The 252,497-nt window shown below is 49.2% G+C and overlaps 5 protein-coding genes and 1 long non-coding RNA gene across 11 annotated transcripts; 4 read left to right on the top strand and 2 right to left on the bottom strand.

Moving 5' to 3' along the window:
• The first annotated feature begins 56,224 nt into the window (after window positions 1-56,224).
• On the top strand, window positions 56,225-101,438 carry MYO1H (myosin IH). Of its 4 annotated transcripts, none has more exons than XM_070275315.1 (31): window positions 56,257-56,456; window positions 57,989-58,104; window positions 59,439-59,637; window positions 60,536-60,616; window positions 62,570-62,749; window positions 65,388-65,486; window positions 66,506-66,619; window positions 66,941-67,012; window positions 68,180-68,299; window positions 70,175-70,242; window positions 70,570-70,675; window positions 70,968-71,048; window positions 73,186-73,277; window positions 75,103-75,197; window positions 78,149-78,195; window positions 81,307-81,387; window positions 82,071-82,176; window positions 82,894-83,011; window positions 87,778-87,891; window positions 89,687-89,763; window positions 90,968-91,036; window positions 92,895-92,979; window positions 93,651-93,810; window positions 94,418-94,501; window positions 95,307-95,400; window positions 95,594-95,649; window positions 96,480-96,615; window positions 97,006-97,076; window positions 97,213-97,310; window positions 98,934-99,033; window positions 100,178-101,438. In XM_070275315.1, exons 2-31 carry the CDS (start codon window positions 58,058-58,060, stop codon window positions 100,199-100,201), a joined length of 2,874 nt encoding a protein of 957 aa, XP_070131416.1. In that variant the 5' UTR covers window positions 56,257-56,456; window positions 57,989-58,057; the 3' UTR covers window positions 100,202-101,438. The 4 variants fall into 4 exon arrangements, with proteins under 4 accessions (XP_023502735.2, XP_070131416.1, XP_070131417.1 ...); XM_070275316.1 differs by having other exon boundaries at window positions 56,349-56,557; XM_023646967.2 differs by lacking the exon at window positions 57,989-58,104 and having other exon boundaries at window positions 56,225-56,456.
• Window positions 99,716-128,310, bottom strand: KCTD10 (potassium channel tetramerization domain containing 10). Its single transcript, XM_001496871.7, has 8 exons — window positions 128,066-128,310; window positions 121,631-121,844; window positions 112,876-113,045; window positions 110,138-110,224; window positions 109,771-109,823; window positions 107,953-108,148; window positions 103,619-103,847; window positions 99,716-100,949 (listed from the first exon to the last, which is right to left on the bottom strand). Exons 1-7 carry the CDS (start codon window positions 128,066-128,068, stop codon window positions 103,623-103,625), a joined length of 948 nt encoding a protein of 315 aa, XP_001496921.2. The 5' UTR covers window positions 128,069-128,310; the 3' UTR covers window positions 99,716-100,949; window positions 103,619-103,622.
• UBE3B (ubiquitin protein ligase E3B) lies at window positions 128,195-178,357 on the top strand. The gene is made up of 28 exons (XM_005612489.4): window positions 128,195-128,584; window positions 131,432-131,528; window positions 132,835-133,016; window positions 133,165-133,285; window positions 134,643-134,702; window positions 135,104-135,208; window positions 136,999-137,095; window positions 138,081-138,166; window positions 139,045-139,127; window positions 142,350-142,455; window positions 142,746-142,866; window positions 144,097-144,274; window positions 145,870-146,033; window positions 147,149-147,316; window positions 150,645-150,816; window positions 152,430-152,548; window positions 153,193-153,307; window positions 154,067-154,166; window positions 158,709-158,828; window positions 163,176-163,352; window positions 163,484-163,594; window positions 165,978-166,115; window positions 166,471-166,536; window positions 168,415-168,473; window positions 170,938-171,120; window positions 171,592-171,703; window positions 174,968-175,060; window positions 176,096-178,357. Exons 3-28 carry the CDS (start codon window positions 132,856-132,858, stop codon window positions 176,285-176,287), a joined length of 3,207 nt encoding a protein of 1,068 aa, XP_005612546.1. The 5' UTR covers window positions 128,195-128,584; window positions 131,432-131,528; window positions 132,835-132,855; the 3' UTR covers window positions 176,288-178,357.
• A 1,984-nt stretch (window positions 178,358-180,341) lies between these two features.
• On the top strand, window positions 180,342-189,187 carry LOC138925326 (uncharacterized). Its single transcript, XR_011441312.1, has 3 exons — window positions 180,342-180,698; window positions 183,382-183,475; window positions 186,566-189,187. It is a non-coding gene; the product is annotated as an uncharacterized lncRNA (long non-coding RNA).
• Window positions 189,188-190,885: 1,698 nt separating this feature from the next.
• MMAB (metabolism of cobalamin associated B) lies at window positions 190,886-207,236 on the bottom strand. 2 transcript variants are annotated; one of them, XM_001496851.5, is made up of 9 exons: window positions 206,955-207,236; window positions 204,017-204,078; window positions 202,066-202,159; window positions 199,011-199,068; window positions 196,797-196,869; window positions 196,452-196,549; window positions 196,061-196,125; window positions 193,985-194,044; window positions 190,886-192,155 (listed from the first exon to the last, which is right to left on the bottom strand). In XM_001496851.5, exons 1-9 carry the CDS (start codon window positions 207,068-207,070, stop codon window positions 192,056-192,058), a joined length of 726 nt encoding a protein of 241 aa, XP_001496901.2. In that variant the 5' UTR covers window positions 207,071-207,236; the 3' UTR covers window positions 190,886-192,055. The 2 variants fall into 2 exon arrangements, with proteins under 2 accessions (XP_001496901.2, XP_005612545.2); XM_005612488.4 differs by having other exon boundaries at window positions 204,185-207,156.
• Window positions 207,237-207,304: 68 nt separating this feature from the next.
• Window positions 207,305-227,999, top strand: MVK (mevalonate kinase). 2 transcript variants are annotated; one of them, XM_014742071.3, is made up of 12 exons: window positions 207,315-207,461; window positions 207,784-207,987; window positions 208,269-208,360; window positions 209,231-209,378; window positions 212,415-212,562; window positions 214,424-214,579; window positions 218,395-218,498; window positions 219,114-219,159; window positions 222,970-223,060; window positions 223,437-223,553; window positions 226,544-226,697; window positions 227,197-227,999. In XM_014742071.3, exons 3-12 carry the CDS (start codon window positions 208,283-208,285, stop codon window positions 227,346-227,348), a joined length of 1,194 nt encoding a protein of 397 aa, XP_014597557.1. In that variant the 5' UTR covers window positions 207,315-207,461; window positions 207,784-207,987; window positions 208,269-208,282; the 3' UTR covers window positions 227,349-227,999. The 2 variants fall into 2 exon arrangements, with proteins under 2 accessions (XP_001496887.2, XP_014597557.1); XM_001496837.6 differs by lacking the exon at window positions 207,784-207,987 and having other exon boundaries at window positions 207,305-207,461.
• Window positions 228,000-252,497: the final 24,498 nt, after the last annotated feature.

Genomic DNA, 252,497 nt, shown 5'->3' with positions numbered 1-252,497 from the left:
AAGACTTGCCATCCGTCACTGCCCGAGGGAAAGGAGGCGGGAGGGCGTAGAGAGCTGTTGCAAGCCCCTTTGTCCGCCAAAGCGGGGACGAGCCAGGAGGCCGAGCCGGGGCCCCAGGTAGACGCGGAGCGCGGCCACCTGTCCCTTTAAGAGAGCGGCGCCCGCGCGGCTGGCGGCGGGAGGGGGCTGCGGGCCGGGCGCCTCCACCTGCCGGGGCCGCGGGGGAGCCGGGAGTGCGCGCCCCCGGCCGCGCGGAGAGGGAGGCTGCCCGGAGCCGGCCGGGGCCCCGGCGGTGGCGGTGGCGGTGGCGGCTGCGGCGCTTGGGGTCCGGCGCCGCGGGCCAGCCGAGCCGTTGGGGCCCGTGGCCCGCCGGTGCGCCCGCGCTCCCGCCTTCCCCGCCGCCCGGCCCGCCCCGCCCCGCCCGGCGCGGGAAAGGTGGCGCGGACCGCGGGCGGCTGGCAGGGCGCGGACAAAGGTCTCTAGCCCCGGACGGGGCTTGGGGTAGTTGGATCCCCCGAGAAAGTTTGCATTCCTGGGCCCCTTCCTTTTGAACATGCATTGGGGTAATTTGCTATGGTGACAACAATCTTGGTCACAGTCACCCTTTATTTGCTTACTGATCTCTTTCCGCCGCCTCGATTAGTCTGCACACCAGCCCCTTGGGAGATGGGATGGTTCCCCTTTTTGCACATGGGAAACGCAAGCTCGGAGAGACGATGAGCGGGCCCAGGGCGCGCGGGCGGAGTGGGGATTCGAACCCAGGCCGCGGCGACTCCCCAGCCGCTGCGCCTGCACGTGGACCTTCGAGGCTGCGCCGCCCGGGCCTGGCCCCCGATGCTTCCGGAGCTTCTGGAGGCTGTGCTCGCGTTGGGTATCCCGGACCGGGCGGCGGAACCGCGTTTCCCCACCTGCGGCTGGGAAGCCTTTCTTCCCGGTGTTTCAGTCCAGGAGGGAGCTGGGGCTCCCTGGGCGGGTGTACCTGGACGGCATTTTTCCTTCGGGTGGGCTGTGACCTTGGCGCTGGTCCACGTCCTCTTGAATGGTTTTCTTGCGGCACCTGGTCTCCCTTCCCTTCTCTGCCAGGAGTAAATAGATCAGCTTGCATTCTCTAGGGAGGGAAATGCAGTTTACAGACGTTAGTTCAGGTCATGGTTGTGAAACGTTCTCAGTTTTCCGACCCGCATATATTTAAAATGTGTGTTCTGACTGATTATAAAGGTAGTGTACGTTGCTTTGAACATCCCTGAATGAGCTGTAATTAATGCATGGATTAAGTTGTAAGTGTTCAAAGCATTTGGGTTTATTTCTGTTAATCTAAATGGAGTTGTAAGAAAACAGGGGTGATGACAACCTCCTTTTGGAAGTACAGTCCTTTTCATTAAGGTATAATTTTATATATTTAGAGTGGTTTGGAATGAAAACCTCTCTTCTGAAAGCTGACGGAGTCTGGAAAGCGTTTGAAATGAAAGGTATCCGGTCCGTGAGTTCCGTAGGCTCATGCGCTGTGGAAAAGAAGAGCTAGGACTCTCCTTTAAAAGACAAAAAAAAAAAAAAAGAAGAAGAAGAAGAAGAAGAAGAAGATACAGAATGTTCTGGGCAGCGCTCAAAACCTCCCTTTTCCCTATGAACTTGGTTTCTCTGCCTGGATTTTTGGCTGGCAACTGTAGTCATTTCACTAAAGAATTGAGATTTTCAGTTCTTTGCTTTACGTTTGGTGGTGAAAATATTGCCAGTCAAACATCTACTGTTAGGGGTATTCAGAAAGCCCAGGCAACTTAGCACAAACCCTTCATTTTTTAGATCAATGTATTTTTTCCCTTTATAACTGTCTGGTATGTCTCAAGCCCGCTGAATTATGAGTCACCTGGGGTGAAATTAGAACCATAGACAGGGAAGAGCTGGGAATCCTTATTGTTCAACAAGTATCTCAGATGAGTCTCTGATCAAGCAAGTGTGGGCACCTGGACCAGGAGCTCTCCTTACTGAAGTCAAGATGGCCAATGCCCTTTTTTTGTTTTTAAACAAAGGAGTGTGAAGTTCGCTTCTCTTCTTATCTATAGAGCATCTTACTTGCTTCTGTGTAGGGAGAGCCTTAGACTGCTCCTGATTTGGCAGATAAACTGCTTCCCTGCCAGCAGGATTTCCAAAAGACTCAACAGAAACCCAGTTCTCCAGACTTCTCATCATAAAAGAAATCTCCCGAAGGGGACAGAGCAACGGGTTATGGCTTTTCTGCTTTCTCTCTGGTTCCATGTCGTGGAAAATGCTCAGATCTGGGCCTGTGTTTCTGAAGTTTTGATAGTCGAGCGGCATATTTATTTGCCTAGTCTGTCCAGGGCTGGGGTGCCCGTGGCTATGTAAGAAATATTTGTCCACGGCGTTGACAATGAGTTTAAAACCAACTCAGTCATAACTGGGAAGACCAGCTCCTTGTGTGCGATGCGTAGGTTCGTACTGTAAATTAAAAACTACTAACCACGTAGCAAGTTTAAAGTAAGTTTTGTCTGATTAAGAAGCAGCTTGGTTTTATCACAGGCCATGACCGTTTCTTCTCCTTTTTCTGAAATTCTTGACGTTTGCTTTGCTTATTCTGGTTTTTCGGGTAGTAAGGAGGGAGGGGATGGTCAGGAATGTATGATTTGTAACAATAAATATGCTGTTCTCTCTCTTCCACTCTGACCACTGGCAAGTATAACGAACCACAGGGTATGTCTATGAAGCAGAAATATCCTGGTGTTTTTTTTCATCAACAATGATACTAAAATGGCCTCCTTAGGCCACGGCACCCTGGGCTGTGTCTGGCACATAGTAGGTACTCTGGAGATTTACAGCCTTTTAAAACATTTTTTTCTTGGTTTGTTAATTGCTAAAAACTAATCAGGAGGCATTTTCTTCTAAGCAAGTTCTCAACGGAAAGCTTGCCCCGTATTCACTCTCTCAAGCTCATGCCACTTGTGAAAGGAATTCCTGATTCTGATCTCTTAGGATGTTCCAGCACTGAGAAGCCACTGTCTAATGTCTAAAGGCAGCTTCTGAAGCTTCAGAATCTGTTTGTTTCCGTGGGAGACCATGAAAGTGCGCTGGTCGTGGATCTCCACTGGGAGCGCGTTCGTGGAGGAACGGCCACTTACCGCTGTTATACATCTTATTTAATAAAAGGATGCTAAACCCTTGGATGTTTCCAGGAAGGGGATACAAAAATGATTTGGTGTTTTTATGATATCCTACTGCCTCCACCCAGATCCAGTTCAATCATCATCCCGTCCTCCTCCTGAGAAAGGCAGTTGGTAGCAATGAAATGAATCCCATTGAAGAGCGTGACCACGAGTGTGCACCCAGCAGGTTGCAGGAAATTTATATTTTCCAATTTTTCTTTCTCCTTCCCTTTATAATAATCTCATGAAGTTGTCATCAATTTTGGCAATAGGTCCCAGTATTCCTTTATGAAAATTATTTGAGTTTTTTTTCCCTTTCGAATTCTTTTTGTTTTTTTGAGTGTCAAAAGAATAAAACACAGCGGCCAGCCCTGTGGCCGAGTGGTTAAGTTCGCGCGCTCTGTTTCGGCGGCCCAGGGTTTTGCCGGTTCAGATCCTGAGCACGGACAGGGCACCGCTCATCTGGCCACGCTGAGGCAGCATCCTACATGCCACAACGAGAAAGACCCACAACTAAAATATACAACTATGTACTGGGGGTCTTTGGGAGAAAAAGGAAAAATAAAAAATCTTAAAAAAAAAAAAAAAAAGAATGAAAACCAGAGGCCTTTGTGTCTGTCACTCCACAAAACTGAGCTGATGTTACCAGGCTGTAGGTTCCAGGGGGCTTATTTTAATCAGTATAAGGAAAAACTTTCTAACAATGAGAGTGATGCCGGGCCGGCCTGTCTTCTCTGATGGTGGAAAGTGCCCTTGACCTGGCTGTTGGTGACTGAGCACAGGTGAGGCGAGATTCCAAACCAGAGGCAAGTTGGGTTAGACCGCTGAGGCCCCCCAATGCCGAAATTCCATGGTCATCTACATCTCGTCCTTGAACTTCAATGCCAAGTCCGTGAACAGCAATAGCACATTTTCTGTCGAGTGTGGACACTCAAGTTTCTGCTGCTTTAGTAAATACTATATTTTTATCTAATTGGGACAATGCAGAGGAGCGCAAAAAAGAAGCATTTTGAGGAAAACTTACAATAACGCTCCATCAATTTCAATGCCAGTATCTTGGTGACGGCCACACTGAAGTGATCAGCCAGTTATCTTTCTATTCGGCTTCAGTTTAAAAGCACAAAACGAAGAATTTAGGAACTAAAATGGGCTCCCACAGTACAAATGTTTTAAAAAGCTGGGCCGTGTCTTGGCTGGTATTACTGGTTACCTACATTATTAGAATGCCAACCGCTATTCGTCAGGCCTTGGAAAACTCAGATACCCTGTGAATAAAAAAGACATCAAATGCTTTGGCATCATTGTAACCTTAAGCATATCATATTTTTGGAAAGTGAATAATCTCTGTCTTCTTAACATAGCAATTCCATCTGGATTTGAGTGTTTATTCAGAATCCCCCGTTCCCAGGGGCTCACAGACTCTTCAATATGGGGACAGCACGCCGGGACGCAGGTTTTGTGATGGCTCCCGGCTCTCAGCGCTGTCCCTCCCCTGGCTGAGTGGCTTTAGGCAGAATTATCCCCTGCACCTTTGTTTCTTTATCTCCACCTAAGGAATAACACCACCCATAGTTCAGGGCTGTGTGAGGCTGGGAGATGGCAGGGCTGATGCGTAGTAGGGCCGTGTCTCCGGGTGACTTTGTCTTTCTAAAGGCGCTTCTCATTGTTCCGCAGCTGGATTGTCCTGGAGAAAGTAAGGAATCAATCGCGTCCCTTTGGGAAGCTGTCTCAACTTTTTAAACCAAGAGGATCTGGATTCACCGAACAGTTCTCTAGTGATCCGAAAGGCTTGCCACAGCCTCTCCTGGCTTCCAGAGAGAAGTCAGCGTATGTGCCCTCAGGACAGGGCTGTTCTAGGTGTTAAACACATAGCCAGTGTTCTTATCTTCTGCACACAATCCATAATGGTACCCAGTCGAAGCCCTTACCTTCGTTCATCCACCAGGAAGTCCCGTTCAGCAGTCACCAGGTGCGGAGAGCTGTGTTGCCCCCTGAATTCTAATTGATTTAATCTGGCTATTTTTGTGTATCTCCTGTGTTATTTCCCCATATTGTGCAGGGCGTATTTCTCCAGACTCTACATCCACGTTATGGGTGCAATTTATATACAATTCCACATCTAATCTGAGGCTACGTTATTACAACTGGGACTATCACTCTATTCTGTTGTCTATGGATGTCTTTTTCTATTGTTTCTATCAGTGGTCCTGAACCAGGGGTCTACAGGCCACACGCAGCCACAGATAGGCTCTGTCTGGCTCATGGGATTTAAACAATAACAACTTGAATTAGAAGCCAGCATTTTAAAATCCTTCAAGATGGGATTTCCAGCTTTCCTTGAAAACTCTGAAAAGTTGGCCCACCATCCCAGGAGGTCGCCATCAGCTGGGACCGAATGCAGTTGCCCCAGTTCAAGGAATGGTCACCTTGTCTCCAGTTTGCCACAGGCCCCACCACTCCTTATAGCCCAATCACAATGCTTTGGTCTGTTTTTGAACATGTTTTTTCATTGGTCTTTGCTGTTTTCCTTATAATAGACTGAAGACAAAAGTGAAATTTTTCTTGTGGCCGTGTTGCTATCAGAACCTTAGAAAGATTATCTGTAGCTAATAAAAATAATCTATCCATTTTGAACAACTTACTCTGCTCGACAATGTGCTTAGTGCTTTGCACATCTTTCTCTGTCCTTACAGCGCTGTGAGGTGGGTATGACTGCACCCGTAAGAGACATGAGAAAATGACTCTGAGTCAGCTCACTTCATCTGTGCTATGGGCGGTGTTAGGGGATGGGGAAGAAGTGGTATGCAGGACCACTCCCTCCTACATTTTCGCAGCGAGTGGTCGCCTATGGGCAGCACCTTTGAGGTATCTTTTTTTACGATGCACGGCTTGGGACAAGGCAGGTCCCATTGGTAAGGATGCAGCTATAGCCCAGGGAATTCCTGATCCCCACATTAGCCCCGTAGAGGTCACACATTTAGTTCATGGGGTAGAGTCTAATAAAAAATGGAACTGAGCCAACTGGATGTGCAGACCACTTTACGACTCTGTTAAGTCACTGGCTCTAACATGTCAGCCATCTGATCCATAAAACGGAACAGTTGAACCCACCGTAAAAGTTCGGGAAAATAAAATTGCTCTCTTTGTTTCAGTCTAACGGAAAGGCTTCATTCTTGGTAAAACAGACGGCATATCTCAAAGTTTGGCATCCTTGCTTGGGTTAGTCTTGATTTCAAATGCGTATACTCTTTTGGATCATATATTTTTAAATTCATAGAGTTATAACTTGGTGTAATACTTTTTTGCGTAATAAACGAAGACATGAAAAAAGAGGGGCCCCATGAAAAGAAAGAAATTCTCTGCACGCTTCAAGCCAGCTCTTTTTAATATCACAGGCTGATTTGGGGGGGGTGGTTCTCCTTTGTCCACAAAAAGGCCTTTAGCGTTTCTTTGCTCAACGGAGAATCCAAACTCAGATTTTTCACTGTAAGCAGCTTTATCCTGCAGACACAAAACAACCCTGAGTGATCTTAAGAGACTGCCCAGAGAGCTCTCTTTCAGTCTTATCACTATTACACGTTCAGATCCTGTTCCCAGTAACAAAAAGCAGTGTGTTTGTTTCCTAACAGCCCCTTCCCCAGGTTCTGGACTGGGTTTGATGTTTTTTTCACATCTCTTTCCATTTGCGTCTAAAAACGAAAATGTAAAACAGATTAGCACATGAACTTGTTTGAATGTGGCCCTCCGTGGACACTTTCCGCTTTACAATCCCGGCTGTTTGTTTTAGAAATGGTAATGTTGTATCATTGTAACAAATTATACTTAAAAATCATTTAGTGTGAAATTGCAGATTAATCCCATAGGGACCGGGTATTAAGAATCACCCAGGCCTTTGGAGCATACAGATGGTGAATCTGGAATTCACAATAGGAACAATCGCTGATTACATGCATGGGTGTAACGGACAAAAAGACCTCCACAACTTCAGCCTGGAGGAGACGGTGGAGGTCCTAGTGCCTGACTTGTTTGGGATGCTCCGGTCCCTAAGAACGCCTGTTTCATCACCTGGCCTATGTGAGATTTCGCAGTGCATTCTGTGAGCTTTGAAACCCACCAAGGGCATGTGCGGAAGTGTTCCCTCAGTGTGCTTAGCTTTAACCGTTCCAGACTCCTTTAGAATTTGTTTAAAGAACAACTTCACAGCGGGGCATTTGGTGGGAACTTGGCAGGTGTGCCCATGCCGAGAGAGCTCAGTGTCGAAACCAGTACCTGCCGTTGTTTGCTAATTTCAGGTCATGTGCTGCGTGGATGGGGGGCTGGGGAGTGCCCTTTGCTTCAGAAATTAGTCTGCGCCTGAAATGAGAAGGACTCCTAAGTACAATGCCCCTGATTTTGAAACTGTCATTTGGCTGAGCCACAGACTGACAACCCCATGACGAGCTGGACGTTGAGAATAAAAATGGTGCCCTCGTACACATAGTCTGAAATCCAGACCATGTTACAGTGAGTAACTGTATTTGGGATGGAACTAAGCAAGAAAGGCTGTTTTCTTTTAAACCACTTATTTCTTTTTAAATAATTGTTCACTAAATTTTAAAATCAGAGCCTAGCCATCTGAAAGATAATTGAAGTTCACATGCAGCTTCTGTATGCACCCAGAAAGTTCTCCTGCTGAATCTCTGGTTCGACGTCAGATGCAAAGGTGAGAAATCACTTTCCAGTCAGGAGAATAAGCTGTCTCTGTCAGAAACCAAAAAGCCGAACGCTTAAAAGAATTTAACACAGTTCTCTCAGCTTTTTAGGGTTTGTTTCTCAAAAACAAAAGAAAATGAAAAAACTTTTATCCAAACGAACTGTTGTTCGTTCTAAATATTTTCCAGACCCCATGGTGTTCTCGAGCTCAGAGCAAAAGGAAAGTACCAGTGGATGTTGTGTCTGTGTCTGATTGTAGAAACTGTTTTGTTTTGCGTTTACACACATGCAGCCCATGCTGGGTTTATTGCTTTTCCTGAACCCAGGGATTTGTGACAGTGACAGGCCAGCTGAGTGATGATGATCACGTCCTCTCTATCAGACCAATTAATCACCCTCCAGAAGGGTTTCACAGCCCCATCTTGACGGGATTATTCTAGAAGTGCTTTGCAACTGGTCCTTATCTCAGCCTTGTCTTTCAGGCGTGGGGTTGGATAGCATCTTGTTCAGAATGATCAACATGGCCTTTATTGTCACAGTTATCAATGACGTTAGTAACACTGAGGCAACACTCGTTCTTTGGGAAAAGTCTGTTTCTGTCAGGTTGGAAACATACATGAAAGTATCAAATGCAAAATGTGTAGTTGTTGACATACTGTTTAAAAAAGCAAGGAATGGGGAGCTGGCCCCGTGGTGTAGTGGTTAAGTTTGCGTGCCCCTCTTCGGCAGCCCAGGGTTCACGAGTTCGGATCCCGGGTACGGACCTACACACTGCTCCTCAAGCCATGCTGTGGCAGCATCCCACATAGAAAATAGAGGAAGATGGGCACAGATGTTAGCTCAGGGCCAGTCTTCCTCACCAAAATAATTTTTAAATTATAAATAAATAAATCTTTAAAAAAAAAAAGGCGAGGAATGGCCAAAGCTGAAAATTTTGGATTATAACCCAAAGTGTAAAATAAATATCAATGAGTACGTACTGATAAAAATGATTGAAGTAGATAAATGGGGGAGAAGAGGCAAATATTCCTTATAGAAGAATCCCAAATGATGTATGTAGATACTCTCTCCTCCTCTCTTGCCCTTCACTGTTGGGCTGGTCTTAGCAACCCACCTCCAAATAACTGAGCATAGCTACAGAAACAAAGTAACTTCATAGTGGAACAAGCTAGCACGCACGACATTAACCAAGTGACAGAGGTCAACGTCAGCAGTGATGTCATGTGGGTCTCGTGCACCCCCTGATGTGATGAGAGGAGAAGGCACAGGGGAAACTCACGTCCAGAATTCTTTCTAAAACTCCATAGCTTCAGTCTCCCCATGAGGAGAACCTCAGGCAAACCCAAGTTGAGGCACGGTCGATAAAATGCCTGACCAGGATGCTTCAAACTGCCAAGGTCATGAGACACAGGGAAAGAATGGGAACTGTCCCAGACCAGAGGGGACTGGGCAGCCATGACAGCTAAACACAGTGTGATGCCCTGGGTTGGATCCTGGAAGAAGGAAAGGACATTAATGGGAAACTGGTAAAACCCAAATCAAGTCTGGAGGCTCTTTAAGAGAAATGCACTGCCGTAGGTTTCTCAGTTGTGACAAACGTACCATGGCAATGGAAATGCTGACAATGGGGAAAACCAGGTGAGGGGATATGGGGGCTCTCTGTAATCTTTTAACTTTTCTGTAAATCTAAAATCGTTCCAGAATAGTTTATTTTAAATCAAATAAGTGACACACCCAAGTTCATAGCAGCATTATTCCCAATAGCCTTGAGATGGAAGCAACACAAATGTCCAGTGATGGATGAATAAAATGTGATACACACAGTGGAATATTATTCAGCCTTAAAAAGGAAGGCAATTCTGTCCACGCTACAACATGGATGCACCTTGAGGACATGATGCTAAGTGAAACAAGCCAGTCACAAAAGATAAATCCTGTATGATTCCTCTTAGATGAGATCTCTAGAGGAGTCAAATTCACAGAGACAGAAAGTAGAATGGTGGTTGCCAGGGGTCGGGGAGGGGGACCGGGGAGTTAGTGTTTAATGGGTAGAGTTTCCATTTTGAAAGATGAAAAAGTTCTGGAGATCCGTTGCACAACAATGTGAATATACTGAAGACTACTGAACTGGATGCTTAAAAATGGTTAAGATGGTAAATTTTATGTTATATGTTTTTTACCACAGTTTAAAACATTCTTTTTGAAAAATCAAGGAAATGCATATAATAACTGTACAAATTAGGAGAACCCTTGCTTACCATGAAGAGGTCTGTGGCAGGATTCTCAGCCTTGACGCTACTGACATTTTGGCTGGATGAGTCTTTGTTTGGGGCACTGCCCTGTGCATTGTAGGATGTTTAGCAGCATCTCTGACCTCTAGATGCCACTAGCACCCCTCCCCCCATCATGACAACCAAAATGCCTCCAGACAATGATAACTGTTCCCTGAGGCTCAAGGGCAAAGTTGTCCCTGGCTGAGAACCATGGGCCTATTATAAGACTGGGGAAGAAAGGAAACAGATTTTTTAAAAAATAATTGTCTAGACTTTCACTGTCCAATACGGTAGTCATTAGCCATCTGGGGCTATTTACGTTTAAAATTAAATAATTAAAATGTAAGTTTCAGTTCCTCATTCATAAACTACATCTCAAGTGCTTGATGGTCACATGGGGCTCGTGGCTACCATGTTGGACCACACAGATACAGGTCATTACCATCATCACAGAAGGTCCTATGGGCAGCGCTGGTCAAGATGCTTAGCGTATTCACGGTGTTCTCGCTCATCTCATCTATTTGTTGGGTACTGGTCTTTGAAGTCCTTTCCAGGCTACAAAGTGTGTGATGATGACGGTGAAGGAGAGAGTGGATCCTTCATTAGCCACACCAGTAACCGCTACCAGGCTGGCCCTCATTACCTGCCCACAACTGCCCTCATCAGAAAAAGAACGAAGGGAGGCGAAGAGCAAGATGACTTGTGAGTTGAGCTTATGCACCTGTCAATGATCATAGGAAACATCCCAGGCTTGGAGCTCCTTTACTGTCTGTCTAAAAATGTAGCTGAGCCCCTATGCAGCTGAAAACCACCCTGGTTAGCAGTCCCTCTCAATTCTGGACATCTTGGTGTCTTCCCCACTGAGCTGGATGTAAGGAGCAGACGAGCAGGTGGAAGCCAAGGTCTGTTGGGCCCCAGGGCGGAGGGTAGAAGGAACATGCACATAGTTGAATGTTGCTGATTATGTTCTGTAAGCACATTGAACGGAATTCTGGATTATCTATTGTCTGTCTACTCTCCTTTCTTAGGGAGGTGAATAAAAACCAGCTCTTTAGGGACCAGCCCAGTGGTGTAGTGGTTAGGCGTGCTCCACTTAGGGGGCCCGGGGTTCACGGGTTCAGATCCTGGGTGTGGACCTACACACTGCTCATCAAGCCATGCTATGGCGGCGTCCCACATACAAAATAGAGGAAGATGGGCACGAATGTTAGCTCAGGGCCAAGCTTCCTAACACAAACAGAGAAAATTTAAGAGGGTAGAGCTCATGTTAAATGTTCTTATCACAATAAAAATAAATAAATAAATGTTATATGCCACTAAAAAAAGAAGTTAGCCAAAAGAATTCCAAAGATGGGTTTTTTTTTTCAGCTTTTTTGAGGTATAATTGACAAACAAAATTGTACGACACTGAAAGTGTACAGCATGTGATTTGATATATGTATACATTGTGAAAGAATTTCCCCAACCGAGTTAATTAACACATCCATCGCTTCACATATTTACTTTTTTGCATATGTGAGAGAACATTTAAGTTCTACTCTCACGAATTTTAATTATACAACACAGTGTTGTTAACTATAGTCACCATGTTAGACGTTAGATCCTCAGACCTTATCATTTTATAATTGAAAGTTTGTACCCCTTTATCAATCTCTCCCTATTAGCCATTACCCCCACCCCACAGCCCTGGAAACACTTTTCTACTCTCTCTTTCTTTGAGTTTGACTTTCTTTTTCTCTTAGATTCCATGTATAAGTGATACCATACAGTATTTGTCTTTCTCTGTCTGTCATGTTTCACTTAGCATAATGCCCTCCTGATTCATTCATGTTGTCATAAACGGCAGAATTTCCTTCTTTTCTAAGGCAGAATAATAATCCATTGTGTGTATATCTACATATATATACTATTTTTCTTTATCCATTCAGTCACTGGCAGACATTTAGGCTGTTTCCGTACTTCGGCTGTTGTGAATAAAGCTGCAATAAACATGGGGTGCAGATATTTCTTCCAAATGATTTTATTTCCTTCGGATATATACCCAGAAGTGGGACTGTTGGATCAGGTAGTAGTTCTACTTTTAATTTCTTGAGGAACCTCCATACTGTTTTCCATGATGGCTATCCCAATTTATATTCCCGCCAACAGTGCGCAAGGGTTCCCTTTTCTCCACATCCTCACCAGCGTTCGTTGTCTCTTCTCTTCTTGATCATAGGCATCCTTGCAGGTGTGAGGTGATAGCTCACTGTGGTTTTGATTTGCGTTTCCCTGATGATGAGTGATGCTGAGCATCTTTTCACGTACCTATTGCTATTTGTATGCCTTCTTTGGCAAAATGTCTATTCAGATCCTTTGCCCATTTTTTGTTTTTGTTTTTTTTGCTACTGGGTTCTAAGTGTTGCTTGGATATTTTGAATATTAATCCCTTATCGAATATATGGTTTGCAAATTTTGTCTCCCGTTCTGTAGGCTGCCTTCCCATTTCGTTGATGGCGTCCCTTGCTGTGCAGAGCTTTTCACTTTGGTGTAGCCCCACTTGTTGATTTTTGCTCCTGTTGCCTTTGCTTTTGGTGTCAAATCCAAAAGATCATTGCCAAGGCAGATTCAAGGAACCTATCCTCTATGTTTTCTTCTAGGAGTTTTACGGTTTCAAGTCTTTATTTTGAGTTGATTTTCAAGTCTTTAATTCATGATGTAAGACAGTGGTCCAGTTTCATTCTTCTGCATGTGGCTGTCCAGTTTTCCCAATACCGTTTATTGAAGAGACTTTCCTCTCCCTATTATATATCCTTGTCTCCATTGTTGTATATTAATTGGCTCCTTTGTTGTAGATTAACATATGCATGAGTTTATTTCTGGGCTCTCTATTCTGTTCCATTGATCTAGGTGTATGTTTCTATGCTAATACTATACTATTTTGATTACTATAGCTTTGTAATATAGTTTGAAATCAGGAAGTGTGACGCCTCCAGCTTTGCTGTCTTTTCTCAATATTACTTTGGCTATTCAGGGCCTTGTGTGGTTCCATATAAATTTTAGGATTGTTTTTTCCTTGTCTGTGAAAAATACCCTTGGAATTTTGATAAGGATTGCACTGAATCTGTAGATTGCTTGAGGTAGTATGGACATTTTAACTATATTAACTTTTCTAATCCATGAACACAGAATATCTTTCCATTTATTTGTGTCTCCTTCAATTTCTTTCATCAGTGTCTTATGGTTTTCAGGTATAGATCTTTCACCTCTTCGGTTAAATTTATTCCTAAGTATTTTATTCTTTTTGATGCTATTGTCAATGAGATTGTTTTCTTAATTCCTCTTTCTGATAGTTCATTGTTGCAAAGGCTTTTATGGAGAAGAGTTTCAAAACTTTCAAAGGTCTAGAAGGAAAGGAGTAAATGGAGAGAGTTTTTCTTTGTGGATGGGGTAATTTTTTTATGGTGGTAAAATATACATAACATAAAATTTACCATCTTAACCATTTTTAAGTGTGCAGTTCTGTAGCATTAAGCACTTTCATATTGTTGTGCAACCATCACCACCATCCATCTCCAGAACTTTTTCGTCTTCCCAAACTGAAACCTCGTACCCATTAAACACTGACGCCCCGTTCCCCTCCCCCAGCCCCTGGCGACCCCATTCTACTTTCCGTCTCTGTGAATTTGACTCCTGTAAGTACCTCATCTCAGTGGAGTCGTTCAGTACTGGTCCTTTTGTACTGTATGGTACTATTTCACTTATTGCACTTCGCACAATGTCCTCAAGGTTCGTGCATATCGCAGCATGCGTCAGAATTTCCATCTCTACCTTTTGACTATTGCAAATAATGTTGCTGTGAACCTGGGTGTACAATATGGGACCCTGCTTTCTGTTCTTTGGGACACACACCCAGAGGTGGGAATGGGGCATCAGATGGCAGGGACTGCTCTTCAAGGCTCTAAGTACAGGCTCTGTCTTAGTCTGCTTGGCTGCTGTCACAAAGTACCATGGGCTGCGTGGCGTAAACAAAAGGCATTTCCTGCAGGTCTGGAGGCTGGGAAGTCTAAGATCGAGGTGCTGGCAGATCTGGTTCTTGGGGAGGGCCCTTGCAGAGGGTCACCCTCTTGCTGTGTGCTCGCAGGGCCTTTCTCTCTCTCCTCCTCTTCTTCTTTTAAGGGCACTAATCCCACCATGGGGACCCCACCCTCATGACCTCATCTAAACCTATCTACCTCCTAAAGTCCCCACCCCCAAATACCATCACACTGGGGGTTAGGGCTTCAATATATGAATCTGGAGAGGATCCATAATAGGATGCTTCTAGATTTTTATCCTAGATCTTTTACAGTTTCTCCCCTTCTCTAATTTAATGGAAATTAACCCCCATGCCATGTTCCCTTTGTAAGACACATTGAGGGATGTCTGTGTGCTTGAGTTTCATCAGTTTACCTGATGTTGAAATGAATTACTTATAATAGCAAGTTTAATAAGTACATATAGGTTTGGGAACAAACACAGGTAACTCGAGCATTCGGTTCAACTGGTGGGGACACAAATGCATGGATGTTCTAGAGAGCCTTGTCTCTCAAACTTTACGTATGTGTCGGTCACCGGCAAAACTTATTAAAAGCAGGTTCTGATTCAGTGAGTTGGGATGGGGCCTGAGATTGTACAGTTCTCGGTGCTCCTAGATGGTGCCAATTCTGCTGGTTCATGGACCTGACGCATCCAGGTTCTAGAAAGTCTCCTGCTGCTTTTGAGAGTTCAGCTGGCATGGGTGTCATCAGTGTGTTCAACAGGGTATGGAAAGCAATGGCTAGTCTTGGGATTCGGTTCATGAAGGTCAATTAAGAGTATATTCCTCATTGTTTAATTACCACCCCAAATTTAGTGGCATAAAGCAACTATGCTTTCGTTTTGCTCACCCCTTCTGTGGGTGGTGAATTCCGGCAGGGCACAGTGGAGTGGGCTTGTCTCTGCTCTTTGATGCCAGGGTCCTAGGCTGGGAAGACTGGAAGGCTGGGGTGGGAGTCACTCGAGAGCTGGGTTCAAACCATCTGACTCTTGTGTCTGGCCCCAGGACTAGGGAGACTGGAGGACCAGGGCTGCTGACCAGAAGGCCTGCATGTGCCCTCTCTGTGTGCTTGGGCTTCCTCACAACATGGCGGCCTCAGGGAAGCCAACTGCTGTGATGGTGGCTGTGTCTTTGATCTAGCCCCAGACACCACACAGTGTCCCTCCTGCCACATTTGGTTGATTATAAGCCAGTCACAAGCCCATCTAGATTCAAGGGAGAGAATTAGGCTCTGCTTTTGGATAGCAGGATGGAAAGGCCTAGAAGAACAAATGGAATGGGAGATACTGTTGTGACCATCTTTGGAAAGTCAAATCTGCCAAACTTAATTTTAAAACCTTTTTTTCTCTCTATGATGAAGACAGTTTTGACAAAATACGCACCTTTCAGTACATCTCTTATATAGATATTAAAGTTGTCGTTTTATTAGAGTTTAAAATCTTGCTCGGGGAATCAGAGGTGAAGACGATTGGTTAACACTGGATTCTTTCCAAATTTATCGCGCTATCTGAGAGCACCTCCATTCTTTAAGGCTTACACAAGACAATTGTATGCTTGAGAACTATTCTGCATTACCTGGTAAAGGCCCTGTCTAGAAAGCGTTTCTGTGCCTTCTGAGGTCCTGTCATCTTGCGGTGGCCCTTGCCTGAAGATGCTAATTAGACTCCTTGGGCACAACCTGCTTGCCTATCTGTACCTGTCCAGGTGTTGTCCTCTTCCATCAGGTGAGCAGTTCCATGATCGTCCCGGTTGCCCAGGGCCCCAGCACTTAGAGTGTCTCTGCATTTCTTCCTGATGCGCCCTCTCTCCCTCTGCTTCCATCCCGCCACGCCATCCTGGTCTCTCTTCTCCATTCCCAGGCTAATGAGTCTAGCGGATAGTAATGTTCATTTCATTTCTTAGTTGTGATAAATGTGCCAGAATATGTAAGGTGTTAGCATGAGGGGAAACTGGGTGAAGGGGACATGGGAACTCTCCGTGGTGTCTCTGCGACTTTTCTGTCAGTCTACGGTGATTTCAAATACAGAGTATGTGCGTGCATACACGCGAACACAAACACACACACACATATGTGAAGTCAGCCATACATTTTCAGTATTTTTTAGACAATCATTTAAATGGTATGGTCATTATTTAAACAAGTTTTTAATATCAACAGACACACCGTTTGGCTAACGATGTGGATGTGAATGGGCAGAGTGTAAGTGGCTGATGGATGAACGTCTCACGGAGTTGTCCTTACTTCCTCATTTAATAACTGGATTCGTAAGGGCTTCTTAAGCCTCAGTGACCCAGGCTTTGTTGTCAGCCCTATCCCAATGACCCCTACCAAGACCCCTGTCCCAATTCGTCTATCAGAGAAAAATGAATCTATTTCAGGAGCTATCAGTCCTCATTATCTCTAATTGGGTCTGGCGGCTGCAGACAGGCCTCATTATTTTTAATTGGGGCCCATCATTCTAGAAGTAAACGCCACCCAGCTTCATGCGGATCATGCCTGGATATTTGCTGGCAAGTTCAAAGTGAAATTGCATTGTGGGATTTCCAGGAAATCACACTATTTTCCAGGCTTTTGTTTCACCTAGCTTTATGGCTGTAGTTTTGGGTTGCTAAACCAAAAATAATATTTGAATTGGGGCTGTCCAGGTTATGTCAGAAGGTTATTTTTTGTTTTGTTTTGTTTTATTTTGTTTTAGCACGGGAGTACTAGAAGTGCAAGTTTTTCTTTCAAAATTAATGAATATTGTAATACTGGACGTAATTTGGCAGATTGCTCACTTAACTATCATTTCAGTGCTGCTTTGGCCGTGGCGTTACGCCATGGATAAATTTTTCCTTGTTTAAAGGGACTCACGCTTGCTAATTATTCCAATTTAGCATAAAATAGATCATCCTTCGCGTATCCTATGCTTTTGTGTTTCTTTATGGTTCTCCTGATGTTGCTAAGTCATCAGTCAGCGCCTCAAGTAGGAAACTCATTTTGGAGAACCCACAGGAGTGTCTGTTTCCGCTATCGAGTTCTCGGTTGTCCCAGCTTTCACCATATTTTAACAATGCAAGGCGGAAAATGATTCCTACTTTGACAAGCTTGACTGCCCTCCAAAGGCCCTTGGAGGACTTGCTCCTCCTGGAGGTAGAAGTTCTGAGATTGGGCATGGGTCATATCCCTTGAGAGTGTGTGCCCACGGTCAGCAGGGGTCTCTGAAGTCCCCAGACACCTTGCCAAACATCTAGACACAGAACCTGGGCCCTCCTTAGAGCCAAGAGCTTGTGAGCAAAGAAGCAGACCGCCCTGGGAAGAGAACTTTAGTAGCAGCTTTTACTGGCTTTGCCTCCTTAGGGATACTTTTTAGACCTTTCAGAAAAGAGAAAGAGGCCAGGGCGGGCCTTCCATGGAATGTGAAAGGTCCTCATGGCAGGGGTCAGTTCCTTAGGTTCCCACGCAATGATGATTTCTCCCTCCTGCACTCAGTTTTATAATGTCGCTCCTGCGTTAAAGCTCGAAAGGAGTTGCTTCTGTTTAAATTGCTCTTAATGCTTGCTATTTGGTGTTGCTCTGTAGCACTCACCCAGCTTAACCTGGTAGAGATTTTCTGCCACTGTCTTGTGTTTGAGATTCTTTCCGAAATCTTTTTGTCTCCAGTAGATATGTCAGAATTGGTGCCAGGTCTTTTGAAGACAAATTCGCCATATAAAGTGCAGGGACTTGTCACAGATCTTCCCGAGTTGTTCCTGAGCGACTGTAGACGTATTTTCCAACTTTTAACAAACGAGAGGAACATGTCTCTTGGCACCCTTTGTTCCGTGGATACTCAATGGATGCTTACTGATGAAGAGGAAAGTAATGTCAGATTGGCAGGCATTAATTCTACAAGCACAGACACTATTTTCCCTTCATGTAGGTAGAACATATTTATAGTTCCAAAAATAAACCCAATGGGCCTCTTGACCCCCTCTTAAAGGGGGAAATTTTGTCCCTTACAGAGTATTAAGACCTGTGTGTATGTGACCTCATGAACCCTATAAACCCTGGGAAGTAGATATTAGCCACATTTTTGCAGAAGAGAAAATACAACTGAAAAAGTTTAAACAATCAACAAAGCCAGGACTAGATCCATTGAAAACGCCAGCTGAAGCCACTGCACGTTTCACCACCTCAAGCTCCCTCCTGGTTTCAGCAGGATGATTTCTTGCCTGTGTACCTTGGAGCCTCTGGTTCATTGACAAACATTTCCATCTCTTCTTATAGTTAGCATGCTGGTTAGTTCCATGGTTATTTTTTCTTCCCTGCTTGTTGTTAATCTTTTGTTTTTAATAGTAGCTTTATTGAGATATTCACATATCATAAAATTAGCCCCTTTAAAGGGTACAATTCAGAGGCTTTTAGTACATTCACAAAATTGTGCAGCCATCACCACTATTCCAGAGCATTTTCGTCTCCTCAAAAAGAAACCCTGTACCCATTAACAGTTGCTCCCCTTTGCCTTCTACCCTCAGTTGCTGGCAACCACTAATCTACTTTCTGTCTCTATGGATGTGCCTATTCTGGATACTTCCTATAAATGGAGTCTTACAATATATGGATGTTTCTGTCTGGCTTATTTCACTTAGTGTAATGTTTCCAAGGTTTATCCACATTATTGCATGTACAGAACTTCATTCCTCTTTATAGCTGAATAATATTCCATTGTATGGATGTACCATGTTTGTGTATCCATTTATTAGTTGATGGACATTTTATTATTTTTTTCATGCTATATCACTTAGTCCACAATTTCTACACGGTCTTTTGGAGGTTGGCTGAATTAGGAAACTATGTGGCAAATGAAAGCATTTCTGATAGCATTATATAATACTCCTTTCCTTTTTTGATAATATTGTGCAGAATTGCTCTTTTCATAGCCTAAAAGGAATCAACCACAAATGAGAAACAAACCTACTAACTATGTAACCTTACCAGTATTTTGCAATTTTTTTTCTGTCTACTTCTTATTTTTTTAAAAAACCATAAGCTTTGAATTTCAGCAGGGCTGGACTAGGATGAGGCAAGTGAGCCACTCATTTCAAATTTAAAGGATCACCAAAAAACTCAACAATCAAGATGAACAACATTGTAATACATTATTTTAAAATATCAAAATTAATGCAAAAATCCACAATGAGTGGGGCTGGCCCCGTGGCCGAGTGGTTAAGTTCGTGCGCTCCGCTGCAGGCGGCCCAGTGTTTCGTCGGTTCGAATCCTGGGCGCGGACATGGCACTGCTCATCAGACCACGCTGAGGCAGCGTCCCACATGCCACAACTAGAGGAACCCACAATGAAGAATACACAACTGTGTACCGGGGGGCTTTGGGGAGAAAAAGGAAAAAATAAAATCTTTAAAAAATAAAAAATAAAAAAATAAAAATAAAAATAAAAATAAATCCACAATGAGTAAAATTTCAAAGATGTAAATAAAGGACAGCATCAGTATCTCGGTGTGCCACACAGTGTGACTAAACTCTATATTGGTGTAACACGATTTTTCTATATAGTGTTAATCATACTTTAGAGAACTTTGAATCTGTAAAGCAACATCTTGAGATTACTTCCATGCCTGGTATTGTGCTGGTGACTGTGAGGGCCAGGATGCAAACAATAACATTTGGAAAAGAAGTAAATCTTTTTATATTTTTTGGTATAATTTTGTATATTGGTATTGAGAAGGAGGAAGGGATTTTTTTTTTTGCCAACAAAGGAAGATTTAAATAGTTTAGAATCTTTAGGAATTTCTTTAGAAATGTGATCAATATAATTAGCCTTTTAGTGATCAGAAACATACTGAAACCAAACGTGCGGTCCAAAGAAGGAATGATTTTTATATATTTGTTTCTTAATTTTTAAGCTTATGTGCAAGAATAAGAATAGGACGAAGAAGACCTGTATACCCTTGACCCAGATTCACCTATTCCTACCAGTTTAGCCCATTTGCTTTATTGTTTGCTCTCCCTTTACCCCTAAGTCATCTCCTTTCTAGTGTTTTCTCCCCTCCAGAGCAGGATTCAGTCTAGGGTCGGGTGTTACACTTAGTTGTGTGTCTCTTTAACCTCCTTTAACCTGAAACTTTTTCACAGCCTTCCTTTGTCTTTATAACATTGACATTTTAGAAGAATACAGTTCCTCTCATCCCATTTTACTGATAGAACATTCCTCATCTTGTGTTTGTCTGATATTTCCTCATGATTTGACTCTGGTTAGGATTCTGGGCCACAATACTCCAGAGGAGATGTTGCATCCTTCTCAGGAATCACACCTGGAGGCTTACGATGTCCATTCGGCCCTCATTGGTGATGCTGACTTCTGACACCCAGCCAGGATGTTGCCTGATTTCTCTACTGTGTAATTACCATTTTCCTCCTTTCGGTTAATATGCAATCTGTGGGAAGATACCCTGCACCTCATCAAAATCTTCCCCTGGATTCCGGATCCATTGAGAATTCTAGCCTGATCCAGTTATTACTAAGATGGTTGCAAAATGAGGGCTCAACTTTTTTAAAGTATAAAGACAACAGAACCGAAAAGAAGAAAAATTCATTAGAAGTTTTTGTCCTGATTATATCAGGACCTGCTAAATGAGAACTGGCTATCCTCTCCCAGCATCCAGTGCGGTGGTTAAGAATACCAGCTTGCAGGTCTACCTGCTAACAACACTTACTAGCTGTGTGACCTTGGACAAGTTCCTTGGTTTCTCAGATCTATAGCTCATGCCCTATGCAAAATGAGGTGATTGATATATTTTTTTAGTGTAACTAATTGGTTATTAATGTTTGACTCCAAAGATTCTTATAAGGTTTGATGGGTTTTTGTTTTAAATATTTTTTGGTAAGGAAGATTATCCCTGAGCTAACCTCTGTGCCAACCTTCCTCTATTTTGTATATGGGACGCTGCCACAGCATGGCTTGACAACTAGTTTGTAGGTCCACACCCAGAATCCGAACCCACGAACCCTGGGCTGCCACAGCAGAGTGCACAAACTTAGCCGCTATGCCACCGGGCCAGCTCGAGATGGGTTATTCTATGTGTCAATTTGGCTGTGTGAAGGGGTGCCCAGAGAGCTGGTAAAACGTTATGTCTGGATCTATCTGCAAGGGTGTTTCCGGAAGAGATCAGCACTTGAATCAGCAGACTGAGTAAGACCGCCTTCACTAATGCAGGTGGACTCATCCAATGCATTGAGGGCCTGAAGAGAACAAAAAGCTGGAGGAAGGGCAAATTTACTTTTTGCTTGAGCTGAAACATTTGTCTCCTCCTTCCTCAACCTTGGTGCTCCTGGATCTTGGGTCTTATGACTCAGACTAGGACTTATGCCGTCAGCCCCCTGATTCTGCAGCTTTGCACTTGGACGGGGACCTATACCATTTACAACCACCATAAAGGTGGTTTTAGGTATCAGACAAGTTGAATGGCTTTTAATTTTTCTTTAAATTCATATCCATCCGTGTATCTAAAAATACAAGTGGAATCATACAGTACGTGGTCTTTCGTGACTGCTTTCTTTCACTTAGCATGTCTTCAAGGTTCATCCAAGTCGTACCAGGTGTCAATACTTTATTCCCTTTTATTGCTGAATAATGTTCCAATACATAAATATATCACATTTATCAGTTGATGGACATCTGTCTAGTGTCTACTTTTTGGCTGTTATGAATAATGCTGCTATGAACATTCACGTATATGTTTTTGCGTGGACATGTGTTTTAATTTCTCTTGGGAACCTATTTAGGAGGTGGAATTGCCGGGTCATGTGGTAACTCTGTTTCGTTGTTTGAGGAACTTCCAGACTGTTCAAAGTGGCTGCACCGTTTTACATTCTTGCCAGCTGTGTACGAGGGTTCTAATTTCTCTGCATCCACATCAGCACTTACTATTATCTAATGTTTTGATTCTCACCTTTCTAATGGGTGTGAAGTGATATCTCACTGTGGATTTGATTTGCATTTCCCTATTGTCTAATACGCTGAGCATCTTTTCATGTGTTTCTTGCCCATTTACATATCTTCTTTGACAAGTCTTTTGCCATTTTTTTTCCTGAAGATTGGCCCTGAGCTAATATCTGTTGCCCATCTTCCTCTTTTTTTTCCTCCCCAAAGCCCCAGTGCATAGTTGTATATCCTAGTTGTAAGTCATTCTAGTTCCTCCATGCGGGACGCCACCACAGCATGGCTTGATGAGCAGTGTGTAGGTCTGCGCCCAGGATCCAAAATGGCGAACCCTGGGCCGCCATAGCAGAGTGCATGAACTTAACCACTTGACCACAGGGCCAGCCTCCCTTTGCCATTTTTTAATTGAGTTATTTTATTATTATTATTATTATTATTGGGTTGTAAGAGTTCTTCATATATTCTGGATTCAAGTCTCTTACCAGCTGTATTATTTACAAATATTTTCTCCCAGATGAGAGTGTTGTCTTTTCACTCTCTCAGTGGTGCCTCATCATGGGTTTTCTGCATTAATTTTGCCTTATAAAATATTGCATTAAAATATTATCTTGATTACTACTAAGGATTGAATTGTGTCGTATGTTGAAGCCATAACCCGCAGTGTGACTCTGTTTGGAGACGGGTCTGTAAAGAGGTAACTAAAGTTCAGTGATATCATAAGGGTGGCACCTGATCTGATAGGATTCGTGTCCTTCTAAAAAGAGACACTAGAGAGCTCTCTCTCTTTCTGTGTTCACGCACCGAGGAGAGGCTGCGTGAGGACCTGGGGAGAGGGCAGCCTTCTGCAAGCCAGGAATAGAGCCCTCACCAGGAACCAAATCGGCTGGCACTTTGATCTTGGACTTCCAGCCTCCAGAACTGTGAGAAAATAAACTGCTGTTGTTTAAGGCACCCAGTCGCTGGCATTTTGTCATGGCAGCCCAAGTTGACTAAGAAAATTACTGAGTTTTCTGACTCTCTCTTAAATTTTACCCCCTACCTAAACGTCTCACTCACTTCACCTCACCTCACCTCACCCGTTGCTGGCCCTGTTGACCTGTGAGCGTCCTGAGGTCAGACACTGCGTCTATCTTGTTCATTGCCTTATTCCTAGGACATGGCACACAGTAGGCTCTCAACAAATATTTGTTGAAGGGTCCATGAGTGACTGCACATGGGCATCCCCCCGGGGTCTCAGGCCTTTCTGCCCTCATGGGGACTGTTCACACCATTCACACAGAACGGACATCTAGCGCCTGCCTCACCCCAGAGTAGGATCCCTCGCCAGGTGTCAGAGTCCTGTTAGTTGTAGTCACCATCCAATTCACATACCATACAATTCGCCACTTTAAATTGTACAAATCAATGGTTTTTAATATATTCGGAGTTGTACAACCATATATATAAACATATTATAGAACTATTATGGCTCTATAAGGTTTTACTCTCTTTGTAGGACAAACCCCCCCAATCTGACTCTTAGTTCTTAGTGAGTAGCATCCTGACCAATTGAAACATGCATTCTCTAAATCAGTAGAAAGTTGGGATGCATTGCGAGGGTTTTCTGAGATCTTCATGAATATACACACGGATCTCTCCATAGATACAAAAGGCTCCCAGGACTTCACAGAGTTTGATCTAGGAGCAGTGTGTATCCAAAACTAAAAGGCCACTCAAGCTAAGAAAAAGAGGGGCCAAATAAAAACTGGAACACCAGGCTTATGGCCAGGAAGCGTTTTTATTTCAGGTGATGTCAGCCGGGAGATGAGAGTGAGCCCTCAGATTCGTCTCATCTCATGTCCCCGAAAGATGGGAGGCCAGGGGTTTTAAAGATTGCAAGGCATGCACTTGCCTGTAGGGAAGGGAAGCCTGTGGCCTTACTAATCGGCATTTTCCCACCAGCCCACGTTTGGCCTTGTGAGGCTGCCTGCGGAAATGAGGATGGCAAGATAAGGGAATCCACAGGTGGATGTCCTTGGTTGTCTGCCTCCGTGGTGGATTGGGGATTCTGGTGCCAGGAAGCCAGGGAGTAAGAGCCCATATATGCTGGGTTTAATGTTGAGGAGGAGCTGCGATCAGGGCCAGTATCAAACCCACATGGCCGTGAAGAACCTTACACAGTACAGCTGTGCACCCAGAGCCTCTGACACCCGCAGAGATCATTTCTAACACTTCTGTCTTCTACACAACAAAACTGTTTTCAGTAATCATGAAACAAACAACAATGGTCAGAAAAGAAATGGAGAGAGCGAAATGTGTCTTATTGAACTTTGTGTATATAAAATCATGCCAGTAAAAAATTTCTAAACAAATATTTTAGTACACGATAGGAAAAATAAGTAATAGACTAGTACTTTTTAATTACATGAACGCATTTTTTGACAAAAGGGGAAAAAAGTTATGCCTACATATTTGTCACAGTAATAACATTACACTTTGTTTTCAAGCCTTAAAATGTGCAAATTTGTCAACGACTTCGTCATATGAATCTTCTTTGCATATGCGTGTTTGATAGATGTGAAACAGATCTACAAATAGCTAGGAAAAGTCTTCAACATAAGGATAAGTTTGGTAGAGATTCATAAAAATTCCTTTTCACAATACATTCCAGAAATGGCAATGTTGTCCACATCTTTGTTTCTTCAGATCAATTCTTGCAGCTTTCAAATGTCTCCTTAGTTGAAAATTCCCACTATAACAATTTATTAGAGAATTCATTATATTCAGTAAAAATTTCTGAAGTTTTTCTTCTTCTGCAGAAAACAGAGAAAATGGCTCAAGGACAGCAATTGTGGAAATAGACCAACCAAGTGAGAATAACCACAGGCTGCTTATTCAGAGATGACTGTGACAAGGGAGTCAGCCACCATCACGTGCATTTGGCCATTTGGCGGAGATGCACAGGCAGGCAAAGGAGTGGGGAAAAGGGTGAGGCTTCAGGGATGCCCTGATGGGGTGTGGGGAAGTTGGAGGTGGGCTACCTAGAAGCGTGGTGTCCTACGGGATTGGTTAGGGGAGCTCATTCGCCTTTCTCTGGTTGGTCCTAAGTTGGAAGGCAAAACAAAAACTAGGGAAGCTGCCTGTTATTAATCAAGTCCTGGCCATTTTGAGTGATAGATACAGGGGTTATTGTTTGACTTTCCTGGGTTGTTATCAGAGATGGATAGCAAGCTGGCTTCCTGGGCTCTTTGTTACAGGTAATGGGTTGGTTTCCTGGGCAAGTTGCTGTAAGTTGTGGGTCAGAGTTCTGTTTCTATATATGGACTGGCCACTGTCCATTTGAATAGTCAATCTCTCATGACATTGAGGATATTTTGCCCTTTGCTTTAGAACAATCCTCCAGTTGGTGAAAACGACTAAGGCATTTAAACACTGCCATTTTGATTTCCTCTTCTTTTCTCTCTCTCTCTCTATGTATATGTATACACCCATATCCTTACATTTTGCTGTTGCATGGTTAGTGGCTTTCTCCATAAAGAAGCCATATTTAGTGGCTTTCACACAACTTCTGTGTGAGGATCTTCAAGGGACAATTTTAAAGGTTGGTGTTCAAGACTGATTCTGACTCTTCATAAATGTTTTTACGACTGGTTAATTTCATTTAAAACTTCACATAAGAAAAAGATAACTCTGAAAAGAAAAAATGCATACAGCTACCGTTATTCCTAACCTACCGTTTTAGCTCAGGAATACGTGCTCCGATGGGCACCAGAGGCAATGCCGGCGCCCACAGTGATCTGTTTTAATTCTATAGGATCTTGCTGTCGAATGGATGACTATGGACCCAGGAATTTTCCAAATTAACTTCTATGTAGAATTCAACACTTTTTAAAGAATAATCAACAAAATGTGCTAATTTGAAGCTTACATATACATTATTAAAACTCAACAGAAATAACCTTATGCCCATTAGAGTGACAAAAGTAACTAAAACAAATAGTAACAAGTGTTGGAGAGGATGTGGAGAAAAAGGAACCCTCATACCCTGCTGGTGGGAATGCAAACTGGTGCAGCCACTATGGAAAACAGTATGGAGATTCCTCAAAAAACTAAAAATAGAACTACCATACGACCCAGCTATCCCACTACTGGGTATCTATCCAAAGAGCTTGAAGTCAGCAATTCCTAAAGTCCTATGCACCCCAGTGTTCATTGCAGCCTTATTTACGATAGCCAAGATGTGGAAGCAACCTAAGTGCCCATCAATAGATGATTGGATAAAGAAGATGTGGTATACATATACAATGGAATACTACTCAGCCGTACAACAGAACAAAATCGTCCCATTTGCAACAACATGGATGGACCTTGAGGGAATTATGTTAAGTGAAATAAGCCAGACAGAGAAGGACAATCTCTGTGTGACTCCACTCACACGAGGAATTTAAACATGTGGACAAAGAGAACAGATTAGTGGCTACCAGGGGAAAGGTGGGGTGGGGGGTGGGCACAAAGGGTGAAGGGGTGCACCTACAACACGACTGACAGACAGTAATGTACAACTGAAATTTCACAAGATTGTAACCTATCATTAACTCAATAAACAATTAAAAAAAAAACTCAACAGAAATAGTTGAGCTATGACCATCTAAGACTTAAACCAACAAAAGATTCTTTTGGGGGAGGAGTATTTTATGACCGACATTGTCTAGAATCGCTGGTACCTAGTGATGACAAAAAGCAGACTGACTTTTAGTAACTATTTGTAAATTCTCTGCAGATGGCCAGGTGTTGCTGCCATTCCCAACCCCGCGCCAGTATGCGTCTGGAGGTGGATTAAGAGAATGGAATAACCACCAAGAGAGACTAAGGGAAAAAAATAAAAGCTAGGAGTAGAGAGGGCCATGTTGTGTATTCCCCGTTGCGTGTATTTTAACTAATATTTGTACTTCCATAAACCTACATCTTTAAGCATGGAATAACCCTGGAAGAACATACCAGAAGATGTCAAAATGGTCATCTTTCAAGAAGTCTTGGAAACTAAGGGGTGGAGTGGGAGCTAGTCTCTGTCTAGTTGACTCTGGTGACAGCTTTTATTCATTGAGGACACAGCTGGATCTTGGCTGAGAAGTCCAGAGAATTTTTATTTCTGTAGCCTAGCTCACTGAGGGTCCTGACTCTACTTGAATAGTCGGTGACCCGTCAGGAATATGGCTAATCAAAGATCAGCAGTGGCTGTAACGTAATAGGCAGGGAGGTCTGGTTTCGAGTTCTTATCACTCCTAGGCAGCCCCGTGTGCCCCCAGGTGGGTGGCCATAGGATGTAGTCACCGCCTCCCACGATGAATTATTAACGCTGCTCCGCCCAGCGAGCTAGAATCGCCTTCTACCTTGAGACTGAGTATCATGCGTCCAGGATCATAAGGCAGTGGGAAGCACATTTTGAATGGCTCCAGAGGAATAATTAACAACCCGCTCTCCCTCCATGCACCATGGAATCCAAGGTAATATGACTGGAAGGTTGCCTCACTCTGGTGCCCTCTCTTCTGCCAGGAGCTATCTAAATGGCAGTACCAGCTGGGCCTCCAGTGGGCACGGAGAGAGAACTAGGCTCATGGATAAGATTCTGAATTTGTTTGGTGAAAATTTTATTTAAGATGATCTTTGGATGCCCCCCTTTTGTTGGTTGGGGAACGTGAGATGATTTAGAACCGAAGCGTGGGGTGTTACCAATTCATTTCAAACTGGTCTAGAGCAATGCTGTTGATCAAACTTCCTGTGATTATGGAAATGGTCTATATTTTCGACGTCCAATGTGGTAGCCGCTGGCCACCTGTGACTATTGACTGCTTGAAATGTGGTTGGTGCGATGGGGAACTGATTTTAAATTTTACTTAAATAGCCACATGGGACTAGTGGCTACTGTGTTGGGCAGCACAAGTAGGGCCTTAAATAATAAATGGTGACCTGATGGTGAAGAAAATCGTAGGTAACATGTTGGCCCTTAGATGTAAGACTATTTGTACATTTTCTTTTTTATCCCGGATAAATCGTGTTTACTTTTAGATGTGAGAACTCCAAATTGTTCCAGGTAATGATGACTTTCAGAAGCTGAAACAGCTGTTTTCATTGGCAGGTGGACAATGAAAAAATTCTCCTGGGACAATGAAAGACAGAAGTTGAGTGTCAAAGCCATTGCCTTTTCCCAGGAGTTAATTAAAGGCGTAAAGATTTAGAAAGACAATTTTTTCTGTTTTTTGGGAGGTTTTCTGTATAACCATCTCACGTATTGTCTATTTAGAAAACACTATTTGTTGAAGGATTATTTCTCCTTTTCTAGATAGCCAAAGAAGTTATAGAAGCATTTGTATATGTAGTTAGAATAATTTAGTAGCCGGCCACAGAAACCCTAGGCACAATGAAGAAACTCTAGCTACAGCCTGTCATCGATCCATTCAGTCAATGATCCATTTCTATAGCACCTAATACTGTCACCTTGGCAACGGGTAACTGAAAATGGCACTGTCCTTGACTGGAAATGGATCTGAACGCCCAGAGCTCCTGGTTTTACCTGCCATTCCTGCATTACATCTCAGAATAGTAACTCCAGGAAGCGTGATTCACTCAGAGAAATAATTGGAGTGACTGGAAGAGCATTCACCACGGAACACGTCTTACAGGGGGAATGCAACAGGTAGGCCTGTCCTCAAGCAAGGTCAAAGGTGGCGTTTTCCACTTCATGGCCATATGAAATTCATGTAGAAGTGTACATGCAGGTTTATCTGTATGTAGTTTTCCTTTTTAGCCAGTCCTGGTGGTCTAGTGGTTAAGATTCGGTGCTCTTACTACCTCCGCCCAGGTTCGTTTCCCCGTCAGGGAACCACACCATCTGTCTGTCGATTGTCACACTGTGGTGGCTACATGTTGCTGTGATGCTGAAAGCTGTGCCGCCAGTATTTCAAATACCAGCAGGGTCACCCATGGTGGACAGGTTCCAGCGGAGCTTCCAGACTAAGACAGACTAGGAAGAAGGACCTGCCCACCCACTGCCAAAAAAACTTGCCATGAAAACCCTGTGAACAGCAGCGGAGCATAGTCTGAAACAGGACCAGAAGGTGAGCGACCGGACAGGGTTCCGCTCTGCTGATCAGAGGGTCGCTATGGTTTGGAATTGACTCCAGGGCACTAAAAACAAAGTTATACTTTTTAAAGAATGAAGGAAGCTATCCTTCTTTAACTTATGAATTAATCCCCAGATTCCCTTGGTAAAACATTATTTGACTGGAATACTACTCTATAACAAAAAAGAAACTATTGATACATCCAACAATGTAGATGGATCTCAAGGGCATTACGCTGAGTGAAAAAAGACAACCTCAAAAAGTTATATACTGTATGACTTCATTTAAGTATCGTTCTCAGAATGACATGATTCTGGAGATGGAGAACAGATGACTGGTTCCCAGGTGTTAGCGAACGGGTGGTGGGTGTGACCACAAAGAGTAGCACATCCTTGGGGATGATGGAGAAACTCTGCATCTTGATTGTCATGGCGGTTACGTGAATCCACACATGATAAAATTACATAGAACTACACATGAGTGCATGTGAAAACGAGTGAAATCTGAATGAAGTCTGAAGATTGTACCAATGTTGATTTCCTGGTACTATAGTTACGTTACCTTTGGGGTAAAGCGTACATGGAATCTCTCTGTACTAGTTTTTAAACTTCCTGTGAATCCGTAGTTATTTCAAAATAAAAAGTAAAAAAAAAACCCAAACCCTTACCTGATAATATTAGAGATGGAGACATCTAGAAATGACGTCAGCGGGAGCTGCCTTTGGTGAAGGAAGCAACATGGATAATGATGCTGATGTGACCTGAGCGCTGGCTTCACGCCCCTTGATCGGGCATCATCCCCATGTTGGCATATTTAGTTCATGGGTGAGTCATTCAAAAGTTCACTTTACAAAAACCATGTGGGCAGTTGCTTCTTTCTCCAAGTTAGTTGGGTTGTGGGGCTTTGTCAGAAATCAGAAAGTTTCCCTCTCAGATAATGAGGAAAAGACTCATGGTTTACACCCATGTTCGATATTTATAAAGGATAGCTTCCACCATGTTTCAAATAATAAGTACTTGGCCCTGGTTCAAATATATCTTCACGACTTTATATATTTTTGTGACTTTATAAGACATCAAAGAGTCAAAAGGCAATAGATAATTTCTTTAAACTTTTAATTTTAAAATATAGACTCAACAAAAAATTGCAAAAATAGCACAGAAAGGTCCCACGTTCCCTTTACCCAGCCGTGTCTTTCCACGGTTACCTCTTACATAGCTATGGTACCATATCGGAACCAGGACAAGTGACATTGGTACGACGTGCATGCATGGTTCCATGCTGTTTTATCATATCTGTAGATTCGTGGAACAAACCACCACAATTGAGAGTAATTATTTTTACCCTGAGTGTCTTAAGTGCTAATTAATTAAGCTCATTAAGCCTTTAATAGACTCATTCTCATGTTCGGTTGGGAGGCAGTTTCACTAAGAGGTGCAGTGGCGTCCGATTAATATGTCGGCTTCAGAGAATAATTGGGTTACATCAGCGGCCTCTTGGATCTTACTTCTGATACTTCATTTTTAATTTTGCCACTGATTTTGGTAGGGCTTATTTTTAGGGCAATGCTGCATTGAAACCAGGCCGGTGTGTTTTTGTATTACTTCTATAAACACTCGGACGAACGCTTTCCTCCAGGCAACCTCCATTATGCTACCTTCTCCTTTGACTCACAAAATAAGCATTTTACACTGAAATCTTGAAGAAAAGCAAAATCATGCATAGTTTTGCAGCAAGAACTTATGACACTATTTGAAGTGACTTCCTAATTAACCGTTTTTTATTGGCATCTGTGTAAAAGCCATTTAAAAGATTAGGCATCGAGTCCAGGACTCTTGTCCTGTTCACTGTTCCTATGATCGTCTTCTCTTTGTAAGGAGATTGTGAGTTCCTGGGGACCAGGTGCCTCCCATAATGCCTTGCGTACAGTAGACGCTCAGAAAATATTTGCTGGTTGGTTGATCAGCTGCTGTGTTCATTTGAAAAATAAGAAGAAAGCCCCTGTAATTATGATTTTGATTGTGAATCACTCACATTTCCAGTGTGATCATTTGTTTCTTAAGTTGCATATACAGATTCTAGTGTCAACATTTCCAACGGTAGTTTCAGCAGGTTCCACAAAATTATTTCATTTTACCCCTGCTTGACTCGAGCACCGTCTAATGTGGAAGATTCTCTACTGGGCGGAGAAGTTGGTTCAAAGCATGCTTTTTTCCCTCCCTGTCATTTAGAGAAAATGAAACTCTATTTTCCCTCCGCTATAGTTTTCTAGATAATCAGAGTTCCGTCGGATGAGCTTTCCTCTGTTTCTTTGCTTCAGAGTTTGTTTTACTTGCTTAGTGGAAGGCACTGCCAATACGGTTCAGAAAATGAAGGTTTTTCCTCTTTTCAGGGGTAAATCCCCTGTCATCACGGAAGCCTGGCTCTGCTCATAATTCCACTTTTAATAGAGTCTTTAAAAGCTGACATTTACTGATGCAAATAATTCCTGTCCTTAGTGTGAATACTTTAAGCAGGGGTACTTGACCAGAAGACTCAAACAGTATCACTGCTGTCCACAGACCTTACTGGGAAATTAACTGCTGGCTGAATTTTCATTTCTAACCTTATAATTCTGGCTGTTTCGAATCCAGATGATTTCACACTATATGATATTTTAAAGTGTTGTTCTTAATTTATGAGGATTAATCATGTTATTTTAAAAATATAAAACCATACTGGGGCCAGCCCAGTGGCTGAGTGGTTAACTTCACACACTCCACTTCAGCAGCCTGGGGTTCACAGGTTTGGATCCTGGGTGAGGACGTACACATCACTCATCAAGCCAAGCTGAGGCAGTGTCCCACATACAAAATAGAGGAAGATTGGCACAGATGTTAGCTCAGGGCCAGTCTTCCTCACACACACACACGAAAAAGATATATATATGTATAAAGCCATATATATAGCATTATCCCAATATTTTCACATGTACACATATGCACAAGGGAGGGAAAAACTGGAAGGAATATTCCCAAATGAAAATAGTGCTAGTTTTCAAGTGGTGGGATTATGGGTGATTTTTATTCTCTTTATTGCATTTTTCCAGAATGTCTAAAATGAATGTGTAATTCTTTTATAATCATACAAAAAAGGGAAAAGATACCATTTTGAAAGAGTTATATCCATGGGGGAAGTTGCTTATTTAGTAAACATTTTATCCTCAGCTCCTGACTCTAACTCATCATAAACTATTCAGTGTTCACAGCAACATACGGAAAAGTAAATTCTTAAAAACTGTACACATTCGGGGCTGGCCCCGTGGCCGAGTGGTTGAGTTCGCGCGCTCTGCTGCAGGCGGCCCAGTGTTTCGTTGGTTCGAGTCCTGGGTGACGACATGGCACTGCTCATCGAACCACGCTGAGGCGGCGTCCCGCATACCACAGCTGGAGGGACCCGCAACGGAGAATATACAGCTATGTGCCGGGGGGCTTTGGGGAGAAAAAGGAAAAAAAAAAAAATCTTAAAAAAAAAAAAAAACTGTACACATTCTTCTTTATTTCTTGTATATTTGTCCCCAAGGGCAGCCTGTGTGAGCTCTTTTTCTGTGCCTCTTCTCTCTCCCCATAAGAAGCTAGAAATCCCAGCCTGAGATGCCCAGGGTACCCCTTGCCAGGGCAGGTGCTCAAGAATCCTATCCTTAGTGGAGTGACTATTTCCAGTAAGTTTATCCCATGTATGGCTAAGGAGCTTGTACATTTTGCTTTTTATTACAAATTTGGGACAGAAAAGGTGTGTTTCTCTAGGAAGAGGAATCTTAAAGCCTGGTGGTGTCTTTTTGGTCCCGGTGTCTACCTAACATTTCCTTCTGTGAATCTGAAATTAGGCCATTATGATTCACCTCCCAGAAGAAGAAAAAAAGAAAAAGGAGCCCATGCTGCCTCGCAAGTTCAATAACATGAAAGAGAAATAACCTGGCTGGCATTCGAGATGAAAAATCTCTAATAAGTTCTAGTTATAGAAAAAGAAAGAAAAATTGGACTTGTAATTTGCACAGCCAAATTAGCTCCTGGCGGCCGGGGCTGGCAGGAGCCCGCCCCGCCGGTCTTTGTTCCTGCCTCCCTGCTCTGTGAGCCCCTTTTCAACCTAACAGTGCTGGATGGAGTTTTCTGTCTGTTTTCACATTCACGCTGCCTCAGCGGAATGAGGGTTTCCCCTGACTTTCAATCTTTCTTCACCGTAAATTTTTCTCTGGATCAGGGGGTCTTACTGACATTGGGGTTACGCGAACAGTGAAGTGCATAGGAATCATCTGCGGATCTTAAAATGCGGATTCTGACTCGGTATTCTGGGGTGGGGCCTGAGATTCTGCCCTTACCACAAGCTCCGCAGTGATGCTGGTACAGCGGGTCCACAGACCGCACTTTGAGAAGCAGAGTTATAACTGCGGTCCTGGCTAGCCTCATCGGAATGGCCCAGCGTACCTGTTAAACGTGCAGATTCCCGGGCCCACCCTCTGCATCTTCCCGGCTTCACCAGGGGATTCTCCTGCTTGTCAAAGTTTGAGGAACCACAGCCCCAGGTTTAAGTGATTTCTAGGCGTGCTGGAGGTCGCAGTCATTGTTACCCGAGCGTTATTCAAATACCCCTTCCTGGATGGGGAATCCTTAAAAAGCCACGTTGAAAAATTGTGTGCTGTACGAAGTCTGTTAATTTCCTCATTGCCCCAAAGGGATATGGACTGGGGCGGAAAAATAAAAACCTGGGAAAATTCCAGGCCACACTCGTGCATTTGTTGTCCAAACAGATTTCGGTATAATTCATGGTCAATATCCAATTTCTGCTGAGTGTTTGCAAGGCTCCCAGACCATGAAATATCTTTTGTTCAAGAGAAAGAGAGCCGAGGATGCCAGGAAGATTCTCCTTAAGGCAAAAAAATGCCTCTTTTATCGGTTCATCTACAAACTCAGGGAAACAAGGCTTCAGGAAACTTCCGCAGACTTCAGGAAAGGGTAAAAGTAATCCTCCATTTAAAACTGGTATATTGCACCCGCATGTTCTATGCAGCATTATTTGTAACAGCCAAGACATGAAAGCAACTCAAGTGTCCATTGACGGATGAATGGATGAAGAAATGTGGTGTATATATACAATGGAATATTATTCAGCCATTAAAAAGAAGGAACTCTCACCATTTGTGACAACATGGATGGACCTTGAAGGCATTATGCTAAGTGAAATAAGTCAGACCAAGAAAGACAAATACCGTATGATGGAATCTTAAACAAAACAAAACAAAAAAACTTAAACTCATAGATACAGAGAACAGATTGGTGGTTGCCAGAGGTGGGGGGATGGAGGTTGGACAAAATGAGTGAAAAGAGTCCAAAAGTACAAACTCTCAGTTATAAATAAGTCCTGGGATATAATGTACAATATGGTGACTGTAGTTAATAATACTGTATTGTATATTTGAAAGTTGCTAAGAGAGTAGATCTTTTTTTTTTTTTTAAGATTTTTTATTTTTTTTTTATTTTTTCCTTTTTCTCCCCAAAGCCCCCCGTACATAGTTGTTTTGTATATTCTTCGTTGTGGGTCCTTCTAGTTGTGGCATGTGGGACGCTGCCTCAGCGTGGTCTGATGAGTAGTGCCATGTCCGTGCCCAGGATTCGAACCAACGAAACACTGGGCCGCCTGCAGCGGAGCGCGCGAACTTAACCACTCGGCCACGGGGCCAGCCCCAAGAGAGTAGATCTTAAAAGCTCTTATCACAAGAAAAAAAAAATTTTAACTATGTATGGTAACGGATGTTACCTAGACTTAGTGTGTTGAGCATTCTGCAATGTATACAAAAATCAAACCATTATGTTGTACACCCGAAACTAGTATAATGTATGTCAATTATGTCTCAATTTTTTCAAAAAAAAAGAATGTGTATGAAGGAAGAAGAAAACTGCTATAAACTTCCAAAGATCTTTTGTCTAATATTTCTTGATTTAACTTATTTATTTATTGTTGGATAGTAGGAGAAGTCTAGGCCTTGCATTTAATTTGCAGTTACATGGCCATATTTTTCAGCTCAGAGGATAAAAAATATCAAATGCGAGACTTAGTCCTCTGAGCTGAAAAATATGGCTACGTAACTGCAAATTTTTTCTCCACCTGCAACTCCCATGGGGCAATTAAGACTCTGTGGGTTGTTCTAATTCTTGCTAGGAGACCATGTAATCCCGAAGGTAATTTAGAAGCATTATTGTGTTTGCCGATATTCATAATTATACTCATTCAGTAGTGATTAAGAGGCTGCAGTTGGATAATCAAACACCAACAGTCTTCTTGTCGTTAGATGAAAGATAGCCCCTCATTTCAACCGTTGAGCCGTCCGTGTTGAGCAAATCAGATACCTAAAACCTCGCAAAGTTAGAATGCCTTTCTCTCTCACGTTTGATCCTTGTCAGTTTCACAGCTAAGACCCCTTGAATCAACACAGCAGACCACGTTTTCTTTCTTGATACGTGTTTGGTTTAAATTTTAGCTGCCACTGAGTGCCATCCTTCAGAATTGCGGACGGCACCTTCAGAAAGGCTTCTTGAGAGCTAGACGTGTCTGTCCATCCGTGGAACAAACATTCGTTAAGTTTGATGCGAAAAACGGCTACCTGCTGTTTGCACAGTTAATTTCCGGTTTGTGTCTGGCAAGCGAGGAAGCAACCATGGGTTTGGAAAGTTAACATCTCCACTCGACTTCTTAATGATCTCATTTTTCAACATTTAACAATGCGGAGTATAAAGAAGATCTTAATTAAGGAATATCCCGATCCAAATTTGAGGGATGTCTCGTAAACCATTAAACACTGATTTTGGAAAGGATTATATTTGAAATTCCACTTTGTTTCCCTTGCTGTGTACAGTTTTTAAACACCGTTGATTCAGAAGTCTGATTCCTTAAGGAAAAGTGAAATGTGTGCTAAACAGGATCAGCAAACTTTTTCTATAAATGTCCAGATAGTGAACATTTTAGGCTGTGGGCCATGCAGCCTCTGTTGCAACTGCTCAGCCCTGTGGTAGCACGTAAGCAGCCACAGACACACACAAATGATCAGCGTGGCTGTGTTCCAATAAATATTTATGGACACTGACATGAGAATTTCATGTAATTTTCTCATGTCATGCAATATTATTCTCTTGACTTTTTTCCCAACCATTTAAAAATGTACAACCATCCTTAGCTTGTGACAAAAATGGCAGCTGTCTGGACTGGGACCGTGGGCTGTATTTCGCTCTTGTCTAACATAGAGCATCAAAACTGTTTTGTTTTTAGGATTTCGTGGACCGCTGGCCGAGCTTCTACAGCTGGCTTCATTATGAAACTTGCTTTCTCCTTGAGTACTCACTGATCTTATCTAGTGTGTTCTTGCTGTTTGACTCTATGATGAGAACCAGTTTTCTATAACACATCAGAATAATCATCAGAAGCAAGTGTAACATACAAACATCAGGACTGTCATAAAAGGAAAAACAACACAGTGACATGAGTCGTTTTTGAGAACGTGTGAAAGTCGATGCCTATTTGCGCTCACTGGTTTCTTACCAATGTATTTTGAAGCATGATTAAGTGGTATATACTCTGCCAGCAGTATGCAAATCGCAACCATACCAGAAGTGTTTTAGATCTGTACATGTTCCCATATGATTAGCTACATCCGTTAATCTGGTAAGATTTTCAAATTTGGGTTTTTTTTTTTTTTCTATAAATTTAGGGAAGGACTCTTGGGTACTAAACTATTTTACCCTGTTGAGTGCCTTTTAAACAGCGGCTATAAGATAAATATTTCCCACCTTCTCCTGCTAATGGGCTTCTAGGTCTTTGCCTCTGAGTTTTTAGCCAAATTTTGAAATGTAGGCATTAAAAGAATACACATACAGGCCACCAGGCATTGGCGTGCAGTCCCTCGCTGATGTAGCAAATGTTTCAGACTGTTGTTATTAAAGATGGTTTTTGGTGTCTGAGGGTGGGAGGTGGCTGGGGAGCTGCCCCGCTAACTAACCGAACTGCGGGCCGGGTTTCTGGCCTGAACCCAGACGCCTGAGCGCCTCATAGCTCGTAGGGAACCTGACAGGCAATTGTATTATGAAAGCTGACATGCTGAATGGACCGCTTTTAACGATATTCTTTACCTGTCTCTTTGTGTTAAAGTGGGAACTAGCAAAGTAGCAGAGGAGAGAGTCGATGAAGGCGGGAGGGGGATGGCAGGTGGAATAAAATATCGGGCGGTTTCATGTGCGGAGCTGATGTAGGCTGCGTAGCCAGAAAGGGTTGCACAGAACAAATCTCTTTTGTTCCCTGTCATCTTTAAATGAGTGTCAAAGTAGGCAGGGGGCCTTTGGCCGTTAACCGCACAATTTAGCCGGCCTGTTGTGTCCTGCGGGCCCCACCTCCCTGGAGTTTCTCAGATTAGAAAAGAAGGCCCCAGCCCCTTATAAATGGGCCATCTCTTGTTCTTTGTGTCCAGACTGCCCAGTGTGAAATCCACAGTGACGTTAAATGTTTTCTAATGAATAATTACTGAAAGGAAATGGAGGGCTATATGTGTAATGGATTGTAGCGCATTAAAATGTTTTATTTTGCGCACAAAAATGTTGTCCTTCACAGCACCATGATTGTTGCAAAAAGGCCTTTGTGCCGGACCTGTTTCAATGGATTATCTGCAAGCGTTTCCATCCCAAATGGGAATCAAAGGCCGCCTTTGGCAAACTAATGTTTTTCAAGATGGCAGCCATGAAACACATTTCGTATTTAAAGTTGTGGGGTTTAAAGGAATGTTTGAACTCGGCAGATTTTCTCACTTACTTTCCCCCCTTTTGATTTGGGAAAGCGAAGCAACTCCCCCCCGACCTCTGTCCTGTTCCAGTGGCCGGATGGTCAGCCTTTACAAGGCTCTTGGAGCCTATTTCTTAGAAACAAGCAAGAGATCCCAGGAATGGGTGTTGGCACTTTCTCTTGGCTAAGCTTCATCTTTTCCTTTTTTTCTGGATGTGTGTGGATAAATATGAGACCGCGGGGAGTTTCAAATGTCACCTTGTTGTGAACTTATTAAGGATTTCCCAATGGGTTTTACTGGGAAACCATTGAGATTTGAGTGGCTACTGAATGTCTCTCTAAGTACTGAAACCCTTGGGTGTATGTGCCAGCTCTAATCGGTTTATGACAAAATTAACGGGAGTTTCTGAACTTCTCACGTCGGTGTGGAGATGTCAGCTGCAGTTTCCATGCCAGTTAGACAACTGCCATAGCAAGGGTCTTCTTTCTCTCATTCTCTCTCTCTCTCTGCCTCTCTGGAACTTTACTAATAATGTCAGGGAGCTGGAGACAAGAATATCTATAGTTTGCTGATGCTCCTAGCCTAAACTTTTCTGGAAGGTATAGTTTGCCTAACTCTTTGGTTATCTGCCTTCACGGGGTAGATGGTAGATGTGTCTGTTCCCTGGAAAAAGCCTCTTTGGTCTTCGTGGAGGATGTGTGACCCGTAGCCAAAAACACCCACGGTCTTGCTTTTCTCTGTGAGATTAATCACGTTGAAGTATTGTACTCAGGAAAAAACAGATAAGCATTAATCATCTGGGAATTAGAGATGTCAACAGAAGTAAGATTCGGCCTGAAATCCTTGTTAGTTTTTAAGCTTTAGACATGAGACAACCACGGGATTCTGTGTTAGTGGAGAGAGAGAAACAAAAATCCACATTTTTTAAAGGTACGACAGAGAACCGATATAGCCTCCTTTCCAACACATAACCCCATCTGCCGTGTTCTCTTTTGATTTATCTTCTTTGCCTTCTATCTCCACAAGTCTAACTAATTTTCCAGATGAATCAAGACTTCTCAATGACTTGGCTTTCCCAACTACAATTTTATAGAGAATAAGTGAAAAATGGAAGTATGGAGTTCCTCACGGGAATTGCTGTCCCATATACTTTTCCTTGAGAGGAAACACAACAGAATTATGACGCGTGAGTTTCAAAAAGCCTTTTTGTTGTAGGGTATTAGGGTCTAACCTACATACTGAAAAGCACGTAAAATAACTGTGCAGCTTAACAAGTTATGACACACATGTCTGTAACCTCCATCCTGGTCGAGACACCATGGTCTGGCCCTCCAGAAACCTCTCATGTGCCTCCTTCATTCAACTCTTTTCATACCCACTGAACGTAACCACAGTGTGCATTTTCATGACTTGTTATTGAATCATTTGCTGAGCATTTGGAAACAAAAATTACAGCTTTTAAAAAGATTACGTTAGTTTCACAAAGTAGAAGCATCTAGATGGTTTCAACTAGGACAGAATGAACATAGTTGTGTCTTAATGTGTATCACAAAAAAATGACTAGCAAATCACTGCATCACTGTTTAGATAGTATTACTTAGAACAAGATGAAAGCAGGCTCTGTTGTTAATCCTGCATCGAGGCAAAAAAAAACCCCAAACAGTCAAAAATAGAAAAAGCAAGACTCGGACACAGCAAAAATCACACGTGAAATGCAGAACCACAGAATTAATTAATAACTGTCTTTTGAATTGGGGCAGATTGCTTTCTTTTTGAGTTTTGGAAGAGAAAGCAGACATCCAATGGCATTTACTGCTCAGCCACCAAAGGCTTGGTAATTCCATCAGCAAAAATGGGAGCTTTTACCCCTAAATTACAAGCCACCAAATAATTCTTGGGGAGCATCAGAGTAATGCGTGTCCTTGGTTATTCCGTTGAGGGAGGTGGGGGGCTCCACAGGCTGCGAGATTTATTGAAGAGACACGTCCCCGTGTTCAATGTCTGGTTTCACAATTTGAGCTCCAGTTTGAGCCGAAAGAATACATTTTTCTTCTGAATTTAAAATGCGTTAAAAAAAATTCTACCCACTATGTTTTGTTTTGTTTTTTTAATTGGTTGCAAACAATAGAAACAATCCCAACTTATTTAAGAAGGAATTACTTGCTTCTTTTCTTCTGACTTTCGTGCAGGTAGTGGAAATGGAGTGTCCCCAGTTCCTGTCACACGGTCATTTTGGTCTCTGTAAAATCCCTCTCTTCATTTGTTTTTGTTCCTTTTTTCTCCCTGCTATTTACCTCCCTAAGCAGGGGCTCCCTTCCACCCAATGCATTTGGTGTACATCTTTAAATATGGCTATAGCCACGTGCAACGTGTAGCCTTGTTTTGCAAGTTAATGAATAGCATGCCAGTTAAATGGTGCGTTTGTTTCTTTTTCCATCATAAAGCATTTCATATCTTCCAAGGATGCTGTGAGAATATTCCTGAAGCTGCATCTCCCAAGCTTACCCTGTCCCTAATGGTATACACTGAGCTTGCCTCCAAACCGAGCTGTCGGCCATGGCCATTTTCCTTCTTTGCACCCTTGCAATCAAGATCCAAGTTCCTGGAGAGAGAAATCTGGAAGTCTGAGCTGTGTCTTCCACCCTCCTCTTGGCTGGAGGAAATGGGAGCATCTTGTTGGACTGTCCCACCTGAGACCTTCCAGTGGGGGAGAGGACGCACCTCCAGGGGAAGTCGGAGGAGGAGGTATGGGTGCCGGGAAGGCAAGAACAGATACTAGCATCACAACAGGAAAAAGAAATAAAAATACTCTTGGACTCAGTGTCCGCGCACTCAGTGGGGAAAGCAGACAGACCCTAGACATGGGAACGGTGTGCACGACCCAGTGCCTGCACCTGCCACTTCATGCAACTGTGTCTGGCCCACGTCCCAGTCCAGTCTGGGCCCATAAGCATCCATATGCCTCCATACTTTGTAATCATAGTGCACATATATGTTTGTATTCTGTTCTCCCTTAAAAGGGGGAAAACATCGATTACATAATCTTCATAAGCATCACTTTGTTATCTCTGTATATTCTATTCAGTCCTGTAATATATTTGACTATTTACTATTGTACATTTAATGTAAATCACCCTTGTAGATAATACCGCAGAAACACAGACAAATGTTCTAATTGTTTGAAATGTTCTCATTGTTAGTAGGAATTCTAAGGAACAGCATTATGGGCCCAAACGGTGTATTTGCTTTAATGGCTTTTTACATATGACAGCATTGCCTTTCTAAAGGGTGGTCACAATTGAGAAAGCTGTCTGCAGTGCATCCGGGTTTCAGTTTCATCTCAGTCTTGCCAGTATTGTGCACTGTTTCTCTTCCTTGTCATTTCACGGTAATAACACGGCGCTGTTTTCACTTTAGGCATTTAATTGTTACGGATGCTGAGCATCCAAAGGTAATCTTCGGCCAGGATGCCAGGGACCACACGGGCAGTGGAGTCACACAGCTCAATCCAGGGCGTGCTTCCTTGTTCCAATCTCGTTGCAAAATTGAAAATAATTCCCAGGCAGATGGTAGTCTCTAGGCAAAACCAGACAGAGCAAGCTGCTAATTAGAAGAATGGCTTTTGGGTTTTCTTCTCAGTCCTGTTCTTCCAACTCGTACTTCTTCTCTCGGGCCCCACGGGAGGCGGGGAGCTGGGAGGCGGAGAGAGAGCTCTAGATTCAGGCTGTTGGCGTGAATTCCTGCCTCCCTCACTCACCATGCGGGGGACTTGGGTAGTTCAGCCGAAGTTTTCTCTTTTGAAAAATCAAGATAATAGCACCTATCTCACAGGGGGTTTGTGAGGATGAAACGAGATGATGAGACGATCAGCGTAAGTGAGGCCGTGGGCCCGGTGCCAGCACGCGGGGTGCGTTTGTGGTCCATGAGCCATGAAAGGAGGGCGATGAGATGCTTCCGGGAGCCCTCCCACCACCCGGAGCTGCCTTGCCCCGAATTTTGCCGGCTTCTGCTTTTCAATTCGCTTCTTTTTGCCAAAACTTCTTAAATCTGTGCCCCATCAACTTTAAGTACTACAATTTAGCCCAAAGAAAAGGGGTCCAGTGGTAAATTTTTTACCCAGTTTATCCAAGATGGGAAAAGTCTTGAAGAAGTTCAGGGGCCTCTTTTCAACTTCTTCTTTCATTCCTCTCAAGTCGAACCACATGGGAACCCTTGAAACAGCTCAACACTGGCTCGAGACCATTGCAGCCGGGGGGGTTTTATTTTGGGGTTTAAACAGGAGGAGCAAAGCTTCTCAAGATTCCAGAACAATCTCCTTGCCATGGAACCGGAAGCCCTGGGTGCAGGACAAATCTGTGGTTCTTCCTCCGATGCAGATAAACCTAATTATAAATTCAAAGGGATAAAAATTGAGCATTGAGACAGATACAGAAAAAACACTTGCCTTTGCTACCTAAGAGGCGGAACGGAGTTGGGAAAGAAGGAGGAGTTTGGAGCGACAGATGTGTGTTGAACCCAGCCCTGCCCCTTACCAGCTATAGGAACTTAGCCATTTCTCGTTATTCTTACTACATCTGTTGTTACTTTATTATCGACTACTTCTTGGGGGAGGGGCTACCTTTTATTTTGTGCTGCATGTATAATTGCCTCAGATTCTTACAAGCAATCTGTTAAAGAAATATTATGATCCCGCTTTATAAATGAAGAGCGAGAGGATTCTATTATTCAGTTGCAAGGAACAAAAACCCAGACAAGGGAATTTGAGAGTTTCTTTTGTTCTTGATCGCAAGGAACTCAAAGGGATCCAAGAAGAGGTAAATAGTGCCGGAGTTCCAGACGCCACAATGGAAAAATTCATTTTTATATAGTTAACTTCATCAGATATTTCTCCGCCGAAAAAAATCCACAAGCAAAGTCAAAAGACAAGTGGCAAACTGGGAGACGTATTGACAGTGCATAGGAGGGTCAATTTCCTGATGTCACAAAGGGGATGTTCAAATAAATGACAAAAATAAGTTCCCTATTAGAATCTAAGGAAGGATATGAGCGGGCAGATCCTAGAAAAAGAAATACAAAAACCCAGTAAACATACAAATATTAAAAAAACCCAATAAACATACAAAAAGATGCTCCCTCCTCCTTGCAGGTCACAAAATACTCGCATCTCCAGCCACGTGACTGGTGAAATTAAAAAGACCCATGATACCAGTACTGGAGAGACTGGGGGCAGAAACTGCATTTTCACACCCAGTTTGTTCCGGGGAATTTGGAGCGATCTTTCTGCTGGCTGTTTGCTGACCCGTGTCTCTGAAGGGTCTCTTGATCCGGAAATTCCTCCACTGCAAACGCTTCCTACTGGTTCCCTCCCAAGAGAGGCCAAGTCGCAAGCAGGTAGATGCCCATTACAAGTGGTTCGTGACACTAAGAACTGAAAATCACCTACGTGTCCATCTGTAGAAATGCCAGTTCCTTAAGGATGGGGAGATTTTTCTGGCTTGTTCAACGGTGCATCCCAAGCATAGCGCCTAGAACAGGACCTGCCACACACAAGGAGCCCGGTGAATGTTGGTGGATAATTGGAGGTAATAAGCAACGAGATAGCATGCAGTCAGTAAAAAGGATAAGGGAATTCTAGCTGATATAAAAAGATTTCTAGGATATATTGTTAAATGATAAAAAGGCAAGATGCAGTATGCCATGTATTGTGTGAGTGTGTGAGTAGAAAAATCAAATACGTGCATACATTTTCAGGAAGGACAGATGTAAACCTTTGGTGAGAGGGAGTGAGTTGTAAAGACCTAAGAGAGGTTTTTGCTCTTTTAAAATTCTTTTTGAATTGTTTGACATTTAAAAATTATACAGGTATTAATTATATTAATTTTTGAAAGTCTCTCTCTGTCATGTGCACACACACTGTGTTGCAAAAAGTATGGCCAGATCTAATGGGAACCAGGAAGTTATCTGGAAGCTGGTGTCTGTCTGTGTCGTTGTTTTTCTGTCTCTGGAAGGGCAAATCTGTGTCTTTGCGTCTGCGTGGGCTGGCTTGGCCAGCAGCACTGTTTTCATAATTTTGCAATTCATTTCTCCATGACAAGATGAACTAAGACTCATGGGGGCCCTAACCCAGACTCCTGGGCCAAATTCTGTCTCGCCGGGCTTAGATCTGTTCCCCTCCCAGCTGAGGCCGGGGGAGGGCCATGCCCCGGCCAACCTGTAACAAGTTCCACCCACCTCTGCAGCAGGAGTGGGGAGGAGGCAGGTTCCCTGGTGTGGGGTGCAGGTGGGGGCAATTCCTGACCCCTCCACCATCCTGAAGTCAAAGGGGGAGGTGACACCGGTCAAAGTCACACAGCTACAGCAGTGGGGCTAGGCTTTAGGCTGCTCCAAATCCTGAGCCCTGTGTATAGCCTCCCTGTCACTTAAATTCTCTGTTTCTACTTTTGCAAAGTGAGGAAAATACCATCTACCTGATGAGCTGTCATGGGTATGACGCAGACTGTTATTTGCAAACTGCCATTTACCCAGCACTGTGCATAGTACAAACTCAATAAACAGAAAAGGCTATTATCCATTTTAATATTACGATTCATTGGCAGGAGGAACACGTTTGGGCAAACCAGTGTTGACTATCTTTCTTTAACCTCTGCTTTCTCCCAGACCGATGACTTTAGCTCCATCACCTCCTCTTTGAATTCTCTAGCTTGTTTCCAATCCATACAAGGTACAGAATTGCAATAAAATTCTAATTCACTCACTCGACGAGTTTACTGAGCACCTATTACGTGGCAAGATCTGGGCTAGAATCTGGGACACAACAATGAGCAAGAATGAGCCTTGAGAGGCTTCTAGAAGGGGCCAGCCTAAGATCAAGAAATCACGTAATTAAAATCACTACAAGATGAGGAAAGTGCTGTAAGAAACAAATAGGGTGTGGAGATATGGAACAATGGGGAAGTTTTCTTATTTGTAAATTTTATTTTTTTTAATAGATAATACAAATACCAGGAGCAGAATTCAAAAGGCGCAAACACGTGTACAGTGAAACTCAAGCCTCCTCTTCCAGGAGCAATAACTGTTGCTAATTTCTTGGGCATTTTTTCAGGGAGATGTCATGAATTTGTAAGCATATCTGAATGTGCATGCATTTTTTTTTCTTTTTATTTTTTTGGCACCTGAGCTAACAACTGTTGCCAATCTTCTTTTTTTTTTCATTTTCCTTCTTCTTTCCCCCAAAGTCCGCCAGTACATAGATGCATATTCTAGTTGTGAGTGTCTCTGGTTGTGCTATGTGGGATGCTGCCTCAGCATGGCCTGATGAGCGATGTCATGTCTGCGCCCAGGATCCGAACTGGCAAACCCCTGGGCTGCTGAAGCAGAGTGCACAAACTTAACCATTTGGCCACGGGACTGGCCCCCTTTTATTTTTCTTAAAAATAATAGCAATCTATTTAGGAGGTTCTGTACCTCTATAGTATTTCATTGTATTACATGTACCATAATTTAATTTACCTGTTCCCTATTAAGGGATATTTACATTTTGTCTATGTGAGAACATATCTATAGGATAAATGAAATTACTGCATCAAAGAATACACACTTAATTTTAAAAATGCGTGAATAAACTACATTTGACACAGGTTCTACAATATACATATCCTCTCACCTGTAATAGATGCCGGTACTTCTTTGCTACACTCTCATCAAGAGTGTGTTCTCAAATTTTACCTATCAGATTGCCAAAAATGGAAATTGGTATCTCAACATATTTTAATAACAGTTTTCTTTGGAGTGAAGTCAAGTATCTTTTTCTTATGTTTAAAAGACAAATTTTCATTTTCTTTTCTGTGAATTATTGTTTATATCTTTTGTCCATTTTTGGGATATGTGTGGGGGTGTTGGACTTTTTCTTATTGATTTATGGAAGCTCTTTATATATTAAGGAAGCTAATCATTTGTCTGGGATGTGAGTTGCAAATATTTTTTTCTAACATTGTTTTTGTCTTTTGACTCTGCTTGTGATGTTTTCTTCTAGGCAGAAATTTTTTCTATGTAGTCAAATTGATCAATCTTTTGTGGCTTCTGAATTTTGTATCATACTTAGAAAGGCAATCCTTTGCTTATATTTTCTTCCAGTATTTTTCTTTTATAACTTTCTTTTTTAATGTGTGAATCTTTGATCCATCTGGAATTTGTTTTTGTATAAAGTATGAGGTAGATGACCAACCTTTGTCTTTTATAGAACTCTCCGGTGTCCCAACATTAATTTTGAAAGTTGTGAATAAATATGTATAATTTACATGCAGTAAAATTAATCCTTCTTAGATGAGCAGTTCTCTGAGTTTTCACAATTGTATAATGCCATTTATTGAATAATTTATTTTCTCATGAATTTGAAATGCTATCTTAATCATTTAATAAATTCCCCTATATACTTGGGACAAGCTCTATCTTCTCTATTCATTTACATTGAATCGCTTGTCTCAGCATGTGCAAGCATATGCTACTGAATTAATGTTGCTTTATATTTAATATCTGCTAAGGCTGTTACTTTCTTATTAATCTTTTTGTTTCTTTCGGAAATTTCCTGGATATTCTTATTTATTTTTCCAGTATGGACTTTAGACTCAGTTTGTTTAGTACCCAAAAAATCATGGCAGTATTTTAAATGGGATTTGATTGAATTTATAGACGGACTTAGCTGAGTTGACATCTTTATGATATTGAATCTTCCTATCCAACAACTTGGTGTGTCTTTCCATTTGCTCAAATCTTTTGTGTTTTCCAGGGGTGTGTTAAAATTATTTTTATATAGATCTGGCACATTTATTAATAAGGTTTTTCCTACATTTCACCTCTTTTGTGATATTTTAAGTAGAGTTTCTTCTTCCATTACATCTTCTAACTAATAATTACTTGGTTACATTAAAGTTATTGATGTCTGACTATTAACTTTATGTTTGGTCTGCACTTGCATGTCATGTATGATTTTGGGTTGATTTTCTTGAAGTTTTCAGATAAGCACTGAAACAATCTGCAAATACTTTTTTTCTTTTTAAAGATTGGCACCTGAGCTAACAACTGTTGCCAATCTTCCTTTTTTTTTTCTGCTTTTTCTCCCCAAATCCCCCCAGTACATACTTGTATATCTTAGTTGTGGGTCCTTCTAGTTGTGGCACGTGGGATGCTGCCTCAGTGTGGCCTGATGAGTGGTGCCATGTCCACACCCAGGATCCGAACCAGCGAAACCCTGGGCCGCTGCAGCAGAGCGCGCGAACTTAACCACTCGGCCATGGGGCCAGCCCTGCAGCCGTTAAATATTTTACATGGTGATAATATAAAATTTAAAAATCCATCTCCCTAAATAAGGAATAAAACAAAGAAATGAACCTAACTGTCGTGTAGTTGCTGGTATAGATAGCCATGCGAGGTCAACTATTTCAAGGGAGCTTAAAAACACAGTCGTGGGGCCGGCTCCGTGGCCGAGTGGTTAAGTTCGCGTGCTCTGCTGCAGTGGCCCAGGGTTCGGATCCTGGGCGCGGACATGGCACTGCTCATCAGGCCACGTTGAGGCGGCCTCCCACATCCCACAACTAGAGGGACCTGCAACTAAGATATACAAATATGTACCGGGGTGGGGGTGGTTTGGGAAATAAAGGAGAAAAAAAAACCACAGTTGTGTGCCTGTGTAACCCCAGTGAAGTACAGTCTGGAGACAAATAATTCAAAACTTTGAATGTGTTTTCAGTAATCACATTGGTGGTGGCGTTGGTATTTCTGTTTTGAGACTATTGTGTGCATGCTGTGAAATAAAGCCAATGAATAATTGAGTGGGTCGTTGAATTGGAATTTTTGCTTAGGAGAAAAGGGAAGAGATATGAAAAAAAAAGTAAGGTTAAGCACAAACACCTTAGTTATGTACTTGCATTGATCAGAATAAACTCATGATGTATATTATTTTAAAAATACTTCCTGGGGCCGGCCCGTGGCTGAGTGGTTGAGTTCGCGCGCTCCCCTTTGGTGGCCCAGGGTTTCGCCAGTTCAGATCCTGGGTGCGGGCATGGCACCCCTCGTTGGGCCATAGTGGGGCGGTGTCCTGCGTCCCACGGCTGGAAGGACCCATAACTAAAAATACACAACTATGTACCCAGGGGGATTTGGGGAGAAAAAGGAAAAATAAAATCTTTAAAAAAAACAAAACAAAACACTTCCTCCTTCTCACTACTGAAAAAGGCTTAGAAACCATGACAAATCCAGTGGCAATGAGCGCCCCTAGTGTCTAATTTTGGTATCTGCCACCTTCCCCCTGAAATAAACCAGGCCTGGTTGGGCAGACTCCAGGTCTGGGCTGAGAAGGTATAAGGTGAATCTGAGATAGCTTGGCATTCTGAGGAGCAAGGAAACTGTCCAAGACTATTAAGGCATGTCAAAAGGACTTAAGAGCCCACTTAATAGGTTCCCTCTGGCCCAAAGTGGGCATCGATCAGGATAGTAATTGTCTTGGCATGAAACATATCAAATACATTTAAACCCATTGAGCTCGCAATGGTATTAAAAACTCATTGTCAACTTTGGAGGATGCTGCAGAACCAACTCACTCTTCTGAAAACTGGCACATCAAGCAATTATCCTGCCTTTCCTTTACAAACTGTATCTCAGGGCAACCAAATAGTTGATAAAAAATAAAAATTTCTATAGAAGGGTCTCAGCTTATAATGAAGGAGGCGTGCTAGAACTGGCGGATTACCATTTTTTGCAAACTCCTAAGAAAATGTGGATTTAGGCAATGTGTACGAGAGCACCGACATCTTGAAAAGACAGCCAGACCTCTGCGTCTTCTGCTGGAAGTGTACTTCACTGCCTACGAAATCTTTTTGCCCAGACAAACTAATCTTGTGTCTGATGAGCCCCTTAGCTCAAACTACCAGTTTCAGGGAATGCAGGAGAAAGAGGAATGTGTTAAGGGACCCCATAAGAATGCAATCAAGAAAATCCAGAATATGGGAAATTCTCTAGGCCGAATTGTCCAATTTCTTCCCCAAATAAATTGCAAGAAAAGAAAAGGGAGAAGGCACCTAAAGAACTAAAGAGACTTGAGAGACAGATTGGCTAAAGGCAGCGTGGGGACCTTGTCTGGTTCCTGATTTGAGCAAACCAACAGTAAAAAAATATCAAACAAGATCATGAGAGAAATTTGAACATTGATTGGGATAATATTAAGGAATCGTGACGTTCTTTATGCCTGACGATGGTGTTGTGTACATATATTTTCAGAGTTCCTATCTTTTAGAAATACCTACTGAAATATTTATAGATAAAGTCATGATGTTTGCGACTTCCCTTGAGGGAATGCAGTGGTGGAGGAGTGTTGAGCGCAGCTGAACTGAGAGCCGCCCTAAGTTGGTATTTATTTAAGTTGGGTAATGGGTACACTTGGTTCGTTCTGCTTTTCATACTTTTGTGTGTGAACACTTTTCACCATAAAAGATTTAGCAGTGTATATTTATAGAAAAAGCTATTTAAAGAAATACATGACGTGAAAAATAGTACTGGTGGTTTAAAGATGCGACTTAAATGTGAAGGCATCTTCAGATAACGGAACTCGAGGAACATGATGGTGGGCATATGCAGGGTGTGCAAACTCTCCTTAGCCCTAGGGGTTCCCCACACTCTCCCCCATGTTTCCATGTCCCCCGCGTTTACTTTAATCAGAAAGGCTCTGCTTTCCTGAATTTTCTTTCTTTCTTTATTATTTTAAAAAATATTTAGTCCTTTATTTATTTATTTATTTTTTAAATTTTTCCTTCTTCTCCCCACAGCCCCCCGCTACCTAGTTGTGTATTTTTAGTTGTGGGTCGTTCTAGTTGTGGCACGTGGGACGCCGCCTCAGCATGGGCCTGATGAGCGGTGCCATGTCCGGGCCCAGGATCTGAACCAGCAAAACCCTGGGCCGCCAAAGTGGAGAGCAGGAACTTAACCACTCAGTCACGGGGCTGGAGCCTTTCCTTAATTTTATATAGTGAAGTTTCTTACAACTTCCCTCGAGCAAAGGGTTCTGAAGCATAAAATAAAATTCAAAGCTACAACCCTAGGGCTTATCTTCTCCCTTTAAAAAAAAAAAAATGCCCCCTTCTTGTCTTCCAAGCTGTAGGGTAGTAGCCAAAACAGTCCACTGAGTTTGACATGCAAGAGCTGTGGCTCACATTCCATCTGCCTTTCTCCCACAGGAAAAGCCCTTCTCAGCTTCAGTATTAGTCAGGATAAGCAGCCTTAGGCTGCAGTAACAAACAGGCCCCCAACTCTCAGGGGTTTAACATAATATGAGTTTACTTCTTTTTTTGGTGAGGAAGATTGGCCCTGAGCTAACATCCATTGCCAATCTTCCTCTATTTTGCATGTGGGATGCTGCCACAGCATGGCTGGATGAGCCACAGTGCTTAGGTCCATGTTGGGATCCGAACCCGTGAACTCCAGACCACCAAAGTGGAGTGTGCAAACTTAACCACTACACCACCAGGCCAGCCACAGGAGTTTATGTCTTGCTTACACCAAGTGTTCTGTGGGTCTGGATGATTCTTTGTGATGTCTCTCATCCATGTGATGACTCCGGAATTGAGACTGTTTTGATCTTGTGGCTCACCCATTCGATCAGAGAAATTCTCAGTCCTTGCAGCATTGAAGGAGTCATTGCTGACCCACCGATGACCCACTGGAGGGTCTGGCACAAAGGTCACTTCTATTCACAACCTGTCGGCCAGAGCAGTCATGGGAGTCCACCTAACTGCAAGGGAAGATGTGAGGGAGCCCACGGAATATGTGGCAGGCATTTCTGTCTCTGCCTCAGCACCTCGCCACCTTTACACACCATGCGCCCACTCTCCTCACTGCCCCCCCTCCACACACACACGGTCAAGCACTAGATTATGTAGAAGGTGACATGGTCACATCATCATTGACTATATGATGCTGCCACAATATGGTCCAGGTGGGAGTATCTCATTGTACCCTTTGCCTTCAGGTGAGTGAAATATCTAGACCATCCAGAACAAAGAGGGGCTTGCTTTCTCTTGGTGTATCTGCTGCAGAGGTTGCAAGGCTAAATATATGCTACCGGACTTCATGTAAAATTCTAAATTTCTGACTTTTCTTGAATAATTGGAAGATCTGGCAACACAGGCCATATGTTCGCTCCTTGTGTCAACCAGCTGTAGCTAAGCAGTGGCTGCACACCTTAGATGGCCATTCATTCTCTAGTCTAAGTGAGTCCTCGCCACCTGGCAGCTTGACTCAGTTCCGGTACCTGCCTGGACCCTGTAGGGAGCAGTCTGTGACCCCTGCTCCATGCGTTTGCATAATAGTGTCTTCCACAGCATTGTCACCCCAAAGATGGAGTTCTTTCTTAGGTGTCTCAAAGACGTCTCTCTCTTTAATCCCTGGCCCCCCTTATTTGGTCATTTCTGGATTTAATATTCTCTTCATGATAAAGTCTCTTAATTATCTCCTTTTTGGTCAAAGCTGAACCATTTCAATTTCTTTGCCTCTCTTCCCCCTTCTGCTCCAATTTTCATCCCTCTGACCCTCCTTGTCAACCTTGTTAGGGTACTCTCATTTGCCCACACCCTTTTAAAGATACTTTGAAATGAACTAGATAAAAGGATTCCAGATATTAGAATGGAAATACTGCAGGACCAAAACTCCAGGCTGAAGTGGATGGTGTGTGCTTGACCCTTGCAAGTTAAAATCATGGCCGCATCCTTAATCTCCAAGGTTTTATCAGACATCTTTGGGCTGCAAGTTGCACGAGGCCCTGGGGCCGACTGCTGGGCTCATTCCTGTGAGCACGCTGCCCTCCCGTCTCTAGGACCCGGATAAGAAAGAAGCTCTGTTTGTCTTGGTCCCCTCCACCTGCCGAGATCTGACTGCAGTAATATGTGTGGGCGCAGCTCCAGACATTATTTCAGACTCCAGCCCGCTCCCAATTTAATAGGGGCTCTTGACTGCTCTCCAGCAGACTTTTTGCTTTATTACGTTCTTGTTTCCGAGGATCATATTATCAATACGACTGACGACAGAAGCAAATGCTCAGAGACCTGACACTGGGTCTGGCACTGTTCCAAGGGCTGTCCATGCTTCTGTTCAAACCAATAACCCTAGGAAGGAGGTACAATTATGATTCCACTTTTCAGACATGAAACAGATGGGGACTTGGGGAGATTAAGAGATCTTCCCAAGGTTGTACCACCAGGAAGCAACAGAAATGGGATTCGAACCTGGACGGGCTCATGTTCCAAAATCCTTGCATTTCATCCCTGTGCCGTACTGCCTCTCTTATACAAAACAAAACTTTAAAACGGGAATATTTGGAGTCGCTAAAATATTCTAAATGCATAGTCTTCAACCTTAGAGGGCAGGCAAGTCTGTTTACTCCTGCTCCATTTGGCTAGTGTAGGGAGACACCTGGTGGCCATTCTGTGTTTTAAAACTTTTTATTGTGGGAAATTTCAAATATATACAAAGTAAATAGAATAGTGTAATAAAGCCCTTCTCTACCCAACTTCAGTAATTATTAACATTCTGCCATCCTCTTTCCATTTATACCGCCACCTGCTCTCCATCCCCTCCCCCACCTTGTTACTTTGTTTGGTTCTTCTTAAAATAAAATTTGTTTGTATCAAAATGCACAAAACCTTAACAATCTATTTTGACAAAGAGATACACCCATGTAACTCACAGCCCTATCAAGTTAGAGAACGTTTCCATCACTCCAGAAAAGTCCTTTGCCAGAAATCCCCCTAGCCAGGCAACAATTGTTCCGATTTTTCACTGTAGATTAGTTTTGCTTGTCCTAGAATTTCATACAAATGGAACCATGCGGCATGCACTCTTTTGTGTCCGAGTTCTTTCACTCAGCATAATGTCTGTGAGAGTCATCCGTGTCGTTGCGCATACCAGTCATTTCTCTTTCATCGCTGTACCCATTCCATTGTATGGTTGTTCCACTTCTATTCTCTAGTTGATGGCAATTTGGATTGTTTCCAGCTTGGGGCCATTATAAATGAAGTTGATATAAACCTTCATGTTCAGGTCTTTTTGTGTACATATGTTTACATTTCTCTTATGTAAATACTTGGGAATGGAATTGCTGGATCAAAGGATAGAGGCATGGTTAACTTCATTAGAAACTGCCAGACCTTTTCCCAAGTGATTCTGTCGCCTTACATTCCTACCAGCAACGTGTGAGAGTTCTGTCCGTTCCGCATCCTCGCTAATATTTGACGTTGCCAGTCTTTTTCATTCAAACTATTCTAGCGGTTTCTCACTATGGTTTTAATTCGCATTTCCCTGACGACCGATCATGTTGAGCATTTTTCTACGTGCTTATTGACCATTGGTCTATCTTCCTTTGTGAAGTGTCCATTCCAGTCTTTCGCCCAATTTTTATTGGGTTTCACTTTTTACTAATCAGCAGTAGGAGCCTTTTATTCTGGATACAAATCCTTTGCAGGTATATATTTCGTGACTATTTTCTGCCAATCTGTGGCTTGCCTGTCCGTTTTCTTAATAGTGTCTTCTGATGAGAAGTTTTTGTATTTGATGAAGTCTGATTTCTTTTTTTTTCTTTTATAATTATTCCTTCCTGTGCCCTAAGAAAAAGCAAAGGATGCAAAGATATTTGCCTCTGTTTTCTCCTAGGATTTTTACAGATTTTATATTTACATTTAGGTCTAAGAGCCATCTCAAGTTTATATACAATATGATTTTTTATATATGTAAAACATAAATAGATAAATTTTATATATAAACAACTATATATCTCAAAACAGTTCAGTGCAGAAAAGGAAAATCTTTTCAACCAATAGTGCAGGAACAAGTAGATATCCATAAGGAAAAAAATTTCATTGCAACCCTTATCTGCACAACAGACTCCGAATCTGAAAGTATTTCAAAGGAACCCAGATATTTATTTTTTCTATGTAAGAGCTTAGATCTTCATTTATTCATAATTGTATTCCAAGAAGTTTTGCATTAGTGGTTATATTGCAAATATAGATACATATTTAAAAATATAAACTTACATATGTTTATGTATTGTAATATAACATTAAAATACTATTTTATAATATATATGTTATAAAATCTATATATATAAAATCTGCATGAGGTACGAGTTGAAATGACACTTTTTAATTATGGTATCTACTTATTCTTGCACTATCGGTTGAAAAGATTTTCCTTTTCTGTACTGAATTATTTTGGAAACTTTTCAAAAATCAATTTACAAACAGTCTTGATTACTTAAAGTGAAGAATTGTGTCCTCTAGCTTTGTTTTCCTTCTTCAAGGTTGCTTTGGCTTTTCTAGAACCTTTGCATATCCATACGTGCCAGCTGTCAATTTATGGGGTCTCAGATCCAAATTCACCCTTTAGTACCTGCCCTGCAACGATAACTGGACCCGGGAAGCATTTCTCCTTGAAGTGAGCGTGATGCTAACCTTTGTCAGTAGAGGGCGCTGGAGGGACACTGCAATAGCAGAAGATTTCTCTTCCTGGTGCCCTTTGTTCTGTTTTGCTTTTTCTGGCTCTCTGGCTGCACTGTCAGCTGCACAGTGGGACGTGGCTGGGACATGCACTAACTGTGTGCCCAGAGTACACGGTCCCTCAGTGGCCTCAGCCCTGGTCCAGGTCTGGTGGCCACTTTGCCACAGTCTCCCAACACAGACATCACACACTCCAGGCCTCTGACCTCCAACATCACCCAGACTCTCCCTGCTCACCCTCCAGCCTCAGCTTGCCTGAGCCCCGGAGAGCTGTCTCCCTGGGCCTTTCTACATAAATGGTGCAGCGCTGGGCTCCGCCCCGCAGTAATCTGACTCCCTTTGCTCGCCTGTGCCTAGGGGGTTGTTCTGCTGCCTGGTGACCCTGGACCAGCTCCAACCCTGGTAACTCAGTGAGATCCTCTGCCATCCAGTGGACTGCAACCACACCTTCTCCAATGAGGTCTAAAGCCCAGCCTAGGGGAGGGGACCCTCCAAGTTTGTCCTTCCTCAAATACTGCTCTGTAACAAGCAATTCCCTTTCTAACCAAACTCCTCACCACTGATCTGGGAATTTCATAGCAAGTTCAGGCAACTGACATTTATGGAGTACATGATGCGGTCAGGAAAACAGACTCTGAGGCCAGGCTATCTAGGGTCATATCCTAGATATTTTCTTTTGGTGGGTCTTGGGCATGTGTTATAAACTCTCTGTCCTCGGTTTCCTCATCTGTAGAATGGCCGTGATAACAGTAGTGACTTCATAGGGTCAGAATGAGGAGTAAGGGAGATGACACATGTCAAGGTTTACAGAGTGGCGCCTAACACAGTAAACTCTCAGTTTCTGTCAGCTGCCGCTGCTATTGTTACTGTTTTCACTGTCATCCTCCTGTATCCCTAACAGATTGTTAACTCTTAATGAAAGACAGCATAATTTGATCTTGGCTCTCTCCTATCGTCAGGACTTAGCACCTTGCTGTTTCCACACTGTGAGAGGTGCAATGGAAATTACAGAATCAACGAGCTGCTGACGACTGTTCCGTTTCCCGTAGAAAGAAGACGTGAGGAGGAAGCACATTCGTCTGCACATGGAGGGCGCGCTGACCGCCCGGGACAAGGTCGGGGTGCAGGATTTTGTGCTGTTGGACGCGCACACCAGCGAATCTGCTTTTCTGGACAATCTTCGCAAGCGGTTCAGCAAGAATCTCATCTATGTAACGTAACTCATTTCCCTGCTCCTTTTCTACAGTAGTGGTTCCCTCCCTGCCTTCACAGCCTTGACGATCGTGAACTATATCACTCTATTAGGATAGCCATTAAAGGGAGGGGTGGAGGGATCAAATCAGATGAACTTTGATCCTTTGTGTTAAGGTCTTTATGGCCGCCAGTGACGGAGACCCAACTTAAACTCGCTTAAGCCCCGAAAGGAAATCTATCAACCTATGTAACTTTAGGGGCCAGGAAGAGATCTAGGGTCTCAGATGATGTCTTGAGCACTCTTTCCCAGCTTTCTGCTTTCTTACTACGCATCAATTTCCTCCTTGGGCACCTTCTCTGCAACGTGGCAAGATGGCTGCCGGCAGAACCAAGCTGACAAAGTAGCACTTAGAGTTGCTACTGAGAAGGAAACAAGTCTGCCCGGAGACATAGATGTTGGTTGGCTCTGATTGGCCAATCCCCATAGCTAGGAAAGAGGAATATTCTGATTGGCCAGGCTATTTACCCAAGCCCACCCTTGGAGGTGAGGGGTGAGGCCAATGGCCCCCCTGACCATTCTGTACGGACTGAGAGCTCGAGAAGAGGGTTTCTCAAAGGAATCTGCTGGAAGAAGGGGAGACTAGGTGCCAGGCAGGCAAAAATAAAAGATGGCCACCACATCTCATGAATCTTCAACGGTCAAGATGGCAGCAATTTACCACGACTCTTCTTAGGTTGGTCTGGCTGTTTCTAGTGGTGGTCAATTTTTATTAAATTCTCCATTTATCACCCCACCCCGATTGGAGAAATCAATTTTCATGTGAATTCCTCTAAGGTAAACTTCACAGAGTCTCTCTGTGTGTGGTGGGGTGTTATTAAATTTAGTTTTATTGAGATTTTATTAGCTTTTTCTAAAAGTAAATTATGTGATCAGAACCAGTATTAAAATATTAAAAAATTTTTTAATTGTCTTGTAGCTATTTTGTTTTAATGGTGCCTGTGACTTAACCAATGTGTTGAACCCAAGGTTACCGAAAGAAATAAGCAAGGTGCTTCTCAGAGTATGTATTTTCAATCGTGGAAATAGAATTTTTGGGTAAGCAGTGAAGAAACATCCATTGATAGAGAGAAGTATAAATGGGATGATAGAATCATTGTGAATAAACTAAATGTTTCCGCTTTGAACAGACAAGTTTCAGAAACTACGTTCTACCCTGGAAGATGTCTACTGATTGACGTAATGCAGGATTTTAGTCAAAATACTCTTCTCTGTTCAGGTTCTCTGTTTGACTTTGTCCTAGAGATTGGAAACATTCGTTGGAATGATTTTAGGCTAATTTAACATAGGCTTGAGTTTGACACTCTGAAGTGAAAAGCACAACAGACTCCGAATCTGAAAGTATTTCAAAGGAACCCAGATATTTATTTTTTCTATGTAAGAGCTTAGATCTTCATTTATTCGTAATTGTATTCCAAGAAGTTTTACATTAGTGGTTATATTGCAAATATAAGTACTTCAAAAACTTGGATATGAATAGAATCCAACATTAGAATCTAGGGAGATAAATGCCAGTGGTGGGAGCGTTTGCCCGGTCTGAGATAGCTGGTATGCATGCTCGCCCTGCTCAGTCACCTCTAAGAGAAACTTTCTGAAACAAGAATCAGATCCTGGTGGTCCCCTCTTAAAGCCATTTCACGTAACAGAGCAGGACAGGCAGTCCGTTTCAGTAGGGACGCTGGCTCAGCCATCCACTGCATTTGTATAAACCCTCAATGCCTCCCACCTGGTGTGACCTGAACTTGCTCCCTCTCCGACTTCGTCTTCTATCATTTTCCTTTTTCCCCCTCCACACACGCTGGCCTTCAGTGCAGCCGGCCTGCCACCCTTGTCCCCACAGCCTAACGCACCCTTTCTGCCAACTTTTTGCGTGACTGGCTCCTCATCCTTCAAGTCTCAGCTCAGGTGTCACCTCCTTGAAGAAGCCTTTCCTAAGCCCACGAGCTGAGGTGGCCTTCCTCGGTCATTCGCTCTCTCATTTATCCTGTTTACACCTTTCTTAATGCTCTCATTGAAGCATCTCGATCCCCTGTTTGTCTGTCCCCCTCCCATGTAAGCTCCATGACAGCGGAGACCCCACCTGTCTTATTTATTGGTTTACATCCCCAGCACTGAATGAATGCATGAGGGTCATAACATGTGACGTTCGTTTGCTGTAGCCATTTGCACCCCAGAATTCCTCACTGGTGCTTTGGTCCATTCCTCTAGACATATATTGGGACCCTCCTTGTGTCTGTGAATCCGTACCAGGAGCTCGGAATCTACACTGTAAGCCAGATGGAACTTTATCAAGGGGTCAATTTCTTTGAACTGCCACCACATGTGTAAGTAACACCCATTAGGTCATCAACAGGAGTATTTTTCTATTTCTTTCCTTCGTCTGTTTTTCTTTTTTCCCTCCCTCTCTCCCTCCATCCACCCACCCACCCACTCATCCATCTGTCCACTTATCCATGCATCTATACATCTGTCCATTCCTCCATCCATCTATACATCTATCCATCCATCCATGCAACCATGCATCCATCCACTCATCCACCCACCTATCCATCCATCCAAATCCTTGATGCGTGCTCATTAGGTTTTGTACCTCACTTAAACTGGTACATTCTTGTGAAATAAATCTTTCAATGCAGTAGAAAACACCAGCAGATCATTATTGAATCTCAGCTTAAATAAGATGAGAGGTGGAATCTTTTGTAAGTGCTGAGAAATCTAAGTGTGGCTGGAGAGGTGTCTTCTCTGGGAAGTGGTTTGCTATCATGCCATCTGCTGGTGCCTGGTGTCATGGCAACTAAGAGGAGTGCCCACTGGTAGAAACTTACCGGGGCTGCAGATCCCTAAGAGAAGCAGTTTCCTGTCTGATCTATGTTTGTCCTGGGCTTTGCTGAATTTCTCAGTTCCCCTCCCTGGTTGACTTCTGGGCCAATATTTAGGTTCTCACTCCATTTTTCTTGATTACTCATCTCTTCACCCCGCCCCCACCCCCAAGGCATTTATAAACCTTTCTGCATCACCACCATCACCAGCGATTTCTGAAATAGCCACCTTTCAAACTCGGCCACGTGCAAAGATTCTAGTCTTGGGAGACCTCCAAGCTTTGGTTTCTCATCTTGGTGATAAAGCCCTTATAATAATTTGACCTCTTGTCCTAAAGATATCATGGAGCTTTTTAAATCTTTTTAGTTTCCTGTCTCTACACTCTTAATACTGTAGGTTTTGAGGGAAAGAGAAAACGTGATCTTATTGTAGTGATCAAGTTATTTAATATTTAAACAAGATGTTATTTCCATCTGCAGTTAATAGAACGTTTCTTGGGGATGTGATTTAGCATCTGGTTTATCCTTATGAGAAATGTTGATGGATTTTTAAGAATAAAGTTGTTGCATTAACGTATTTCCATTACTTCTCCAGTTCTTCTCTTTATCTTTTCTGCTATTTGAGTTTTGCGGTCTGCTACACTTTATGTGCCATCCATCAATGGGTCATGGTGGGAGTTTGACATCTGACTGAGCCCAGTGTCCTCGTACCACAGTCTGGATGTGGCTTCCTGGGGCCAGCATACTTCATCCTTCCGCTCCGGTGGGCATCAGCCCCAAGGGAAGTAGTGTTGAAACCACTTCCCACTCTTTCTGTTTCTGTCTCACTCCTTCTCCAGCTACGCCATCGCTGACAACGCCTACCGCATGATGTGCTCCGAGCTAAATAACCACCTCATCCTCATTTCTGGAGAGAGCGGAGCGGGGAAAACGGAGGCCTCCAAGAAGATTCTCCAGTATTTTGCGGTGACCTGCCCAATGACCGAGTCACTACAGACAGCCCGTGACAGACTGCTGCTCTCCAATCCAGTGCTGGAGGTAAGCCATCTTTGAGGACCTATAGAGGGATGTTCCAGGGAGGTCGCTAAGGAAGAGGAACCCTCTGCCTGGGCAGGTCAGTCAAAATAGGCGGGTCTCTGGGAGTTAAGAAGAAGGGTCTCACGGGTAATGTTGTGGTTAAGGGCGTGACCTGGAAGTCCTGCAAATGTGGATGCTAATCCAAGGGCAGCCACGCACCAGCAAGCTTCAGCAAATCGCTCCATGTCCCGGAGCCTGGTCCCCATCTGTAGAATGGGTCTGTTCCTAGGACCTACCTGTGAGGAGGTTTGGAGGATTAAATGAGATGGATGCATAAAAAGCCCATAGCAGAATTAGTAAGCACTAAAGTAATGCTCTATTATTTATTAATATTTTCTTATTTAATTAAAATCATTTTTATTATTATTTTTCCTATTGCAATTCATTGACTTGCTGGAGGCTTTTGAATGACTTATTTTCTCCTGTGTTTTTTTGTTGCCCATTGTGTAAAAGATGTTTACGGCTGAAGGTTGACCTTTGCGCTGAAAATTTACCTCTTTGATATAAGAAGGGGTCTGGTGATGGAACTGTGCCTCCTGGAGTAGAAAGGGCCTCGGGTCGTGGCTGTCTCTCCTTGGGCCATTTCTAAGCTGTTTCTACATTGGGTTTGAGGGAGAAGATATTTGTCCCTTCTTTTCTCTGGGTCCAACTCCAGTATTTGGCATCAAACCTTCTGTAGTTAGTGATTCCTTTGTAGAAGATAACATATGGCTTTTAGCCCTGGCTCCCCTCTCTCTCCTCCATTTTCATAATAAGCATGTCGTTTGGATCAGGAGTTTGACGAGTGTGGTGAGCTTAAATGACAGTGAATGACAATTTGGTTCAGCTTCTCCCCTTCTCCTCTATTTTGTATTTCAAGGCCTTTGGAAATGCCAGAACGCTCCGGAATGACAACTCCAGCAGATTTGGAAAGTATATGGACATACAGTTTGACTTTAAGGTACATTGAAGTTCCTGTTCCTGGTTCACAGGGACCCCTTAACTTGCCAGCAACGAGAGCCCAACCCAAGACAACTTAAAGGAGGAAGGGCATTTATTGGCTCAAATAGTTGAAAACCCCAAGATTAGTGCTAGTTTTAGGAAATGCAAATAAAGACCACAATGAGATGCAATTTTTTACCTTCTAGATGGACAAAAATTAGGTCTGATAATACCAGGTGTTGGCAAAGATATGGATCATTAGGAACACTTAAATATTGCTAGTGGGGTGTACATTGGTGCAACCCATTTGGGAAACAATATGTTGTGAAGTTGAAATCACATCATCTAAGGTGGAGCCATTCTACTCCTGGAGATATTGCTACTGGTGTACAAGTGTGCCTCCAACAGCACTGTTCATGGTGGCAAAAGGACTGGAAACAAGCAACACAGCTGCAGAGAACTGAACGGCCATCAACAGGAGAATGGCTCGTTAAATTGTGGGATGCTCACACAGGGAGGTGTTGCATGGCAGTGAGAGCAAATGAATGACAGCTACGCATAACGTGGATGGGTCTTGGGAACATATGCTGTGGATCAGTGAGATGTCATTTTTTATAAACCCTGGCTAGGGTTTCCCGGAGGCTGGTGCATGCACTTCTGGTGGAGTGTGCATAGACCCTGAAAATTTTAAAACTTTTTCTTGAAATTCAGCACACATACTGAAAATGACACAAATCGTGAGTACAACTCACTGAAGTTTTACCTATGTCTCTACTTGTGTAATCACCACTCAGATCAAGATATAAAAATTGCTGGCATCTAGAACATTCTTCTACCCCTCTCTAACAATATCCCTCTTCCCAAAGGTTATCGCTATTCTGACCTCCATAATAGATTCATTTTGCTGGTTCTTGAACTTCATGTCAATGGAATTACATAGTATGTTCTATTTTGCTGCTGGCTTCTTTCAATCAATGTGTCTGTGAGATTCATCCATGTCGCTGCATGTAGCGGTTGTTCATTTTTCGATTGTATGACTTTTATCACCATTTATCTGTTCCCCTGTTGATGGACATTTGGGTTTCCAGTTTGAGGCTCTTGCACATGGTGCTCTGAACATCCTCGTGCCTGTATTTTAGTAAATAGAAGCACTCATTTGTGTTGGGTACATACCCAGAAGTGGCATTGCTGGGTTCTCACCAGCAATGTTATCATAATTAATGACAGTTCCAGTTGCTCCACGCCCTTGCCAACATTTGGTATTGTCAATCCTTTTAGTTTCAGGCATTCTAGTGGCGTATAGTGGTTTCTCACTGTGACTTAAGTTTGTATCTCGTAGTTATTAATGAAGTTTTGCTAATTGGCTGCTTAAAAATCCGCTTTTATGTTAAAGTCTTTTGCCCATTTTTAATTGGGCTGTCTGTTTTTTCCTTTTGGCTTGCAAGTGTTCTATATATGTTCTGGAATACAAACCCTTTATTGGATATATTATTAAGAATAATAATTCAGACAGTGTGATATTGGCAGAAAGATATAAACAGGCCACTGGACTAGAACAGAGTCCGGAAAGACTGCCATGTATATGGTCACCTGACTTGTGACAAAAGCACCTCTGTGATTCAGTAGGGACAGGATTTTCTTTCCAATAAATGGTGCTGGTCCACTGGAAATCCATATGGATAAAAAAGACCTTTGACCTTCTACCTCCTTCCCTATACAAAAATTAAATAGTGATCGATCACAGTCCTAAGTGTAAACAGTAAAACAATCATGGTTTTAGGCAAAACCAGAAAATATCTTTATGACCTTGGGAAAGGCAAAAATCTTTTTTAAACGGAGCCCAGAAAACACTAGTCATAGAAGATTGATAGATCAGACTTCATGCAAATTCAGAAGTTCTGTTCCTCAGAAGACGCCAGGAAGAGAGTGGCTGGATTATTGTCGTTACCGCACTTTTTGTTCTGTTTTGAAGGGCATTCCTGTAGGTGGGCATATCATCAGTTACCTCATAGAAAAGTCTCGAGTCGTCTATCAGAACCAGGGCGAGAGGAATTTCCACATCTTCTACCAGCTGCTAGAGGGGGGCGAAGAGGAGCTCCTTGCTTACCTGGGCCTTGAGCGAGACCCCCAGCTGTATAAGTATCTCTCGCAGGTTGGATGGACCAGCACCTGGCTTTGGGGGATGTGTGTGGGGGCCCCTCCATGGGATGTTCAAGAACTTTCTCATTACCATTTTGGAGGTAACCTGCGGACTGGTTTCTTGACACTTCCCTTACCCCTCCCTTTACGCCTGGCAGGTATATCATCTTGGTAAGGTGACCAATATCTAGGAGAGTGGTCCTCAGCCCTGGCTAAAATTAGAATCGCCCCAGAAGGTTTTTAAACACGAATGCCTGGGTACTACCCTCCAGAAATTGGGATTTCATTGGTCTGGGGCGGGGACCTGGGCATCAGGGTTGTTTTAAACCCTTCCCTGTGATTAAATGTAATTCGGTTAATCCCCGGTGATTCTAATGCACGGCCAAGGTAAGAACCACCCGTCCAGGTGTGATAGAAACTCACTGTCCGTCTGTGTCCACCACCTGCGCCGCTTCGTTCTGCTTTCAAAACTAGTTCGGAGAAGACTTCCTCCACCTTCCTGCCTTCCATTCTGGGGATTGTTAGCTGCAAGACGAACGCTCTCCCCTACAGAAATAGTCCAGGCCATTCCCATAAGCAATCCCGGATCTAGTGTTGTAAAATCAGCTCGCAGAATTTAACTTCCCGGCACTAGGGTTCTAGAATGCCCAAATTGTACCATCTACCAGTATTTGATGTCGCTAGCACCTTTTTGCCCGAAGATTTTTGGATTTTTCTCTCCTTGCTGGGCCTGGCTTTGAACAGAGTTCACTTGGCAGAATGCAAGCAGGGACATTATTTAAGAAAGAGAACAAGGTCTTAAAAAGTGAATCTTGTAAAATGAGGACCAACATTTCACGGTAAATTGTGGAGGAAAAGAAGACTGAAATGTGTCTTGAAAAATAAAACTAAATAATGAAGATAAAAGAATCTCATTTTATATTTAATAAACTTTGTACTAATTCTTAGAACAAACAATTAATCAAATTTGATTTTTGAGCTGGCCGGGTGGCATAGTGGTTAAGTGCGCTCACTCTGCTTCGGCAGCCTGGGGTTCAAGGGTTCAGATCCCTGGTGCAGACCTACACGCTGCTCATCAACCCACGCTATGGCAGCGTCCCACATAGAAAATAGAGGAAGATGGGCATGGATGTTAGCTCAGGGCCAGTCTTCCTCAAGCAGAAAGAGGAAGACTGGCAACAGATGTTAGCTCAGGGCCAATCTTCCTCACCTTCTTTTTGAGGACCTAATTTTTCCAATGAAGCTGTATGGTAGCATCGCATTTGGCTTTTTCACAGCGTGATCAGAGAGGATCAATGTGTAAAAATATTTAAGGTCTTCCTCCATTTTCCCAAGGGCTTTAGCTAACCTTTTTTTTAAAAGATTGGCACCTGAGCTAACAACTGTGGCCAATCTTTTTTTTTTTTCCCCTGCTTTTTCTCCCCACATCCCCCTGGTACATAGTCGTATATTTTAGTTCAGGGTCCTTCTAGTTGTGGCATGTGGGATGCCGCCCCAGCAGGGCCTGACGAGGATCCTGTCCTCGCCCAGGATCCGAACTGGCGAAACCCTGGGCCACTGAAGCGGAGCGCGCGAACTTAACCACTCGGCCACTGGGCTAACCCCTAACCTTTTGATAATCAAATCATTCTCTGTTGGAACATATCATGTCTTGATCCTTGTAAATTTTTTCTGGCCAGGTTAATTTGGCCAGATCCTCATGCTATAGCAGCTTCGAAAATGAAAATTTAAGCAATTCGCCAGCATTATTTTAATCGATTTCCTGATCTCCTGTAACTTTGGCAAACTTTGTGGCTTTACTTTGAGGATATTTGCAGTGCTTCCAACCCTCTGGGTGTCCTGGAAGGACTGACCTGCACCGGCCTGGCTCTTGGGGGGCAGAGCAGGTGCTGCTGGTTGCCTGGGGAGGGGTGTGTGGGAGGCCGCAGATTTAACGCTGGCCAGTTCATAGGTGACTATCTTCATGGCGCGACACCTTTGGTTTCCCGGTGCAAGAAGGAACTCTTTTAAGACAACAAATCTTCAGATAACCAGGAAACTAGAAATCCCTTGTACTACAAAAGCAAAACAGTAAAAAACCCTCATCCAGAATGTTTTCTCTTTAAATTGTGACATTGGTGGTCTGTTACTTATTTAAAGGACAAATTCTAGAATTAGTGGTTCACACTTCCGCTGGTGATGATTTCCGTGTAATCTCTGTTTCTCTAAATGCCAAACTTTTATTTCCTTGAGCAGGGGTCTCCTTCCATCTAGCCCTGCAGTGAAGTCAAGTTTATTTTCTGAATTTAGGCACTATTTCCCTGCATGTTTCAGCAGACGTTTATTGAGATAAACATCTTCCATTTATTTAGCAAAAATGGCGAGAAAAACTATTCTTAAAAACACATACAAAGCGATATACCACTAAAATGTAACTTTGAAAGTTTTCCCAGAACAGAGATAAAATTCCAAATAAATTTGAAAAAAAGCAGCAGTTGACAAACCATCGTGTGCTGGACAACTAGAATAAAACCCATTTTTTCACAATTCAGAACAGTATAAACCAGGTCTTGGGTGCTGGTAGAGAAAACCATTTGATTTAGGAATAAGTGATCACACGCCTAACAGTCCTTCTAAAAATGCCCTTAAGTGACCCAATTCTGTGTCAACAGGGTCATTGTGCCAAAGAGTCATCTATTAACGACAAGAATGACTGGAAAACTGTTTCCAATGCTTTTTCTGTCATCGATTTTACTGAAGATGACCTCGAGGTATGGGCCCCAGTAAGGTCTGGGATTCAGGGAACCCAGTCTCTTGCTGATTGCACAGTGGAGTTGCCAGATTCAGCAAATAAAAATACAGGAGGCCTCATTACATTTTAATTTCAGGTTAACAATGACCAATGTTTTAGCATAAGTATATCCCAACATTGCCTGGGACAAACTTATACTAAAAAATTAGTCGTTGTTTGGGCCGGCCCAGTGGCACAGCGGTTAAGTTCGCACGTTCCGCTTCTCGGCGGCCCGGGGTTCGCTGGTCGGATCCCGGGTGCAGACATGGCACCACTTGGCACGCCATGCTGTGGTAGGCGTCCCACGTATAAAGTAGAGGAAGATGGGCACGGATGTTAGCTCAGGGCCAGTCTTCCTCAGCAAAAAGAGGAGGATTGGCAGCCGTTAGCTCAGGGCTAATCTTCCTCAAAAAAAAAAAATTAGTCATTGCTTATTTGAAATTCAGTGTTAACTGGGCATTCCGCATTTTATCTGGCAGCCCTGTGCTTTCCCTGTGTTGTGAGCAAGAAGGAGGTCATGTCCTTTCCTCCCTCAAGTCCAGTCTCAAATTTTTAGATCTCACGGAATCTCATAGATAATGAATTCTCGTAGAATTATCCTTTACGCTCTTATTTTGGAACAAACTAGGACAAATTGTAGGATTTATAAACATTTTGTTTTTACGTCTTTTTTTTTTTTGATGGTTAAAACTGTTGCGCTTTCAAGGACCGAAATATAATTTAAACCTTGCACGATCAGAAAGGGTATTTGAACGTTAAATGGGTTTTTTTTGGGGGGGGGGGGGTAGATAGAAAAATAAAAGTATCCCGTACTAGAGGTTGAATGAGGCGTCTTCCCGCCCTGGGCTGCGGCTCCTCCTCCCCCTACCCGCTTCTGTGAGGTGGGGGCAGGGATTAGGAAGGGGGGCGGTATTCCCTTGGGTATCTCTGATGATGTTTATCAATTAGGTGGCCGCCATCTTCTCTCCCTGTCCTCCTCACCGCCTCCCCTGTTCCTAGAATCTCTTTGGAATTATTGCCAGTGTCCTACACCTGGGGAACGTTTGTTTTGAAGAGAACCACCAAGGCCGCGCCGCCGTACCACACACCCACGAGATCGAATGGATAGCCAAGGTGATGGTCCGCTTGGGAGGTCTGGACCCTTTCCGAGGGGGAGAGGCGGGAGACGGGAGCGAGGCAGCTGCATGCCCACGTCCCAGATGGCCAGCACCATCTTCTTCCAGCTGATACTGGTCAGGCGGTTCAAAGAGTGTGGGGGCAGTGAGGGAGTGGGAGAAAGCGAGTTGGGTGAAAGACCGAATGTGGTCTGTTTTGCATTAAAGCATAATTGTCGGTCAAGGTGGATGACCCTGGGCCTGGAAACTGCATGAACTCTTTATGAACTACAAAATCAAATCTGGTCAATCAATGGCGTTTTGGTTTCCATTTATTCAGCTCCTGGGGGTCCACTCATCGGTCCTTCTGGAAGCTCTCACCCACAGAAAGATCGAAGCCAAAACTGAGGAGGTAAAAAGGGCTCTGGGTGGAAATGCACTTGACCCCCGGCCACTGCTGCCAGCAGATGGTGACCCTAGGGGAGGCCAGGTCCCTGAACCCTGCACACCAGGTCTTGCAGGTCCAGCTCCCCCCAGTATCTCCTGCCTTAACCTCCCCATCCTCCACCGTCACACCATCACTAGCTCTCCATGCCTCACACTCGCCATGCCTCCCCTCCACGGGGTCTTTGCACATGCTATTTCCTCTGCTATCCTTCAGTTCTCGGGTCACTTCCTCAAGGAGCCTTCCCTGCTCATCGCCACCCCCCCCCCCCCCCCCGCAACAAAGCACCATATGCATCTGCTTACAGTGCTTGTCACTCTCATCTTGGGGGCAACGTGACTCTTCTTTGTGCCGCTCATTAAATGTCTCTCCCCTCCCCCTCCCCATGAAAAGGCTGGAACTGTCTGTCTTGATCACAGCTGTATCTCAGCAGCCCAGCACAGTGCCTGGCACATAGTAGGTGCTCAAGAAATTGCTACTGCATAACACATCAGATGGGAGTGTCATCTCCCCCATCACGTATCTTTCTTTCTTTTTCTTTAGTTTTTATTACTTTTTTTATTGAGGTCATATTGACTTATAATTTTGTGTAAATTTCAGGTGTACATTATTATATTTCAGTTTCTGTATAGACTGCATCGTGCTCACCACCGGTAGTCTAGTTTCCATCTGTCACCAAACATGTGTGTCCCTTTACCCCTTTCACCCTCCCCCCACACCCTTCCCCTCTGGTAACCACTAATCTGTTCTTATCTGTGTGTTTGTTTGTTTGTCTTCCACATATGAATGAAACCATACTGTATTTGTGTTTCTCCCTCTGACTTATTTTGCTTAGCATAATACCCTCAGGGTCCGTCCATGTTGTCTCAAATGGCATGATTTTGTCTTTTTTATGGCCTAGTAGTATTCCATTGTGTATATATATATATATATATATATATATATATACACACACCACATCTTCTTTATCCATTCATCCCTTGATGGGCACTTGGGTTGCTTCCACTTCTTGGTTATTGTGAATAATGCTGCATATCTTTCAGTAGTCATCATTAAAGGCTAGTTGGAAAACTCAGAGGCTTTTTCTTTCTTTCTTTCTTTTCCCTGTAATGATGCACCTGTCGTTCTTCTCAGGTGATATGCCCATTGACACTAGAACTCTCTGTCTGTGCTAGAGATGCAATGGCAAAGGCTGTTTACGGACGAACATTTACTTGGCTGGTCAACAAAATCAATTCCTCCTTAGTGAACAAGGTTAGTCCACACGTCTCGGATGGCATGCTCTCACTGACGTGGTAATAATGTTTTATAATCATCGTTACTGTAAAGGCTGTGGGAATTGACTGTAAGCTCGGTAGGGACGGTGTCTCTCCATGTCTACATTTCCAGCGTCCAGCACACAGTGGGTTCACAAAAATACACACTGAGTGATTTTTTTTTTTAACTCCTACTCCAGACTCCAGATTAAATGTTCTCTCCCATTTTTCTTCCACTTTCCCAGGAAGAGCTTGTTGCTCCTTCTACGCCCCTCATTGTAGTTTGAATAAATCTCTATTATAATAATTGCTCTAGGTATTGGTGGTATTTACTATAATTGTATAAATACACGTAATTATTTATTTATGTCTGTCTCCAAAATTAGTGTGAAGATGTGGAGCCCTGATGAGTTTCTTTTTTTTTTAAATTGGGACGTAATTGACATATAACTGTGTAAGTTTAAGGCATACAACATATTAATTTGATACATTTATATTGCAATATGATTGCAGTTGTAGCATTAGTTAACACCTCTGTTGTGTCACATAATTATCATTTCTTCTAATGGTGGAAACAATTAAGATCTAGTCTCTTAGCTTGTTTAATGTTTATAATACAGTATTGCTGTCTATAATCACTGTGTTGTGTGTTAGATCTCAGGACTTATTGATCCACTAGTTGCAAGTTTGTAACCTTAAACAACGTCTCTCCCATCCTCCCAACCCCAGCCACTGGTAACCACCATTCCACTCTCTGTTTTTTTGAGTTCAGTTTTTTTTTTTTTTTTTTTTAGATTCCACAAACAAGCGATATCATACAGTATATGTCTTTCTCTGTCTGACTTATCTCATTTGGCCTGATGCCCTCGTGGTCCATCCATGTTGTTGCAAACACGCTGAATGATTTTTGCAGTGTGTCCCAAAGTGTAGGACGTACAGCATTCGCAGTATGCTACATGGCTTTAAGCACAGACAGAAACTTTCCATTTTAACAGCAGTATATTTTCATGTGTATAAGAAAAAATATAGGGGCCTGCCTGGTGGTGTAGTGGTTAAGTTTGCTCTGCTTTGGCGGCCCGGGGTTCACAGGTTTGGATCCCAGGCACAGAATTAGCACCGCTCATCAAGCCATGCTGTGGTGGCATCCCACATAAAGTAGAGGAAGATTGGCACAGATGTTAGCTCAGGGACAATCTTCCTCACACACACCCACAAAAAAGAACAAGAAAAAATGACTCTGAACTCACCCTAAGGTCATGTTTCCTTTTTAAGTGGAATTATTTAGATAAAAAAGGGAGTTTACTCAAAGCTAGAAATTAAGGAAATGATACAAGAGCAGCGGGTAGGTGGATGTGTTGAAACTCATGGAGGCAGAATGCAAAGGACGGGTTTTGGAGGCATCAATTCCCTACGCCATACAGAATGTTAAATTGTGTCCCTTTCCAAAAATAAAAGCACGTGCTTTTTAATAGCCATCTTTACCTGACAGCACTCGGTCCTCTATTTAAAATGGTGTCCATGCCACCTGTCTTCTCTATGCATAGACGTCCCCCTGGCTGTTGTCTGCAGGTCTCTTCCTCTCTCCGGGTTGGACGTGGGCTTGGGAGGCTGCGGCAAGGAAGCGACTCAGTGGGGGAAGCTCTTGGGACCCTGGTGATGGTTATGGAAGCTGGGGTGGGGCCTGGGCTGGCTGCGGGCAGGAGGAGCGGGCTGGGGGAATTGTTTCCGTGCTAAGGCTCTTCCGTGAGCCACCACTGGAGAGAGAGAAGGCGTGAGCTTTGCAGCCAGGGCCCAGCTTTGGGGGCAGCTACCTGGTTTTGAGCGTTGCAAAGTAAAAGACCTAAGGATTAACGTCGTGTGTTATTTTGACTAGGATTTCACCAAGAAAACTGTGATCGGATTGCTGGATATCTATGGCTTTGAAGTCTTCGACAAGAATGGGTGAGTTTGTCTTGACCTACTGGTCCTTGGTCCTTTAAGGTCTCAATCTGGCTTAAGCCATCCCTAACGTTATTGCAATTGATTTTCCCATCTTGAGAAATTCTCCAGATTGGCATAGCTCCTAATTCGTGGACCATTCCAGAAGTGGAATAACCATAAGAAATGCAAACGTCTTTTAGCTTGACTCTTACCTATTTAGTAAATTATTTGATTAACAAGGACTTTGCTTTTTCTGTGTTAAAAAGTATCCTTAAAAAAAAGTAAATAAATTTTTAAAAATTGGTCTGCTTGTGTAGCTTTAGTTATTTAAATCTTTCATATCTCTAGTTTTGAACAGTTCTGTATAAATTACTGCAATGAGAAACTCCAGCAACTCTTAATTGAGAGAACCCTAAAAGCAGAACAGGCAGAATATGAGATGGAAGGTATAGAGGTAAACATTTTGATGTTTTCTCCTCATTTGATTTCTTTCTCTAGCCAAAGACATTTACTTGAGAAATATTATTTCATTGGTGATTTTTCCTGATTAGTGCTAAGAACTGTCTTTCACTCCTTCTCTGCTTATTTCCTGGGAAATTATTTTGATCCTCAGAAAGTATTATTTTTTAATGTTAGAGATAAAAATCAGATTTTGAGAAAAAATTTTGGAAAATCAATTTAAAAGAAGTACACATCATTCTCATCTAAATCCTTCTCGGAGACGTCTTTCCCCTTTGTCATTTTAGTGGGAGCCAATTCAGTATTTCAACAACAAGATCATCTGTGATCTGGTGGAAGAGAGACACAAAGGGATCATTTCCATTCTGGTGAGAAAATTAATGTTGACTCAGAGCCCGTTTGTACGGTGTTTGCAACACGTGGAAGGACTTTTTCCCATGCTTACAAAGGGTTGAGGGTGGATCCACTGGATTATTGGAGCTGAGCTGTTTTGCTGAATTCTTGCTCAGAGCTCTAGGCTGAACTTTCTCTTATTTGGGTTCACAGACCTCAATTAGAGCCCACTGGGAGATAGCAAGGGAAGCCTTCGGGAATGAAGGCGTGCATGTCTCTATCTTCCGTAGACAGGGAAGGATGAGCAGGAGACCTGAGGACCCAGGGTGGGCCGGTGTGCAGTAGCAACTGGGGAGGGGCTGCCTTCAAGCTTAACCCTGAGCAGGAAGCCAGAGAATGCAAAGGAAGGCTTTACAAAGAACATCCGTTGATCCCAAGTTGAGGCTCTTTGGGATGGGCCTGTGACCACCTTGTCTTGCACTCTTGCAACTTCTGAGAACATCAGTGTCCTCGAATCCACAGTTGTTTCCATTCAGACATCAGTTTGTTTGTTTGTTTGTTTGTTTTAAGGAAGATTAGCCCTGAGCTAACATCTGCTGCCAATCCTCCTCTTTTTGCTGAGGAAGACTGGCCCTAGCAAACATCCTTGAGCTAACATCCTTGCCCATCTTCCTCTACTTTATATGTGGGACGCCTACCACAGCATGGCTTTTGCCAAGCAGTGCCATGTCCGCACCTGGGATCCGAACCGGTGAACACAGGGCCGCCAAAGGGAAACATGTGAACTTAACCACTGTGCCACCGGGCAGGCCCCTGTTTGCCTCCCTTTTCATGCAAATAACTGGTCCCCTTCCTCCTCCTGCCCACCCCTCCCCCGCCCCACCTAAACCAGCATTCTAAAGCACAGCCAGGACAGTAAGGGGTGGTGACATCGTTGCCAGGAACCTGGGCACCATCCGGATTCAAATCCCAATCCCCTTTGCTACTAGCTGTGTAACCTTAGGCAGGTATCTTAACCTCTCTGGGCTCCAATTTCATCGTCTTTTAATGGGAACAATGATAATGGCACTTCCCTTAGAGAGGAGTTGTAGGGACAAATTAAGTGAGATTATACGTGCAAAGGGCTTAGAACTATGCCTGTGCATGATAAGCAGTCAGACTGTATTCTTTCAACAAATGCTTACTTTGTGCCAGCGTTGTGGCCTGTGCTTTGGGACACAGCAGTGGACAAAACAGATCAAAACCTTTGTACTCAGGAGGCTTCAAATTCTAGCACAGGGAGACTGACGATGAGCAGGTTAATAGGCAAAATGTGTAGATTGTGCAATGGAGAAAACAGAAAAGATCAGATGTGCTGGGGTGGGGGTTCAATTTTAGGTAAGATGGTCTGGGAAGGCCTCGCTGAGAAGGTGACATTTGAGCAAAGGCCTGAAGGAGGTGAGGAGACAAGCTGTGTGGACATCTGGGGAGCACGTTTCAGGAAGCACGGACTGACGTCAGCCGATGTATGTACATTCAGTGTCCATATGGATTGCTAGACTAGTATTTTAAAATATGCTAGTAATAAATTCTTCTTTCTATTTGGTTTTCCATAGATGGAGTCAGAAAGCATAGAAATGCTGCTTCATAAGAGTTGTTTCACCAGCTTTAACCCAGGTTTTTTTTGGTTGTTGTTTTAATAAAAGCTACAGGGTTGGTTCATTTTTCAAGATGGTCAATGAAATGTTGTCACTGTTGAGGACCCAAAATAAGAAATAGAAACAAACAGCTTCGAGATGGTGACAGGTTAGGCTTAAGTGGCTTTATAGCTTTCTTTCCGTGGGGACGCGGATCCTGGTAAAAGGAGATATGTTCTTGGCCAGCAATGACTGCTTAGGAGCAAATGAGACTGAGTGTTTAAGGAAGCTGGTCGTGGATGCTGCAGTGTCCTTGGGAAGACTCTGGAAATATGGGTCAGATGTGTGGGAGAGCTGACTTTTCATGGCATTTCCGGTCCTCTGGGAAGCTGAGCACGTGTAATGGGTTACTGCTGCCCGCCCCCAGCGTGAGATGTGAGAACCTGTGTGAGATGACAGCATTCCAGGCCAGTACGTTCCGCCACGGTGAAAGCATTTAAACTTGGAATTGATGGAGTGTGAGGATATGGGTTGAGGCTTCTCTTTTCTTTTCAAGAATGAAGAATGTACACGTCCAGGTCCTGCTACAGACTTGAGTTTCCTGGAGAAACTGGAAGAGAAAGTGGGCAAGCACGCACACTTCCAAACGTACGTCCTTCGTCTGACAGGCTGTTGTGTCGGGGGAGGTCGTTGTGTTTCCATTTTATGGGGGGTATGTGGGCAGTGCTCCCCAAGAATACAGCTTCTTCTTCAGACATAGAAATATCATTATGATACACCAACTCATAAACATGTGTATCCTTTGTTAGCAGACATCCGACTCAAATGAATTCCAAGGAGAATTTTCTAAGATTTTGTGTCTTGCTTTGTTCATGATCATTACATTTTGGGCATGTCCACATGCATGAAATAAGTCTTTTTTTGAAAAATCAGGTATAAAATACATACAGTGCTATGTGTAGATCTGAAAGGTACAACCCAATGAGTTTTTATATTTGTGTATATCCACACAGCTACTGTGCAGATCTAGATACAGAGCATTTGCAGCATCCTAGAAGATTATCTAGAAATTTAACTTAAGTCTTTGAGAGAAGGAGGACTCTGGAGCCTACGCTCTGGAGTCATTAAGACCTGGTTTTGAATCCTAGCCTGGCCACTTATGAGTCATGTGCCTTTGGGTAAGCCACATTCCTGCATTTGAGTTTCCTCTTCTGCAAAATGGGGATATTAATCCCCACGTATACATGTATATGTCAGTGCTGCCATGTCTACAGTACTGGAAATCACCTACTGGAACATAAATCACCTACTGGAATTTCGGGCCACGGCAAAGATTCAGTAAATGGTAGTGGCTTTATCAAACCTTTTGTAGAATATCGCAAGGACAAATAAAGGAATTAGATAAGTAAATGAATCAAGAATGGAAAAATAAATTGTGGTACATTCACAAATGGAATACCATAAAGCCATGAGAACAAACAGTCTATAAGTACACGCATTGATGTGGGTAAATCACACAAGCATGTAATCAAGAGAAATCAGGGCTGGCCCAGTGGTGCAGCAACAAAGTTCGCATGTTCCACTTCGGCGGCCTTGGGTTCGCAGGTTTGGGTCCCGGGTGTAGACACGGTACCGCTTGGCAAGCCATGCTGTGCCAGGTGTCCCACATATAAAGTGGAGAAAGATGGGCATAGATGTTAGCTCAGGGCCAGTCTTCCTCAGCAAAAAGAGGAAGATTGGCAGCAGATGTTAGCTCAGGGCTAATCTTCCTCAAAAAAGAAAAAAAAAAAGAAAAGAAATCAGACACAAAAGAGTACATACTATATGATTCCACGTCTATAAAGTATAAAACCAGGTGAAACCAACCTATTCTGTTAGATATCAAGTTGTGACTGGAGAGGACACAAAGGGGAGGGTTCTTAGAGACTGGTAATGTTCTGTTTCTTGATCTGGGTGCTAGTTACATAGATGTGTTCAGTTTGCAAAAGTTTATTGAACTGTACATTTAGGATATGTGCATCGTCAATGTATATATATATAAAGAAAAAGTTACAAAAACTAAGAATCACCAGAATCTGAAATTTTTTTCATGAGTATTTTAGTCTCTCAACATCGTAAAAATATAAGATAGTAAAATTGCTTCTTAGTTATCACCTGGAGAGATAGAAATGATTTCATTGTACAAATACATGTGTTTCCGTGGCTCGTGTGTGTTCTTTCATTCTTCAGTTCTTATGAGAAGGAAAGTTCTACTTTTTGAGAGAGCTTGCTCTAGAGCCAGATGGAACAGGTAGCTTGGCGTCCTGGGGGCTGCCGTTTGTGGCTAGCTTCAGTGCTGGCCACCAGTTGATTGTCGTGCTCCTAAACAGCCTGTCAGAGTCTTCTCCCTCTTTCTCTTTGCTTTGTATACTGGTGCATTTTGTTGCAGTAAAGTACAAAGGTTCAGTTCATGCTTATTTCTGTCTTGCTGTAGCCGGAAGCTGGCGGGTCCCAAGGGCCGAAAGAGGATTGGCTGGATGGAGTTCCGACTCTTCCACTACGCGGGAGAGGTCACGTACTGCACCAAAGGTGAGCACCCGTGGGGCACGGGTAACAGCCGCGCAGGTGCCCCTGTGTCCAGTGAGCCAGCGCACTGAGGGGACGCTGCACGTCCATCTCAAACACTCACTGGCTTTGCATTTGAACCTGCCACTTGAAAAGTCTTTCTAATTTTATTTTTTTTTGTATATAATGACTTTATTGAGATGTAGTTCACATACTATACATTTCACCCATTTCAAGTGTACAATTCGACAGGTTTTAGTATATTCACCATACGGTTATGCAGCCATCACCACAGTCCACTTTAGAACATTTTATCACCCCAAGAAGAATAGCAGTGTCTCCTCATTTTCCCCAACTCCATCCCCCACAGCCCTACTTTCTGTCTCTCTAGATCTGCCTATTCTGGACATTTCATATCAATGGACACACACAATATATGGACTTTTGCGTCTGGCTTGTTTCACTGAGCATAATGTTTTCAAGGTTCGTCCATGGTGTCATTCCTTTTTATTGCCAAATAATATTCCATTGAATGGAGAGGCCACATTTTGTTTATCCACTTATCAATTGTTGGGCCATTTGGGTTGTTTCCACTTTTTAGCTATTATGAATAATACTGCTAAGAACATTTTCTTTCAAAACACTTAAAAAACGTTTTCTTTTGTCACTTCTGTTTCAGGATCTAAATTATTTTTACTTCTAAATAAAGTTATTTCTCTAAGAGTCTTTAAAATGTAATATAACATGTATTAGGGTTTTTTCCTTAAATACAGAGTGATATAAAAAAGAAAAAAAAGTAAAGAATAGGATGAATTTCTCTATATAGATCATCTATTGATTTTTGTTTAAAGAATAAAAGTAATACGTGTGTAAGCCTAGAAATTGCTGACGGCACAGAGAAGTACAAAAGGAAAACTAAAAGTGGGGCCGGCCTGGTGGTGCAGTGGTTAATTTCTTGTGCTCTGCTTTGGCAGCCTAGGGTTCACAGGTTCAGATCCCGGGCTCAGACCTACACACTGCTCATCAAGCCATGCTGTGGCAGCATCCCACATACAAAATAGAGGAAGATGGGCACAGGTGTTAGCTCAGGGCCAATCTTCCTCACAAAAAAAGCAAAAACTAAACTAAAAGCCCCTCTTACCCCTAGTCTCCACTTGAGGTAACCACAGGAACGGACAGTTATTTGTAATTACTTTCAGGAAGATAGAAATGTTTACTGCTAATACCTACATATGTGGGGACACACACACACACACACACATTAAATAACACAGGCTGTTATGTTGTGTTGTCTATTTTGCATTTTTCACTTAATGAATAGTGGAGATCATTTGGACTCCAACGTTAGCTGGCAGAGCTGGGTCCAGACCCAGGCCTTTTTCTTCCGGTCTTGCCTCCACTTTCCACAGCAACATTCCAATTCCACCACATTCTTTTGTGAAAAGCTACAGGCACTCCCCATGGGGCTGGGTCCTGTCGTCTATTTGATGGACACTGGCTGTTTCCAACATTGTCTCTTGTAAATATTGCTACATTCGGCGTCTTTGTATATTTCACTTGGCCAATGTGTGCACACTATTTACATAGGATAAATTCCCAGAAGGAGCATTGCTGAGTTAAAGGTTCTACCAGAAGTTAGTTTTGACCACTTCTGTGTATGGACCCAAAAGAAGTGAAAGCAGGGACTCCAGCAGATATTTGCACACCCTTGTTCGTAGCAGCATTATTCACAATAGCCAAAAGGTGGAAGCAACCCAAGTGTCCGTCCGTAGATGATGGATAAACAAAATATGGTGTGTATATATATATACACATATGTACAATGTATATACATATATACAATGGAATATTATTCAGCCTTGAAAAGGAAGGAGATTCTGACACATGCTGCAACATGGATGAACCTTGAGGACATTAAGTGGGTTAAACCAGTCACAAAAAGACAGATTCTGTATGATTCCACTTATATGAGATCCCTAAAATAGTCAAATTCATAGAGACAGAAAGTAGAAGAATGGTTATCAGGGGCTTTGAGGAGCGAGGAATGGGGGAGTCTGTGTTTAATGGGTACAAAGTTTCAGTTTGGGAAGATGAAAAGAGTTCTGGAGGTGGATGGGGGTGATGGTTTCACAACAATGTGAATGTACTTAGTGCCACTGAACTATACACTTAAAAATGGTTAAAATGGCAAATTTTATGTTATGCATGTTCTACCACAATAAAAATGTCCGTTTTGATCACTCCAAATTGTCATCTAAAAGGTTGTATCTTAGACATTTTGATGCATGTCTTTTTTCTGATGCATGTCTTTTTTAGCTGGTTTTGACTTTATAAAGCCATTTCGTTACTAATTTAGTTATTAACTGACTAGGTGTTGAGCGAGCACTTATAAGCCAAGTTTTAAAGTTGGGGGTGACACATCTTCCTTTGTATGAAGATGCTGCTGGGTACCACTAGCTCTGGTGCTTGAGTTTGACTTTTCTCAGTGGGAGGATGATCTTCTCATTCATCTACATAGACTCACCTGGCCACCCTTGGAATTCAGTGCCCTCTCTGTTGTTTCTATGTCATTCATTGTACGTGTCGTTCTTTGCTACTGGACTGGAGCACCTGTACGATACTTGGCGTAAAGGCTCATTTTTCATGTGATAGCGCATTGGGGGTTAGAGCCTGTTAGCTCAGGGCCTGTGTACCTGTCCCTGGCAGTGTCTAGAGACCTACGTGGTTGTGACACCTGGAGAGGGTGCTCCTGGGTGGGAAGAGGCCAGGGATGCTGCTACACATCCTACAGTGCACAGGACCGTGCCCCCAGCAGAGAATTATCTAGCCCCAAATTTCAATAGTGCCGTAATTGAGAAACTCCGATCCCAGCCTAAGAGGTTATTTTTTGGATTTCCCTTTGCAATCAGTTGAGATGGAATTGCGTTTTCAGGCAAAGCCATTGATTCAAAAAATCTTTATTCAATGTTTTACAGGATTCTTAGAAAAAAACAATGATCTCCTCTACAGACATTTGAAAGAGGTAAGTTTGAAATTTAACTAGAGGTGTTTCTGACAGTCGCAAAGTATCACCCATGACGCTGGGGGTGGGGGGTTAGATTTGGCTGGATTTTTCTCGTCTATGCATTGTGTTAGAATTCCAGCATCTCGTGGCCGGGACAGACATTTAAGGGCATCTGTGTGAACCCCTGACTCAACAAACCTATTCAAGTGTGAGGTGCCCCTCTTGTGTGCCAGGCACTGTGCTAGCTCTGGAGTCCCAGCAGTGAGCAAGGCAGTCCTTGTTCTTAAGGGCTTATCATTGAAGGGGGACGTGGGGGGAGAGTGGTGAAGAATAAATATATACACAAATAAGTTGTCCATTAGTGAGAATTTCTATGTAGAAAATAAGCAAGGAACTGTGATCGAGGGGCACAGTTTTAATTTAGTTTAGAGGATCAGAGAAACCCTGTGGAGGTGAGTTTGAGCTGAAACCTGAATGAGAATGATCTTGGCCATGGAAAGATGAGGGGTTACTCCAAGTGGAGGGGCCAGCAAGTGCAAAGGTCCTGAGGCCAAGAGGCTCAGCGTGTGTTCAGTGAGGGGTAATGTTAGGAGAGGGGGCTGAGAGCTTGGCAGGGTGAGGTCCCCAGGGAGGAGTAGGGATTTTGTCCTGGTGCAGTGGGAATATACTGGGGTGACATGCACTGAGGATGAGGAAACAGAGACCCAGAGAGGTCACGACTTGCTCAAGGTCACATCGAGAGGTGGGGCTAGAGCCAGGATTAGCCCCTGGGGCTGCCAAGGAAATTCCCAGTCTCCTTCCATACACCTGACTGATCAGAGAAAACTTGAGATTTTAAAGCCTTTATTTTGTATTGAAATAGTTAACCGTTTGGTACAAAGTTAGATTTTATTTAATTAGCTTAGTTTGTAAAAAGCTTAAACTTAATGTTCTAAAGGAGACGTTTTCAGAAGGAAGATGCAAATGGTTCATCTCAGGAGTTTTCTGCCCTTCTCTGTCTCTCTCTACTGCTTCTAGGACCGCGATGTCTGGGATTTGGGACGGATAAGCAACTTCTAACTTTGGGTCTCTGCTCTGGGGGGGATGCTGTCTGGGTCTGAGTCTCAGTCTGACTCCTTCCTGGCTGGGGGTCCCATGGCAGATTTCCCATCCGTGACTGATGATGGTGCCTTCCTCTCAGAGTCGCTGTGAATGACACAGGAGGGGAAGGGCCTGGCTGACGAAGGGAAGATAGACTTCCTCTCATGGCTCTCCCCTCTTCAGCCAGGCCATTCCCTTCACAAACCCCTCCACGAGGGTGCTTCCCCCAGGGAAGGCCTCCTAGTCTCTCACTTCACCAACCGGGGCTGAAGTTCCTTGCACTTTTTTTTGACTTTGAGATGGGTCCTTTCTGATTTTTTCCTTTCCTGTCTGCAAATTACTCTTTCATGCCGCTGTCAAGTTACAATTGGGAGGAGTTAAACAAGAAAAAATTTGTCTATTAAAACTAATTTTCAATTGTGGTAAAATATACATACATCACATAAAATTTACCATCTCAGCCATTTTTAAGTGTACGGTTCAGTCGTTTAAGTACATTTACATTGTTGCTACCAAACCGGGTTCATTTTGCCCATTGCACAGAAAACTGATCACCAAAACGACGAGGCTGCAACAGAAAAAGGGTTTTAATGACAAGGCAGCCAAGCGAGGAGATGGGAGAACCGTCTCAAATCCCCCTCCCCAAAAACGAGGACATAGGAATATTTATGGGATAAAGGGGCAGGGTGGTCCGAAGTGTGGGAAGAGACGACTGGAGGTAAGAAGGGAGGTAATTGATGATCTGCGCAGGCGCCGTCAGGCTTCCCGCCTCTTCATGGGAACCGTGTCCACAACATGGCGGTCGGTGCAGGCGTGATCTGACGGGGTAGTTTTCAGCTCCGTGACCTCAGGAGTTCACTTATCGGGCACCCGCGCAGGCTGGGTTGGTGGGTTGGTGGGTTGGTGGTCTCCATTGGTCTCCTGAACCAAAGTGAGGTTGATCTCTAATTTCTGAAAAACAACTCAAGCATCCGTTACCTTGGTGACCCAGGCGCCAGGGAGGTTTTATCTACAGGAACCGGGAGGGAGTCGGATACTAAGTTGCCTAAGCAGCACAGTTCGCCAAGGGCAGGCGAACAGCTAAGAGCTACAATTAAAAACCTTAATGACACTTTAAGTACTAGCTACCTAATCGTTAATGGCTAACTGTTCACCAGTTTCCTTGTTGTGCAGTTTCCAGAATTCTATCTTGCAAAACTGAAACTCTGTACTCCTTAAACAACTCCCCATTCCCTTTCTTCCCCAGCCCCTGGCAACCACCATCTACTTTCTCTCTATGAATTTGACTCCTCTAGGTACCTCTTAGAAGCAGAATGATACAGTATTTGTCCTTTTGTGACTGGCCCATTTCGCTCAGCATAATGTCCTCAAGGTTCATCCATGTTGTAGCATGTGTCAGAATTTCCTTCCAAGGCTGAATAATATTCCATTGTATGTAGGTGGGGAAAAGTTTTTTGTCAAATTTCTTTTTAAAAATATAGATATTTTGGAAATATGTGCACAAGGGGAAACAACTCCAACAGTACAAAAGCTGGTGTCTTTGGCCCCATGTTGCTAAGTGTCTCTCCTGAGAGTCAGCTGTTCTCACCAGTTGTGTTTATCATTGTGTTTATCGTTTCAGGGATGGTACAGACCAGGATGTGTGCGTGTGTGTGTGTGTGTGTATCTCCTCCTTTTCCTCTTCTCTTTGCACAATAATAGCACACTATGCATGAAGTCCTGCATCTTGCTTTTTTCACTTAGCACCATATCTTGAAGATCATTGTTCAAGAGCCAGTTTGTTCTGTAGCAGCGGGGCTGGCCTAGGAACAATGATTGCTTCGTCACGTCAGAGGAAATAGAATCAGACGGCCTCAGCAAGTAGAGGGAGCCGTGGATACAGTATCTGAACATTTCCTTCCACGTTTGATTGTGTTTTCCCCTCTTCTTCTCCGAGTGCTCCTGGAGCGAATGGCTCTGGTCCGTCGTGCACACTTGTGTGAGCTTTCCTGAAGACCCCTTAGTGGTTCTGAAGCAGCAAATGTAGTGCTCATTTCTCTGTACTTCCAGGTGCTGTGCAGGTCCAAAAACAGCATCCTGAAGGAATGCTTCCTGGTGGCCGAGTTAGAAAACCGGAGAAGGCCGCCAACGGTGAGCAGGAAAGATGCCCGTGCCAAATTTGAAAGAGGGTGCGGTCCCCCAGAAGGTGCTCTCCTCCAGTTAGCTACGCTTTTTCAGTTGTCCTACCCTTTTCTGGAAGCATCACTCTCTGACAGGTTCTGCTGCATAGATACTTCCCAAGGTTAAGGACCAGTGTGTTCATTTACAGACATTCATTGAGCACCTGCTGTGTATCAGACACTGTGCTGGGCACAGGAGATTTAGCAGTAACCGACAAGGCCCCTGTCCTCACGCGGCTTACAATTTAGTGAGAAAGGGTATAGGAAAATACTATCAAGTAAAGGAAGAACTTGTGCTATCGCGAGTGTCGTGAAGGAAGCTTGGTAACAAGGAAACAGGGGAAGGTGGTGGAGGGTGACTGGCTCGACGGTGATGCTGGCTCCCATGAGGTGCTCACCCGGTACTTGCTGGGTGAGAGGAGCATCCTGGACGGATGCTTGTCCAGCTTTCACTTGAGCAGAACGGGTTTGGGCTTTTCGGGGCAGGACATCCCAAGCCTTCTCTTAGTGAGCAAAATAGTCTGTAACAGGTAACAAGTAGGACATCCTGTTGAGAGTTTCAGTCTAAAGGGCTGAGTCTTATGCCCTGAACATCTTCTCTGTATTAGCTGGGAGCAGCAATGTCTGCTTAGCTCCTTCTCTCTCTCCCTGCAGGTGGGGACTCAGTTTAAAAACAGCCTGAGCAGCCTTCTGGAAATTCTCACCTCCAAGGAACCTTCGTACATCCGTTGCATCAAGCCCAATGAGAAGAAGGAACCCAGTGAGTGGTGAATCGTTCTAAACACTGAGCTCAGGGAATAAGGCTGGGAGGAAGACCAAGATGGCAGTGGGTTAAAATCCTGAAAACCACCACAGGCTTGCTCCTTTTCCTCTGTGCATGAATTGTTTGGGGTTTTAAATAAGGGGAGTTCCTTTGGTGGTCCTGAGTGAGCATTGCTCAGAGCTTGGTCAGTTTCAGGAGCAACACAGCTGAGCCAGGCAGACATCAGAGGTGAAAGGAAGCAAGGTTGCTTCTCTCCAGCCAGTGAGCCATCTTCCAAAATGGTGAATGACTTGGGTATTTTCTAAGCTTGTTCCATGATCTATAACAAAGTCATATAAAGGCTTACAGAGGCCAGGGAGGAAAAGCACATGAGTGAAGCAGGCTGGGTGTAAGACAATAGGGAGTGGAGGGGACTGCGGCAAACTGGAGAGGGCACACCCTGTCTAAGGCGCAGCCCTCCTCCCTTCCAGCCAGTTGTTGCCATGTGAGTGTTTGGGCCCAGAATGGCCAGATCTCATGGTTTTGTCAAGAGAAACCAAAATCCAGATTTTCCCGTAAAATCCCCCTATTAAAAGACACACAAGTAGAGCCTAACAAAAGAAGTCTGTGGCCAGACCCAGCCCACAGACCATCCACGTGCAGCCTCTGGTCTGTCTTGGTTGAGACCGAGCCACGGGGTCCTTTGCTGTCGCTCTCCCTTCTGTGTTTCCGAAGGCCAGTTCGACGACTTCCTCATAAGGCATCAGGTCAAGTACCTGGGGCTGATGGAGCACCTGCGGGTGAGACGGGCGGGCTTCGCGTACCGGCGGAAATACGAGCATTTCCTGCAGAGGTAAAGTTTGTTTTGTCGATCTGAAGCCAGTAAGGTCAAGCACCTGCTCTGTGTGAGCCTCTGGATGTGGCGAGGAATAAAAGCCCATGCCCCAGGGGACTCAGTTTGGTTCTTAACTGCTGAGCGGTGACAGTGATGAACACTAACGTTTCAGGGACTAGGAAGCCAACGCCTTCCCTTTATTTCACTGAGCCCTTCATTACTGCTTGCAATCCAGGAAGCGCAAGGCTGAGTGCACAGACAGACCTGCCACCAGGGGGCGCACGTGGGCTGCGCTCTGCTGGGTCTGTACTTAGCTGGGGAAGACGTTCCATGGTGACCCAGGTGCTGGTTTAGTGTGGTCAGTCTGGGAGCAGATCCCCTTGGCCTCATGGGCTGTCAGGAGAAGTGGGTGTAGTGGTGGGAAGATGGGCGTTGGAAGTGTACAGTCTTGGATTGGAATCCCCATTCTTTCTCTTCTAGCTGTAACCTATTTCCTTATCCATAACATGGGGGTTAACTTGTCTGCTGTCAAGTTCATAAGGATTTGGTGATATACTCCTCCCTCCCCCCGCTACCATCACCCAAACTGCCTGTGCTCCAATGCTTCATTGGTGGTGGGCTGCATGCTAATTTGTGTGAACTTGTTGCCAGAATAACAACACATTCTCACACTCTCAAGAGAAGCATAATAAAGTGGTCATTTTTGTAGGTCAAAATGGTTGCATATTGGCCATTTCATATTTCAACTTAATGTTAGGCTTCTTTTTTCTTTCTTTCTTTCTCCCTCTCTCTATTTTTGAGGAAGATTAGCCCTGAGCTAACATCTGCCACCAATCCTCCTCTTTTTGCTGAGGAAGACTGGCTCTGAGCTAACATCCGTGCCCATCTTCCTCTACTTTATATGTGGGACGCCTGCCACAGCATGGCTTGACAAGTGGTGCATAGATTTGCACCCGGGATACAAACCAGCGAACCCTGGGCCAGTGAAGCAGAATGTGCGAACTTAACCACTGCCCCACTGGGCTGGCCCCAATATTAGGCTTCTTTTGAAGTATAATTTTAAGATTATAAAAATCACGTGCACGAGCTTACATTTTTTATCTAATTCCTTGCATTTTGCAACTTACATCGAGATCCTGCACTCTGAAATGTCAGCGTTTTCTTGTGCTCTTATTTTCAGCCCCTAATTTAGTGATCTCAGATCTGTCTCTACCAAGGACTGTGCTTGTTTTTCTCCCATGAGCCTTGTGTCTTGATAATTGATATCTACTTATATGCATCTATTAAGTAATAATCTGTTTCCTCACTGTTGTTATTTTTTTATATATTTTTTTAAAGATGGTGGGTCCTACTAGTTGTGGCATGTGGGATGCCGCCTCAACATGGTCTGATGAGCAGTGCCATGTCCGTGCCCAGGATCCAAACCCGAAACCCTGGGCCGCCGAAGAGGAGCACGTGAACTTAACCACTCAGCCACGGGGCCAGCCCCCTCACTGTTGTTATTTTAATGATGTGTCTACCAGCCGATGTAAACCTCTGATGAGTGTGATTAGCATTAACCTTTTGAGTTGATACAATTTAACCTAAACACATGTGGAATGTTATTGACCTGTGTGGTCTTATTTTGAGAAATGGCATAATTGCCTTTGGGTTTCAGAAACAGTGGCAAGACTTAGAGACAATCCCCCCACCCCAAATACTGCCTTTGCAGGTCCCATAGAGGGGCCCAGGACCCTAGCTTGGGCACCTCTGCCTGGCTTTTGTCTACACTGTAAGTACATTTGGACAGGCGTTTTCATCCCCAATCCTCAAACCCTTAGAACCACGAAGCACCATCACAGGTGTCCCCTCTGGAAGACAGGGATGAAGGAACGTGGGATCTTCAAGAAGTCTAGTGTTGGAGGCTGGTTGTCACACCACTTTCCTCTTTGTCCCCTCTCCTTGTCTTTCATCTGTCACCCTTTTTGGGTCACACTGCCAATGCATAGCCATGGTTTTCTTTTTTAAACAGCTTTATTGAGATATAATTCATGTACCATACGATTCACCCACTTAAAGTGTCAGTGGTTTTTAGTATTCAGAGATATGTGCAAGCACAGTCCGCTTTAGAACATTTTCATCATCAAAAGGAAACCTTGTACCCTTCAGCTATAAACCCCCTATCTCCTTGCCACCCCCACCCCAGCCCTAAGCAACCACTAATCTGCTTTCTGTCTCTATAGATTTCCCTATACTGGACATTTTACACAAACGGAGTCATATAATAAGTGGACTTTTGTGACTGAATTGTTTCCCTTAGCATAGTGTTTTCAAGGTTCATCCATGTTGTAGCATCTGTCAGTACTTCATTCCTTTATATGGTTGAATGATATTCCGTTGTATGGATAGACCACATTTCATTTATCCATTCATCAATTGATAGGCATTTGGGTTGTTTCCACTTTGGGCTGTTATGAGTGTTGCTGTTAGGAACACTCACGTACAAGTTTTTGTGTGGACATAGGTTTTCCTTTCTTTGGGTGTATATGTAGGAGTAGATTACTGGGTCATGTGATAACTCAATGTTTAACTGAGGAACGGCCAGCCTATTTGCCAGTATTTTTTTAAATGTACTTCCTTTGCACACCATTCTTGTTCATCAGCCACTTGTCATCCATTCACGCTTATCACATGCCTTTTTCTGAATCTGATTTCTGGTGAAGTTGGCTGCCCACTCCACCCCCCAAACACACACACACTCGATGTTCCCTCATCCTGCCTTTTTTAAAAAATTTTATCTGTCTTTTTTCTACTCTGCTGCTGTGTGAGCCTCATTTATTCTTTCCGTAAACACCAGCGAGCGCCTGCTCTGCACCAGCGCTGTCCTAGGTGCTGGAGTAACCGTGGCGGACAGGACAGACCCCATCCCTGCCCGCATGGAGTTTACTTTCTAGCGGCGGAGCCCAGTGACAACAAGGAGATATAGGACGTCAGGTGGGGATGCATTCTCTGAAGGAAAATGAACCCGGGTAAGGGGAAGTGTGGCGGTTCCTCCCCTAGGTGAGGTGGTGGGAGGGCTTCTGAGTGAGGCAGGGAGGCGTGAGGATATTTGGGGGACGATAATGCAGGCAGGAAAGCCTGGTGGTGGGAACTGGGCAGGCTGGAGGACCTGCTAGGAGGCCAGCATGGCTGCAGGTGGCCTTGGGGAGAGGCAGGAGGGGTCCATGGGACTGGGCTGGAGATGCCCGAATGTGCACACCCTGCCTGGCACTGCTTTGACTGCAACTCAGAGATGAAAAGGACAGAGGTTACTAGTCCTGCAGGCATTGCAGGCATCTCCCTGTTCCCTCTGCGTCTGTCTAGCCCAAGTTTGGGCGGCTTCCAGGGAATGTGCTAGGGATGAAAGTGGACTGGACAGGGCCTGAGGCTGCACTGTGTTCCCTGGGGGGTGGCATGAATCTCTGCTTTTGCGTATGTGTCTAGACAGAGGGAGGTAATCAGGGAAGAACACGTGACACTTAATGCCTGCTTTTGTCCGTTTGGGCTGCTGTGACAAAATACCACAGACTGGGTGGCTTGTAAACAACAGAAATTTCTTTCTCACAGTTCTGGAGGCTGGAAGTCTGAGGTCAGGGTGCCAGCGTGGTCAGGTCCTGGTGAGAGCCCTCTTCTGGGTTGCAAACTGCTATCTTCTTGTAGTCCCACATGTGGAAAGAGGGCGAGGGATCTCTCTGGAGTCCCTTTTCTAAGGACACTAATCCCCATCATGAGGCCTCCACCCTCATGACCTGATCACCTCCTGATGGCCTCACCTCCTAATAGCATCACCTTGGGGGTTAGGATTTCAACATATGAATTTGGGGGACACATTGAGTCTACTGCAATGGCTTAATGGACTTGCTCCTAAAGTACAGTTCCAGGAAAATACACGTTTTTAATAGTTTAAAATTTGACTTTAAAATAATGCAAACCATATAATGATTATATTAAGGGGAAGAAGCATAATAGGAATGCCATAGCTAACATTTTTTGAGGTCTTGGACCGTGCCAAATCCTTCCCATGGATTACCTCATTTCAAGCCCATGATGAACCCACGACGAGGGGCCTGTTATTGCTCATGTTACACGAGGGAGGAGGCGAAGTGATTTGTCCAGCTCCTGAGCTGGGCTCAAAGCCATGCAGTGTGTTTCCAGGCCAACGGCCCCAGTTGTATTGCTTCTAGATTTGGTCCACAGGCACTTTTGAGTTCTGCATCCACTTATTTTGTTACATTATAGATATCATGGTTATCTTTCTGCTGACAGCATATTTGGAGTTGCATTTTATGCTGGAATCAGGTTCTTAATCAGTGTTGGGGCCCAAATTACTCTTGAGAGACCCCTGTCACTTGCAAAGCATGGTACCTTTTCCTCCTGTGCTGGATCACATTTGTTTATCCATTCATTTGTCCATCGATGGACATTTAGTTTGTTCCCACCTTGTGTCTATTATGAATAATGACGCTGTGAACATTCACATAGAAGCTTCTGCATGGAGCGTGTTGTCGTGTCTCTTGCATACATACCTAGGCATGGAATTGAGTCATTTGATGATGTCATTGTTCTACAAAGACAGGCCAAATCTCCCACCTGTTGAGTTTCTCTTTTTATCTTTCTCGTCAAATGTGTATCGTTGAATTCTAGGAAGTGATGGGTCTACCACAGTACACTGAGTGGCTGGCGTACAACAGAGGAGAGAAGCCGTCCGCTGGGGTGTGAGTGTAACGTCCCACGGCTTTCTGGATGTTCCTCTCCTCTCTCTCTAGGTACAAGTCCTTGTGCCCAGACACCTGGCCGCACTGGCACGGGCCTCCAGCAGAGGGCGTCGAGCGGTTGATCAAGTACATCGGCTACAAACCCGAGGAGTACAAGTTAGGGAGGTAGGTGGCCAGGAAATCACCATCAAAAAGTCCCGGGCGTTGATTCGTATCCATCTAGAGCCTGGGAGTTAATTTTTCAGGAATTTACATAGATTTACCAGCCGATATGTCCATCCATTCGATTTAAATGATCTCTGTACAGAAAAAATTCTCCTGTGTCCCCTCTTCTCTCGAGAATTCCCTTACGCTTAGAATGCTCCACACTTCTGACGCCAGCTGGGTGTCCTACCATGTAACTCAATTCTGACACTGCCCACCTGGAGATAGCACCAGATCCCACAGGTTAAGGGCTCAGTCCCATAAGACAAGCCCCACCCTCACTGGCCACTTCAGATGCCAGTCACAATCCAGGTTGTCAACTGTGCTTCTGATCGAGCAGCTACAGATCAGAGGTTCCCACGACCTCTAAATGGTTAGAAGGGCAATATTGCTGCCTGTCGGAGGAGATTAAGTTATAAAGGAGCCCTGTGCTCTACACCTGGCTGGGGGCCGGGATGAGCCACTTTGCTTGCAAAATGAGGAGTGGACCAGTGACGCCCCCAGCCTCGGTGTGCTTGGTCTTTTGTTGTTCAGATGTACGCAGGACCTCCCAGAGGGGATATTTGGACATAGGTGATGTGGAAGCTCCTCTACAACTCTGAGTATCAATCCTGCACAGTCGTCATTGTCCGTGAGCGAGAGAACTTCCGTACACGTTGAAAGCTTTGAGGCAGAACTCAGTGGGGTGAACCGGGAAGATTTTAGCCTATTCCATTAGTCATTTTGGTCAGCGGTAATTCGGTTGCAAGGATCAGTGCCCAAGTATGTAGAGGTCCCATCCCCAGGCCATGGAGAGTCCAGCTGCAGGGCTGTCTGCCTTTGAATCTATCAATGGGCTCTCTATGCCCGCTCCTAACTCCCCCTCGTACGCAGCCCTCTGTGGCCACCCTGGCCCCTCTCCATCCTTACGCTTCTGCTCTGGGCCCTGCTCCAAGAATCAGGTACTTTTCCAAGCCAGATCCCTGAGGGGAGTCAGGCTCAGCACATCCTGAGGGAGGCGACCAGGGAGCTCAGAGGTGGCATCTGTGCCTGACTCGGGAACCTGGGATGCGGAAGTGGAATCGCGTGGCAGGACGCACTGCTGCCCCCAGTGGCTGCCCTTGGAAGTCTCCCTCAAAGGGTGAGGGGGTGAATGGAGCAGACAATATGAGATGGATATTTATAATTTCTCTCTTCCGGTTGCTGGGATCTTCTTTTAAACCTAGACTCGTGTTCTTTGTCATCATGTTTTAAAGCCTAGGGAAGTGACTCTGGCTTAGGATGGAGTATTAGTCTCCCAGCTCTGCCTAACACATTACCACAGACTGGCTGCGCGCAAAACAACAGAAATCGATGCTGTCACAGGTCTGGGGGCTAGAAGTCCAAAATCAAGGTGTCGGCAGGGCCACGTTCCCTCAGAAGGCTCTGTGGGAGGATCCTTCCTGCCTCGTCCGGCTTCCAGTGGCCCCTGGCGTCCTTTGGCTTGTGGCCGCGTCACTCCAGCCTCTGCCTCTGTCTTCACACGGCCTTCCCTGTCCCTCTCTCTCTGTGTCCTTTTCTGTCTCTTATAAGGACACGCTCATTGGATTTAGGGTCCACCCTAATTCCATATGATTCCATCTCAATCCCTACCTTGAGTACGTGTGCAAAGACCCTATTTCCAAGTAAAATCACATTCTGAGAATCTGAGTGGACATGAATTTGGGGGACATTATTCAACTCAATAGAGATGGTAACTGACCAATTAATAATGAAAACATTTTTTTTCCCCTTCTAGAACCAAAATATTCATTCGTTTCCCCAGAACTCTGTTTGCTACTGAAGATGCCTTTGAATTTAGTAAACATCAATTAGGTATGATTTTTCTTTTTCTTCCCTGATTTCAAAAGAATTTAAAATGAACAAGCTTAGCTTGGGGTACATCTTAAACATGGGTGTTTGATGTAATGTTAGAAGCATTCCCTTTGGAAACCAGGAACAAGGTATGGGATTATGATAAGACACACGTGAACTGATGCCTTGATGAGCGCCTGGAGGGCAGTCATGGACGCACACGGAACCTGGAATGCTGTGGGGCTGCCTCAGTTCCAGTCTGGAGCCAACCTTCATGTGCCACACGAGGACCTAAATCCTCGAGAGTCCATCCCGCTTAAATGAAAAGTTAAAATTTTTCATTTGTTTAAGTATCTGATGTTGGAAGGTACAGCTTCAAAGCCTATACAGCCAGGGGGTTTGTTGTGAATGGGAAATGAGGAAAGTTAGATAGGGGGGGCGAGGGGGATGCGAAAAATAAAAAATGGAAACTCCTGGGGGAGAGGGGCTGGCCCTTGAAATCTAAACTGGTCTGTGGAGAAGGACTCTGCTTGAGTAATCTGAGCGCTCGCTGTGCACCAGGTGCATGATAAATCCTTCGCACTCGTGATCTCCTTGTATTCTCAGAACAAACCTATGGAGTGATGTTATCATCTCCACTTCACATTCAGGGAATCTGGGTCCCAGAGATGTTGGTAACTTGCTGGAGGCCACACAGCTAGTAAACAGCAGAGCTGGGGTGTGAACATGGGTCTCTCTGGCCTCAGGGCCTGGGCTCCTAACCACTGTGCTGGGTGGTCTTTTTCTGATCCCTGCAGCATTGGGCACCAATCACCGGGGATCTGGTTAATGGGCATACTGGCTGCAGGGGCCTGAGCCAGCATTTCTAACCAGCTCCCAAGGGATGTGACACTGCTGGTCTACGGGACCCTCGAGGAGCTTGGCCTGTGGTGGGACCTTGGCTGGGTGCGGGGAGGATGCCTCGCAGGGAACTAGGGGCCAGTGGACCCTCTAGATGGGGGCTCTTACCACGGGCTCTGTTCCTTACCCTGGGGGAAGGAAGAAAGGAAGCTCCTGGACAGCTTCTGGCAGCCTGGCTAATGTAACCCGCCCTCTCATTTCTGCCTGCTGCTTGGCTACCTCTGTCGCTCTCCGCTGCATGCCCTCAGGGCCACTTCTGACATCCCCTCTCAAGTTCATGACCACAAATGAAAGCCGTTTCACCAAACTTTTGTTTTATTTTAAGTTGCGAGAATCCAAGCCACATACAAAGGCTGCCTAGAAAGGAGAGCATACCTGAAAAAAAGACAAGCAGGTAAGGATTAAATAGAAACTTGCCAGTGTGCAAATGGGCCAGAACTCTGCAGTTTCTCTCTTAGCCACGTGGCTCCTGGAGACGCAGGCTCCTGTGAGCATTCTCTCCCCTTGAAACCCTGTCCTTGAAACCTTGGTGGCTGTGGGGTCCAGTTCTGAGGCCTCTTCTCATTTTTACTCTGTTGACTGGAGATTATAACATAGGGGCCTATATTTGTTCCACGGACCTGTTTTATTTGATCCAACATATGCATGTTTAAAGAATAATTTCTTTAAAAGGCTACTAATGTCATGAGCCCCTCCCCTCTGTCTCTCCCCCAGTCACCTCTCAAATCCCCCCACAGACACACAACACACACACACACACACACACAAAATTCTTAGAAGTGACCACTCTCCTGAATTTTGCATTTATCATTCCCTTGTTTGTCTTTCCAGTTTTACCATTGTTGACCATAAAAATAAAATAGCCAGGTATTTTACCAGCAAGATAGGTTTCTTCAGGAATAGCGGAGGAATTGCAATTCAGGACAAGCCAGCTATAGCAAAAGCCAAAGGCAAGTCCAGCAAGCAAAGGAGAGGAACATTATTTTCTAGAAAAAAAGGAGGAAGTTGGGAGGGGTTTAGAACAAAAGTCCTTTGGTGGGAAGCAAGAGTGACCTTTCTCACTGGTGAGTTGCTAAGGTAGTCAATTTCAGGAGCTGCAATGTACATCTTTTCCTGTTGGCGCCTATAACTCATGATTCTTTCCTGTTGGAGATTCTTCTGTTGGGGTCTGTAATTGACAGTCCTTTCTGTAATTGACATCCACAGTATTGCATGAGAGCTCCCTCTTCTAGTCTCCTAACTCCATTTTAGTGCGGTTTCCCTTTATTAATTTTCTTACCATTTATGGATGCATTACTAAATAATATATTTATACACTGTCCTGCTTTGAACTTAATAAAATTATACTCCTTGTATTTCTTGTGATATTTTTGCACTCTGAGGTGTAGATTTAGTTATTCATTTTCATAGCTGCATAGTATTCCACTATATCAGAGGTCAGCAAACTTTTCTTAAAGGACCAGATAGTAAATATTTTAGACTTGTGGGTCATATGGTTTCTGTTGCAGCTACTCAACTCTGCTCTGGTAGCATGAAAGTATTTAGGCATGTATGTATTTAGGCAAATACATAAATGAATGGGCACAGCCATGTTACAATAAAACTTAATTTACAAAAACATGCGGCCAGCCCAAGGGTTGCAGTTTGCTAACCCCTGAGCTATATGAGTATAGCACAATTTAGCCGCTCTGTTGATGGACATTTGGGTTGTTTCCAGTTTGTTTGTTTTTATAACAGAAACAATGCTGCTATGAGGGATAAAAGAAAAGCACTGAAAAAATCTGAATAACTGAAAAAAGTCTGAAAAGCATTTAAAAATTGGGGAACACGCCAGAAATGTAATTTTTGTGGGTCCCAATTTGTTTATGTATCCCAATTTTTAAATGTAGACAAGTAAAAGTAAACACTGGGTGAGACACAGCAAATGCAGTGGAAAGACTAATCTGTACCATCACAAGGGGCAATCTTGTCCCTCAAAAGACCTCGGGAAACTCACCCCCTGGCATAATTTCGGGGCTTCGCTCGAAGCTTCCCAGGCACCCTCTATGTTCCTCTGTCGCCCTGGTTCAGCTGCCCGTCTGAGCACCCCCAGGGAAGAACTGACGACATTCATCCCACTTTCCATCTCTGGGGTAGCGGAGTGCATGGTGAGCATCCAGATGTTTGTGGAGTGGAAGGGTAATTCTGAAAAAGCCTTTGGTATTTAAATATGATTGTGCTCACCTTCTAATGCCGGCAGTGACCTCTTTCAGCCATCAAACTTGAAGCCCACTGGCGGGGAGCCCTGGCTCGAAAGGAGGCCAAAAGGAGGAAGTGGGCTGTGCAGATTATAAGGAAGTAAGTTCTCGGGTACGGGAGGGAGGAGGGGTCCCTAAGCACTGCCCACTGCAGAGGGTGGTCACAGACTTGGTTGAGTTTCTGCGTCTTGTGCAGAAAGGTAATCTTCCCTTCAGGACATCAACCCTTATGCGGTCAGTTCCATCTCTTTCCTCTGAGCTCCCTAATTTGATGGTGATCACAACTCAATACATTTGTAGGCTCTCTTAGCCTAGTTCAAAAGTCAAAGTCAAATGCCTCCTGATGCCAGGTGGGTAAAGTGAGTGAGTCTCATGAGCTGGGATGAGACAATAAGGTACAGTGGGGACTGCAGCAAACTGGAAAGATCAGTCCACCTCAGAGGGACAGTCACTACTCCACTTCAGCCCGTGTTGCCAGATCTACTGATTTTGCAAGGGAAGCTGGAAATCTGGCTTTCGTGTACTATCTCTCAATTTTTTTGTAGTTGTTGTTGGCAACTAATTAAAGATACTAAAAACAAAACAAAAAATAGCGTGGGTGAAATAGAGCATATCCTAGGGGCAGATCTGGCCTATGGGCTACAGTACTGGCTTCTGGCCTACAGGACCATCTAAACAATCGCTACCATTTTGGCCTCCTGAGTCGAACAGGAGAACACAAGTCCCAGTGAAAAAATGGGCCAGGAAACTAACAAAACACTTGCTGTTTAGGTTCATAGCAGGATTCATCAATCGCAACAAGCCTCTTTGTCCTGAAAATGAGGAGTTTATCGTGTTCGTGCGGAAGAATTACATCTTGAATCTTCGGTATCACGTCCCAAAGAGTGTCTTGGACAAGAGCTGGCTGATGCCTCCCGGCATCTTGGAAAATGTAAGGACTAAACTGGGACTCGTGTTGCAAGGGACTCGGGCACTGACGGGCTTTTCTATTTCTTCCTGCTGCCTCCCTGGCCTGAAAGAGCTACCTTAGCAAGGCATCTCCTTGCAAGAGTGTTGCACGAGAAATTCCACTCCTCTGAATTTGTCATATCCTCACGAGAATTATAAAGCCAATGGACGCCTGTTTACATAAAGCACTTCTGAATGGTTCCCATGCTGGATGTAGCTTCCAGTGGCCTGAGTGACTGTCACCTAGAACATGTTTCTCAAAGACGGTCTGAGGACCCTGTGTCTGGAGCGCAGAGTCAGGCCTAGTGTAAGATTCCTGGGCCCCGACCGGGCATCTCTAGGAATCTCGGCTTGGCCAGGTCCTCAGGTGACTCCAACACATTCGAGTTTAAGAACCATTTACTTTCGCAGTAGTGAAAAGTTAGCACAAGACTGGAAGGTTAGCTGCTTTCTTTGGCTATACAATATTAATGCTGTACTTCAAAGCAAGTTGAATTCCGCTGTGCTTCCAAAGCTTTCTGTTTTGATGGCCACAGCCCAGGACAGGGTGAGAGCGAGGCAGGTGGAAAAGAAGTGCGTTCTCCACACAGGCGTCGGATCTGCTCAGGAAAATGTGCATGAGGAACCTGGTCCGCAAGTACTGCCGCGGAATCACAGCCGAGAGGAAAGCGCTGGTAGGGACGTGCTGCGCGTGTGGGTGGCGGGAGGGTGGAGGGTGGGTGCCGCCCTACAGCTGGCTGACTAGCATCAGCAGTCCTCACTCACCATTGCCCCTGTAAGCCAAGGGTCCCACTAGGCCCATGCCTCGTACATGTCTTGAGGATTAAACACAGGTAGACCACTGGGCACAGAGCCCTCGTGAAATGCCAGCTGTTACAATCAGCATCGTCCCTGTGGTTACCATGGGAACACAATCCAGGTGGCCCCTACCCTGCAGATGCAGGACCCCTTCTGTGCTGGAGGTCTGGTTTGGTTTATGCTCATCGGCACGACAGCAAACTTCTTCCGTAAAGGGCTAGATAATAAATATTTCAGGCTTTGCGGTCCATACCATCTTTGTTGCAATTACTCAGCTCTGCCGTTGTAGCGAGAAAACAGCCGGAGACAACGTGTGAGTGAGTGGCAGGCTGTGTTCCGGTAAAACCACGGAACTAGGCAGCAGGCAGGAGTTGGCCCACAGGCTGTAGTCTGGTCTCTGAGCTAGCAGAAAGAAACTGCGCTCCGAAATTCTGAAAATTCTACTTCCGGAAGGCCCGTGCAAGTAGAGATAAGCATTTAAGTGTCCACCTCAGTGTCTGACAGTATAATTTTTAGGATATTTTTGGCCAAAGCCAGGAAATATGTTCTGACGTCCACGTGGAAGTATGACAGGCCTCCTAGAGCTTATCCAGGAAAGTAAGGGATACCGTGGACCTAAAGCTCCTCTGTCCCAAAGAGCCCCACGGCTCCCGTTTTCGTATCTACATTATATATTACCAGATGCGGCAAAAGGTGGTTACAAGTGAAATATTCAGGGGAAAGAAAGAAGGCTATGCAGAAAGCTTAAATCAACCCTTTGCCAACAGTCGGATAGGTAAGTACATTTTTCCATCTATGTACTTACTTTTCCTATTTTTAAAAAAAATCAAAGGAATTTGCTCGACTCCGTAGCATTTCCTGACAGCTATTCCCCGGTTGAGATCTTGGTCACAGAGGGACAGAGTGCCAGTGGCTTTTGCACAGGTGGAATTTGGTGATGATTCACCGAATTCTGGTTCCTTCCCTAGACGAAGGAGACATTAATCCCAAGGTGCTTCAACTCATCAGCCATGAGAAAATCCAGGTAAGCGAACGTGTCCTTGCCTCAGGCAGGATTCCCTCCGGAAGTGAGAACAGGGTCTGTTTTGTACGTGCGGCACGTCTGGAAGCGCTGTTTAAATGCAGGGGTGCATGTGGGCGGTTCGGGCTCTCCACTGTGATGCTCTGGGTATTAAGTAAGATTATGGGGACCTCGTGACTATTAGAACCTGTTGCTGTGCTTACGGTCCTTGTCTGTCACGCTAGGAGCTGTGTTTGGTTGCCTATGAAACGCAGCGTGACTTAATCACGCAACATCCTGTTAGCGAGAAGCCGTATAGCAGGGTGCTGACGTGGGCTACGTAACTTAGTAGCTGCCAGATCCCCAGCACGTTACTTAAGCTCTCGGTGCCTCTATCCTTCTGAGAACAGGGATAACGGGGTTACAGAGAGGACGAAGGAGTTGAAGGTGTGAATTGTGGAGGCTGCCACCTGGCCTGTAGCAGCTGGTGAGCGTGTGTCTGGGGCGGCTCTGTCCCTTCTGGTTCCCTGGAGAACAGAAGTGTGTGGGACTGGATTGGGTTACCCTCTGGCTGTGAGGGCTTTAATGCCCTTTGAGCATTTTCATCTCGGTTGGCTTCTCAGAGCAGCCCCATGAGGCACGTGGCCAGAGCCTAAAATTCCCCAGAAAGGCAATGTTACAGGCAGAGCTGGGAATCAAAATCTATCCTGCACAGCCAGTGGGGAGGAAAAAACTTGTTTATTCACCTCTGAGTGCCCAAAGGGACTTCACCAGGGTCTGAGTGACAACCGGGCGCTCTGCCCCCTCCTCCATGAAGTAAGCTTCCCCTCGTAGTGACGGTACCCTCCTTGCAGTATGGTATCCCGGTCATTAAATATGACAGGAAAGGCTTCAAGGCGCGGCAGCGGCAGCTCATTCTTACTCAGAGAGCAGCTTACGTGGTGGAACTTGCCAAAATCAAGCAGAAAATAGAGTACTCAGCACTCAAAGGTAAGAAGCAGGTAATCTTGAGACGATCCACTGGGCTGACTTAGCTCCTGGGCACACTAGGACTGAAGCAGCCCTCCGTTGGGAGACAGAAGCCCTGTGCTGCCCGGGCCCCCCTGTGCCCCTTATTCTGGCATAAATACCAGGGTAGCCCCTTCACTCAAGTGTCCAGGTTGGACAACAGTCTCCTTCTTCAATGACGTGTTTTTTATTGAGAGCACAGACCTTCGCAGCCCCACAGCATCCTGATTTCTGGACTATGCCCTTCATCCTACTGGGCCCAGGGAGGAGGGAAAAAGGGTGGGCAAGGGAGCCCCGGGGCACGCCTCGTGTCTTCCTGAATTAATGTCAGGTTGTCCAGCTCCTGGCCCCTAACTTTGGGTCTGTCTTCAGGTGTCTCTACTAGCAGTCTGAGCGACGGAATCTTAGTCATGCATGTTTCGCCAGAGGACAACAAGCAAAAGGTAAATGACGGCCACGGTCTGTAACGGAGGGAAAGGATATACTGCCCAAATGTTCGGTTGCCCACTGTGAAACCTCAGTATTGGAGTTTTTCCTTTTAAATGCCGCTCCTGAAACCGCACGTCCTCTCCCCCTCAGGGGGATGCCATCTTGCAGTGTGAACACGTGTTTGAAGCGGTTACTAAACTCGTCGTGCTGGCGAAGGAGGAGAACCTGGTAAACGTTGTTCAAGGAAGGTAGGTGGTTTCATCTTTAGCTCAGGAAGGAAATTCAGTTTTAAATTTTTATTAATGGATCAAGGAAGATGCAAATGCTAATCATTTCACTCCTGTCTGCCTCCTCCCCCCACACAAGCAGTGCCTACCAGCAGGGATGGGGAAGAAGCTTCTAGTGGGGCAGCCCTGCTCTCCCTGATAAAGAGCTTCCCTGCCTCCTCGCCCCTATGACTTGGGGTTTGGGGGAAATGAAGTCAGTGATCACTCCTTGACCTCAGGGAATAGCGGTCTTGGCTTTCAGTTTTTAAAGGTGTGCATGTTCCTGAGGGAAGCTGTCACCAAGTGAGAGGTGGCCCTCTGGGCCAGAGCAGGTGACAGCCACACCTTGGCTGCTGAAGCCTGCTGTCTGGGACAGTTGGTTGAGCACAGTGGGCCTCCACTTTGCAGGCTGCTTACCGACTGATTAGGGGAAGTGCTAAAATTTCTTGAGGACGCAAAAGAAACATACCAGGCACGTGGAGTCCTCTTACTCAGTTCTCTCAACAGCTCTGAGGCGGGTGCCACCTTTTCCATTTCATGGGCACAACGTGGCTAACCAACACCCTCAAAGTCACGTGGCTGGTTGGGGATGGTGCGCGGTTCCTGAGGGCCGTGCTGGAGTCTCATTTTCAGACTGAATGAGGCACAGCACGGTGCTCCAGGACCCCTGTGAAAGCAGGATGCTCCCAGGCAGTACTGTTTTGTTGCCCTTCGACTTCTACTGCTGCTACTGGGTCTCGAGTTTTTATAACCTGATGAGCACAATCATATGTGGAAGACAGAGAAAGAGCTGGGTACGGTCATACGCCACGTAACGACATTTCAGTCAACGATGGACCCCTTATAAGACCGTGGTCCCATAAGATTAGTGCCACACAGCCTAGGTGTGCGTTAGGCTGTACCATCCAGTTTTGTGCAAGTCCACTCTGTGATGTCACACAACGATGAAAGCAACTACGCAGGCCTTTCTTAGAACATATCCCTGTTGTTAAGTGATGCACGACTGGACTTTGGTAAGTGTTGTTTCTGTCGTGCTGTACCTGAGAGAATACCTAGCTCCCTATAAGAGTTTCCACAGCAAGATGCACAGGTAGTTCTTCAGACATCCAATCGGCCCCTTGAAGAACTAATGTACCAAATTGATGAGAGAATAATTATGAAAACACATGGTAAGTTTCCCAGGTGTGGAAATGGTTTTTCTCCTTTTGATTACTCAAATGTACCATAAAACTCTGTATTAACATAGGAATTCAGGGGCCAGCCCAGTGGCATAGCGGTTAAGTTCACATGCTCCATTTCAGTGGCCTGGGGTTCGCTGGGTTGGAGACCACACACCACACATCAAGCCATGGTGTGGTGGAGTCCTACATACAAAACAGAGGAAGACTGGCACAAATGTTAGCTCAGGGACAATCTTCCTCAAGCAAAAAGAGGAAAATTGGCAAGGGATGTTAGGTCAGGGCCAAACTTCCTCACCAAAAAAAAAAAAAAAAAGGAATTCAATCTTGAAACTAGTAAAGCTTCATAAGTGAATTTCTTTTGCAGATGAAAGGCTGAGGGAGGAAAATAATTTGTCAGTAATTCACCATTTTGTCTACTTTTAAGTTTACAGTTTTATATCAGTCCTGGAAAAGAAGGTACAATAGTTTTCTACACTGGACCAGAAGAACAAATCTATAAAGATAAAAATGGACAGTTAACAGTGGTGAGTGGCTGGGTTTGGGGACCGAGGTAAGCAGTTGTAGATGAGAATATAGATTAAAATTCTACCCATTTTAGTCTTTCTCTTGATTGACTGGAATCATGGAATCAGAAGCTAGTTCCTGTCCCCCTCTATTCCTGATTCTCCATCTAAAATACGGGGAAGAATGGATAGTGGAGGCTTAGATTCGAACACTGAGGAAAGGGAAAAAGCCAAGTTTCCCTACCGTACCTCATCGTCAGTGTCATTAAATACTTCTCAGCTTTAAATGTTGAAGCCCAACTTCTCACTGGACGGCGAAGGCCTTATGCCTTCTGTCACTGGTTCTCAAGCTCGTCTCCAGCTTGGAATCTCCAGGCGAGCTTCAAAAAATACGTCTGGTGTCTCACTCCCAGACTGTGGTGTGATCGGCTGGGCTGGGGCCGCGGGCTTGGAAAGTAAGCCATCGCAGGTCTAAGGAGCAGAGAGGCTTGGGGACCACTGTGTCTTACGAAGAAGTGGAGCCTGAGTGCTCGGGATCTGCCCTCCTGGCAAGCAGGACACAGAGCTTGTCTAGATCTGCTTTTGCTGGGAAATGACATACTAAAAGCCAAGGGCTGAATCTTTAACACGTATTTTGTATATATATCGAGTATTCATTACTTGATAACAAACTAATTAGAAAATAGTCTATCAACATGGAATGTCTCGGACACATTTAAATTTATATACATTTAACTACGAAATTGCTTTGTGGATGTAGGTAGTACACACATAACATAATTGTCCCTACACACAATTACCTCCTTCAGAGACAAGTTAAAATATTTAAGCATTACTCTGATTGTAAACTATAAGGTGATCTTTCAGTTTACGTGTTGTCTTAAAAACTTTACACCCCTATGTGTCTCTCTCTTTTGGAATCACACAGGCTATCTTCCTGCTTGACCAGCTCGGGCTGAAGATGCTAACAGGCCTCAGTGGGCCCGTTTCTCGATGCGGCTCGTCTTGTGGGGGGTGGGGCAGGAGATGGTGTGGGAGGTGGGTTGGCTTCTCGCAGCTCGTTCACACCCACCTCCATGATGCTGACAGTGGGGTGACAGCTGCATCCTCCCAAGTGAGGCTACGTGAGACACGCCTCTAAGCCTAAGTGTGGACTCTCCCCCAGGTGTCGGTCCGCATGCAGTCCTGATAGAGGATGACACTGACCTCTCCCATCACCGTTTCTTCTCCGGCTGAGGAAAGCACCCAGGAAGCGGGAATGTGATCCAGTTAGCTACTCCTTCAAGGAAAGGTTACAGCAGCTCTAGGAGCAGGGTCACACGGGAAGAAGCGGAGCGGCATCTATGCCAAAGCCCGACCCCAGCTTCCCAGGTGCCCTGTGGCACTCAATCAAAATGTCCTCCTCAGGGAGCCAACCTCAAGTCACTTAAGGGGGTGGTTTTAAACTTTCCCAAAGGACCTCCACTCGATGGGTACTTGAACATGTCATCACAGGGTGGGCAACAGGCTCTCCACCCTTATCAAGCTGGCCCCAAGTCACAGTGAAGTATTATGTATGGTCTGAGAGTGAGTACACGAAATTTCATAAAGCTGCAAAATTTGAATTTTGTGCTAAATAAATGGAACTTAGAAACACATCCAATTCCTTAGCATTTCTGAAAGGCTCTTCAGTCCAGATGGTGAGGTCTATCTGCCCCACCTCCCCAATAGTAAATCGGTGGCAACACCAGCCGACCCATTCTGCTTGTTCACAAGCCCAGGCGGCATTCCCGCCCAAGACTTCCTTTCGGGGTTCAAGTTCAAACACTACCGAGAAATGACTCCTCTCTTCCGCCCTGAGCAACTTTAAGGTGATAAAGTGGAATGTAGGATCTCTGCCTTGTTCTCTTTGCTGTAAACTGCAACTCAGTTCAGGGGCTCGATTGTGCTGGGCGTTTCTGAAAAGATCCAGAAAACAGATTTAAATGGGATCATGTAACTTTTATTTTACATATGTCCACAAACGCTTGTACAACATACAGTGACTACTTCTAAAATTTATAGCATTTTTTTCATAGCACAGAGAGACGGAAAGGTTAGTGATGCACAGATGTGTTACAGTGACTCGGGTGGAGCCCTAAAGATAGCACACACTCTGGAGGAAGGGCTGAGTGTCGGTCACACTTAGGTCTGAACAGCTGCTGTAAGGTACAGGTGAACACTCCTAATCGAGGGCGGGGGTGCCTGCACAGCGATTAACCCCTAATCCACTGCACGAGGCCCCAGAGAGGCTGTGCCAGGAACTGCCTCGGGCACCAGCCCCCAGTCACCACAATCAGAGGGCGAATTTGAAACCTACTGAACTCAATTACAAGGGACCAAACGCTGATCCACTTTTTAAAAAACTGTAAGCTATTCCGATGTAATAAACTGCACTCTTTACCAAATCTTACACCAGTGTTTTACTTGCATGGTTCTTAAATAGAAATATTGACTTTTGTTTGCCCTTAGTGCTAGCATAAGAAAAATCACTTCTTTGTAGAATATACTGGATAACAGAGCTTGGCCCAGCCAGCACTCTGTCAGCTCGCGGCTAGATGCCGCTAACAGTCGCCGCATTCACTGGGGAATGTCTTATGAAGCTGCTCACAGCCCAGGGGAGCAAAGATTCAAAACTACAAATGCAAAGTCGGAGGAAAAGTGAAAGTAGAGAAACTGCCAGAAACATTAGGTCATAAGGTGTAGGAGCCCAAACTAATCGTTCTACAAACTTACTTTTCACATAAACATTTAAAAAACAGTATTTATACGATGGCTTTTCCATTCCTACAGAAAACATCAGAACTGACATTCACTTTAACTTTCTAAAAAAGTTCAACCCAAACGGCAGGGTTGGTGTTTACAACTTAAACAGTATAAAATATTTACGAGACGTTATTTTTAAGCCCCTCCTTTCTCAGCACTTAACGAAAGCCAAATGGCCTAACATGAAAGTTTCCCGCACACGGTTTAAAAAGCAGCTACCCGATACATGATTTTTAGGTTCCGCCATGATTGTTTTAACGTTTTATTGTGGGCTTTGCTGCTGGATACAAAAGAAAGGCAGACACTGTCACAAGTAGGGCAGTACGTACAAAGTCCAAGCTGTAAAAACCATTTCAAAATATAAACTCGTTTTTTGGAATACACTGTGTCAAAGGCTGCCCACGTGAATACCTTTGGTATAAGACGGTAACGTTTCCCTTGAAAAGCAGACAAAACCCATCCATTCCCTTCTACACATCCGCATCTCCTTGAACTACTCTACCTAGTCTAGTCTCAACCACCATTATCAGTCACAACTCACTTCTGTCCCTTCTGGGCGCAGAGGAGACAGGGAGGTAGGTAACCGAGACATCCATCGGACACGAGTGCCAGGCAGACAGCCGGGCTCCGGCGTGGGCCGCCTGTGCCCACAAGCACACATCCCCATCAACAGTCACACACATCCCCTTAACACACATGAATGTGGACACTAACTGGGCCCAAGAGGACCTGCTCGCTAGTGGCCACTCCCTACCGTGTAAAACTCAGAGGCAAAGACTTGAAGGGGAGCTCCCAGGTGACGGCTGTCCTGAGACGGGCGAGCTGCCCTGGGGCTGCTGGTGTGAGTGGACACCAGGCTCAGAGGACAGAGAACCTGGGGCCACATTTAATTTCTGAGCAAAAGGTAGGGCATCCGCTTGTGGCAGCAAGCCTAGCTTAACAGGGAAGGAGGCCGAGGGGGAAGGAATGGATCACGGAGCAGCAGTTTGCCTGTTACCAGGCCACATGGCCTTCCTGGAATGGAGTGGCTCAGCAAGGAGAGCAAGTAGAAGGGGCCCAGAACAGAGCAGAGCACTGGCTGCCGGAGACAGCTCTTCCCTGAGCCCGAGATGCGGGGTCCCAACAAACACCAGACCACAGGCCCACGCAAGGTGGCAACAGGCCTGCCCCTTAAACAGAGCTGGGCATCTGGAGCTACACTAGGAACAACTTAGAGGCACGAAGCTCATCAGGCCCCATCTCCACTGCTACAAGTTGCAATTTACTAAGAAGCTATGGGTGCGAAATCCTGTTGCAGAAGGCACTGCGAGCAAAGCTGTGGGGCTTGGGCCCCATCTGGCGCACAGGAACTGGGAGCCAGTGTGCTGGGCGGGAGGGCTAGGAAACAGGGAGCTCACACACACCTCTGGTGGCCACCAACTGCGGGATCCCTCTTGGAGCTGTCAAACTAAACCCCGAAGGGAACGCCACCCAAGAAGCTCAAATAGGTAGTCAACACCCACAAAAATAAATACTGAAATAAAAGTTCTCACGTACACTTCACACCCATTCATACTTTTCCTCTGAGAACCAGGAGAGCCTGGCTCCAAGGCTTCTCGGCTTCTCACGGAAAGTAGCGACCTTGGACGTGTTCAACAACAGGGGTGCATTCACCTGGGCCAAGACAATCCATCACCTTGTTGAGAAATATCAAAACAATCATCTGGTTTGTTAGAAAAGTATCTCCAGACTCCGGGGGAAGTGGAGGGGCCCGGGAGCCGGGACAGGATCTGAGTGTGGAGCGGGGAGGGGGAGGGAGGGCCAGCGGCTTGGCTGCGCTTGCCTGCTCACTGGTGGAGGTGGGCCCGGTCATCTGGGCGCTTGATGTGGATCCGCCGCACGCGCTCGATCCGCTCCCGTTCCCGCTCCTCATCCTCGTCCAGGTGGTGGGAGCGACCAGCCGCCCCGCCTGTGGCCTCCAGGAGGGCATTGTCAGGTCCCCGGCCATCCTGGGCCTCATACAGCAAAATATTCAGGGTCTCCTCATAAATCCGGGCTTCAGGGAATTCCACCTGTGTCCCCACAAAATACAGGGCAGATAAGTTAGCATCACACACACACTCCACAACCTCTGCCGCCACCCAGTACTTCCGAGCGGGGCCACCCGCTAAATCAGGCCCAATAGAACTGTCATTATTATTTTTACAGTAGTTGTTATTTTCAATAAGCAACACTTACACAAGGTGCTAAATTCGCAAGAGACAAAAGTGATACAGTGAAGTAAGTGTCCCTTCCTGAAGGCAATGCTTCCCATCATCTTGCCCTCTCTGAGAGATAAATATATATATTTACACATATAAATATATATATTCACACACTATATACATATATACTCACATTCTGTAAAACAGAAAAGGTGGCCCAATACACAAACTCTTCTGCACTTTCCTCTTTTCCAAAACTTTAACTTGGAGATCATTCCCCATCAAGGAATTATAAAGAATGTGACAATGCAATTAACCAGTTCACACTGATGGACGTTTACGTCATTTCCGGCATGCTGCTACTAACATAACAAACAAAGCTTGCACACGAGCCATCCACACCGCAAAGCAGCCTTTAAAGCAGTGTACTTTTGAACAGGGACCAGCTGAGGACCTTCCTGAAATGGACAGGATCGCTCCTTCTTGGTAAAGCACAGTGTCTGCTTGCTGCCTTGGGGCTAAGGCCCCATGAACGACAGGAGGGCTGCACAAGGGGTCCCGGGCACCTGACTCCCAGAGTAGAGACTCTGCTTTCAAGGGCAGGGTTCTGGGGTTCGGGAGAAATGGGAGTGAGCACACCCTGCCCCGACTTCCCCACGGAGGCTACAAAACCAGGAGAGAGTGTGCACAGCAGCTGACTGAGGACTCTGAAACGTAAACAGTCGCAGGCGGACTGGGAGGAAAGACCAGACCTTGCAGAAATACCAAACCAGCAGTGAGTTTACTGTTCTCCACTCCCTCCCCCCGCCCCCGCCAGTATCCCCCAGCCTGAGCTCCACCCAGCCCGTAGGCCTGAAATGGGCACCTGGACAGAGAGTGCCCCAGGGGAAGCTAGAGTCCCCCAACATGCAGTGTCAGGCACGTTCCCTGTTTTTCTTTCTTTTTCCTTTCGCTGTTTTCTTGCACCTCAGTCCCTGAGCAATCTCGCGGCAGCAAGGGCCAAGGCAGCAACCGGAGCCTGTGGGGGTCCAAACGCTGAGGGAGGGAACCTTCTCATTACAAGAGCTGTGGTCTCAACGGGGTGGGTGAATCCCTGCTCCTGTTTTTCTCTATCTTCATGCCGCTTGGCTCCAGATACAGGCAAAGTCACAAGAAGTATGTGGCAGAGCGGGGTAACCAAAGTCCCAGCTTTCTGGCCAGATGACTGAAAAAGGAGAGCCCAGGGAAACGGAAAGTACCAAGAAGACTAAGAGGTAGGAAAACAGCTTCTCGAGGCTGTGCATGAACTCCTGGGCTCACCCCAAGTTGTGATCTGACGCTCAGCAGCATGCAGAGACTTCAAGAACTGAGCAATGGGTGAGACCGCTACCCAGGACACAGACTGGCCCAGAGCACAGCACAGATCTGAAGGCTTTGCAAACTCGATTGGCGGAACTACCACCCACAGAAAGCTGGTTGGGCTGAAGCCAGCTGGGTCAATTGCCTGTTAAAGCAAAAATATCAATATTCTTCTTAGGATTTAAACAAGCCCTAGAGTCCTACAACATTCCAAATGTCCAGGATACAATTAAAAACTTCTCAGCGTACCAAGAACCAGGAAAATCTCAACTCCTGAGGGAAAAGATAATCAACGGATGCCAAAGCCAAGATGACACAAGATGCTGGAATTATCTGACAAAGACCTGAAAGCAGCTGCTATAAAAATGTTGCAACAAGTAAGGGAGAACACTCTTAAAGCAAATGCAATTACAGGAAGTCTCAGCAAGGAGAAAGAGGATAGAGAGAAGAACCAAGGGAAAGTTGTAGAACTGAAAAGTACAATAACCAACACACACACACACACACACACACACACACAAACCAACTTGCTGAAAGGGCCTCAACAACAGAACGGAGATGATAGAGGACAGAGTCTGTGAACTTGAAGACAGGTCAACAGAAGCGACCAATCTGAGCAACAGAACAAAAACAGACCAACGAGGGGCAGATTCTGTGCTTAATTATCACCTAGCCCTCAGTGAGTCAGAATTAAGAACCAAATGGACAATGGACATATTAAACATCTGCTTAATTTCAGCAAGTCATACCTTTTCCAACTTAACCACAAAAAAGTTACATAATGATGAAAAGAAATAATAAAGCACTTAGAATTCTGTGCCAAGGAAGGTAAGATAGCAATTATGTAAAACGAAACCCCAAATGGAGTATCTGTACAGTTACTTGAGACACCAAAACACGAGTGTTGGCTCCAAAGCAAAGCTCCCAGAGGTTTGGGTGAGATGAAGGAGGAACCTGTTCCTGTAGGAGTAGCCGTCCCCAACACCAACTCCTTGGAAAGCCAAAGTCACATGCTTCCCCTGGATAAAGGAGGAGGCCTTGGGGACAGGATGGCAGAGCAAAGGGAGCCATGGGGAGGGGTCCTGGCCCTACCACCAATCAGCCTCACAAACACAAGTACAGGCTCGCTCTGGACCTGGCCGCTAATCTCTAAACGGCTGGGACCAGACCACGTGGTCTCTTTGCTCCTCCTGAGCTCTGGAAATGTGAAGTCAATATTTTAAAGCTTAATCAATCTGATAATCATCCTTTTAATATCCAAGGGCAGAGGTAACCCATGTATATGGGGGGAAAAAAAAAAGATCAAGGCATGACAAAGTGGGAAGTCTAGTTACAGGTGGAATTCACAGCCCTAAAAGTAAGCTCACAGGAGAGAAGAGCATGTGTCCTGCAGATGCAGCAAGAGGAGCGAACGATTCTGGTCCCCCAGATGTCTATGAAGGAAAAAAGGATCTCAGTTTTTTTCCCTTCTTGGCTACCCTGAAACAATATGTATCTTTTAGGATATATTCTGAATAGTAAGGAAAAAATATATTTAAGAAAGAAATCCCGCAACTCTGGTTTCTACTTTGTGGTGTGATTTTTCTCACATTTGCTTTTTGCTTCTGAGGCCAGCTCCAGAATCCCCCAGAACTGTGTGCTCCTGGAGCTGGAGCAGCAATGACAGTAATAACCTGAGCAGGCTTGTAGAAAGATGACCAGAGGCATGAAAATTGGCCCTTGGCAGACCTACCGCATGTTCCTGTTCAGGAGATTTCCCTTAGATAGGTTGAGAAGAAAATGACAGAATGTATGGTATGATTTAAAGAAAAAGAGAGAGAGAGAAAGCCCAGTCGCATAGCCCAAGGAGGGTAGGCAAGCAGAGCACTTAAAGGGAGTGAAGTTCAACTGATAGTGGACAAGATTACCAATAGCACCTGCAGTGTGGCCTATCTTTGCAGGACAGCACAGCGACAGCAGTCAAGGGAGAGGCCAAGTCTCTTGGTTTGGAGGGGATGATATAAAAATGGGTCCAGAGTCCAGATCAGTCAGGGAGTCGTGTGCTTGGAAGAAAGCCCACAAGGCTGGGAGCTAAGGGATGCCAAGCATGCCGGTGAGGGTTGGGGGCTGCTCCAGATCAGTGGGTGAGAGGACAGACAGATGGCAAATAAGTAGTAGGTCATGACTAGGAAGCCAAGGCCAAGACCCTGAAGGTAGTGCCATTCCTCTGATGAGAGAAGGAGAATGGAGCCATGCTGGTGGGAAAGGATGCTGTGTGGCGGAGGGCAAGGAACTATACAGGCAGTGTTTGATCCCTGACGACAGGAGGAGCGAATGCTGGCAGTGAGGTGCACACGGGCATAAGGATATGTCTGAATCAACATTTACAGCAAAGGGACTTAGGTGCAGTATGACTGTCTCTACTTGCAAAGTGTCAGAAAGGAAAAACAATTCTGTTTTTCTAAGACATACATTTGGATCTTTCCAGGGCCCAAAAGATAATGAATATTTTAACATTGATTATGCAACCATGAGTCAAGGAAAACATTTTTAGAGCCTTGCCTTCTTCAAGTTTATTTTGCTCAAGTGGAAAGGGAAGTTGTACAAGTACATATTTCAGACTGGCCACTCAGAAGCATGCGTTCGAAGCCCCTACCTTGGTCTGTTTCTTCTCAGTGGCGTAGACGATGGAGGTACAGCAGACTTCGGCAATCTTGCGGCCCTGGCCGTAAAAGGACCAGCAGCAGATTTCGTCCCCAATGACATCCTTTATGAAGAGGACCCTTCCGTTGAAGCGCAGAGACAGCTTATCAAACAGTTCGATGTTTTTCAACATATTGTCGTCAGAATTGCTGCAAAAGAGCATTTGATAAGGTGACCACAGCTGGTGCTAACTGCCACCACTCGCTGGGCCCTTTATCTCCACTATCGCATTTCAACCTCACGATAATTCCAAGAGAAAGGCACGTATAGTCCCCGCTATGCAAAGAAGGAAATTAAGGGCCTGAGGCCAAAACAAAAGGTAGCTCTCTCCGCTGGGCCTTTGCTCCTAGCCAGCATGGCTAAAGCGGCGCTCTGCAACAGCCGGAAACGGACGCTGAGACACTGGGCCTGCGGGCACAGGGCGCCAGGGCAGCAACGTGGGGCTCCACGCCACAGGAGTGGCAGAGTGGAACTGCCCAAGCGGGACTTTTTATCCTCGGCCAGTTTACGGGTCTTGAGTAACCCCATCAAATCCCCCTAGATGCCTCAAGTTGCTGACTGAGAGCCACGTGTTCCCAGAGCCATAAGGCATTCTAGAAACTTGCATATATTGCTGGGGGAATGTAAAATGGTGCAGCCACTTTGGAAAACAGTCTGGCAGCTCTTCAGTGACTAAACCTAGAGTTGCCATGGGACCCAGCAATTCTATTCCTAGGTACTGACCCAAGAGAAGTGAAAACATATGTCTGCACAAAACATGTAAACCAATGTTCACAGAAGCATTATCCATAAGAGCCAAAAAGTAGAAACAACTCAAATGTCCATCAACTGATGAATGGATAAACACAATGTGGTCTTATCCACACAATGGAATATTACTCAGCCATAAAAAGGAATGGAGTACTGACACGTGCCACAACATGGATGAACCTTGAAAACATTACGCTGAGTGAAAGAAGTCAGCCACAGAAGGCCACATAATATGATTCCATTTACAGTAGTCCCCCTCATCCACAGTTTCACCTTCTGCAGTTTAAGTAACCCAGTCACCTGTGGTCTAAAAATATTAAATGGAAAATTCCAGAAATAAACAACTCATAAGTTTTAAATTGTGTGCTGCTCTGAGTAGCGTGATAAAATCACACATCACCCTGCTCTGTCCCGCCTGGGACATGACTCACCCCTTATCCAGCATACCTGTACTGTGGTGCACAGGAAAAAACCTAGCATATACAGCATCTGGACTATCTGCAGTTTCAGGCATCCACTAGGGGTCTTGGAACATACCCTCCGTGGATAAGGGGGGACTACAGTATATGAAATGTCCAGAGTAGGCAAATCCATAGAAACAGAAAGCAAAATAGTGGTTGCCTAGGGCTTAGAGGTAGGGGGAAGGAGCTGAAGGGAAATGGGGAGTAACTGCTAACGGGCACAGGGTTTCTTTTTGGGGTGATAAAAACGTTCTAAAACTAGGTAAGTAGTGATGGTTGCACAACTCTGTAAATATACTAAAAACCAGTGACCCTCAAAAAAAGACTCCTCTAGCTGCCTTTAGTATGCTGAGTTGTATACTTTAAAAGGGCATTTTATGGTGCGTGTGAATGACATCTCAAAGCTAGCTAGCTATCCATCTAGGAATCAATCTATCTATCTGGGCATCCCAGAGGTGCGGAAGGGCCACCCTCATCTGAAGGGAACGAGCGGAGCTGGGCCCGGCTGGGGTGAGCAGCTCCCCCAGACAGCGCAGGTGTCTTTTCCGGCTGACGCTTACCTGGTATATGAGTATTTGTTGTTGCTTCTGTTGTAGAGCAACTTCACGGCTGGCTGTGGTTGTTTTAAGAGAGAAGAAGAGAGTTACTTCAAGTGCAGGTGCGATGACCCACTGGCTCCCCACAGGGCTGGGGCCCTGCCCCCAGGCTGAAGAGGCAGACAAGTGGACTTGCTGGCTGGAGTGGGCCTGGAGATGGCACGACCCAATAGCCGGGGAACACAGCATGACCTGTAGGTTCCCATTCTTAACCCCTTCTCAGGCCATGCTCAGGCAAGTACACAGGACTTACTCAGAAGAAGAACTTATTCAGAAGAAACCCCATCATTTCTGGTAGCAGCAGAAAGCCACAAGGGAGCCTCTGGCTTACCTTATTGGAAGTCGCTATAAGTTTCTGTTCTTCCTTGGATGAGGTGATGACAGGAACTTTGCAGAAAGGCTCGTAAGCATCTTTGTTCTGCGGGAACAAAATACATTTCAGCCTAGGGGGCCTGGCAGCATTGGATAATTTAAGCCAAGCTGCTGGGCAAAGACAGGCTGGCGAGGGGAAATGGGGCAGCCGTGCCTGGGAGAGGAGGATTCCTCCAGTGAATCAGGGGAGGACGGAGCGTCAGCTTCTCCAGGAAGGCTGCTCTCCGGCCAGGGCTGTCATATGCCAGGGTGCTCAGTGAGTACTAAAAATGATGACACATTTCCACAGCCCAGGAAGCCACTCAAAAGTAAACCCGAAACGCGGCAGGTGAACGTGATTGAATCCAAAGCTCCTAAAACCCCACTACAAAGACTGCAGAGCAATAATAAAGGTCCAAGTCCATAAGGAGAGAAAGAACAGGGGAAGTGAGGTCTGCAGACAAGATGTCAAAAATTCAGGGCTGGAAAGCAGATGACAGCAGTGATAACCAAGGGGAAGGAGAAAGCTGAAACCCAAGTCAGCAAATGGGCAAGACTCCTAGAGACTCCGCGGAGACCAGCTCTGAAGGCTGGGCACAGGGCAAGAGCGGAGGATTGCTCGCTGGTGGGCAGAGGCACCACTGAGCCCCCCAGATGGACCCCCTTCCCCAGTCGGGCAGAAGAAAGATTCACTTTCCTGGAGTGGTTTGTGCAGGAGAGGACAGAGTTGAGTTGCTATTCTGAACACAAGGAAATTAAGTGACCGATCTACACACTAAACGGTGACCTCCCCCATGCCCAGCCCTTCCCCTGCTCAGATCTCAGCAGGCGGCAGTCAGGCTTACACCCACCAGGCGAGAGAGTGGAGGATTTCTCTGCAGGGAACTGCCTGTCTAAAAAAAGGCTTAGAGCTTCTGACACTGGGGCTCCTGCTGAACAAGTCATCACGACGGAGGCCCACTGGACAGCAGGGCCACCACGCACTATCAGCTCTTCAGGGCCTTGCTCTTAAATTTCAGCAGACGAAGGACCATCAGATCATACGTGGAAAGCCTCTCAAACATGAGACCGCAACTAAAACAGACAGAAAAAGTAAGGCCAGGAGAGAGACGATGCAGGGAGCAGAAAGAAAACTTCCAATAGCATCATCAGACAGATGAGAGCAGATATGGCATCCTATGAAACAAGATCAGCATGCTGTATAAAAAAGAACACTCAGAAGACAAGAAAAGGCTCTTGGAAATTAGAAATAAGATAGCAGAACTGAAAAATTCAATGGAAGAGCTGAAAAGACAAAACTGAAAAAACCCTCCGAGAAAGTAGAACAGAAAGATAAAAGAGACAGGAACTAGGAAGAGGTCAGTCCTGAGGTTGAACTCAGACTAAGAGAAACCACAGAAAGGGAACCCAGGGGGCACGTCTCCCTGCCAAGACAAAGATGAAACAGATTCTCTATGGGTCTGAGCATACCAACAGGAGACTGACCGTTCTGAGAACTTAGGGCTAAATTAGGGATATGTTCTTAGAAAACCAAGCAAACAAAACAAGGAAGCAATCACTAACTCTGGCAAACTGAAAAGTTACAAGAGAAAGAAAATAATCATTGTATAGCCTGTGGCTCAACTCTGCACAATATTTAAACATCACAATGTAAACTCTGAATACTGATTTAACCAAAACCGTGATAAACCATATTAGGAGACAGGAGAAGGAATATGTGTACGTAAGTTCAGTAGTGGTTGGGGGTGGGGGTGGTTCATGAGCTAAATTTTAATTTTCTATAGTAATGCCAGTAGATAACGTTGAAAACTGAAATGTCAATAAATAGCAACACAAGAAATATGAAAGCAAAGAGAATTGCTGAAAGAATTAAAAGAAGCTGCCTCAGGGGTGGGGGTGGGTGGGGGGCATATAGCGCTGTTACTGACATCAACCTTGCAACACCACGTGACTTTTTAAATGATGTACATGCGGTGCTTTAATAAACATAAAAATGGAATAAAAATAATCAAGGCAAGGCTACAACATCCAGTTAGATTTACAGCGAGTCCACACTCTCAAGGCAGAGGTGGTGGGTGGAAATAACTGTCCTCAAGGAGCTGCGCATCACGGGTACTGCTCCAGGAGAGAGCCAGACAGACGTGGCTCGGACGAGACAAACAAGAGCCTCATAGACACAAAATGCGATTCCTATGGCCACCTGAAGACACTCTTCTGACTCTCTGCCATGTCCGAACTCCACTTGGAATAAATGGCTGCTCCGTCTAGAAGTGTTTTGGTTTTGTAGGGATTTTACTAGCACTTGACTTGACCCCAGTGGTCCTGCCCCAGGTCCAGCTGAGGAGTGAGGGGTATCTGTCTGTAGAGATTGTGCTGGGCTCTCAACAATGACCTGTGCGGTGAGAACAAGTCCCAAGATGGGTCCAGAAAACTGATCAAGTCATACACCTCATGGCTCAGTACTGACGGTTGCAAGGTACATACGACCCAACACCATGGGGACTAAAATACGCCAGAGAGTAATTAGGTGGCCTAAGCCTTAGAGGGAAGCCTCTCAGAGGTCACTCTGACCAAAGGGGAGAGGCTCCAGGGTTAACTCATTAACTCTCCCAACATCTCAGTGAGGTAGGAACTGCTCCCATTTTGCAGAGGGGGAAGATGAGGAAGGCAGGTGGGTCTGTGCCTCCCCACCCTTACGGAGGAAAGAATGATGCCTACTTGTAGGGCTGCCTGGCACTCTTCCACCAGGCCCTGGACCAGGTAGTACTTGGCTTCTGCCAGCAGCTCCTCGATCTCCCGGCGGCTCTCAGGCAAGGGGACCGCCCCATCACGAAGGTAGTTAAGTATCGTACCAAAGTGCTTCCCACATCGGTCAATGAGGATCCAGCCTGTGTGGAAGGAAGGGGAAGGGAGGAGCTGGTTAGAAGTGCATTCCTCTCTTGGAAGGCACTGAGGAGAACTGAGGTGTCTCTTGGCTCCTTCCACCTCCCAGGGGAGAGCAGGACCAGAGAGGGTTGCGGCCCCACCTGCCTAGCTACCAGCAAAGGGCTGACCAAGCCATGCCAGGGCAGCAGGGCCACAGCCTCCAGGCCCTCCTGGCTGGAGACAACCACACTCTGGACTCTGGTGTGAAGCTCTTTTGGGCGCTAGGGCCCCTGAGGCCTAAGAGCATCTTTCTAAAGTACCCTCAGAAACCCCTTAGACAAGTATATCCCAAGAGGGGCCTAGTGCACCACATCTGGAGAAAATGGGTCCAAATAACCACACCCCAACAATAGGGGAAAGGCTCCTGGGGGAAAAATATCTACTCCCTCTTTCTACAACACTTTTTTCACACTCCCAAATAAAGCCATCTCTAAGGAAGCAGAGGCTCACTCCCGCAGACTGCGACCTCTGGCTCCCAAGGGTGACCTGACCTCCAGACACTCACTAGCATCGCCAGTTATAGATGGGAAGTTCCCATAACTCCCCAAACGAGCACTTATGGGCTAATGACAGCAATCAGAGAGAAAATGGAGACAGACCCTGCCCTCAAGAAGTTTGGTCTGCCATGGGCAGATGGCCCTTACTTTTACTAAATACAGAAAAACATCTCAGCTGCTATTGAGAACCAGGCACGGTGGAAAATTCTTGGGGGTGGGGGCCAGAAAGGCGCCTCTTCAGCTTCTCCAGTCCTCTCCAGTCTCAGCATGGCCTATTCCTCCAATAGAGATCCCACAGGGTTTCAAAATTCCTCTACTGAAATGCAAACGTCCCTGGGAATAGCATTTAGAGGAAGAAACAGGACTGGAGCTGGGAAGAGAAGATGGGAGCGAAAGGGAGGCAGGAATGGAACAAAGACCAAGTATGTCTCCACAGAAAACATGAAACACAAGAAAGTGGCCAGACAGCTGGGGAAGACCCAGCCTCCCCGAGCAGCAGGGCGGCCCAGGCAGGGGGCTTCCCGGGTCTCCTGCCCCACATCACAGGGAGACCGCACCCACTCCCAGGGCGGTTAGGAGGTTTAAAGAGGAATCAGTAATTTTACACCCGCTTTCCCACTCCCTTTGCTCACAGTGTGGGAGAAGGGCCACGTTTCCACCCTACCACCACTGAGACCTGCCCTGAGTCTCCCGCACACCCCCAGGCCCTGCATTGGTGGCAGAGGCCAACAAAAGCCAAGAGCAGCAAAGGCACCTTTTGCATGCCCAGAGTCACAAGCCTGCTCACCTCCTCTACCCCCACTGTCCCCCAAATCCAGCCCAGCCAAGCGTGCCCTCGTGGTTTTGGTGCACGAGCTGGTACTCTGCAACAAGCACCAGGGCACTTGATGACAAGGCCATTTCCATGCTCCCGCAGGCAGCTACTCCTCAGGCCATGGTTCCTGGGCCTTCGGTTAAAGGTCTGGTCTCCTCCCTCCAGAGCCTTCCACTTGGTACTTCCACACTGCGACGGGTTCCCAAGTATAGCGGGAAGAATAATCTCCACTCGGGGCAAACATAACGCAAACGTGCAGCCTGGAGTGGAACCCTGGTGTCGAGGAAGAGGCCTTCACAGGCGCGGTCAGTCACATCACCATGACAGTGACTGCTGGCCATCATCCACTGCTGCTTTCTGCATGAGACACAAGGTACGGACTCAGTATCTGTCATGCAGCCCAGATGCCACAGGGGCCTTGAGCAAGCAGGACAAATGAGTGCAGGTGGGCCGGGTGCAGAGACCCCAGGCTGTCCAGAGGGCAGTGCCCCACCCCCTGCTGGTAGGGTCTTCCTGCTCCAGGCGAGACTGGCCAGGCAGGAATGTGGGCCCAGGGCTGCGTGAGCCTCTGGTGTTCCAAGCAAAGCCAGAAAGGCGGATTTCTCTGTGAAATCTCCCGATTTTTAAAGAATGGTAAACTAATTTCTTTAAAAACCAGTCATTAACCCACCATAGGGCAACCAAAACACATCTGCAGGCTGCATGGGGTCCGCAGCCACTAGCCTGCAGCCTCTAACCCACCCTGGGTCCAGTGCTTCTCTTCCAGTGAATCGACAGGTAGGGAAAGACCATATTATCTTCCCAACAGTTCTTTCTGAGGGAGGCCCATGCCCCTCAGTTTTCCACAGATCAAAACAGAGGCTCAGAGAGGTTCATGACATCCCTAAGTAAGTGAGGCAGGACCAGACGACAAAAAACAAGTAAGAAACTTGTAGGAAAACTCCTTTCACGGGAACTGAGAAGACAAGGAGACCCTCAGTCTTTACAGAAATGGCCCCACTTCCACCCAGCTGCCCCGGGAAGAAACTGTTCTGCTTCTGTCTGATGCTTGGACAACTCAGCTGCTTGGAAAGAGGGTGGGCCCTGAAATCAATTATCCAGGGACGGTCAAGAGTTTCCGTAAATGAATAAGCGACTGTGACACTGGGCGCCGGCTCAAGAATGCCGCTGGGAAATGCCTGCGGCGAAGGAATCATAGTTTGGACAAATAAGGGCAAAGGAGCCGGGTGCACTCTCCATGAGGTTTCAATTAGCATTCTGACTTTAAAATATCTTAGTTGCTTTGAAAGCATGAATCTGTCCCTTCGAAACAGCTCCAACGCCTAGCAAGAAGAAAAACGAACGGAAGGGAAGCAGCTCCTCGCTTGTGGGGCGTCTTTCCTGCCGCCACGGAGCACACGGGAAGGCTGTCCACGTCAGCGTAGCCTGGGGAGGACGAGCGGGGCGCAGACGGGCTCTGGGGCACTGCGACAGACACAGCGCAGCGGAAAAGAGCGCCGGTCTCTGCTGAAGCCCAGCTCTGTGCCTACGTGCTGGATGACGTGGGCGTTTCTCTTAACCTTTCTGTCTAGCAGTTCTGTCTGCTAAAAATGGTGCCTCACAGGGTCGGCAGACACGTCTGATGAGAGAACGTACAGGAAGCACACAGCGCAATGCCGGGTCTACTGGCAGCCCTCAAATCAGGTCTCTGCCGACAAGCCCTTTCCACATCTCATCATCGTTGCTGGAGCGTTGGCAGCAGTGACAGCGTCCATGGTGGCCTGTTCCAGCACCCAGGAGGGCATCTGCATGGCTTTCAGGGTACCCCAGAGGAGGCTTCTCTCGGGGTCAGGGAAACTGGGCCACTAGGCTCGCCTCCTCCCAGCCCTGCCAGCACACCACAGACTTCCTCTCCTCTTCCCCTCCCTCCCCTCCACCAGGGAGCCTTCACTGACCTCTCCTCTCCATACCAAGGTATTTATCCTCGCTATGTTTGTGGTTCCTAAACTTGCCTGTTCCTAAGTCACCTAAAGTACTTGTTACAAATTCAGATTCTCGGAAGCTGCCTCACTCCTAAATCAGAATCTCTGGGCAGGGTTTCTCAGCCCTGGCACTACTGACATGTTGGACCAGATGACTGTTATGGAGGGACCGTCCTGTGCACTGCAGGGTATGCAGCAGCGTCCCTGGCCTCTACCCAGTAGATGCCAGCAGCACTCCTACCCCCCAACTGTGACAACCAGAAATGTCTCTGTACAGTCCCAAATGTCCCCTGTGGGTCAAAAATCATCCCTGGAGCACCAGTGAGAGAGATCAAAGATCTAAGTGTAAAAACCAATCAACAAACTTTGAAGTATCAAAAGACACCATTAAAAAGGCTAAGACAATGGGGCCGGCCCGGTGGTGCAGCGGTTAAGTTCGCATGTTCTGCTTCGGCGGCCCGGGGTTCGCCAGTTCAGATCCCGGGTGCAGACATGGCACCGCTTGGCACGCCATGCTGTGGTAGGCGTCCCACGTATAAAGTAGAAGAAGATGGGCATGGATGTTAGCTCAGGGCCAATCTTCCTCAGCAAAAAGAGGAGGATTGGCAGCAGATGTTAGCTCAGGGCTGATCTTCCTCAAAAAAATTTAAAAAAAGCTAAGACAAGTCAGATTGGGGGAAAACATTTATAACATAAAACCAAAGAGATAGGATCCAGAATATATACTTTTATACAAAGCAAAAAGAAAAAAAAAGGAAAACAGGAAAATGCATAAATAAGATGCTATCAGGCAGCTAAAAGATGAAACACAAATGACCAATAAACATAGAAAGATGCTCAACACCCTAGAAATTAGGAAATGTTTAATAAAATAGAGCATCATATCCTAACCACGGGATTGGCAATAACTAAAAGGTGTGACAGGGCCAGCCCAGGTGGCCTACTGGTTAAGTTCGGCACAGTCCACTGCAGTGCCATGAGTTTGGTTCCCGGGTACAGACCTACATCACTCATCTGTCAGAGGCCATGCTGTGATGGTGGCTCACATACAAAAAGAGGAAGATTGGCAGCAGATGTTAGCTCAGTGCGAATCTTCCTCAGCATAAAAAAGAAAAAAAAATGACAGTGCCCAGTATCGGCAAAAATTCAGACTGCTATGGGGAATGTAAACTGACACAACTGCTAACATCTAATCAAGCCCAGGGTGCTATCCCCAATCCCCTCCTGGAAATAAACTCTAGGACAGAGCTCCCAAAGGTGGGTAAGACCTTAACGCTGCAGCCCCTGATGTGGCTGGCTGGGGTCTGGGAAGTCCAAAGCCTCTTCTTTTACCAAAGTAAAAATAGGAATTTCCAGTGTGCCACACTGTGGCAAAGGTTGGGAAGCACTGCCCTGGAGAAACTCACATGCACAGGGAGAGGGTTCAAGAATGAGAATACTCCTACTGGTGAACACTGGAAACAATCTAAATAACCATCAACAGACTGTGGATCCACAAACTGCAGTGCATTCCTAGAACGGACCCCTCGACTGCAGGGAAATGTCTGAACTAGAGCCACTCATTCATGGACTGACCTCACAAGCGTAATGCTAACTAAAGCAAAAGCTAAAAGCCTGCAGACAATACAGCACCATTTATATAATGTTCAAAACACACCAATGAGACACTGTCTAGGGACATAAACAGTTGTAGCAAATGCAATTCATGGAAAGATCCTCAACAGTGGTTCTCAACCCTGGCTGCACGTTAGAATCCGTGGAGACCTTTTCAAAGTCCTAATGCCCCACCACGCCCTGCCCAGCTACACCTGGCTTTCTGGGGGGACCCAAGCAGCAGGATTTAGCTCCAAGGCTGACTCGCTGTGCAGCCCAGGTTGATGTCTACCTGGTGACCCCAAAGCCGGGCTAGCGGCTACTTCCCGAAGGGAGACAGGCAAACAGTGAAGGCAAGGAGCAGCCCCATCAGTCCAGGGAGCGTTCCACGCCTTGTCTGAGGGGGGGCACAGGGGAGTCTGTCATATTAGTCACAATTTCTAAGCTCTCAGTGTACTTCAGAATTTTACCAACGGCAGGAGGCCTGAGACCTCAGGGAAACGAGTTGGCAGTGTTTCTACACGCCACACTGACTTCCCCACTAGTTTTTGAGGGAAGTGTGCTAATAATAAGATTAATGACTCTTCCTTAATCTGGTTTACAAACGCCCTGCTTCCAAAACATTAGCAAGAGACCAGAAACCATCTGAGGGGGGAAAGTGCCAGAGCAAGCAACAAGGACGAAGCAGGCAACTACAGGTGAGTGACAGACGGAACTCTTACTACAAAAGGTGCCACATGAATCCATGGCCAATGGCGACACTGACCAAGGGTGACACTGATGAGGACTTGAGTAAAAAGCTGGGGCTGCAAGAACTGAACCTTTCTGGGGAGGAGTCTGAGCGGGGCCTGCTCACTGCCACAGGGTCCTCATCTTCTCAGAAAAGCCCCCCACTGAGCAGGTAACTGGGACTGCAGCACACTCGTCCCTCAGGCCAGGCGGGCCACTTGTCCCCCACCACAGCCCTCCCAGCCTCTGCCTCCACACCCTGCCCCAGGCAGGTGCATCAATGAAGAACCTTGCCCTTTACTGAGTCTCCCAGTGTGTCAGGCACTCCACCAAGCGCTCTCTAAAATCCTCATTTAATCCCACACGACCCTGAAAAGCATCAGCCACAAACAATCCGAAACAAGGAAACAGGCTCAGACAAAAACTCACTCGCCCAATGTCACATCACCAGAGCTTAAATTAGCACAATGTCTGACACACAGAAACAGCTCCATAATGTTAGCCGGGACTGCTACCATGTGACAGAGCAGGACTAAAACCCAGGGCCATCTCACCCCGACACCCCTGTTCCTCTCTGTTTAGGAGTTACAAACACACGATACGAAGCTCACACAGGCAGAAGGGCAGGAAGCACAAGAGAGTCTGCCACCCGCCCTGGACCCCAGGCCCCCTGCCCGGAAGCAACCAGTTTCTCAGGCAAACTGCACAGACTTCTGGCAACACCATGCACCCACCGTTCTGCACTTTCAGAGCCCTTCTTCTTTAACCGGCACGCCACACTGCTGGACTGGCATTTCGGCCTGTTTGTGGCAAACTTCACTGCAGCTAACAGGCTTCCTAACTAAAAGCCAGGATGAAGCCGTGACATGCAGGCAGGGTGAACCTGAGGTAACATCGGGCCACGGCTCAACCTGTGCAGTGTCCTCATCAGGGGCCAACGGGACTGCTCTGCCTGGCACAGCGCTGGCTGGAGGACCAGCCACCCAGCCTGACACGCCAGGCCTTCCGAGGCCCCAAAAGGCCCTCAGCAGTAAATGAGAGGTTGGCCCATAAGGCTGCCACACTCAGGCGCCCTGGCCTGGGGGCTGGGCTCACATCCTCCTCGGACAGCAGACGGGAAGAGCCAACAGGTCCTGGGTTCAGTCACTCCACCTTCTCTAGCCCCGTAGCTTTAGAGAAAGCGCTTCACCTCTCTGAGACGTGCATTTCTCACTCATCAAACGGTAACAGCAGCACCCACTCCTCAGAGGGGCACGGTGAGGTTTGAATGAAATAACACCATAAAATGCCAGACTGTGAGCTTTTCATCATGACATGGAGGGGCTAGAGTTCTAGTGAAAGGAAAACAGCCGGGGCCTGGAGTGTCAGACAGCACTGCCTCCTGGAGACGTCGGGCTTTCCAGGGAGCACCAGGGAAAGGACGTCCTCTTTCCCTGGTGTTTAGAAAGCTGAGCAGGCCCACTGGTACCACTCCCACGCAGCTCCCATTGGGGGATGTGGAGCTCGAGGACTCTGTCTCTTTTGTGACATGGCATTAGGCCACCAAGGCAAGGCTTTCAAGGAGACGAGGCTTCCTCTTTGCTTCCGCAGCGACTCAGCCGCTTTTCCTGAGCCACACCAGAGACTGGGTAGGGCGGAAGAAAAACCACAACAATCCTGGGTTCTCAGATAAGGTCTGTTTCCTTCTGCAGCTAGGGCGCTATTGTCTTGATTTCCATAAATACTCCTGGGCAGTGCCGGGTGTAGCAGAGCAAAGGGGATCCTCCCACTCATAAAAAGCTCTGGCTGAGACACAGAAGGCAGCTCTGGGGCTCCGACCTCATCTACCTGCTGCTGGGCCAGAAGCCAGAGTTCACGGGAAGCCCAGGGAAGCAGAACTGTGAGCCCTGCAGCCTGGCCTCCTCCAGGACACAGAGGGCAACACCCCAGCCAGCAGAGTGCCCAAGCTCTGGCCCTCTTAGGATCGGAGAACACACTGTGCACACCAGCCTTAGGGCCCCCAATCCCACCTACTGTGTCAAAACTCACCCACCCTCCCTGGAACACTGTCCCTGGAAAGGCATGGACATCAGCATGGAGGCCAGCCTCAGGAACAGGTAGGGTAGGGTCAAGTCAGCCTGTGGTCTGGCCTGGTCTTAAGTAATCTTGAGCCAAGGAATGAAGGACAGGGCCATCTTTAAACCTCACATGACCTGCCCGTAAACCCAGCCAGGTAAGTATGGTCCCCCTTGCCAGGTGCTCTTGATTGTTCCAACTGGGTAGGAAGTAGGTATGGGAGGATCATTTTAAACAGTTCTTTGCCTTTTACTAACATGGCTTTCTCCAAGAAAAAAAAACCCAAGCACTGAACATACACCTATTGACTACTTGCTATGTGCCGACAGCCCCACGAAGCGGGTATCATTGTGCCCGTTCCCCAGATGGTCGAACAGGTTAAACAACTTGATTAGGATCACCAGACACTAAATGCGGAGATGTGAGTCTCTGTCAGGACGCCACCCTAGGAGGCCAAGGGCCCAAAGAAAATGCTCATGCCGCTCTCACACCTGCGTTTCACTGTGAAGTCACAGAACCATCGGTGAGAGAACTGGAAGGAAACCAACGAGGACAGCTAGTCCAGCCTCCATTTTACAGAGCTGAGGCCTGGAGTGGGGAAGGGACTTTCTCAAAGTCACACAGCAAATCAACAACTAAGTCAAGACTATGAGTCCTTGTCTGGCTGACTCCTACCCATCTTCAGGTCTCAGCTTAAATGTCACTTCCTCAGGGAAGCCCTCCTTGACCACATCCCCCAGATGAGACCCAGTCTCCCAGTTATTCCCTCTCAGGGCTCCCTGCACACCATGATAACACTGAGCACGACAGGAAGCCCGTACTGTGAGGATAGCTGCCCATGTAATGCTGGTCTTCCACACTAGAACGAAGCCTTCTCAAGTTCTGGAGGCTGGGCTTACCTTCACTGTCGGTGAGCACTTCCATGCGCCCGCTGAACATGGCCTTCAGCATCGTGTCCTGCTTGGTCAGCGTCTGCATGGTGGTGTAGTAGAGGGCTCCGCCCACGTTCAGCTTCACGTACTTGGAGCTCGGGCTCGTGCCCTTGAAGGAAGTGGTGCGGGTAGCAGCTGCGGGCACCGCTGAGCTCACCACACTTTCTCCTGACATCTCTTCCTGCCAGGGGAGAAGACACAGGGCACCAGGCCTGGTTGACGCCTTTCAGCCAGCTGGCTGAATCCGGCCTCCAGCTGTGTTCTGCTTTAGTCCGAGTATACACTGCACTTAAAACAAAGTTTGCTCCCAACGCTGACAACTCAGGAGAGTCCACAGAAAAATCTGGATTTCTGGCTTCTCTTAAAATCAGAGGCCAACAGGGCCAGCAGGGCAACAACTGGTGGGAGCCGGGGTACTGGTTGCCCGCCATGGACTGGGGCATTCCCCAGTCTGCCCCAAACCCCACCCAGATAGCCTCATATACTGACCTCACCTGCTGACCCCATGGACACAAGTTTGCCACTAACTCCTGTGTTCCAAGGACTTCCTTTCTGCCTGCTGCCTACATAAATGAACACCCTGCCTGCATCCTAAAGCAGCCTAAGGCACTGCCCAGGTCTCGTCTCTTTATTGCCACACACTGCTGAACAGCTAAAAGTGCCACCTTTCAGGTGAATTACAGATGCAATAAGCTTTTAGGAAATAGAGGGGAATCCCAATAACCCTTCTTAATACTTCCCATAAGGAAAAAATGTTTCTGAGGACTAAATAGAAATCAGAGCTCTTGGAAGCAAGTTATTGCAAAATTAGAGACTTCCTGTACTAGCACCGCCCCAAACAGCAAGATCCGATGATGTCTTCCTAACAGCACTGCCAGCTATCGGGTAGATCTCAAAGAAATGGACATGTGTCTGATTAAGCAGGGGGAGGAAAGGAGACAAGCACCTGGCACATGCGTACTCAGAGAAAACGTTTATTGAGTGGGTAAAATTCTACAGCTGGAGGAGATGTCCAAGAGTGGGCTGACTCTTTACCGACTCTGGGGCACAGCAGTGAGAAAGAGGCCGACTCTGGGGCACAGCACTGAGAAAGAGGCCCCTGATGGCCACGACCTGGCCTGGCACTCACATCTGGGCCTTGGTGTCCCCACTGAACACAAACGATTTCGCAGCACACCACCATCAGACACGGCCACTCAGTGGCTGACGGATGGATCGAGACACAAACAAGACCACTCCATAATTATGTCTGAACACAGACAAAAACAAGAACATCATCCAAAACCCAAAAATGAGCAGACATCCCCGTATCCTGGCTACTATGAGTCACTGCTGCTGCTTTACCGACTACAGCTTTAACCCCATTCCATTCTTCCCACCTTCCAAACGGGGATTACTGAGACCCCACCACAGCCTCAGCCCTGCTTCCTGACAGCATCCAATGCAGAGCAAAGCCCCACTTCCCTGACCCTCCCCCCAAATCACCCAACACCAGCCCAAATCCTCTTTCTGAAACGGCCCACAGTTCTCCCTCAATGCAACAAGTAAATAAATCCAGTTCTGTTTGTCTATTTGACAAACAGACTATTTGACTAGTTTGACTGTATGACTATTAGGTATGCTCCTGGGGGGTTTTGACTGGAGGGCACTGACAGCACGAAACTTTTAAAACTATACCCCGATACTGAAAAAGGACTATTTTTAAAATTCTTGATGCCTTTCTATCTTTTCCAGATCTCCCACAAGGAACACGTATTACATTTACAATTAGTAAAACACAAGTGTGACTTTTTGAATGGGAAAGGGACTAACAGCTGGCAACCTGCCATCCACCACTAATAGCACAGGCCACGGTGGACCTCGTGACCTCCATCCTCCCAAAAGAGCGGCCTGGAAATCACCCACTGGGGGACTGGTGTCCAGGCCCTGCAGAGTGACACGGAGGAGGAATGGCCTCCTGGAAAGAAAAGTGTTTTCTCGAGAAACTGTTTCTGCTTCATTAAGGGAAAATGTAAGAAGGCGGCAATTTTCCAAAAGCTCAGGCTTAGCTCACCTGGGGTCCCTGTGGCCTGACACCAAACATATAAGAAAGGCCAAGAGGAAGCGGCAGGCCCTCCTTTTTCGCTTTCCTTTGAACTCAGTCCCCAGAGACCAACACTGCCAGTTATCACCAACCATTTCCCCCAGAAAAACTCTGTCCCTGGGATGATGGCAGGAGCTTATGGGCTTAGAGTTTCTAAAAACTGTGAAGACCTGGAGAGGAAAAAAAGGCTTATAGTTACGGGTGGTTTTTTTGGGGGGGGAGGGGTTAGTTAAAGAAATTTGCCCCAAAATGGAAATACTTTTTAAAGTACCCTTTCAAATCTACATGTACACAAAAATAAACATGTTTTTGGGAAATGGTGTAACGTTTTTTAAGGCACCTCCCATCAGACAGACAAAAAAGTCATAAAGTATATTTTGTTTGCTTTTTGGCTTTCCAATACCTTTTGAAAGATAACCTGCATACAATAAAGTGCATTTTAAATGTAGAGTTGGATGAGTTTTGGTCAATATATGCATCTGTGTAACCCCACCTCCAATCAAGATAGAGAACATTTCCACTGCTCCAGAAAGCTCCTCCAGGCCCCTTTCCCACTCCTCCCTCCCAGAAGATCCCACTGTTTTATTTTCTACCACCACATTTGACTATTTAAAATCCAAAGAGCGCTGGGAGACGGCTATTGTTATTTCCGCTTTGGAGATTCTGATACCACAGCCACAGAAGTTCAGTCACTTCCCAAAGTGAGTTGGTAAGGGAGTAAATGAAGGACGTGGCAAGTCCTGCCTGGAGCCCATGATTTTATCAAGGGTCATGCTTGGTATATACAGAGCTCTAACATATAACTTGAGGAAGGGGGGCCCTACTCGCCTTCTTTAGAAAGTTCAAAAAAGCTCTGAAAAAAGATGGGAGGCAACGTGTGGCTGAGGGCTTGGGTTTGGAAGTCAGACCTGAGTTGAAGTCCCCAGCCTTGCCATTTCCCAGCTCTGGGAGTCCGGACAAGTCATCTGAGTCAAGTCCTATCTATCAAATGGGGACAACAGCCACACCTGCCTCCCAGGGCTGCTGTGAGGGATGCCACAGAGAGCACTCAACACAGCCCCTGGCTCAGAGCAAATACTCAGACACAAAGCACTCAAACTACGACTATTTGAGAATGTTCACCAAGTCTCAGATTATCTTCTCTTTGGAGCCCATTTCCAGCTCTATGCACAGCTGACTGAATCACTAAGAGATGAAGGCAGAAACCATCCTGCTCTAGCTTGAGACTCCAGAACAGACAAAGAAAGCTCTGAACCTCTCAGGAGCCCACCCCTCCAAAGGTCAGTCTCCTCAACACCAGAAGAGGCCCTTGGAAAAAACGTTCTGGCTGTGTTCATGTCCCTGAGCCTGAGTTACGGTGAGCTGAGGACACAACAAGCCTCTCACAGCAAACCTCTCTACAGAGGCCACCGCTACTGGGATCCTGCTTTTTAACTTGTTTCAAAGGTTTGATTTCGTTATTAATGAGGTTGGGGAGCTGGCACAGGAGAGAGCAAAATTGGTTACAAGAAACAGAGAGGTAATGATACTGAAGGTATTGGTTACCGTTTCTATTCAATCAGAAAAGAAGTTTATTCCAGTTAGATGGATAAGTCAAGCCTTCTCTCTTTTCCATTTTCCCTGAGTATACTGTTGCTGATTCTAAACAGGGGCCCTCCACTTGGTTGCACATAGGAATGCCCTGGGGAGCTTAAGAAAATCCTGATGCCTGGGTCTTACCCATGGAAATCTTGATGTAATTGTTCTGGGGCTGTGGCCTGGGCAACAGAACTTTGGAAACTCCCCCAGGTAATTCCAATATGCAGCCTAAATTGCAACCCACTACTCTACAAAGTTCTGCATGCCTTAATTAGGCCATAACTAACTTCATGGTCTTGGAGGAGCTCCCCAACCTCTTGCTCTATTGGCCCAGTGAATTCCCACCCAGGCATAAAAACAAACCACAGCATCACAAACAAAAGCACGCCCCTACTTCACAGCTTCAGAGCCACAGACAGGAAGCAACTGTATGCATGCTTAAAAACAAAAGTCAGCTGGAGGGGGACCGTTGACACGAAAGGAGACCTGGGCAAGTACAACAGGAAAAAAGGCACCAAATCCCTCACCTGCAGATGTTTTCTACACAGATCTCTGCAGACCTGTCTCCCATGCATGCATATGTGTGTGTGTGTGTTGGGGGAAATGTGCGTGTGGAAGGTTTGATGGAGAGATCGGCCAACGGGGACTGAGTCCCAGTTCCACCACTTCCTGTGTGCTGTTCAGACAAGTGGTTGAACCGAGTGTCAGTTTCTTAACTGGTAAAGCGAAGTTAAAGCCATAATCTTCCTAACAACCCTCAGAGAGTGAATGTTAAAGTACTTGGCAACCAGTCCTTAGTGTAGTTTCCCTTCTGCCCCTCAAGCTTTCCTCAAGACCAGAGGTGCCCAGCCCCGGCTGTACTACAATCACCTGGGCATGCTTAAAAAGTACTGATGCCTGGGCCACCCCATGGCCTAGTGGTTAACTTCAGTGCCCTCCACTTTGATGGCTGGGGTTCAGTTCCCAGGCATGGACCTACACCACTCATCCATAGCCATGCTGTGGTGGCGACCCACATGCAAAATAGAGGACAGCTGGCACAGATGTTAGCTCAGGGCCAATCTTCCTCAGAAAACAAAACAAACAAGCAAAAGCACTGATGCCTGGACTTCACCCCAGCACAAGTAATCAAATTGGGGAGGGGAGGGGCATGGCAGCTCAAACTAGTTTAGAAAGCTCTGCAGGTGATGTTACGTGCAGCAAGAGGCGAGAGCCACAAAGCTAAGGTGTTTCTTTAACCAGCTAGATCTAAGAGTCACTGCCTTGAGGCGAATTATAAAACTTCCCCAAACTGGGGGCATTTCTACAACTCAGAAAAGTCTGCTGTCCATTTCAACCAAATTCACCCAGCCACATAACTGTACCATTATTTTGCACCCAAAACTTACATATAGGACAGCTACTGCCTATTTCCGAGTGTTTTGCTGAATTCTCTTCTCTTCCTGTGTTTAGCATACTAACTTTTGGCCCATTTCTCTCAATGGTCCAGTGAGGAAAATGTTATCGTGAAGCTCACATTTTTGGGAGAAGAAATTAAGAAACAGTACTATTAGAATCCTCTGACTCCCACTCTCCTGCCCCTTCCATCATACAGCCCAAATCAAGAAATTGTTACTCTAATCCCTTGCAGGGCTTGTTAAAACATTGCTGGGCCTCACCCCCAGACTGATTCAGTGGTTGGAGCAGGATGAGAAATTTGGCCACTTCTAACAAGTTCCCAGGTGATGCTGCCGGTTTGGGGAGCACAGTTTGAGAACCACTGGGTTTGTGCTGCCTTCTCCTCAGGTGGCCCTTAATTAGCACAAAATGGAGCAGACCCAAGTCAAATACAGGTTGACTAATTTTTCTTCAGCAGTATCCTTGCGCCTGATCTTCCTTAAAGACAGCACTTTCTAGAGAAGAAACAGGCGGCACACAAGTAAAAGGAAGAATACGGACCGAACTTTGATCATTCCCACCCACGGACAAAGAGCTAATTCAGATAACAGACCCTTGAAGGATTCCAAGCACACAAACCTTCCCACAACTGGGAGACAGCATGTGAAACATCTCCAGCTCCTTAGGTGGGGCCACTTCGGGCCTCAACGGAAGTGACTGGATAGGTACCCAGTTAAGGCAGTGGACTCCGTGGCGAGGGCACCCTGACCTCAAGCCCCTGGTATCTCTCCGCGGAGTTCCAAGCACCGAACTCACACCCGCCCGCCAGTTCGCTCTCTTTCTTTCCGCCACTCCACTCGCCCAGGTGTTCAGACGTTCCGAAACCCAGAAACTCCAGCCACAATTTCCAAAAACCGCAAACGCTCCGCCCCGAGGAATCCCACTTCGCCCTCTCATAACCTACCCATTCGCCTTCACAACCTCCACTAAATCCTCATTCCCCCCTACAAATGTCCATCTTCAATGAATCTCTTTGTTCTCTCCACAAATCACCAATTCCCACCTCCAACAAACTCTCAAGACTCAGAGACTGCCCTCCCCTACTCACCCCTACACACATCTACTCCCCAAACCCAAATGCCCTTTCCCGGGGTCCCCAACAGCCAGGGATCCTCTCAATTCTCCACCCAAAGCCCTTCCCCCACCCCCGGCCTCGCCCCCATCCAATCCCCCAACCGCCTCTCCCCCATGGCGACAGCCCCTCATCTCACCCCCTCCTCGGGGTCCCTGTCCCCTCTACTCGGCCTCTGCCCCGCTCTCTCGGCCGTCCAGAAGCCCCAGTCAGCGGCCACCGCCCTGCTTACCATGAAAAGTCGGAGGACGCCGGAGTCTCGAAGCCCGGAGTGAGAGAGGCAGGAAACACCCAGCTCGCACGAGCCGGCGGCGGAGGCGGGGCCGGGGCGGGAACTTCCGCTGTCGGCCCAGGGCTCCCCACTTCCGCCCCGCAGAGGGCGCCTTCGTAAGGGGTCCGCTGTGCGGCAGGGCGTCGGCCGCTTTACTTCCAAACTGTCCTGCTGGGGTGGGGTGCATCTCCTCTCGGCTGAGTCAGGCCTTTATCCTGCTCCTGAAGGCTCCGCTTTTTTCAGTTTCCGGAGAGGAGGACAGGTGTAGGGAGGTTTTCCTTCCCGGGCGAAGAGGCTCTGCGGAACTGTCGTTGCCCGGAACTGGGTAGTTGCTGCCCAGCGGAGCTCTCAGAGCGAACACCCCGGGGCAAGATGGCGGTCGGGCCTCGGCCGCTGCCCCGGGTCTGGCAGAGCTTGGGGGTATTAGGCTGAGGCTGCGGTGGCTGTGGCGCCAACCCCGTGCGCGGGGGCCTCGAACAGGTAAAGGTCTACGGCCTGCGGGTAGCGAGTGGGAACGGGGTCGTGAGTTCTCCGGGTGGTGGGGCCGGGGACTTTGAGGGAGGTGGCCCTGGGGCCCGGTCCCTGATTCGCTTGGTCGGAGGCGCAGGCTCTGGGGGCTTGCTTGCTTTCGGGCTCCAGGGGGTCTCTCCGTGGCCTTTTCCACCTCTTTTCATGTCTGGGGCGATAGGCCTTTATAAACGGACTAATGCTGGGTGAAAAACATTTGTTATTGTGGTTGTTAATGCCGAGAAAATATGCCGGGAGTTCAAATCCTATCCACTCGCTGTGTGATCTGGGGTGACTTCCCTCGCCTCTCTGAGCTTCAGTTTCCTCCTCTGTAAAATGGAGTAATTAGCTCGTTTCACAGAGGGTGTTGTGTAATACAAGTTTTAGTACCGTGGCTGACGCTCAGCTCTCAATAAGGGCAGCTGGTGTTAATGATATCAATAAAGAAAAACTTGGTCGTAATTTGGCTCTAACTTATCGTCGCCAGCATTCTCAGCTTTTGTTTGCTGTTCTGTGAGTGCAAGAGTCCCTGGATCTAGTCTGTTCCACTTAAAATCAATAATTGCTTAGCAATTAGACGTGAGTTCAAATTAAGGAGCCCAGAGACCTCAGGCAAGTCACGTCCCCTCTCTAGATTTCATTTTCTCCATGTGAAGGTGGGATTGATGATAATAGCACACAACTAGATAGGCTGTAGCCTTCAATAAATGATAGCTATTGCCTGTTCTTAAAAAATTAGACTGTTGAGATCTGATAGTATTGATAAGACAAAATCGGTTGAATGTCAGTACAGTGTCTGATACATCATCTGCCCTTAACAAATGGTGGTGGTCATTAAACCTGGCTGCCCAGCTGTTCCCCCCAAATGGGGAGAATCCTCTTGGGCTCAGTCAGCAGTTGGTATTTATGGTGCTTCTTCTCTGGACAGTGCTCTCTGGACTGTGGTGTTCTTTCGTAGTTCTCCATGAGAGAACTCATCCTGGAAAGACTGATTTTGAGCAGGTCTCATGGGATTATAACAGTAGAGAAGAGTTTGAGTCCTCTCTCTTAGTATGAATATCTTGGCTCTGCCCCTTGCTAATGGTCTAACATGGACTCTGGAGGGTATTAAATGATCTCACAGGGCTGCTGTTCCTATTGGATGAGATCATGTAGAAGGGATTTGACACATAGTGGATTCTCAATCAATATGTTTTTGTTTGCTTTTCAAATGATCTTGGTTATCACCAACCCCTTGTTTCCTAATCCTTCCACATATGTCATTGTTGTTTCCCTAACTGGATTGTAAGCTTCTTGAGGACAAGGCAGTAGGCTCCCTTATACGCTGTCAGCTTTCAGATACTCCTTATGAACAGTTTTCTATTTAATCGTGATCACAGTGTCATGACGACTAAGTTGAGGTACAAGAAGGGTAAATGTTTCATTTAATCCTTTTAGCAACCCTAGGAGGTAGGTACTGTTATTATCCTCAATTTACAGATAAGGAAACTGAGGCCTACTGGGGATAAGTAGCTTGGTCAAGTGAAGCAGAGTCAGAACTAAAAACAACCAGTCTGGATCAGACCTTTGTCTGATCCAAGGCTTTTTCTGCTCCACACAGCCTTTTCCTTGATTCTCTGTGGTGCTTAGCAGAGTAAGTACGTAAGTACTTCATTATGTGTTTTCTTTGCTTGATGGACTGTAGTAGGTGCTATGCAGTTAGAGGAGGTGAATAAGAAAGAATTAGAACAACTGCAAAGTACACACTGTTATATGGTGGAAACGGAAACCAGCGCATAGCATTGCTGAGAGGATAATAATCTCAAGGGAGGGGTCTTATCCTCAAGGCCCCCCCAGAGAACTGAAAGCCTTGAGATAGTCTTATGGTATGTACTTAGTCACAGTTTGCGTGCAGCTACCTGTTTTTCCATAGGGAAGAGGCTCCCTCTTCTCTGCCCCACCCCCCAAATGAGGGCCTGTCTCCATGTTGAGGAAAGAGCATATGGTACATTTAGAAGACAGACTAGGGGCCAGCCTGGTGGCGCAGCGGTTAAGTGCGCACGTTCTGATTCTCGGTGGCCCGGGGTTCGCTGGTTCGGATCCTGGGTGCAGATGTGGCACCGCTTGGCAAAAGCCATGCTGTGGTAGGCGTCCCACATATAAAGTAGAGGAAGATGGGCATGGATGTTAGCTCAGGGCCAGTCTTTCTCAGCAAAAAGAGGAGGATTGGCAGCAGATGTTAGCTCAGGGCTAATCTTCCTCAAAAAAAAAAATTTAATTAATTAAAAAATAAATAAATAATTTTTAAAAAAAGATTAGAAGACAGACTAGTTGAGGAAGCAGCGTTTCCCACAATTCCACTGCCTCAAAACAGCCATTCCTAACATCTTGGTGTATTTTTCCCAGTTTTCTCTCCGTGTGTACACATGCATTTTTCTTTTTCATTATATAATTTGGATCATACTGGTTCATGGCCAGCCCTTCTTTTATTTCTTAGGCATAAACATTTTCCATATTGTTAAAAATGTTCAGCATAATTTTCAATGGCTTTTTAACATTCCATCCCCTCTGTTATTCCTGCTTGCCATCACAAAGTGTGTATACCTTTAATTTAACAACTTCTTTGGAGTTATTTTCAACTTATTCACTGTAAAGTGTGGGGACTGGGGAGATATGTCTACCATGTAGATCAGGCATTAACAAAAGAGGACACAGTGGTGTTGTTTTAAAACCCCAGGCACGGTTTTTATTAGTTTTACTCGGTGAGGAAGATATATGATGCCCTGCTTATAAAACTTAACCCTAAATCTGGATTTTTTTCTTCTGCTTCTGCCGGAAAAGACCCCTCCTCTGAAGTGAGAAGCTGCCGTCCGCTGTGCGTCCTGTGCGAGATCACTGATGATTACCTGGCGTTTCTGCGTCGCGGGCGGGGCCTCAGGTGAGTCTGCAGACGTCCCCTACGGGGGGGCGACAGAGTAAATGACTCAGAAGGCTGCTCCCTTTTGCTCTCCTGCCTGCTTCTTCTCCCTGCTGTGGTCAGGAGGGCTCTGCTCATTTGTTTTGAGAAGTCCTGGTGAGAGACCTATGTGTTGGAAAAGCCTTGTTGTTTAACAGATGTGGATCAGCGTTGACAGGGGGCCACAGAGGTCCCTCGATATGCTGACATGAGAAGAGCCTCGCTTGAGCTTTTTATTCTCGATGTTTTCCTGTAGGCACTGCTTTGAGGGAAGCAACCTGAGAAAGAGATTGATTTCCAGAAGTCTGGGTTTCTGAATAATTCATTTCACTGCCTTTGTCGGCTGGGCTGATTAGATATTTTGGATAGAATGACAAAGTTATCAAGCATCTAAAGAAGTCATCTGAGCATGGGAGCCTCCGTGGACCAGTGCTGTGTGCCCTAGGCTGATCGCCAAAGCCATCCCTTTGGGAAAAGACAGTGGCTGGGGATTTAGATAAAAATGTAATGGATGATTTAGAGCCTCTGTCCAGAATGTACCAGTCAGTGGATGGGAGCAGTTCTGCTCCAAAGACTTCATCAGCCCTTGGCAGGATGGGAACAGTAAGGACGACAGAACATGTTATACATAAAACCAAATGTATTCAATTTAGTGGATTGTATTCCATTCTGGAATCATGTATGTTTAGTGTTTTTACTGTTAACATGGCCCTTTTTAAACAAATGAAAGGCTTCTTTTGTGCTGGGCACAAAGTAGATACCAGTAAATAATTGTTGAGTGAATGGATAAACAAAATAATGGGGACAGTAAATAATCATGTTTGATATTTCCCCTCAAGTCTTTACTTGGCAGAATGAAAGTTGACTGCTCAGTGTTGGCGTCCCAAGTATTGTGGACTGTTCCGGAACATGCAAATATCTTGGATCCTTTGACTTAGAGGATGCCTGGTTTGAATTAGAGCTTTGTGGATGAAGTCGATTTGTGCTTTGTTCGTTAACGATTACAGAGCCTGTACCTGATGCCAGGTGCTGTGCTCTTTCTCTTAAGGAAATGTAATTATTTAATACAGGGAAAAGCATTGCTGGTCTTGGTGCGTTGCGTGAAAGGAGCTGATAGGAAGTTGGAACTTGTGCCAGGAGAGCTGTTAGCCCTTTGGAAGGTGCTGGAGGGCCCTGAGTAGCTCTCTGCTGCCACCCAAGTCCCTGCCAACTCTCTGCTCGTGAGCCCCTTTCTGTACATGTTTTTCACATAGTGACCTACACCAGCCACTCGCCATTTTCCTTGCAGGGTTTGTGCACGTTTGCAAACATGTTCACCGTTTCTCAGACCTCGAGAGCATGGTTCATCGATAGGGCCCGTCAGGCTCGTGAGGAAAGACTCGTGCAGAAGGAGCGGGAGCGAGCTGCTGTAGGCATTCAGGCCCACGTGCGGAGTTTTCTCTGTCGCCGTCGACTGCGGAGAGAAATCAGGTGGGGGCTGTGGACTCCTCAGCACTTGTTCTCTTGCTCTCAAGTCATAGCAAGAAGAGATTGCATTTTTCGCTTACACTTCTTAAAAACCTTCCAGCTCCTGTGAGCTCCTAATGAAAAATGTCCTTTTTTACCCTTCCCTCCCTAGGAGAGAGATCGATGAGTTTTTCACAGCAGATGACTCGGGGTCCAGTAAAAGAAGTGCACTTTGTATTTTTAAGATTGCCAGGAAACTGCTGTTCTTGTTCAGAATCAAAGAGGATAATGAGGTAAAATAATAATGGCAAACATGCATTGTGCTTACTGTCTGCTAGGCCTTTGTGTAAGTATTTTCTGAATATTAACTCATGTAGTCCTTACGACGCCTCTGTGAGATGGGTCCTGTCTCCCACATCCTGCCCTTTGGTTTTCGTGGAGCGTGTTTTGTGGGGATTATGTCCAGTGCTTCTGGGAATCGTCACGAGTCTTTTCATGTTGACTCTTATAAGCACATGGACTCGGATGCTTACAGGAGTCAGGCAGCTGAGGCACATGAGTGAAAGAAGCCGTTTGTGAGACAAGACATAATGCAAGTCTTCATAACTGGTAACTGACAGGCAGTGGTGGTGAGGACATCAGAGGGAGGGATGGGGTCTGTGGCACGCCCATCCAGAGGGCGCTGCTGCTGCTCGGGCCAAACCGTGGTGGACTGGTACTCTGATTTTTTAAGGAGATACTGGAGACCTTTCCACTCAGTTTTCTAATTTGTAAAAACTGGCAGCTAATTTGAAATGTCTTAGAACCTGCAAATCATGCAAAACATGCTGGTTGTACCTTTGGAATTAGAATGATCAGCCTAGAAAATACAATTCCAAGGAAGCAGCTGTAGAGTACTGATGATACCATTGACTCTGTGTCCCCAGGGGTGAGACATTCATTACTGCTAAGCTTCACGTTGTGCCAGACCCTCTTATAGGCACTGGGGCCCCAGGAGGAAACACGATGGACAAGGTCTTCACCCTCGTGGAACCTGTAGCCCAGGAAGAGAGAGAGGAGTATGCTGGCCGTGAGCACACGGTCACATAGATTAGGACAGGCAGGCACAGTGAGGTGCCCCTGCTTGCAGAGGAGGAAACTGCAGCTTAGTGGGGTGGGGCAGCCGCCCAGGACCACACCACTTTGAAGGGTGGATCCAGGGTTGCTATGGCCAGAGTGGAACATGGTTTCCAGTTTCCAGTTTTCTTCCTTTTGCGTTTCAAGGGAAAAGTGATGATATGACGGTTTGTGAGGCAAAAGTCAGTATCTGTGGTGCCTACAAGATGGCAGACAGGAGAGCACAGCGTAGGAGATGGCTGCTCGTCTGCAGGAAGCCAAGCCCAGTTCTCCAGATGGATTTGTCTTTCCAAAGGAGCCCCAATCTAAATACATGTGTAGGGCTTCCCCAGCCTGTGGGCCACCCTGTGAGGACCTTTCTTTAGCCTTTCTGATGCTCAGTTTCCACATCTGTGAGGAGGGATTAAATATGATCACATGTGTGAGTCATCTGACGTCATGTCTGCACATGCCAGGTGCCCACCAAACATGTGCTTCTTTCCTATTTCTCCATTACTTGTGGGAATTTCTAACCCCTATTGTGCCTCTTTACAGAGATTTGAGAAGTTGTGTCGCTGTATCCTGAGCAGCATGGATGCTGAGAATGAACCCAAGGTAAGTGGGACAGGAGCTGGAAAGTCCCACAAGCTCTCAAGTCAGCCTATTTGGCTCTGAAAGTTCCTGTTGAGTGTTATGACTTTGTTAATTCACACACATGTGCAAATAAGTAATGGATCAAAAACGTTAACAAAGTACCGCTGATTTCCTTGGTCTCTTCATTATCCAAGAAGCTGTGTTTTACTCTTGCGTCTCACTCAAAATGGTAAATTCCTATACTAGGCTATTTTATCTCTAGGTTTAGTATTAAAATAAGCCCTGCTTGCTGCTCATTCATCCGCTCATCCCTGCTGCCTTACCTGGCACTGGACTGGCTCATTGGTCCCGTTGCCGTAGCCAGAACGTATGTAATTTGATCCCTGTAACTGCTGTTACGTTTCTCTTTTTCCTGCTTGTAGGTGTGGTATGTGTCCCTGGCACTTTCCAAAGATCTCACCCTCCTGTGGATCAAACAGATCAAAGACATTCTGTGGTATTGCTGTGAGTTTCTTAAGCAGCTCAAGGTAAAAAAAAAAAACAAAAAACACAACTGTATGTATAGCCTTCCTACTTGAGGCCTTTACAATATGTTTTCAGAGTCCTCATGGTTCCCTCATAGGCTGTACCTTTAGGGATCTATAATTGAGAGTCTAATAAGGAATAATTAGAGCCCATGTCCTAGGAGAGAGGGAGTTCGATACTGTTAGCAATATAAGCCTTTTTGGGGCCAGCCGCATGGCCGAGTGGTTGAGTTCATGAGTTCCGCTTTGGCAGCCCAGGGTTTTCTGGTTTGGATCCTCGGTGCAGGTCTACGTACCGCTTGTCAGGCCATGCTGTGGCAGCATCCCACATAGAAGAACTAGAATGACTCACAGCTTGCACATAAAACTGTGTACTGGGGCTTTGGGGAGGAAAAAAAAGGGAAGATTGGCAACAGATATTAGCCCAGGGCCACTCTTCCTCACCAAAAATAATAATAATTAAATATGAGCCTTTCTTTCATGTACAATATTTCAAACATTGGTCAGTGCTTACCACAGGGAATTTGTTGTTTTCCTTCCCATTCTTTTGATACAAAGAATACTTTATAGTTTATTTTATTAAACTAGTCAGGCCTCTTGTTATAAGTGCAGAAACCCAACCTGAGTGCAGGTAGTAATACATATAAGCTAAGCAGAAAGAGAATATTTAGTCATGGAAGAGGCAGGTGTGGGTGACTAGAGCCAAGGGTTCTGGCTTCTCCCTCTTGTTCCTTTCTCTCATCTCTGCTCCCTTTTGAAAACAGCTTGTCCTCTTCTGCTGTAAACATGGTAGCCAGCAGTTCTGGCCTCAAATTCTTACTCTGTCTTGACCAAAGGGAAAAGGGAGGTCTCCCCCACCAGTTCAGAAATTTGGGAGGACTTGTAAAAGTCCAGTGGGATCCTGGTGTCAACTCTGAACTGGTCACGGTGACAAGGAGGATGGGATACTGCCGCCAGCCCAGCCTGGTCCTGTGCCCACCCTTGTGTTACGAGAAGGTGGGCAGGGGTGTGAGTGGATGCCAACAGCGGCCATTTCCACTTTGCACGTAGGGAGGGAGAAGTTTAGGGGCAGAGGCTTGGCAAGGACTCAGGAAGCAGCTGAGCGATGGAGCAAATGTCCCCAGAGCCCCCAGTGATCCGTTCCCAGCCGTCTCTCTTGAGAATCTCTTGGGAATGCTCTCTTGGCCTTGACCTGGCAGCAAGCATGAATTATAATCATGATTATAATAATAGCCAACATTACATAGAGTTATCTATGTGCCAGGCACTGTTCTTACTGCTTTATATACATTAATCCCTTTATTTCTCAACTCTATGGAGAAAGCAGTGTTAATATCCCTAGTCAACAGAGGAGGAAACTGAGGTACAGAGAAGTTAAGAAATTTGCCCAACATCACACAGCTAGTTAACTGGTAAAGCCAGAAGCCTGAGCCTGGAGTCCCTATTATGTTCCATTGCATTTCTACTCTGTTGCTCCTGCGTACGTACATGCATATGTACGTAAATGCCTACATACAGCAGGCCAGCCCTGGTCATCTTGTTTTCCAAGAGTACTCAATTCTCTCTTCCCAAGAGTATTTCATATTACATGGTCAAGCACTAGTGTGCCGAAATCCCTGTCATTTAACTCCTAAAATGGTCATTCCCCAAGAGAAAAAGAATAAAGACTTACTTATAATCCTGACTTACTTTTTTGAGCCTGAATGCAGACTCGGAAAAATTGAAAAATGGTTGCTCCCTTGTCTGGGACTAGAGGGCGTGTGTCTTAGTTTTACCCTCTTTATGCTTTCCAGCCTGAAATTTTACAAGACTCCAGACTCATCACGCTGTACCTCACAATGCTTGTCACCTTCACAGACACTTCAACGTGGAAAATTCTCCGGGGAAAAGGTATGTGGGACTTGTGAGAAAATCTTTCCTAAGTAGCATTTCCATAGAGAACTTGGGGCCCTTTTCACCTTTTTCAGAAGCATTTCGCTGCCATAGGCCTCAGGGAAGGCCCTGAGACCATGCAAATGAAGATGCCCTTGGCGCTTCCCATCAGACTGCGTTACAGCGTCCAAAATATGTTGAGTATTGTGTGCTAGACCCGCTCCCTTCTTGGGGTTTATGCGTAAAGGCACGGTCCCTCTGATCTCGGGTTTCATAACTCCCACAGCACCTTAGCCTTCGAGTGATAATATTCACTTAAGCCTTATTTGATTTGGAGGCTCAGTCAGCAGCCAATACTTCTATTTCACCCCTAAAATTTGCATTGTAAAGCTGCCTCCTCCCCTGAAATCGTACTTAGCCTTACGTGTTTTGTGTATTCCCTCCATTCATCCATTCAGCAAGTAGCCCACTGTGTGCCCGATGCTGTGCGGGCCCTGGAGATAGAGAAAAGGTCACCACCCGGGAGGGCTTGAGGTGCTGAACTGCTGTATGCCTGCCCTTCCTCACAGGACTGAAGGAAGTCACACTTGAATCCAGTTATGCACCACATAGCGACGTTCCGGTCAGTGACGGACCGCATACGTGACGGTGGTCCCATAAGATTAGTACCACACAGCCTCTCCTAGGAGAGAGGAGGCAGCCACAGAGAGTAAGAGTGCCAGGCCTTCCGAGGGAAGTAGAAAAGGTGCTCCAGGAGCTCAGAGGCCAGGACGCGACTTCTGGCTGGGGAACCGATAGGACCCATCACCTGAGAGGTGGCACTTGAGAATTCCGGAGAGGTGACGTCTCCCTGTCCTCTGGTACCAGACCTAAGGGGAGAGGAAGGCAGGCCAGAGTAAACCACGTTTCCTTACGGCCTTGGGCCCGGAGCAGGATTTTCTGCCCGCGTAAACTGTTTCCATACGGCCGAGGGCTTTTTTCTCAGACTCTTTTCTTCATTTAGGAGAGAGTCTTCGACCAGCCCTGAACCACATCTGTGCAAATATAATGGGACATCTCAACCAGCGTGGATTTTATTCTGTGCTGCAGGTCTGTGACCCCGTCCCCTAAGAGTAATCGCATTCTCCATACCTTAACTTGGATTTCTACATCTGGGCCCTCCTACAGAAGCGCCTTTTACGGGAGGAGTTTAATGCCTGGCGTCCTCTCCTCCGTCCCCTACCTTGAGTTGCTGTGCCGTGTGTGAAGGGAGGGTAATGGCCCTGGGATCCCTTGATTGTGCTTCTCTGTTACCTGCAGGGATGGTCCAGTCGCTTGAGATTGAAACTCGGGGCGGAGGCCTCAGGGCCTCTTCCCTCGGGTTCCTTCTTGGTTGGTGTCTGGAATTCTCTCTCCGGCTCTGTCTCCTCACACAGCCTTCTGTTGACACTGCACCTTATTGTGCCAGTTCATATCTCCAGGGAATTGTCAGAAACCTAATCGCTGTGTGGAAGTACTTGGGATTCTTGGGTTTGGGAGGTGGCATCGTCATGGCCCTTCCTTCCGCCTGGTTCTGAGAGGGGCTCTTTCCTGGTCTGGTGTCATTTTCTCCTCACAGTAACCTGCGAAGTGGTGTGACAGCCGAAGGTGGCATTATCAACAGTCCTCTCAGTGAGGAAGCTTCCACGTGACACCATAACTCTGAACTGCTTCTAAGATAATAGAGTGTCCTGAAGTTTCAAGTCTGGCATTTTTATTGGCTGCTAATTTTTTTAACTGTTTATTATTTAAAAAATTTAAACACAGTATTTAAAATAGAGAACAGTGTAATGAATCTCCACGCCCATTACTTTTCTCTCCCTTCATTTTTAAAAAACATTCCAACATAGTTTATCTGAAACACTCATTTCACGTTTATGCTTCTTTTTTACACACAAATGAGTGTAAAGCTGGCATCGTCCCCTGACCAGTTAACACGTTCTTTTCAGATATTGCTGACCCGTGGCCTGGCGAGACCCCGGCCTTGTCTGTCCAAAGGCACTTTGACTGCAGCCTTTTCGCTAGCGCTGCGGTAAGTAGAAGTCAGAGCTGGGGGCGGTCATGCTTCTGAAGGCTTCTCTTCCTGCCTTGCTTTTCTCTTGTTACTTGTCGAAGGTGTAGGCTTGCCCACTTTGTCAGAATTTACAAGAAGTGGTGTTCTTGGTGAAAGTGACACGTCTGCCACTGCTCTTTTTCTTAATCTTCCATCTCTACCCCTAAATGTTTTTGCATCACGATTTGAAGGAAGCTATTCAAAATGAATTGCTTTCGTTCTGCCAGGGGCCAGGATACAATCACTTTTCCTCTTGAGCTTTTAATTGATAAAACAAAGGAAACCTGAGGCCAGCCCTGGTGGCCTAGTGGTTAAGTTCAGCACAGTCCACTTCGGCAGCCTGGGTTTGATTCCTGGGCATAGACCTGCACCACTTGTCTGTTAATGGCCATGCTGTGATGGTGACTCACAAAAAAAACAAGAGGAAGATGGGCAACAGTTGTTAGCTCAGGGTGAATCTTCCTCGGCAAAAATAAATAAATAAGAAACCTCAGAGCTGGAGGAGGCCCAGCAAAGGGCAGGGTAAAAGGATTAAGGGCATAGTGTTGTGAACACAGGTTTAAAATGTTAGAATTTGGAGGACAAGAGAGGATGTGATATTTGCCTTCACTTAGTTGGGAAGTATAAAGTACATAAGAAGCTAAATATTTCCTTGTAGAAATTATACCTGCAATTCTGATAACCACCTAGTGTAAGAAGCTGCAGTTGTTAATAGGTCCAGAACATTCTTGAACTGTCAAGAGGAACACTAACTTGAGGAGATATTAATAAGATAACGTGATAGTCTTAATCCCCAAGATAATAACAGCTTGGGAGAGAGGAATGTTGAGGTCAAACCGGCTTGGTAAAGCTGCCTGCTCTGCCCCCTCCTGCTAATCCACAGGGCGCCTTTCTGCAAAAGCTCGGGCACGTCCTGCGGTAGCAAGACCCTTTGGACTCATTTGATCTGATGTTGGTCCAAACATACCTGAACGTGGAATACCCTCGCCCAGTTTTTGGATGGTGGAGCATGTCTCTTAATATCCCATGGAATCATTTTCCATGGAACACTGATTTGGAAAATGATGGTCTAGAGCATAGATTGGCAAATTTTTTCTGTAAAGGGTCAGCTAATAAATTTTTTTGGTTCTGTGGGCCATGCAGCTTCTGTCAAAACTACTCTGTGATTGTAGTGCAAGGTGGCCGTAGACAATACATACACAAGTGAGAATGGCTGTGTTCTGATAAAACTTTATTTACAAAAACAGTGGGCAGAATTTGGCCTGTGGGCCGTAGTTTGCTAACCTCTGGTTTAGACTGTGCTTTCTACTAACTACATGGGGCCATTTAAATAGAAATTTGTTAAAATTAAGAATGCAGCTCCTTATTTGCATTAGCCACATTTCAAGTGCTCAGGGACCACATGTGACTAGTGACAACTGTATTGGGCTGCACAAATATGGAACATTTCCATCATCACAGAGAGTTCTGCTGAACAAGGCTGGTCTGGAGCAGCATTGTCCAATAGAAATAGAATGAAAACCACATTAAAGTCCAAAGAAAGGGGAAATTAAGTTTAATGATATATTTTATTTAAACCTATATATCCAAAGTATTATCATTTTTACATGTAATCAATATTTTTAAATTATTTATCTTAATTAAAATTAAGTAATTTATTAATATCTCTTTTCATACTCAGTCTTCAAAAACTGGCGTATATTTTACACTTCTCGCATATCTGAATTTGGACTAGCCACATTCTAAGTGCTCAGGAGCCACACGTGGCAGTGGCTGCTGTATTAAACAGCACAGCTCTAGATGTCTCTAGCATATGTCGTAACAGAGAAGCAGGATTTAACCAGTTATGCTATAAGTAGTTACAGAAGTGGAACGAACTCTCTAGTAACAGTTATACTTTTGTTCCGTACTTTGAGAGGAGCTGCACAGAGTTGTACTGAATGAGCCATTCACCTAGGCACAAGCAGGTTTTCCTGGTAGCAGCTTCCTGCCACTCCCTTTCCTGAGTCACCTGCTGGGGCAGCCTTCACCAGCAGCACTGCCCACTCTTCTCTTCTCTTTTTATCATAGCCGTCTTAAAGGGTATGAGGTCATCTCACTGTCATTTTGATTTGCAGTTCCCTGATGGCTAATGATGTCAACCCTCTCTTTATGTGCTTATTAACCATTTGTGTATCTTTCTTTGGAGAAATATCTATTTAGATTCTTCTCATTTTTGAATTGAGTTGTCTTTTATTGTTGAGTTGTATGAGTTGTTTATATGTTTTGAATAAAAGTCCCTTATCAGATACATAATTTGCATATTTCCTCTCATTTTGTGGCTCATTTTTTCACTTTCTTGATGGTGTCTTTTGAGGCCCAAAAGTTTTAAATTTTAATTGTGATTTTGGTGTTATATCTAAAAAATCATCGCCTAACCCAAGGTCACAAAGACTTACTCCTGTGTTTTCTTCTAAGACTTTTATACTTTCAGTTATAAAACTAGCGTTTAGGTCTGTGATCCATTTTGAGTTAATTTTTGCATATGGTGTGAGGTAGGGGTCATTGTCTTATTTTAGTGTTTATCTCTTTTTCTGATTATAAAAGTAATACCTGCTTACTGTAAAAAAAACCTGGGTAAAATAGAAGACTATAAGGAAGAGAAAATGTTTCTCATCACTCTACAACCCAGAGATACATTGTTAACATTTTAAAATATATTTTGTGTATATATTTTTTCATTTGTATATATTTATGTGTGGATGCGTATGTATTTAAATCTTAACATCATAACATATATTTAAAATAAATTGCTGATTTGAAGTGTGAGTTATTGGTGGGTTATCATGTAGTGAACACGTCTGTGGAGCACCACCCCAGCTGAGAAATAGAACAGCAGTACCAGCATTCCAGAAGCCCCTTTTTCCTCCCTCCCAGTCACTACCCCCGCCCTCCTCTTCTGCATTTTTTTAAAGTTTATTATAGCATGAGCATTTTCTCATGTCAGTAAAACTTCAAAACTGATTTTTCATAGCTGCATCATATGACTGTACTGTCATTGATTCAGCCGTTCCCTGGTGGATGGCCCCATTTTCAGCTGTTAGTTTTCCAAGAAGTCCTCAGAAGCATAGTGTCCGGGGATCTGGGGCATGGGTAGGGCTGTTCTCTTGTTCCAGCTTCACATGCAGGCCTCTCTGAATAAGGTGATCTGTCTGTGTCTAGCCCTGTGATTGCTGCAGAATTTTCAGACAATCTGATTCGGCCATTCCTCATCCACATCATGTCTGTGCCTGCTCTCGTGACTCATCTCAGCACAGTGACCCCTGAGGTAAGTGGGCTCCGGGCATTCTCCCGATTCCATTTTTGCCCTTCTTAGAAAGTAAACTGTTTTCTCTGTTCGTGTCCACCTCTTCTGATATTTCTTCCAGATCAGTAACCACTGCAGGCACCCTCAGGTTAGTAGCCCAAAGAAGCAGGTCCTCATCTTTGTTCGTTTTCTTCTTGGTGATTCGTAGCACACTTGGCAACTAGGGGCTGATCTGCAGGTGGTCAGTTTCGTGCTCTGGAGGGAGATTCTTCCTGTCAGCTTCCGCTTTAACAGTCTGCAATTGTTTGCAGCGCCTCACTGTTTTAGAATCTCATGACATGCTTCGTAAATTCATCACATTTTTAAGAGATGAAGACCGATGCCGTGACGTATGTGAAAGTTTAGAAGGATGCCATACGCTTTGTCTAATGGGTGAGTATCTGGCTGGAATTTCATTGTACTTTGGGCGTCAGGAAAAGCCCAAGTGTTTTGGTTTTCACCCTTCTGGAGAGCACAAGCTGTTTTTAGTAACAATTGGAAGTGCTTACAATAAAAGACATGTGGTCAGATAGCCAGTTAAAATAGACATGTAAACTTGAACATCACGTGGGAAATATGTCAGCCTGACAGACTGGTTGAGTGACTGTGAGTGAGTGTGACACTTGCTTCCAGGCAGCAGAGGAAGAATGAAAACGTGGTGAGCTGCCTGGATAATTCTCATCTCCAGAGAGAAGAGAGGGCACATGCAGTTGGGTGGGGCTTAGATCAGGGCTGCATCATCTGTTTTACAATGTTTTCATTGTAGATGAAGAAAGGGTTTATGGATAGAAGCCTTTGAAAACAGCAGAGGTACATAATTCTCATTGCCTAATTAGAAGAAATTTGTCTTATGTAGAAAAGAATTCTTGGGGCTAAATTTTTTTTTTAAGATTTTATTTTTCCTTTTCCCCCCCAAAGCCCCCCAGTGCATAGTTGTGTATTTTTAGTTGTGGGTCCTTCTAGTTGTGGCATATGGGACGCCGCCTCAGCATGGCTTGATGAGCGGTGCCATGTCTGCACCCAGCATCCGAACTGGCGAAACCCTGGGCAGCCGAAGTGGAGCACATGAACTTAACCACTCGGCCATGGGGCTGGCCCCCTCTTGGGGCTAAATGTTAAGGGGGTTTATGCAAGAGTCCTCACAGAAGGCATATTAAATAACTTTGGTAAACACTGAATAACAGTGATTTCCCAGGGCATTCAGATGTTTTTCAAAAGGTCGATTCTTATGTTGACCCTTGATTTTAAAATCTTAGTGCAATATTAAAATGTTATACTAACTAATATCATATATCTCTGTGTGCCGGACATCTTACATGTTATCACATATGATCCTCATGCCAGGAGTGGGGACCATTATTCTAATCTTACAGAAGAGGAAACAGAATTGAGAGGTGGGTTGAGGGTCACACAGCTCATCTTGGCAGAGCCAGGATTTGAAGCCGGGTCAGCCTATTTCTTAGCCTGCACCACACTGCAGCCCCAGCACTGGCAGGAGCCCCTCTACATGGAATTTCTTTCTGCACGTAGACGTGGCTGCGTGAGCCACTGGGAGAGAGCAGGCTGGGAGGTGATGAAGTGTATCCGTCTGAGCCCATTGCACTCAGCCTTGTCTCTTTGTAGGCAACCTCCTGCACTTGGGCTCCCTCAGCCCCCGAGTGTTAGAGGAGGAGACAGACGGGTTTGTGAGTTTGCTCACCCAGATGCTGTGCTACTGTCAGAAGTATGTGTCCCAGAAGAAATCCAACCTGACCCACTGGCACCCTGTCCTGGGCTGGTTCTCCCAATCCGTGGACTATGGGTGAGTCCCGGAGGCAAAGCTCTGTCTCTCCCACTGCCTCACCCTTCTTCCTGCTTTCTCCCTTCCAGCTTCTGTTATTTTGTTTCTTAGTGTGAGGTTATATATATTCATTGTATAAAATATACTGAAGACCAAAAGAAAATAAAAACCATCCCATAATGCTAGTACCCAAAGACAACCTGGGCAAACATCCTTTCAGTCTTTCTCCTGCCTATAAATATCAATAATTTTTTCACAAAAATGAGATTCTATTCTATTATATTTTGTTCTTTTCATTTAGTAAATTATGCAACTTTATCAATATTATCTTTTTTTCTTCAATATTGCTTTTATTGATTGCCTAGATTGCCATATTTTGGAGGTAACTAAAATAAGACATGTGATTCAAAGAGAATGAAAGTTACCCCAGATCCTTTTCAAGAGGTGGAATATAAATTTTAAAATTTTTGGTTAAGAACTCAAAAATATTAAAAAACACTAGGCTAGAAGGTAGGGATTAAGTAGGGCTCCTCACAAATTTAAAAACGTGTACCCTGGGCTGAGATGAAGTGGGTCTTGGGAGCTGAGGCAGCTGTGATGGCCAGCTGCTTTCTTGTTAGATATCTGCTTGTGGCCTGGGGTCCCTGGCAGGTACCCCTGAGCTAGAAAAGTCGGGGCCAGGGAGGGAAATCACTGGATTTCCTCCCTTTTCCTCATAACTGAGTGACATCCAGTTAAAAAGACTGATTGTTGGCGGATGACCTCCTTCCACCCAGTGTGCCTTCCCAGCCTGAAGAGAATGGGTGTTTGTGTTGGGGAGTCAGGAGGGATGTTGTGGGAGCAGGGTGGGGTGGATAGCACAGTGGTGAATGGCCTGGCCTGAGCTCCACTCCTCTTCTCTGAGGGCCCTTGAGCAGGTCACTTCACCTCGCTTTCCTCATCTGAAATATGGGGGTAATTTTCACAGTCCCTCTGCTAGGGTTGATTCAAAGCATTGAATGAGGTGATGCATGTGAGAGCCTGCCGCAGGCCTGGCCCACACTCAGTGGTGGTGGCTGTTACCACTGTGATGCTGGAGAACAGCTGAGAGCCATTATAGGGTCTCGAGCAGGGAGGGGATGAGAGCGCATTTCAGGGTGTGATTCTGATGCTGGGGTGCAGTGTGGAGTGGAAAAAGGAGCACTTGAAGACGAGGAGGCTCAGGAGGCTAGTGAGTCAGTGACATTTGTGGGCAGGCCTGCAAGCTAGCCGTGAAGGAGATGGCTTTTGTCGATGGGGGTAAACAGAATGGAATTAGGGTGAAGAACAGATAGAGATGCCTGGGAGATGACTGTGATGTTTGGAGCCTGGGGACCTGGGGAGAGCAGTGATGGTGTTGGCAGCACAGGAAGTCTGGGTGGAGCAACAGAGAAGATAAAGAGGTCACTGCCTTACACATCCAGGCCTCAGCGGCAGTTTGTGGACCTCATTTTTTTTTTCTTTTTATCTTATTTACCGTATTGAGTGGCAGACCCTAGCTACCCCTCCAAGTGGAAGGCCCCTTAGGGAGCGGAGTGGCCTTTCCGCGGCCATCCATCAGGTGGAACTGACACACCTGGTCTCCTGCTCTCTCCTAGGCTTAACGAGTCAATGCCCTTGATCACCAAACAGCTGCAGTTCCTGTGGGGGGTGCCTCTGATCCGGATCTTCTTCAGTGACATCCTGAGCAAGAAGCTGCTGGAGAGCCAGGAGCCAGCCCATGTGCAGCCGGCCTCCCCGCAGAACGTGCTTCCTGTGAAGAGTGAGTGGCTGGAGCAGGCCGGGCCCCATGGCTCTGCTTGGCTGGAGTGCAGCTCCTGATCGTCCCTGGGCATCTGGCCCCCTCTGTTCGTTTGGTGCTCTGACTTCTCCCGCAAGGAATTTGAGACTGCTTAGCAAAATAGTGACAGAAAATCCTTAGGAATAGAAGACAGGGACCAAGGAAATAGAAATAGTTGAGCAAAATCAAGGTCGCGTGTGGGGAAGAATGTCTACAGATAGATGTTCCCTGAGGGCCACCATGGTTATCTCTGAACTTCCATTTGGCTCTGAATTTCTAGCAGCCAAAGTGAAAAGGGATTTGTGAACCCTTCCTTCCTTCTCATTAACAGGAAGAAGACCCATTTCTTAGGGGAAGTAGAGCTTTTCTCAGTTCCTAATCTTAAAAGAAATCCTCCATGTGGGGCTCCTTATAAAGGGGGCACTGGGCTATCACTGACCAGGTTGCCACCCCAGCAGTGCCCCCATTGCAGGGTCAGAAATGGGTTCCACGAAAAGGTTTCTTATTGCTTTCTCTGATGAAAGTTAAGGCGATGCTACAGATTTCCAGGTCCAGGTGGGTTTTCTTCTGCCGTCGGGCATGTTGCAAAGCTCCTCTTGTAGCTGTCAGCGAGCACGGGCTCCGTGTCACTTCAGCAGGGTATGAATGGGGAGGTTTGAAACTAAAATTGCATCAACCCAAAATGATTATCAGGACTTGAAGTTGATGCCCCACTTCCGCCTAAAAGCACAGAAAATTGGGAATCACCCAGGCCCCCCCCTTGGTCCTTCTTCCCCTAATACAGTTCTCAGAATTTTACCTTTGTGGGTTCTGAAGGTGAGTGATGCGGTAAAAGAATCCCCTGCAAGAATCGAATATGCCTGGCTTGTTCTCAGGACTTTTCTGATATTCGGAAGAGGTCAGTGGGTTTCATCTGAAAACCTCTTGTTAATGCTTTTCTAATTTGTCCTAAAGAGATTACTTAAATCAAAGCAGCAGCCCCCGTCTGGCTCTGACTGTAAATGAGGAGCTTTATGGAAGTGCTCTTCCCTTCACATGGTGGAATTTGGCAGATGGCTGAACTTCTGCTCACACGTTCCTTCTTCTCTCCGTGCCAGATCTCCTAAAGCGTGCATTTCAGAAGTCTGCATCCGTTCGGAATATTCTCAGGCCTGTCGGGGGTAAACGCGTTGACTCTGCGGAGGTGCAGAAGGTTTGCAACATCTGCGTCCTCTACCAGACCTCGCTGACAACGCTAACCCAGATCCGGCTGCAGATTCTCACAGGTTGGCGGCCTGAGGCGTCTTCTTCCGTCTCTCACATTTGGCAGATAATTTTTCTTAAAGAAAGTTTATTTTTCTGGCTTCCTTGACTGAGAAAATAGATATGAATGAAGGTATTTTTGAGCTATTCTTCTTAGAGATTGGTATACCTCAGTTAAATAGCTCAAGCTAACTTCAATCCTAACACTTCCAGTTCATTCCTGTGGCTGGGCTCTTATTTTCATTTTGAAGTACCATTTGCTTTTAAAAAGTTACCGTTTTTTTCTACATGGAAAACTAGTAAAGACAAGGAAGCTGAAAAAGAAGACTTAAACCACGCCTAGTCCCACAGTTCAGACATAACCGCCTGTGCCTGAATGTGATACATATGTACGTGTGCATGTATGTATAGAGAAGGAAATATACAGTTTTATCTTTCTCTTTTCATTAATCACTTTAAAAGCATTTCATCATGTCAAAAGTTCTTCCAAAACCTTATTTTTATTGGCTGCATAATATCCCATCGCATGGGTATGCCCAACATTTTCCTTTTTAGCTGAGCAAGGAACAAAGTCCCCTCTGTGAGCACAGAACTGGGCATGAGGGGCTTTTAAGTTGTAACGCAGGAGTTAGTATGAATTAGTGTTACGTAATCCATGAAGCTGTTTACTATATAACGGAGTAAGAACTTCTCTGTTGCATTTTTTTAAATCAAATTGATGCTGCTTCTCTCTTCCACACTTATTTATTCATCTTCGGATATTTATAGGACACCTATGTGTGCCAGGCACTGAGCATACAGAGGTGAGTAAGATAGCCAAGGTCTGTGTTCTCAAGGGTTTATATTCTAGCAGCGGGGAGACCAATAATAAGCAAGGGGAAAATATATTTGATGTAGTGCTGGGCGCTATGACAGTGGAAATAATGAGACACAGTGTTGGCTTGGAGTGGAGCAGGGTTTCTCAGCCTCAGCACTGTTGACACTTTGGGCCAGATAATTCTTTGTTGTGGAAGCTTGTAGAATGTTTAGCAGTGTCTAGCCCCTAACCATTGATGCCAGTAGTGCCTCCCTCCCTTCCTCCCCCAGTGTGACAACCATACATGTCTCCCAACATTGCCAGATGCTCCCAGGGGGCCAAATCGTCCCTGGGTGAGAACCACTGGGCTGCTGCAGTGGAGGGGGAAGCAGGAGGATTCTGACGTGTTTTAGAGAGGGTTCAGGTCTTAGTGGTATATTGGATTTGAGGGAGTGAGGACTAAAGGTTCCAAAGGTGATGCCAGCTTTCTGGGTCGATCAACTGTGTAGATGGTGGTGCCATTTGCTGAGCTGGGTCTGACCATCTGGGGCTGGGCCTTGTGGGGCATTGAGAGTTCTGTTTTGGCTGTGGTCCATGTACGGGGCCTGCTGGGCCTACAGCAGAGATGCCAAGCGGGCATTTGAGTGTACATTGTGGGGACCTGGGGAAAGGGTTGGTGTGTAAAGCATTGGGCCTCAGGTAGGCTCCCTAAGGAGAGGACAGAAGGAGAAGAGAAGGGGCCCAGACCAAGCTTGGGTGCCCCAGCACCCAATGTGTGGGTTTGGGAAGCATACTGACTGCGATGGTTCTGCAGTGATGGACTATGTCCAACTTTTTTAAATGACCATAAATTTAAGCATCCCACGTTGTCCCAATGAGAGGATCCAAAAAGAAGCTTTTTGCTTAACTTGAAAATGTATGCTTTTAGGAAGGTAAACTAGTCTAAAGTGTGTGTGTAACATTAAGTCTGTTAGTTTAGTGATACCCAGATTATAGAAAATAACATGCTTGTTTTAAAAATACTGCTGTTTTTCTACTCTCACAATTTACAAAGCGTCCTTGTTGAGGCTCGTCACATGCGTGTGACAGCCCTGTAGCCATGAGCTCCTGCTCTGACGCAGCTTTCCAGTGCGTGGCATCTTCACGTCACTCTCAGTTGCTCAGGCTGCGGCCCTTGTGGAATCGGCGTTTGATGCTATATGTGTGTTTTCGTCCACACCACGAGTGCCCGTTCGCATTACGTGAGGGCAATTACTTTTCTTCTTTTGTCCTATAGGAGTATATTTGTGATCTCCAAAGGCTTACTGCTTACTGTTTCTTTTTTAACCTATTTTTAAATTGTGAGATTTCTGCATTTTATGGCCACATCCTCCTGCCCTTGAGAATGTGAGGTCAAAGCTTTAGGAATAAACTAAATGGATGTTCCGTTTCTTTGCCTCCTTTCCAGTGCCTTCAGCTCGCCCTCTGAGCATCCCTGGGCGGCACTGATCGCGTGTCCCCCCCTGCTCCAGGCTCATAGAGCTTCCTCACATAGTTCTGTGTGCAAAATGCAGTAATTCAGAGTGCCTGTAAAGTGAGAGGTGTTATAAAGACTCAAATGTAAGGTGACTGACTCCGCCTTTTCTAAGGACTAACTTGAGGAACACATCTTACTGTATATTAAGTGACACGTGGAACTTCAGAGCCAAGCTTTCTAAGTCAGTGGTGTATTAACAGACTTCAAATGGAGCAGTGGTATAGCCTGCGTGTCTGAGGCCTTGTTGCCATCAGGACGCCAACTTCACATGCCCCCTGCTTCACTCAGGGTTAAATTTTTGTGAAACACTTCAGATTATCTCTGCTGTGGTCATTCATTGCTTTCCCATTGTTAACAGAGATAGAATAATAGAAGTAGCTGAGAGGAAAGCTTTGCTGAATGTAGGGGAGACTGCGAAAGGGTTTCAAGCAGAGGTTGGCGAACTACGGCCATGGGCCAAATCCGGCCCACCACTTACTTTTGTAAACAGTTTTGTTGGAACACAGCCACGTCCATTCATGTATCTATGGCTGCTTTTGTGCTACAATGGTAGCATTGAGTGGTTGTGACAGTGTGTCAGGCCCACAAAGCCTAAAAATATTGATTCCCTGGCCCTTTTCAGAAAAAGTTTGCTGATCCCTGATTTGATGCAGAAGTGCTGAGTCAGACAGACGTGGGCTTAGTCTTGGCTGTAACATTTACTGGCTGTGTGGTTTTGGGCCAATTACTCAACCTCTGTGTACTTGTTTCCTCCCTTATAAAATGGAGGTAACATTGAGTTTCACGAGGTGGGAAAGAGATGATGCATGCAAAGTACTTAGAGTGGTATCTGGCACACAGTAAGCACCCATTAAATGTTAGCTGTTATTATCATTGTTGTTCTCACGGTCAGGATGATTTTCTTAGTAATTGCACCTTCTTTCACACACATTAAATGTTCACTAATAGGTTTCAGTGTTTTGTTTTCCCAGTGGATAGGAGAAATAATGGACCAGATGGAGCCCCTACCTGAAGCTTGGGTTTCTCTGTCCTTTTCCAGGTCTCACTTACCTTGATGACCTGCTGCCCAAACTGTGGGCATTTATCTGTGAGCTGGGGCCCCACGGAGGGTTAAAGCTCTTCTTGGAATGCCTCAACAATGACACTGAAGAGTCTAAGCAGCTCTTGGCCATGCTGATGCTGTTCTGTGGCTGTTCCCGGCACCTCATCACGTAGGTTGACTGTTGCGGGGCCGAGTTCTTTTCCTAGAATGTGGAGAGACCAAATTACAGTGTCAGTTAGGAAGCAGTTGCTGATGTGATTACTACAAACGTTTGGACCTGTGTGGCAGGGTCATTAGAAGCATTAGACTGGAAAACAGTGACAAAGTGGGTGGCATATAGTAGGGCTTCAGCAGTTGTTATTTCCCATTCTTTCAGGGGAGCGAGGTCAGTACCACTGAGTGTAAGCTTTAGGGTCTCCTGGACCTGGGTTCAAATCTCCTTGGCCATTTACTCACTGTGCTAGGTAGTTTACTGGAAAATTCCAGAGCCAGGGAGCCAGGGTGCAAAACCTGGCTCAGCCACTTACTGAGACACTCTGGGCAGGAAAGCAAGAGGCTCCACCTCTCTGAGCTTTAGTTTCCTCGTTTGTAGATGGGAATAACAATGGCACCTACCTCTCAGCACCTTGTTTCTTAAGATTAGAAGAGACGAGGTGCAGAAAGTGCTTAGCACTCCCTGGCCTGCAGGAAGAGCTCAGTACGTGTCACCTATTATTAGTACTATCGCGCTGACCCTGGGCAAGTTGCTTAACCTCTCTGAACCTCAGTTTCCTCATTAGTAGAGTGGAGGTAATATTACCAATCTGATAGAGAGTAAATGAGAAAAGGAATGTCAAGTACTTAGTACAGTGCCTGGCACAGAGTGTGAAATGAACAAATGTTAGTCCCATTCAGTTCCTTTGTTCTTTAAGCTTATGCATCTGCTTGCATATTTGGTATCCTTTTAATTCTACTTTTTCCGAAGAGGTTGAGAGTGGACCTCAGGCAGTGTTAGGTTCAGGCTAGAGGACGTTGGCAGGAGGGGATCAGGGACATGTGGGTGGCCGACTGGATAAGAATCATGGAAGGAGGGCCTCAGTGAGCAGTTGGAGGCAAGAGCAGAGGTCTGTAGCTGCTGGTGAAGACAACCTGCATTGCTGGGTCAAGAGTGATCCAAGAATGAGTCATGTTCTCAAGTGGATGGAGCAGTTTTAAGAAATTTTCAGATAGAACTGTATCTTAAATGGCTCATTTATTCATATATTCTTTCAGACATTTATTCATTCACTCATAAATACTTCTCAGTACCTACTAAGTGGCACTAGTGTCTGTTGTAGGTGCAGAATAAGATTCCACAGCTTTCCTCAGTAGACAGAGACTCTCAATCAAGATTCCCTGATGTTCAGGCATGAATTAAGAAAGTCTCTCAGCCAGAGCCTTAGGAATAGGAAAAATACAGGGTCGAGCTTATTATTTTTTCCTTCCTCAATTGTGTTTTTTAGCTTTTTACTATGGACAATTTCAAATAAGTAGAAAGTGGAGAGAATAGTATAATGACCGCTTATGTGCCCATCCCAGCTTCAACAGTTGTCAACTCATAGCCATTTTTGCTTCATCTATACTCCCACCGGCTCTCCTCTCCCAGGTTATTTTGAAGCATATCCTGGAAATCATGTCATTTTATCTGTAAATTTTATCTAAAAGAGCTTATTTAACCTTATTTTTGTCTAGTAAGAGATACAGATCTCATTTTTTTCCCTTTTTCTCAGTGGGAAATTGTGAATAATTTTCTGTCTGATTTAGGATCCTTGATGACATTGAAGTTTATGAAGAACAAATTTCATTCAAACTGGAAGAGCTGGTCACCATCTCCTCTTTTCTGAATTCCTTTGTGTTTAAGATGATCTGGGATGGAATCGTAGGTAAGGTGACGATGTCAGCCATCATGTAATTGATGCTGCACGTAGGGACACCACGGTCTGTGACATCAACTGGTTCTTAGCTTTGTTGTCTATCAGAGTTAATCAAAAATGCACATTTATTCATGTAATTGGAAGATTTATTTCTTCACTCTCTCTCTCTGACTTCCTGAGATAGTAGTGTGGTTATGGGAATCTTAATCTCCCAGGCATCCTTCAGGATTTCCATGTATGTGTGAAGGATTATTACTGATGATTAGTTTTTGCTCTGAATCTCCTTGTGATTCTTTGAGTTGATTTCCATGAAAATAAAGCATGTGCCAGGTCACACTTCAAATTAGAGTTCACTTCCTGAAGTGTTTCCAATTGTTCAGGACAAAGCTCCTTAGATTAAAAGGTCCTTTGGCTGACACACTAATGGGAGACAACAGGAGTGATTCTGTCCTAAGCGATACTCAAGTCCTGCAGACACTTGGAACGTACCCAGGGTGCCTTTTAATTCCATTAGTTGCATGTAAAATCCGGAGTGAAGGAGGTGAAGACCTTGGTGAGACTTGATGATGATGATGGGAGGAGACAAGAGGCTGTCCTCCGAACTCCCCTGGTTCTGATCAGCTCCGTGAGTGACTCTCCTGTTTGCCCCGCAGAGAATGCCAAGGGCGAGACCTTGGAGCTCTTCCAGTCCGTCCACGGCTGGCTGATGGTGCTGTATGAGCGGGACTGCCGGCGGCGCTTCGCCCCCGATGACCACTGGCTGCGAAAGTGAGGACCAGGAGGGGGAAAAGGATGTGAGGAAGCCAGGTCCCCTCTGTCACGCTCTGGCAGCAGAGCTGCCCAGGTGCTCTGCGCTCGTGTTCTAGGGCAGAGGGGAGTTTGTCTATCTCCTTCCTCCTCCATCTGCATCAGGAGGGCTGCTGCTGTAAAGCACCTGTGAGGACAGGTCATCCAGCCGCCGCTTCTCATAAGACGAGCTGACACTGAAGATGATTACAGCTCATTAGTGGTAACAAGGCCAGATCACATTTAGCAAATGTTTCTTACCCAAACTGGGAAGAAAAGTTCTTTCATCTGAACTGAGCAACAGGTTATGATAGTTAAATGGCAGTTTTTATCAGCAGAATTAGCAGGATAAAAACTACAGCCAGGTTTTTGGGGGGTGGGTTGGGAAATCCTCTTGTAACAAGTAAGCATAAGATGATGTCTGTGTTTTTTTATCAATGGCTTGTCAACTGTTAGGCAACCCTTAAAGTTGTGGCACTACAGCAGGGACTGGCAAACTTTTTCTGTAAAGGGCCAGACAGTAAATATTTTAGGCTTTGCAGACCAGACAATCTGTTGTGACTGCTCAGCTGTGCCGGTGTAGCGTGAAAGCAGCCATCGTCCATACATAATGAATGAGCGTGGTTGTGTTCCAGTGAAACCTTATTTACACAAACAGGCAGCAGGCTCTAGTTTGCTACCCAGCACTGGAGAACGGTTTTCTTGTTTTAGTTATCCCAAACGCGTGTCTTTCTTTTTAAGGGATCTCAAACCTAGTGTGCTCTTCCAAGAACTCGACAAGGACCGAAAGCGGGCGCAGCTGATCCTGCAGTACATCCCTCACGTCATTCCTCACAAAAACGTGAGTTGTGCTCGGGACTGGGCTCCTGCAGCGTCTTTCTGTTCCACCATATGGTTCCTGACTCTCCGTCTTTGTTATAGCCATTGGAAATAAATAAATGAGACCATTCGTTCAGCAAATGCGCATGGTGATTGGGTCTTACTCTCTTAGGCGTTAGGCTAGGTACTGGGGGTACAGAGATTGCGGACAATATGAACTGGCAATTCAGGCAGAGTGGGATGGATGCCACAGGGACGGGTGCTGTGGGAACCCAGACAAGGGAACCTAACCCAGCTGGGAATGAGGAGCAGGGGTCAGGAGAAGGCCCCATAGGCAGAAGTGGACAGTGTTTAAAGGTCTGGGGTGAGAGAGCCAGAGCTGCAGTCTGACTGGAGGGAATACAAAGGAGGGAGTCAAGTAGCTGGATGGTTTGTAGGAGTTGGGACAAGAAGGGCCTGGTAAACTAAGGGGAGGAGCTTAGATTTTGTCCAAAGCCATTGGAGAGTTTTCAGTTTTGGAGACAGCGGGTCAGAGCTCTGCTTTAGAAAGTTCCTTCTGGCTGTGGTGTGGAGGACTGGCTAGAGGCGGAGGTGTTAGAGCTATCTGCCCTGGACTTGGGTGAGGCCACGGGGTAGAGACATCATAAGGTGAAGAGGCTTTGAAGGAGTAGCACCTACAGGCCTTGGAGAATGATGACGTTTACTGGAGAATGAAGGGAGTTATTCGGGTGATGCTCAGCTTTCTGGCTTGGGTGCCAGGGTGCTTGGCAGAGCCATCTGCTGATTGGGAGCACAGGCAAGAGTAGGTCTGAAGTGCTGGTGCGGTCGGCTTTGAGCAGGCAGCATGTGAGGTGTCTGTGACTCCTCGAGGCCGTTGGACACTTGGGTCTGGAGCTCAGGAGAGAGGGTCGCCTGGAGATAGACTTTACATGTGGACAGTACCTAAATCTCCTAACCGCGTTCCTGGCCATGGACAAGGTGCTCAGGGAGCCAGATGGAGTGAGAGGACAAGGGACTGAGGCCATAGCCCTGCAGGACAGGGCCTTTAAAGGGCCAGCACAAGGGGAGGAGTCATCAGAGGAAGAAAACCAGCAGTGTGGTGTCACAGACCCCAGGGACATGAGAGACTTGGGAGGGCTCAGGCGCTGTGGCAAGAGCGTCCAGGAGCTGAGAGAAAGCACTGCTCACGTCCCTCTGTGCATGGGCACCCCAGACGTGTCTGTTGGATGCCAGAACAATACTGCGCTCCTTCAAAGGAGGCTCTTACAGGTCTAGATGTGCCCTTTTTTCCTTTCCTTTTTTCTTTTTTGACAGAATAGACGTTTTCAGAAAAGTGCATATGTCACAGCTTTGTAAATCAAATCTCACTCTTCAGAGATACCTACTGCTCACGGCTCTCGGATGTTGTTTTGACCTTGACGTTAATACTTAGGTTGCCACTCTTTACCTTCGAGCAGTGATTCACAAACGGATGGGGCTGTTTAAATTCTTACTGCTCCTGACAGCAGAACCTCTCAGAAATGAGGGACCCCGTGGAGCTGACTTAGTCAGACGTGCCGAGGCAGCCCCTCAACAGGGTCCCTGACCTCGCCTCAGAGAGAAAATGCACAGCTTTGCAAAGCAGGCCACTCTGTTGCTTTACTCTTCCCAATGATGGAACGTTCTTCCTTGTCTTAAGCCAATCTACTTCTCTGTAATTTCTACCCTCTGGTCCTTGAACAGCCACTGAAAGTAGAATCTCTAATCATCTGAGATCTGCAGACAACTCTTGTTTCCTTCTGCGTCCTCTGTGCCCAAGGGTGGCATCCTTCCCTTCTCCAGCCATCCCTCGTTAAAGTGTTTCCAGCCCTTCATCCGCTGGGCCTGGTCCAGTATGCTGGAGTCTGACTTGAGATGCAGCCCTTCGTCCCGGGCCTGTGTGTCTGTGAATTCAACCCTGGACCGTGGGCTTCCCCTAGCGTACAGTCTGGGGTCTCCACTCTGTGTGTCTGCAGTTCACGAACCGTGCTGGGGCCCCCTGGTTCCCACGGGAATATTTTAGGTGTTTGAGGGGAACACAGTGAAATCTGTTGGACACTATGTGAAATCCTAGCTCAAGTTCAGTTTCAGTGTGCTTTTCAATGATGTCATATTTGCTAAGCTGGATTTTAATAATGAAGTTAAAATAGTCTTTATTTCGGTGTATGTGTATTTCTAAATACAGTTCTAAGTTCTTAGCACATAAATACTTAAATTGTTAGGACTCAGACTGCCTAGTAATGGAACTGTTAAGTATTTCTTTTGACCTAGGAGTGCTATGAAAATAATTACTGAGCCATTAGGGATGCCTTGGTCAAGCACGCTTGGGAACCCCTGAGATTAGTTAGCATGACTTGTGAGTCCAGGCTGTCTTCTAGTCTTCACCATTTATTTTGTTTTGGGAATTGTGCTTAAGATTGCCACCTGAGCTTTTTGTCCTTGGCTCATAAAATCTTTTTTCCCCTCCCTTGGGCCCTTCCTCATCTCCTGGCCTGTCCTGCTCCCTGTGAGGGCACCAGCAGGTCTGGGAGAGTGTCAGAGCGGCGAGGGCACTCACACTGTCTCCTGTGTTGGGTTTCACTCCCCTCTGATGGGGTGGGTTCTCCCCTCTCCTGCTGACACACTCTTACCGGAGCACACGGGAGGTGATAGGCCCTCTCCAGCCCTGCTTTCTCTCTTTCATCTCTTGCCAGTGTGCCACGTGCCCTAAATGCTGGACCTCTCTCTCGTTCTTGATCTCACTCCAGTGGGTGGCTTATAGTGCCTTTCTCGCTTTGCTGAGCATTTTTTAAAGCCTCGGCTCTACCTGGTTCACAAACAGCACTTCATTCTCTGCACTCTCTTATGTTGCTTTTGCTCACTTATGTGCAATTCATCTCCTGACTGGACTTAAGGTCTCTCCCTCTTCTTTTGGCCTAGAAGGGCTAGCACCCTGTGGGGTGGGCAGGGGCTGTGTGGTGTGGTAGTTCATGCATGGGCTCTGGGTTTGAATCTGGCCCCCCTGCCTACCAGCTGTGTGACCTTGGATGAGTCAGTTTCTTCAACGGCAAAATGGGAATAATGATCCTTACCCAGATGTCCACCGTGGTCGCTGAGGTCTTCCCACCTCTTGAGAGCTGGTTAAGGTTGCCCCAAACCTTCTTCCACATCCCATGGAAATCCAGAGCCCCATCCAGCCTTTCCTTGATTCCTGAGAGACCAGCATTCTCGTGGTCGCCTTCCCAGTTTTGCTTCTGTGTATGCTGTCTCTGCCCCATACTGGATTAACCTAGATGTGAAGCTCATCTTCTGCATGGTGTTTCATAAAATGACACCCCTTGTTCAGGTGATCATGCTGAAGATCTGGGGTCGCTGGAAGCAGTCGTGCCACATGGCCCCGTACAAGTTAAATAGTTGTTTGTGAAAGTCTCTGGTTCCCCCGCCGGTTCCCCCGCCCTAGAAGGGAGAGGCAGGGGCGCCCTTCACCTGCACCATGGCCTCCTGGGTTGTTTCTCGGGCTGCTCTCACCCTCCCCCACTGCCCTGCATCCCCACGGTCTTTTGATACCATTCAGAGCACTTCAGTCCTTGTTTCTAGACTCATGAACCAGCCACACTGAGCTGCTTCACCAAACAATAGCCCCTCCACTGAATCCATCCTTCCTTCTTCTTGGGAGGATGTTGGCAATTGCTTTTTCTGTTACAACTGTATTTACTTCACAGGGTTAATAAAAATGATCAAATGAAAATGCACTAGTCTCCCCTCATATATAGTTAACCCTCCTTGCTATTCTTATTGTTATGACCGTACTTATTTGTATTTAACAAAGCTCTTGACTATGCAGGAGGCTCCCATTCTTTAAAAAAACAGCTGAGTTGGATTTCTTTGTTCATTCAACGGACATTATTTGAGTGTTGTTATGGCAGTGATTCTCAAACCTAGGATGGGGCAGAGGGTCATGCCCTCCTAAAGGGGCTCATCAGAGTCTTTCAAATGGGGAGAGGGATGTCTTCAGACAATAATTAAGAAACATTACTAGTGGGACTAGGGTGTGCTTGAGGGCACAGAGGAGGCAGAGGAAGGGTCAGGGACCCTTATTCTGTAGGATCATTTTAAAAATTTCTTACAAGTGAAAAAATTATCTTTGAAATGTTTCTGTTTTTTAAATTCATAATATCGATTTCCTTTGAAGCAGGCACGACTCTGTAAAGCAGTCCCTGTAACTTGTCTTGCTGCCGGGTTTTTACGGTGGATTATTGACTGAATGAGGAGGATGCTTTTTCTCCTAGACTATTCTTAGCTAGACTCTAGCTGCTGCCAGACCACTCTTTCTGGAACCTTGCTTCCTTGGCATGTATTCAGCTCTATTTCTAATTCCCAAGAGTTTTTTTGGGGAGTGTCTACTGTTCCCCCAAGCCCCCGAGTCGGTTCTCACCTGTAGCACATATTCGAGTGTCCTGTTCTGGTTGCCTCTCCCGTGACTTAAGTTTCAATAATTTTGCACAGTGTGTTTTAGGGAATTAAGAGTTGTTGACCCTGTTTCTGGTCTCCCCTTTGCTCGTTTCAGAGAGTTCTCCTGTTCCGAAACATGGTTACCAAGGAGAAGGAGAAACTGGGCCTTGTGGAAACCAGCTCGGCCTCCCCTCATGTCATTCACATTACCATCCGACGGTCCCGGATGCTGGAGGTGAGAAGCCTGTCACAAGGAGTTGGGCTCTGCAAACCTTCTTGTCGCTCCTTGATCTAAGGACACTGAAATCAAGGCTCTGGGAGCAGGAAAAGGGACAGCTTGTCCTGCATCCCGCTCTGCGAGCTGCTTGATTAAACATTCCTCAGGGCCAGAGACCCGCAGCGCAATATTTCTCTTCCTTCTCCCCCTGGGGCCCGGGCTAGAGCCTCACACACTTGGTGCCTCTCTGAAGTGAGGACAGGAGCTGCCACGTGTAGATGTCCTCATGCCTGTGCAAGCTGCATTTGTCCTGGCAGGCACTTCGCCCAGACTGCCAGCTGTGAATGCGGAGGCTGGAGTGTGGGCGGGAAGTTGACTGAGCCTTACTGGGAAATGCATTTATGGCTGAGCTAGAAGGTCTCTAGACACGCACTCATCAGATAAAAAGGAAGTGGCCCACCTCAGCAAAGCCAGTGTCCAGGGTTACCACTGTGTGGCGACTTCATGGGAATTAGAAATAGGGATCTGTCCTCAGAACACTTTACCTCCGGATGGCAGAAAAGTGTCATAATGTTTAGATTTTGTTGGAACAAGACCCTGACTACAACGTGCTGGAACACTGTCGTAATAAATGTACGTACCTGTGATGTGTGCATTGTGTGTGCACACCCTCCCCTGGGCTTGTGCAGTGCACAGCCTGCTCCATTTGTGCTGGTCTTGCCAGTGCTGGAGTTGGTGACTGAACCCAAGTCCTCATTCCCAGGAGAGGCTTGGCTTGGTTTATTTGCCCGTGCTTGCTCCTTGGACCTTTTATCACACTCTAGCCATGCTTCCATTAGCACATTGTGCAGTGTAGGACAGTCTTGGGATCCCAGGACAGCACATGGCCACATAGCCAGCCACCAGCAAATGGCAGTGGCAGCCCTTCCTGCCCACACAGTTTCGCTGTCTCCTTTGGGGCTCCTTTGAAGTCCTCCTCCCTGGAGAGCTGCTTTTAGTTCCCCCGACCACTAGTGATTGACACATCTGCCAGGGAAAGGCAGCATGTGGTACACGGATGATGTTTTTGACATTCTTAAAAGTAGAATAAGAAATTAAGTGCCTACAGGGACCCTGCAGGTCAGGAAAGAGTAAAGTTGGTGAGTGTGTCTCAGCGCAGGAGCACCTTGTTGCATGCTAAACAAGTAGGAATGTTCTTCACTTCCACTGCTCTCTCTCCTGCTTTCTTGACGCACGGCCCTCCATCTAGGTAACTGCTGAAGAAAAGCAGCCCCCCGGAGTGAGTTGATGGGTGACAGCTGACAGCCAGCCTCAGTGTTGGGGAGCAGCAGAGAGGGGTGGGCAGTGGAGAACACGTGACCCTTAAAAGAGGCCACCTCCACTCAGCTCCACCTCACTCTCGCCATGTAGGCATTTGGCCACCAGAATGCTCTGGTTTTTTGAGAGAAGGCCAAAATGCAGGATTCTGTATGAAATCCCTAGATCTGTTTTGTGTTGTGAACTAATGAAATTGTGTAAAATACCTGGAAGGTCACATAACACCTCCCTTCCCAGTGGGCCACCAGTTTGCAACCTCTGCTTTGGCTCAAAGAAGACAAAGCCTAATTGTGTTGTCGAGACTCCCTCCTCCAGCACTTTGCTCCTCGGACCTGGACACACCCCTCCTGTCTCTTGAAGTCCTCAATCCCCTGCCTCACACCTGCTCAGATGGGGCCGGTACCGGTGGGAAGTCAGCTGGTGTCTCCTGCGAGTGATGGAATCCCCACCTCCCTCCTCAGTGTCCTTATTATGGGAAATTCCCTCAGTGTCCTGGGTACCCTGAGCCTGCTTTTGAAAACACATCCCTCAGGGATGTCAAAGGAGAGCTGTCCATCTTAGGTTTTAAGCAAGTCCGTTTTCCTGTTTACATTCTGTTAGCATATATCTTGTCGTGAAATTGATCACTGGTCTTCCATTGAATTAGAAAGGGGAGAGATCGTTATTCAGTTACCCAGTTGTTCTCAGGATCTGGTGGTTTGCTTATGGAGCATGACAGCCCACTGGCCTTTGCTTGATTTGGACACAAGGGGGCATCAAAAAGTTGGTGTTAGACTTATATGATATCCTGGGCTTTTACTCTGTTTCCTCTGGTTTGGTTTGTATTGAAGGCCGTGCTTCTGTATTAGGCTGCCAGGTGTTAGTCTAACGTCCTGCCACAGGGCTTCCTCACAGGGGAACAGGGGCTGGAACTGTAGCATTTCAGAACTGGGAGGAACCTTAGACGTACTCTTGTCCAGCCGCTTCCCCTCGCCTTGTCAGAGGCGGAACTGAGGCCAGAGAGGTTTAGATTCTCAAAGTCACTCGGGTACTAGTGGCAGAGCTGGGCCTGGGAACCAGCCCTCCTGTCCCCAGGTCACTGTTCTCTCCGTCTACTCGTGGAGATGGAGTAGAGAAGAGCAATGCCCTACTCCCACTCACCTTCCCAAAGGGCGCAGGTAGAATCCTCGTGTACCAGCACCAGTGCCCCGAGGGTAGTAGGGCACAACAGGAAACATGTCAGAGGAGGCCAATGGCAAATTCCTCTCTACAGCTTTTCAAAGAGGAGGCTGATGTGGGGCTGGTCAAGCAAAATTGAGTTTTGACTCCAGCAAGCATTCCTTGAGCCTCTGCCATGTGCTGGGTTGCATGGTAGGTACTTTTACGCACACCATCTCGCTTAATCCTAACACTATGCTAACACACCTCCCAATGTGTATCATGGCTAGGGAGGCATCGTTTTAAAGCAGGATGGAGGAAATCCTACAGGCAAGCAGGAGCACTCCCCATCCTCAACTCAGTGCCAAGATAATGATCTTAAGTTTAGGCAGAATGATTTAAATACTGCAGGACCTGCGTGGGGACTTCCTGTTTTTCCTTTCTTTTCATCTAACTTAATGGTTTTCAACTTCTTGTACAGAAAAAGTACTTTTCAGGACTGTGCACCCAAAACCATGATCCTGTTCCCTTCAGGTGACTTAGGGGAGTTTAGAGGTGATTTTTTCCTTGCTCTCTAGCTTTGGAGACTAACCTCTGATAGGGTTGGGAGCCACCATAGGACAGTCCTTTGGATCACTAGGTGAGCACAAGGCAAGTGGGATTGGCAGGAAGGCAGCAAGAGTTCCCCAAAACAGGTCTTGCCATACTGACCTCATTTGCTTTGTGACAAGGGACCAGACTGGCAGACAAGTGGATGCTATGGACATGGTCTCTTTCGTGTTAGCAAATCGTCTGACAGCACTGCACTGAGAAGGTGAAATGTGGGGTGGCCTCAAGAGGATACTGGATTTGATTTGCAGCTTATGTGACAGCATCTAAAGATATCAGTTTCACCGTGGTCATGGGGCCTCTCATGTTGGACCAGGAGACTCCTCCCTCGTCCCTATCCTGTTCAGCACTATTTTTTACAGTCGCTGCTCAGAAATGAAAACCTAAGCAGCCTGCTTATCAGCGCCTGCATGCTAGGAATACATTAGATGTCAGAACCAGGAGCCAGGAGGACCTCAACAGATGAGAATCAAGAGACAAACTAAACAAGAGGGTTTAGTAGAACTCTAAAGTTGTGTCCTGGAGTTCTGGATAGAGGGACATGCTGAATGGCTGCGTGTCTTGAGAGAGCTGACTGCACGCCAGAGGTGTGCTGAGGCTTCTCTTCCCCACTGCTCTTGCCCTCATCCAGGCCCAACATCACTCCTGTACCCCCGTCTCCCTGCTTCCTGCCTTGTCCCCTGCCATCTGTCTGCTCTGCTGCCAATAGAAAGATGTTTTTAAGACAGAAAGCCAGCCATGTCACTCCCTGCCTAAACTCTTCTGTGGCTTCCCATTGCCCTCAGGATATAACCTGCATTCCTCAGTGTGACTGACAAGGCCTTTCGTGATCTGCAGAAAGGTGCCCCGAGTTGAGGGGTGAGGAGTACTTTTACGTGTCATTTTGTAGCCGTCTGTAAGTTTCATTGATCGATCGATTTACCATGAGCTTTATTTCTTAGCATTAAAATAGAGAGGATGAGATCTTGTCCCAGTTTTTTTCCATCCGTTTTCTGAAGGCTGAGAGCTTGTCATGACTCATCTTGTCTAATTTCCTCATCTTACCGCTCTTCATCCTCTTGAGGGCAGTCTCCTCTTATCAAAGAGCAGGGAAGTCACATCCCCGTGATGAATTTTCCTTTTAACAGACTCGCGTTTAAAAGCAAGTGAGAACTGTTCTCATGCACCCATGCCTCTTGACTTGCACATTTAGTAATTACACTGGGAAAGCTTCACACAGGGGAGAAAGAGCCTTGAGGAGGGAGCCCTGAATTATGCAGAAGGCCTTGTGTTCCTAATGGGCTGTAATTCTGCCCTTGGCAGGATGGCTACGAGCAGCTTCGGCAGCTCTCCCAACACGCCATGAAGGGCGTGATCCGCGTGAAGTTTGTCAATGACCTCGGGGTGGACGAGGCAGGGATTGATCAAGACGGCGTTTTCAAGGAGTTCTTGGAAGAGATCATCAAGAGGGTGTTCGATCCGGCGCTCAATCTGTTCAAGGTACTTAAGGGGAGCGAGAGCGAGATTGACAGTAGCCAAATGCGAGGTGACAAATGAGAAGTGAAGGGCTGGGCTTGCTCGTTACAAAGCATTTAACCTCTCTGCCTCTACCCGTCCGTTTTGCCTTGCAGACAACCAGTGGGGATGAGAGACTCTACCCTTCGCCCACGTCCTACATTCATGAGAACTACCTGCAGCTCTTTGAGTTTGTGGGCAAGATGCTGGGGAAGGCCGTGTATGAGGTAGGCGTGTTAAGGACTGTTGAACTGGAATGGGAAATAAAACGTTAGAAGTACCATGGGCTTCATATACATTCGTGTGTTCAAGCCCAGCCACGTAAACTACCTGTCATTAGGATCAAGTCAGGGAAAGAGGGACAGGAACCAAGACTACTGGACAGAAATACTCGGTGCCTTCCATGTGTTGCCTCATTTAATCCTCTCAGCAGTCCTGTGGCATGGCTGTTGCTGTCCTGTTTACATGAAGGTGAGAGGACCAAGACTTTGAGAAGTCTCATTGCTAGTTAAAGCAGCAGAACCCGGATTTGAACCCAGGCTGGCCTGAGTCTAAGCCAGCCCTCTGCTTCCCTGAGGGGTTGGGAGCGGTGTGCAGAGCAGGTCTCCACAGCGGAGCTTGGTCCCGGTGTAGGAGGGCAGCATTTGGTGCAGTTTCATAGTTGTTACGGTTGTTTTAAAATTTGTCATTATTTGAGTGAGTGCTTCGAAGTGAGCCAGAGGCGCCTGGGAGCTGCCTGCAGACTAGAGCTTGAGGTGGGAGGTAGCCCAGACAGCTGGTCAAGGTGAGTCTGCTGAGGCGCATAAAGTCGCTTACTTCCATAGGCCCCTGTCCTCATCAGTGAAGTGCAGATAATAAAAGCCGTGTTCTCGAGTTACCGTAGAGCGTGAAGGAGGTGATACAGGTAAAACGCCTCAGGCGGTGCCTGGCACCTGGAACAGGGAAGTCGGCACTGCCATCCACACTGTTATCAGGAGGAAGGGTGTCTGAGCTTCTGCTCCTTGGCCTCATGGAGTCAGGGCAGAGTGGACTTGTGCGGGCCCTGGGTGAGGCCCACACAGCTCCTGGTCCCTCTCCACTGAGAGCCTAGCTGGCAGAACTACCCCCAGGTGGCCCTGACCCTCTGCTCTGAGAGTCCCGCTTCCTAGGAAGGGAGGAAAGCCGCAGCACGTGCTTGTCATCAGCCAGTCTTTGCGGCCTTCACAGTGGGCTCCAGAGCCACAGCGGACCTTACCCAGGGCCCAGGCTCTCCCAGGCCCCTCACCCAGGCACCAAGGATGTGAGCCCCCTGAGCAGCACTCATCTCCCACCCCATCGCAAACCCTTGGGAAACCAGGATGCCTGCCATAGGCAGAGCCCACAGCCTGGCGGTTGAGGGAGGGAGGCCATGTGAGCCAACATACTGGATCCGCCGTTCTCTCTGTGTTAACAGCCTCAGTTCTGGCCATGAGGAAGTCAGGTGCCCCAGCCGAGTCCCTGCCCAGACTCCCTCCAGTCCTCCTCCTGCCCTGGACCAGTTGATGACCTGGGCTCATTCTCTGTGCTTCTGTTCCACATCCGCAAAATGGAGACGACATCTCAGTTCATTCCCATTTCGAAAAAAATCCCATGGGGACCTACCTGGGCATGTGCCGTGTTTTTCCTTTAAACGTGTAGCTGTACTCAGACCCAGAACAGTCTGGGCCAGCTGAAAAGCAGGACTCCCCTTTTGTGAATGTCCTCCATTTCCTGGGCTTAGTCTCTGTCCCCTCCCTCTCCAACAATAATAGTACAGATGAGAGAAGTTAGGACATCCTGGGCCCTGTGTGAGGGGCAACTGGCATTAACTCACTTCTCTCCTGATGTCTGTGACGGGGCATCATCAAGGTGCTTGACTCTCCCTTCTAAGTCTCTGCAGTCTGCACACTTCTCTCCACCTGGTACAATCTGTCAGCAGTGCCTGGCATTAGGCCACGGCCTCCTGGCTGTATCCTGGCCTCCTGCCTTCCTCCTGGCCGTTCCCCACATAACGTTCGGATCTGGCGCTTCCCTGCTCAGAGCCTCCCAGCGCTCCCTGCTGCCCTCAGGGTAGAGTCCAGACTCCAGGAGGCTCGTGAGTGTGCCTCCCCCGCCTCACAGCCTGTGCTGTGGCTGGGCAGACCTGTGTTCCAGCCCTGGAGCACGCCATGTGCTCCTTTAGGACCAGCTTAGGGATCTCTTCCTCCTGGAAGCTGCCCCTGGCCGGCCTCCAGGTGAGAGCCTGTCCTCTGTGTTCCTCCACACCCTTCTCATTTAATCGTTAATACTGAGGGGCTGTGCTGGTCCCCATGTACAGGTGAGAAAGCCGATGTCCCGTGGCCTGGCAGCAGCAGAACTGGGATTTGATCCCTGAGCTGTGTAACTCCGAAGCCTGTGCCCTTAGCCACTCTGCTGTAATGTCCCCCCAGGAGGCACTCGATTGTGTTTCTTAAATGATGGGCAAGTATTGCTCTCCAGATTGAAAATTTAGGAAGTGCCTAGAGATGCCATTAGCTCCCTCAGGGCCCCTCTGCAGCCAGAGCCACCTTTGATGAGATCCGCAAGCCCAACTCCTGGCCAGTGGAGGGCAAGCCTCTGTCTCCTCTCTCCCAGGGAATTGTGGTGGATGTGCCCTTCGCGTCCTTCTTCCTGAGCCAGCTGCTCGGGCACCACCACAGTGTCTTCTACAGTTCTGTGGACGAACTGCCCTCTCTGGACTCAGAGTTCTATAAAAACCTCACTTCCATTAAGGTCAGTGTGGAAAGGCGGGAGGGCTTGACCGAATGCTGGTGTGGGCTCACGGTGGAGTGAAGCCACGCAGGGTTCAAACTTTACCCTGTCGTGTGGTGGGATGAGATTTCCTGCTGTAGGGAAGGGGCCCGCCCACAGCCACAGCAGGTCCCCTCGTCCCCTTCTGAGCACGTCCTCTCGGGACTGATGCTCACAGCCTCCTTCCTCGAGGTGGTGGCTGACCTTTCTCCTTGCTTCAAGCTGAAGCAGCCGCAGTGGTTACTGCCCAAGCAGACCTCGTAGGAGGGGAGCGTTACATTCTTCAAGGCTCTTGTGCTCCTTGGCCCTTATGTTTTCCCCGTCTCTGTTGCATTAGCGCTACGATGGGGACATCTCTGACCTGGGCCTGACGCTGTCGTACGACGAGGATGTGATGGGTCAGGTAGGTCAGCCTCTGTGGCTGAACTCTCCTTGCCCTCCCTCGGTGGACTTCCTGAGACCTGCCCCACTCTTGGTGTTTTCCCCAGGAGGTCCACAGACTGAAGCTCTGTCAGCCTGTCTGTCTGGCCCCTCATCCTCTCCATCTCCCTCAGCCATCCTTCTCCCGCCTTGCCAGGAGGGAGGGCATTCTCCCTTCCGTTCCCAGCCAACCCGACCTCTGCCTGCTCGCCCCTTGGAGAGCGCCCCCCGAGACGCTGCTTTGCTTAGAGGGCACGTAGAGTCATTCCTGATGGCAGCTCTAACTCTGCATTTGTAACACTGCTTTTCGTTACCATGGTGAGGATTAGCTGTTACAAACGGAGGATTATGGCTTAAATGGGAGAAGCCACCCGAGAAGTGCCTCTAACAGAAGCCTGTCCTTGTTTGTCCTCATCATAAAGAGCAGAGCAGGGGAAAGAGACCCTTGAAATCGTGGTGGCAGAGGTGTTTCCTCCCAGAATTTTTCCTTTCAGCTTTTCTCTGAAATGCTCCCGGCCCCTTCCGGTAGCCTCCCAGTGGACACCTGCCTGAGCCTCTGCGTGCGTGGCCTGAGCACTGCTCTGGAGAAGCCGCACCGTGAGCTGATTATTGGTGCAGGGCTGGCTTCTTGGAGCCATGCCTGCGTCCTCAGAGAAGTCACTCGGTCTCTCTGAGCCACTTTCCTTATCTCAGAAAGTGCCATTTCCCGAATGTGAGTCCTTGCTGGGACCAGTGTCACTGGAGGCTCTGTGGACGCCTGCATGCCCTGCCTTCCTCCTGAAGAGCCACCGAGCACGCTGGCATATAGGGACTCTGAGAAGCCTGTGAGGAAGAAACCTGGTGTGGCTGTGTTCACCTCGGCTTTCCCTAGCTTGTTTGATCACAGAGCTCCTCTTTCAGAGAGGAGAGAATGCCATCTCACAGAATGAGTCTCCACCTACCAGTTCACAGGCAAGGTGTTCCCTGGAACCTTTTATGGGAAACACCAGGCTGGGTGATTCCTAAAGGCCCTCCCAGCTTTAAAATCCTCCAGTGTACCCCGGATGTTGATAGCAGTGGAATGGAGGCCACTGTTCTTCCTTTCTATGTTTTTAGAGTTGTCATATGTTGTATTAATAGAATTTCTATTAAAATTATACAGTCTTTGATTTTTAGGCGACCCACAGAAGTTCTTGAAGTTGAGGAAAGCAGTTGATTCTATACTTTTCAAATCTTTAATCAGATTTTGAGCCTTCCTCCTGACGTTTTTAATTTTCCTCTCCTGATTATAAGAGAAATGCAAACTTCTTCAACTAAAAATTCAGCTACAGTATGAGCATAAAGATGAAAATGAAAACCACCCAAATGCTGATGACAGAGAGAGTGCCGTTGTGAACATGTGGCCTGTGTCCTTCCAGGTTTTTCTCCCTGGGAACATATATAACTTCTTTTTTTTCCAGAAATGGTACCATACCAAGCATGTGGTTATATAATCTGCTTTTTTTCCCACCTCTTCAATAAATACACATTTTCCTCATGTTTTTTTAATAGCTGCACAGTATTCCAGGGTGTGGTTGTACCAACATTTCCTTAACCATCCTTCTGTGCTCTTAAATGTGAACACGTTCCCCTCCGTGACATCTGAAGCCTTAATACAGATGTTCAAACAAGGATCGGATGAGGAGAAACCATTCATATTGATTGTGCAGGGTCCGCTTATTGATATTTAAGCCCTGGCTTTTTGTGAAAATGATTGTTTCCAAACATAGCCCATGTTAATTCTGTTATTATTATGGCTGTTGGCGACGGGGCCTTTTGTCTTCAGGAGGTTTTACTTCCCCATTAGAATTCTTGAGTAATTGCTCCCCCTCTTCTCCCCCAGCTGGTTTGCCATGAACTGGTTCCTGGAGGGAAGACCATCCCTGTTACCAATGAAAATAAGTGAGTATAGCAATTAGATTCTTAAGGCCACCACTTGAAAAGACTTCATTCTGCTCTCCAGGCTTGCTTTGAGAATTTATTAAGATGGATTGAAGTAGAAAGAGGCCATAAATATCATAATGGAATTTACTGGTTACAGTTCATAGGCTGAAATCGTATTAAATTCTATTTGCAAAATAAGAATTGACAATTTATTTTTTGCTGTAGCACTCCTAAGGTCAGAGGCACCCAAGCTGCAGTGTTCCCAGGAATTGAATGGCGGCTCTAGATGCAGACAGATGGATTCCAAACTGTTCAGGCACGCAGTCCTGAACCCAGAGGGCACGGAGGCGGAAAGACACCTCGGAGGGGCAGATCATTTTGGAATGATAGCATGTGACAATTGTATAAAACACGATTCTTGAGAAGACACGGTGATGAAGTCAAATGCAGCAGATGGGTCCTTAGACGTGGGGAGACTCTGAGGCCTGGCAGCTATCATCACAGATAACAGGCTTTTAGGAATCTATCATAAATGTCACCCTCTTTGGTCCCTAGAAGCAAAACCCCTCAATGCGCTGTCTCCGCCTGGCCCTGTTCTCACCTAATTAAAACCGTAGAACCTGGCAGGAGGAGTAGATATTGGCCCTTTTGTCAATCCATCAATCTTCTCCTGCCACCAGGCTCAGCTGAGCATCTGAACTGTTAATCTGAGCATCGCTCTCTTCAATGACAAGTGAGAGCTCAGTCCCGCTGGGTGAGTCATTTGGATCAGATGCGCATTACAGCCCAATGTTCCTGAGCATCATGTCCCTCTCGGGTCAAGTGGTCCGGTCAGTCTGCATGCTTGGGGAGCTTTTATTAGATTGCCAGAACAGTCAGAAGAACAGACCTAACTCTCATCATGATTGAAATACACCGGTTTTGACTCTTGGCCACGGGGCATTAGTTTGACAACTGAGAACGAACAGAGAACACAGGTTGGGAGGAGCTGCCTGGGGGCATCAGAGAGCAGGGGTGGATCCTGTTTCTGCCTGCCATGTGCCCTGCACCCATCTCTTCAGAGGGCTTCACATGAGATAACCCACGTACAATACCTTCCAGGATGTCTAGCTCAAAGGAGGGCCTTAAGAAATGAGAGCAGTGATTGTCACCATCAGCAGATATGTGACATGTCACATAGAGTTGGCCACCCTCAGATGGCCCCGTTTTGCCAGGCATTATGGCACAGGGTTGATGGTAGAAGCTGTGTATATAACAGCCAGAGGAAGTGGGTCCATGCACCCTGTGTTGGAGTGAAATTCCTGTTCTGCCTTGAAACTTCCTTGTAGAAAGTCATTTCACGAATTCTTCCATGTTCTTAATGTAAAACCTCAGGATAAGGCAGAGGTATTCAGTTCTACAGACTATCTTAAAAGGCCTGGCAACGCGAGTTTTCCTCGCCTTAGGGGTGATATTTGATCTTGCACTTCCTAGATGTTAAAGGAGAATGTCTCCCACACTCCCTGTCTTGTGGTAAAATGGAACAGTATCAGTAATCTGCTTCGAAGAGTTCAAGAAAGGAGTAGCAATAATAGGAAAAGTCGTATTTAAGTGTATTAATGTGCAAGTTTGCAGCTGGATAATTTTTTTTAAATAGGGATATTTTCAAGGTCAGTAACTCAGATCTAAGCATTGTCAGGTAAATGAGATTTACTTAGAACTGTACTAATTTGGAATTTTGAGAGTTGTACCTGGGCCGGGCTCAAGTTCTTCCATCTCTGAGTAAATGGTTTGCTAAGAAATCAGCGATGGTAATGAGCCTCTTGGAATGTATTTAACCTGTTCAAAAGAATTGTATTCTGTTATACAGTTGTAGGTGAGATCCTTGTCTTCATAAAAGCAGACCCACAAGTCCCTCTGCTAGGAACGTTGTTAGTGCTCTGACTTCCAGGTGAACCTAAACATAAGCCAGCTGCGTTGGGTGAAAACCTGCTGCAGGCCCACATTGTCATGGCCTAGACTCTTGGTCCAGATTAGCAAGGCTTTGGTTGAAGTTTTAACATGAAACAATTTTTCTCTGCTTTAAAGCCTGTTGGAGGACTGAATTATATCTGAATTGGTTTATGTCTGAAACAATGAAGTTAAATAAAGGTCCAGAAAGTGCCTTTATACTAGGAAGGGTCCTCTCCTCACCTGGAGAATGTCTCACTTTGATTCTTGACCCAGTGGGTGTTATCCTGATGTAGGACCCCCTGGTGTTTTGAGAGGAGTGAGTGAGCTGATGCCCTTGAACACTTAGCGCATTTACAGTGGCACACGTGCCATTCAGGAGAGCCATCATCATCATCATCATCATCATCATCGTCGCCATCATTCTGGTGGCATGCTGTGCTATTATTTGTGTTTTTGTAAGATGGTTCAGAAATGACTGGACTCATCTTTCAGCCATTGGTAACAGCCCCCTGTCCTGTTAATTTCCATTGTTTTCTCTTGTTGGCCACAGAATTAGCTACATTCATCTGATGGCACATTTTCGGATGCACACTCAAATCAAAAACCAGACAGCTGCCCTCATTAGCGGATTCCGTTCCATTATCAAACCCGAGTGGACCCGGATGTTCTCCACCCCTGAGCTACAGCGTCTCATCTCCGGTGACAATGCTGAGATTGATCTGGAAGATTTAAAGTAAGGGGCGAGTGAGGGGGAGGGGGAAATTCTTAGGCCTCCTAGAACCAGCTGCTCCCTTGCTGAGTTCCTTTGGAGAGTTGTTTCAGGAGCCCGTCTCCACCTGTCCCCCTCCTCCCTGACAACTGGGTGAGTTGCTTTGGGATAAAAGCACAACCACTTGTCTACCTAGAGACTGAGAATGGCAGGGTCTTGAGGACTGCAGGGCTCTCTGAAGTTCCAAGAAATCGTATTGCAGGAGCTCCTCTTGCCTTCTGCTTGGGAGCAGTGGGGCCAGCTCTAGAACTCTCTGCCCATTTAGCTTCCAGGGGTGTGAGGTTACCAAGGCACGAACCTCTGGCTTTACCGGAAGTTAGTAGTTGCCCGGCCTGCTGGAGTTTGCTGTGCTGCTTGTCTAAATTCTGTGCCTTCCTGTGTATGTGAGCACCTGTTAGCATGTGTGGCTGAGCTCATTGTCTGGCTTGTTTTCAGGAAACACACAGTGTACTACGGCGGTTTTCATGGAAGTCACAGGGTCATTATCTGGCTCTGGGATATTTTGGCCTCTGACTTCACGCCCGACGAGAGAGCAATGTTTCTGAAGGTATTTTATATGTTACCTATAAATGCTTTCATGCATGCATAGATAGTCTCATAAACCTAGAAGGCCAGCGATGTAATAATTTACACTGGGGAAGAAATAAAGTTATCAAGGGGACCGCATCTTGTCAGCATCCTCTCCCATAGACAGGCCTACCCAGTCAGTAAAGCAGTAACAGAGAGGAGCTCGAGGTGAGGGCGAGCCTGTGAGCTTGCCAGCCCGCCGCTTACCCCTCTGAGAGACAGGCCTATGTGGGCGGGCATGCTTGTGGGGCTCAGCACTTCTCGTCAGTTTGCTGCTACTGGCCTTGCAACATCTCGTTTCTTACTTTTTAAAATTATTATTTATTTTTTTATTGAATTTGTAATAGTTTACATCATTATGAAATTTCACTTGTACATTATTTCTTGTCTGTCCCCACATAGGTGCTCCCCTTCACCCCCTGTGCCCACCCCCCAGCCCCCTTCCCCTGGTAACCACTGACTGTTTTCTTTGTCCATGTGTTTGTTTATATTCCGCATATGAGTGAAATCATCTGGTGTCTGTCTTTCTTAGTCTGGCTTATTTCGCTTAGCAAAATTCCCTCCAAGTCCTTCCATGTTGTTGCAAATAGGATGAATTTGTCTTCTTTCTGGCTGAGTAGTATTCCATTGCATACATACACCACATCTTCTTTATCCAGTCATTGCTCAAGCTAACATCTTGTTTCTTACTTTTCCTTTCATTGTAGAAGTAAATGGTATTTCTTACCGTAAGGTAACTTAAGAAAATACAGACAAGCAAACTTTTAAACACTCTCCGTCCCTACTCACCAGGGACTACCTCTGTGTACCGTTTTTCTCAATAGTGTGAAACATGCAACACCACACACACACCATGTTCCAGTGAAACATATGATCGAGTAGGCTGATAGCAATGGATATTTTTGCAAATAGAGTTGCTGACATTAACCAGTGCTCCTGTGCTGGTGTCTTTAAAGTTGTAAAGGTTCAAAATGTTCCCCCATGCCGCTGTGTTGTTTTTTGTTACTGACATCGACACAGTGTTTTATAGGACACTGGATGACACACACTTGTCTGGACGTGTTATGTGTGTATATATGTTTGTAAAAATAGAATCATATCACTTTGCCACCTGCTGTTCTATTTGATATTTTATCATGAATACTTTGCCATATTAAGGGGGTAAATTTAAGCGCCTCGGAATATTTTCCTTTGGACATTTGGGTTCTAGAATGGTCTCACGTGACCTCAGTTGTTGAGGCAACGTGGACAGTATCACCTCCAGTTGAAATAGCGGCGGTTTTCCTTCTCCTTGGCTTGTTCTGAGGAGAGATCCTTCCCGTGGAGGAGGCCCTCACTGCCGTCCACAGATACAGAAACGCACTAGTCGTCCCTGCGGGTCTCGAGGAACTCGGGGGGTTGGCAGACAGATGTAATTCCAGAAGTTGATTCTCACGGGAGTCGGTTTGGTTTTTCCAGCAGTGCCTGTTGTAGGCAACGCAGTCTTTGCCGGCCTGTAAAACCACTCACCCTGCCTCTGCTAGGAAGAGAGGCAAGCCAGTGTCTCCCAACTGTGCAGCTGTTGCCCCTCACAGTGGGCGCATTTGTGTCCCTAGATAGCCTGTCACCAAACCTGCAGTTCCTTGTCCTGTGCCTGCCCATCTCTACAGCTTCAGACAGGCCCCCGAGCCGGGGCAGGACACGGCGCTGTTGCACAGGAGTGGCTCTGACTGTGCTTTCTTTAAATGTAGTGACAGCAGAGCACCCGGAGGGTTCCCGTGCCCTCCGTTCCTCCTGTCCCGGGAGGGTGAAAGTGTCCCTCCCTTCTTTGACCAGCCCTGGCTTGCAGCAGGCAGCACGTCTGAGCGGCCTGAGTTGGGATGTGTGCAGACTCTTCTGGATCTGTCTCCTCCTCCTGAAAACCGGTCGAATCCCACAGCATCTGTGGAGTGGTTAGACGAGGTCAGGTTCGCAGAGCACTCGGCACGGTGTGGAAACTGCAGTGCTTTCTGAGTAGGAGCTGCTGCTGTGGTTTTTATGGTGGAAGATAAAATATAGTAGGACAGTAATGTATCTTGTTGATGCTTTTTGTAAAAACTATTTTTGAAGCATGACACACATAAATTGTCTTTGGATGGTCTCAGGAATCTCACAACCGTTATACCGTTGTTTAAATGGTAGTATTTATTTTAAGATCCAAACACTTAACTTGCCACAGAATTGTAAAGCACAGTTTCATGTCGTAAGTAGCCGATCCCTTTATCCCCTAGGGAAGGGAGAGCATTTTTGGTTAACACTGAATTAAAGTGAATGCTTTCTCAGGACTTTCCTATGCAGGTTTGTCACTTGGGTTTCCAGGTTGGTCACATGCTTCTGTCCAGGCATGAGCTAGCACAGTTGGGGAAAGAACACAGGTGCTGCCATCTGGAAGATGCAAGGAATTCTAAGAGTGTGGCAGGAAAGTGTGGCTGGCTGCCCCTGGGCCCCATTTGGGGTGCCTGGTACCTGGGTCTGCCCCTCCACCTCACTGGCTCCCGAGGCCTGATTCTTCTCAGTGTGCTGAGAGCAGATTCGTCTGTCAGAGAGGGCCCCCAGGAGCCCAGCTCACAGACTGCTCTGTAAACCAGCAGGCCAGGGTGCCCAGGTGCGCACCCCTCCGCCTCCTCCCCTGCGTGGCTAGGAAGCTGAGCAGGAAGCCAGTGCAAAGTGAGTGAGTACAGTTGGTGGTGTGTCCGCACCAGGGCTCCCTGTGTCCTGGCTCCAGGCCCTCAGCTCTTGGCATAGCCCTCTCTCCCGTGCCACACTCAGTGGCTCCACCAGCTGCTACCTCACCCTCTCCTCTCCGCTGCTCTCATTGCATGGCATCGCCTTAAGGAACGGTGTCAGTCAGCAGCTGTGATTCCTGCTGCCTGCATGGCAGTCCCACTGGAGAGCAGTCCCCGCTGGGGAGTTTGTGTGGTTCCTGAACTCCTCAGCCGCACGTGCTCCATCAGCCCCTGGGTTGACTCCCACAAGTGATTAGCCATGTCAGCTGGTGTGGATTTCATGTGTTTTAGCCCCAGAGAGCAGCACCCTTAAGAGAGATGTGAGACGAGTACCAGTTCTTGGGCCAAATGCACCCTGTATGCATCCTGCCTGCTGAACAGCAGTTAATGAATGATGCAATGACTGGAGAAAGCTAAAGAGCACAGCTCAACTGGTAAAGGGCCCATTTCTGAGGGAGCGAGAGCCCCACTCTGTCCCCCGACCCTGCCTTGTGTTGCAGTTTGTGACCAGCTGCTCCAGGCCCCCACTCCTGGGATTTGCCTACCTCAAGCCTCCGTTCTCCATCCGCTGTGTCGAAGTGTCTGATGACCAGGTACCGCTGCTGAGGGAGGGGTTCACCACTCTTGGTTGTTGTCTGCTGTGCCTACCAGGTGGGACCTTCACCCAGGCTGCACCCTAGAGCGGGCAGCTGGGCTCCTCAGAGCCGGGTAGGAGGTCCTCGGTTCTCCGGCCAGGAGAGCAGGCTGGCCCTGCAGAGAGTGCCGTGGACTCAGGCTGCTCTGGGCCTCAGCTCTCCCTTTCTCTCCACTCCCACAGGGGAGAGTACCTGGGGTGTGTTTAGAATGGCTCAGGGCCAGGAGGCAGTGTGGGAGAGGGGCAGGACACGGGCTTCGGAACTGGACAGGCGTGGGCTTGGGTCAGACTCCTCCACCCTCCGGCTGCGCGCATGTGGGCAAGCTGCTCTGTGCCCTCATCTGTGAAGGGAGAAGGGGTGCCTTGGGAGTTGTCAGGCTCCGCGTGGGGATGTTCAGATAGTCGCTCTTGTTAAAGGTGTCTCACCCCCGCCACCCTCCATGAAAACCCGGTCGCCTCTGAATGTGACTGCCTTTCAGGGTGCTGTGGTCTGGGCTCCGGATCCCTCTTCCCACGTGACACTTAATGATCCTCAGCCCCCTTACTGAAGGATGGCTGCCCTGAGTCACAGTCTGCCATGGGCCACCGTGCTGCGAGGTCAGGGAGACAGTGTCAGGCTGCATGCAGAAGTGGCACCTAAAGTATTTTTACAGTATTCTGGCTCTTTGCAAATTGGTTAACTGATAACTCGCAGTTAACTGGAGGCCCCATCTCCACGCGCTCACTTAATACAGGATTCCCCTGTGTAAGACCTGCGGAGCCAGGCTTGCTTCTGTGCACTCACCCCTCAGGGCCACTTGGGCCAGTTGGCCAGTTTGGGGGCTGGCCTCAGGCATCGGTGTCCGCTCACAGGCCAGGTGTGCCACGGCAGCGCCCACTCTCTGCTTAACACCCAGGGGCTGGCCAGGCCCTCTCCTCAGCCACCCTCTTTGGCACCTGCCTAGGCACTTATGCCAGGCACCTCCTATCCTGAGGCTGTGGTATGTGTTTGCAGGACACTGGGGACACCCTGGGCAGCGTCCTCCGGGGCTTCTTCACCATCCGCAAGCGGGAGCCAGGCGGCCGTCTGCCCACCTCCTCCACCTGCTTCAACCTGCTCAAGCTGCCCAACTACAGCAAGAAGAGCGTCCTCCGGGAGAAGCTGCGCTACGCCATCAGCATGAACACGGGCTTCGAGCTCTCCTAGCTCCCGCCCCGGGCCTGCCCCCCTGCCCTTGCAGGCTCCCGGGCTACAGGGACCTTCAGCTCCAGGAGGCAGTGTTCCCTTGGGAGTGTGATTGACATGCCAAGTGACAGCGGCCCCCAGACCCTCTCTATAGCCATGAGACTCCCCTGTGGCCTCAAGAACTGTGGACGCACCTGACAACTCTACACAGCCTTCTCCAGGTGACACTAATGGGAAGGGGGTGTTGAAAATAAACCTCCAGATCCTGCCAGCATTGGTCCTGTTTCCTCCTTTCCAGTGGCCTGAAGCCCAGGCCGGGAGTGCAGAGGGCTTCTCTTCTCCATAGTCGGGCCTTTTTGTGAGTCGTCTTCTTTCCTTAACTCTCTGAGAGAGCTGTGCATGAACGAGTCCCAGGAACTCCAAGGCCCAGAGCAGTTTTCATGACGTGGGCCTGAGAGCACGAAGCCTGCTGTGCGTGCAACTGCAACGCGCTCCTTCCATTTCTGAAAACTCTACTCAGGTCAGGCCTTTCCAAGCCTCTATGCACCCGACAGAGTCTCGGCCTCCACTCCGTCCACAGTGGCCTCGCTCCAGGCAGCCAGGCCCACCTACGCCCCAGGGAAGCAGAGCCGCCTGCTGGGGAGGCCGTGGGGCACAGGAAGTTCTGGGTGCTGCCCCCACCTCGAAGCCACCCGTTCCACAAGCGGCAGTGCCCCTTCTCAGATACTCAGTCCTCGGCAGGCTGAGCTGCCAGGGGGCCTCCACTGGCTTGTTCCCACCTTGTGCATTCACATTGGCATCCTGGGTTTGGAAGAAAAAACCTGTTGGCCCTGAAGAGCAGCTCCGTTTCCAGAAGGTGCTGGCTGTTAGTCAAAGCCTGCTGATTCTTGAGGGGCCAGCTGCCTGTCCCCTGCTTGTTCGCCCTGCCTCTTATCTAGTCAGGAACAAACACTAGTGGAAGGAGCCTCTCCCGTCGGGGAAGTGGCTTTACTCCGTAGTCGCAGAAGCCCGAGAACTTGGGGTCTTGCTCCTCGCCCTTCCTCAGCACAGGGGATCTGGCATCCCTTCCCGCTGCCGAACGCTCGTGCGGCTGAGGAAACTCACATGCCCTCTGGGTTGGCTGTTTTTGTTTGTTTTGTTTTTACTTCATTTTCTCTTCTAGCCCGTTTTACTCTTTTGCCCTTGTTCTTTACCTTTATCATGAGAACTTTACTCTAGATCCAGGGAATTGAGGCAAAGGCCATGTTGGTGGTCTATACTGACCGCCATCCACCCTCGCCCACCTCCTCACCCTCCCTGTGCATCCCCACCACCAAGACTGAAGCCAGAATGGAAGCGGGGAGTGCCTGGTCCCTCCCCCGCTGTGTGTGCCAGCTTAGGGCTTACAGCTCTCTTCTCACCCCCTCCCCCCCCCCCCCCCCCCCCCCCAGCAAGAACCTTCCTGTTGGCGGCAAGGAGGCCAAGGCCCATCTCCATCCTCCCCTAGAGGCTTTCAGCTGGGCACCAGTGTCCTGCCGCCTCCAAGCCTGGCTCTCTCAGAGCCCCTGGACTTCTGGAGAACAGTGTCCATTTTACTTTGATGGAAAGTTGGCAGGGCATTTAAAGACAGACAGGAACTTATTATTATTTAAGATTCATTAGTACCCTCTGATTCCATGGATTTGCCCCTTCCCTTAAATGCTCAGTTCCTCTGGAGATCTCTTCTGAAGGTGTGTGTGTACCCTGAGCAGGTTTGTGCATTTCCGCTGGGGCCTAAATAGTTGTCAGCCTGCACGAGGGGGTTTGGTCCCATCCTAGTTTTATTACCTGAGAATCGGCCAGCGTGGGATTGGGGAGAGGGTGGGTTCTAAGCACCAACATCAACTTTGGTTTTGGACGAGGAAGGGTAGTTTGTAATTTTGTTTAAATTCTTCTCTTCAACAGCTGGAAATATTGCACTATCTAAAACACTGACTGTTCTTTTATAGCTGGTGTTCACTGACACCTTGACGGCTCTTGATGGCTCTAAAAAATTGTGGGTTTTTTTGTTTTCATAGATAACTTATGGATTAAAACTTGCTAAAGGCTTTATTAAATTTGTACTTCAGCACATGATGGCTGCGTTCTGCTTTTTATCCAAAGAAGAAGCGCTTTCCCGTGCCTGGGTAGCTCAGGATGGGGTGGCTGGGGCTTCTCGAGCACGTCGGCTCGCGCAGTGGACAGAAGATGCAGAGGATGGTATAACAGGCATCGCGTCCCACTGACACGCAGAGGTAACTGGTTGACAGTTTGTCATAGCTGCTTCCAAGTCTGTCTTCAGAAGGACCCCGTTTCAGGTAAAGCTAAAGCCACCAGGAGCCCCCTCCGTCTCCCGCCCTTCTCCCCCTTCTCAGAGGCAGCCATCCTCCAATTGCATGTTTCACACGGTGATGTGCAGTGATAGACGTTTGTTGAAAAGAATCCAGATAATTCAAAAGTGTGCGAAGTAACATTTTACAGCTACATCTGGGTATATTCTGCTTTTCTCTCTTCCTGAGGCTCATGCAGGACACACAGCCCTGTCTCATTCTGTTAAACAGGCCCAGATTTACACTCAGCATAAACCATCTCAAACTTGCCAGTGTTTCCGACTCCACCGTGGGTGGCTTTTCCCCTCCCCTGTGAGTTCTTGCTGCCTCCCCTGGCCTGGGGGCACCTGAGGGTCTGAGCGCCTTGCTGACCTGTAGAAATCCAGGGATTCAGGGAAAGAAACCCTGAGAGCCTGGCAGGCTTTTCACGACTGTGGGAACACCTGGGCACCTGGAGCAATTGGACCCTGCAGGCTTTCTCACGTGGGCTCTTTACATCCCGAAAGGGAAACAGCGCAGCAGAGCCCCCAGCTACATCGGCAGCCTCAGAGAGAGGCCTCACCTGAAGACCCAGTGCCGCCTTCTGTGACATTTTGGCTTTCACTTACAAGTTATCACTGCAAAGAGGAAGTTTGTCTCTATAACTAGGAAAAATAAGTAGGTTTTTAAAAAAAGTTACTAAACTGAAGGCAATTTTAGTACACTGGCAGCTTGCAAGTGCCTAAGAACCTTTGGGAGGAACACAGTTTGAGAAACTGGTCTCCACTGTGTTTCTGACTGCAGCAAAGCCATCGGCCTTTGTTCTGTTAGTTTAGCTGATAGCGCGCTGCTGAAAGTATGCGATAGGGTCTGGACAGGTGGGTTATTTCTAAGCTTGGTTAATGTGTCGATCTAGGGCTCCCTTAGGCCTCAGACTTATTTCCTGGAAACTTCTTAAAGTGATAAGAGTGGCTCAAGAGCTGTGGAAAGTGACTGGTTCAGCGTCCTCCAAGAAGGAGAGTGAGGGTTCTGTATGTGTGCGAACCCAGGCCCTCCCTCCCTGGCTCTGAGTCACACAGGGCGGCCCCTGTGCGCGCTCCCGAGAGTCTTCATGCCTCCTGCAGGGGGTGCCGAGAGTGCATGGAGTCCCGTGTGCAGGGCGCCTGGCTCAGTTCCTGGCACCGAGGCGGCCCTCACACAGCAGTCCTCGTCCTACATGTCCTCACCTTGCACTTGAGGAAAATGGGGCTGCACACCACCCGTGACCAGCCCCTGGCCAGGCTTCCTGAGTAGCTTCTGCTGCAACCGCCAGCCACAGCAGGGCGATGGGAAGGTACGTGGAGAAGGGTCATCTGTGAGCTGTGTGGAACTTCTGCAGGACTGGGGAAGGCATACCCCCTCCTCCAGGCTGCCCACGGGGAGTCGGCCGAGAGGAACAGCACAGAAGCCAAGAGGTCTTCAGTCAGAAGGCTCTGGGCCAAGGTGTTTCCAGGCTCGTGCACGCCGGGGGCACCTCGCTGTGCTGTGCCCCCAACCACCACACATGCGCACACACACACACTCACACTCTCAGTGTTAGACCGTGTCGGAGAAGAGGCTGCGCTGAGGCCCAGATGGCACCCATGGTTCTCCAGCCTTGCGAGCGTGGAGTCCGAATGGAATAGCCTCCTCACTATAGTCATCATGATACTAACATTTGTTGCAGGCACGTGCTTAACAGATTGCAGCTGACTGCAGAGTCTGAGCCAAGCACATCTGGATCTCACTGAGGGCGTGGCAGAGAGCAGGGGCTTTGGAACTGGGTTCGCGCCCCAGCTGGGCCCCTCGCTAGCTGGGAGGGAGGCGGGGACTAGGCCCCGTGCTCGTCTGGGCTGGAGTTTCCTCTTCTGTAAAGTAGGGGTGGCAGCACCCACCACGCGGCATTGCCTGAAAAGCCCCAGCCGGGCCCTCGGAGGACAGACAGCGAGTCGTGGCCATTATAACTGCTGTCATTATTTCGTTCTAGGGGCTGATTGGAGGCCCTCTCTGGAGTTCGTCTTTGTTTCTCAAACTCCTTGCCAGAAAGCATCCACTGACGTTAGCAGGATGTCCGAGGAGCTCTGGCTGCGTTTCACCCTCAGCCCCAGGTTTGCGGCCCCTCCTTTGCCTGAGCCCTGGCTGTACCCTGAGCTTCCCCCTTGCACTTTGGCACAGCGTCTCCCCCGCCTGGGACCAGCAGCCATACTCCCATCGTGATTTTCTCAGCCGTTGGCAGTTGGGTGGTTTCTGAGCTATAGGGAGACCCACAGGTTGGGTGGCCTGGGGTGAGTGTGGCAGTTTACAGACCCTCCACCAGAGAGCCTGGCTGCAAGTGTCCGACCCCTTGAACCTTCTTTCCCCGTCAGTAAAATTGCCCCGGTAATAGTAATCCTTGTCCTGATGACCTCACAAACAGCAGGGGCAGTAGTGGAAACGTGGGCTGAGTCAGACATGGGTGCCAAGCCCAGCCGGCCACTCATTGGCTGTGGGAGCCTCTCTCCTCATCTGAGAAATGGGCATAATGAGTCACACCTTAGAAAGCATCTTCACGGTGGTGGGACAAGTAGTGCCTGGAGGTCAGAGAAGAGGGGTCACACATGTCTAGGGAGATGGAGGCCACAAAGGATGTGTTCGTTTATTTTCACCTGGGAAGAGGTTTCCACTTCGGAGACAGGAAGGAGGGCATTCGGGGCAGAGGAGGCGGCCGATAAAAGGCATGGAGAGGGCGAACGGGGGGAATTAAGCTCATCTGCCACCAAGGACAGGAGTGGGCGTCGTGCCATCAGTAGTAGCGGCAGTAGCTCCCTTCCCTCGGGCCGAGCCCTGCGCTCAGCCCTCTGCAGGAGCGGCTGCATTTAACCCGCCCTGGGCACTGGGCGTGCAACTGGTGTGTTCTGCACGTGAGGACAGAGAGGCAGAGTCACTTACAGGAGACCACACAGCTGGAAAGCGCCAGCGCTGGGCTTTGGCCCTGGGTCTTTGTGACTCTGCAAGTCCCCTTCAACCTCCACTAGCTTTGCTGCCTCAGCAGTCGTCTGTGCTGGACACGCCGTGCGGTGGGGAGCACTGGAGATGGGCGGGCCGGGGAGGGTTAGAAGTCAGGTGCAATCAGACCGAGAGGGGCTGCCAGGGAGGGATCTCCAGGCAGAGGCAGGGGAGCCTGGGGTTGGGGGTAAAGAGAGACGGGGGATGGGGACACAGTGACGCTTTGTTGGGGACATGGTGACACTTGTCCTCTTGACAATTTGGCCTGCTCTGGGCACTTGTACCAAACATCAGGCTCCACGATCCTTTCCCCACGGGGCCTGGCCCCACTGATTCCCCGACCTGCTCGTGTCCCACCCCAGGCACAGTGTCCACGGAAGGGAGCATTACCCTGTGGGGGGCAGCGAGGGTTAGCATGGAGTCTGCCGTATGGCCAGGATGGCGTTCTCATCACCACAGATGGTACCAGATGGGCCAGGCAGCTGGCAGGTGTCCCAGCCAGGAGCCGGCCCAGGAAGCCAGACTGCCAGGGAGCTCAGGCTCGTGTCATTCATCCAAGAAGTAGACACACAGGACCTACTATGCTCCAGGCTAGGCTGGTGCTGGGGGTGCAGCCAGGAGGAATATGGGCATCACCCTGCCCTACAGAGCTCGCTATCGGGTAGGGGAAGAGGTATAATAAGCCAAGGAAGAGACGTATGCTCACATACTGTGCCTGGCGGCATGCTGTTAGCATGCCCACTTCACAGCTGGGAAAACTGAGATTCAGAGATGGCAAGGCCCTTGTCCAAGGTCCTGGGGTCAGTGAGTGTCAGAGCCAACATCTGAACCCTGGTCTGCCACGCTCCATAGCTCTTAGCCAGCTTGAGCAGGCAGAAGAGGGGTGGGAGAGTCTTCTAGGCAAAGGGCCCAAGCTTGAGCAAAGCCCCAGGGGCTGCCCTACCCCTGACCCAGAGCCTGCTGCATCTGCTGCATGTTCCTCTCCCATCCCCCCTCCTGGGGGCTGCTGCTGGAAACAGACAAAACTGTGCCCGCTTTGCAAATAAGGCCCTGCAGCAATTTTAAGGACTTGCTGAGGACCCCAGAGCTCCATCTCCCCACGTCCTGGCAAAACCAGGAGAGCTGACAGTCCGCAGCACGGCACTGGTTGCCAGCTACAGAGCTAAAAGGCAGAGTTGGCTCTGGGAGTGCACCTGAGCCCAGGGCGCTCTGCTCTGCTGTCTTACCATCCCCCTATCGAAGCTCCCCAGGTGGAGGGAGGCTGAGGAGCTCCAGGAGCCCACCGCTTCCTCAGCGCATCACTCCTGTGCCAACAAGCTGCAGCCTCTCCTCGCCAGCTGAGGCAGAGACCAGGCGGGACGGGCCCTGCCCCCTCCACGAGTGGCTGCTGCGTGCATCTGGGAACAGGATCCATTTGGGACTGTGGTGTCTTCTTTATGAAGGCCTTGTTCCTCGGCCCCCAAAACATCTTAATAATGATGATGAACTTGCTGCTGCCTCAGCGGCAATGGCAGAGTTCCCTGGTCTTCCCTGTTGGTAACAAGCCAGGTGGCTTGTCCAGCAGGTGTTCACACTACGAAGCTGGAAGGTGGGAAACTGCCCACCTCTAACCACCATCAGGGGTGGTCTGTATCAGCGAGGGCTCTTGAGCCATGAGCCACGGAAGCCAGCTCTGCCTCCCGTAGACAGGAATGGAGTTGACTGGCAGGTGGGGAGGGCTGGAGGACCAGGCCTGAGAGGGAACTGGAGCCGGGGCAGTCAGGGGGCTGGAGAGCAGAGACTGCAGCTGTGTCTGTTCATCTTCAGGACTCGGCGTGAATGACTCAGCTCCGACCGGGAATCTCCCCTCGTTCAGTGCACACGTGAATCTTCAGGGAAATTCACAGAAAACTCGGGGAGAGTAAGTAGACTGACCGAGGCACTGAGGTCGTTCTTCCATTTACTCAGTCGATAAATATTCTTGGGCACCTGCTGGGTGCCAAGCACTGGTCTCGGCCCTGGGATACAGTCAGCTTTGGGAGAGACGGACACCGAACAGGATGATTTCTGGTGTGTTGAAAATAAGGCAGAGGTCCCTGGAGATTATGTCCCGTGGGGAAAAGTAAATCCCCCGAAAGAAATGGAGAGAATGGATGGTGCGTTCCCAAACAGCAGATATCCGTGGGGGTTCCTGCCGTTTCCAGGGAAGCCTTCCAAGGCCTGCTCTGGCCTCCAGGGCGGGCGGTGGTAAGGGTTCCGATTCTGGGATTAGGCAGACTAGAATTCAAGTCCAGGTTGGCCACTTGCTCACTGTGACCCGGGGCAGGTCACCTCTCCGAGCATGCAGAGCGGGGTGATGACTCTTCCCATGTAGGTGCTGTGAGGTCATTCGTGCTCTGCCTGGCACATGGTAAGCATTCTGGTTACTTCCCACACCAAATGCTCAGTCACATTGTATGTGTGTGTGCGCGCGCGCACGCCCGCATGTCTGCAAAGTGGGTCCAGGTCCTTGGGGTGGGGGCTGTGCCTATCAGCCCTCCAGTGTATTTCGTTACAGCTTTAGCCTCATTCATTCCTCCCTCCTCCTAGGTAAGAGTTATTAAGATACCCAATCACAGAACTTCCCCCGGGTTCTTGAACCCTCCCCAAAGCACCCCACACAAGTCCTTTTAACATCCTCTTCCTGAAACACCCGCGGTTGCCCGTGGTATGCGTGCTCTCTCCTTGCACGACGCTATCATCCGACTTGGTTCAACCACAGGTGCGTTCTGCGTGGTCTTTGGCTGGAGCGCATTGTAAACATAAACCCAAAAATGTCCCCCTGAACAGTTTGCCTCAACTAATGCAGCACCTCCGGGAAGGTGCCTCGCACAGCAGGAAACAGCACCAGAGGAAACAAAAAGCAGCCCAAGGGGTGTGCCTTCTGGAACTACCTGCAGGAGACCTGCCTGCTGGCGGGAGGAGGGTCGAGGATTGTGCAGAGGGGGGAGGTGGGCTGGGGGCGGGAGGTGTCACGCCATTTCTCACTGGCTTTAATCTTAACTTCTCATGCTTTAATGTAAAGTGTAATTACAGATTCTGAATTATGGTGGTGAGCTCATCAGGGCTGCCTAATTAATTAGTCAGATTTATAGGTATTTGGTCCTCAGAGATCTGTGACCCTGATGTGTCTCCCCAAAGCTCTGAGAAATCCCTGTCCTGCCAGTCTGCTCTCTCGGGGAGCTGTGGCATTGGGAGAGCTGCTTTTAGGGCTGCCTTGGAGGGACAGTCGGACCATTCTCAGGCAGCCTGGAGATGGTACCTGCCTCTGAAGTCCCCACCCTTTTGAAATCTGTGAGGGCTTTAGCCTAGGAATCCAGAACTGTCAACTACACCCCATTTTTTCCACTACCTCCATCGGAAGCTGTGGCAGACATTACTAATGGATTACCAAACTCCTTCCTGCTGAATCTGGATCCAGCCTCAGGCTCCTGAACACAGCCCTCCAGGCAGCCACTACCAATCAACTGGAATTGGCGTTTTGTCCCAGCCCTGGGATAAGCCCTTCCCCTGTCTCAGCAGTACAGAGCTGGGAAAGGAAGCCGGATTTTGATACAGGAGGCCCGGGTTGAGTGCTGGTTTTGCCACTTGCTGATTGTGGCACATTGGACTCATCACTCTCCCCAATGGGGCACCAGTTTGTCCTGGCAAAGTTCAGGTGATAATCCAGGAGGGAAATTCATACAAGATAATAAACGTGAAAGTTCTCTGTCTACTCTCAGACCCTGTAGAAGATAAAGATGCAGCAACCAACAGAGGAGAAAGAAGGATGCCAGCATCCTTGACATCCTCTGAAAAGCTGGCCTGACTCCCCCAGGGCCACCTCAGTGGGGTCCTCATCATTTTTCTTCCCTCTGTTGCTCTAGAATGGAAGCCAAGCGTCCACATTCAGGCTGCCCAGGGCCGCACTCCAAACAGCCGGCTGTCGCTGACAGATGAACACAGGTGTGTTCTTCAGGCTTCTAGACTTTGGAGGGGCCCCATGGCTTTGCTCCTGGAGGGCACCCTCCCCATGGGCATCTCTCTTGGCTCCAAACATCCCAAGGGAGGTAGATGACTTATTACCAGCAGGGAAAGCAGTGGTCAATTCTTTTCTCTTTTTCATTCATGTTTATTACACAAGTAAGCCTTTGTCAAATCCAACCCAAATTCATTGGAAAAAAAATTAGAAAATCCAGACAAAAATGAAAGTTAAAACCAGCCATAATCTCATGATTTCGAGGTAAGTATTCTGAAACAGATCCTTGCATTTTTCCTATGGTATATATACACTCACGTATATTTCTTTTACAGGATTTGGATCATGCTATACACCATATTATAACTTGGGATTTTCTTTCACTTAATAGATTGTGAACACTTTTCCATAGCAGTACATATGCGGACACCATCACTTTCAGTAGCTTTATGATATTTCTTATAGTCCCTTATTGTTAAATATTTTACTTATTTAATAATTAGCTCCCTATTGTTGGACATTTGTTTCCAATTTTTCACTATAATGAGCAGCACTGCCCTGAAAAGAATCCTTATGGCTCCACCGATGTATCAATTTCCTTCTGAGAAATTCTCAGACGCGGAATTGCTGGACTGTAAGGATGCACTTTTCTAGGACTTTTGGACGCGTTGCCGAGTTGCCCTCCTGAAAGGTCGTAGCCCTCTCCAGGCCCCCAGCAGCGCAGAGTCAGCGTTTCTGAAGTCTGCAGGTGGAGAGCCCCGGGCTCAGAGCCCTCCCAGCTGCCGGGTCCTGCGGCCGAGCCGTGAGGGCTGTGGGAGCCAAGCGCCTCCTCTCCCACTCCCCAACCCAGGTGCCTGCAGAGCGCCCACTGCCAGGCCGGGGCGGGGGCCCTCACAGACCCTCACCTCCCCCTGCCATGCAGGCGCCCCGATGTCTTCTCCCAGGCCTGCTGCCCGCCCCTCGTGCCGGGACAGCGAGCTTGTGAGTTATCGGCAGCCTTATTTCCCTCTACAGCTCCCACGGAGTTAACAGATGTACGCACGTCTGAGGCAGTCATGCGGCAAGAGACTTTGGGGCCAATCCTTCCCGTTTTGACAGTGTGTAATCGAGGTGAAGCCATAAATTTTATAAACAAGAATAAACGACCCTTAGCAACATATGTCTGCTCGACCCTTCCAAGGTGATCGTAAATAAAGGCACCTGCTCGCGGGGGAGGGACGCGGGCGCTGCAGATGGCCAGTGACGAGGGCCAGAGGATCTGAGCCTCGGGAGCATCTGGTGCGGGGAGAGGTCACCCAGAGACCCCAGATCCTGAGTCAGCTGGACGCATTTCTGCCGTCGATTCCATCGGTTCTCCAGGCTGCCTTGGCGCCAGTGCCACCCTGAACCCGTGCCTACTTTTGAGGCCGCTTGTATCGGGGCCAGCAGGTCCTCTGGGTTTAGGGGACCCTCTTCTCTCCCTGGCCCCATGTAATTGCTAATCACGTCCTCATCGCCACTGTCCCAAGATGGCCACTCCCGGGCATCTGAAGACTGGAGTCCTTGTCCTGACTCAGCTGCTGCCCACGGGAGACCTCAGGCAGCCGGAGTCACTGTGGAGTGGTAAGAACGCGCTGGAGGACTGTGTGACTTCAAGCAAATGACTTCACCCTCTGAGCCTCAGTTTCCTCCCCTGTGACATGGGGAGAATAGCTGCGTGCCTCGGAGGGGTTCTGAGAAACAAGGAGGCATAAAACCGCAGGACCGCGGTACAACCGAGCGTGAGGGCAAGTGCTAAGTAAATGCTACTCGTGGTGCTGGGGGCCTACAGCGCTGATGAGAGCCTAGCTCCACCTCCTGGAGCCCAGGGGCCTTGAGAAAGTCATTGCTCCTGTGGGCCTCAGCGTCTTCTCTGTAAGCCGGGGATGATGATAATATGAACAGCACCACCTTCAAGGGCTGTTGAAAGAATTAAATGACCTGTTGCCTGGAAGTGCTCAGCAAGATGCTGGATACAAGCCGTGCTCAGTTTGTGGTTATTATTCACATTTACTTACTAATCTCCTCTCTCGGCCTCAGTTTCCTCATCTGTAAAACAGGGGCAGTGATCTCTGAGATCCCTTTCGGCTCTCATTGCTCTGTGACCAAGTTGCCTCTTTCTCACTCTGGGGATCTTGGGGGAGCCGTGTCCCCCTGGTCTGACGGGGACCAGCCCCCTCTGAAGGCCACCAGCGTTCCCCACCCTTGGCAAGTCTACACAAACCAGAGGCACTGCTCAGTGGTCCTCTGCCCTTCCCCTGGGCCTGAAAAGGATAAAACAAGATTCAACAACAATAACTACAATTTTTTTTGAGCTGCTGGCAATGTGCCAGGCCCGTGGACTTATTCCCTGAACCCTTGGAAGTTGGCATCTTTATCCCCAGTTAGAAAAGATGAGGACTGAGGCTCAGAGCGGTTTAATGATTTAGTCAAGGTGACTCAGCCAGAAGTGGCAGAGCCGGAACTTGAATTCCAGTAACAACAGTAATAATAACAGCCAACAACAATAATGTAGCAGCTAACATTTGCCGTGGAGCGCGCCAGGCCCTTTTAAATACTGGCTCATTAAACTCTCCCAGTGACCCCACGGGGTAGATACTATTATTCCCGTTTTACAGATGAAGCAGCAAGTCCGAGAAAGATGGGATGAGGGGCCGGCCCCTTGGCCGAGTGGTTAGGTTCACACGCTCACCTTCAGCAGCCCAGGGTTTCTCCAGTTTGGATCCTGGGCGCAGACGTGGCACCGCTTGTCAGGCCATGCTGAGGCAGCACCCCACAGAGCACAACCAGAAGGATCTACTGCTGCAATATACGACCGTGTACTAGGGGGCTTTGGGGAAGAGAGAAAAAAAAAAAGACTGGCAACAGATGTTAGCTCAGGTGCCAATCTTTAAAAAAAAAAAAGGATGGGATGAATTGCCCAGAGTCACGAGGCTAGGAAGTGACAGAGCTGGTCTTGAACCCAGGTCTAACTGAGGCCGAGGCGGGAGCCGTGTGCTTGACTTGTTCACACGGTCTTCCAGGCATCACAGGTCATCCAGCAGCTCCAGGTGCTCCTTCCCACCCTTCCAGGCTGGAGCTATGCAAGCCCCACACACAGGCTGCTGGAGCCCGTGGCCCGTGAGTCCCACGGCTCCTGAAGAGGGCGCTGCACTGGTCATCTCAGACCAGGGATTCTCCCCTCGGGCTTCCGTGGACTTCAAGTTGTGTACAAACTGTGAGCACGTGTGTGCACATCTGTGTAGGGAGAGAGTGCAGGTAGCCTTCATCAGATGTTTCTGATTCTGCGGAGTGGAGAACACAAGGGACATCCCTGAATTTCCTGGGTGTCCCCACCCTCTGCTGGGGCTCCAGCACTGTCTTCCAAGAGGGGCTCCCAGGGAAGAAAAGCACCAGGCCAAAGCAAATGAAATGGCACGCCCAGGTGGGCCACAAAGCTGGAGCGAGCCCTCTCGATAAGCGAGACAGGACCAGCCTGGGTCCGGTATAGCCAGCGAGATTCCAGGGCCTGGGTGAAGTGGGAGGCGAGCCACAAATCCTTCCAGGCACTGATTTATGTAGCATTCATGCGGAATTTATTATACAAAGAATTTTATTCAATTAAACTTGAAATGCGTCTGGATTCTTAGAGGTTCAGTAGTGATAACTGGGACAGAGCGATCATAAAACTGGATGGGCTGTCGGAGGCAGGTGTCGGGGAGGAGGCAAGGGTGACATTGCAGCTGACGGGGGATTCGGAACCGGGGACGTTTGTCATTGGGATGTGTTACAACTTGGGGCTATGGAAATTACTCGGTGAAAAATGCACATTAACAATAGCCATGAAATATCAGTTAAGGGAAACTAGGTTGAGAAATGAGACAGCAGAATCTATTAGTGCCTGACATTGTTCTTGGCAGCCCAGGTTGTGATTAAAATGACTGTCAAGTGGCAGTGGGGAGAGGCGAGGAGCACTGGGCCAGGAGTCACAAGGCCATGTCCCAGGCCCACTTCTTGGCGCTGACTCCCTGAGACAAGTTGGTTCCCATGAGCCTCAGTTTCCTCACCTGCACAGAGTCCATAGGAAGCGCCTGTCTCAGGGCTGCTGGGAGGCCTGGACGAGATGATGTCTGAGGGGCCCTGGTGGGGGCCCGGCTCATGGCAAGCGCTGCCACAGTGCGGGCTGGCGCTATTGTTATGGCGGGTGCTCTCCGAGGGAAGCGCCGACCACCAGCTCATCTCTGGCAATGTATCCCGAGAGCTGGACCTGGACTAGGCTGGGGCAGGTGAGGCACTTTCTTGGGTGCAAGATGTATGGGAGTGCCAAAAAACCCCACTAAGCAACAAAAACAATGTTTTCATGCAATAGTTTAAAAAATCAAAATTATGCAAAAAAGATCTATGATCAAGGTATCACAATTTTGCTGTTTGCTTCCCGACCCTGCGTCCCCGTGCAGCAGGGACAGTCATTTCCCAGGGTGGACAGTGGTGCAAACAGGTCAGGCGCCATGGGCTTTCCCTAGTCATGTGGTTCGATTGTGGAGCTTCATTAACTTGTCCCGCTGGGGTCAAGGCTGGGGAGCGTATTCTGGTGAGGGCACGCAGGGCACACACTTTCCTCTTGCCCCAGGTCCAGGATGGCTTCAGAAGGGCCTGCAGAAGAGCAGAGACCACCCCATCCTCCAGCCCATAGAGAAGGCTTCTCAGTCCTCCCAGGGTGGCCGCCCAGGAGAAACCTCCGCCCTGCCCCTGGGCCGGTGCTCAGAAAGTCTGCTGTCTGCTGTGAAAGGAAGACGCAGACGTGGGGCCTGGGGACCTGGGTCAACATCCGGTCTGTGACAGCCCCTCCCAGCAGGAGCTGGCTGGACCGGATTTGGCAACAAACTGCCTTGTTTCAAAGGTTGTCAGTGTAGGACACTGTATTTACTCCAAGAGCTGCTCTTGTCCGTGTGGGGTATGTTCCACCATGGCTCGGAGCATCGGGTTGCTGTTCTTATTATATACGTCCTGCTCCTTCGTGAAAGGTTCTGAGGAGTGGGCAGAATTGAGTGAACTGAGCGTTTTGCCCCAAGCCCTCGGAACCAGTTAACACCCGGGGCTCCAGCTGCTCCTGCTTCCAGTTCAGACCTGGTGTGGACCACCGGGCAGGGCGGCCAAGGCGCTGGGCACGGCCACTTCCTGGACAGTTTTCACTCTCCCACAGTCGCCTGCACCGCAGCCACTCTGCCCAGGCAGCAGGGGGCCACCGCAGCCTGCCAGGACAGACCCAGAAGGGACAAAATGTACCTGTTCCTCCAGCAAAATTAGCAGGCGAGGCGGTAAGAATGAAAGCAAAAATAGGCATGAACTGATCACTTTAATGTTGGCTGACTGGCCACAAGGAGGACAGAGAGTGGCCAGCACCCCCAGCCTGGCCTGGGCCGCATGCTCAGCAGGCGCTCGGGAGAGAACCGATGGCTAGACTGCGTTCACCAGGCACTGGAGGCCTGCCGGTCAGCAGGGGCCTGCCCTTCCGAAGCCATTTCCTGCAATTAGCAGCGTGCAGTCTTCAGGCTCTCAGGGCTGCCTCCTCGCCCTTCATAAATATCCCCCTTCCCAAGGACACAGCTGGCACCAGCAGTGTCGTTTCATGGCGGGAGGGAGCAGTGGTGACAAGTGAAATAAAATACAGCCGTGGCACGGATCTCAGAGGCACAAACCAGCCAAGTGCGACATCAGAGAAATCAGTCAGCCCGTGTCAGCCTCGCTGGAAGGGAAGATCTTCTTGTCTCAAGTGGAGCACCTCCACCTCAGGGCCCCGACGCCATCCGCCAGGCAGGAGGTGGCCTCCTGGAAGCAGTGCTGGCCTCTCCCCAGGGTCTCCGCCCCTCGGTGGGGGAAGACCCCCCTCTGAGAGGATTCTCCAGGCTCACCCCCGCCATGGCCCTTTATCCAAGTGCAGAGTCCCGAGGCCGCGCCCGTCGGTCTGCAGCTGTCCTTCCCCCACACTTGGGCAGTGATGGGGGCTCAGAGGTGCACAGACTTCCAAATCCTGCCTTCCCCTTTATAAAGGTGACATTTAAAGCCCCTTTGGCACAGGTAAATCACAATTACACTTCCAACAGCCTCTGGTACCACTCCAAATCCTTGCACAAAACCTGAGCCGGCAGTGGAAGGGTGCACACATATGCACACATGCATGCACGCACACACACACACGGCTCAAGCCTTTCCCACTTTTATTCTTTTCTCTACGTGGCAACAATCACTTCACCCTTCTTTTCTGCAACACTGAAGTCATGCCCACTTCCTCTAAGACCACGGGAGTCAGGCAGAACTCTGACACAGCCACAGCTCCGTGCGGGCAGGGAGAGGTCTGAGGGGCAGCTGAGGCCGGACAGAAGCCTGGCTTCCAGCCTCTCTGGGTGAGGTAGCCAGGGATCAGGACACCAGGGGCAGCCTCTTCTCTTCTCTGACGCCACCATGGAAGGGTCTACAGAGCTCCCCTCTCCATCACTGCCGAGGGCCTCAGTCTCTGTCCGAAGGCTCGTTTTTCTTGTATATTTTCTCTTGGTTCCCCTCCTTCATGGCCACATATCTGGCTAACGTGAAGAGGTAGTCGCTGAGTCTGGAGGGACAGAGAGAAGCAAATGGAATGATTTGAAAGGGGAGATCAATGCTAACTGGGTCCTTCCCGCATTAGCCTTCAAGGAGGAAATATAAGTCACTCGCCCCTAGAAGCATCGGGAGCGACAGCGGTGGCTCAGCCACCTTGGGCTTGACGGATGGCACTCGAAGCCAGCTTCCGTGAGAGGGAGCGCCCGACTCTGGTGCTGGGGCTCGGAAGGTTCCTGCAGGACGAGGCCACCAGCCCCGCCAGACCTCACAGGGCTGGCGACTTTGAGCTGCTCCCTGGGCTGGCTTCTGCACCTCCCAGTGCCTAGGACTGGCACCTCCCGAGCCACAGCGTGCACAGTCACCTGGGGATTGCGGTGGCCTGCAGAGTCTGACTCGGCAGGTCTGAACTACACCTGCAGGATGCTGGCGCTGCTGGTCTGAGGACCCCACCTCGAGGAGAGGGGCCCGGGACAGGGCTCTCCGCCTCGGCACTGCTGACACTCTGGGTCATTCTTTGCAGTGAGGGAGGGAGGCTCTCGTGTGCACTGTAGCACCTTAAGCAGCACCCCTGGCCTCCGCCCACTCGATGCCAGGAGCACCCCCACCCAACTGGGACAACCAAACATGTTTGCAACAGTGCCAGCCGGCTGGCTGAGAAGCACTGCCTGGAGTGTTCGAGTGGCTACACTCTAGGCCCTCTCCCTTCTTTTTCTGACCCAGCAGTGGGGGGGCCTCTGCGCGGCGGTGGGGAGGAGAGAAATACAAGAGGAGACGCGCGCCTGCCCTTGAGGTGCTTGTGGTGAGTTGGCGAAGCTGTCCACCTCTCGGCTGGCCCACACTTGGCCTTGTTTGCACGCCCAGCACTGACCACTACCCTCCTCCACCTCTCCTCACTCCTACCCTCTGCGGCCAACTCCATGCCAGGTCCTGCTGGAACCCTCCCCAGCCCATGCCGCCCCTGGGATCAGAACCCCCTCCTCCTAATGCCTGGCAGCCCCTGCTGTCTCTTGGGGTGGGGGAGGGGGGCAGTGGAAGAGATTCTGCTCTGAGTGTCTCCCTGTCCTGAGCCGTGGGCTCCCGGAGGGCAGTGACAGGCCTGTTTCTCATCCACTCAGTGACGTCCTGACAAATGGAACGTTCCTCACGCCCCTCAGGCCCAGGAGGAAGGGAGCCCAGGCCATGTCCCGGCAGGAGGAGTGTCCACAGTAAGGGGCCAGACCCCAGCTGTGAGGTCACTTACTGGACACCCCAGGACAGCTCCCAGGGGTCCCCCAGCTCTCGGCCCGGCCCTGGGCCCTGGCCTTGCCCACACTGGAACTGCACGAGCCAAGGCTGGGGTGGAATCTGGCAGGGCAGGCCGTGGGGGCTGACTGGGGCTGCAGGACCAGCCCAGCTCAGAGGCGCCTGCGCCGGGGCCCTGAGCCGGACCGTCTGGAGCTGGCTTTGCCTGCCTGTCTCCTCTTAGCTCACGCGGCCCCGGGGCCTGGCGGGAGGCAGACTGAGAGGGCCTGGCTCCTGCTTGGGCTCCCTGGTCCGTCACCACCATACCTTACAAGGCCTCCCAGTCACCCAGCCTCAAAGCAGGGCCCCTGTTGCCCCGTTCCTACATTTTTCTCTGCTGGTTTTTATAGCAGCCTCTCCCAACACGATCTTCACCCACCAGAGACAGGGACGGCACCCGTCTTGTTCTCAGCTGTACCTCCCGCCTGCACAGTGCTGGCACCCAGCAGCCCCTCAGGGAATAGGAAGCGACTGAGTGACCGGAGCCTGTTCCATTGTCACGTCCCGCAATGTGCCTAGTTTTCAGAGGAGGGGACTCTCCCAATTCCACGGAGGTACCTGTTTAAGAACTTGGCCACGTTTGCATCCGTCTCACCCATCTGCACGAGAGGCACCACGCTGGAAAGGGAGGAAACACAGCGTCACCCTGCAGTAGAGGGGCAACGCGCAGGGGCCAGGCTGCATCCCAGCCAGCGTTCCGCAGCCGCCGCAGCCGACCTGGCGCTCCCAAGGGCATTCCGGACGGAGGGCTGCTGCCTGCTAAGCACTGCGCTCAGCCCTGCGTGCGCGTCACCTCTGCTGCATGACCCTCGCTGGGGGATGCTCTCCCCAAAACCGAGGCTCTGGGTTTGTGCCCTCCACCCAGAGGTGAACTACAGGCACGTCTCCAGCTCCTCGTCTGGAGTCCTGAGGACCCACCCTCTGTTCGGCCATTCCCCTCTGTTGGGCCTGTGGGTTGTCTCCAGTTTTTTGCTATTGTGAGCACTGCTGATGTGGATGGCTTTGTACAAATGGCTATTTTTTTCTTTTGAAGCCAAAGCTCTCCCAGGATCCCTGGAGGTACCAGTCGGGCCCGACTGCCTTTCATGAAGGAGGAAGCCTTATGAGATGGGGGGCAGAAGAGCTCAGGTTTGGACCAGACAGACCTGGTCCTCAAATCTCCTCTCTGCCATGGACCACTCAGGTGACCCTGGCTATGATGTCACCTCTCTGAGCCCCAATTTCCTGACTCCTGTAAAGTGGGGGCTGCCCCCACCTCTCTCCCAAGGTTATCGTGAAGAATCAGTGAAATAATGACTATCGAGTACCTGCACAGGGGCCGGCCCCGTGACCCAGTGGTTAAGTTCACACACTCTGCTTTGGCAGCCCAGGTTCGCTGGTTTGGATCCTGGGCACAAAGCTAGCACTGCTCATCAAGCCACGCTGAGGCAGCGTCCCACGTAGAAGAACTAGAATGACTTACAACTAGGATATACCACTATGTACTGGAGCTTTGGGGAGGAAAGAAAAAACAAGAGGAAGATTGGCAACAGATGTTAGCTCAGGGCCAATCTTCCTCACCAAAAAGCATACCTTTAAAAAAAAATTTCCTGCATAGCCTTGCATGTCATATCAAAGTGGGGCTCTATTTCCATTTCTCTGTAAAGCTGGGTGGCAGCCTGGTCTATGGGGAGTGAAGATTTTGCAATTACTCTTTTGAAGATCCCTTGAAAAGGCAATCAGTAGCCTTTGAGGGAGGGACCCTCCTTTCCCTGACTCTGAGTTGGGGGTGGGTGGGTTGGGGGGTTGGCTGGTCTGTTGACAGCTTCCACCTTGGCCCCCAACAGCCATGTGTGTCCCTCTGGGCCCTTCTCTACCCAGCAGCCAGCAGGGTCCTTTCACGTCACCCCATGAACTAAAACCCAGAAGTGGCTTCCTGTTGCTCTCAGGATAAAGGCAGACAGACCCCTCTGGGCCTACAAAGCCCTGCATGGCCCCGGCTCAGCCCCTGGCCTCATTGTGCCACATACCACTTGCTCTGGACCCACACCCCTGGCTTCCTTTCCGTCCTTTCAATGCAGACTGCCATCTCTCCCCTTGCCATCCGCTCGCCCTGGACACTGCCCCCGCCCCCCGTCCTTCAACTCTCGGTTCACACGGCAGGACTGGGAGAGAGACAACACAGCACGCCCACTCCCAGGCCAGGCACCCCAGCACCGAGCGCCCTGCTCCCAGCCCTTAGCCCAGTGTGGAGCTCTGCAGTCACTTCTGCACAGCTCAGCCCGCCCCGTTTACGCTACCCCCAGAGCAGGGAGCTGGGCCCAGGGCAGGCAGATTTTCCCTGAATCCTCTCTTGAAGGGCACTGTGAGTGTTAGAATTACAAATAAGCAGCCCAGCCCCCCGGGGTCTCCTCCCCCGTCCCCCTTAACTGCTTGTTCCCCCCCAGCTCTGATCTGGATGTGCAGTTCCATCCTCTGTCATCCGTCTGCTCACGGCCACTGTCTCCCTCCACAACACGGGGCTCTGAGGACAAGCACCTGGTCTGCCTGGAGCCCACCTGGTGCGGTGCAGCAGCCAGGAGAAGATCTGTGGTGAGCAGCTGACAGCATGGAGCCACCCCCACTAGCCCCCCTCCCTCCACCTGGGTCCCTTACCGTCTCTCAGCTCGGCGGCACACGGCCCGACAGAGATGCAGCGCCGAGCTGCTCTTGCCTCCCGACTGCAAGGAGAAAGCGGGTGTTGGCTGGCGGGGGCAGCAAGCCCACTGCAGACAGGGAGCTCCTCGGACAGACGGACGGATGGATGCGCAGGCCCTGCCCCGCAATGGGCAGCATTCTGCCTCCAGGGGGCCCTGCCCGGGTGCACCCACTGGGCAGCCCCCTCCAAAGCAGGCAGGGCTGGGGAGGGACCAGCTTGGGTCTGGAGGGGACGGGGGGACAGCTTCTGTTGCAGTTGAAAATTAAAGAGGGGGACTGATTCCATGTCCGTGTGTTTCTGTCAATACCCTGGGCCTGCAGCCCACAGGGTGAGGCTGCCGGTACCTACGGGCAGGATGAACTCTGTGAGGGGCGGCAGCTGGCTGGAGTACTTGTCGATCCACTGCTCCAGCTCCAGGATGGGCCCTGCCTCGAACGCCGTGTGTCCTGAGGAGTCAGGGAGCAGAAGGACACTGCTGTGAGCCCACTGCCCACCAGATCATAGGGGCGCCGCCCCACATCCCTTCTCCCCGGGGGGCCGCAGATGGCTTCCACTGGCTCGGGAGGTAGCTTCCCTCTCAGGGTCTACAGGCCTGGCCAACAGGGGTCCCAGGTGAAACCCAGGAAAGGGTGCCCCCCTTGGGCCTCGGCAGGGCCCTCAGAGCACATACGGCGGGTTGAGAGAGAGAATTACTTAAGTGAGCCTCCCGGGCCGAGGAGCGTGGTGTCGCCAGGGCAGAGCCGATGTCCTGCAGAGAGCACTGGATCTGGGGAAGCAAGAGAAGGTGCCGCTGAAGATCTGTCCACGGCAGGCCACGCAGAATGACGTGGACCGACACGCCTGCAAGGCCTGCGGGGCTGGCCTGCCGGGGACGGTCCGAAGCTTTAATTAGCTGGCATTTAAAGGCTAATTAGCAAACTGTCTGAACCTCTGAACATCTGCACAGGACACCAGCCTGGCTGCGAGGGGACCTGGCTCCCTTGGGGACATCTGGGTTACGCAGACAGTGAGCCGTCAAGCGCCCAGCGATAGTGATGAGGAATCTTCTAGCCCGATCCTCCTCTCCCACGTGCCTGGGCCCTGCGAGGTTTTCGTCTTTTCTCTAAACTGGAACAGCCGGGCCAAGAGACCAAACATGACGTGCTTTCTAAACTGTAACGGACAAGCACCTGCGCAAACAGGGCCAGCTGAGTGTGGGGGTGCCTGGGGCAGGAAGCTGCGGCCGGCTGAGGCCTGTGCTCAGTCCGAGGGGTGGGAAGGAGTGGGCTGCCTGGAACAGAGGTGGCCTGTGGGGCTCTGCTGAGGGGACCCCAGGTCCCTGCGGGGCAGATGACCAATGGACTCCCGGGCCCATGAGACCCACAAACACCGCCTGACCTTGAGCCCAGCCGTGTCCACTGGAGCTGGATGGTAGGCTGCGGGGAGAGTGGAGGTCTGTGACCTCCCATAAGACGGCCACTGTGACCGTGGCAGGAGCAGGACACAGCAGGGGAGAGCAGAGGCTGCCTGCCCAGCAGTGGATGGGAACCCTCCCTGGGCTCCCGACCAGCAGGACTGGGGTGAGCTACTTGGCTGTGCGGTGTCTCTGTGACTTCTGGTGGAAGGGGAGTGACGACACTTCCCCACGGGCTGGCCAGCTGCAGCGTTTACCCCCAGGGCTGGAGAGAGGTGGCCCGCTTTGGGAATCAGACCCCAGCTCTGCTGATTCCTGGCTGTGGGGCCTTGGGCAAGCGGCCCTCCCTGAGCCTCGGTCTTGCCCCCTATAAAATGCAGATGCTAACCCCACGTCCGGGCTTCTGTGAGGACCAAGTGGGGTGACTGGAGGAGAGCTGTGAACGGGCTGCCTGGGGCCAGGCTGGATGCCCAGGTGAACAAGCCACAGCCTGTGCCCTCAGGGTGTCCTGGCCTGAGGTGACAGCGGTTTAACACCCTGTGTGACGCCTGCTGTCAGAGGCGGAAGTGCAGGAGCTGTGGAAACCCGGGAGAGGAGCCTGACCCAGCAGGAGGCGTGGACGGCCAGGGAAGGCCCTGGAGGAAGTGATGTTTGCAGCTGGACCCAAAGGACGGGGCCTAAAGCGCGGGGCTCGGGATGAGCCCAGCATACAGAAACGACCACTGCGGGCAAGAACGTCCTCATGACAAGGCTGGAAACCATCCTCCACCACATAGGAGGGGCCTCGTTCACAGAATATTCCAGCACTGGGACTGCCCATCCTCTACAGCCCCCTCACTGCCCTCCTTCTGCTCCCGGAGCCCGAGTGGGCTCCAGCCTGGCCTGCAAGACAAAGCGGGCTGAGGGCCCACTCTCCCGGGGACAGCTTCTAAAGACTCAGGTCCCATGGACGCCCTGCACGCTGTGGGGGCGTCCCTGTCTCCATTTCTGAAGCCCTCTGTGTGGGTCGGAGACCCCACTGATTCTCAAGGTCAGAGCAGCAGTGCCAACACCGTGCGCCCCCGGTGGCGGAGGGCTTCCTGCGAGGGGCTTCTGGGGTCCCTCCACCGCCCTGCTGTGGACAGTTGGGGCCGGGCCCTTCTCTGTGTGCGGGCCATCCTGTGCGTTGTAGGATGTTTAGCTGCATCCCTGGCCCCCACCCACTAGGTCTCAGTCGCACCCCCTGCCCCAGTGGTGAGAAGCAAACACACCCCATCATCTCCTGGAGTGGAATCGCCCGGGCTGAGGCCCCTGCTCTGTACGCTTCGCCCCTAGTGTGACTCTCACCACTCACCCATGAGGAAGGACTACCTCTGAGAGACCCCATTTGACAGAAGGAGAAACTGAGGCTCTCAAAGGGAGAGTGACTACCTCCAGGTGACAGAGAGGAAATGAGGATTGGATGGCAAATCCAGTTATGGCCACCAGGCCTCAGGGATGAAAAATCCCAACTGGGGTGAGACGATGTTACTCACTTTCTGAAGCTCTTCAGCAAACAGGTGTCCCTTTTCTGCGATTAGCTCCATAGCAAACCTAGGAGGAAAGAACCGCATGCACCTTTTTTTTTTTTTCCAAGGAAGATTAGCCCTGAGCTAACTGCTGCCAATCCTCCTTTTTTTGCTGAGGAAGACTGGCCCTGAGCTAACATCCATGCTTATCTTCCTCTACTTTATATGTGGGACGCCTACCACAGCATGGCTTTTGCCAAGCGGTGCCATGTCCACACCCGGGATCCGAACTGGCGAACCCCCGGCCACGGAAGTGGAACGTGTGAACTTAACCGCTGTGCCACTGGGCCAGCCCCCACGTGGCACCTCTATTGTGACACCCAGGCCCCGTCTTGTGGGAGGCAACAGAGACCCAGGGGGAGGCCGTTTAGCTAAGGTGGCTGTAACGCCATGGTGGTATTTTTCTTGCTGACAGTAAGAACACCATAACCTTCCATTTGGATAAGGGTGTTTGTTTCTCAGAGTGCCTTTTCTTGTACTCATTGCTCATCCAGTCAGCAATTCCTCTTTCAGGGCCTACCCTGGCCAGGTCCGGGCAGTCACTCATGAACAGATGTGACAGAGGCTCTGTTCATAAGGAGAGGGACACGTGAATTGGATGTCACACAACTAAATGTGAAGTTTCAAACTGAGGTCAGTGCTCTGCAGGGAAGGGTGAGAGTCCTGAGGAACTGGGCCTGGGCTAGGCTTCCAGGAGGGCTTCCTGGAGGAAGTGATGCTGCAGGTGGGATTTGAAGGCTGAGTGGGAGTGCTCTGCTAAGACGGGCCAGGGAAGCAGAGTCAGGGTCCCAGCAGGGAACGTCCAAAGGGCTCCAGAGGAACGCCTCGAGGAGGGGCCATTCACAGAGGTGGGAGGAGTTGCAGGAAGTGACAGTGGGTGGCAAAGACGAGCAAAGGCAGGAGCCTGAAGGGGCAGGGAGGGCAAAGGCTCCGGAGCCGGAGAGAGCTGGGTTCTCCGTGGGGCCACCGCCGGGAGCCGAGCAGCCGGGAGAGAGTAGGTGGAAGGGCCAGAGCCACACACAGCGGGGACGGAGTGATCAACACTCCCACACCTCTCCCCCACTGTCCCGTCTCCCGCCGGCGCCTCCCACTGGCTGGACCCCCTGAAAGCCAGAGGACAGGGCGATGGGGTGAAACGGTCAGCAGGTGGTAGAGGTCAGCCTCCCGGGCAGAGAGGCAGAGGAGGGTGAGAGCGGCTTGGGAAGGGCAGGTGAAGGACCCCCCGTGCGCCTTCCCAGGCCGCCTCACGGTCAGAATGTCTCCCAGCCAGAACGAAATAAACAAATGCGAAATTCACGGCCTAGTGTTGGTCTTTCCCACTGGACTGCAAGGAGAGGCCACGCGGGCTGGGACACAGTCTCTTCGTCACAGCAGCATGCCTCACGCCTGGCACGTAGTAGGTGTTCAAGACTATCTACTTGCTGAAGGTGTTCCCGTGACGGAGGCCAGTGACAGGAACGCCTCAGGGCCTGCTCCATCCCAGCTCCCCCTACTTGTAGTTGGCCCTTTAAATGAACATCACTGTTTATGTGTCTGTCTCTGTCATGGCCCTTTAATGTCTGTCTGCTCGCCCTGCGCCCCCAGACTGTGGGCTCCACGAAGGCAGGGCTGCGGCTCTCTGCTTGGCAGCGCCTGGCACACGGAGACGCTCCACCCGTGTCTGACAACAGAACCCACACTTACGGGTTCCCCATCTCCGGCCCCACGGCGGCTGAGAGATGATGGCGTGCTGCTCTGCCACAGCTGATGCTAGAACCCCCTCCCTGCCCCCTGCCCACTTAACTGTGTGTCTGCCTCCCAGTCCCCCTGCAACCTTCCCGCACATCCTTTTCTACTCTGCTGGCTGGCTAGCTATGCTTCCCATGATCTGTCCTGAAAACCTCATCTAGCCTGGCCCATCATTGAGAACTGGAAGCCATGAACAGGTAAGTCTTAATAATAATAACAGTAACAGCTAATGCTATTATTACTGTGCTGGGAACTGTCCTAAGGGAAACAGAATTATTTCACCCAATCCTCACAAGAATCCGGTGAGGTGGATACTATTACTATGATCATCTGACAGAACAGGGAACTGAGACTCAGAGAGGCCAGGTGATTTGCTTGAAGTCACAGCCAGTCAGCAGCAGTAAAGAATTTGAAAATTTGAAGCCAGGTCTGCTGATTGCCATGACCTTCGCCCCCAGGGCTATGTCAGAGCTCCTGAACCAGCACTTGAGATAACGGCTGCTCACATGGTCAAGGTCAACAGCCAGCTGAGCGCGGTAGGCTGATTCTGTCCTCAAGTATTTGCTGCCCCTTCCACCCCACAGCTGTCAGGCGTGTCCACAAGGGTGGCTCTGGCCAATGGCATGTGAGCAGACGCGCTGTGTCACACCCCTGGGAGCCTTCAGAGCCAGTGGGAGCCTTACCAGGATCTCTTTTCCCTCTGCCACGGTTACTGAGATTGCTCCAGACGCAGCTGTCCTGCCAGCCTGAGTTCTGGAGAGATGTCACGTGGAGCAGAGACAAACCCCACTCACAAGAGGCTTGAAGAAAGAGCATGAAATACACCTTTGGTGGTGCAAGCCATGAGCCTGGCAGATCCTGACCGCGGCACCTTCTAAACTAGGGGGGATCCCGTGAGTCCACCTTCTAAGCTCTGGCTGTATAGACGCTTATTTCAAAAACAAGACTCACAAAAGGGATCGCGTCTGATGCAGTGTGTTCTGTGCTCAACTCACCTGTTTCACTTAATCTGTGCACCTCCATGGCACACACATACGCACCTGAAGAGTGAGAGAGCCGGGGATGGAGGGGCGAGGCAGCTTCACAAGGGGTGGGCCAGATGCCAGAGCAGGAGCAGAGGGAGAGGCGCCCGCAGCCCGCAGCCTTGTGGAGCCGATCAGATGCCCTGTGCTGGCAGGTTCATCAAGGGCTGGCAGCCTCGGGGACCAGCCAGCACTCTCGAGAGCGTGGCATGAACCCCATTTCTTAATGCCCAGTTCAAATTCAACCTCAAGGCCAACCGCGGCTCCCTTACCCAATGGCTGAACTTAATTCATCTGTAGTTCCCACGGCTTCAAACACTTGGTCGTCTTTGGGTCTCCTTTCTCCAGTGAAGGTGCTCGAAAACCCTGGGAACAAATGTTTAGCCGCCCAAATTAAGAGGTTTGTCCCTGATACGCTCTTTTACTGACTTTCCACTTGAAGTATAACATTGCAGAGAAAAGCGCTCAGATCCTAAGTGGGCAAGTTGATGCGTTGTCACTAACTGGGTAGGGCTCTGCGATCAGCACCCAGATCAAGAAGTGGACAGTGACCAACACCCTGGAAGGCCCTGTGGACCCCCTGCAGTCGCTACCCCTCAAGGGTAACCACTATCCTCAGTGCTTCCCTGACAGGCTTTTAATTTAAAGTTAAAAATCATGTACTAACCATCCGGCTAAAGAAATGAAACATATAGGTCCATGTTATGTATACATTACAATTAGAGTTCACATGAAATCGAAGTCCCCCGCCTAGGTCACATTTCCACTTCCTCCCCCAGCCACTGAGACAGAGCAGACCTGCTCTGACGGCCGGGGGCTGGCCTGGCACTCCCAGACAGGCCGTGGTGGCCTCCCGTTGAACACAACGATTTCACAGAACGCCACCAGAGGGGCCACGCTAGGGCTGTGACGGATCCAGACCAGAAGAGGACCACTCCATCTCCTCGTGTGAGCACAGAACAGTGTCCAAACCAGACGAGAGACCAAAATCCCCCTTCCTGGCAAATGTGGGTGACCGCTGGGGTTTATCAACTGGAGCTTGAGCCCCTGTTGGTCCCTCCCACCTTCTAGAAAAAATGATGCAACACCCAATTACAGAATTAGCCCTGCTTCCTGACAGCATCCAATCCAGAGCAGAGCCAGTTCAGTGGCATGCATGTTTCTATACTTTCACTCTCTAAGTACACATCCAAAAAACAATATATACTAGTGATCTGCATGGTTTTAAACTTTAGAAAATATATCACAATGAGATATTCCTCTGCATCTTACTTTCTTCTGTAAGTTCTGGTATTGTTTGTTTTATTTTATTTTTTTAAAGATTGGCACCTGAGCTAACAGCTGTTGCCAAACATCTTTTTTTTTTTGTTCTGCTTTTTCTCCCCAAATCCCCCCAGTACACAGCTGTATATTTTAGTTGTGGGTCCTCCTTGTTGTGCTATGTGGGACGCCACCTCAGCGTGGCCTGATAATGGTGCCATGTCTGCGCCCAGGATCCGACCCTGTGAAACCCCGGGCCGCTGAAGAGGAGCCTGTGAACCTAACCACTCGGCCACAGGGCTGGCCCCTGTTCTGGTATTGTTTAAATGATCAAAGCCATAAATGCTCGTTACAAAAAATAATAGAAGAGAATAAAAGTATGTAGAACGAGGGGCTGGCCCCGTGGCCGAGTGGTTAAGTTCGCGCGTTCTGCTGCAGGCGGCCCAGTGTTTCGTTGGTTCGAATCTTGGGCGCGGACATGGCACTGCTCATCAAACCACGCTGAGGCAGCATCCCACATGCCACAACTAGAAGGACCCACAACGAAGAATATACAACTATGCACCAGGGGGCTTTGGGGAGAAAAAGGAAAAAAAAAAAAAAAAGATAAAAATCTTTAAAAAAAAAAAGTATGTAGAACGAACAGTGAAAGCCCTCTGTTCATTCCCCTCCCCCAGCTCAGTCTCTCTCCCAGGGAGTAGTCCCAGATGTCACCTTTCAGACTACACTACACATATCTACACACACACACACACAGACACTTTTATCCAAACAGATTCCAATTATTTGGATTGTTCTACAACTTGCTTTTCTCATTATATATCTTGGGCATCTTTCATTTCACATCATATTTTGTGATCTATATTTTTCACATACTTTTTAATGGCCGTAAAGAATTTGGAGGAACTTTAACATGAAGTCGGCCATGTCTTTCTTTGCATTTTTCACCCGTCCCCACCCTACCTTTGTCTCCTGTTTTGGTGTAAATCTTGGGGACCTTGGGTGTCTTCGAGGAAGGCTGTGGCCTAACGAGAAAGACACATCGAGAGGTGGTGAGTGGGGATGGCTTACACAGGGGGCTCCTCCTTCACTGGTCCCGGCTCGCTGCTCAGCCTCACAGGTGGCACTTACCTGCCTCTGCTTGGATCTCGTGGACATCTTTCTCCTCCATCCCTCTTAGTTTTAAGCCCTTTGTGGGCTCCCAAGCTGTGTCTTGCCCACATCTGTATCTGCACAGTAGCTGATGCAGTGCACTGCTCAATGCAGATGCTCGATAACAATTCACTGAAGGAATTTATCAGTCACTTTCCACAGTCCCTGCACTGTGCAAGTGGATTACTGGCATTATCTCTTAGAATGATCCCTGGACTCTTCCCACAGTCCCAAGGTAGGCGCTGCCTCCGACGTTCATCCTACTGTTGTAGAAATGGTAGCTCACGTGATGGACTCACCTTCCCAGGTCACCCAGGGAGGAAACAGGAGGGCTGGATTCATACCCAACACCATCTTACTCCAGGCCCCAAATTCTTAGCTCAAGCCTACCCACACTCTTTCCCCTCTATTCTACCAAGTCACGCCGCTTTGGGGGAAAGAAGCCTGGGCCTCTTCCTTTCTAGGAGGTTCCAAGTATACTCGGAAATGAAAAATTGCAAAACGGGGTTCAGAGCCTGGCAGTTCCAAATAGCAACACAACACCTTTAATGTAGACCTCAAAACTAAAATGTGACTCTATAGACAGTTAATTTTCGACAACGGAGCCAAGAACGTACAATGGAGAAAGGAAAATCTCTTCAATAAATGGTGCTGGGAAAAACTGGACAGCCATGTGCAAAAAAATGAAAGTAGACCATTATCTTACACCATACACAAAAATTAACTCAAAATGGATTAAAGACTTGAATGTAAGACCTGAAACCATAAAACTCCTAGAAGAAAACATAGGCAGGATGCTTTTTGACTTTGGTCTTAGCAATATCTTTTTGAATACCATGTCTGACTGGGCAAGGGAAACAAAGGAAAAAAATAAACAAATGGGACTACACAGACTAAAAAGCTTCTGCAAGGCAAAGGAAACCATGAACAAAATGAAAAAACAACCCAACAATTGGGAGAAGATATTTGCAAATCATATTTCTGATAAGGAGTTAATATTCAAACTATATAAAGAACTCATACAACTCAACAACAACAACAAAAACAACCTGATCAAAAAATGGGCAGGGCCTGGCCCCGTGGCCTAGTGGTTAAGTTTGGTGCACTCGGCTTCAGTGGCCCGGGTTTGGTTCCTGGGCATGGACCTACACCACTCGTTGGTAGCCATGCTGTGGCGGCAACTCACATATAAAAGAGAGGAAGACTGGCACAGATGTTAGCTCAGGGTGAGTCTTCCTTAGACAAAAAAATAATAATAACAATAAAAGACAAATAAGCGTTAGACAGGATGTGGAGAATCTTGTACGCTGCTGCTGGAATGTAAACTGGCACAACCACTATGGAAAACAGTATGGAAATTCCTCAAAAAATTAAAAATAGAAGTACCAGATGATCCAGCTATTCCACTTCTGGGTATTTATTCAAAGAACATGAAAATATGAATGTGTAAAGATATTTATATCCCTTAGCTCAGGGCTAGTCTTCCTCAGCAAAAAAGAAGAGGATTGGGAGTAGATGTTAGCTCAGGGCTAATCTTCCTAAAAAAAAAAAAAAGGGCCAGGTCCATGGCCAAGTAGTTAAGTTCATGCGCTCCGCTTCAGCGGCCCAGGGTTTTGCCAGTTTGAATCCTGGGTGTGGACATGGCACCGCTCATCAGGCCATGCTGGGGCAGCATCCCACATAGCACAACTGGAAGGACCCACACTAAAAATGCACAACTATGTACCAGGGGGCTTTGGGGAGAAAAAGGAAAAATAAAATCTTAAAAAAAAAAAAAGATATTTGCATCCCTATGTTCATTGCAACATTACTCACAATAGCCAAGTCTTGGAAACAACTTAAGCGCCCACCAGCGGATGCATGGATAAAGAAGATACACAATGGACTGCTATTCAGCCATAAAAAAAGATGAAATCTTGCCATTTGCGACAACATGGATGGACCGTGAGGACATCACGCTCAGCGAAATAAGTCAGATGGAGAAAGCCAAACACCGCACCATCACACTCATCCGTGGAAGATAAAAAACAACAAAAACCAAACATATAGACACAGAGAACGGAATGGTGGTTACCAGAAGGGAAGAGGGGGCAGGGGAGGGTAGAAGGGCCCATGTGTACAGTGACGGATGGCAACTAGACTTTGGGTGGTGAACACAATGCAGTCTACACAGAAGTCAAAATATAATGATGTACACCTGAAATTTATATGTTATAAACCAATGTGACCTCAATAAAAAGTTAATTAAAAGAAAAAAATTAAAATGTGACATTACAAGATTATTCAAAGGCTAAATTACCCGACCTACGAAATAGATTATTAGGAATTCATGGTACTCCACAGGTTGTGAGGTCCGGGAACGGGGGGCGAGTTTCCAGGTACGTGATGACAGTTATCTGCAGATCGCGTGGGTGTATCTCTGTGTCTCAGAGTATGAACTGCTTTGGAGGTAGGTCAAAATGTAAATTGAGGCCCCTCCTGATGGTGAGGCCAGGCCAGACGGCCCTCCTGCCACATGGAACACGCCCTGCCCTGCTGGATGATAGCTAGGCCCCCTTCGGACGTGTCTTGCGCAAAGAAATCTTGATCTCCGGCTTCCACAGTGCCCACGTTGCCACGGTGACGTCACGACTAAGAGAGGACGTCATCGGGCGGTTGCAAAGTGACCTCACAGCGGTGTTACGTAACGATGGCGACGACACCACAGTTCACCGCATGCGTCAGAGTTACCCTCGAGCCAGGCACTCACCTGTCCCCGTCTTCCGTGCCCTGGGGGCCGCGGCTCTGGAAACGGGGACATAGTCGTCGGCCGGCGCCGAGGCACGTGCGCAGACCCACGCGGCCTCCCAGGACGAACGCAGCCATGCCTCAAGCCGTTGGTAGGGGGCTGACCCCGCCAGGCTCCCGTCCAGGTCGCGGGGTGACTCCACCTCCCGCCGGCCGCGCCACCGCTCAGCTACCGTTTTCCATTGGTCCGCGGCTCTCGCACCAGGGCGGGACCCTCCCCGAGACTTGTTTCCCATTGGTTCCTGGAAGGAGCTGGGGCGGGGAAACCCGTGACGACTTGGTTAGCAACACCTATTGGCCAATGCTCCAGCCAATTGGTGAAGGAGCTCCCGGCTCGCGCGCTCTGATTGGCTGGGCGGTAGGACGAGGCCAACACCCTCGCTCCCCTCCCCCCCCACCCCCGGTTGCTCGGCCACCCGGGGATGGAGTCCCGGAGCGGCTCGGGCTCGGGCGGCAACCGCAGCAGCAGGTGAGGCAGGGGGCGCGGGGCGCGGGGCGCGAGGTCCGAGCTGCTCTGGCCCGGGTTCCCCAACTCTTAGAATCCGTCCTGAGCGTTCGGCGACCTCGAATCGGAAAAACGTTATTTTGAGTTTCGGGCAAGCGATGGGTTTCCCCTCTCCGAGCCTCAGTTTCCCTCTCTAAGAAACGGGGACCGCGATGGTATTTAGTTCATAGTGCAAAAACCGAAAATCCGCACACCCGTAGACCCAGGGAGTCACTTTCTGGGGCTCTGTCTTGTGGAGACCGTCGCTTCAGTGTGCAGAAAGGGGTGTAACGGGTGTTTTCTGCAGCCTCTTTATAGTTGTGACACATTGGAAACAGCCGAAATGTCCGGGAAAGAGTTCTTTCTGGTCCGTGATTTTATTTAAATGTCTACCTTGAATAGTAAAAGCTGGAACGAAGAACAGAGTCTGTGATAAGCAGCTGTGTGATAACCGTGCACCAGACACTGCTAAGTTTGCGTTATTTTATTTAACCTTCCCAAACCCGTTGAGGTAAGTACAGTTATCGTCCCCATGTGACATGTGGATACTGAGGTTCAGAGCATTTAAGTGAGTTAGCTAGGATGACGTCACCGGGGAGTGGAAGAGGTGGGGTTTGAACCCAGATCTTTCTGACATGTCTAATTGACTGCTGCACTGCACTGCCTTTTGGGCACAGAGCAAGTGCTGAATGGTAGCTGCCTTTTTTGTTGCAATGGTGAGCTTGAACTAGCTGTGCTCTAAGATCTCTATGATCTGGGGCCCCCCATCCTCTCTCTGGCTTTCCCTTTCAGAATTCTCAGGAGCTATGTTGTCGGAAGTCCTGCTGGTGTCGGCTCCTGGGAAAGTCATCCTCCACGGAGAGCATGCTGTGGTCCATGGCAAGGTAAAAGGCCCCCAGAGCCTTCGAGAATTGGGCATCACTTCTCCCTGTCACTAATCCTGAAAGAAGCTAAAAGGAAGCCTTGAGGCGTAGTCTGGGAGTAGATCGGAGAGGACATCAGTTTCTCCCCAGCCAGGCAAAGAAAAGACAGGTCTGATGCCTCCTGAAGGGCTTCTCTGACCCGCTCAGTGAGAGAGCAAAAGGATGATGTGTAAAGCCTTGTGGGTGGAATGGGATCACCTAGGAAGTAGGCTTCAGTGGAGAAGAAGAGAGGTTTGAGGGCTGGGCTCTGGGCTCTCCAACGTTTTGGAAGTCAGGAAGATGAGTAGCATCTGGCAGAGGAGTCTGAAACACGCATTATTCATTTAACTCTTAAAACAGTCCTCTGAGGTTAAACTTTAGTTTATCTTGTTTGCAGATGTGGATGCTGACGCTTAGGAGAGGATTGCTAATTTGACTAAGGTCCCATTCAGCCAGTAGAGCTAGGAGTGAGCCTAAGTCTATCTGAACCCAAAGCTCGTACTTTTCCCACTCCTCCACTTGGTCATTCTTTATGTTCTTATACTGCTCTTTGAAAACATGGTGATTCTGGGCAAGCCATTCCTGGTGTTGAGAGCCTGTGAATTTTTGCATGGGGAGGGCAAACGTAAGTAGATATTAACTCCTGGTTGCTGGTGGTGGCTGTGCCCAGGCTTAGTGGGTGAGCTTGCCAAGGTGATCAGCAGTGTCTGCCAACGGCATGGGTGGAAGTGGCCTCTGTGCTAGTATTTGCTCTCATCTCAGCACATTGACATCATCCCTTTTTTCCCAAGACAGGAGCCATGCTCCTTGCCACCCACCCTCGGGCTAATTATTTTGCCCTTCATTCTGCAGGTAGCACTGGCTGTGGCCTTGAACTTGAGGACATTCCTCCGGCTTCAACCCCACAGCACTGGGAAAGTAGGCCTTAACTTGCCAAACATTGGCATCAAGCAGGCCTGGGATGTGGCCAGCCTTCAGCTGCTGGACACGAGCTTTCTGGGTAAGTGCAGGGAGGAGGACTCAGATGTGGGAAGAGCCGGGGCCTGGAAGAGAGGGCCAAAGAGGATGTCCAAGTGCTCGTTCCCGGCTATCCTGGAGGGAGCCGGAAGTCAGCCACTCCGGGGATGTTTTCTCTCCTGTCCCCGTGAAATTAGCTTCCTTTATTTATTAATTTTTTAAAATTTAAAAGTATAAAATGATGCACTAGATCTCTGTGGGCTGTTGTGGACAGATCATCAGGGCCTGCTGTTGAGTGAAAAGCAAGATGCGAAACAGCCTGTGTAGGATGATGGGGATGGCAGAGTCAGTATCAGTATGTATGTAAACACAGAGAAAAGGCTGGGCTGCTACACAGCCAGCTGACCATGGTACGTATGGTTAGGGAGTGGACAAAGGGAACCTTGCCTTCTGTGATGTTGTTTTAACAAGAAGACTGTATTAGTATTTTATAGAATTAAAAATCGTTAGAAGTAAAAGTAACTTATGCTTATTATTGGAAAATACAATTAATACTGGAACATTGTGAGTAAAAAAAAAAAAAATCACCTGTTACCACCACTTGCCGTCTCATGCCCTGTGACAACTGTTAAGCATTTTCATGTTAATCCCTCTGGGTTCTTTTCTTTTTTTTTTTCTTTTCTGGATTATTTTCTGTAGACGGATTATTAGATTGATTGAGACAGGAGATATCTTGGTTTTTGAGCTAACATCCGTGCCTGTCTTCCTCTATTTTATATGTGGGATGCGTGCCACAGCTTGATGGGCCGTGCTAGGTCCGTGCCCAGGATCTGAACCTGCGAACCCCAGGCTGCCCAAGCGCATCGTGTGAACTTAACAGCTGTGCCACTGGGCCAGCCCCGTGGGTTTTTTTTTTTTAACTAAAATTGGATCAGGCCGTATTAGCTCTTCAGAAATGAGTGGGTCTTTTTTTCCTTAGCACATCAGGACTGTCTCCCCACACCAACACATGAAGATCTCCGTGCTGGTTTTTGACAGCTCTGAGAGGGTCGTGTCTGCCCCTGGGCGGGCGCGGGTTAGCGGAGTCGTGCCTCCACCAGAGCTGGGGTGTTTTCTGTTCAGTTTGCCGTCTCCTCTCTGGGCTGCTACCTCGTGCTTTGCAACGGTGTTTCCCAGCCAGAGTGGGGCAGGTGGGACTCCTACAGGGGTCTCTCCCAGTCTGCTCCCAGCCCCCCATGAGAATCAGTCCTCAGCAAGCCACTCAGCCATTCCCAAGTACTGTAGGGAGATGGAATAAGAGTTGAAAATCCCCATTTTAGAGCAACCATTTTCAACCTCGTCGTGCCTTGAGAGCCCCTGGGGAGGTTTTTGTCGTTGTTGTTGTTGTTGTTTTTAACAATACGGCTGGACTCCTGGGCCTGGCCCTCTTCTCTTGAGAATCATTGGTGGTGGTAGGGGACCAGGCACGTGTATTTTGAAAGGGCGATCCCAGGGACCCCCTCAATTAAGAGCCCCTGCTTTGGAGCATGCCTCTGAAAACAGCTGTCCAGAGCAACCTGGACTTGCTTTCCATGGTGCACAGGGCCGCCCAGCCCAGCCGGAAATGGTCCCTGAGCACTGGCTGCCGCTTCTCTGTGTCACAGATGGAGCACAGATGGAAGCAGCCAGGTAAGATGGGGCCTGACTCAGACCATTTCTGACTCCCTGGGCGAGCCTGGGCAGAGCACTGAGGGCGCTGAGCCTCCGTGAGCGGGGTCACGTTGCCTGGGAGGGGTGCTGTGGGGACACAGCGGGAGGGGAGGTGCTTGTAGGGCTGTGGCCCAGCGGGCAGTACATACGTGAGGGCTGATCGTCTGCCTCTCCAAGGAGAGGAGGGAATCTGAGCCTTTTGGAGGCTTGTTTTCTATTAGGTTGCAAGGATCTGCCATCTCTTTCCTTGCGTGTCCTTGTGTTCCCTCCTAACAGTAATAAACACAGTGAACCTTTGGGCGTTTACATGTGCCAGGCACTGAACTAGTGTTATGTATGTTAGCGCTCTTAGAATTCTCCAGCCTTCCCTGCAAGTAGGTCGGGTTATTCATCCCCATTTTATGGAGGAGAAAATCGAAGTTCAGGGGCCAAAGGGCTGAGGTCACACAGCTTGTCCACGATCCAGAAAGGATTCAGACCCAGATCTTCCTAAACTCCAGAACGCAGGCTCTTCCCAAACCATCGTCCCCATCACAGAGCTCTGAAACGTCTGGGCTCTCAGGAGCACTGCCATTGGCATCGCTGCCTTTATTGTATCATGAATTCAGTCAACTCCTAGCACTCCGTATGGGCCTCACGCTGAAGCTTCCTAACACAGATGCGCCAAGCTCATCTTCACATCCCCTCCCGACTCTGACTCACGACTCTGAGTGATTCATAAAAGGGAGCTGGTCAGACCTGCTCGGCCTCCTCAGCGTCTCTGAAGACAGAGGCCCAGCCTCCTTCCTGTCTGGGAGAGAAACTGCCACTGGCCTGTCCCTCCTGCCTGAGCGAATCTCAGCATTTCACCTTCACTGGTTTTATTCGAGTGGCTTATTCTTGCTAGTTATCTTTTGGGAGAGGGAGACATTTTGGGAACCACGCAATGTTGCGTTTGGTTTGGGTTTTGTACGATGAGGTCAGACCTAGGCCTTTGAGTGACTGGGCTGGCATTCACTTTGCGTGCGTGTGTGTTTTAAACTCCTGTTAGTTAAGCACTTACTACATGCCAGGAGCCGTGCTAAGGGTTTTCTGCACCTCATTTAACTTTATCTTCACGAAACCCTGTGAGGAGGTGCTGTTCCTTTCCCTCTGTACCCATGGAGGGAAACTGAAGTTCAGAGTGGTTCACTCACATGCTCAAGGCCACACAGCAGTAAATGATGCAATCAGGACCCAAGTCTCCCAAGCCGGCGGTCCCCTGACAGGCTCGGCTGTGGTGCCTGCACCGTGAATCCATGTCCATCCAGACTCGGGTCGCCGTAACTGCCCAGTTTGTTGTATCCTGCCGTCTTTAAAACCCCTGAGGCCCTCTCACCCATCCGTGTCTGCTTGTTTGTCTCTGCAACAGAGCAAGGTGACATCACAGCGCTGACCCCGGAGCAAGTGGAGAAGCTGAAGGAGGTGGCGGGCTGCCCCGAGGACTGTGCCAATGACCATAAATGGCTGGCTGTGCTGGCCTTCCTTTTTTTGTACCTGTCCATCTGCCGGAAACAGAGGTTTGTGCGCGGGCTGGGGAGGAGGCTAGTGCAGCCCCCGGACAATAGCCTGGCGTTGCGTAGTTGCAGCTGCTGGAGAACGCACATGCTGCCTCCCGGGTGTCTAACAGCAGCCATCGGCCGTCTCAGCATGTGCCAGCCGCCCTGCTAGACACTTGTGTATGGTCTGCGTTTATAGTCACAGCAACACAGCGAGAGAGGCTCAGTCCTCATTGTGCACAGGAAGAAGCTGAGACTCAGATAAAGACACTTAAAGCCGTGCAGCCAGTCAGCGAGTGGTAGAGCTGGGAAATAACGCGGTTCACTGTAACACTGACGCTTACATTCTTAACTCCCCCCGCCTCCTCCAGCCTCTTCCATTCAGTAGAACCACAGCCAGGTTCCATTCTCGGATCCCCCGCGTGGCTTCCCCTGGGCCGTGTCCATGGAGGCATCCTCTTCCACATCCCACAGGTTCCAGGGACACTCAGTGATTAGCAGAGTGAAGCCTGTGTCCACCTCAGCCCTTAAGATCTGGGTTGTCTGCTGTCAGGGAAGCCAGCTCCCAGAGGGTGACAGAAGTGCTGAGCTGGTGTCCCGTGATGATAGACAGCATGGGCCGAGAGTCAGACCACGTTGGTTCGAACCCAGGGCAGCCACTTCCCAGCTTGCTTGATTACCCTTCCTGAGCCTCAGTTCCCTCCTCTGTACAATGAGAGCAGTAATAGTAGCAACTTCACAGGGTTTTTTGTGAGGCTGAATGAGTTCATTTATCCAAAGTGCCTGACACAGAGCCTGGCACATCACTTGATAAATGTTAACTATTATTATTATATTCCTCAAAAAAGTATCGGAGGATTAGTAATATTACATATGCAATGGGCCCAGCCCTGTCATTGGCACACGGTGAGTGTTCACTATGATTTTGTGGTCCAGAACACAAAGGGAAAGCCTCAGGGGGCAGCATCATGCATGCAGCAGGCGTCAGTCAGTGGCACTGGCTGCCAGCGCCATGCGGAGGACATGAATGTCTCAGCACTTGCCGTCTGACACCCGGACTTCACCTTGAGCGGGGCACATCCCCTTCCAGAGCGAGGGGGCGCCTTGCAGAATCCCCTGGTCTGGGTGGGGTGGGCAAGTGTAGTTTGAAAAGGCAGAGTCAGTATTATTTTACATTTGGAAGACAGGAAGAGTGCCTCACGGAAATTACAAAACGTGAAGTTTGACAGCCTTGCCTGGGGGACCCACACGTGAGAGGCAGGGCCTGTGAACTTTCCAGCGATCCAAAGCAGGCGGCGGAACACGTGCTTGGGAGGCCTGGCCGGTGGGAGAGGCGCATGCGGACACACAGTCAGCGCGCCGTGATGGGGCCGCGGTGGAGGAAGATTGTGTGCTGGGGTCATCGAGGGGGAGCTAGGAGTGGCCTCAGTGGGGGTCAAGGGACGCTTCACAGTGGGAATGACATTTGAGAAGGGTCTTGGAGCACCGGTGGGAATTTCCCTGGCATGAAGAGGTGCAGAGCTCTGCCGGGCAGGGGCACCGGCTCCAGCTACAAGCAGGGCCCTGCGCCCATATGGGGCACAGGAAGGAGTTTAGAGGTGGTTGGTGGTTCACGAGGCACTTACAGGAAGAGGTCTGGGTGGACAGCGGGGTGATTTAAATGAACCTCTACTTGTTTTCAAGTTGTCTGATTCACCACGGGTTCCTGCCGTCCGGTAGGGATGCTTTTGGGGGTCAGAACTCTCCCCACCTTCAGAAAACTGGGCCAAAAGCCTGGAGTCAGGCCCTGCCGGTGTCCGGTCCTGGGCCTCAGCCGCTGGTTCCCTCTTGGCCCCTCACGGCCCTTCAGGAGAGTCGCGCTCTGCCCCCTCGTGTGTTTCAGGGCCCTGCCCAGCCTGGACGTCACTGTGTGGTCGGAGCTGCCCCCCGGGGCCGGCTTGGGCTCCAGTGCTGCGTACTCCGTGTGTCTGGCAGCCGCCTTCCTAGCTGCGTGCGAGGAGATCCCAAACCCGCTGAAGGATGGGGAGCCCACCAGCAGGTAACCACAGCCCTCACCCTGCTCGTTGTCCTTCCTGTGTGCCACGATCCAAGCCTGGGTTCTGTCGCCGAGAGCTCACCGCCACCGTGAGATGAGAGGTGTCATGGGGCCATTTTACAGACGGGGAAGGTGAGGCACAGACAGGCCAAACAGCTGGCCCAGGCTACACAGCTCGTATGGCAGTGGGGTTTGAACACAGGCAGTCTGAATCCAGAGCCTGGGCTCCTTGCCCCTGCGCTGGACTGCTTCACTTCCCCCACCCCCGCCTTGCCTCTTTGGGGTTCAAGTGCCATGGCATGGTGGGATGAACCTGAGCCCAGAGGTGGAGGGCAATGGGTAAGATGAGCCTTTGGGCCACCTCTGCCATTGACTCGCTGTGGGGCCCTGGCCAGGCCGTTGTACCCCTGGGAACCTGAATGTCCTCCCCTGTGGGTGGTAATGATAATACCAAGGAGGGGATCGCCAGGTCGTGCCCGCCGGTTATGAGAAAAAGGTATAATGTGCCAAGAAATGAACACGGGCGGTGTGTTTCTCAGATTAGGCCATCTTCCCCCTGCAGGTCCTCGACCTCGTCTCCACAGAGGGAGACACCTGCGGTTCTCCCTGTGACACGGCAAGGCGTGTCAGGGCAGGGATGCTGGCAGACCGCCTGTGTCACTTGGAGAAGGTGCTTTGAGAAACCTCCCCATGCACAGAGGTTATGCCGTTTGCCCTGGGTCTCCCCCGGGATGTGGATGCCAGGATGAAGCCTAGCAGCTTCTTGGGGAGGCCTCTCCCTGGGCCCACAGGACTCAGGGGAGCCCTCCCACTCGGGGGCCTTTGGTACCAGCCCTGTAGAGCCCAGCTGCGCCATGTCGGGTGGACTGCTGGCCGCCTCCGTCTCCCAGCGTAGCCAGCAGGAGAGGGCGGCCGTTCTGACAGTGCTGGGTGCCAGATGGCTGTAGCTGTGTGTTTCCACCCACAGCAGTGTCCCTGTGCCCTCCGCCCCCACTGCGGGAGCTCAGAGTGGCACAAGGCCCAAAGAAGGCGGAGTGCTGGCCTGTGGCAGAACAACCCGTCCTCTTCCTGGGTTTGGTTTTGAATTGAGGTTTTCTTTCACTGCCCTGAAAACTCTGAGGCTTTACTGTTTTCCTAGGCCCCATTGGGTGCCCTGTTAGAGGTCTCTCATGGCCCACGATTCCTCTTCTGAGACCTGGACTTTAAAACGCAGTTGAATTCAGACCAAGCCCGATGGTCGCCGTGCTCCTCACGGCCACAGCGGACCTGGGGGCTGTTGGTTGATGTATCTCTGTTGGCACTCCCCAGAGTCGCTTTGAGTGCTCCTGTGTGGGGAGAGAAGTGTTGGGGGGGGCGGTTCGGCAGAGGAGAGTTCGCCCCTGTGGGTAACACGAGGCGTGGTTTTCTGGCATTTCTGTGAGGTTTGCCAGTTAACCCATTGCGTGGCCTTGGGCAACCCCTTCTCTCCGGGGCTCCATTTTCTCACCTGAAAGTGAGGGGCTGCCCCATGATCCCTTGGGGAGCCTTCCAGCCTCAACATGTGGTGATCCTGTGATAAGATGGTGACTCAGGACAGAGGCTCTGAGACATCTGCTCTTTAGCATATGCTAGTCGCTGATTATAACCCAGATCAGTGACAACATGGTTGGGTCCCCTGAATAGCCACCTACCCCCGGGCCAGGAGACTGGCTCTGCCTTTCAAAAGGGTGGGTGGCTCGTGTGTGTGTGTCTGTGTGTGTGTGTGTGTCTGTGTACGTGTGTGTGTGCGCGCGTGTGTGTGTGCGCATGTGTGTGTGTGTGTCTGTGTACGTGTGTGTGTGTGTACGTGTGCGCGCGCACGCGCGCGTGTGTGTGTGCGTGTGTGTGTGTGGTCTTTGCCGTGCTGCTCCCTCCCAGCCTGTTCTCCCACCCGCCCTGAAGACCCACTCACTCCTCTCAGAACCTTTGGGGAGAGCAGACCCCAGCCCCACCCCCACCCCCCCCTGCATTTCCCAATCGGAAGGAACTGGAATCCAGCCTTGGAGACTCAGTTGGGAATGTGAGCCCCTGAAGAGCAGACTGTGTGCAGAGTAGGAATAAGACTCTGTTGAGAGGGCCGGGCCCTGGGCCGGGTTCAGCCGCCCCCTCCCGGTCTCGCTGACTCACTTCTCGGTTCCAGGAAAGGGCCAGCTCTTGTCCAGTTCCAGGCACTGCCCAGGCTTCGCAGCCTGGAATGCTCTCCAGCCAGCGTCTTGCCTTGCTGACCCCGCTTGTCGCTCAGCCCCCTGTTCAGAATGGGGCACACTCCGTTCAGCTGGCATGGCGCTCCCTGGGGTTGTGGCAAATACTGACTGACACCCGCTCTGTGCGTTAGACTCCAGGTTCCAAGCAGTCAGGGCTGTGTCCATTCACTCCTGCTATGAGGTCAGTCACAGCACATAGTAGATGCTCAGTAAACACGTAACGAGCGAGCCAGCGCATCTCATTGGCGCCATGAAGCTCAGCGTTAAGAGCTCAGGCTCCAGTCACAGATGCGGTTCCGATGTAGCAGTGAGTGGCCCTGTGATCTCGGGGGTGCTTTTCACCCACCTGAGCCTCAGTTTCCTCTTCTGTAAGAAAGGGGATCGTAACTGTGCCTTTCCTGTGGAGCCATGGTGAGGATTACAGGAGACGGTCCATTTGGGAAAGCCTTTAGTTAGCAGAGTGCTTAGTCATCAGTAGCACTGAGCGGTGTTAGCTCATTGCTAGTCAGAGCCTCACAGCCCCATGTGAGTTGTGGGTCCGTAAAATCCTCGTTTGACTGATCAGGAAAGAGGCTCAGAGTGGGTGATTGACTTGCCCAAGGCTGCACAGCCAATGAGTGGTTGGACCGGGCTTGGAGTGAATCCAGGAGCCATGGTCCTGGCCGGCCTCTGGTTTTCAGAGCACGTACTGTCTCCCGTGCATTTTACGAAGCCCTCACGTGTTCTTCCGTTCACAACGTCCTCTGTGAGGCAGACACTACTGCCCCTGTTTACAGATGAGCAAACCGAGGGGTGGAGGTGGAGCGATTGCTCAGGGATGCCCAGTGAGTCAGCAGCAGGACGGGCTCCTGCTTAATCCCCAGCCCTGCCCCTGAGCCATTGGACTCCCGGGGTCAAATGCACTGCAGGCTTCTGTGTGCTGGGGAGGGGAGTCGATGGAAAGAAGGAAAGGAGACAGAAGCCCAGGGGGAGGCGTGGCGGAGCGGGGACACTCATTTGTCCTTGCTGGATGCTCATGTGTCAGGTCTGTTCACTTCCTGTTAATGAGCCCGCGCCTCTTCCGAGGAAGGCAGTGTGGCTGCGTGCTAGAGAAAGCTCCATCCAGAGATGGCTGGTGCAGACCTGGCCCTCTGGGTGTCTGGGCACCTGAACTCCACATTCCTAACGGTTGTGCTTTCCACCTCCCTGCAGGGCTTTGGGAAGCAGCCGCCCCCGGGCCCGCCCCCGCCCCCGCCCCCCCGCCACCAGGCTCGCTCCTGTTGAAGGCAGGCCTGGGTCAGGAGCGGGGCTTACATGGGGGTCTGTGGTGCTAACCGCCACCCACTGCTGCTGGCGGACCCTTGCGAGAGCTTTGCCGGGTTCGCCGGCCTCTAGCCCTCGAGGAGGGTCGAGTTACCATCCTCCAGATGCCCAGAGCGGGCTCAGGCCTGTGCTTTACCCGGCAGGTTCCGAGCTGTTTTTCTCTTCCTTCTGAGTTTGAGGGTCCAAGCCCTTTTGTCTTGTGGACTCCACCGAGCCCAGCCTCTGGGCCCTGCCCTCTGACCCCCGGCCCCCCACCCACCACCTCGGTAAAGACGACTTTCTGTGTCTCTGCAGGTGGACCGAGGAGGACCTGGAATTAATTAACAAGTGGGCCTTCCAGGGGGAGAGAGTGATTCACGGGAACCCCTCCGGAGTGGACAACACTGTCAGCACCTGGGGTAGGCGCGGCCCTGGGCTCGCTTTCTTTACTCTTATTATTTTTAAAACTCTTATGACAACCGTAGCTGCCTGGCCTCTGTGGATTTGGGGTGAATAGAGTCGGAGGATTCTGAGGAAGATGGCATTGCCCTGCATCGAAGGGATGGGGCAGTCTCAGGGCTGGGCCTGACACCGCCTGAATTCGGGTCTCAGGGGGCGGGGCTGGGGCCTGGGAAGCTCTGGTTGCGCTGAGCTCCGTGGGGCAGGGGTCCCTCCAGTGAAGCTGCAGAGCCCCGGCTGTGGAGGGTGGCTCCCTCTGGTGAGAACGCTTGCTTCCTGGACTGAGTCCCCCAGCTCTGGGCCCCACTTCACCACCAAGCTTGTCGGAGTGAAGCTGGGCAGCCTGGGGGGGCAGGAGGGGCCCCTGCCCCGCGGCCTGGCGAGAGCTCACAGTGGACTGGGGCCCCTCGTGCCCTCCTGGGCCTTTTGTAATGGAAGCTGAGATGTCTGGTTACAGTGTTTAGTCTCTTCCCTGGATGAGGCAAGACTGTCACCCCACCCAGATCCAGCCTGTCTGCCAAGAGGCAAAAACACGGAGCTTCTCCTGCAGCTCTGACCCACTCATTCTTCTCTAGGAGGAGCGCTCCGGTACCAGCAAGGCAAGATTTCCTCCTTAAAGAGGTAATTCTGGGAGGAGCAGCACCGTCTGGCTTGGCTGCGTCGGCGCGTGCACGGGGGATCTCTGTTGCCTTGTGACGTCACATGGGGCAGGTGTCCCGGGGCTTTCCCTTTCCCCCGCCGTGGGCCTCCCAGGCCATCGGCCACGAGGAAGCCCTGCTCTTTCCTTCTCCGCCTCAGCTCTTACGTGGCCAAGAGGCGAGAGGGGGAAGTCACGCATGGCTGTGCCGTTCACCCTCCTGAAGGCGGGTTTTCCCCGAGACCCCAGCTGCTCATCCGCTTCTTCATTCGTTCGTCTGTTCATTCAGCAAACGAGAATTGATAACTTCCTGTGTTCCTGATGACACTGGGCCAGGAAGGCAGGATGTAAAGATGAATCTGGGACACGGTTGTGGGCGTGTGGGGACAGACCTGCACACAAGAGACAAGACAACGTGAGAGTTGCCATAATGAAGGCATGTGAAGCAGAGCCAGGCCCCGAGCCCGTGGAGGCTTGTGAGGGGCTCAGAGCAGCAGTGACGTTGGCCACTTTCAGCCTGTTCTACATTTCTTTACCTCCCCTCTGGAGTGACTGGAATGACAAACCTGCGTCTAGGATGGCCATGTCCTCCGTTCTGTTTGCGGCTAAAGTAGAAAGGTTAGGCGCAAGGGACCAGGTCCTTGGCAAGCAGGAGCAGGTGCCTCTTGGCTGGTCCCTGAGCCCTCCATCAAGTTGGGCAGTGATGTTGTCGCCGGGCCCTTTGCCGCCTCGGTGGGCCTATCCACGGCAGGGAGGGTCCCAGGGCTGTCTGTCACCTGCTTTACCCTGCCCAGTCTTCTTTGCAGATGGGCGGCAGGTGCTGGCCCGCTGCCCTCACCGCCTGGGCCACTCCATCTGTGGTTCAGTGATCTGGCGTGCCATGTCGGCACTCCTGCTTCCACCAGGACCTCTGGGATCGTCCTGTCCCTGCTCTGTCGGCTTCCAGGAGCCAATCCTGCCTTTCTGAGGCTCTCCATCAGGGTCTCTTAACCTCAGCACCACTGACACTTTGGACGGGAGAGTGCTTTATGGTGGGGGCTGTCCTGTGCGTAGGATGTTCAGAAGCATCCCTGGGCTCTGCCCGCTAGGTGCCGGGAGCACCTCCCCTGTCTCCCAGTTGTGACAGTCAAAAATATCTCCAGACGTTGCCACATGTGCCCTGGAGGGCAAAATCCACCTGGGTGACAAGCACTGCTCTGCACGGAGGAGGAAGCAGAGCCGTCAGGGAGCGTGGAATAGCTTCCTGTGGCTGCTCGTGGAATCGGTGGCTGTGGAGCCCGGGCCTGGGTCAGGGCTGGCTCTGCCAGGTGCGGTGAGAGCTGGGCGAATGCTGAGGGGCGAATTCAGGAGGGGACTCTGAGGTGTCTGGGCCTGGGCCCGTCCTCGGGGCTGCCGGTCTCTTAGAGGAGGCAGTCCCGACTGTAACCCTCAGAAGGAAGGCCCCCAAAGGCTGTGAAGCTGCTGTGGTTGACAGTGTGGGTGTCCTAAGTTGGGCTGCAGATTTGGGCTGGCCTTCCGGTGGCCGTGGCATGTCATTCATTTCATGTTTCCTGAAAGCCAGTTGTCTCCCAAGCATGGAACTGGGCCCCAGGGGTGGAAAACCAGTTAAGACGTGGCCTGGGCACGCACACAGCATACTGGGGGGGATCGAGATGAGCAATGGCGGTCCCCGAGGCATGGCCCGTGACCAGCAGTGGGGTGTGGTGGGCAGAGGCTCTGGGGTCCGCAGGCCTGGGTTTGAGCCCGGCACTGCCACTTGCCAGCTGGGTGCCCTGTGTTGAGTCACTTCTCCTGAGGCCTCTGTCTTCTTGTTTGTATAATGAGGATCCTGAGCAGGAAACCAGAAACGGGATCTATAAAGCGCTCAGCTCTTTGCTGACCGAATGAATTCATCTGTTCCGCAAAGGTTTTTGAGCAACTGCTGACTGCTGGGGCCTCAGCAGGAACAGCGACCTGCCTTCCTGGAGCTCAGCTTTTGTGGGAGGAGACAACCAGCACATAGAGGGCTCTGTAAGAGCATGTCAGACAGTCCCAGGTGCTTTTAGGAAATACAAAGCAGGGCAAGGGCCATGGCAGGTGGAGGAGGGATCTCGCTGGAAGGGATGCCTCTGATGAAATGACATTGGAGCAGAGGCCTGAATGAAATAAAAGACTGAGTCAAGGAGCTATCGAGGGTGGGACGGATCCATAGCAGAGGAAATGCAGTGCAAAGGCTCTGAGGCAGGAGTGTGCCTGGCATGTTGAGCAGTATCCAGGAGGCCAGGGTGCTGAGTGGAGTGAGCACCCAGGGAGGCAGAGTTGGGATGAGATGAGGTTGGGGAGTTAGCCAGGCCGAGGGCGCACTGCGCCTCAGAGCAGAGCCCTGGGCGCTGGTCACTGGGTGTCATAGGAGCCCTGGGTGTACGGGGCTGGCAGGGCTGGCGGCAGCCCCGTTTGCAGAGGACTTGTCTAAGAAAGATGAAGATGCGAGACTCAACTCCCGCCGCCCCGACAGAGGAGCGCACAGACCGGTCCCTGCTGCCGGCTGCTGGGCGCCGTGGTGGGCGGTGAGCAAATGGCCGATTCCCTGAGACTCCACTTTAATCCACCGCTGGCTTAGAGAGGAACCCTTGCCCCCAAACCATGCCTGGCGCTTCTCCATAAAAAAGGCATTGTTTGCTTAAGTGGACCGAGCTGTGGCCTCCCAGAACGCTGCCTTTTTGAGGAACGGCTTGTCTTTAAAAGGGAGAGAAAAGCCAAATAGAATGTTCATCTTTTGTAAAGTTAAAAAAAAAACCCACGAGCTGGCCTCCGGAGCTGAGAATCGATATTAATTTCCCGGGCTCACGGGCAGGGTGATCAGACAGGCTGCTGGCAGCCTCTTCCAGCCCCGTCGGGTTTTCAGTCTCGAACTGTGACAAGAAGGGCGAGCAGGGACAGGAAGGCTCTGCCACCTCCCGCTGGTGCGGGCCCCAGCCCACCCACACCTCCACCTGCAGCGGCTCTGAGGCCGGCTGGCATGACGAGAACTGGTGGCTGAGTCCCCAGGGACAGCTGGCCTCAAGGACACCTGGGATCGGGGCTTCAGGAGGGCTTAGAAAGCCCAGCGGGCAGGTGAGGACAGCGGGCTGTGCTGGAGAGCCGGCTCGCCGCGGCCGCCCTGGCCCGGTTCTCTTACCCAGGACAGCCGAGCAGACCAAGTGACTCCCTCTAACCACAGCTGGTTTCCTGCCGGGGCAGCTGGTCTGGGTGCCATCAAGGCAGGACAGGAACCAGCTCAGCGTGCTGGGAACCCGACCCCGCTGCGACCCCACCGTCCTCTTGTGCTCCTGTGTTGACTGCACCGGCTGACCCAGGCATCTTCCCTCCCCACATGCCCTCCATGCCATCTGTCCCGGGTCCTGTTGCTTTTTCTTCCTAACTCTCCAGGCCCTTCCACTCCAGCCCCCTCAGGTGGCCCACACGGCGGAACCCCGGCCCCTTCTTGTATTCCTCGTACTCCCATTGTAGCCACTTTGAACTTCTAACTCCACGGACATGCTGTGCTCTCCCACCCCCAGGCTGGGCTAGGCTCCCTCGCACACGGCTAGCACATATTCGGATGAATGAGCGAATGAATGAATGAGTGAGTGAGTGACAGGCCGAGGGAAGTGGTCCACAGCCATCGCACCGTGCTTCCCCAGCTCCCCCTCCAGGCCACTGTTGCTGTTACCTTCCCGGGCCTCCCTTCCTCCTCTGTGTCAGGTGGAATGGAGGCCCAGCCCGGCCCCAGCTCCTCTGTCCTGAGCTCACCAAGGACCCTCTTGGCCCCGCAGGCCACCGGCTCTGAAGATCTTGCTGACCAACACCAAAGTCCCCCGCAGCACCAAGGCTCTGGTGGCCGGCGTCAGGAACAGGCTGCTCAAGGTGCTGCTCATTCCGCTTCTGGGCGGGTCCTGCAGGGCCACACAGTCACATTTAGGTGTTGGGGCTCTCCCTTTGCCTCGTGGGTCAGCAGGGGATGGGACAGGGTCATGGGGACTCCGGCAGGCAGTTTTGGCAGAAAAGGAGGTGCTGTCTGTTCACACCCCACCAGGAGGCAGACAAGGGTTAGTAGACACGCTGGCTTTGTCCTGAGAATCCCCCACGGGTGTAAGGGGGGCCGGGCAAGGCAGAGACAGGAGGTTCTCCCAGAGGGTGGGTGTGGGCTGTGGGGACACCTCCTCCCTCTGCCCTGAGCCGGGGCAGCTGTGCAGTGTCTGCCTGCCCCAGGCCTCACAGGGCCTTCCTTCCTCCCCTCCAGTTCCCAGAGATCGTGGCCCCCGTCCTGACCTCCATAGAAGCCATCTCCCTGGAGTGCGAGCGAGTGCTGGCGGAGATGGCGTCGGCCCCCACCCCGGGACACTACCTCGTGCTGGAAGTAAGCGCCGTCCTCAGGGCCCAGGTCACTCCCGACACCGCCGTCTGGGCACGCTCCCCAGCCTGCGCTCAGAACCCGGAGCTGAGCCTGGGCCCGGGTCCCCTGTGCACAGCAAGTGGGCCGTGTTTCCTGCCTCTTCCCCGCGGATGGGGAGGGATGGGGAGTCGCGGGGAGAATGCAGGGGGCAGGCCTGGCGCCCGCTCAGCCATTGGCTGGGGGTGGGGCCCTGCGCGTCAGGGGCACCGGGATGTTGCTGACCCATCTCCTGTGGGTCCAGAGCGATTTCACCCGGCCACCTCTCCCTCTGTTTTTGCCAACTGCGTGTGTTCATTCAGTGCCTGTCACCTGCATGCCTGGAGCAGGCACTTCTAACGTGGTTTTCCATCGTTGTTACCCCGGCCACCATCCTTGGCATAATTCCAGCATGGAGGCTGAGACCTCACGCTTGGAGTTGATCAGCCCGGGGTCTCGGTCCTGGCCCCGCCCCTGCTGCCTCTGTGGCCTCACTACAGCGCCCCAAGCATGCAGCGACCCACAAGCACAAGGTCTCACGAGCCACCGGTTCAGTCAGCCGGAGGGCCCAGGCTCCTGCTCAGACACGGGCCATCTGGCTCAGTGAACGTGGACTGACAGGACAAAGCCATCTGCGTTCCCTTGAAGAATCCGAGGGCCGACCAGCCCCAGCGTATGTGGCTGTCGGCTGGAGGTGCTCCTCGAGGAGGCCCCGTGGGCTCCCTTTCTCCACAGTCCCCACCACTCCCTAATCACTACCTGCAGCCGCTACAGTCTGTGCCTGGCGCCTCCCTGTCCTGCTGTAAGTGTTTGAGTCTGCAGGCCCTGGAATGAATGGCGGCTGCTCTCTCCCGAGTCCTTTCACAGATGCTCTCTCACTTGATCCTTACAACAGCCTACCTGTGGAGCAGGTACACTGCCCCATTTCACAGAGATAAAAACCGAGGCCTAAAGAGAGCAACTTTCTCCAAGGGTCCCGACCAGTGAGTGGCCGAGCCGGGCTCAAACTGTTTATTCCTTTAGTCACTGAATCTTTAATGAGCACCTATGGGCCAGGCGCAGGGACGTCACCTAATTCCTGCGCTTTCGTCCCCATCCTCCCAGCCTTCGCCTTGCTGGCTCTCAATTCCTCTCACGTAGGAAGGCGGGGACACAGTCCCCCGGGTAGGAAATTAGTAATGATGGAGTACTGCCTAAAATAGAGCCTGTTGAGCCCCAGAGAATGCCACAGAACAGCACGTTGATTATACATTGTGTGTATTTTTGGCTGTGGCAGCCACGGAAAGGCACAGCTCAGCTCCCGGACAGCTTTGCACTCAAACCAGCGAGCTGTTCTCCTGTGTCACAACCTGTCATCCTTGACAGATTTTGGATCAGAATGTGACAGGTGTCTGGAACCTGCCTCGGCAACATGACACCTGGCCCTCAGGTGCAGAGAGAGGCCCCCAGAAGTTCTCACTCACATCCAGCCCTTGGGGCCGGTGATAGGCACCTGGGGCTGCCACCGGGCCATCACGCCTGTCTGCTCGTTTGTCAGAAGTGCCGGGGGGTTCGAGGCGGGGGGCTGACCCAGCCCTGCCCAGTGGACCTGGGCAGCAGAGCCAGGTGGGCCTCTGCAGACAGCTTGGTGATTGGCAGCCCTCAGGGCGCAGGGCGCCCAGGGGGCCCTGGAGCAGGGCTGCGTGCTGTCAGGCCGCACCCGGCAAGAATTGGGTGGTGGCAGGAGTGCTGAGGGCGCTCTTGGAGGGAAGGTAGACACGAGCTTTGCGTCAGGCAGACCCGGCTTCAGTGCCAGCTCGGTGTCTTACTAGCTCGGTGACCTTACGCAAGTCACTTACCTCTTTGAGCCTCGGCTCCCCGTTTGTAAAATGGGGACGCTGGTAATGTGACCGTACACGTGCTAATGCAGCTGATGTCTGCAGAGCACTAATCTCGTGCCTGGCCTTGTGTGAAAGGCTCACCCCATCTCATCGGCATGGCAGTGAGGCAGATACGCTAAGAGTCCTGTTTGACAAAGGGGAAAATGAGGCTCGCAGGGCAAAACCTCGCCCCAGGACACACAGCCGCAAAGTGGCAAAGCCAGGACTCTATCCAGGCCTGCCTGACTCTGGACCCCATAATCTTAACTGCCCGAGGACAGGGACCAGAGCCGGGTGAGTGTCTTCGAGTTCCAGCATCCGGCACGGTGCCCGGCATGTTGTGGCCATTTGGCAACCCTGACGGAGTCAATCAAGTGTGAATGGTGGGTGCCTGGACAGCGGTGGCTGTCAGTTTTGTTATTTCATCAGCCTGCAGCTCGTTTGGTCCTCAGGAGAGCAGAAATTTTATTATGCATAATCAAACATAGACAAACATTTAGCTGTTTCCCCGACCTGTGACCTTGTTAGCGCCACAAAGCAGTTCTTATTCTGAAAATCGGCACTTGAGGCAGGTATAGGCTGGCGTACTACTTGAGATGACTTTTCCTGCAAACAACAGAAATCCATCTCAACCAGGCGTTAGCAGAAAAGGAATTTATTGGCTCATAACCGAGAAGACTGGAGGTAAACAGTTTCAGGCATAGCTGGATCCAGGAGCGAAAACAACATAGTTGTACATCTCTCTCTATTTTCCATGTAATCTCTGACCATGTGGCAGGGCAGATGACTCTGGTGGCCTCCCCTCAAGTCAGCCAGTTTTAGCAGTTCCAGTGGAAAGAGGCAGAGAAAACCCTGAGAGGGCCCTGGTCAGCACAGCTTGGGTTACATGTTCATCCCTGACCAGTCATGACAGCCAGAGGCTTCTGTGGCCAGGCCTGGGACATATGCTCGGCACCAGCTCCCTCCTAGCCCCATGGGACCTCCTGCAGGAAGGACAGGGACAGCACTGGGTAGTCAGAGCCATTCACTGTCCCAAACCAGCGGCTGTCAGATGGGTGGGCCGGCCCAGGGCTCGGCCTCAGACAGGCCAAGCAGGAACAGACTGACCTTCTCCTCCAGGAGCTCATCGACATGAACCAGCACCATCTGAACGCCCTGGGTGTGGGCCACGCCTCGCTGGACCAGCTCTGTCAGGTGACCACGGCCCATGGACTGCACAGCAAGCTCACTGGTGGGGGCGGCGGGGGCTGTGGCATCACGCTCCTCAGGCCAGGTACCCGGGGCCGGGCAGGCTTGCCAGCCTGGGTTCATACAAAGGTTCTGCCTGGGTAGTTCCCGTGGGAGAAAGATGAGGCCTGTGAACAAGTCTCACCTCTACTGTGTGGCCTTGGGCAAGTGAATTAACCTCTCTGGGCCTTTATTGCCACACTTTACCCACTTTTTTCTGTCTCTTGCTCACCATCTCCCTTCTTTATCTTCTTCTCCTTTCTCTTTCGTCCTACTTGATCCCTTAGCTCCACATTAGGCCCCCCAGACGCCTCCCCTCCCCCTCAGTTAACCCCATTCCCTAACCCACTGAGGCTCAAAGAGATGTGACTTGTCTGAGGCCCCACGGCCGATCCGTGACAAAGCCGTGTGACTGGAGAGCCCATTTTTGACTGTTGCTCCATAACCCGGCCAGAGAGGGGGCAGGGCCTGTTCCTTGAATGGGGAGGGACATTCTCCAAGGGAGCAGACGCTTGTTGAGTGACCTGCTGCCCCCCCCCCACCAGATCTGCAGCGGCTGGAGGTGGAAGCCGCGAAGCAAGCGCTGACTGGCTGCGGGTTTGACTGCTGGGAGACCAGCATCGGGGCGCCTGGTGTGTCCGTCCACGCGGCCACCTCCCTGGATGCCCCCATCTTGCAAGCCCTGGATGGCATCTGAGATGGGCCCCCAAGAAGCCCCTTGCTGGATCATTCTGGGTGCTAGAATTCGCCTCGGTGCTGGCCACTGAGCACCCAGCTCTCCGTGACTCCCGCCTCAGCCCCAGGGTGGGGGGGACCCAGGGCCCACAGCGTGCTGGGCTGCCCGCAGGCTGTAGCCCATGTTCTGCATGCTCTCGAGCCAGCTGGGCAGTCTTCTGAGACATGAGGGGCTCTCTCCCATCCTCCCAGGACCTCCCACGGCCCCATCCGCGTTGGGACTCTGCCTTCACCTGCCCACTCCCTGGCCCACCCCGACGGACGCTCTGAGGCAGGGGTCTGGTTCCCGGAGCAGTGTGCCTCATCCCTCCCTTGGCCTCTGTGCTTCTACCTTCCCTCAGGGCCCCGGCCCTGCCACCTCCCCCGGGAAGCCTTTCTGGTCCCTGGCAGGGTGACCTTCAGTCTGTTTGAACCGAACCACCCAGCACTTTGTGTGACCTGCTCTTCTCTCCAGTTCGACAGCGGGCTCCCCCAGGGGCGCTCAGGTGGTGGTCTGTGCCTTCTGCCCTCCTGCCAAGCTTGGCCAAAGGCAGGGTGGATGTGCAGCCTCTCCTGCTCTGTACCAAGAGGGCTGCAAAATGGCAAAGGGGCAATAAAAAGATCTTGAGTGACAGCGCTTCTCTCCGCGTCAGAGGGAAGGAGGAGGGTCCCCTGTCCTCGTCCCTCTGCCGGCCACTCTCCCATGGAGCTCTTCAGGAGACAAAGGGAGGAAGAGCTTGGGGTCCCGTGGCTGTGCATCTCAGGGATGGGGTGGGGTGTGCCAGAAGGCCCTGGCCGGATGCCGGGACATCAGCCTTGGTCCGCCAGCACGGCCCCAACCTGCTTTTCCAAAACCAGAAATTTTCAGCTTCCTGGTTCCTGGGACCACGAGCACCAACTAACTCCTAGGCTGTTGTAAGTGTGGAACAGACCTGCTGTGGGTCCTGGAGTCTCTGAAATTAACTGGCCGGGTGGGGAAAACAGACTCTGGTGCTCGTGGCCCAGCGCCTGGCACCTCGCTGGCCCTCTCCGCCCTTTACATTACTGGTCCAGGCCCATAGCCAGCACCTGGCCACCGGGAGCTCTGGGGGCCGGGACCATCAAGAGGCGGGCTAAGACGGTGGGGGCTGGGGCAGGATTTCAGGGTTTGGTCAAAATGGCTCTGCGCTTCTGCCCTTGGCCACCAGGGGGCAGCTGGCTCCTTTCCCAGCATCTTCTCAGGGCCTGGAGGGCAGCTCCCTGCAGAGCAGAACCAGCTCTACCCCTACCCCCAACCCCTCACTCCCCACCCCCACCCCCCCACACCTCTGTCCCTGGGACAGCCTCTCTCCAGGCTCTGCCTGGGGTCCCTGCAGGGAACGTGAGGGCAACAGGAAGAACACCTGCCTGGCTCAACTGGAAAAATGGCCCCAGCACCACTGATGGGGGGTCGCCTGCCCCTGCCCCTCAAAACACAAGTAGTACAGAAAACAGTAATATTAAGACTGAGCAGTTACCATGTGCCGGGCACTGTTCTAAGCGCTGTACGTGCATCCTCTCTTAATCTGCCCCGTCGCTGGAGAGGAATTGCTAGTCTCAGCCCTATTTTACAGATGGGGAAACTGAAGCTCAGAGGGGTTGAGTAACTCATCCAAGGCCACACAGTTAATCAGCATCAGAGGCAGGATTCCAACTCAGATGGTCCGACTCCAGCACCTACCTCAGCCGCTTCGTCCTTCTGCCTGGACACAAGTTTGTTGCGATTCTTGCTGCTGTCCATGCTTGGGCTCATCATTTCCTGGATTCTGATTTACTTACTCACAGTAGGGCCTGGGCATTTTTCAAAGTTCCCCACACGATTTGAACGAGCAGCCAGGGCTGAAAAGTGCTTTCTCGGGGAAGCTGCTGGTTGACAAGTTTCCAGGCTGCATGAGGGCCCCGTAGACGCCCATGGCAGGTGCAGAATCCAGGGAGGTGGGGGCCAGAGGCTGGGGCCCTAGAACCTGCCCACTCCTTGAGACCCTCCCCCTTCCTCACTCCCTGGGGACCACATGTCACTCCTGGTCCAGCCCGTTACTCCTGCTCCAGTGAAGCAGCCACCTTTGTGCCTTGGCAGTGCAGCCTCTCAACCTGGCCACCACCCCCGGCCACCATATGGGCCTGGTGACATCCACTCCTGGCCACCTGTCTCTGATACGACATTTGCAGACCATTTCCATTTGCAGCATCACCCCTTCGCATGGCAGACTGTGCTGGGTCTCGCCCCAGTTGGCCGTCAGAACCACCACCCCCCCCACCCCCACCCCGTGAGTGCCCGGCCCCGCCACCAGCTGCTCTGATGAACCAAACTCGGGCGGGCTCCTCCACGGGCAGTTTGCAAAAGCTCCCAGGTGATTCGAACGCGCGGCTGGGGCTGAGGATCCTATGGTCATTTCCGCACACCATCGTGGTGCAGACAGCTCTCCTCTGCCTGGGCTCCCGTCATCTCTGCCACCCACTAGCCATGTGGCCTTGGCCCAGCCAGGCCCCCTCTGGATGCTGCGGTCTCCTCATCTGAAAGATGGAAATAATAATACCCAGCTGGTAGAGGTTTCATGAGGCTTGAATGAGAAAGTGCACGTAAAGCCCTTGGCACAGGCGCGGTGCGTCGTGAGCACTCGGAATGCTCCTTATCAGAACGGCCCTGTGCTGAGAGGCACAGGCATCGCAGAGCCCAGAGGCTCAGAGTGTGCGCAGAGCTGGGTAAGAGTGCCCAGCCCTGTCTGTGCAGACGCCCTTGGTTGAGACCCTGGGCTGAGTTCAAGAAATAGCTGGTGCCACTGGCTTCCCAGCCCCCTGCTTCCTCCCCGAGGGGCGGTCACAGAGCTGGCGCCCTCTTTGCAGCCAGAGCACGGCAATTTCTCAAGTCAGCACTTGGAGCCGCTCCCGGCCTCTGCTCTGGCTTTACCACCCCTCATAGCCCGAAGTTCGAGAACGTTCCCCTGGTCTGCCAGAGGCTGCACGTCGGGAGGCAGGCAGCAGAAACTGACTCACCCCAGACAGAGCAGCTGCTTCATGGCACCGAGTTCTCTCTGTCGGTGGGGACTTTTCCTCCCCAGAACGTTCCCCGTGAACCGCAGCCACCTGGCTGGTTGGGTGGCCAGCTGCAGGTCCCCGGGCGTGCTTGGCCCAGCCTGTCCTCCGGGGCACCTGGGCTGGGCCCCCTGCCCTCTTCATTCCCGTGCCCCGGCAGCAGCTTGGTGTCCAGCCCCGAGCAGGCACTCCCTTCCCTGACCCTTCCTGTTCCCCACTGATTTGGGACCAGCTCCTTGGCCGTCCCTGAGCGCCGACTGCGTGCCAGACCCAGTCCTTGTCTTAGATGAGGACATCGAGGCCCAGAGAGGTTGAGCAACATGCCTACACTCACCCGGCCAGGGGTGGCGAGCTGGACTGAAGTGGAGGTCATCAGGGTCCAGAGTCTGGGCCATTTAGCTTTAAAATTACTGTTGTTACTATTACAAAAACAGTATATATACACTATAGAAAGAAAGAACAGATAAAAATAAGAATAACAGGGTCCGGCCCTATGGCTGAGCGGCTAAGTTCATGCGCTCTGCTTAGGCAGCCCAGGGTTTTGCTGGTTCGGATCCTGGGTGCGGACATGGTACTGTTCGTCAGGCCATGTTGAGATGGCGTCCCACATGCCACAACTGGAAGGAACCACAGCTAAAAATACACAACTATGTACTGAGGGGATTTGAGGAGAAAAAAGCAAAAAAAAAAAAAAAAAAAAAGAAGATTGGCAACAGTTGTTAGCTCAGGTGCCAATCTTAAAAAAAAAAATAAGAATAACAAAGTACCATGTTTTGCCACTCAGATTCCTCTGTTAACAGCTGCCCCCTTTCCCTAAGTGTGTGCGTGTGTGTGTGTGTACGGGCGTTTCGATAAAACAAGGTTGCAGTGGTCGTGCCGTTTTGCTCCCTGCCTCTTTTGTTAACCATCACTTTTCCGTGTCAGTATGTTTTCATCTGTGACGCCTAGGCCATTGTCACATCTCCCCCCAGTTGCCCCCAAAATGTCCAGAACCCTGTCCAGGACCCCACATCTGGCCGTGAGAGCCCTCAATTCCCTTTTGCTCCAGCACAGCAGCCCTCCCACACTCTCCTTCCTCCGTTTCGAGACGCGGCCAGTTGTCCTGCGGAGGGTCCCGTTGGTCGTTCAGGTTGCACCCCTGCTCATGGCCCTGACAGCTCCTGAGTCACTGGCACCCAGCCGTCCCGAGCACCGGCCGTGGGCCCCGCGGCACCTCGTTCTTCACGTGCCTCACCCTGCGAATCCGCTCAGTTCAGCCAGACGGGTCTCGATCCCATCCTCGGTCTGTGGAGGAGTAAACAGGCCTGGGGGAGGGAAGTGACCTGCCCCGGGTCACAAGGCCAGCAAGTAGCAGAGTGGCATCTGAACCATGTCTGCGTGACTTCAGCTTCCCGCTCACAGCCACTGTACTGTCTCCAGGACCTGACGCCTGACCTCCCAAAGCCCCCTCTCCATCCGTGCCTCACTGCTGTGGTGGAGTTGTCACATCCACCACTGTGGCCTGCTCAGCCCGCCCCTCCTGCCCCCTCGGCCCCCATTGCTGCCCAGGCCTTGGACCCCGTGGCCCTGCCAGCACCATGGACAGGCACACTGACCGAACTGTTGAAGAGCAGGATGTGCTGCCCCGCGACACGTCTCCCCACGGCCAGGGAAAGTCTGTCGGGACCGGCTCCGACAGGCATCCCAGCCTGTGTCTTCTCAAAACTGAATCGCACGACGGCAGTAGTCTCCACCATCAACCAGATGGATGTTTTGGTTGCTTGTGATTAGAATGCAGAAGTGTCACCGTCAGGAGGACCCTTGGCGATCACACGGTCCAGTCTCATTTGCTGTTGATGGGGAAATTGAGGCCCAGAGAGCCAAGAGACCTGCCTAGGGTCACACAGCAAGCCGCCTTTGGGCTTTCTCCCCACAGTCGGGGCGTCACAGGAAGAGCACTGTACTGGGAGTTAGAGACCCGTCTCAGGGCCTAGCTTCTGCACGGCTGACTGCCAGCCTGGAGAAGGGGGTCCCCTCCGGGCCTCAGTTTCCTCACACGTAAAGTGCCAGGTGGCATGCCAAACCCCTGGGGTGTTGTCATATTTAATTCCCTTGTCAGCTCAGGTGCAGGTCAGACGGGCCCACAGTCCCTTGTCTGAAACCCTGGGCCAGGTGGGATCTGGGATTCAGAACTCTGCAGTTTGGGGATAGACACGCTGCGTCCCATCCCTCCCTGGTGGCATCTGGGGCAGCACCACCCCAGGCTCTAGCGAGAGCAGAGATGCCACCTAATGTCAGCCAGGTTGCATTTGCTGCCCTGTGAGCGCTGGGGCCCGGCTTCTGGGTTTGAAAGTGTCTTGGATCGTGGCCCTGAATGATTCTCCCGTTTGGCAGAGAAGCAGACAGATGCTCCCTCAGTGAAGGTCAGTGACACCCAAGGCCACAGAGCTAAGAGGGGGTGAAGCCCAGGCTTGAGCCCCCCACCATCAAGCTGGGCACTCTCTCCCCCGCTGCAGGGTCTGACCAGGCCCGTCATCGTCTGCCAGGGTGAGAGGGCCCTGCGCTGGCCGGTGGGGGCTGAGGGTGAGGGGCGCCGGTCCCAGGGACACTGGCTCAAGCCGGTAAGCCAAACCAGACTTGTCTGTCTTATTTATTTTTTTCCCACCATAAGCTTGTAATGTGACAAGCGAGGCTGCAGGAAAATGGCCCACTGATGGCCCTCGCCTCCAGCTGCTGGGCCCTCTTGGGGCTATGCTGCTTCCTGCAAACCAGGGGCAGGAATGGGGGGCCACGGCCCACCTCCCCCCAAGCAACCGGAAGAGGGGGCCAATGCATCAGTTCTCATGGCACTCGGGGACTGACGGAGCGGGCAGCGTCCAAGTGACACTTAGGGGAAGAAACGGAAATCGGGCCTCTTTCCCTGGCTGCTCTGCCAAACCCCCTGGTTCAGGAGATTAGCTGGGTCTGTTTTCAGACCACGTTTAGGATCTGATAAGGAAAGCATCCGTTTCGAGGTATTTGCATAATGCATTGGTGGAGGCCAAGGTAGCCCACTGCAGGCTGGTGGGGCCCCGGCTTTGCTGGGATGCGCCTGCCTCCTGGGCACCCTCCCCTCCTAGAGAGAAAGGAGCTGCCCTCCTCTCCAGGGCCTCCAAGGCCTGCAGGCAGATCCCAGCCCTCAGCTCGTGGACACGATTCAGCAAATGTTAAATGTGTACTTACTACGTGCCAAGAACTGGGCTGGGCCCTGGGGAGGGGAGGTGACTCTCAGGGCTGCTCCTGCCCTCGGGGCCATGCTGGCTTGCGGCTCTGCATGCCTTCACATCCCTTCTCTCCACCCACACCTACACCCACAGGAAAGTGTGATGAGCCTCATTTGACAGATGAGGAGAGTACTGTCCAGGGATCAGGAGATTTCTGAAATGCTGTGTGACTTAGGCAAGCAACTTACCCTCTCTGGGCCTTGGTCTCCTGTCGTTTCTGAGGATATTATTTCAGCCCATGAAAAGTGCCCTGGGATTTTCCACCTGTCCCTCAGCACCACTCTGAGGAACCCCACCCACTCAGAGACCTCCAGCTCCACACCTCCAAGAGTGGTCTGGGGCACCATGCAGCGTGCCCTTCCCCAAGCTCCAGGGACGGCCATCCTGTGAGAGAGTGGACACACTGTGGCCCAACCTTTCTGTCTAGTTTCTAAAGAGAATTCAGGAATCTGGATTTTTTTTTTTTTTTTTTGGTGAAATACCCTGATTTTTAAATACTGTCAACCAATAAAGTAAAACCAATTGGAAAAAAGGAAAAACCCCCAATGGCCAAATGAAAGTCTTCTGCAGATGGAAAACCCTCCGGGGTTGAGACCTCTGTTGCTCCGGAGACTGTGGGGGCCCCACCTGTGGGAGGGCGCCCTGCCGGCGGCCTCGATTACCCCTGGGCGCCCCGGGGATGGCGGGCGGGGCCCTGAGGTTGGGCTAAGAGCGCTTCCCCCGTGAGGCACAGATGGTTTTTTTTTTTTTTAATCAGTGTCAGCATTGGCTTCTTTCTGCTCTGATGAATAGATTCTAAAGAGGCAGTGACATTATTCGAGATAACAGAGGAACAGAAAAAGGGTCAGCACGGAGAGAAAATGGCAGAGCCAGCAGATAAAGCGGAGGCGGCGGGGGGGGGGGGGGGCGGGAGTGGGGGGTGCCCCGGACCCCGATGGCGATGCCCCGGCTCCCTGCCGCGGGGGCGGGATGCCGCCCGGTCCAGGACGGGCAGGAGGCGGCCGGCTGCGCGCCTGCTCCCTCCGCCACAGCCCGCCTCCAGCCCGCCGCCCATTCCGCCTTTTCAATTCGATTCAATTAGGCCTCCCCGCTCGCTCGGAAGCTTGTCTCCTCTGATATCCAGTTTAACTGACAGGGGATTAGAGCTGTTTGTGTTACACACACTCGGGCTGCTGAACCGCCAGCAGGGCCCAGGGACCCGCGTTATTTATGGAGCCCGCAGCGCTGTCCCTCTCTCTTCCTGCTGCTTTCGTGGGGTCTGGGGGCCCTGCTGTCTCCGCATCTCCCTGCACCCCCACCTTCCCTCCCGGCCTGGGCAGTGGAGCAGAAGAGCCCAGAGAGAACTCTGAGTTTGAATCTCAGCTCTGCCCCTTGCTGGCTGTGTGGCCTTGGGCAAGTGACTTCACCTCTCTGAGCCTCAGTGTCTTCATCAGGAAAATGGAGACAACCAACTGAAAGGTGGTTGTGGGGCTTAAGGGAGGTAACAGGTGTAGGGCATTTGGCACGGTGGCTGCTATTCACTCTGCATATTCAATCAACAAACATGATTGAGCGACAGCTCTGTGCCAGGCGCTGGTCTGAGTCACAGAGGAAGAGCAGTGGGCCCAGCAGACCCCGTGCCTGCCTGCAGGAAGCTTACATTCCAGTGCAGGCGATCTCACTCACGGTGCTATGTGAGCGCACACAGGGGGTGGGGGGCAGGTGAGAGCCGAGACGATGAGGACGACGATGGATGAAACAGCTCACGGTGCAGGGCCTTCGCCTCTGCTGGTCCCTCTGCCCGGAACACCCCCACTGCCCCCATCTCTCCCTCTGTTTTCTTTCCAAACTCTGCATCAGTTGCTGCTGCATTGCCCGTCTCCCCAGCAAACAGCCGGCTCCCCCGGGGCAGGCATCTCTCTCGCTGCCTTGCTCACTGCCGTCTCCCCACGGCTGGGAGCCGCCACATGATGAGAGCTTGAGGTTTTCCAAATGAATGATGGGTGAATGAATGAATGAGAAGGAAGATAGGCAGAACGTGGGTCCTCTCGCCTGCAATACGGCTGCCCCACTCAGCTCAGGAAACTGGCTGCCCCAGCCCACCTCCCAGCCCTCCGATGGGGTTTGCTGGGTTTAGGAACCGGTGGGGTTGGGGGCTTGGTCAGGAGGGGGTGGGCGTATCCTTTCTGCACTGGGAGGGGACCCTCCCTCTCCCAGCAGGAGGGGGTGGGGAGATGAGTGCCATTTCTAAAGCCCTTTGAAATGCTGGGAGGGAAGGCCCGAGGGGTGGGCAATGTCCTCCTTGCGGGGAGGGGGGTGGGGTGTTCCTGCCAGGACCTCTGCACCCTCTTCCTCACTCCACTTACCAGATCTTGGGGGGCCCTGTTCCCCAGGGGAGTGCAGGTCTGGATATTTATAAAATGCACTGTGACAAAATTACATGCATGACTGCATTTCATTCTCACAGCTGTTCTCAGTGGCAGGTGTTGTCTCCATTCTCCAGAAGAGAAAACTGAGGCTCAGAGTGGTGGCAGGGCGTGCCCCACGTCACCCAACCAGGAAGGAATGGAGCTGGGATGGAGCCCCGGACTCTGGGGTTAAAGACTACTCGTTCATCGGACATGTGCTGTGTGCAGGCACCTTTGTGTACACCGTCTCCTGGCATCCTGAGAAGTGGGGATTTCAGCCCCCACTTTGCAGAAGGGAAAACCGAGGCTGAGAGAGCTGAAAGGGCTGGCCCCTCAGTCTCACAGCCTGTCAGAGGCAGAGCCAGGTGGAAACACAGCTCTGCCAGGCTCCAAATTCAGTTTGCAATCTCTCCCCTGCCATTTACTTCTCCACTCAAGTGCCCAGATTGTTTGAGATTTGTATTGGGCCCTGGGAGGGCAGTGAAGGGTCAGATCAATCAACTGGCTCCTGAAGTATGACACAGTCCTTACTGGTAAGGGAGCTCTCATCTAGTTGGGAGAGTGATATTTTAATATGTAAAGAGTTATAGGAATTAAATGACAGTAGAAACTTTGGGCACATGTGTGCTTCATGATCCTGAGGACTTGGTCAGGAAAGCTGGCCTTGAATGACATGTGGGTTTTGGAAACTGTCCATATGATAACCATTACAATGATAATAATCATTAATAATCACCGTAATTAGTCTTTTTTTTTCTCAGTTGGCCAAATCCAGTAGCCCTGGACCAGCTGCACTGGGAGGAGGCCACTTTTCTTTTTTAAAGATTGGCACCTGAGCTGACATCTGTTGACAGTCTTCTTTTTCTTCTTCTCCTTCTTCTCCCCAAGGTCCCCCAGTACATAGTTGTGTATTTTAGTTGTGGGTCCTTCTAGTTGTGGCATGTGGGACACTGCCTCACCATGGCCTGATGAGCGGTGTCATGTCCGCGCCCAGGATCCGAACTAGCGAAACCCTGGGCTGCCAAAGTGGAGCGCGCGAACTTAACCATTCGGCCAGGGGGCCGGCCCCCATGTTGTAGTCTTGCTGTTCCCATTTCACAGAGGGGGATGCTGAGGCTCAGAGAGGTGAAGTGACATGCCCAACGCCAGCCAGCTGGTAAGTAGGACTCAAGCCCAGGTCCTCTGACCCCAAAGCCAGTTTCTCTCCCTGCACCTGGGCGAGCTCACAGTATCAGGAGTGGGAGACTGTCTGGCCCGGGGCTAAATGGCTGAGCCAGCATTCGTTCAAGAGCCAGCTTCTTGATCAAGGCGGCAGGTGGACATACCACCTGAGCTCAGACTATGTGCTGGACCCTGGGGTCTCAGGGGCGAATGAGACCCCTCCCTGCCCTCCAGGGCTCACAGGGCAGGGCCAGCTGGGCAAACTCAATGACAGTAAAGAACAGCGGGTTCCAAGTTATCCTGGGAGCCCAGGGAGGGGTGGGACATATCCCAGCTGGAGTGTGGCGAGGGGATCAAGGAAGGCTTCCTGGAGGAGGAGGCACCCGGGCGGAACTTTGGCTGAGCCAAGAGCTGAGGGAGGGCGTTCCAGGCGGCAAAGGCGCTTGGGGGACCAGTGCTGGCAAGCCACAGATGGTTTGGTGTTCAGCTGGCACCTACCGTAGGAGGCAGGGCCAGGGCCACCACGAAGCGAGATTTGTGCTGAGGGTCCGGGGAGCGAGGGTGGGAATTAAGTGAAGGAGGGCAGGCCACAGTGCGCTTTGGGAAGTCCTCTGGTTGTGGCGTGGTGGATGGAGGGGCAGTGGGAGCGGGGAGACGGCAGTGGCTGGAAGGCAGTGGACGGAGGGGAGGTGGCCGATGGGAGGGCTCCACGGTGCCCAGAGGGGCCTTGCAGTTTTGGAGTCTGACTTGTCTCCCCTGTTCAGGGCACGGGGATGCCCCTTCCTGGTCGTCTCCTGCCAGGGGTGGGGCCTCTTAGCTGGTCCCGAGTCCGCATGGAAGCCCCTTGCGTCAATGTCCCGAGGCTGCCATAACGAACTGCCACAAACTGCAAGGCTTAAAGCTACGGAGGTGTCTTCTCTCACGGTTCTGTAGCCTGGACGTCTGACGTCGGGTGCCAGCAGGGCCGGGCTCCCTCTGAGACTCTGGGTAGAAGCCTTCCCAGGTCTGGCAGCTTCTGGGGTTGGCCGTCCCTCCTTGGCGTTCCTTAGCTCACAGCTGCGTCCTCCAATCTCTGCCTCAGTCGTCACATGGCCGTCTTCTCCCTGTGTGTCTCTGTCTTCACGTAGCATCTCCTCTTCTTATAAGGACACTGGTCACATTGGATGAGGGCCCACCCGAATGACCTCATCTTCACTTGATGACCTCTGCAAAGACCCCATTTCCAAATAAGGCCACGTTCACAGGGACCAGGGGTTCAGACTTCAGCATCTCTTTTGGGGGTACACACTGAGCTCATTACGCTGTAAGGGAGGGGTTTTCCTGGTTCGTTTCTGCGTCCGCGTCCCCCACACAGAGCTGGCGTATAGCTGTGCTCAGGGGAGAGTCACAGATAGAATCGGGGCATCCAGCCTCCCCCCATGGCTGACCCAGCCCCTCTGACGACCGCAGCAGCCCCGGCCATCGACATCTGGGCAAGGCAGGTCCCCAGGGGCCACCTCTCCCACGGGTTGTTCTCCGAAAGACGTGGTGTTGATGTCAGCAGATGTCTGTCACTTTCTTTCCCCAGCAGAATCTCAACTGTCAGAGTCAGTGAAATAGTCGTTGCCTATCCTTGCGTTTGAGATTTTGTTGGCAGTTTCATTGTCACCCAAAAAAACCTCCTTTTCAACGCTGGCATTTTCATCAGGCGAGTCCGGGGGCAGGAGGAGGATGCGGGGCTGGCTCCTGAAAACGGGTTTTGGCAGGGGGTGGGCACTGGTTCCGCTGGTCTGGGGCCAGCAGGGGCAAGAGACCCACATACTGGGCTCCCCAACACCTGGGCTCCAGCCCTGCCCCACAGCCCCCTCCGGGGGACAAGAGGGAAATAAGAGACAGGACAGGAGGGCACCTGAGGGTCCCTGGATGGCCACGGGGGCCAGATGGGGCAGCGCAGGCCCCACAGTGGGTCCTTGGGCTCTTTCCAGCCCTCCCTGGTGGGCTCCAGAGAGGCGTCAGGCGCTGGGTGAGCGCCTGGGCTGTGGGATGGGAGCCACCTGTGTGCAGTTCTCGGCTCAGCCACGTGCACCTTAGGGCAAGCTCCTCGCCCTGCAGAGCCTCAACAGCCCCATGTGTCAAACGAGGTCGTAACGGGTCCCTTCCACTGGCCAAGGCTTCACCATTATCCTGTTCAGTTCCGACCAGAACCTGGAGAGCTGGGTGCCATCAGGACCCTCACCTTAACACTGTGGAAACCGAGGCTCAGAGAGGTGAGGTGGCCTGGCTCAGGCCACCACGGCCGGGGAGTGGCAGAGGCTGTGTTTGAACCCAGGCTCGGAGCCCCCAGTCCTGGCTGTGAACCCACCTTGTAGGGTTAGTGGGAGGGTGCAGGCCATAAAAGGTCACACGGCGCCTGCACGTAGGGAAAGCGGTCTGCTATTGTTATTGTTGTTAGTGTGGGATGGAACCGGGTCCTGCGGCAGCCACTCTGTCCCCAGGACTCTCTGGACATCACTGGGTGGTCTTGGCCACAGGGCGGCCCAGGGTCCTCCGAGGGCATGGCCTGAGCTCAGGGTTGTGCAGGGGCTGAGGACTCGGTCAAGGCTCCTATCCCGCTCCTGTCCCCCTCTGTGCACCCCCGCCCTGGCGCCCAGCAGGGCTGCAAGTGGGGCGATCAGCTACCCAGTGGACAAGGGCGAGGTCAGCTGGCTACAGCGTCAGACTGAGGCCTTGCAAAGCCGCTTAATGCGTCCACACCGCACAGATGGGAAGCGAGGCCGGGAGAGCCAACCCTGCTCAGGGCTGCCCAGCCAGGCAGGGGAGGAGAGTCATGGAAACCATGGATTCTGGAGTCACTGAGATCCGACTTTGGGTTCTGGTGCAGCCACTCAGGGGCCGGTGGAAGTTGTGTAAGTTTCATCCTCTGTTCAATGAGATACTAAAATGACCCCTCGGGCAGTCCAGGGGCTCAGTGATACTGCATGGAAAGTCCTTAGCGCGGGGTCTGGCACACAGAGAAAAGAAGGCAGAATTTTAGCACCTAACGGCTTTTTAAAAAGAATTATTTATTGGGGGCGTATTGGCTTACAACCTTGCATAAATTTCAGGTGTACGTTATCACGTATCAGTTTCCGTACAGACTGCCTCGTGTTCGCCATCAACAGTCTCGTTTCCGCCCGTCACCAGGCATGTGTGCCGCTTTATCCCTTTTGCCCTTCCCCTCGCCCGTTTCCCCTGGTGACCATTAACCTGCTCCCTATCTATGTATCTTCCACGTATGAGTGAAGTCGTACAGTGTTTGTCTTTCTCTGTCTGACTTATTTCACTCAGCGTAATACCCCCCAGGTCCATGCCTGTTGTTGCAAATGGCACAATTTTGTCTTTTTTATGGCTGAGTAAAGGCTCCTTAGGGATCTCAGAATGCAAACCCCTTCGTGGTGCACAGGAGGAAACTGAGGCCCAGAGAGGGGAAGAGTTTCCTCTTAGCCACCCTCAGCGCTGGGGCTCCCGCCTCGGCCTCCGGACTCCTGGTCCAGTGCTCCAGGCCCACCCCATCCAGCTTGTCAGCCGAGTCCGCCTCCGGCCCTCCCCACCTTTCTCCTGGCGTCTCCGGCCCCCGTGGCTTCGAGAGCTGGAGCCACCGCGGGCCGCAGCAAGGAATGCTATTCTCCCTCTCCCCGGCACACGGAAGGTTTTGAAAGTTAAAGTATTACCGTCGGCTTTGTTGTTGCCTAACTACGACAGACAAATTGAGAACCAGTTGTCAAAATGTCAGAGCACAACAAATCAACATGCGAAACGAGTCGCGGCGCTCTGCGGTGTATAATTAAACAAAAAATCCCTTTTAGAAATTTCAGCGAGCGTTGGTTCCACTTTATATTTGTCTGTGTGATTAATAAAGGCAGCTAATTTTCAGACTTTAAAAACAGCTAGAAAATAGCTCCTAATTACATATTAGGTTCCTCGCGGCCCCCGCTGAGCTCCGCCGGCATTGGTGGGCCGAAGAATTTGGCAGCGCCTTAATTGCATTCTGAGCATCATCTAATTTTAGTTAAATGTAATGTAATCAGCAGCAGATGTCTGAAATAAAATATGAATTATGAATATGATGAAATTTCATTCTTGAATAAAAAAGTAATTTGCTATTTAGTTCATTAAAGTCTTAGAGGTTTATTAGGAGTAGGTATGTATAGCCCGGCGAGGTGATACGTGAAATGATACAGGGGAGAAACAGAGAAACCCCAAAGGGATGGGAAACTTTATCCGGGAGCAGCTGGTTGTGATTAATGACTGTGGGGCCCGGGTGAGGCGCCCGGGGGCCCGTGACTCCCTCAGGCCCAGAGTTTTGGGGCAAAGGAGCTTGGAGTGGGACGCTGCGTGTGCCGCTCAGGCTGCACTGCCCCGGACATCCCACCTCCATCCCCTTCCCACCCAGGGCTGGTGTCCCCTGGCCTCTGAGATGAGCAGGTGGTGGCTGGCTTCTGGGGACACCGCTCTATGCTGGGGACTGTGCTGGGCTTGGTGACACCATGGGAGGTGGCGACAGCACCCCAGGCACCAAGCGGGGTTTCAGTCTCTGCCTCTCGCTGTCTGTGCCAACTCAGTTCAGGGCCTCAGTTTCCCTTTCCATATAATGGGGATAATAATAGCCCCTATCAGACACTCAGGACAGAACCTGGAATGTGCGAAGCTGCGGTTTACCGTTGGCTGATGCTGTCGGAGTTGTTATTCTTAGTCGTAGAGGTCATAGTAAGTCAGCATCAAAATGCCTTCTTGTGTCTCGTCTTTAGAAGCAGCCCATGATGCAGAGATTACAAATGACTTTTTCTTCATCTGGGGTTCAGAGAAGTTAAGCAACTCGTCCGAGGTTGCACAGCTAGTAATTGCCAGAGCTGGGATTTGAACCCAGGACCATCCCTGCTCCCAGTGTTTCCTGTTGCATCCCAAAATGGGGCTGGGAGAGCTGGCCCGGGGGGAACCCTGGGCTGAGGATTCTGGAAGGGGGCTGAGCACGGGGCTGGAGGGAGAGGGTTCGTCTGTCCCAGAGCTGGGGCAGAGAGAGGCGAGTAAGGGGTGGCGTCCTGGGCTCTGCCAGAAGCCACTCTGGGCAGCCTGGGGGACAGAGGCTGGCTCTCCACCCACACTTCACACCAACCAATAGTTTCCTGCAATTATCTGGAAAAGATTAATTAGCAAAGTGCACCATATTGACTCGAGGCTGCCTCGGCGGTCGATAAACTTACGAGAGTCCCCCGGGTGAGTGGAGAAAGGACTAGAACTTGGAAACGGGGGAGGAAGCCCAGCTTTGGCGGGCCTGCGCCTGCTCCCCAGCACTGGGGAAGGCCGGTCGGCTTCCTGGGTTGGAGCCCAGCTCTGCGTGACTTCCAGCTGTCTTTCAGCAAGTCCCTTTGCATCTCTGAGCCTCAGTTTCCTCATGTGTAAAATGGGGGCTGGGCTGCCCCCCACCAGGGATCTTCCCTCTGCTCCCTTAAGTTCTGGGGAGAGAGCAGCTCTCGGGGGGGTCCTGGGGACCTGTGGGCAGCCGCCAGGGGGGGAGCCCCTCTTCTCTTGGGCTCCGCTTCCCTTTGCTGACACGGCAGCCTGTTGGGGGCCGAGGAAGCATGAAGGATTCGCCATGGCCGCCTGTCAAAGGCGCAGGACAGCATCCGGGCTTTCCAAAGAATCATGCACGTACAGCCCCAAAGAGCTCTCCGCTGGCTCTGGTGTCTGCTCAGGGCAAAGAGTGGAGCATGTATGGCGTGGGGGTCAAGATGACAGGGCTGGGGGTCAGGCAAATGACTTCCCACCTCCCTGCTGGGCTCCCGGGTCAAGTCCTCGCCTCTCTGAGCCTCAGCGCTCGCCTCTCTGAGCCTCAGCGCTCTCCTCTGGAAAGTGCACATCCCATCGCGTGGTTGGGAGTTTCCAATGGCCAGCAGAGGCCGAGGCCCAGCCCAGTGCCTGGCACAGAGCAGTGTGGGGGCAATGGGCCCCAGATTCCCAGCCGGCTCCACCTGCATCCATCAGCATCCCGGCAGGACCCAGCGTTGCCCTCAGACGGTACAAATGACAAGAGCTAGTTAAGGGAGTTCTGTATACAGAGGTGCGAGCCCGCAGGGGATGTCGAGATCCTCGGGGTCTGGCAACAGCAAGGCCCCCTAGACTCGAAGGGGCAGAACTGGAGTCACAGAGCCCAGTGTCAGGGGAGCTGCAGAGGGGCGCAGGCGCCGTGGACTGGAGGGGACACCACCCATTGCCGAGAATGCAGCGCTGAGGCAGGCGGGGCGGGGCGGAGGTACCCCAACCTCCCCCTGCTCCCGTGCCCTCCCCCCCCCCCCCCCCCCCCCCCGCCCCGGTTGGGGAAGCCTGCAGAGGTCAGCCTCCCGGGGCACAGAGCCGGGTAGAGAAGGTGGGGAACAGACAGGTGTGACCCCCACAGCCCGTCTCCCCAGGACTTTGGAAAAGTAGTGGGGGAGGGGAGGCGTCTGGGTTCTACGCAGGTGTTTGGACTTCACCCCATATCGCACACCAGGCCCCAAGGGACCTCTCTGTAGGGCTTCTCCCCTCTCTCCACCGGGCCTCACCCTGCCTATCAGGTGCACTTTGCATCCACTGCTCCCGAAACAGTGCTCCTTGGGAGTCACAGAGTTTGGCCAGACAGGCCTGGGTTCGCCATCTGACAGCTTGCTTGTGCCCCGGCTTTAGCGGCCTCACCTGCTCATTGTGAGATCAAATGATGCCGCCTCAGCAAAGTCCCAGCACGGGGCCTGACGCAGTCGGTGCTGCGTAAAGCATTCGCTTCCTGCCCTCTGCACTCTCTTTCCAATGAGCCCCGCGGCTGTACCCACTCGTCTGGTAGCACTTGGGCTCCTGCTAGGTGCCAGGCCTGCGCCAGGCCCACCCAAGCTGCGGTGAAACTGAGGATCACTCTCCTGAAATGAAAACGGACAGCATCTCCTACGAACCGGGCTCTGGGGACACGGTGGTGATGAGCCAGGCCCAGACTCCACTCTTGGGAGGGCCACAGCGTCTCAGGGAGGCAGACGCGAAGCTGGAGTCTTCAGAGTTTCGGATGTTGTGGTGGGGGTGTCCCGGAGGGCTGCAAGGTGGGGGCCCTGGCATCAGTGGACAGCACCCATCCAGGAAAGACGCCCCCTCCTGTATTCTGAGGCTGGGGCCTGGGAAGCTGTCCCTGGGTTAGGGGCTCAGTGTACAAAGCCCCAGTGGGTGGGTCCAAACAGCCCCATGTCCTGGGCCCCGAGGGGGCCCTGGGAGGGCTGGATCGCTCCGGTGCCTCCCCCTGAGTCCCCTCACCTCCTGCCAGGCCCCGAGTCCGCCTGCCTGCCGCCCCTTGGCCACTCCCCGGCCCAGGTCAGCCGCCTGTCCCTGCTCTATTCATCAAGGGCATGACAGCTAAAATTCATTTGAAGATGAAAAAAGTGCCCGCTAATCCGTTCTGCAAGACATTGATAGACTAGCAGCTGAGGGAGAATTGCACAGCAGTAATGAAATTAGGCTAAAACTGCTGGCGGATTGCAGATAATTGCCCTTGTCTGTCACCAGGAATAACATCTCCCAAATCCAACACAAGGATTGTTCAACTTGCAGGAATTTCTTTTCTTTTCTTTTCTTTTTTTAAAGAGAGGCAGGAGAAGCAAAGCCAATCGGGGGCTTGGGACCTTTGTCTGGGCAGCGGCCTGGGGCGGGGGCATGGGTATCGCCGTGGTGACGGCCTCCGCTGCCCAGAGAGGCCCCCCGGGAGCCCCAGCCGGGCCAGAGGGACAGAGGGTAGGAGGAGGGGGCTGAGCCGCAGTCCCAGGATGTCCCTCCCACAGCCCTTTGTGTGTCTGCCCTGAGCCTTGGTTTCTCCTGGATGCCCCCACCTCCAGCATGTTCCGGCTGGCAAGGCTCTGGGTGGAAAGCAGAGACATCTTGGGGGAACTGGGGCTACAGCAATGACACTTGCAGATTTTTAGGGGGTGGAATCGGGTTGAAAGAAGGATCAGGGGACTGGCGTTAAGTTGCATTTGCCTTATGTCGAGACAACATCAATCCTCATATAAGGGAAGGAACTGCGGGGGGCGGGAACAGGTAAGGTCTCTCTGAGCCGCTCTTTGGTGCCACCCTGGGGGTCTGGATTCTCGTAAAGGAAAGTTCTGAGGAGGGACAGTCTAGGGACTCAGAGTTTTCCCGGACTGTTGGTGTCACTGGTACGTAGCTGGCTGGCACTCAATTAACACTGATGTCGTAGAGGGTTTGATGTCAGCAACAGCACGTTCGAATGTCAGCATAGTGGATCTTTTCACGCGTTGGCATTATAGACTGTTTGACATCAATATCATTGGATGATGCCACAGAACATTTGAATGTCAACATTATGCTACATTCAAATGTCAGTGGCCCAGAGAGCTTGGGTGTTCCTCTGAGAGGAAGTTGGAGGGTCGACATCATGGACTGTTAGTGCATAAATATCATTGACTTGTAGAATTTGGGAGCTCTAAGGAATCTTAGGGATTGGTCCAAACTCTTTATTTGACAGGTGAGGAAACTGGGGCCCAGAGAGGTTAAGCGGTGTGCCAAAGGTCACACAGCAAGAAGGATCCTAAATGTAAGTTTCATCGAGGTCACAATTTATCTAGGTCAGCCCTCGGAGAACTTGTAACCCCTTCGTCTCTTCGAAGCCGCACCCATTGCAGTCCCCTGAGGTGCTGGTCCCTGGTGCTCAGTTCTTGGGGATACGCCGATGTTCTTGGATCCATAGCAGGACCTCTTGGAATCCTCAGGCCTGCTAACTAGTTAGCCAGTGTCAGTAATCAGCTCCAGCCGTTGGCCGAGTCACACTTTCCATCTTCTCACTCCTTTGGATCAACCTAGTCTGTCGAGGGCGTATGACATCCGAGGCAGGGTGCTGGGAATGTGGTGAGGCTGGAAGAGGGATACGGAGTGGCCGGGGGCTGCGGAGGAGGGGGACCTGGTCCCCGCTAAGGGCTTATATTGAGGAAGGCTTCAGGAAGACGTTGACTTGGAGCAGGATTTTGAAGGAGCCCAGAGGTTTCCATTAGCAGCGTCATGAGATTGGGACCAAGGGAGGAGCTGGGTGTGGGGATGGGGGACCCATGCCCCTGGATGGGGAGGAGGCCGCAGAGGGTGGGGTAGGCACGGTGCTGCCCGAGGAGGTAGAGCAGTTCACGGAGGTCCTTTCACCCATCAGGTGTCATCGCTCTTCCAACATCCCTGGTGGCCCTTGGATGATCACCCCAGATCAGTGGCTCTCCAAGTGCTCCACAGACCTCTGGGGGTCCCCAAGCCCCTCTCGGGTGTCTGTGAGATCAAAACCATTTTCAGAATCATGCTAAGGCCATATTTGCCTTTGTCGCTGTGTTGGCATTTGCACCAATGGTCTAAAAGTAATGGGGGAATAAGACCGCTGGCCTCAAAGCGTGCTCCGTGGAGGTGATGGCACCAACCTTAATGGAGATAGTTGCTCTCTTTACTCCAAATACTCTCTCGGTTAAAAGCTAACAAGTCGGGGCCGGCCCGGTGGTGCAGTGGTTAAATTCACACTTTCTGCTTCTCAGCGGCCCGGGGTTCGCCAGTTTGGATCCCGGGTGCGAACATGGTACCGCTTGGCAAGCCATGCTATGGTAGGCGTCCCACATAGAAAGTAGAGGACGATGGGCACGGATGTGAGCGCAGGGCCAGTCTTCCTCAGCAAAAAGAGGAGGATTGGCAGCAGATGTTAGCTCAGGGCTAATCTTCCTCAAAAAAAAAAAAAACAAAAGAAAAGGAAAGAAAGAAAAAAGCTAAAAAGTCAGTTGCATGTCAGCATGTCCTTGATGAAAAGTAAAAATCACTAAATTTTTTAAAAAATCTCAAGCTTTGAGTACACATCTTTTAAATATTCCATGTGACACCATGGGAGGTGTGCACTCAGAGCCCTCCCCCGTACCCATCGTTGCTCCAGAAAGCGCCATGTGACCGCTGGAGTCGCGAGCCTCACTAGCCGCTTTTCTCACGGAACACCATTTTTTTCTTGAAATAACCACTGACAGACTAACGCCAGCCTTTCCGCCTTGGCTATGGGCAGATATTTTCTCGAAAATGAACAAAGCTGCCTGTCAACTGGCAGTATTTGCTGCCAATGATAAAATTTGACTTTCAAGCAAAAATTCGAATTTTGGAGAACTCGTGTCTGGCAGGGTGGGTTTGACAGCTTCCTACGTAAAGACTTTCCTGAAGAGGTGGGTGGTAATACTAGTGAGTGGGACTTTTTTTTGATATTGTCTAATGAAATATGTCAGCATTTGGAAGAGCTGCCTAACTCAGTAACCCAAGAGTTTCCCCAGGACCAATGCGCGATGTGACAAAATGCGTGAAAGACCCATTCACACTGCGAAATAGACCAGTGGGCTTTGACTGAACAGAGGGCGGAAGCTCATCGGTGTGCGTTCAGAGGCCGTATTGCGGCTACCCTCTAGCAAACTGCCGCCTGTGGAGTTTTGGGTTAGTATCAGAGAAAAATATCCGAAAGGATCCGACAAGAGCGTTAGAGTACTCTTCCATTTTCTAGCTACCCATCTCTGTGACGCCCGATATTCTTCACAGACTTCATCAAAGACAACGTTTCGCAGCAGACTGAGCGCAGAAGCACACGGGAGACCCAGCTGTCTTCTGTGAAGCCAGACATTAAAGAGATGTGCGAAAATGTAAAACATTAAGTGAATCCCCATTTTACAGATGCAGAAACTCAGGCTCGGCAGGCCCTGGACCAAATCCCTCCCCTGCCTGGGTCTCGATACCCCCATTTGGCAGGGAATCTGTCAGGCAGAGGTCTTGTCGTGTCTCCTGCCCAGGCATCTGGGAGGCGGGGCGGGCCCAAAGCCAGCCTTCTCGTCCTGCCGCCTGGGGTGGGCAGGGGCCAGGCCTGGGCAGCTGGCAGCTGGCCCCACGTCCCTGGGGCCGGTGAGAGGTGGCTGAGGCCGTTTGCAGTAATGGATGGAGGGCGGGTGGCGGCCGGGTGAAGGAGTGTGCCGGCCACGGCCCGTAATGCCTCACGAGCCAGCTCTGGCACGGGTAATTTACTGCCGCCGACAATAACATATTTCACTTCCCGTCGCCCCGATGAAGATTAGTTGTGTTTGAAAGTGGCTGAGTACACAGTCAATTCCGCTTAAACGTTTACAGTCAACTGAGCACAGATAATGCCCCCTCCGAACATGTGTCTGGGCCTCCTGCGGCTTGGGGAGGGGCTCCAAGCAGGGAAGGGGGGGGTCCCCGGCCCAGGAAGGGGCTGCAGCTGTGAGGAAGGAGGGATTCGGGAGGTGGGGGCTGGGCAGAGATCTCTGGCTTCCTTCGGCCCCACTTTTCAGACTGTCTTTTAAAATCAACAGATGCTTTCTGAGGACTGGCCAAGGACGTCTGTGCAGCCTTTGGGTACAAGAAGAATACAAAGCCGTGATTCCATCTGATCCCAGCAACAGCCCTGGGAGGTAGGCTTCCATTCCGAAAGAATGGAAAGAAGGCTCAGAGAGGCTCAGTAGCTTTCCAGATGTCACACAGCCAGTACTAGATGGAGTCATGATTTGAACCCAGGCCTGACGGGGTTTCTGAGTCTGGAATTGTTCCTAGCGACCTTGATCCTACGAGCTTCTGCCCAGGGCTTCACGAACTGTGGACTCACAGCCCCTGTGCACCATGTCTGGGTTGACCAGCAGCCTCCAGGGCTCCGGCTTAGAATCCCTGGGTCATAGGGGGGTCCCATGGCAGGACTGGGGTGCCAGGAGCCTGATAGAATTGGGAGCTGGAGAGAGTCCCGGGCCCAGATTTCGCTTCTTGGGTAGGGAGGCTGCCCTGACAAGCAGGCTTCTCGCCATCTTTGGGAGGCAGAGTGGCTTGAGGGTGGCCATGTCCACGGCACTTGCAAGGGTCTGGATCAGGGTACAAAGGGAGGGCCCAGCGCCAGCCCACCCGGCCTTCTCTTCCTAACATGGGCCGAGTCCAGGACTGGAAGGGCCTCGCTCACACACACGGGGACAGCAGCCTGCCAGGCCAAGCTGGGTCCACACCGACCCCTTCCAGTGGCTGCCCCTTGACCATCCCTGGGCCTGTGGGTGCTCGCCTTGGTGGCAGGTTTGTCCTGGAGGATAGAGCTCAAATGGACCTCGGGAAGAGGCCCTCCAGGCCTGGGCAGTGGGCTCAGAGCTGTTAGAGAGGGGGATTTGGGGTCTCAGCTTCCTGAGGGTGATCAGCAGGGGCACAAGCTCCCAGGGGGGCGCCTCTTCTTGGCCCGTAGTCTTCACCCTGTGGGAAGGGGTGGGTCAGGCCTTCTAAGATGCAGGTGGCCCTGGTCCAAGGTGGTACTGATGCCCAGCAGCCTTGCTCACAGGGTAGGGGGCCAGGGGGGGAGTCAGTGGCCTGGGTTCCTTCCCATCTGCAGCCAGCCCCTGAAATCCACGAGGACTTCCACACCGCGGTGACCGTGCAGGCGCTGCACCCGCGGCCTGCCGGGAGGGGTGGGGGGTGGGGAACCAGAGCTTGCGTACCTCCCCTGGGGCGGGCTTTCCACAGCCACGACCACGCCGTCAGTAACGGAGCTTTATTGAGCGCCTACAGGATGCCAGCCCTCTGCCGGGCCCCGTGTGCACAGCACTTCACGCAAGCTGCACCGTAACCTGATAGGTGACCGTTCCCGCTCCAGTCTCAGAGGAGGAGACTGAGACTCAGAGCCACAGGGGGGGACACATGGAATGGGGGACAGGACCAGGATTCACAGCTAGGTCTGCGTTCCTCTGGGAGGTCCTGGCCTCTCTGCTCTGGACGCGGGGTGTGAGGCAGAATGTGAGTGCGTGTGCGTGTGTGGTTGTGGCCATACGTGTCCCTGTGTGACAGATGGGCTGCATCCCTCACTGTGTGATATCACGTCTGGTAAGTCGTGCCCGTGGATGCCACGGGCGCTGCGTCTACGAGGGTGACACTGTCCCAGTTACGCTGCGTTTTTCCACATCCCTAGGACATGGCCACGCGACTCCAAGTTGTCTGTGTGACGCCATCCATCCATTTCTCATGACACTGTCCGGTGACCTTGTGTCCAGGAGGTGCTTTTCCCTGTGAGGGGCTGTCACTGTGCATTCTCGGGCTCGAGAGCCCATGCTGGGCACTGGGTGCTGGCAGAGCTCGGTGACTGCTAGGCCCATCCCTGCGGCCCCAGCCACTCTGCCCATCCAGCTGGCCGTGCTTGGACTCGGAGGCCCAGCCTGGAGTCAGGGGGCTGCCACAGAGGCCACGGTCCTCGGCCATACCCATCAGGGTGCCTGCTGCTGGGCAGAGCTGACCCCAGGTCATCTTGTCACCCCCTACGTGGCGGGGGCATCTTTCACCAACTCCTTTCTGTCATCAGGGGTGGCCCTCTATCCCAGGCCGGACCCCACCCCAGCCATTTCTAAGTCTGGGGTCTCTGCGGGGCTCCCGGGACCCTCCACCCATCCATTTATCAAGCTCTTCCGAGGAGCGAGCCTGTTCCGGGCATTGGGGAGTCAATCATGTCCTTGCCCTTGCTGAGCACGCCATCAAGCGAATGTGCTCAGGCCAGGAGCAGCCCAACTAGGCCACCCTCCCACGCAGAGCCCCTGCCCGGCCTCTGTCCCCGGGCGCCCACAGAACAGCTGAAGCCTCCTGTATTGGAGAAGAGGGAACTCAGGACAGGATCTATGAGACTGACTGACATCCCCTTGCTGCGTGACCTTAGATATATTGCTTAACTTCTCTGGTCTGAGACACAAGATGACCTAAGAAAGGCCTTTATGATTTGGAAGTGCAGCAGAAACAGCGGAACGCCCTGCATGGCACAGTGCTCTGCAGGGTCCAGGGGGTGGCTGCTGCCACCGTTGAAGGCAATGCAAATGGCAGCTTCTGTCTCTCAGCGCAGGCTCTGGGTCAAGCCCCTTGCATGCTGTATCTACCCAGAGGCAGGCCCTCTTTTATTCTCATTTAGCTGATGTGGAAACTGGTTCAGAGAGGGCAAATTACTTGCTCAAGGCCACACAGCAAGAGACGAACAGAGTTAGTTAGACCAAATCCATACTGAGAACAACCCCTATGCCTCCTACCATTGTCTCCAGAATGGATGAGACATGGCAGGAATGACCATCCTTTCTACAGAGGGGGAAGCTGAGGCTCTGAGAGGGGATGTGATGTTTTGGGGTCTCTGGACTCCCAACTCAGTGCTCTCTTACACTCTCCCCAATCTCTCTACCATCTTGAGTGCAAATCACTGTGGCTGGGGTGGAGGAGGGCAGGGCAGGCAAAGAGAGAGAGCCCATCTGAGACAAAGGGCCGCTGTGGCCACACAATAGTGACAATCCAAGCCAGATGACAGGCCCTGGGCTCGGGAGCAGCCTGGAGCCCACCTGCAGCTTCCCGCAGACAATGGGGCGCCTGTGCTCCTGGGAGGGGCACAATAGCCCCCTGTGTTTGGGGGCCTGCCTCTCCCTGCTCTGCTATGGGGACGAGAGATGGCCCTGGCAGCCAGTGCCCCACCTAGGAGCAAGGGGCGAGGGGCAGGGTGAACTCACGTGGTGGCGGGAGAGGGGGCCGCACAGCCCGCCCACATGCTAGGGTGTGGGAGGTCCCTCTCTCCTGGCCCGAACACCCCGCCATCAGTGGCCTGTCGCCATGCCTAACAGCGCATAGCCAGCTCTTCATTCCCTTGCCTTTGAGCAGACGTCTCAGAGCCTCAGTTTCTCTGTCTATAAAATGGAGATGATGGACGTCACCTGGCAGAGGGGCTGTGAGAGTTAGATGAGGGAGACACACAGAGTGACCTGGAGTAATGGCTTGAGACGTGTTAGTTCCTTTTTGTGATGGATGGATAGAGGGCTACGTGGTGGGTGGAAGGGTGGGTGGAGGAGGGAATACGTGAGTGGGAGGGTGGATGGACGGACAGATGGGACAGTAGATGAGTGGAAGAATGGATAAGGGATGGGGGGATATGAGGCGAGGGTCTGGGTAGCAGGTGGAAGGAGGAATGATGGCTGGGTAGTCAGGGAAGGCTTCCAGGAGGAGGTAAGCTGCAGATAGGCAGAGAGGAGGGTGCTGCGTGCTCCTTCCAGGCAGGCAACATGCATCTCGCAGCCCTGAATCCCCCGCTGCTGGCCTGGGTCCCCACATAAAGCAGGTACTTAGAGATCCCCCCTCCGGGGATCCCAGGGCAGCGCTGATCAAGTCCCTGGTGTGTTCCGTCCCGCACCTGGCCCCTCCAGCGGCCGAGATGAGGACTCCAGTCGCTCTCCATCCTTGGTGGAGGTGGCAAAGGCAGGAGAC

Source organism: Equus caballus, chromosome 8 (assembly GCF_041296265.1).
Source record: "Equus caballus isolate H_3958 breed thoroughbred chromosome 8, TB-T2T, whole genome shotgun sequence".
In the NCBI taxonomy this organism is placed as follows: Eukaryota; Metazoa; Chordata; class Mammalia; order Perissodactyla; family Equidae; genus Equus; species Equus caballus.
Note: the sequence above shows the minus strand (reverse complement) of the source record. Positions and strands in the feature narration are given on the sequence as shown.

What these genes read in the sequence shown, in the direction of transcription:
- MYO1H (XM_070275314.1), top strand. Translation starts at nt 58,058, where the DNA reads ATGGAACTTTATCAAGGGGTCAATTTCTTTGAACTGCCACCACATGT. An exon ending in ACATACAGTTTGACTTTAAG is followed by an intron (nt 60,617 to 62,569) that starts GTACATTGAAGT and finishes TCTGTTTTGAAG; the next exon opens with GGCATTCCTGTAGGTGGGCA. An exon ending in CAGCCGAGAGGAAAGCGCTG is followed by an intron (nt 94,502 to 95,306) that starts GTAGGGACGTGC and finishes ATATATTACCAG; the next exon opens with ATGCGGCAAAAGGTGGTTAC.
- MMAB (XM_001496851.5), bottom strand. Translation starts at nt 207,070, where the DNA reads ATGGCTGCGTTCGTCCTGGGAGGCCGCGTGGGTCTGCGCACGTGCCTC. An exon ending in TCACAGAGTTCATCCTGCCC is followed by an intron (nt 196,126 to 196,451) that starts GTAGGTACCGGC and finishes TTCTCCTTGCAG; the next exon opens with TCGGGAGGCAAGAGCAGCTC. An exon ending in GTGGCCAAGTTCTTAAACAG is followed by an intron (nt 192,156 to 193,984) that starts GTACCTCCGTGG and finishes CTGTCCCTCCAG; the next exon opens with ACTCAGCGACTACCTCTTCA.
- KCTD10 (XM_001496871.7), bottom strand. An exon ending in AGTGCCAGGCAGCCCTACAA is followed by an intron (nt 110,225 to 112,875) that starts GTAGGCATCATT and finishes TTGTTCCCGCAG; the next exon opens with AACAAAGATGCTTACGAGCC. An exon ending in TTATAGCGACTTCCAATAAG is followed by an intron (nt 109,824 to 110,137) that starts GTAAGCCAGAGG and finishes AAACAACCACAG; the next exon opens with CCAGCCGTGAAGTTGCTCTA.
- UBE3B (XM_005612489.4), top strand. Translation starts at nt 132,856, where the DNA reads ATGTTCACCGTTTCTCAGACCTCGAGAGCATGGTTCATCGATAGGGCC. An exon ending in TGGGGAAGGCCGTGTATGAG is followed by an intron (nt 163,595 to 165,977) that starts GTAGGCGTGTTA and finishes CCTCTCTCCCAG; the next exon opens with GGAATTGTGGTGGATGTGCC. An exon ending in AAAACCTCACTTCCATTAAG is followed by an intron (nt 166,116 to 166,470) that starts GTCAGTGTGGAA and finishes CTGTTGCATTAG; the next exon opens with CGCTACGATGGGGACATCTC.
- MVK (XM_001496837.6), top strand. Translation starts at nt 208,283, where the DNA reads ATGTTGTCGGAAGTCCTGCTGGTGTCGGCTCCTGGGAAAGTCATCCTC. An exon ending in AAGATTTCCTCCTTAAAGAG is followed by an intron (nt 219,160 to 222,969) that starts GTAATTCTGGGA and finishes TTGGCCCCGCAG; the next exon opens with GCCACCGGCTCTGAAGATCT. An exon ending in TCAGGAACAGGCTGCTCAAG is followed by an intron (nt 223,061 to 223,436) that starts GTGCTGCTCATT and finishes CCTCCCCTCCAG; the next exon opens with TTCCCAGAGATCGTGGCCCC.